The 244,665-nt window shown below is 43.1% G+C and overlaps 1 protein-coding gene across 2 annotated transcripts; it reads right to left on the bottom strand.

Annotated features, from left to right (window-relative positions):
- Positions 1-1,235: 1,235 nt before the first annotated feature.
- On the bottom strand, positions 1,236-154,634 carry PIP4K2A (phosphatidylinositol-5-phosphate 4-kinase type 2 alpha). Of its 2 annotated transcripts, XM_069729555.1 has the most exons (11): positions 154,496-154,634; positions 153,920-154,415; positions 39,466-39,563; positions 33,794-33,890; positions 22,467-22,619; positions 14,181-14,327; positions 11,806-11,844; positions 8,656-8,769; positions 8,113-8,356; positions 3,879-3,982; positions 1,236-1,893 (listed from the first exon to the last, which is right to left on the bottom strand). In XM_069729555.1, exons 2-11 carry the CDS (start codon positions 154,061-154,063, stop codon positions 1,813-1,815), a joined length of 1,221 nt encoding a protein of 406 aa, XP_069585656.1. In that variant the 5' UTR covers positions 154,064-154,415; positions 154,496-154,634; the 3' UTR covers positions 1,236-1,812. The 2 variants fall into 2 exon arrangements, with proteins under 2 accessions (XP_069585656.1, XP_069585654.1); XM_069729553.1 differs by having other exon boundaries at positions 153,920-154,634.
- Positions 154,635-244,665: the final 90,031 nt, after the last annotated feature.

Genomic DNA, 244,665 nt, shown 5'->3' on the forward strand with positions numbered 1-244,665 from the left:
TTATATTGAAGAACTGAAATAAATTAACTTTTTGATGATATTCTACATCCAATGGGAACCCCAACAATCAGCTGGAATACGTGGGAGAACTTACAGCTTCATTGCAGAAATGTAAGTCAAAGATTAATTTCAGAGATTTCAGCAGCTAAAAAAACCAAACATTTTATCTGGATTTATTTTTGCACCAAGCACATCGATTTCTAGTGTGAATATCCTCCAAGGTTGCTCATGTATATTCCATAATGGATGGAACTGAGCTATAAAGGGTTATTCCCGTCTTCATAAAGAGGTATTATCAGATAGTAAATGCACAAAGAAGCAATTTTGCAAGTTACAGTTTATTAACATTTTCAGCCATTCTTGAGAAACCAACACTTTTCTCTTGCTTTCAGTGCGTTGCCTTGGAAGCCGACCACCCTGGCTAGACACTTCTAATTCCTTGCCAGCTTCAGTGCCATGCTTACAAGCCAGACAGCAGCAGTGGTGGTCGGTCACCTGGGCAACAAGCTGTAAACAAAAGCAGAATCTCAATATTTGAAGAACGGCTTCAAATTCTAATAAGCAGTAAATTGTAAAAATGCTTGTTTGTTTTTACAAGCACTATCTGATAATATTCATCTATAAAAATGGGAAGAACACTTTCAAATCCCGATACTTTGTCCCCAGTAAAAGTGGTTTTTATTTGGTTTCAAGTTATTTTTATTAATTTACTGGTAATATTGTAACAGAAATTAGGGAAAGTACCCTTGTAAGCCTTTCAAAAGGACGAAAATGACAAAAAATTAGCAAGACCTTAAAAGTGCCCAGACCCCAAATCCACATCATTGTTCGATGCTGTTTTTTTTTTTTCTTGTAACACATAAATGGAAAAAAAAAAGTCTATTGAACATACTGGAAACAGACGAGGATACCGCAGGCACAGATATCATAGACTGAGAACATAATGAGAAATGCCCTCCACTAACAATGTAAACGGTTGTTCTCGATCAATCTCCGCGCCCCTTGGAAATCTATAGAAAAATCAGCATTAATGTTACTGGGGTAAAACTATGCAAGCAAATATGTCTCAGTAATATTTAAGTGGCTAGTACAGCGACACCTCTGAAAAATGACAAAGCAATCCCCGGACAAAGTGAAGTGCAGATCATTGTGGCAAAAGTGTAAAGACTCATCGTGTACATTGTCATTATGGCATCAACGTTCCCAATAATCATCATTAAGCAGTCTCTTGTCTGTTTAAAAAAAAAAAAAAAAAGTTCCATCCCAAATCCAAAAATTCCGCCACCAAGGTTTTTGCCGATGCACCAGTTCACTTTAGCAATTTTTTTTTTTTTTTGCACGTTCTCTTTCCGGTAATATTATCTGCATTGAATACTGACTCAACAAATCTAATAAAAAAAATAATAAAATTAAAATAAACTGATCTACAGTTTACAGTTTCGTACAGACTTCACATGCACCATTCTCCGGTGGGATCCATATACTTCATCCATTTATCTTATTGTGGATTCTTGCATCTGTGCATTATAATTTTATTTTTTTGTGCAACTTTGTAAAGCAGATTCAAAATGTCTTTCTTCAATTAAAACATGAAAGAAAAAAAATGAAAATAAAAAATAACTAGGACTATGCCAGGAAGCGACGGATATTAGTAATTTCCCCCACACACGTCATCTTGGCCAGAAGATGTAAGTTGCCTGGGGTCTTTATCTGCATGGTGAGCATGAGTTACAGCCCGGTCTGTCTGTCTTTCCACCCATATTGCAATAATGTCGGTCTCATCTCCTCGATCTCTCTTGGCGTCAGAAGACGTTACGTCAGGATGTTGTTAATAAAGTCCAAGAAGCGCTTAGAATACTGTTCGGGATTAACAGTGGAAATCTCCGCACCTGCCTGAAAGCAAAAAAAATAGTAAGGTTTTACAGCAGGAAATAATGATATACCGTATTTTCTGCTGTATAAGACGACCCCCAACTTTTCCATATAAAATATAAAGTTTGGGATATACTCGGCGTATAAGATGGGGGTCATCTTATACGGCGTGTACGGTCTGAATGGTTCCCAAGGGTTTGGAGGAGAGGAGACTCTCCTTCAGGCCCTGGGATCCATATTTATGTAAAAAAAAAAAGAATAACAATAAAAAATAGGGATATACTTACCTTCCGAAGGCCCCCGGAGTTCTCCCGACTCTCAGCGGTGCACGTGGCGGCTTCCGTTCCCAGGGATGCATTGTGCGAAGGACCGGAGATGATGTCACGGTCGCGTGACCGCGACATCATCTCCGGTGCTTCGCGCAATGCATCCCTGGGAACAGAAGCCGCCACGTGCACCGCTGAGAGCCGTCGGAAGCTAAGTATATCCATATACCGTATATTTTTTTTTTTTACATGAGTATGGATCCCAGGGCCTGAAGGAGAGTCTCCTCTCCTCCAGATCCTGAGAACCATACAGGACCGCTCCCTGCACACGCCGTACCCGACGAATAAGACTACTCCCGACTTTTGAGAAGATTTTCAGGGGTTAAAAAGTCATCTAATACGCCGGAAAATACGGTATGTAATACAGTATAAGAGATTGTCCTAGACTTTGGCTGCAAATTTAAAGGGGTATTACAATTATAAATGTTTGCTTGGTGATCGCAGATTGCTAACCCTCCCCCCACTGATTTGGGAGCTCACTTTCTACACCTATGGTAAACTATAAGGGTGAGTGCCTGCACCACCAGCTCTGCAGCTCTTTCCTCTCTGCGACAACAAACAAGCTCTCCGTGCATGTGCTGTGACAGTGACACAGTGACGACACATGCAGCACCGATCAGCCGGCGCGCTCCATGTATCCGGGTTCCCTTTGCAGCTTATTCGGCAAGCGCTATAGCTTGCCGAATAAGCTGGGACCCGAAGAAATAGTAAAAAGCTCTACTTTTGTCTCAACGGACCAGAGAACATTTTCCAAAACGTTTTAGGCTTTTTCAGGTAAGTTTTGGCAATCTCCAGCCTGGCTTTTTTAAGCCTCGGGGTAAGAAGTGGGGTCTTCCTATGTCTCCTACCGTACAGTCCCTTTTCAGTCAGACGCCGACGGACAGTACGGGTTGACACTGTTGTACCCTCGGACTGCAGGGCAGCTTGAACTTGTTTGGATGTTAGTCGAGGTTCTTTATCCAACATCTGCACAATCTTGCGTTGAAATCTCTTGTCAATTTTTCTTTTCCGTCCACATCTAGGGAAGTTAGCCACAGTGCCATGGGCTTTAAACTTCTTGATGACACTGCGCACGGTAGACACAGGAACATTCAGGTCTTTGGAGATGGACTTGTAGCCTTGAGATTGCTCATGCTTCCTCACAATTTGGTTTCTTAAGTCCTCAGACAGTTCTTTGGTCTTCTTTCTTTTCTCCATGCTCAATGTGGTACACACAAGGACACAGGACAGAGGTTGAGTCAACTTTAATCCATGTCAACTGGCTGCAAGTGTGATTTACTTATTGCCAACACCTGTTAGGTGCCACAGGTAAGTTACAGGTGCTGTTAATTACACAAATTAGAGAAGCATCACATGATTTTTGAACGGTGCCAATACTTTTGTCCACCCTTTTTTTATGTTTGGTGTGGAATTATATCCAATTTGGCTTTAGAACAATTCTTTTTATGTTTTTTCATTTAAGGCAAATTAAATGAAGATAATAAAGAATTTGTGTTTGCAATCATTTTCAGGACGAAACTGAATATTATCTGACAGAATTGCAGGGGTGTCAATACTTTTGGCCACAACTGTATATACAAACGCAAACATAAAGCGTCATATGAATGGGACCCTTAGAGGTTCATAAGCAACAAGAAAGGGTAAATGAAAATGCTCTGTAGTTTTAGTTATGATACTTACTCCATGTTTAACAGTTTTTGCTGCGTGTGCTGCTTTCTTTTTCGCATCATAGTGAGTCAAGATATCAATAATGGCCATAAAGTAAACTTCCTTCCTTGGAGCATCTGTAAAGTAACACACAAAAAATAATTCCTTAATCAGCATTTTTTGGTTAAGGCTTAGTGTTAAATAAAAAAAAAAAAAAAGTGTCAGAAAAGTGTCCTGGAGAAGTGAACAGAAAATCCAGGACAGTTCATAAAAATAGGGCACTTTCTGTACTGCCCGTAACAAAAATTTCAGGCATCTGTGATTTTTTTTTTTTATTGTAAATCTCATAATTTTACAGTTTGCAGTGAATGCAGCGGATGTCTTCATATCAGAATTATGAGCTGTAGACATGGATCACTTGTAATGATAATGATTTATTATGGTTTTTCCAATGTGTCCGTTCATAATTTTTTGATAAACAGTCCAAAAAATAAAAATACAAAATCAAGTTGGCAACCTTGATAAGATATTGCTGAAGAAAAAAAAAAAGGAAAAACCATGGATAAGACAGGTGACATGAAGCAGAATTACCATGAGTGATAAACAGTTATGTCCATAAATATTGGGCCAGTTCTTAGAGAAGGATTGTTTTATTGTCCTCTGACAATAAAAAAGTTGCGATTTCTTGTAAAACATTGGAGGAGATTTAGCAAGCCAACTGGAGAATTCTAGCACAATTTGCACCAAAAATGGTCTTTCCTGACTTATCCTTGACTTTATTACATGTTTTAGGCTTTACTGAAAATAGGTGTGACTTTATGAAAGGCGAATGTGGTCTAAAATGCAATATTATATACCAAAAGATGCAAAAAATGTTTGCCACAATGTAAAGGCCCCTTCACATTAAGCGACGCTGCAGCGATACCGACAACGATCCGGATCGCAGCAGCGTCGCTGTTTGGTCGCTGGAGAGCTGTCACACAGACAGCTCTCCAGCGACCAACTATCCCGAGGTCCCCGGTAACCAGGGTAAACATCGGGTAACTAAGCGCAGGGCCGCGCTTAGTAACCCGATGTTTACCCTGGTTACCATGCTAAAAGTAAAAAAAAAACAAACACTAGATACTTACCTACCGCTGTCTGTCCTCCAGCGCTGTGCTCTGCTTCTCTGCTCTCCTCCTGTACTGGCTGTGAGCCGGAAAGCAGAGCGGTGACGTCACCGCTCTGCTTTCCGGCCGCTGTGCTCACAGCCAGTACAGGAGGAGTGCAGAGCACAGCGCTGGAGGACAGACGGCTGTAGGTAAGTATCTAGTGTTTGTTTTTTTTTACTTTTAGCATGGTAACCAGGGTAAACATCGGGTTACTAAGCGCGGCCCTGCGCTTAGTTACCCGATGTTTACCCTGGTTACCAGTGAAGACATCGCTGGATCAGTGTCACACACGCCGATCCAGCGATGTCAGCAGGAGTCCAGCGACGAAATAAAGTTCTGGACTTTATTCAGCGACCAACGATCTCCCAGCAGGGGCCTGATCGTTGGTCGCTGTCACACATAACGATTTCATTAACGATATCGTTGCTACGTCACAAATAGCAACGATATCGTTAACAATATCGTTATGTGTGAAGGTACCTTAAGCAAACCAATAGGTGGTATAAGCATGGACTATACAGTCTTACAGCTGGTGCTGATGCAAATCAGACATGAGGGAAATGTTATATATTGATGTTTTGCTGTGGTACAACGATCTGGATTAAAGCGATAATCATTCAAAGTTTGAAAATTGCAAAGTTAACATTTGTCAAATTTCTGATATTTTTTTAATAAATAAAACACAAAACATATAAACATAAATTTACCATTAACAAAGTACAATATGTCATGAAAAAAACAATCTCAAAATCATTGTGATCTGTTGAAGCATTGCGGAGTTATTACCACATAAAGGGACACTGGTCAGATTTCAGAAATTTGGCACCGTCACTAAGGGGTTATAATGGCAAAATCCCACAAATATAAAGGCTCCAAAAAAAAAAAAAGGCCCATATATACGCTAAAACTTACGCCAAAACATGGGCATTAGCACAACCCAAACTACTGGGAAAAAAATTGAAGAATATATAAGAATATATCTTTATTATATTATCAAGCGAAAATATGCCCATGATTACCGTATATACTCGAGTATAAGCCGAGATTTTCAGCCCACTTTTTTGGGCTGAAAGTCCCCCTCTCGGCTTGTACTCGAGTCATACCCAGGGGTCGGCAGGGGAGGGGGAGCAGGGGCTGTCTAGTTATACTTACCTGCTCCTGGCGCGGTCCCTACATGTCCCTGCTTCTTCCAGCGCTGCAGCTTCTTCCTGTAGTGAGCGGTCACATGGTACCGCTCATTACAGTAATGAATGTGCGGCTCCACCTCCCATAGAGGTGGAGCCGCATATTCATTACTGTAATGAGCGGTAACGGTGACCGCTCACTACAGGAAGAAAATGCGGCGCTGGGGAACAGATCTGCAGCGACGGCGCCAGGAACAGGTAAGTATGATGGGGGCAGTGAGCGATACTCACCTGCTCCTCGTGCCATCGGCAGTGCCGCTGTGTCTTCCGTAGTGACGCTCAGGTGAGAGGGGGCGGTGATTAGTGTGCGCGCCGCCCTCTTCCTGAACGTCGGCGCAGAGGATGGGAAGACACAGCGGCGGTCAGCAGTGGAACGGGAAAGGTGAGTATAGCAAGTTCCGGGGGCCTGAGAGGTGAGTATGTAATTTTTTTATTTTTTTAATCGCAGCAACAGCATATGGGGCAAATATCTGTATGGGGCATCTTATGTGGCCATGTGCAGCGTTATATGGGGGCAAATATCTGTATGGGGCATCTTATGTGGCCATGAGCAGCGTTATATGGGGGCAAATATCTGTATGGGGCATCTTATGTGGCCATGTGAGGCATGATATGGGGGCAAATATCTGTATGGGGCATCTTATGTGGCCATGTGAGGCATGATATGGGGGCAAATATCTGTATGGGGCATCTGTATGGGGCCATGTGCAGCATGATATGGGGGCAAATATCTGTATGGGGCATCTTATGTGGCCATGTGCAGCATTATAAGGGGGCAAATATCTGTATGGGGCATCTTAAGTGGCCATGTGAGGCATGATATGGGGGCAAATATCTGTATGGGGCATCTGTATGGGGCCATGTGCAGCATGATATAGGGGCAAATATCTGTATGGGGCATCTGTATGGGGCCATGTGCAGCATAATATGGGGGCAAATATCTGTATGGGGCATCTTATGTGGCCATGTGCAGCATGATATGGGGCAAATATCTGTATGGGGCATCTGTATGGGGCCATGTGCAGCATAATATGGGGGCAAATATCTGTATGGGGCATCTTATGTGGCCATGTGCAGCATGATATGGGGCAAATATCTGTATGGGGCATCAGTATGGGGCCATGTGCAGCATGATATGGGGGCAAATATCTGTATGGGGCATCTTATGTGGCCATGTGCAGCATGATATGGGGGCAAATGTCTGTATGGAGCATCTTATGTGGCCATGTGCAGCATTATATGGGGCAATTATCTGTATGGAGCATCTTATGGGGCCATAATCCACATTTGTGCAGCATTATATGGGGCATATTTTAATATGGAGCATCTTATGGAGCCCATTATAAACTGTATGGAGCATTATATGGGGCTCCTGATTCAATATGGATATTCAAAAATACTTAACCTACTGATGTCTCAATTAATTTTACTTTTATTGGTATCTATTTTTATTTTTGAAATTTACCGGTAGCTGCTGCATTTTCCACCCTAGGCTTATACTCGAGTCATTAAGTTTTCCCTGTTTTTTTGTGGCAAAATTAGGGGGGTCGGCTTATACTCAGGTCGGCTTATACTCGAGTATATACGGTAGTTAGCCAGCCAGAGAAAAAAAAAAGAAAAAAGACAAAAGTCACCTCACCCCAACAAGAACATAATGAATCTCTGCTACCAAATTAATTGACCCCGCAAAAAAGTATCAACAATAAATAAATCTACAAGTATGATGATATAATCAATAAATATTCTTATTAAATCCACATGAAGAAGACGTCAGTAAAGCAACCATACGAAAGGATATGTGACCTTGCTAATAACCGCACCGTAAGATCAATGAAGGCTGCCCAGATGCCTGCACTAGACACGGACACATCCTACATAAGCCGTCCCAAGTATGGGCTGAAAAAAATAATGTTCTAAAGAATTAGAACTTACGTTCATGGCTTTTTATTCCATACACATCAATGGTTGGGTCAAACTCCCCAGGAAGAAGTGGCTTTGTGCTGTTTAATGTGTTTCCGGGGCTGTCTGGTGGAGTGCCCACCGGATGCGTTCCATCACTTTCTCCTTCTTCTTCACCATCGTTGTCCTCACTCTCTACATCTTCCTGCTCTGCCCTTTCCACGTCGTGGATACCCACCAAGAGGCTGTAGTCCATCAGCTTCAACTGGGACAAAAACTAGAAACCAAAATGCAGTTACAAGTTAGAAGGGAACACAAAGGAATCTATTTTCGGGTTCCCTGACAATCGGCAGATCACAACAGTCACCAGTGGATATGAGGCTAATAGGCAAGAATCCTCAATTGGTGACCCATGTATCATCCTATCCTAGAGGGCAGGTATCTGCCGTTTCCCGTTAGCACCTCATCCACAAGAAACCCTTATGGTTGCCACTTTTTCCACTTTGCAGGTTCTAATGGACTCCAAGTAGTCAGCAAGCTCAAAATGCGTCGGAGACACAAAACCATGAGTCTCACCTCGACATCCTTCTTTAGCTTCTCCCGGAACATCTTTTTGTTATCTTCATCAATGCAGATTTTTTGACCGTCATTGATGAAGTCATTATCTTTGTATGTTGGTAACTCTTTGGCCTAAAAGAAAATGCAGAATAATCTCTGAATCTATGTAAAATTTTACATGATGCCTACAGTAATGATACTCTATGGGAACAATTCACTAGCAACTAATATCATAGCTAAGAGGGCCAAACCTGCTATCCAATATATATGGGGACCTCCTGACTCAGGGAAAGAGATGATTGGGCAGATGGATTTCAATCTGCCCTATCCCAGGGAAGATAATTTGCCACCAGCAGTGTGTGTAGTCGCTTTCTCTCGTCTCCCCATTCAGAACAAATATATGTTCAGCTAAGCTGCTCAAAATAATTTTTAAACACAACTATTCTACATGAAAAGGTCCTTGGACATTATTTTAAATGGGATATTATAGTTACCTACTAAGTTCCTTCGTGTATGTCCACGTTTGCAAGCATTTTCTCCATGTATTGGAAATGAAAAATGAAGCAAGTTTGCACAAAATCTTGAAGATGTTTTTTCCCTTTCAGAAAATCTTCATCACCATCTGCAGCTTGTTGCAAAATAACACAAAATTGTGCTTTACTCATTGTCCCCAGGTCCAGCGCAGAGTCTCCGCGAGTGCTCCTATGTTCAGTATTAACTAAGCGGCTCTGATGGGGGTATCCCATCAACATGGGCAAATCGACTGAGCTCATTGATTGGCTGACGAGCTGTCGATGTGACATCAGCGTCACAGCCCAAAAGGGACATCGGGAGCAGCGCCAGAAACCAAGCCATGGACCCGCAGACTGTGAGTAAAGCACATTTCCATTTTTCATTTATTTTTATTTTTTGTAACAGACTGCGGCCAGGGACGACGAAAATGTTCCGAAAGGGGACAACCTCTTTAATTTGAAACATTTTGTGTCCACAGCTCCTGCGCGGGGCTATATGTTTTCATGCCAACAAGCCTGGTTAATCCGAGCCTACAATTATGCTCTGCATCCGCAGTCCAATAATTCTTCCTAAGGTGCATTTGTTAGATTAGAAAATAATAAAATTAGATGTACTGAAGGATCAGACTACACATGGCTCGTTTGTTGTCTGATACCATGGAGACACATGGCTAAGCATGGGAGCTGTAAACACAAAAGGATGTGAAAATTTAAACTACGGTATTTGCAAATTTGCTTCATTTTTTTTTCTTGATATTCCCTTCATATTGTGAGCTGATCTAGGAGAATAGAATTGGCACAAATGTGTGCAGATCGGCCAAAGTTAATCTAAAGGTTATTTCCTATATCTAGAAAGCGACGCTGCAGGGAATCGAGCGTTGACGTGCGCCGATTGGATAACATATGTGTTTGATCTGTTAGGAAAAGCGATACAATGAATTTAGTGAGATGTTCCATCCCGGGAGGAATGCGTCGTACACTTTTTTCCCCCCATTTTGTATTCTTCACTGAGCAGCTGACGTCCTGGCACCGCGCCCAGACTGTCAGTACTGAAAAAGAAGTACGCCGAACTGAAACCACTACTTTTAGGCCATACCGGAGCTGCACCTCCTCTCTGAAAAGACCGGGCCACCGGGGAGCTAAGTGCTTCCTCCCATGCTAATCTGTCTGAGCGATGGGCTCCTGAGTGATGTCCTATCAATGAACAATGAATCTTCTGGGAGAAGGGGAAAAAGTCAAAACAGATGCAAGAATGTGTCAACCGTAGGAGGTCGGATAAGATGAAGAGGAGAACGGCCGACCAAGAACATATTTGGAGACAATCAGCTATAAATACAATATGGAACATCATATGGGCATGGTCAGGAGAACACGTGCGCGAGAAAACAATGCAACAACCCAAATAACCAATCACATTCACTTCCAGAACGGCCAAAAAAATGTGGACACTCCATGGGTTATGTCAGATTCATTCTGGATAAGAAGGAAATCGCACATTGGAATAAGGAGAACTTTGCACAATTCTCCCAGGATCTCCAGGTGGATGATAAATCGCTGAATTTAATTTTGCGAAACAAAAAAGTATAAAAAAAAATAAAAAAAATAATTTTTACAAAGTTATGTTGCTTTAGTGCTTGTTCACGTGTCCAATTTTCTTGTTTTTTTTTTTCACAGATAGAACTTGTATCTATCCCATATATTTATGGGTCCAAAATATCAGAGACGTGTTTGGTTTTGATTCGAGAATAGGATCAACATCGGCAATGCAAATATAAATAAAATTTGGACTGCACTCGGATGACATCCGAGTGGGGTCAGATTTTCATGGACAGTCAGAATGGAGGTGTAGAATTTTTTTTTTTTTCTTCTCTCCACGTCTAAGAAAAACTGATGACAATCGGACCAAACTCTGATCAAAATAATTGGTCCATTTTTCTAGCGCGTGGAAAATACTGATATCTAGACGAGCCTTTATAGTTAGCGGAGTACATTGGAACCTGCCACTATGTTATATATGGAGTTACAAAAAAATAAAATAAATAAATAATATGCTGGCAGGAATGCCGTCCAAAAAGACGCTTCAAAGGAAAACATCGCTAGCATTTTTCTTAAGCTTTTGGTGCTTCAAAAAATGATGCTGGAGTATAACAGACCCAAAGGGATTTCTCCAGTATTAGAAAAGATTTAGAATTTTGGATTTTAGAATTTTTCTTTGTGCAAATAATTACACAATTGTGCCTTTTCTCGCTTAATAGAATTAAAAATAATTTTTGCAATTAAAAATTTTGCCCAGTTTGCTTTCTACACCTTGTGTGTTGTACTGTCTATTGCCGGCTGCAGAATGAGTTAACTGAGTGTCCATCAGTGACCTCATTCTGTTGGTCTGACATGGAGTTTGTACTTTTTTATCTGTCTTTTTATTTTAGCTCCTCTTAACTGATTTATGACCACAGACTACACTAAAGTACAGTACAGGGAAAAAAAATAAATAAGAGCCCAACGGTGGTAAAATTTTAATGAAGAGCTATTGCAAAAAAAATGATCTTCAGCCCCAAATACATTCAATTAAAAGAAAAATTATATTTATATTGTCGTCAAAGGTCTGCAACTTCTTTATAGGTCCCGTGGTTAATAATAATAATTATATGCACTGTACCTTTTCTTTGTCGCTGGCTTCTCTTGCCACAGTGGATCCCTATAGAATTATAAGGAGAGATGATGGTTAAAGCATTAAGATGATTTATAATGTCCAGCAATATTAAATATTAAATCCTACAAAGAACATTTATCACTATTCACAGGATAGGCCATAAATGTTTGATTGCTGGAGGCCCCACCACTGTGACCTCAACATTAAAATATACTATAAAAAATAAAATATATTTTACACACACACATATATACCGTATATATATCCCATTAATATGATATATATAAGTTTTATGGTCAATATTATATTTTTAATGAACCTTTATGTTCAATATATTTTATTATTTTTTAGTATTACTTTTTATGGTTAATATTTTATATTTTAATTTATGAATTGCTATGGACAATATTTTTTATATTATTATGGAGAGTATATTATATTTTATTTTTATGGTCAATATTTTATTATACATTTTTATGGTCAGTATTTTTTTTTATATTTTATTTTATTTTTATGGTCAATCTTTTATACTAGATGGAGGCCCGATTCTAACGCATCGGATATTCTAGAATATGTATGTACTGTAGTTTATTTATGAAGATTTAAGAATAATGCAATGAATACACAGGATTTTCCGGGTATAATATATACATCATCATTAAATTTTATTGCTCATAGAACTTAATACAACTGAACGAAATTGGTTAAATTCCGGGCCAATATCGCCGATGGGTCGCGACCAATCAGAGAAGCGTGGTTCAAATCCCGTGCCAATTCGCGGCCGGACTGCGCCTGTCGCTGATTGGTCACGGGCGGCTGGCGTGACCAATCAGCGATGCGGGATTTCCGTTACAGACAAACAGACAGAATAAGATGATTATATAGTAGATACTATTTTTATGATTTATGATATTTTATGGTCTTTGCCAAGAGGGCGTGGCTCACAATTTCTGGACACGCCCAGAGGTTCCTTTGAGCAACACCCTTTGGATGAAGAACATGAAATGTACTAGAAAAAAAAAGGCTGATCTCTTATGGAGGATTAAGAAAAAAAAAAATTTTTTTTTTATAATTATATATATATATATATATATATATATATATATATATATATATATATATATATATATATATATTTATTTATTTATATTTTACTCAGGGGAGCAGCGAGAATAAAGCAGGAGAAAAAACTGGATAACTTAAAAAAACAAAACAAACCTTCAATACTGTCTCCATATTCAGTTATAATGTTTCCGTGTTCCAGGAGAGAAGCATTATAGACCATACAATGACTTAATTGCAAAGGTCAATTTGACTTTTACTCGACATACAGAAATTATTGATGAGTGGATCTAGAATAAATCATTATTTCTAGGATAAGACTGGAGAAAGCTCCTATAAATAATTCATGAACTTCGAAAAAAAAAATGTACACTGAACATTCTGCTGCTGATTGCTGGATAAAAGCCGCTCATCCTTCCTTCCCTTATAGGCACAATTCCCGTCCGTCAGACGTCCGCCTACAGAAGGCTCCTTGGCCTGATTACAGAAAAAGTCCAGAAGAGAGAATTATAGAAAAACCTGCTTGTATCGGAGTCATCAGAGATCTCATCAAAAACCCCAAATTTTTTTTTATTTTTATGCTTCGTTAAATCAGTCAGAAGTTCTTTTCTCCTGTGGTGTAATTTTTCTGCACAACTCTGGTAAAGGATCCACCACTCATTTATTCCCCTTTTTTATCTTAGTTTTTCTTTTACTTATAGGTATTCATTTTTGGCTAAAAATCATTTTTTTTTGCCATAGGGTTTTATTAAAAATGTTGCACAATTTGGCTTTTTCAGGCTTTTTGTTTCCCTGCACATTTAAACTTTGATGTGGTCTGTGGTCCTAAATCAGCTGAGTGGAGCTCAGAAAAAAAAACAGATAAAAGGACTACAAACGCCATCAGACTGTCAGAACAAACTCACTGATCAATTCTTCGTTAACTCATTCTGCATCCAATAGTACATAGTGAAACACAAAGGCTATAAAAGTCACAAGGTGCAACATTTTTAATTAAACCCAAATTACAAAAATGATTTCTAGCACCAAAAAGATTAATTTAAGTACAAAAAAAAAAAAAAAAGGCATTGTCATTCTTCATGGAATTAATACACTTGACACTAACGTGAAAAGGTTGCAAAAAACATATCGAAGATAAGGACCCAAAAAAGTGGCGGTTGTAGTAGCCAACCCCTTATACATAGGGCCAACCTGGAAAAGACTGTTTGCAAAATTCCAACATCAGAAATGTAAGAGCCGTAATCACAAATGATACTTCATTATTCCAGTGACGTCCACATCACACAATTCCACCATACACACACCGACATCGTACCTACCTTTAGGTCATATTTCCTATACACAGAAAGTCGATGGCTAAATACGTTCCTCGTGACAATCATATACGTTTCGACACCATCCACATTTAGCCGATACATGCCCAAAAATTGGGGTAGAAGGGTGTTTCCATGGCATTCAACAATAAACTATGGACAAAAGACAAAAGTAGAAAAACAATAAATAAGACTAAGAACAGAACACCACTTATCGGGGGCATTCTCATTGATCTCGAGCCATACGTTTGCCAAACAGATCAGGAACGCTGCAGTCATGCATATCAATAAGCCTTAAATCATCCGATGGGCGGTCAAAACAATATTCTAAAGTCCGTACACATTGGTAGGCCTTTTGTTTTGCTGTAAATAATATTGTAGTCAACTCTGCTATTCTAATATGAGACATTCAGTAAAAAAAACCAAAAAAACATTTGATTGATTCAGATGGAGGCAAAAAAATATATATATATATATATATATATATATATATATATATATATATATATATATATATATATATATATATATATATATATATATATAAAAATTCTTTTTGCCCTACAGTGGAATTAAAGGGACTCTGTCACCTGAATTTGGCGGGACTGGTTTTGGGTCATATGGGCGGAGTTTTCGGGTGTTTGATTCACCCTTTCCTTACCCGCTGGCTGCATGCTGGCCGCAATATTGGATTGAAGTTCATGCTCTGTCCTCCATAGTACACGCCTGCACCAGGCAATCTGGCCTTGCGCAGGTGTGTACTATGGAGGACAGAGAATGAACTTCAATACAATATTGCAGCCAGCATGCAGCCAGCGGGTTAAGGAAAGGGTGAATCAAACACCCGAAAACTCCGCCCATATGACCCAAAACCAGTCCCGCCAAATTCAGGTGACAGAGTCCCTTTAAAAATGTCTAATCAGCTAAGGATTTTACATTTGCACCCAAAGATCTTTGTTTAAGGCTTCCTTCACATGTCCGTATTTCCAGTACGTGGCTTCCTTTTCCTTTTTTTTTTTCCACAGATACCATCAGTACCCATTATAATCTATGGTGCTGTTCACGAGTCCGTTTTTTACCAGCAGCATGGATGACAAGGGCCAATACAAGTCTATAGGTCTGTGTAAAACACGAACAGAACACAGATGCAATCCATGTTTAACGTGCAAATTATAGGAGAAGCTTTGTAACTGAATTTTCTTAAGCCATAACGGGAAAAATAACGGCTGGCACACTGATCCAAAACTCTGATGACACTGGTACAGTTTTTTACGGTATCGGTATTATATGGATGTGTAAAGGGGGCATAAGACTGAACCCATTTCCGCAAGCTGAAGAAAGTTTTGTAGGATTTTAAAACAACAGTGTTGTTTAAAAAAAAATAAAACTGTTTAGGGTATGTTATGAGTGCATAATTCAATCCTTTCCCTTTAAATCCTACATTAGCATCACTGCTGGGCCTGACTGCATCTACAGTTCTACACTGTGTGCAGAATTATTAGGCAAGTTGTATTTTGATCACATGATACTTTTTATACATGTTGTCCTACTCCAAGCTGTTCAGGCTCGAGAGCCAACTACCAATTAAGTTAATCAGGTGATGTGCATCTCTGGAATGAGGAGGGGTGTTGTCTAATGACATCAATACCCTATATAAGGTGTGCTTAATTATTAGGCAACTTCCTTTCCTTTGGCAAAATGGGTCAGAAGAGACAGTTGACAGGCTCTGAAAAGTCCAAAATTGTGAGATGTCTTGCAGAGGGATGCAGCAGTCTTGAAATTGACAAACTTTTGAAGCGTGATCACCGAACAATCAAGCGTTTCATGGCAAATAGCCAACAGGGTCGCAAGAAGCGTGTTGGGCAAAAAAGGCACAAAATAACTGCCCATGAATTGAGGAAAATCAAGCGTGAAGCTGCAAAGATGCCATTTGCCACCAGTTTTGCCATATTTCAGAGCTGCAACGTTACTGGAGTAACAAAAAGCACAAGGTGTGCGATACTCAGGGACATGGCCAAGGTAAGGAAGGCTGAAAAATGACCAACTTTGAACAAGAAACATAAGATAAAACGTCAAGACTGGGCCAAGAAATATCTTAAGACTGATTTTTCAAAGGTTTTATGGACTGATGAAATGAGAGTGACTCTTGATGGGCCAGATGGATGGCCAGAGGCTGGATCAGTAAAGGGCGGAGAGCTCCATTCCGACTCAGGCTAGTTTCACATTTGCGTTTTAAAACGCAGCGTTTAAAACGCATCCGTAGGTGGTGAAAAAAACACATGTAAATGCGTACAAATGCTGCATTTTTTAGACGCATGCGTTTTCGTATGCGGTAAAAAAACGCCGTGTTTTTACGCGTTTACATGCGTTTTTTCCTGCGTTTGCGTTTTTGATACGCATGATGAGAAATTTCACAAGAGAAAAATCAAGATCCAGACACCGCCAATGGGACTACAGAGGGCGTGTGACATGACTCTGTGGACCAAAATATGGAAGAATTGTAGCTCTCAAAATGTGGTAAAGCAAAAAATATTTTTTGGAATAAAAAGCATCTTTAGTGTGTGACAGCTGCCAATCATAAAAATCAACTAGAAAACCCACTATAAATAGAAATGGATAGGGTTAGGGCTAGGGTTAGGATCCCTAGGGTTAGGGGTTGGGTTAGGGGTTAGGATCCCTAGGGTTAGGGGTAGGGTTAGGATCCCTAGGGTTAAGGTTAGGGTTTGGATCCCTTTATCACCTTGATGGTGGGGGGTGGCTTATCAGTGTGTAGACTTGTTTTTTTCTATTGAAACGCATGCGTTTAAAAACGCAACCAAACGCATGTGCTTAAAAACACATGCGTTTACATAGACAGCAATGCGTTTTTTTGCGGCAAAAAAGGCCTCTAGAAATTACTACATGTTGCATTTCCACAAAAAAACGCAAGCATAGAAACGACGCATGCGTCGTCAAACGCGGCCAACGCGTACAAAAAAAAGCATGCGTTTTTAATGTTAAATATAGGGAAAAAAATGCATGCGTTTATATGCGTTTAAACGCAGCGGCAAAAAACGCAACTATGAAACCAGCCTCAGACGCCAGCAAGGTGGGGGTGGGGTACTGTATGGGCTGGTATCATCAAAGATGAACTTGTGGGACCTTTTCGGGTTGAGGATGGAGTGAAGCTCAACTCCCAGACCTACTGCCAGTTTCTGGAGCATAACTTCTTCAAGCAGTGGTACAGGAAGAAATCGGTATCGTTCAAGAAAAACATGATTTTCATGCAGGACAATGCTCCATCAGATGCCTCCAAATACTCCACAGCGTGGCCGGCCAGTAGAGGTCTCAAAGAAGAAAAGATAATGACATGGCCCCCTTGTTCACCTGATCTGAGCCCCAGAGAGAACCTGTGGTCCCTCATAAAATGTGAGATCTACAGGGAGGGAAAACAGTCCACCTCTCGGAACAGTGTCTGGAGGCTGTGGTGTCTGCTGCACGCAATGTTGGTCGTAAACAGATCAAGCAACTGACAGAATCTATGGATGGAGGCTGCTGAGTGTCATCATAAAGAAAGGGGGCTATATTGGTCACTCATTTTTTTTGTTTTGTTTTTGCATGTCAGAAATATTTATTTCTAAATTTTGTTTTACCTGGTGGAAATAAACGAGAGATTGGAATATATTTGGTTTTTATTAAGTTGCCTAATAATTCTGCACAGTAATAGTTACCTGCACAAACTCTCTACTGCCATACTTTTAAATTTCTAGTCATAGTCATAATTAAAGGGGTTATCGAAGACTTTAATGAGTGGGATAAGAAGTCAAAAAAGGGTTCACAGCTATCTGAACACATGTCCTAAATGTCTGTGGTACAGTGCCTTGCGAAAGTATTCGGCTCCCTGGAACTTTTCAACTTTTTCCCACATATCATGCTTCAAAACCTAAAGATACCAAATGTAAATTTTGGTGAAGAATCAACAACAAGCGGAATACAATTGTGAAGTTGAACGAAATTTATTGGTTATTTTAAATTTTTGTAGAAAATCAAAAACTGAAAAGTGGGGCGTGCAATATTATTCGGCCCCTTTAACTTAATATTTTGCTGCGCCACCTTATGCTGCGATTACAGTTTTCAGCTCTGGGTCTGGACTTTGACTTGGCCATTCTAATACCTAGATACGTTTAATTGTGAACCATTCCATTGTAGATTTTGCTTTATGTTTTGGATCATTGTCTTGTTGGAAGACAAATCTCCGTCCCAGTCTCAGGTCTTTTGCAGACTCCAACAGGTTTTCTTCAAGAATGGTCCTGTATTTGGCTCCATTCATCTTCCCATCAATTTTAACCATCCTCCCTGTCCCCTGCTGAAGAAAAGTAGGCCCAAACCATGATGCTGCCACCACCATGTTTGACAGTGGGGATGGTGTGTTCAGGGTGATGAGCTGTGTTGCCTTTACACCAAACATATCGTTTGGAATTGTTGCCAAAAAGTTTGATTGTGATTTCATCTGACCAGAGCACCTTCTTCCACATGTTTGGTGTGTCTCCCAGGTGGCTTGCTGCAAACTTTAAAAGCCACTTTTTATCGATATCTTTGAGAAATGGCTTTCTTATTGCCACTCTTCCATAAAGGCCAGATTTGTGCTGTGTACGACTGATTGTTGTCCTATGAACAGACTGTCCCACCTCAGCTGTAGATCTCTGCAGTTCATCCAGAGGGATCGTGGGCCTCTTGGCTGCATCTCTGATCAGTCTTCTCCTTGTTTGAGATGAAAATTTAGAGGGACGGCCGGGTCTTGGTAGATTTGCAGTGGTATGATACTCCTTCCATTTCAATATGATCGCTTGCACATTGCTCCTTGGGATGTTTAACGTTTTGGAAATCATTTTGTATCCAAATCCGGCTTTAAACTTCTCCACAACAGTATCTCGGACCTGCCCGTTGAGTTCCTTGGTCTTCATGATGCTCTCTGTGCTTCAAACAGAACCCTGAGACTATCACAGAGCAGGTGCATTTATACGGAGACTTGATTACACACAGGTGGATTATATTTATCATCATTAGGCATTTAGGACAACATTGGATCATTCAGAGATCCACAATGGACTGGTGTGAGTTTGCTGCACTGAAAGTAAAGGGGCCGAATAATATTGCACGCCCCACTTTTCAGTTTTTGATTTTCCACAAAAATTTAAAATAACCTATACATTTTGTTCAACTTCACAATTGTGTTCCACTTGTTGTTGATTCTTCCAAAATTTACATTTGGTATCTTTATGTTTGAAGCATGATATGTGGGAAAAGGCTGAAATGTTCCAGGGAGCCGAATACTTTCGTAAGGCACTGTGTATATGTTGGCAAAAAGCAGAGAACTTCAAGGTTAGATTACGCAGGCAATGTTTGTAGTCTGTTACCATGGAAACACATGGTTCTCCATAAGAGTTGTGAACACAAATTGATATAACCTGACAATGAATATTAAGTCCTGACAGCCTACAGCTCAATGTATAAGAACTGTAAGCACATACATTCATTGTACAAGTGGAGCTTCCCTTTACACTATATATAATATATCACGCAATTAAGCCCAAGTAAAACAGGCGGTTAAGTGTTCCCATGATGAACGACCTCTGGAGCGCTCCCGCCTGTCTCCGTCAGGTTGGTGCAGGCAGCAGATGATGAGCTCAGCACTTTTTCCATGGTAAATGCGCTCAGCGGGGGCTCTGAGAGCTTATTAAGTACGGACGACTTTCCGCTGCACAGGCCTGCACACAATAAGCCGGGCCACTCTGAATATATAGATCCCCACTACATACATTATTTATGTGTCAAGAGAACATTGTCTGCGAAACAAATGACTTCTTCTGAACCAGTAGAACTACTATTGTTTTCTCAAAATCCACGAAAAAGGATTCCCAGCTATCTGGACACATGTTTCAAGGCATAAAAGAATGCGACGCTATGGGCCAAGAAAAAAAAATGATTAAATTCAACTATATTTGATAAATCCCAAAGTCTCATATTTCCAATTGAATCTAGATTCGTAAATCTCCAAGTATTTTTGTTTTTATACCTCTAAAAAAAAAAAAAAAATGAAGTAATTTAGCCCTTTGATTAAAATTATTATCGCTGAACAGCTCTTATGTAAGCCAATGAGTGTCCATAGCAACAGACTACAAACAAACCCTGTGTAGTCTCCTCTTGCTGATTGCAGTCCTACTTCCATTTTCCTTATCTATAGACAAAGAGTATGACAACGAGATTTTTGGAATTAGACCGTACAGGGTTTGTTTGTAGTCTGTTACCATGGAGATGCATGGTTCTGCATAAAATCTGTGCACACAAATTGATCTCAGATTTTTAAATCAAGACCTTTTATCGAATTAAGATAATTTTTTCTGATTAATCAGGATAGAAAACAGTTATTGATGAGGGGGCTCCATAGATTAACCTAAGACCCCTATTGTGCTGCTTGGATTTACCATCCACTTCCTTTTATGGAAGAATCTGTGGCAGACAGAAGAGAGAGAGTTGATCTGCGGGACCATAGTTAACCATAGTTAAGTGGTCAGTATCCTGTGGCCTCCGAGCAGGGGCCCATGAATGGCCTCCTACCTGCCGAAATTCATGACACCTCTTCTGACTTGTAGGCCCAGCGCGGTGAAAGCAGAACATCGTGCCGAGTCGAATCAGTAGAGGAGTCAAGGATATCGGCCGTTAGTAGGCGGTTCATAGGGCTTACGTCCGGCGGCCACGGAATACTAACGTGGTCCAAGGTCCTGCGAATCTACTTGCCCCTCTCCCAGCTCCAGTGCAGATGTGAACACAGCCTTACGAATAGAATACAATATTTAGGTGTTGAAGAGAAAATATAGTTTGAAGATCCAACCAGTGACTATAGGGAGAGACCTGACTAGTACGGCGCGACCCCCCAACTGACTTTTCACAGGTTTCCTCCAGGTGATTGACAGATGCACATATAATTTCAGCAAAGCATGTTTTAGTCTGGAACGCTGGGGCATTTCAGAGAAAAACATGAATTGAGATCACGCTGTTTGGGATGACTAGTCCAAGAGGTCGTTCACCAATAGGTCACTCAAAGGGAGCAGGGTGGGAACAGGCCACCGGCCTTTTGGACTGGTCTCCCATGCAGCATGGTCCCCAACGAATTTTAGATGTATGATTTTCTAAAAAAATGAATAAATAAATAATACAGCAGAGCTTTATAGTAGAACATATCTGGCTGAGATGATACAGTCAGTGTTTCATACATGCTCCCAGTGGTTCGGACCAGAGCTGTGGAGTTAGTAAACCCAACCTCCGACTCCTCAATTTCCATGACACAGACTCAGACCTCACCAAAATGGGCTCCCACTCCGACTCCATGACTTCGACTCCTCAATTTCCATGACATTGACTCCATCAAAATGGGCTCCGACTCCACAGCCCTGGTTCGGATAGCATATATCCACTGTCAAAATCCCTTGTTTTATTTTTCATAAATCAATAGTACAGGTGAAAATAAGACACTTTGAAATATATCTTATCAGAGAAATCTGCCTCTTTCTCCTCCTGGACTGAACTTTTATTCTCAGAATACTCAATTCAAGGGTAAAAGGTGCCTTCAGTGAATACAGATTTTCCCATTACGGAGATAGACCACTCAATGGAGAACTGTAAGCTGTTATTTCAGGAGAATGTTATTACAGCAGCCGTGTTTGTCTCCATCACCACCAGCCGCTCCATAGAATATTAATAGCACCAACTGTCATCTCCTATCTCAGCAATGGGAAGATGTGTCTTTACCGAATACAGATTTTACCCATGAATTCTGAATGATAACTCCGTCCAGGAGGAGACAGAAGCAGATTTGTCTGATAAGATATATTACAAAGTTTCTTATTTTCAAGTGTACCATTGTTTTATAAAATAAAAACTGAAATGATGATTATGCAGAAGTGTTGGCAAATGTCATGGGGGTGCTCCCAAAATTTACTAGAAAGCAGCACATCTGAAAGTTTTCTTGTGCATGATGCCGGGACGATTCGTCATAGGACAGAGTCACGGCCACAGAGTCAGGGGACTTGGAAGAAGCGCGTAGAGGAGTACTCCAAAAATAGGGATTGGGTCTGCGGAAAAAAAAATGGCAGTATTGGGCTTTAAAGCCACCGTCGTCGTCGTCGTCCTCCCAGCAGGAAGCATTAACGAGAAAGTTACAGAAAACTTCTCACATACTTTCCCCATTAGCTCCAGCATTCTTCCTGGTCACAACTTCCACTCACCATATTCCCAGAGACATCCCGGACTTACCTGGTGGTATTTCTTTAGTATATTGTGCATTTCCGCCACATCTTCACTTGTAATAGTTTTTATAATATACCTCTTGTCACAAGAAGTGTGAAACCTTGCGCCAGTGCGAGCCTGAGAGTCATTAGCCAAAGGGGCGTATCTCGTCAGGGAGTTCTGTAAATAAGAAGAAATCATTACTAGGCACACATGCATACAACTCCTGCCATTCATTATGACTCTACGGCTCATGTCCTTAAAGGGATGGCATCACCTTTATTTTTTTACAAACATAAACAATGCTACATTTTTCTTTTTCTTAGTTTTTATTTGATCATGTTAGATTTTTATTTCATTTTTGCACCTCATTTGCGCCATCCATACAGAGTTGCTGTAACAACATTAAGTGATTAGCTCTACAGCTCCAAAGACCTAGGAAACTAGTGTCTGGAGAAGTTGACTTCTATAGGAGAGTGTAGTGGGCATGCTCTGTGACCTGTGCAGAGGTAATTATGCAGGTAAGAAAAGGAGGTGAGCTGTGGTTATCACCTATTATGAATGGTGGAACCTGTGTTACCTATATACAGGCGATACCAGTCATTGTAATTCTGGCAGTGTTAATAAGACTGCCAACCAGTGATCTCTATTCAAAAGTTTTGTGGACATTCTCTGACATGTGCAGAGGTCATTGTGCAGGGAGGAAAAATAGGTTAGCTGTGGATATCACATATTATGAATGATGGATCCTGTGTTACATATATATAGATGAGACGAATCATTGTAATCCTGACTGAGATTATCCTTATTATTGTTGGAGTGTGTTATGGGCATGCTCAGTGACCTACGCAGAGGTCATTGTGTAGGAAGGAGTTGTGCCGTCACTAACACCTATCTTTGATGGAACAGGTTGTTGGCATGCTCTATGACCTGTGCAGAGGTCATTGCGCAGAGAGGAGGAGGAGGAGAGCCATCACGAACACTTATTGTGAGCAGTGGATCCTGTGTTACCTATATAGAGGTGATAACAGTCATTGTAATCATGGCAGTGATTATTATTATTGGAGTGTGTTATGGGCATGCTCAGTGACCTACGCAGGGGTCATTGTGCAGGGAGGAGTTGTGCTGTCACTAACACCTATTTTGAATGATGGGTCCTGGGTTATGTTTATATAGACCACACAGGTCATTGTAATCCAGTCTGATAATGAGATTACGACTGAAAAGTTATTTCTGTTGGAGCATGTTGTGGGCACGCTCTACAACCTGTGCAGAGGTCATTGAGCAGAGAGGAGGAGGAGGTGAGCCATCACTAAGACTTATTGTGAATGGTGGATCCTGTGTTATGTATATGTTTCTTTTTTTTACTAATAAGATTTTATTTTTTTTCTTTGACAAATAAACAGAAAAAAAAATTAAACTACTGGTATATCTAAAATATAAACATGAAATAAATTTTTCCCACGGTAGCCCATTTTCATTTTTGTTTGCCTTTTATTCACAAATATATTTTTGCAGATCTGTGCTGAGCATAGCGGGGAAGTTTTGGGTCAGCATATCCGTATTATCCCGTGAACAGCTTCCACAGGATTGTACGAATTAATCTCTGTACAGCAAGTCCTTGGTTCACACTCGGCAAATATACCAGGCGCTGCGCGTCGCTTATATGCCTCGTACTTACACCGCTGTATTAGCCGCCTCATCCATATTCATAGACTGCTGCATTTCATACAGACAGCCCGCTGTGCACCGCCAGGCCTCCTAGTGACTACTCTGGGTGACCGGCGTGTACGTGTCCGATGATGTCCACCAGGTGGCAGGTGAGTCCATAATCCCCAGATGAAAGCAGCAGAGCAGCGCCAGATTGTGGTAAATGCTCGGGTCACATTACACTCCAGTAAGATTAAAGCGAACACATAGAGAGTTTGCAGGATTGTGGATGATCCGGGCACAGCAATGAGGCAGATGCCACAAGCTTTTTCAATCTTCTATGATAGTTGCAATAAATCAGCTCGAAACTGACATTCTCAGCTTCAAAGTCAAGGTCAGGAACTTGCGACATCTGATCTCACCAGACTTGGGGGTGAGAGATTCCTCAGACACTTGGGTAATTTGGCCAACAGAGCTGACATTGAGAGGTCAATCAGGTGCAATTACCCAGTATGGGCGGTTTACCAGTGAAGGTGATGACCACCCTGAGCACAACCATCATAAGGAGCAGATACAGCGGAAGCAAAGGAACAGAAGTAACCCTATGTAACGAAAACAGCATTTACTCTGCCCCCTGTACCTTTACCTCAGTCTTCCTGGGAGAGCGCTGCGCCTGGCCATACTATGGGAGAGCGCTGCGCCTGGCCATACAATAGGAGAGCGCTGCGCCTGGCCATACTATGGGGGAGAGCTGTGACTGGCCATACTATGGGAGAGCGCTGTGCCTGGCCATACTATGGGAGAGTGCTGTGCCTGGCCATACTATGGGAGAGCGCTGCGCCTGGCCATACTATTTGGGAGTGCTGAGCCTGTCCATACTATGGGAGAGCGCTGCGCCTGGCCATACTATGGGGGAGCGCTGTGCCTGGCCATACTATGGGGGAGCGCTGCGCCTGGCCATACTATGGGAGAGCAATGTGCCTGGCCATACTATGGGGGAGAGCTGCGCCTGGCCATACTATGGGAGAGCGCTGCGCCTGGCCATACTATGGGAGAGCGCTGCGCCTGGCCATACTATGGGAGAGCAATGTGCTTGGCCATACTATGGGGGAGAGCTGCGCCTGGCCATACTATGGGAGAGCGCTGCGCCTGGCCATACTATGGGAGAGCGCTGCGCCTGGCCATACTATGGGAGAGCGCTGCGCCTGGCCATACTATGGGAGAGCGCTGCGCCTGGCCATACTATGGGAGAGCGCTGTGCCTGGCCATACTATGGGAGAGTGCTGTGCCTGGCCATACTATGGGAGAGCGCTGCGCCTGGCCATACTATTTGGGAGTGCTGAGCCTGTCCATACTATGGGAGAGCGCTGCGCCTGGCCATACTATGGGAGAGCGCTGTGCCTGGCCATACTATGGGAGAGCGCTGTGCCTGGCCATACTATGGGGGAGCGCTGTGCCTGGCCATACTATGGGGGAGCGCTGCGCCTGGCCATACTATGGAAGAGCACTGTGCCTGGCCATACTATGGGGGAGAGCTGCGCCTGGCCATACTATGGGGGAGCGCTGTGCCTGGCCATACTATGGGAGAGCGCTGCGCCTGGCCATACTATGGGAGAGCACTGTGCTTGGCCATACTATGGGGGAGAGCTGCGCCTGGCCATACTATGGGAGAGCGCTGCGCCTGGCCATACTATGGGGGAGCGCTGCGCCTGGCCATACTATGGGGGAGCACTGCGCCTGGCCATACTATGGGGGAGCACTGTGCCTGGCCATACTATGGGAGTGCTGAGCCTGGCCATACTATATGGGAGTGCTGAGCCTGGCCATACTATATGGGAGCGCTGTGCCTGGCCATACTATGGGGAAGAGCTGCGCCTAGCCATACTATGGGAGAGCGCTGTGCCTGGCCATACTATGGGGGAGCGCTGCGCCTAGCCATACTATGGTGGAGCATTGTGCCTGGCCATACTATGGGGGAACACTGCAAAATTCTTTAAGTACATTGTGTCTGGCAAAACTGGGAAATTACTGCGCTGAACGAGAGGCCACGACGATTAAATTCAAAGCTCAAATTAGGTCAACTATAATTCATCCCAGAATCACAGAATCACAGGCTGACTCAGATTATTGTGACATATCATAGATAATTGAAGGCTTTATTATCGCTGAATCGGTACAAGATTGGCCCTGGGTGCATAAAATATAAATGGAAGCATTTATTGTAGATTGCACAGGAGCAGCAGTTGTGGTACATTTAGCACCAAAGAAATATCTCCCAATAAACCAATGAACAATGTATCAATCTATACAGAATACAATATATATATATATATATATATATATATATATATATATATATATATATATATATATATATATATATATATATATATATATATATATATATATAGAACACAGAGTTCCTATACTGAGAAAAATATGGTGCAGTCCCTCTCTTATACTTCCTGGAAATACGTAAAGTGACTGACAGCGGGATGTTCCCTTTGTCAATAAGGTGCGTTCCCACACAGTCTACAGCCTCATCCACATGTCCAGGACTTCTCGGATCTCTGGCCCACTGTAAGGTCATAGGTCATATTCGTGAATCCCCTGAACACCAAACTATAAATTACGGTCGTCTCAGTTGTGTCGTTTGGTGACAGAACGGGGCCACAAAGTAAATATTTTTACAGATAAAATGAAAAGGAAGACGACAATTAATGGATCCGCTCTTCTGCGTTGCATTCTTTACCTATGAGCAAACGCCAGATGAGAGCAAGTGGTTTTCTTAGCATCAGCCTACAGGACTCTAGGGGATTACTGGCAACGTAACACCACAGGGGACTAGTCAGATAAAGACTCCAGCACCGTCCACCACTGGCGTCTCTAAGAAACACATGAGGCTTCTCAGCTCCTCAGTAGATTATTATTATTATTATTATTTATTGTTATAGCGCCATTTATTCCATGGCGCTTTACATGTGAGGAGGGGTATACATAATGAAAACAAGTACAATAATCTTAAACAATACAAGTCATAACTGGTACAGGAGGAATGAGGACCCTGCCCGCGAGGGCTCACAATCTACAAGGGATGGGTGAGAATACAGTAGGTGAGGATAGAGCTGGTCATGCAGCGGTTTGGTCGATCGGTGGTAGCTGCAGGTTGTAGGCTTGTCTGAAGAGGTGGGTCTTCAGGTTCTTTTTGAAGGTTTCGATGGTAGGCGAGAGTCTGATGTGTTGTGGTAGAGGGTTCCAGAGTAGGGGTGATACGCGAGAGAAATCTTGTATACGATTGTGGGAAGTGGAGATAAGAGGGGAGTAGAGTAGGAGATCTTGTGAGGATCGGAGGTTGCGGGTAGGTAAGTACCGGGAGACGAGGTCACAGATGTGGAGTACTTGATAACCAGGATACACGAAGGACAGAGACAAATGGACTATTGTGACCAAACTCTAAAATGTCTAATGTCCTAGATTGTTTGCAAACAACATTCAAGTGCAAATTTTGAAACACGTCAAACTAGCAGGCAAATGAAATGCATGGCACTTGTTACCAGGAGCAGACTAAGAACGGTCTGGGCCTCTGGGCAATAAAAGTCACCGAGCAGAGAGGGCATGCTAGTAGGCCATGTCCAGTCTGACCTGCCAGGAATGTAGCATCTATAAGGCCTGAAAAGCTTAGCCAAGACCAATACATTTTGGAAGGTATGTATAACTAGGAAGGCACCTCTATTTTATTTTTAAAAATTTTTTTTTATACATTACCATTTAATATTTCAGCTTTACTACGTTTTTAAAGGGAACAGGTCAGCTGATTCATGCCCAAACCAGGGGCAGCATGACTCAGAATCCTGAATGCACAATTACAGCCAAGTCTAAGGTGAAGAAATTGAAATTTACGCATTATTCGACCTTCTGAAATCGACCAAGGCTTGGTTCCAGAAGAAGTCCTGGAAGATTTTGGAGTGGCCCTCACAATCACCTGACTTGAACCTAATAAAAAAATCTTTTGTTGAACTTAAAGGCAATTAAAACTGGCAAATCCAATATTAGTGACCCAGAGGTCATTGCCAATGAGGAGTGGGCAAAAATTCCTCAGGAACGCTGCCAGAAGCTGGTGTCTGGCAATGCATCACATTTACAGCAGGTCATAACAGCCAGAGGTGCTCTACTATGTACTGAAAAATGCCTTTCAGCAGGGGGAGAATAATTTTGAGACAGCAGTAGTGAGTAAAAGTGGCATTTTGTGCTGAATTTGGAGAAACCTCTTGATATATTAGTCGTGTTGAGTTTTTCAAATTGTTCTTGTTTGGATGGTTTATTGAAAACAGCAGAAAGTTTGGGACTTTTGCCAATAAACCATAATTTCCAAAGGGCGGTGAATAATTGTCATTACAGATGTACAGGCTCTAGTAGAGAGACCGGTTATTTCGTTCAGGAGGAGAGGAAAGCATTTTGATTATATTCCCTGGGACTTTGACAACGCTGGTTACACAGCTCATAGCAATGAGTCAGATTCCTACCAAAGAGATTCTCCTTAGCAGCTACATGGGTTCACATATATATATATATATATATATATATATATATATATATATATATATATATATATATATATATATATATACACACACATATATATATGGATAGGTAGATATATAGTATCTATATCTATCTAATGTATATATATATATATATATATCTATATATATATATATATATCTATATATATATATATATATATATATATATATATATATATATATCTATGTATATATATATATATATCTAATATATCTACCGTATATCTAATATATCTATATCTAATATATCTATATCTAATATATCTATATCTAATATATCTATTTCTAATATATCTATTTCTAATATATATATATATATATATATATATATATATATATATATATATATATATATATATATATATATATATATATATATATATATATATATATATATATACACACACACACATACATACATATACACACACAGTACAGACCAAAAGTTTGGACACACCATCTCATTTAAAGATTTTTCTGTATTTTCATGACTATGACAATTGTACATTCACACTGAAGGCATCAAAGCTATGAATTAACACATGTGGAATTATATACTTAACAAAAAAGTGTGAAACAACTGAAATTATGTCTTATATTCTAGGTTCTTCAAAGTAGCCACCTTTTGCTTTGATGACTGCTTTGCACACTCTTGGCATTCTCTTGATGAGCTTCAAGAGCGGAGCTGATCGGTAGGGTGCCTGGTGTCACATCCATTTACAAATTGTTGACCGTTCCTAAGGACTAGCCATCAATGTTAAAGTCACGAACAACCCCTATGACTGAAGTTGGAAACGATTGGCAGGAGATTTTCCTCATTGTTTCCAGATCATGTAAAAAATCCTGCAGACGAACAAACCGTGAGGACAGAAGATTTCTTCTATGTCTAAGGTACCTTCACACTGAACGATATCGCTAGCGATCCGTGACGTTGCAGCGTCCTGGCTAGCGATATCGTTCAGTTTGACAGGCAGCAGCGATCAGGCCCCTGCTGTGATGTCGTTGGTCGGAGCAGAAGGCCAGAACTTTCTTTCGTCGCTGGACTCCCCGCAGACATCGCTGAATCGGCGTGCGTGACGCCGATTCAGCGATGTCTTCGCTGGTAACCAGGGTAAACATCGGGTTACTAAGCGCAGGAAAGCAAAGCGCCGGGGACAGACAGCGGAAGGTAAGTATGTAGTGTTTGTTTTTTTTACTTTTACTATGGTAACCAGGGTAAACATCGGGTTACTAAGTGCGGCCCTGCGCTTAGTAACCCGATGTTTACCCTGGTTACCGGCATCGTTGGTCGCTGGAGAGCGGTCTGTGTGACAGCTCTCCAGCGACCAAACAGCGACGCTGCAGCGATCCGGATCGTTGTCTGGATCGCTGCAGCGTCGCTCAGTGTGAAGGTACCTTAAGTTTAGTGGTTCCTTTAAGCTTTTATAAGGTCCAGCACTGAACATCGAATCTACCCATTTATACAACTTTATTATGACAAAGTAAATTGCGATGTACGCCTCTAGGAAACTTGTGTGACGACCTCTGTGAACAATAAAAGAGCAGCATAAATGGTCACAAAATGCTCAGATCTCCCACAGATACACCGAAGAAAACAAGTCAGAGAAGACAATACCGCAAGGGTTTATATTTACAGGTGGTGTTTTTACCTTAGGGGAAAACTAATTCTAAAAATAAAAAAAAATAAAAAATGTACCATAAATTGTTTTTTTCCCCAAAGGGCAAAAAGTTGTCCCGTATGTGCCACCTCCTGCAGGTATCTACCAAATACGTCATTGTCTGACCCTTTGAAGAGAATCTGGTACCAATTTTTTGCCACCTAATTTGAGAGCAAAATAATGCAGAGACAGAGTTTCTGATTCCTGCTATGTGTCACTTACTCGGCTGCTTGCTGTAGTTTTGATAAAATGACAGCTTTATCAGCAGGAGATTATCACTAGTAACCTTGCTGTCAAGTTGTCCTCCTTATTCATACGCTCTGCATAAATAAGCCCGCCCCACCACTGATTGGCAGCTTTCTGCCTATGCAGTGAACACAAAGCAGCCAATCAGTGGGGTGGGTAAGGTTATACAGAGCACAGCAATCACAGAACTGCTAGATCTGCACCAGGGAAAACTGTGATTTTATGAATATTACAGCAAACAGCCCAGTAAGTGACATCATTGGAATCAGGGTCTCTTCCTCTATATTATGCTGCTCTCAGATGTTGTAGCAAAAACCCGGTGCCAGATTCCCTTTAACAAGACTTTAAATATGACCAGGGATATTAGATGTTGTAAGGCTTGAGCAAGGGTCAGACAATGACAAAAGGATGTAGAACTGGAGAAATGGCTTTTTTACGTCATAGCAAAAAAAACATAGATGTTGCTTTCTCTATGGGACATTCCCAATTGGACTCCATAAGGAAAGACGTGCCCTCTCAGAACAGAAAAAAATGGCGTAAAAAAACAGGAATTCCTCTGATCCATATAACATCTGCAGGTGTTTAGTTAGAGAGGAGACAAATTTCGATACAAAATTTGTGAATTTTTTAGAATTTCAGCTCTGAAAGTCGCGAGACGTCTGTGACTTGCTTTGTTTTTGTTCCTATGCCGTTATACAAATTTCACCTGGAAAAGCGACTTTTGCTTTCTTCACTTTTTAAACAGGAAGAGAAACAAGTCAGAAGGATGAAGATTAATGATTGCCGCGATCGTGGATAGTGCCCATACAAAGTGCAATAACGGTAAACTCACAACATTGTCACCTCTTGGTTCCAGCGTCAGTGGATAATTGTCACAATTGTTCAACTTTCTGCCAATTACGACACAGAGATCTGAATACTTATTTATAGAGCACTCGACTCATTCAGATCAATGCTCACGGCATAAGACAGATGCCATCATTAATTGGCAGGTAGAAAACCTCATAGCTGCTGACAGTCCAGAATTTTCCTGTTTTTCTAAAATGGGGTGTTCCCAAAATAAAGGTTTTTTTCCCTATCCATGAGTTAACTAGCTGAGCGCTGAGGGTCCGACAACTGTGAACCCCAGGAATCCAGAGAACGGGGTTTTGCAGAAACCCCACCCATCCAGAATGGAGCGGAGGTGAACATGCTCTGCCAACACTTCATTCATTGTCAATGGGACCGCTGGAATGAATGATGGGGTTTGGTCCGGGGGCTAAATTAAGGGGTTTGGATTTTGGAGTCTGAAAATTGGCATTTGGTCAGGATTAGAGGGGGCAAATACAGTCTGAAGTCACTGTTGTGCCCAATCCTCTTGCGCCATACTGTGCTCATTGTAAAGTCCAAGGGCCCACCAGTAATATTGACTCTGTAGGTCCACCGTAAGGACACTATACTGGGAATATATATTCTCACAAGCCACAACCCAAGTCAAAGTTTCCCAAGCAAACATTCTAAAGTTTTGAAAACGGTGCGATCAACTAAGGACACGGTAACTCTGTGTTGGCTGCAAATGGTGCATACTCTCTATGGGCGAGCCAAGACAAACTCAGAACTTGGGTCAGAGCCAAAAGGACCAACTTTGCGAGGTAGAAAAGGGCAACATTTAGGTCTTACATGACCCTATATGACATCGCCACAGTAAAAGTGCACATAGCATGTAAGACAGCTGTCGGTCCAGCACTCATACTCCAGACTCTTCCATACTCACAAAAGTCTGACTTAGCTGTGCATTTAGGAGATTTCAGAGGGGACAGGGGATAAAGTCAAAGCCAAACAACTCTTTTGCGGTTTATTTTCACTGAAAACAAAAATATCAGGAGTTGACGCCCATAGTGCTACTGCCACATACTTGGTGATAGGATAGCACCATGAGCTGAACCACCAGCAGTGGGTGTCCGAGTGGCATCTAGCCGATTGACCGAGGGAGAGGCTCCTTGTGTACCCCACTCCATGCGCAATGTGATTGTGAAGTGCCAATGGTTGCTCTGGCAGCCGGAAGCTAAACAATGGTCTCAGGGTCTTTCAGGTAAAGAAGCCTATTAGGTTGCACCCCATTTGGAATTATTTTTCTATTTTCATGGTGTCAATCAAAGCTACAACTCGCCCCGCAAAAAAACAAAACAAAACAAAACAAGAAAAACTCCGGCAAAATAAAAATGTGATGGATCTTGGAAGAAGGGTCTCTACCTCTATATTAAGTTGTTGATTAGGCTAGCGTTAGACTTTTTCTACCCTTAAAAGGGAATCTGTCACCTACTTTTTCGTATATAAGCTACGGCCACCGCCATCAGGCGCTTATCTATAGCATTCTGTAATTCTGTAGATAAGCCCCTGATGTAACCTGAAAGATAAGAAAAACAAGTTAGATTATACTCACCCAGAGGCGGTCCCGCTACGGTCCGGTCCGATGGGCGTCTCAGTCCAGGTCCGGCACCTCCCATCTTCATGCGATGACGTCCTCTTCCTTGCGCGGCTCCGGCGCAGATGTACTGATTTGCCCTGTTGAGGACAGAGCAAAGTACTGCAGTGCGCAGGGAAAGGTCAAGGAAGCCCAGCGCCTGCACACTGCAGTACTTTGCTCTGCCCTTAACAGGATAAATCAGTACGCCTGCGCAGGAGCCGCAGCCTGAAGACCAGAAGAGGACGTCATCGTTAAAAGATGGGAGGCCCCGGACCGCGATGCCCATCGGACCGGACCGTAATGGGACCGCCCCGGGTGAGTATAATCTAACCTGTTTTTCTTATCTTTCAGGTTATATCGGGGGCTTATCTACAGCATTCTGTAATGCTGTAGATAAGCCCCTGAAAGCGGTGGCCGAAGCTTATATACGAAAAAGTAGGTGACAGATTCCCTTTAATACATGCATAAAAAGTCATTTAAAGGGGTCCTCTACCATCAGAAAGAAAATATGTCATACATTTTAGGGCACAAACAAACAAGAAGTCACCAGATCATTAATCACATTTAAATAAAACAAAAAATTAAAGCAATATTTATTAGTAGCCACACGGTCTGTTGATAGGGCCATAACTGTACCATTGAGAGTGGACGGAGTAGGTCTGACCCCATATAACCACCCTACTATAAATCCTTTATAATACACCACTAAGGAAACATACAGAGAGCTAAGAAAAAGTTCATGTCCGTACGTGCTCCATAAGACCATCTTACCTGGAAATCTTGGTCATCAATTCCGAACCTTTCCCTCAGATTTCGGAAGACCATGGGGCAATATTCCTTAAATTTAAAGTGGCTCGGCATGTTTTCTCTGAAAAGCAAACAGGAAGATGTTAGAATCTCTACAATTCTAAGAAGGATCTCAACTATGAACATTTTCAAATTGCATTTAATGTGAACATTTAAAAAAAAAAAAAAAAAAAAAAAATTACCGATACTTTCCTCACACCTAAAATTCCACCACGGAGATTCTGATCTTACAATAAAACTTTTTTTTTTTCCCCATAGTAATCAGAGCTTTGATTTCTTTTCCTCTGAGCAAAGCTGAGCTCTGATTTGTTGCTTTAGGCAATAAGGACGGCCTAACAGACAGTTGTACTCAATGAGGACGGTGTCCAAAAACTGAATAGAAGGAAAACCAGAAGAAGAAGCATGGAAACCAGCATTAGAACAGGAGAGCCAGAAATTGGGTAAAATAGGAGTTTATTTTTTTTTTAGAACTTGCTCCATTGTTATTTATAAATAAATAAATAAAATGGGTGGAAAAACCCTTTTAAATCAAATGCTCCAAAGTTAATTCCCATTTGCGACAACAGACGTAACTGCAAACTGGTGATGGATTAGACAGTCCGCTCTCTGACTACAAGGGTGTGACTGGTGGATTAGCGTCTCCTGTTTGCTGTATGTATCAGAAGCGCTAGGAAGCCTTCAGCAAACAATGGTGGTCACCAATATTGAATCACTATGTGTAATGTAGCCGGCATGAGCAATCTCTCCGTTGCCACAAAATGCATTTTCCCATACATATCTAGTAAGTTCAAGAAGTGAAATCCAAATGATCCAAGGTTATTATTAAGACACAATATACTGGGCAAAAAAAAAGAAGCGATGTTTCACCCACATAGGGCCTTTTTCAAGCTAGATACCAAAAAGAACTACATATTCCTTTTGGTATATGGCTTGAAAAAGGTCCTATGTGGGTGAAACGTTTTTTTTTTTTTTTGACGCAGTATATGCTGTGATATAATAAAGATAAGCTTTTCGAGGAGAACATCCAGTGCCTTGGATCATTTAGATTTAATAATTTGATAGTATTGTTCGGAGTTGCAACAAGACTGACCGGACCTCGGAATGGCGCACAGGACCGCACATAAGTTCAAGAAGAGGCCTTGTCCTGGGCACTACAATTTTAGAGATTGGACGTTGGACCCTGCATTTATTCTACCATATTTGCCATACAACGAGTAAGGAATAGAGATGAGCAGATTTTTCAATATTCGGTACAAATTACGATAGTTGTATTTGCAATATTCGCCAAATATAGCGGAACGCCATTGGAGTCAATAAGAGTACAGAAGAGAGAATATATTTGGAACCAATCATCAAACATAAACTCGGCACGAATATGGTACAAATATGGCACATTCGGATTCGGCAATCGTTTTCCGAACATATTTGCTCATCTCTAGTAATACATGGAATCACTGACATCCGCCTCACCGTGGTTTTTGCCTTCCTGTGGATGAAAACTGTAGGATTATAGCTTGGACTTTATGGATGCTTGTTTTTGGCTACTTATGGGCTGATCGGAGGCCATTTAATAGCCTGGCAGGTAAATCACATTTTCTATGCACACAATAATAAATAAAACGTTCAGGACTAGTGATGAGTGAACGTCCTCGGATAAGGAGTTATCGGAGCATGCTTGGGTGCTAACCAAGAGCCCTAGGCGTGTTCGAAAATTATGTTCGAGACCCCGCGGTTGCATGTCTCCCAGTTGTTTGACAGCTGCAACATATGCAAGGATTGCCTGTCTGTAAGGCTGGTTTCACATTTGCGTCATGCGTACATATATTTAACATGCGTACACATGCGTTGATTCATGGTGTGCGGTGGGGCAAGGTAAACGCAACATGTTGCATTTTGGAGGTGTCAAAAATCCGTCAAATGTGTGCAGGCATGCGCCAAAAAACACATTACTGTCTATGGGAACGCATGCATACGCATGCTTTCAATGCGCTTGCGTACTTCGGACTGCGCATGTCCAGGAACTGTTTTGAGACACACCCACTGAGACACGCCCTCCTGGAAATATCGAACGCATGCACATAAACAACGCAAACTCAGGCAAAAATGCAGCGTTTTTTTTGCAGTCATGCGTAAGCTGATGCGGATAAAAAATGCAGCATAAACATGAGTTTGAGTATGCAGATGATACGCTGCGCACAGAAACGCTAATGTGAACCTAGCCGTAGACATGCAGTTATAACAGGTTATATATGAAAGTCTATTATTTATTACTCTATGTTACTCTAGAATAGGCCAGGCTGATGATGAGGTTAATATTGATTTTCATGATCAACAATGGCACATAGTTATGGGTCGCTAACTTGTATTCCTGGAGTCCAGTGTGCGTCAGTGGTTAATAATTGCATATCTTTATAGTGGCTCAAACATGGCTCGTATTATAATTGACAATACTGTCAGATGATTGCCTCGTCAGCTGTACCGCGCCGACAGTGTGTATAATATAATCTCACCACGCAAAGCTCAGCAAATGATATACTACTGCCCACTGAAACATTAAGTGGAACTGGGGACTTTATTTTTTCACAAAGTGCCTAAGAATTACCAGGCAGGTTGTTGCTAACTACCTGTCTGTAGTGCCTCTCTGCCGGCACCGATCTCTGCCGGCACAGTGCTGTCACAAACTTACGCTGACGTCATTTCCACAGCGCAGCGGCTTTTCTTCCACTCTGCTCTGCTGATGGAGCGTGACTGCCTAGCTCATGCTGGTTAACAGTCGGCTCCCCGCTGCCTAACTGTGGGGAGCCAGTTGTCAATCAGTATGTCAGCAGTCATGGCTCATTGACAGAGCAGCCAGGAAGAAGAGGAGCTGCTCTAGGAACAGTTGAAGTCGCCAGCAGGAGCGTTTGGTTTTAGCTTTAGAGACATAGTAAAAAATTATACATACACCCCATTACAGCAAGTTAATCCCACTTGCAACCCTTGCTCTGCATGACCCTGTGTTAGGCGACATGCACATTAGTTTTAGTGGATATATTCAGTAGACCCATTTGCAGTCCATTGACCCGATAGAAGAGTGTTCTGTCGGCAAACGTTCATGGTATTTGTGCTGGTATACATTTTTTTTATGCTGTACTGAAAAGTATAGCTAACATCCCATAAAAAAACAAAAACAAAAAAAAACAGATTCAACATAGCTGGCAAATCCTATTTTATAAAAAAAAATGAGTGTAGATTTGACGCACATATCCAGCTGGACATAGCAAATAAATCCCCATAGCATAATGTGAATAGATAATTTTTACTAAAATATTAAAAACATGGCGAAAAAAAGAAAAGCAAGAATAAAATATTAACATCACATGGATAAAGCGACGCCTTTCGAATCGCAAGGCTTCTTAATCCTAACTCATGATACATTTTCTGCAAATGGAATTAAGAGTTTTGCGAAAGTTTTGTTCCATAGGAATGAACAGTGGCATATTTTGTAAGAAGCATCGAAGGCTGAAACTTATTACTTTCCTGCTAATTTTTTTTCCCAAGTGAACATTTTGTGTGAGGTCAACGGAAAGCGATACCGCAGCACTCAACATTTCCATTGCCTTCTATTTGATTTGTGCGACTCACTTAAGTGAGCATCTAGCCAAGGCTTAAAGATATACCAGCTGCGATTTTCAGTACAAAACCTCTGCCCAACATAATAAAAATCAATTTGTGAAAACCAAAATAAAGTGGGAAAAAATGTCCCCACTGTGGTTTGCCTTTGATAACCGAAAGTCCTCTAAATCCCTCTACCCTGATAATACCTGCCAATAATACACGAGAACAAAGACTTTTTCTGTTTGTTATGACTAAAGCAAACATCATCCAGTGTCGCCCATAATTCATCTCTGCCTTTCAGACCGAGCCCTCGTTTGCTGCTGAAACAACTACAATGCATACGGAACCGCTGGTGGGCCATTCCCGGCTTTTCATCTTTCACTTACTGTATGTATTTTATAAAGAAAAAAAAAAAACATAATGGGGGTCGGTTTTCAAATCGAAGACTCCACCATACAGCGCGACTCTGAAGCCGTAAATTATGAATCAAGTGGGTATTCTTGTACTGCCGTAGAAAGTCTTTGAAATGCAAATTTCAGCAGAGCGCTAAGGCTATGTGAACACGTCAGGATTTCTTGCAGAAATTTCCTGAACAAAACCGGACATTTTCTGCAAGAAATCCGCATGCGCTTTTTTCTCGTTTTTTTCCCCCGGAGCTTCCCAATGCATTAAATAGCGGCAAAAACACGAAAAATCCGCAAAATTAATGAACATGCTGCGTTTTTTTCGCATCATGTGCACAAAAATTGCAGAGTGCATTAAAAATGATGGGATGCTTATGTATGCGTTTTTTACAGCCGAAAAAACGTGAAAAATCCTGAATGTGTGCAAGCATTCCAAGCATCTGAACTGCATAGAAGAATCATTTTTAAAATTTGATAAGAAATGCATCTCGTCCTTTCAGATGATATTTCATTTACTAATTTATTGCAGATGAGAAAGATTATCGTGTAATTAAAATCAACAACTATTTTTTAAAAAAAGCACTGCTCCATTTTTTGGCCTATACAGGAAATTATAGGCAGTTATTAAATAATATGGCTGTTTTTTTTACTATGTGACATTACTAGTGTTCATTGCGATAATGGTCCTTCTTTCTCTCTCATAGAGTTTCCTTAATACAGCCTACATCTTCTATCAAGACTCTTCTTTTTGTAGGTTACATTTGCTCTTAGGGCAGCAAGATAAGATTGGTGACATATAACTGCAGACGCATAATTGCAAAGTCTCAGTGTATCCTATAAAAGTAAGCTTGATCCTGTTTCCCCTGGTTCCTGCATGTGATGGGTTTCTCCATGTCAGCTAAAACAGTTAATTTAAATATTACAAAGTACTTTGAGTAAGTAAAGGATGTTTCTCCATTCTCTATATGCGTTTCAAGTGAATATATCTGTCTTATGTATATTTTACAGATACAGTGAAGGTGTAGGTAAGGCCTTGTCACTTTATATCTGCCTGCTAGACTCAGTAATTTAATATATCTTCATATTCTTTGGAATACTGTGGGAGGTATTTGACTACTATCTTAGTATTATTTTTAAGTCATTTTAAATGTCTCTGATGTGATTAGGTAATAATGAATGAATGGGTTATACCTCAATAAATTACTTAGTTTTGGGCAATGCTTTAGAGACACAAAACAGCAAAATTCCCATTGGTGGACCTGATAATAGCGGATTAGTGGAGAATGCTTGGTGTAGAACTCTTGCTGATCTGAAATTAATGACTTAAGCCATGGTCAACAATATCAAAGCAGTGGAAATCCCCTTTAAATATCAAGTTAAAAAAAAAATTGTCCAGGTCTAGACTTTAGAGCTGAATTACTAACATATAAAGGGGTTGAAAACAAATTTCTAGAGCATTTACTTAATGATTCCACTGACAGAAAATGATGGGTGGGTGAGTATAGAAATGTCTCTATTGGGTCCTGTGCACACTTGCCAGACTAAGCACACAATTTGATGCAGAAGCTCTGACAACGCAAGCAGATTATGGTACACAGCTATAGACGGGTTTATCACCAATAATATACAACTTACTTGTTAAATAGGTGATTGTCCACCTTAATTTTAGAATAGGCTTTAAAGTCGTCCGGCATCAACATGATGGGGATCTGGACGTGGCTGAGCTCATTGATCTGTAATAAAAAAAAAAAAAAAAACAATAGACATTTTAGATGAAAAAAATGACAGATCACCAGCAAATCTCCATCCCTGTATTTCCTCCTGGGTGCTCAGGTTGTCAAGCTTTTTTTTTTTTTTTTTAATCACAAAAGCAGGATACAAAATAAAATAACGAGATGCATCAGGCATCTGGCGAGTGAGAACATGAAATAAATTGGTATCCCATGTCAGATGCTTGTACAGGAGGTGGAAATCAGGTTAGAGACTTGATGTTTACATGTCTAATTTATATTCTCACAGCTCCAAAATGCAACATACATAGGAGAAAAGCTAACGAGATCATTCTCTATAAGGCTCTGCTCAGTTGTCCGTTCGGACAATTCTGCAGTCTGTCCAGTTTTAGGAATACGTGATCCAATGCATCAGCTATGTGAATGGAAGAAGAGGGGTCCATCTGATTATTACAGGGTCCGTTTGGTGTCAGTATTTGTTTTTTGACTGGAAGAAAAACCTCTGCATGCAAGTGTTTTTCCTTTCTAAAAATCTGATCACAGATCACAAATGTTAGTCTCTGCTTACTTGTTTGTCTGTCCTGTTTGAGAAACAGATTAGGGGAATAGGTGATCTAATGCAAACAAAAGCAGAGGGGTCCTACTGATTATTATAGGTTCAGGCTTGGTTCCAAGCTGAATTTTTTCGGTTCTAAAAAGTGAAACGCTGGTTTCCTGCGTGTGATGGGTTTCTCCATGTCAGCTAAAACAGTCAATTTAAATATTACATCATACTTTGAGTAAGTAAAGGACGTTTATTACTGATTTAGGATTGCTGATGTTTCTCCATTCTTTATATGCGTTTAAAGCTAATACATCTGTCTTATGCATATTTTACAGATACAGTAAGGGTGTAGTTTGGTCCTGGTCACTGTTTCTACCTGCCTGCTAGATTCAGTAATTTAATATACGGTATCTTCATTTTCTTTGGGACCCCTTTGCTTCCATTTGCATTCCATTATTTATCCCTTTTTAAAAACCGAGAAAAAAAAAATAAGTTTTTTATTTTAAAGGAAAATGCCCTCTATTGAGAAGTTTTTCTTACATTCTAAAAAAATTTTTTTCTCTATTTCTAAATCGAGACAGACAATGGGAAAAAGTTACCTGTTCTGCAAATAGAATCAAAGTGACCCCACTGATTATTATGGGTTTTGCTTTTTAGAACGGAAAAATTCCTGCATTTTGGAACCAAGCCTGACCCCGTAATAATCAGTGAGACCCCTCTGCTTTTGTTTGCATCGGATCATTTAGTCCATTAATCTGTTCCTAATTTTTTTTTTTTTTTGCATGTAACAAAAATAACTTAACTCTGGGCCAACTCTAATCCCAAAATCTCCCTACAAATCTTCCAATCGGTAATGAATTACACCTATCAAGATGTTCTATACAAATACACCCCCTTGCAGAAAGGCAGCTCGGTGCGACATATAATGTAATGCTGCTCTGGTCATCCCGTGCTGCAAATATAAACAGGATACAATATAATTGTAAGGCAGTCAGACACATCATTGGACTTCCTCAATATCTGGGACGTGAGCCCAGATCAGCCACTTCCACCGTACGCTGAGACTTACAACCGAAGAATTCAGGAAAAAATATTTGGCCTTTAACCCCTTAAAATAAATTTTCTGGTTTTAACACTAGAAGTCCCAGAAATTTCGAGCTCCAAAAAGGTAGAAATGTTAAATGACCCCTCTCTGGGACTTCTAGTGTTAAATGGATAAAGTTTGACTACTTCGAAAATGAAACATTCTACAATGTTCTAACAGGTCACAAAGCAGATTCATCCCGAAATCCCATGGAGCGGAGGTCAAGTATTCGCACCTCTGCTCCACCCAAGATGGAGGAGGGTCCTTAGAGCTCTGATCTCAAGCTTCGTTCTCAGGATCGTAGAGGTCCCAGAAGTCAAATATCTAATAATCATATGGTCATAAATACGTGACATTTAATTGGTCATCCAATTAAATTCAACATTATTTTTGCAGCACCAAACTACAATTAATTTGTTGACCAGAAGCAGAAAAATGAATAGGAAAAAACAATACATTCTCTGAATTAAAAAAGGTTATAAGTTTTTGTTGTCGAGGTTTGGAAACTTCAGTGACTGTCCAGTAGTCCAATATGTCAGATATTCTCATAGTTGCCAACATTTCAGGGTTTGGTTAAGGTCCCCATCCTTGCCCCTCCCTGTGACACCCCATCCATCCTAGGTACTCCTCTGATCTATTCGGCCAAGGTGTCCTGACCTGGGAAAACCAGATCACTTGTCAGCCATGCATTTCCTATTCATAAGGCATAACAAAAATATAATATATAATAACATAGATACAAACTAATGGAAAACATCCAATGCGAACACTTGCTGATATACAATGAAATTCAGACTGTTCTACATTTGGCATCAAAAAGCATTCGAGATGATGCCAGTGACACAGCCACGCGGATGTAGACATCATAGAAGCTCCTGACATACGGTGGAGATGGCAACCTGGAAGAGGCGAGCTCGGATCGCAGCAAGATTAGGAGTGTGGAATATATTCACATACTTATTTTGATATTAAACCCCAAATCTTGTCAGATTCCTTCCATTTTGCTGTTCCTGCTGCCAGACAAAGTGGGGCCATGGGCAAAAGTTTAAGGTGGGGTCACAAATGCTGACACATTGCACCATCAGAAAGAAACATTTTGGTTGCATTTACATGCGCAGAGTTCATACTATCAAAGGAGCGCAATCGAAAATATTCATGCACATACATACAGGCACATACATACATACAGAGACATGCATGCACATACGTACATACATACCACCACATGCACACGCATATGTACCAACACATGCATGCACATACATAGACGTATATGCACATATATACATAGACCTGCACATGCATGCACATACATACCTCTACATGTACACACATACATAGACAAGCATGTTCATACATACATACATACATACATACATACTCGGATATGGAAAAATCGTCCGCGTGAACCTACTCTTAAAAGGAGTACAGCTGAGCTGCAATATCACACTCAGGCATGGCACGATTTTAGGCTAAAACCAACCATATTTTCTAACCCTGCTGAACCCCTTTAAACAACCAACCTCATCCCATAATATACAGCAAATATACAATTTTAAGTGAAAAAAAAAAAAAGTGTAAAATTAGAACAAATAATGGCAATAACTAAACGCTGGATGCTAAAAGAACTGGTTTACCTCTCACCTTAAAAATGATTATGTAAAAAGCACTTCCAAGCTACAAGTTATAAATCCAGTAACAAAAGAAGATATCAGATTAGCAATGGAAACTTCACTGGATAGCTGTGCCCAGGCTAAGTGATAGGTAACCCTGCCATGGTGCCATGTCAGAGCGGAGATGCGTGCCCTCTGCCAAGCAGACATCACGCTTATCTGCGGCATTTCCCCCCGGTGACCTTGATATAACAAATCCCCAATTATACAGCGAGAAGATTGGGTAAAAAGTAAAGACCCCCGTTCACATTGGACTAACGTCATCTGAACCTACAGACGGCTCCGCTATCAGTCTATGAGAGACTTCTGGACAAATGGGGTCTGGAGGAGATAAGGATCCGGCGTGCCCGGTTTTCTTCTCTAGAGTTTAGCTGCTACCAGGGGAATCAGGCAGGGCTCTCCTAGAGGAAAAATCGGCAAAAATTCATGTAAAAAAAGTCATGCATCATGGGTACGTTAATTGTACAAATTTTTGCAGTGCCAATTGTCTGCTGCCGATTTTGCAATGAATTTTATTTTTTTTCTCTCGATGTTTTGCAAAGGTGAAAATCCACTGCACAAGTTGAGACATTTAAAATCCGCACTGCAGGTCAATTTTCGCTGCAAATTTTCTTTCTTTTGGTAAAATTTCATCCACTTAGCGGCTATTGTAATAGGCTGCAGGTTTTCAGATGGTAAATGTATGATGTATTGGCCACTCTTACCACTCTAAGAAAAAGCCACTACCGGTAATTAGTGGTCATCTACAGCTTTGTCCATCCTGATCTTCATAAATAGAATGAAAGAACTATAGTGAAGACGTACACACTTTGGAAGAGGGACGGACAGGCGAGGGAAGTGTACATTCCGGGGTTACAGAGAGCACAGTGTGGGTATGTGCATATTTGGAGCAAAGACTGAGCAGAAACTCAAAGTTTTTGAGGAGTTGTGAGATCTGAAGAGCTCCAGCTCAGTTTCTGCTCTGAAAAAAACACTCAAAATTTGATTTGTGATCTTTAGAATCCTCGTTAGGCCACACGTGTTCTAAAAAAAAAATGCAGCGGCCAGTGAATCATTCACCGAAAACTGCACCCATTTTAATTAAGCAAATCTGTAAGAAAAAACATCTGAATGAACCCGATCTGTTGAAATAAGACCCTTCTTGTATAACTAACGGAGAATGAACTGGAATTACCCTGGATGCTTCTCTCATTGCTCCGCTGTGCCAATCTCCGAGCAGCTGTATCACTGCTGGTCTTATTTTCCAGCAATGATTAATTATGTCCTTTAAGCTGTCATTTAACTAATTAACAGAACAGAAAATACCGTCGGTGTGGCCACGCACCAGAGGAGCAGACGGAGAGATTTTTTTAAAATTTTTTTCTGGTGATAAAACTACGTTGAAATTTTGCCATTATGGAGCATTGTTGAAGAACGTTTAGAATGGGTCCATTATTCTGTAGAAAGCTTCTAACATTACTCCAGAAGAACGTTCATTGCAAATAGATAAGCAAAGAGCGAGCACAAGATGTTCCTTACAGTCACATGTTAGATGCTTCGGACAGGGACACTTCTAAGGAAAAGATCTCCATACCTAAAGTATTCCGATAGATCAAGGCACAGCTTTATTTCCATTGGATTTGGAGGCATGTGGAGTAGCAGTAAGCATCCGTGAACATTCGCTTTAATTATGCCTACATAAAGAGAACCTGTCACCCCCAAAATGGAAGTTGAGCTAAGCCCACCGGCATCAGTGGCTTATCTACAGCATTCTGTAATGCTGTAGATAAGCCCCCGATGTATCCTGAAAGATGAGAAAAAGAGGTTAGATTATACTCATCCAGGGGTGGTCCCGCTGTGGTCCGGTCCGATGGGTGTCGCAGTCCGGCGCCTTCCATCCTCTTACGATGATGTCCTCTTCTTGTCTTCACGCTGCGGCTCCGGCGCAGGCGTACTTTGTCTGCCCTGTTGAGGGCAGAGCAAAGTACTGCAGTGCGCAGGCGCTGGGCCTCTGACCTTTCCAGACACCTGCGCACTGCAGTACTTTGCTCTGCCCTCAACAGGGCAGACAAAGTACGCCTGCGCCGGAGCCGCAGCGTGAAGACAAGAAGAGGACGTCATCGTAAGAAGATGAGAGGCCCCGGACCGGACCACGACGGCCATCGGATCAGATCGCCCGCTTGAGTATAATCTAACCTCTTTTTCTTTAAGAGATATTCATTGTAACAAATGCATCTAAGGGTATGTGCACACTGAGCCTTTCATTGCATTTTTCCAGCAGAAATTCCAAGTTTTTGAAGAATTTTGAATGGAGGATTTGGAGTATTTCTGCTCGGTGTCCGTCCAAAAACTAAGCAAAAAGACTCAGTGTGCTCATACCCCAAGATGCATTTGCTGCAATGAATATATCTGACGAAGGCATAACTAAAGGGAACGTTCTGCAACTCTATATACAATGGAAAGAAAATTGTGGCAAGATGTATTGGATGCCCACAGGTATGGTGATGTTTTCTCTAGACGCATTGCTTTTATCATACCATATTTCTGTACATACGGGACCTTGAGGAACCTGTATGCTCAGGCTTGGATTGGCCCACAGGAGAACAGGAGAATCCTCCGGTGGGCCACCAAACCCTCTTATATGAGCAGTACTTGGCACTATATACTTGAATCACTGTGTACAGATAAAGGCGGCATCTTATTCATTTACCAATCTACCTAGTTCATTGTTCTATAAATTTGTGATTGAGGATATTGTCACATCTGCATGTAGCTGAAAAGTGGTGCCCTGGAGTTGGTTACAGGTGGGCCCTTGGCACCCCAGTCCGACACTGTATATAATGCTGAGAACTGTACAACCCCCCCGATACCGAGATCCACCACTTACATTGCTCTACAAAACTTTTACAGTCCTTTGGCTTCAATAAACTTTTTTACTAGGCAATTGAGCAGTCCCTCAAGTTATCAAGGAACTGTGGTTTACATCCATCATACAAGTGCTTACGATCATATACTGAAGGCTCCATACACACTAGAGTTATCCAAACCTGCTGCTTTTGTTGGGACAGACTGAACATGGGGCCTGCCTGATATCAGTGGATAGAAGGATCGGACTTGTTCAATTTAATTTTTTTTTTTTTGTTTGTTTTCGTATCACATGATATCGCAAAACCATAGTACTGGTAAAGAATACTGTGCATCAAGGCGCATCTATAGATCCACCATGAGGACCCATTAGGAGTGCAATGATTAAGGATGTTGTTCTGAAACGTGTTTGAGATTTTTCTAATTTTTTTGTATGGCGCTTCTGAGATTTTCTTTTTTAACGGATATGTAATAAAGATGAATTCTATCAAGGCATGGTTGCAGTTGCTCGATTTCACGATTTCCATAAGAAGTCCTGCCGTACAAAGTCATGTGCATGGACTTCGAGAGATCCTTCCAAGTTCTACGCACACCAGCCGCTGAATCTATGGGAAAAGAGGCTGACTATATATTGTTTATGATTGAACATTTGTGTTTTTTTTTTGTAAGCGGCAGGGGACATCAGTGCCAGAACAAAGGTGGAAACTGAACCCTTGCCACTGGTGTCCGCTATCGCACATATTGGGCTCCATGTTCCGTTCACAGATTTTTTTTTATCAAAATAATATAAAATAGTAATTTTCAATAAAACAATTACACCATAATTTCTTCAAAACCTTCACCTCGACGTGATACATTGGGTGCTGGAAATGAAATCAGCGGTCACTATGTAGGCTGCAGTAATATCCAGCCAATCAATGCACTATGGGCGCGTGTTCTCGCCGAGGCGTGCATTAGCTCGTGCCTCTGTGACATCTCTAGTTTCTAAGTGATATTCTGCAGTCTCATAAATATTGATCCCGTCCGCTAAATGTCAGCTCGCACAGCGTCAGAGACGGCACAGCGAAGCATGCCCCGGCAATGTGTGACCCTGGCTTTACTAAGGCGACGGCCACATGTTTATATCTAAAATATAGGAATCAGATTGCAGATATAGGCCGACAGAAGGTGAACACGGTGTTCGGTTACACTACTATTGTAAAGTAATGAGAGGTCGAGGTGGCACAGCTGCTTGTCTGATGGGCTGGGGCTGCAGGTATTCGGTTGTGTAATTTATACTGGCTAATGGCACTTCACCGCAAACTGTCCTGAGCCGTCGCAGGTGAAACTCCGGTCTAATCTAGCGATCAACACAATGAAAGAGAAGCGCTGCAACTTTCCAACAGAAAAAAAAAACCTGGCGCACCTGGGCTGTTTAAAACCTCTTCTTTCAACTATCAAAAAAAAAGTATTTTAAGGCCTCAGAAGTGGACAAGTTAAGACTGCACCTATAGACTTTGCTGGGTTCCTGCTGTATATGGTTATGCCTCCTATTCAGGGGCATAGTTAATGGTACCTGGTTGAAAAGTTTGTAGCTCGTTCTTAAATCCCAAAATTTTAAGTTAACTTAAAGGGGTTTTCCAGGATTATTTCATTTTATTACTACAGACCTAAGAACGAACAGACAGGTAGTTGTTGACTACTCTACTGACACAGACTGCTCTTGCCGGTGATTTAGAAACTGCCATTGATATCACGTCGACAGAGCAGCGGCTTCTCTGCTATGTTGACTGGGTGCGGAGGGCAGACGTCATGCTGATTGGCAGCCTGCTCCACACTGCCTAACTGCAGGGAGCTGGCTGTCAATCAGCATGATGCTAACAGGCATGCCCCCATCAACAGAGCAGTCCAGAAGAGCAAGAGAAAGAGCTGCTCTGTTAACGTGATGCGGCTTAACTGCAGCCAGGAGCAGTCGGTGACCGCTCTGAGCCAGTGCCAGGAAGCATAGGCAGGTCTTTGCCTTTGTTACCAACTTGCCACCCACCTGTTAAGTTTTTAAACCCATAGTAAAACAAACGAAAAAAAGTCGATAATTTCCCAATGTAATTATTGGCCTCTTAAATGGGTTGCCCAGAGAAGAAAGATCTTTTTCAAAGAGATCAGACTGGTTTATTAAATGATAGCCACTCTTCCTGATCCCCTGTAACTCCTGTACTGGCACTTATCCAGTCCCCACAGGACTATTTTCTGGTCCTGTCTTGACACACATGAAACGGCAAGAAATGTATACTGAGCCAATCACTGGCCGATGTTTTGAAGAAATTGTGGTGTAATTGTTTTATTCAAAACTACCTCAATCCGCAAAATAACCCCCATGAAGAATCTGATGTGTTGGGGTAGCATGACCAGGCATTTCAGTAACATTGGTCCATTTGTCAGATGCAAATCTGTAAGAGGTCCTGATGACTCTCTGTCGCCTGCTCCCTTCTTTCAGTGTTAGAGATAACAACAGGAAGGATGAAGGGCATGCATACAGATTTCTAGTCTTAACAGTGGAGAAAGCATTTTGAGGACAATGTAAATAAGGAAAGGAGGAAAAGATGTAAAAAAAAAAAAAAATATGATGAAAGCTTTGCTGATATATGAGCTAATAAATACAACAGCACATTGGATAAACAAAGATCTCACATCCAGCCTATATTACTTGGAGAGACACTCCCACAAGAGCAAAATCTGAAATCTGGAACATGCTCAAAACTCAATTATCATGGCGTCCTAAAATGAATGAAGGAATAAAGACTGCAGACTGAAACTTTGTGCAATTTTGGTGGCTAAAGGTAACCACTAAGGCCTCTTTCACACTTCCGTTTTTTACAATCGGTCACAATCTGTCAAAATGTTGAAAAGACGGATCCTGTGCGGATTGTAAAAAACGGGTGCACTGGAGCCATTTTTTTTTGACTGTTTCAGTGCATCCTAGAAGGCTATGTGCACAGGTTGTGAATGCATCTTCGCTGAGGTTTTACGCTGTGAAAATGCATACACAACACAACCCATGATAAAAATAATAAAAAAAAATTGTGATATTCTTACCTTCCGGAGTCCCGCGCAGACCCTGCAGCCTTCCCGATGTTCCGTTCCCAGTGATGCATAGCGAGACAATGACCTGTGTGTCTCGCGAGACCTCTACGTCATAGGGTCATTTCGCTATGCATCACTGGAAGGCTGCGGGGGCCGCGCGAGACGCCTGAAGGTAAGAATATCATGATTTTTTATTTTAATTATTTTTAACATTATATCTTTTCACTATTGATGCTGCATAGGCAGCATCAAGAGTAAAAAGAGATATTGAGAGCGAGAGAGAATTTCCCTGATGGGAAATTCTTCCGCACATGCTCAGTTTGATAAGGCGGCATCTGTCACTGGATTCCTGTTTTTCACAGTCAGTGACGGATCCTGCGCCCATAGGCTTCCATTATAGCCAAGAACGGACAGCGCAGGATCCGTCGCTGAGCGATTTTCCGACGTACAAAAAAAAACGTTCCTCTGTGTATTGTCTCCGCCCGCCGGACAGCTGGATCCAGTGCAAGACGGATGAAACGTGAGGCCATCCGTCGCTAATACAAGTCTATGAGAAAAAACCGGGTCCAGCAGAAACATTTGCTGGGTCCGTTTTTTTTCACAAAACGACACATTGTGACGGAAAAAGAAAGACGGAAGTGTGAAAGAGGCCTAACACACGCAAGAATGACAAATGTGTCCAAAGCCTTTAAGAGGATTTTCACATGTAGAAAATATGATGCTTATTTCTGCAGAAAATCTGTAGCCTATTATACAGCCAGCAAAGTGGATGAGGTTTTGCAAAAAAACAAAACAAAAAAAAAAGTGACATTTGATGCAAATCAACAGCATTTTTGCAACAAAATTCAGTGCAATTTTTGCCTCTGAGAAAAATCTGCAGCCCGTAAAATCTTGCTTGAATATACCTGAAAGCAAAGAGAGTAATCTCCAATTAAGGCCAAGTTCACATGAGCGTATAACACATTGTCCAATATTCATTGCGGAGAAACAAATAGACTATTTTTCATCCATATTGTCATTCGTTTTTATACGTCAGCAGTTATTAAAATTTACAAAACTAAATACAGTTTCCAATGCTAAAGAATTGGAATTAATCCGAGTTGGATGTTATACGGTTCATCCGTATGGGACACAATTTTTTTTTGTGCACCTATAGTCTGGAACTGGCGAGTCTCATCCAAAATACGTAAGACAATAGTGCATGTTGATTTCTTTTCAAGCAGTCATTTGGCCCATGTTAAAAAAAAAAAAAAAGTTAATCTAATCAGACCTACTGAATAACATTGGTTTGGGCTGTTTTTCTTTTCGCGGTCAGCACTTAGACCGAAATTAGGGACATGTGAACATAGAGGTACTCCACTGCTCTCTACAACAATGACACCACACTCACATCCTGGATATCCATGATACTGTTTTAAGGTCTATGTGGGAGCCATTATACTGTTTAAAGGTCTATGTGGGGGCCATTATACGGTTTAAAGGTCTATGCAGGGGCCATTATACTGTTTGAAGGTCTATGCAGGGGCCATTATACTGTTTGAAGGTCTATATGGGGGCCATCATACTGTTTGAAGGTCTATGAGGGAGCCATTATACTGTTTGAAGGTCTATGCGGGGGCCATTATACTGTTTGAAGGTCTATGCAGGGGCCATTATACTGTTTGAAGGCCTATGCAGGGGCCATTATACTGTTTGAAGGTCTATGCAGGGGCCATTATACTGTTTGAAGGTCTATGAGGGAGCCATTATACTGTTTGAAGATCTATGTGGGGGCCATTATACTGTTTGAAAGTCTATGTAGGGGCCATTATACTGTTTGAAGGTCTATGTGGGAGCCATTATACTGTTTGAAGGTCTATGTGGGGGGCCATTATACTGTTTGAAGGTCTATGTGGGAGCCATTATACTGTTTAAAGGTCTATGCAGGGGCCATTATACTGTTTGAAGGTCTATGCAGGGGCCATTATACTGTTTGAAGGTCTATGTGGGGGCCATTATACTGTTTGAAGGTCTATGTGGGGGCCATTATACTGTTTGAAGGTCTATGTGGGGGACATTATACTGTTTGGAAGGCTTTAAGGGGAGCCATTATGTTTGGAGTGCTGTGTGTGGTCCACCATACTGAGTGGAGGGATGTAGGGGCCATTATCCTATATTTTATGGTCTGGGGGACCATCATATCGTGTGGATAGCTGTGGTGTGCCTCATACTGTATTGACAACTGTGCTTGGCCATCCTACTGTGTGGGGGACATCATACTGTGATGGGGTCACTGTGGGTGCATCAAACTGTCATCTTACTGTGCACTTGGAACCTACTATGGAGGAATTCACTGTAGGGGATCATACTGTGTTTGTGGGGGCTTTTTTTGCACCATACATTATGGGGGCCATGAAAGGGGTATTTCAGTGCATGGGAACACAAAGGGACTTTATTAAAGTTGTGAGATATGCTCTTCTGTGATCATGCCAAATATATTTATATTTTTTGGGGTGGAGGAGGGGGAGGAATTAGGACATCTGCTATGGGGTCCCATAATTTCTATGTACGCCCCTGCCTGAGATCATCATTTAGTAGAAAGGCTGAAATAAAATAAAATTTGCTGATTGTATGCTTTAGGATTTGTTTACTTCACATTTTGAAACTTACAAGTAAAACTTCAAAAGAGCCAATAAAAGTCATCCAGATGAGGGCAAGAAAAAAAAAACCCAGGTCTGTCTATAAGAAATATAATTATAGACTGCAGAAATGTTCCTCTTTTATGTCCAGACATCTATAAAATGCAAGCAAAATATATCATGTGTGCAGATTCATAAGTTAGGAAAAAAGGAGACACGGGAAAAAAAACATAAAATTATTCAGCATAGCTCTGTATGGTGTGTGTACATTCATAAATATCTATAGAAAAAAATAAAACATGTTCTCAGTTTAGGTCCCACTATTAACGTATACCGGGTTCACACATTATAAACATGTCTTTTGTGGCATTTTTATTGCAATTTTTCCCTTTTTCTTTAAAGTTCAAAAAAGCGGTGACCAAATACTAGGGACGTCTACATACATTGCATTTTTGCTTTTGTATTACCTTTAGAGAGTTTTTTTTTTTTAATTCAAATTGCAGCATTTTGCCTGGCATTTCCCAACCACCCAAGCCCCCCCCCCTCCCAAAAATATATAAGAAAACCCCCAGAATGTCACAAAATAAAAAGCACCACAACAAATTATAGACACATACGGTAATCTTTAAAAAAAAAAAAAAAAAAAAAAAACTCATCGTATTTTTCATTTCCGGTTTTAGAAGAAAAAAATATATATATAAAAAAATAGTGAGCGTGTGATGGAAGACTGAAAGAATAATCGTTGTTTTAATTTTTATGTTACAGATCAATAGTACACATGGAAATGAGCAACTCTGTAATCCAGTTTACCAAAAAAAAAATCTACTTTCTAACCCTGGGTTTCCTGTGTCACCCTCAGTTCATTATTAAAATCTGTATTCAGTGAAGAAAGATTTTCCCATTACAGAGAAAGAAGATGACAGTTGGTGCTTATAAGATTCTATGGATTGAGGAGGAGGGAGGAGCTACAGGGAAACAAATTCCATAGAATGTTATGAGCACCAACTGTCATCTCTCATCTTAATAATGGGAAAATTGGTGGGTGCGTTATAATGGGTAAAATAAGAAAGACCATTCACAGGATAAACTGAAATGGTTATAGTTTAAACTATGGATATTTCTCATAAGTGCATGAGATTTCTTAGAATGTCACGTAAAACATTGGTACGGCACCTGATTCCCACCCACCCCTTCCACTAAATTTGCAATGGAAAATTAGTTGTGCTTTTGTCCTATAGGAACATGCCCATCAAAATCATAACAGTGAAATCTTGCTCTTCACCACCAAAAGGAAACCTAAGTAATGGTGGGGTGATCAGTGAAATGTGTGAGTTTTTCAGTTGGTTTTATACTGGTCATATAGGTTCGAAATCAGCTACCTAAGACATTACAAATTAAACTAATAAATAGTATTAATAAATAAAACTATTTTACAAAAAATAATTATTATGTACAGATCTTTAAAATCCTCCTTCATTTCACTGTTCTGAAGCGGAATATCAACTTGGTGTCTATAAAGTGGTCATGTTGCCTAATGGAGACCAATCGCTGTCTGCGAAGTTGCGTTACTGTACGTATCTGAGCACAAAAGAGTTCACCGTGTCGGTCAAATTAGGGTTATGGAGAAATTTGAGGATGTGGATATCAGCTACAATGACACCACTACGTTCCCCATTTCAGTTTTAATTCTGGTTCCTTAAAAGTCAAAATAAAACTACACCGGTCCCATATAATTGTGCAGAAGTAGAGCTTAGTGGCTTTACATGTGGCGCTTAGTTATTCGCTTTATTTCGCTTAGTTACAGGGTTATTAACACACCACAGTTCAAGGTAAAACCGCATTTATGTCAAAAAAGGATTATTATTATTATTATTTAGCATTTATTTTAATAATTTTTTTTTATAGCAAATAGATTTATAAAATCAAGGTAACTACGGTATATCCATATCTTAAAAGTTGCATAACAACATCATTCATTTGTTAATATTATCAATGTGATCTTTGAAGTGTTTTGCTTTTTGTGACCAATGTAGGCTTTTCTGTTTTATCTTTTATTTACAAGACAATAAATTAAAGTGGAATTGAATTTTTACAAATATCTGCATTCATCAAAATTCAGCATTGTTTGTAATTTGCTTTAGTGCAGATGCAGCAAGAGGGAGGGTGCTGGACACCATTTTTCTGAACAGTAAAAAAAAAATGGTAGTTACCTGCCGATAACGGTATTTCTCTGATCCCATGATGGCACCACGGAGAGAGGGGTCCGCCCCCAGGGACAGGAAACCTACAGATGAAAAAGGGCGTACCTCTCTCCCACATCAGTTGGATTACAGAGCCTTATACAGAACTTCAGCTGCAACTTAATATTTGTACGAATTAAACTTAACCAATTTAACTTAACAGAGGCACCGTGACTAAAACTAATTACTGGTACATTACCAAGTGCACACCTGTGTGTGAAAAGGGAGGGAATATACGGGTGCCATCATGGGATCAGAGAAATACCGTTATCGGCAGGTAACTACCATTTTCTCTATCCCCATGATGGCACCACGGAGAGATTTGAATAGATAGCTCTTAGGGAGGGACCACTGCCTCTAGAACCCTTCGCCCAAAGGTAGTATCAGAGGAGGTCAAGTCTAAGCGGTAATGCTTGAAAAATGTAGATTGGGAAGACCAAGTGGCCGCTCTACATATCTGTTGTATCGAAGCGCCAGCTCTCTCCGCCCAGGATGATGCCATTGCTCTGGTCGAATGAGCCTTTATATTCTCCGGGATGGCTGTCCCGCAGGATGAGTAGGATAGGGCGATGGCGTCTCTTATCCACCTTGCTAACGTGGCTTTCGATGCTTTTTGTCCCTTCCGTGGACCCTGGAAGCAGACAAACAAAGCCCTATCCTTCCTGTACTCCCTAGTGGCTGACAGATATTGGATCAGACATCTTTTTACGTCTAGGGTATGCAGTGTTCTTTCCCCCTCATTTTTAGGGTTGGGACAAAAGGAGGGCAAAGAGATTTCTTGCGTTCTATGAAACTGTGACGATATTTTAGGGAGATAAGCCGGGTCAGTTTTAAGAATGACTTTGTCATCAAGTATCTGAATAAAGGGTGGACATGAGGATAACGCTTGTATATCGCTGACACGACGAGCCGAGGTTAGGGCCACTAGGAGTGTGGTTTTTAGGGATAAGATCTTTAAAGGAACTTCTGTCAGGGGCTCAAAGGGAGGTTTGGTTAGAGCGTTTAACACAAGGTTTAGATCCCATGGAGGAGAGTTGTGGAGGGGAATGGGTCTGGATCTAGATGAGGCTTTAATGAAACGCATGACCCATCAATTTTTGGCCAAGTCGTAATTATACAGTGCTCCTAAGGCTGCCACCTGAACCTTTAGAGTGCTTGTAGCTAAACCTCTTTCCAGACCTTTCTGTAAGAACTCAAGTATTTTCCCTATTGGGATCTCCCCGGACGGGTCTGCCCCTGATACCGACATAAACTTTTTCCACACTTTCCCATATATTCTAGTGGTTACGGGTTTTCTACTCTGTAATAGAGTGGACACCAAGTTGGGAGAGAACCCTTTATCCCTCAGCAACCTCCTTTCAAAAGCCATGCTGTCATGTGTAAATTTTTTACATTGGGGTGAAATACTGGACCCTGGGACAGAAGTTTTGGAGAGTCTGGTAGAACCCAAGGGCTCGATATGGACATGTTTCTTAGCCAAGAAAACCATATTCTGCGGGGCCAAAATGGCGCTATTACTATCACTGTAGCTCTCTCCTCCCGAATTTTCCTCAACACTAAGGGGATGAGCGACATTGGAGGGAACGCATAGGCGAGATGATAGTTCCAAGGAATTGTTAGTGCGTCTAGAGCTACAGGGTTCCCCCGGGGATCTATTGAGCAGAATGTTTTCACTTTGTGGTTTTGGCTGTTCGCGAATAGGTCTACTTCTGGTAGACCCCAGAGATTCACGATTTGATCGAAGACCAACTGATTTAGCTCCCACTCTCCCTGCTTTAAGCATGTCCTGCTCAGGAAGTCTGCAGTCTGGTTTTCTGAGCCCTTTAAGTGGAGAGCTGTCAAGGACGTTAGACTGTGTTCCGCTATGTGGAAGATGGATTGGGTTACCTCCATCAGTGCTCGACACCTGGTGCCCCCTTGGTGGTTTAGATATGCGACCACTACTTGGTTGTCCGAGAAGACTTTTACATGATGCCCGTGAAGGAGATATAGAAAATGTGTTAGGGCCAGCTTTACCGCTAACAGTTCTTTCATGTTGGAAGAGTCTAGCTCTTGACTTCTGTTCCAATTCCCCTGTGCCACTTGATCGTCTATGTGAGCTCCCCAACCCCAGGGGCTTGCATCTGTCGTTAGAATTTTTTCTGTCGGTAGAGCCCAAGGAACCCCTTTGGTTAGATTCCCTGGGTCCGCCCACCATGCTAGGGAGTGTATTGTGTTTGGTGATATACTTAACTGCTCGTCTAAATTCCCGTGCAGAGATATGCCTGAATCTAAAGTCTCCCATTGTAGATCCCGGGAATGACATTGTACCCACTGTACGGCCGGAATACAGGCAGTCATGGAGCCCAACAGGGACATTGCTTTCCTCAGGGTAGTGACTGGGGATACCGTCAGCTGCAACACTGCCTGTGTCATTTTCTGAATCTTCTCCTGAGGAAGATAGCATTTCTGGGTGATCGAGTCTAGGACTATCCCTAAGTACTCCTGTACCTGGGATGGCACCATCTTGGACTTGGCTATGTTTAGCAGCCACCCTAGACTCGACAGTGAAGTCATGACCTGATTCAACTGTTGTTCGCAATGTTGGAATGAGTTCCCTACTACAAGGAGGTCGTCCAGATAGGGAACTATTAGGATGTTCTGCTCCCGTATGTGGGCCATTACTTCTGACATTATTTTCGTGAATACCCGAGGAGCAATAGCTATCCCGAAGGGGAGAGCCCGGAATTGGAAGTGTTTTACCTCCCCCTGGATATTCACTGCCAGTCTGAGATATTTTTGATAATCTCTGTGGATGGGCACATGATAATATGCGTCTCGTAAATCTAGAACAGTCATGAAACACAAGGGAAAGAGTATTCTTACGCAAGATTTTATTGTCTCCATTTTGAAATGTTGTATCTCTAGGAAACTGTTTAATTTTTTTAGATTGATGATCGTTCTGTATGATCCGTCCGGCTTCTTGCGGAGGAAGAGGGGAGAATAGAAACCTGTGCCTCTTTCCTGGTATGGGACTTCTTGCAATACCCCTTTCTGGACTAGGTTCAGAATTTCCTTCTGGAGAGATGACTGTTCGTGTGATTGTTTTTGAGGCGTTATCATGAAGAAGTTGCCGGGAGGGACACGAAATTTGAATTTGAGGCCTTCTCGTATAATGCCTAAGATCCAGGGGCTGTTTGAAATTCTTTCCCAGGCTGGAAGAAACTCGGCTAGTCTCCCTCCGACCTGGGGAATACCTTCATTGGGATTTTTTATTATCAGGAGGGGGGGGTTTGTTGAACAAGAAGCCCCTATTTTTATTTCTTCTGTCTTCCCATCCATCCTTATTTCCTTTTGGGGGTCTTCTCCGCATAAACTTTCTGTTCCGAAAGGAACGTCTATATGACTGGTTAGGGAACCCGGGAAAAGATTTCTTTTTATCCCCCGCTTTGTCGAGGATGTCATCTAATGTTGATCCAAACAGGAATTCCCGTTCGCAAGGTATTGAGCATAACTTGGTCTTCGTTTGCAAGTCCCCCGGCCAACACTTTAGCCACAGGGCACGTCTTGCTGCGTTGGAAAAAGAGGCTGACCTGGCTGATAATCTCACTGAGTCCACCGAAGCGTCCGCCAGAAAAGCTGCTGCCCCTTTCATCATGGACACTGACTTTTGTATTGTGTCTCTTGAGACTTTCCCCTTTAGCTGGGAATCCAAATGTTCAAGCCATACCATTAGAGCACGGGCCGTGCAAGTGGCTGCGATGGCTGGTTTTAGACCACCTCCTGCTGCTTCCCATGAGTGTTTTAAGAAAGTGTCTGCTTTTTTGTCCATCGGCTCTTTTAGAGTGCCCATGTCCTCGAAGGGCAGGGCAAACTTTTTGGAGGCCTTTGCTATGGCCACATCCAGTTTGGGTGCCTTGCTCCAGGATGAGCAGGCTGGGTCGTCGAACGGGTATTTTCTCTTGGGAGTCAAGAGAACTTTTTTATCCGGTTTTTTCCATTCTTTCTTGATTAAAGAATGAATCTTCTCATTTATCAGGAATACCCTTCTTTTCTTCTGTTCTAATCCGCTGAACATTATGTCCTGTGCTGTTCTTTTGGGACGTTCATCTACCAGACCCATGGTTGTTCTAATGGCCTTTACCAGTGCGTCTGTCTCTTCGATGGGAAAGCAACTGTGTCCCCCTTCTGACGATAGTGAAGAGGTCTCGGATGTTGATGAATCATTAGGGTCAGATGTTTCACTTTCTGATTCGTTTATGCTGGGTTCAGGAGACTTATGACATGATCTACGTTTTTCCTTCGGAATTTTAATGCCTTTGAGGGCACTCTCCACCTGATTTTTTATTAATGTTTTCAGGTCTGATGCGAACGCCGGGGACTCTTCCTGAATGTTTTTTTCTATGCAAGACCCGCATAGCTTTTTTTCCCAGGAGGAAGGTAGTTCTTCCGAACATATCGCACAAACTTTGTGCTTTGATTTAGTTGTACACTTCCTTCCCTAGAAGAAAAAGTAATCTCGTATTACATTATTACTTTCACGTAGATCACTCACCCTTTGTGAATGAGAGATACCGTCTCTGGCCTCGGGACTACATCCACTGGATTTGTCGCCGGTCGTGTAGATTTCCCAGAGACTTGGCTGCGTTGTGACCCTGAGCGACTACTGCTGCTGCGCTGCTGGGACGAAGCATTTCCCTTCCGCTGATGCTGTGAGCGCGGGTGCCGCTGCACCTGTAATTGCTCAGGTGACAGTTGTGCACACTCCTGTGCCTCTTGCTCCTCTCTACCACTCATAGTGGCTCCACTCTGCAATTTTTTTAGCAAAGAGGGGATTTCCACGCTTACTCCTTAGGGAACGCTGTTTTTGAATCTGCCGCCGGCAGAAGCGACCATCTGCGCAGGCGCGCGCGTCACTTCCGGTTCGCGGCACAGGCATCCTATAGGGAAGATATTATTGGGGACGCCTGTGCGCGCGTTCTCTCGTTCCGCCTGCCCCGCACTTCCGGTTTGGGCGGCGGTGATCGGCGGTGCTGTAGGGCGCTTTCTGCTCTAGCGCTCCTGCGCCCGCCATGGAAAGATAGCCACCGCTACCTCCATGTACCGACTAGCGGTACAGAGGCTGAATCGGTGACCGCCGTCACCTGCCTCCTTCCTCCCCCTTTTTTTTTTCCACGGGGAAGGCAGGCTGGAACCTCTTCACTGCCTTCCCCTGGCACACTCACCCACAGGGCCCGCCGACCCCAGCGGTGGTGCTTCAGGGTTGGAATAAAAGGGGGGAGAAAACCCGCTGTAACCAGCCATGACAGGGCGCCCCCTGTTAGGAACCGACCGGCCAGCTCCCTGGAATCCCACGAAGAATCCTTCAGGTACGTGCTGTAGGTTCCCCGTCAGGGACAGGAAACCAACTGATGTGGGAGAGAGGTACGCCCTTTTTCATCTGTAGGTTTCCTGTCCCTGGGGGCGGACCCCTCTCTCCATGGTGCCATCATGGGGATAGAGAAAATTGGTACTCACCTTACTGCTCACTTCTCTGTCTCCTCACCATCACATGTCCGGTCCTCGTTGCATCTTCTGATCCCCGCTGCGAGCACAGAATTCCCTGGGCCTCTTACACTGAGCAGATGCTTCTGGCTCCGATGAGGCTAGGGATGGTATTGTACATGCGCATGTAAATTAACGGCGCATGTACGTAAGGATGTGCAAGGTTTTGTGATTAAAGCGCCCTTAAGAGATTAAACAGGTTTTGGCAGCAGAAATCCAATACTGCTCAATTACAAACCAAGTATCCAGTGAAGTGATATTAGGGGGTGCAAAAATAGTAGTCACACCCAGGCGCTGATGTCCAAGAGATTCCAATGGCTCCTTTATACCTAAAAGGTCACCAGTAGGGATGAGCGGACCTATGGAAGATCGGGGTCTGGTACCTGACCTCCACTTTAGTCCAAAGTTCGGTTCGGGTACTAAGACTCTACCTGAACACCATTGAAAATAATGGAGACCTAAACTTTAGATTTGGCAAAAAAAAAAAAAAATCTCTCTCTGCAATGGATTTCCTGGAGAAGTCATATTTTGGCATTTAGCGACGTACACTAACTGCCCAGTATGAACCCCAAGCTTTTAAGTTTCAGTTCACTCATCCCTAGTCGCCAGCATTATATATCATCACTTTTTAATTTATTGTTTCGCTGAAGCCATTTCTCATAAAACGAGTCCAGCTACATTAGGTCTTCATGGCGCCGCTGTCCCACGTTTCCTCCATGGCGCCGCTGTCCCACGTTTTCTCCATGGCGCCGCTGTCCCACACTTCCTCCATGGCGCCGTTGTCCCACACTTCCTCCATGGCGCCGTTGTCCCACACTTCCTCCATGGCGCCGCTGTCCCACATTTCTTCCATGGTGCCGCTGTCCCACGTTTCCTCCATGGCGCCGTTGTTCCACACTTCCTCCATGGCGCTGTTGTCCCACACTTCCTCCATGGCGCCGCTGTCCCACATTTCCTCCATTATCACATTTCGGCTTCCTTTATTGTTAAATTATATATTTTTTTATATCAAATTAAGTATGTCAAATTTACCATATAAATGTCAGTAAGGCAGTTTCATGCACAATTAAGCAACATTTTCCAGGCGGTAAGACAACAGAGAGCATTGATGTAATACGCATTCTTCCTTACATCTCAAGAAATAAAGAATTACCCTGTATATTCCTACACTAAGGACGCGCAAGAATAACATCCTGCCCCGCTCCACTGATCCCCATCCTTCTTTTTACACATTCTCCTTCGCATTTGACATTTTCAGTTATTTTCTTGACATTTAACAGTAAGATTGGTATGTGCGATTAGAGAGGATCTTGAAAGTGAAAAAAACAAAACAAATTCAACACAACATATTATAGAATATATCACAAAGTAAATTAAAAGGAACACATTTCCCACTTAGGTAACAACGTTACTGATCATAACTAATCCTAGGAAATGCGAAAAGTCAGCGAGGGGCATCAGAAAGGTCGTCTACAAAGACGAAAGAGAACTTCCTTAAAATTCTACAACTAAAAGGCGGAAAATGTCAAGAAGACTCCACCATCTACAGCAGGAAGACAACTGTTTAATGCATTTAATAGGTCATATGGATAAGGGTAGTCCTATTGGGACAACCAATTTATGTACAGTCATGGCCAAAAGTATTGACACCCCTGCAATTCTGTCAGATAATACTCATTGTCTTCCTGAAAATGATTGCAAACACAAATTCTTTGGTATTATTATCTTCATTTACTTTGTCTTAAATGAAAAAACACAAAGAGAATTGTCCTAAATCCAAATTGGATATACTTCCACACCAAACATAAAAAAGGGGGTGGACAAAAGTATTGGCATTGTTCGAAAAATCATGTGATGCTTCTCTAATTTGTGTAATTAACAGCACCTGTAACTTACCTGTGGCACCTAACAGGTATTGGCAATAACTAAATCACACTTGCAGCCAGTTGACATGGATTAAAGTTGACTCAACCTCTGTCCTGTGTCCTTGTGTGTACCACATTGAGCATGGAGAAAAGAAAGAAGACTAAAGAACTGTCTGAGGACTTGAGAAACCAAATTGTGAGGAAGCATGAGCAATCTCAAGGCTACAAGTCCATCTCCAAAGACCTGAATGTTCCTGTGTCTACCGTGCGCAGTGTCATCAAGAAGTTTAAAGCCCATGGCACTGTGGCTAACCTCCCTAGATGTGGACGGAAAAGAAAAATTGACAAGAGATTTCAACGCAAGATTGTGCGGATGTTGGATAAAGAACCTTGACTAACATCCAAACAAGTTCAAGCTGCCCTGCAGTCCGAGGGTACAACAGTGTCCACCTGTACTATCCGTCGGCATCTGAATGAAAAGGGACTGTATGGTAGGAGACCCAGGAAGACCCCACTTCTTACCCCGAGACATAAAACAGCCAGGTTGGAGTTTGCCAAAACTTACCTGAAAAAGCCTAAAATGTTTTGGAAGAATATTCTCTGGTCAGATGAGACAAAAGTAGAGCTTTTTGGGCAAAGGCATCAACATAGAGTTTACAGGAGAAAAAAGAGGCATTCAAAGAAAAGAACACGGTCCCTACAGTCAAACATGGCGGAGGTTCCCTGATGTTTTGGGGTTGCTTTGCTGCCTCTGGCACTGGACTGCTTGACCGTGTGCATGGCATTATGAAGTCTGAAGACTACCAACAAATTTTGCAGCATAATGTAGGGCCCAGTGTGAGAAAGCTGGGTCTCCCTCAGAGGTCATGGGTCTTCCAGCAGGACAATGACCCAAAACACAATTCAAAAAGCACTAGAAAATGGTTTGAGAGAAAGCACTGGAGACTTCTAAGGTGGCCAGCAATGAGTCCAGACCTGAATCCCATAGAACACCTGTGGAGAGATCTAAAAATGGCAGTTTGGAGAAGGCACCCTTCAAATATCAGGGACCTGGAGCAGTTTGCCAAAGAAGAATGGCCTAAAATTCCAGCAGAGCATTGTAAGAAACTCATTGATGGTTACCGGACACGGTTGTTCGCAGTTATTTTGGCTGAGGGTGCCAATACTTTTGTCTGGCCCATTTTTAGAGTTTTGTGTGAAATGATCAATGTTTTGCTTTTTGCTTCATTCTCTTTTGTGTTGTTTCATTTAAGACAAATTAAATGAAGATAATACCAAATAATTTGTGTTTGCAATCATTTTCAGGAAGAAACTGAGTATTATCTGACAGAATTGCAGGGGTGTCAATACTTTTGGCCATGACTGTACTTGCGAATTATGTTTGGATGTTTCAGATTATGCTTGATCACTTGAGCTTAGAGTCGCTGTTGGAGACAGCTGGCCTGGACTCCCCATAAAGGAGGCAGATACGGTTCATTACCTGCTCTGCCTTCTTGATCGCTGTACAAACAGTAGGGAATAAATGTGTATACAGTTCAGGTAATAATGCTTCCTCATTTAAATCCTATGATCGGCGGGAAGGTGCAAGAAAAACTGGATTTTAGCAGACTCAGCTCAGGTCTACAATGAAGCATTGTGGCTGCATTTGTCCTGTAACTGAAGATAATAAGCAAGCGCCAGTTAAAAGGTAAGTCAACGATAAAAAACCCCAATATATTATAATGTTGAAATTGTCCCCCAATGTTTCTTTTATAGCCTTATGCTCTGTTCTCACGATGAGTTTTTAAAGCTGCGTATTTTTGTGGTGTTTTACAGTTCCAGCAAAGTGGATGGGATTTATTGAAATCTTTTGTCTACTGTGCTTTTATTTTACTCAGCGTAAACGGACCTGCAGTGCGCAGCATGCCAATTTCTCTTACGGACCGCTGAGTATTCTGGACTAATTTTTCCTATAGACTTGCATTAGATGCAGAAGATCTGCAGAAAAAAAAAAATAACCAAAAATTCAACATGTGAACATAGTCTTAGGCTATGTTCATATGTTGCATTTTTGCAGAGTTTTATTTCTGCAGGCAAAACCTGCTTTCTTGGCAGTAAAGAAGTTGCTTACAAAAAGAAGGTTTTGCTGCGATTTTCTTGTCTGTTGTGCATGTTGAAAAAGTATAGTGGCCCAAAGAAAGCCTGATGCAACTTACTTAGGTTTTTGCACCAAAAATGCAGCAAAAACTGTTCCCTGCATTTTTTTCTGCATTTTTGCACTTACACCTATGGTTTCCTATAGGTCAAAAAAACACTGCAAATACGTTGAAAAAGCTGAAAGGAGTGACTAAATCAGTAAAAAAAAAAAAAAAACAACGTGTGTGCATGAGATTTCTGAAATCTCAACGCCTTTGCTGGTACTGTAAGACGCAGCTTAAAATTTGAAAAATTGTATAGTATGTATAAAATTGTATGGTATAAAATAAATATAAAAGAATATAGTTGAAAAAAAATAAAGCAATGGCTAGTTTAAAAAACAAACAAACAAACAAAAACACATACTCTTATACTCCATTTAATACAACTGTGTAAAAAATATTTTAGTGGCACTTTGTGCTAATTTTTTCCTTTATATTTTTCTGAGATCTCATGAAAAAAAAAAAAATCTACTACATAAAGCTGAATGTGTGTGTGTGTGTGTGTATGTCCGGGATTGGCATCTGCACCGTCGCAGCTACAGCCACAAAATTTTGCACAGTCACACGTCTGGACCCCAAGAGCGTCATAGGCTATGTTGTGATGCGAAATTTTAACCCCGCGCGTTCCAATTCACCAAACAATTTTGCCCCTATCTACATAATGGGGAAAAAAGTGAAAGGAAAAGTGTTGGAGGAAAATTGACAGCTGCCAGATGTGAACAAGGGGGACTTAAAGAATGAGAGCGATGGCGCAAAAGAGTATATACCGATCAGTTGCTAAGGTGGGGCCCCGACATGGGATACTCACCACACACGGGGATATGAACACACACACAAAATGCGCCACACACTACCACGTGCTTGAACACATATACCACCCTCAGCACACATTTCACCACACATACACCAACCTCGCCACATAAAAGTCGAAACACAAAAGTCGCCGCTCAAAACTCGCCACGCGCAAAACTCGCCACATGCAAAAACTAGGCTCACGCAAAACTCGCCACAAGTGCAAAACTCACCTCATGGAAAACTCACCACACGCAAAACTTGCACACGCGGAAAAATTGCCACATGCACAAAATTTGCAACACATGCAAAAGTTGCCTCACACAAAACTTACACATACTCAAAAGGCACCAGATATAAAACTCACCACGCGCAAAACTCGCCATGCGCAAAACTTGCTGCACACAACTTGCTACACTAACCTGTCACATGCAACTCGACACACAAAAAGTTGCTACACGCATGTTGCCACACAAAACTCAGCTCACAAAAGTCGCTACATGCATGTCGCCACACACAACTCAACACACACAACTTGACAAACGAAACTCGCCCTAAAACACACACAAGTCTGGTATTAGCCTTCAAAAATAAAAATCTGATTAATAAGCAGACAAACTACAAGAGCAACAAATGTACCATATAGGAAATACGGCAGCTGTCAGTCACATGACCTGTCTATTATGTGTATGTGTGAGCTAATATATACTGCCAGGGGGAGGGCTTCTTGTTGGCTGGGGATTTATCAGGCTGCTAATTTATCTTACAAATACTGAGGTAAAAATACTGAGCAAATAACGTGTTAACGAGGTCTAATACAGGAGATCACACAGGTATATACTATATACAGGGGAGATGACACAGATATATACTATATACAGGAGAGATGACACACAGGTATATACTATATAGAGGAGGAGATGACATACAGGTACATACTATATACAGGAGGAGATGACATACAGGTATATACTATATACAGGAGGAGATGACACACAGGTATATACTATATACAGGAGCAGATTACCTACAGGTATATACTATATACAGGAGGAGATGACATACAGGTATATGCTATATACAGGAGGAGATGACATACAGGTATATGCTATATACAGGAGGAGATGACATACAGGTATATACTATATACAGGAGGAGATGACACAGGTATATACTATATACAGGAGCAGATTACCTACAGGTATATACTATATACAGGAGGAGATGACACACAGATATATACTGTATGCAGGGGAGATGACACACAGGTATATACTATATACAGGAGGAGATGACATACAGGTATATACTATATATAGAAGGAGATGACATACAGGTATATACTATATATAGGAGGAGATGACACACAGGTATATACTATATACAGGAGGAGATTACATACAGGTATATACTATATATAGAAGGAGATGACATACAGGTATATACTATATATAGGAGGAGATGACATACAGGTATATACTATATATAGGAGGAGATGACATACAGGTATATACTATATACAGGGGAGATGACACAGCAGGTATATACTATATACAGGGGAGATGACATACAGGTATATACTATATACAGGAGATGAAATACAGGTGTATACTATATATAAGGGAGATGACAAACATGTATATACTGAGGTGAAAATGAGAGGTGTGAGGTGAAAATGAAAAGGTGTGAATGCAAAATGAGAGGAGTGAGGGAAAATAGTGTAGTGATCGGAAAATGACAGATGTGAGGTCGAAATGACAAGTGTTAGGGGGGAATGAGAGGAGTGAGGGAGAAAATGAGAGGTGTGAGGGAGAAAATGAGAGATGTGAGGGGGAAAATTAAAGATGTGATTGGGAAAATGAGAGGCGTGATGGGAAAATAAGAGAAGTGACGTGCTATAACTAACCACAGATATTTACTATGCCCAGGCAACGCCGGGCTCTTCAGCTAGTAGAAAATAAAATGCATAAAAATTAAACCTAATGTATTACAAAATAAAATAAAAAAAAAAGTTTAATCAGGTTGCTAAATTTTATATATTTATTCTCGTTTATGGTGTCTTACGTTGACACACATTGGTCGCATGTTCAAAGCACTGGGGAAAATTAAGATTTACGAGATCATGCATGTAACTTTTCACTTCTCTGCTGTTACACATGTAATTTCAGTCATGCTTCTTTCTACTAAATTCAAAGAGATGGGATTGACAGTAGTGGGAAAGAGGGATATTGGAAATAAAACACTTGGGGCCACCTGCTCTTGACCCCGTCAGGCACCACCCCATATCACAGCTTCCAAGTCACCGGTAAGTGGCTATTAAGTCATTTTAAACAACCTGGAGTTATATTGAAGTGAAATCTTAATCAGAAAATATGGCAGCAGCCGCGTACCTGATACCCCCTGGGGAGTAAGTCTTCTGTGAAGTACAGGCAAGCGGGGCTCACGGTGTCCAGGACGGCACGCAACTGCCAATGTACAGGACCTGCGGCATGTGACCGTAGGGAGGAGGGACCAGGGCAGAGCCGACCGCTAGGTACCTGGAGATGATAGCGGGATACGGCGGAGACCGACAGGACCCCTGAGAGACCGAGTTAAGGACCGCCTCGTATGAGCACCAGAAGCGGGGAGAGTTGTCAGGGACAGGCCAATGTGTCAGAAACCGAGAGAGGCAAACAACAGTACCGAAGGGACAGACAGAACGGGTAGTCTCAGATCACACAGGAGTCAGCAACCAGACAAATATCAGCAGACAGTACCAAATCAGCAGACAAAACCACAACAGAGAAACAGACCGGGTCAAAACCAAAAGATAATACAAGAACACAGGCACAAGGCACATAGGGGTCAACTAACTCAGCCGAGGACAAAAGTATAACTGACCAGGAGCAGGGCCCTACAAAGGCTATAAAAGGCCCTCCCCAAGCCAGAGAGAGGTTGCCAGCCTTAACCCCTGGAGCGCTGACCAAACAACTACAAAACAGGCCATGACAAAATGACCAGGATATGATAAAAGCTCCTGTAGACGTAACGTGGGGACGTCCCAATACTTTCGTCCCAACTGTATTATCGTTCCAGCACTTACACGGAGTCAGGCGAGCAGTCATATCAGCGATACTAGGAAGCCTCGCGAGGGAATGAGACAAATTATTATTTTGGGAGTGTCCGAATCTTAAAATTGAAATTCGTAGGAATTCACTGCGAATGTCCAAAAAAATACAAATGGAAGTAGGAAATAAATTTGATTCCAGCAGTGTAACGTTAATGTGAGCGAGAGACTGCAGAGGATTATTCACTGATACATGGGCCATGATCTGACGTTGTATGTAATTCATTATTGCGGAGGCTTCCCGCATTCCAGGGTGCTGTAACCGCGCCGGAAAATGATCATTAATTGTTACATCTGGACCACAGTGTTTTCAATACCGGCCTGTAAATCTGATGTTGTCTTCTCTTAGGATAAACAAAAGCTTTTGAAAATCTCCTTCTGGACAGTATGTGAGGCCGCGAGCAGACAGTTTGTTAGGAAGAACAAACCCACCCAGACTCCCTGTCTCCAGACATCGGAGAAACGACAGCAGACGAGCCCCCCAAACACCACCGACCACTCCGCAAGATGTTTGGAGAGTAGTGGTGGAGGCTGCTCTTAATGATATGCCACTTATCTTCTGCACGGTCTTGTTTGACTTGTTGCAAATTAACAAAAATGTGGGAAACATTCAAGACAAAATCGTGATTTTTTTTTCTTCAGGTTTTAATATATTACATGCATTCATTACATAGACTCCACTCCTAGAAAAGGAGAAGTGTGATAGTGTAAAAAAAATGCTTGTATAATACCGTGAAGTCCAGCCATCAATAAAATACATAGGGGGATTCACAACGCTGCACAATCCGGTCACCAGCCAGTATCAGAACAGGTACAGACACAGAGGGCTAATAAGTGAGCGGAGGGTTGGGTGAACAGATGCTACAAGGGTCCTGATTTTGGAAGAAAATTTTGTGTGGACAAACACAAAAGTTGTCCACACAATAGTTAGATTATAGATAAGTGGGGTGGGGCGAGAGGTCCGTCTAAAGTAATGCGTTTTTAGGGCTCGCTTAAAATTATTGGTATAGGGGATTAATCAAATTGTCCTGCGTAATGCAATCCAAAGAATAGGCGCAGGACGCGAGAAGTCTTGGCTGTTCCTGTCCACCACGCGTTGACCAAGACAACCATAGGGCTGAAAAACAGTAGCCCACGTCCCGCATCTTCCCTGTGCCGCCCCCGTCCTTAGGATGCAGCTAGCGGAGAATACATTTGTGGAGGACGGAGCTGTTGGTTCCATCTTCCACCAATTAGCGTGTTACTCAGGCAGCAGACGCAATGACATCACTACATCGCGTCTGCTGTGCGGAGCGTCAGTGCACCGGAGACTGGAGGAACAGGAGTTGTGTTGTATGTATGTATGCATGTATGTATGTGTACATGTATATAGGGGGCTATGTGAGGGCTCTAACTGAATATAGGGATATGCGGTACATAGTGGACTATGTGGGGGGCTTTTACTGCACATAGGGGGCTATGTGGGAGCTCATACTGTATAAAAAAGGGAAAGTTTAAACCCCACCTCAGATCTCCCCAAAAAGCTTATTATTCTATTATTCATTGCTGTTCCCATCGTATTGTGACCTGATTTACTATTTAGTATAATTTTACAAACTTTTAAAGCACCATTATATTTTACATCAGCTTATAGACAATATCATCATCATTGTCCCCAATGGGGTTACAGTGCTAACCACAACGCCACAGTGCTGCTAGGATTCACTGGTCCTATTAAAAAAGTATAGTGACTTAAAATTAAGAATTTCATTGCCAGAACCAAGAAGGGTATTACCAGCTAACAGTGTTGTGGCACACTGCTAGGATAGGCCTTTAGTTTCTGAGCAGTGGGGTTACGCCCTTTGGTATAGGTGAAAGTTCATTTGGCATTCTTCCGCCATGCAATGAACTGCAATATAGTAACATAGTTAGTAAGGCCGAAAAAAGACATTTGTCCATCCAGTTCAGCCTATATTCCATCATAATTAATCCCCAGATCTACGTCCTTCTACAGAACCTAATAATTGTATGATACAATATTGTTCTGCTCCAGGAAGACATCCAGGCCTCTCTTGAACCCCTCGACTGAGTTCGCCATCACCACCTCCTCAGGCAAGCAATTCCAGATTCTCACCGCCCTAACAGTAAAGAATCCTCTTCTATGTTGGTGGAAAAACCTTCTCTCCTCCAGACGCAAAGAATGCCCCCTTGTGCCCGTCACCTTCCTTGGTATAAACAGATCCTCAGCGAGATATTTGTATTGTCCCCTTATATACTTATACATGGTTATTAGATCGCCCCCTCAGTCGTCTTTTTTCTAGACTAAATAATCTTAATTTCGCTAATCTATCTGGGTATTGTAGTTCTCCCATCCCCTTTATTAATTTTGTTGCCCTCCTTTGTACTCTCTCTAGTTCCATTATATCCTTCCTGAGCACCGGTGCCCAAAACTGAACACAGTACTCCATGTGCGGTCTAACTAGGGATTTGTACAGAGGCAGTATAATGCTCTCATCATGTGTATCCAGACCTCTGTTAATGCACCCCATGATCCTGTTTGCCTTGGCAGCTGCTAATCTTGATATTTATTTTAAGGAACATAATGGTCACGGATATTGATCACTTCTATGATGTCATAACGGCCAGGACAAACGTCCGAGACAGCCCATTTATAGAGAATTTTCTCATAAAACTGAATATAAAAACATTCTGCAAATTTTATTCAGTTGGTTACATCGGCTTATGGGAAAATTAGATGACAACTAATATAAGTCCAGTTACAGATCCCACGGGCACAGAGAATTAGGAATCGTTTTTAGTGCATAAAGAATCTGTTAAATGTCAGACACTACTAAATATAATCTCATTACACCTGAATAAAAGAGGTATAACAGAATACTGGGATGTTATTACATTGAAATACACATTGACATCTTAAATAAGTTTTAAAAGGATTTTCCAGCCCCGAGGGGCTCTACCGAACTCCGTAAATAGAATACTACTGTCCATTTATTCCAATACACCTTGGAATAAATGGACAATACAAAAGCAAAGCTAAGTGACAGACAAAATAGCTGTACTACAGAGCTGAAGCACAAACAAAACAAAGATTTAAAAGGGGTTCCTCCACTATAGAGGGTGATGGCATGTCACTTTGGAATCAAAATATTAGGTTGGCACAGTGGTATCAATCAAAGCACATTAATAGCCACACACCCAAAAATAACATTTTTACAAAGGAAAAGAGAAGCGGTGCATGAAAAATGCAATTAAACCCCCCAAACATACCTTTTATTTAAAGGTTAATCTTAGTTTCAAGTAACTTTTCAGAATAAACTGTCCTGTGTGTATACAAAAGGAATAACACTCATACCACTTGCATCCCGCATTTTCACCAGTTTACCCTTCTATGGGCTCTATCGCTAATTTGCAGTTGATTCTGAGCTGGTGAGAAGAGACAAGCCGCAGTAATGTCTCCCATACACAGCACAGCTGCTCTTCATTCCTTTTTTAGCTCACACATACCAGCTGCAGGAGCACGGAGGAGTTTACAGACAATCACATAGGGACAGCAATGAACCGGCAAAGAAATTCTTTTTCTGTGTATTTATTTCTGCCATGGGGCTGCACGGTGGCTCAGTGGTTAGCACTGTTGCTTTACAGTGCTGGGGTCTTGGGTGAAAATCCCACCAAGGACAACATCTGCAAGGAACTTGCATGTTCTCACCGTGTTTGCGTGGGTTTCTATCGACTTCTCTGGTTTCCTCCCGCACTTCGAAAACACTCTGGTAGGGAATGTAGATTGTGAGCCCCAATGGGGACAGTGATGACATCTGTAAAGCGCTACAGAATACGATGAGGTTATTTAAGTGAGTAAAATACTTATCAACGCCATATCACACCATGGTACAAAAAAAAAAAAAAAAGTATAAAAATACAATTCCATAAATTGGCAATCCATTCTCAGCATGAGACACCGCACAGAGTAGATTAGCAAGGGACGACACACCTGGATGTTTCGTAGGCGTGACCCCCTATTGAAACTACAGTATGCAGCATTGCAATTAAATGCCTTTAATTTGGTACCTTTGTAATTATACTATTTAGATATAAATTTTGTATTTTTTTCGACCAAAGAGAGCCCAGAATCCAAGCAAAAATTAGTCGCTTTCGGGTTAGATTCTACACTTGAACCTAAAAGTGATCGTCCACATTGAATGATCCCTACCAGTTATGAAGGTCTCTTGACAATCAGATAGTCACAAAGAGCCCCTGTGCCGAGACAACTAGTGATGAGCTGTAATCTATGGGTTTATGGGGCTGGAAAGGTTCAATTACACTGCAGCACCACTCCAGGAGAAATTAGGCATTACACAGAACTTAATCAAAACATTGGGCTGCCTGTGTAATGCAGGACAGAATAGGTCCTCCAGAGAGAGAGAGAGATGTTCTCAAAAGAGGCTGGTGTTTGCTCTTATTATATTTCCGTTGCTCCCCTGAATAATCAATTTATTTTTTTTCCCTGTAACAGTTCCAGAGATATGGCTCTTTTTATACTTTCATGGCCTTTAGCAAGGGGGAGTGGTTCCCTGGATCCTCTGGGGTGTGTCTATTAGGATATGAGAAACGCCCCCTAGGTAAAGACCATAAAAAAATAAAATAAAAAGGCCCATATTTGGGAAAACATATGGTGAATTACCCTAAAAAAAAAAAAAATGGAAAAGTCAAGGAGAGAAATAAATTAACAGAAAAAACTGGACAATTTTGTCCTGGTGAAAGGTCCTCTCTGAAAAAAATAAATAAAATATGCGAATAATGTACATATGGCCCCCTCGACTAGCTTGGCTTTCTCCAATGGTCTCTAAAGTAGAACACCTTTCTACATTTTTTTTCCTTTTTTTTTTTTTTTTTTTTTAAGGGGGTGGTTGGAGGGCACTTTACAAAAAAAAGTTAAAGTGAGTTAAGGTAACAAGTCTGGAAAATTAGAGCGAGGTTAGCAAAGTTAGATTATAAACTGAAAAGACCTATATGGAGCCGATGCTTAAATTTAGATCACTAAACAGGAACAGTGTTTGTCTTGGCCTCGCCTACAGCCACTTTCCAAGGTACACAAAAGTGTTGTTCCAAAATCTACAGGCTTTCTCTTTCAGAGCTTATCGTACAAGCAACAGTGAAATATTAAAGAACATTGTCATTCTATGCCCTTAGCTAATATTTCTCCAGATCTCAGACGAAGCATACCGCAAGGGCAGCAGCATGGAAAATCAGAGAAAGGATGAAATTGAGTGTGATTGTTACCAAACAAGACGATCATGTACCAGGGATAAAAGGTCGGCATTACGGGGGGACGGGGGTAACTGACGGTAATATCTAATGTGGTCTCGACTGTCTATAATCCTCAGCTCTACCCTTATAAGAACCATTACATTCACAGCAAGACTCAGAGTTGCATCCAATTTAAAAAAAAAAAAATATTAGGGAATTCTATTCGGAGAAATTTCCCAAAATATTGTTAGAGAGTCCTGTTTTTTTTTGCATTTAATGGGATTGTGGAAGAGTCAAATAAATCCTGTGTAAAGGTTGTGTCTTATTGCGACGCAACTCCATTCACCGGAACCATTGACCTGCAGTACCATACGCAGCCTATGAACAAGAGGGGCACTGTTTCTGGGAAAGAAGAAAAAAATAATAATCAGACTCTTAAAATGGGTTGTCCAATCACTGACATACTGTATATCTCCTAAGCTCAGGACATGTGTAGGGGGGTCTCATGACTTGGACCCCACCGATCAAAGTGAAAAGAACAGGGGTCGCCCCGTTTACAGTCCGCCTAGTGAAGCGCTCTGCTATCATCGCCAGTCCCAATGAATGAACCATCCGTCTTCTCTGTAGGAAATGGAGCAAAAGGTTTCCCCAACATGTCACCAATTATAGTGTTCTAAAATATATCATGAAAGCAAATAGCGCACAATGGAGCGAGCCAAGGACATTATTTTGACAATTTTTAATTTAACCTTATAAGTTTTAAAAAGAGTCTTTAAATTTAAAAAAAAAAAAAAAAGTGACCTACAGGAGTCTTGAAAAAAAAAAAGTCAAATTTACTTACATTGCCTAGTTATTTGTGGCAAATTAAGTTTATCGTCCCAAGTAGAATAATTAATAAATCGATTACTAATTAACATTTAGGCTAAGTTCGCACGTCCAGTAACCATCCCTTAGAACGGATCCAGCAGCAATCTGTTAATAAAAAAGATGTGCAGACAACTTTTTTTGTAAAGCAAATGAAGTCAATGGTTTTTTTTTTTTGGTTTTTTTTTTTAACATTTTGACGTCTATGGGAAACAGATCTGCCAAACAGTCATCAGTTTTTCTTTAATTTGAAAATGATCCAGTAAGCAAAAAAACAGATGGCCAATTAATAAATAAGGTGTTATCTTCGTCGTGCTCGAAAAATACATTTGAGTGCCCGCACCTGCATGTCTTGCGGTTGTTCCCTGCAACACATGTAGGGATTACCTGTTTGCTTTGCAATCCCTCCATGTGTGGTGGCTGTTGAACAGCCGCGAGACATGAAGCCGCGGGGACTCCAATATATTTTTTGAGCACGCCAAAGACACTCTGTTAGCACGAGAAGACAATGTCGGCATACAAACAGCCTTTGAGAGTATAATGGGTTCTATCCGTATTTTTCAAGAACTTCTGAATGAGGCCTACAGGGGATGGACTATCAAAATTATAAGGGGATCTGCTCCTTGATGTGGGACATAATATGGAGCCAAACTGATTTTGAGGGGATTGATCCAAAAAGAAAAAAAAAAAAGTGCCCCTTGCACCCAAGATCTGAAAGGGGTTTTCTTGGACTAAAGCCTTCACTGGTTGAGTGATTAATGTTAGGTTATTACAAAGGTTGAAACAAGACCTAGGTCCATCAAGTTCAACCATTCTCCACCAATTATTGGTGGGGGTCCAACTATTGTGACCATCACCCATTGCTAACCTGTCTCAGTCACTCATAAGTCTCCACTGAGGAACAGGGGGTCTTCCTATTAAAAGGGATTTTTAATGAGCGGCATTAATTAGGATCACAGGGGCCACCACAATCCTGGAAGAGATGATGGCTGGTCCAACAGTAAGGTAGCCCATCTGGAGAACACTCCTTAGGCTTTACGTCCTCACTAGGAATGTTACCCGTGTGAGGTCTTTCTACATTATATAGACTTTACTGGACCACGTGAAGCTGACGTTTCCCCAGAATTAGAGGACTTGGCATCTCCACTCTTGGGATTGGTGGTTGGATTCTCAAGACAAATCCCATCGATATTCTAGAAATGGTTTCAATGACAGAAGAAGAACACAAAGCTAAAAGAAAAGAGTTAAAATGCCTGTCATGCTAGAATCGTTCTGCAGGCCCACATCTCCGAGCTCTGTGAGGTCATTGTTTGTTTGCCGCATACCAATAACGCTGTTTGGGTGGGTGGAGGGTCCGGATTGGGTTTCTTCTTCTGGAGACAACGCTGGTGTCCAGCTATGTTGGCTTTCAGCCCACAAAGCACTAAATGTACAATTCATTTTAAGCAACATGTCACTTTACTCGGTAGAAAGCGTCTATAGAGCCAAGTTTTCTCCTTCTTCTCAGTCCAGAGAATGCTGCAGTTGGGCCTTAGGCACAGAAAGGGGAGGATAACATTCATGGTCACCATGCGTGTCATGGAGCTGTAAAACGCTGCATTCCCTGCATAGCAAGGCTGCACCAAATTTCATATTCTTCTGAGGATTACAAAAAATGCATTGAAAATCAGGAGAAAAGCTGAAAAATGCCACTTATGCTTTGCTTTTATTTATTAACTGTGATTTTATCAAAAGTATAGCAGGCAGCCCAGTAAGTGACACATTGCTGGAATCAGGGTCAGATTAGGCGCTAATAGACTCAACTTTAAAGCCTGGATTTCCTTTATGTCTACACCTCAAGCTATATATATATATATGTGTGTGTGTGTGTGTGTGTGTGTGTGTGTGTGTGTGTGTGTGTGTGTGTGTGTGTGTGTGTGTGTGTGTGTGTGTGTGTGTGTGTGTGTGTGTGTGTGATTTTAAAAAAATACGCCCAAAAGTCTGTGAAAATTAATTTTTAATCTTTATACATCAGAAACATCTGAAACAGACATCAAATAATCTGCAATGAGAAGGCTAAATAGGTTTTCCAATTGGAGATAACCCCTTAATTATCATCAGCAATTGTGGTTATAAGCTAACCACAGGGTTCGCCCTACGGCTATGCTCAAATGTTCTAATTTATTTTCGATTTTCGGGCGTTGTGCTATCCATGTACACAGCACACTGACCAGTGTTAGCCTATGTGCTAAAAATTTACAGCATGCTTTAGTCTCGCCCATTTTTCAGACTACATTGCTCGTTTATAGGAAACCTGTCACTTCCCATAAATCTGTATTTTTGGGGGGTTGGTGTAAATGCCGCTGTTCTCCTGAATCCGTCGTAGTTGTTCTTTTGCTTCTACGCCTCTCCTTTTCCAGGATATGTCCCTTTCTTCCTTGTAGGTAAATTTAGTCTTCTAAGTCAAGTGGGCGTGGTCCTCAATTCTTCTGTCTGGGAGACTTCATGAGAAACACGCCCAGTTGACTAAAAAGACTAGATTTATGCGAAGGTAAAAAGGGCCATATCTCAGGACTGGAGAGGAGCAGAAATAAAAGAAAAACAACGCCGAATTCAGGAGAACAGCGAGATTTGCGCCACAACAATTACATATTTGTGGCAAGTGACAGGTACTTTTTAAATGGCAACATCGCTCTGAGCATAGCCTTAACTTTCATCAGTGGTCAAGTTTTTTTTTTTTTGTGTGTGCTTTTTTTGCGGATGCAGATCATCAGACATAAAAAAATAAAAAATCTTGACGTGTGAACAGTCCAACAGATTATAATGGTGTCAGTGTGCTGTCAGCGGAAAAAAAAAACTGCCACCAAGCAATGACAGACATTGACGTTCTGCAGCCGCAGCCACTGCTGTAATACAAAGATGGGTAAAGTCTGCCAGAACGGGAGCCTCTCGCACATAGCGGTGCTGTGTTCTGGCTCATAGAGAGGGGTCCTCAGCCAAGAACACCCCTCAATGATGTCCACAAGCCTTAATATAGCAGAAAAAAATCTGACTTTCTGCAGTCAGAATTAGAGATCACTTCTACATTGAACCCAATATTATTAAAGCAATGCGCAATAATAAAAAAATGAAGGGGTGGACAGTAAGACTACTTATATTCACTTACGTGAGAGGAAGGGGTCATATAGCAGTCTGCCCCCACAAAAAAAAAAGAGGAATATGCAACAAACTTCACTTATTGACAGGTCCGCATATAGGAAGAATTGAATAAGGTAGCAATCACCTTAAATCTATTTAAATAGTTTAATTTTCAGGTTTTTGGGGGGTTTTTTTTCAGAAGGATCTGAGCGGTTCATGAATATTCAACTCACCGCTGTACTGCATTATCCTAAATAATCATTGAGCCGCCATAATCCACCGCGTGCATGTGACAAGTATCCTCCCCACGGAGCGAGAAGAAGTAGAAAAGAGAAGTGGAAACTACTTTCTGTATAAAACAAGATCTATAGGACTCTGCACACAGAACTGGTCTAATATCCGATATCTGCAGTTATGGAATGGAGATTCCGGAACGTGAAGAGGAAGAACGATGAATCGAAAAGCTTTCATGAATACAAAACCGGAAGTTGATTCTTATCAGTTATGGAAAATGATAGTTTTATCGCCTATAAACAGTTGCACAAGGTACAATTCACTTTTATATTCTTTCCAGATCGCGCGGCACAGACGGGACTGCGAGAAAAAAAAAATTCAATTGAAATCAAATTAAGTGTAGGACAATCCGTCTGTATTAAAAGAGGCAGTTTCATCTTTTCAAAGAAGCAACTTCCCAATTTACCTCTCATTTTTTTAATAAGAGGTAAATTTTGTGGACTGATTTTAATAAGAGGTAAATTTTGTGGACTGATTTTGCGGTGTTTTTTCCTCCCCCGCAGATGTCACAAAACCACCATAATAAATGAGCACGTCAAAATGACATTGCTGTGCACATGGTCCGTCTTCTGTCACGTCTTTTAAAAGAAGTGACATAAGGTTAAAATAAGAAAGAATGTTAAAAAAAGAAAGAAAAAAAAAGTATCATGCTAATTCTGCCTGCGGCGTCCACTAGTTATAGCTTAAATTACAGTAAAAAGATGCTGACAAAGGAGTCACATTAAAATATGGCAGAAGTGCTGGCGAAGAGGCTTCAGAAAAACGACTGCTTGCGTTTAAAACCTTGAACAGCTCAGCGGTTTCGCCAGCGTCGCAAGCCACCAAGTACACATACCCTAATGTTCAATTGACACTAGAAATGTGGGCTCATAGAAATCAGAACATACAGTAGATTTAATTTTCTAGAAAAAAAACAAAAAGATCCAAGAGCTACAAAACCCTGGGATAAAAGAAAAAAGTGCATAGATGGCCCATCACTTCAACCTACAGTGGCTTGCGAAAGTATTCACCCCCTCTCCCTTGGTTTTATACCCATTTTGTTACATTGCAACGTGCGTTTAAATATTTTTGTAATCGGATTTGTGTGTGATGCATCAGCACTAAATAGTCTAAGTTGGTGACGTGAGAAAAATACAGGCATAAATTAAATTTATGGGGTCAGATAACTAAAAATTGCCATGTGCATATGTATTCAACCCTTTTGGTGGACGTCCACCTGTGCGCAATTTAAGTGTCACATGTCGGTCAGTATATACACTTTACCTTTTCTGAAAAGCAACAGAGGCGGCAACAATCATTAACAAGAGGCACCACTAACCAAACACCATGAAGATCAAGGAGATCTCCAAACACCACCATGAAGACCAAGGAGATCTTCAAACACCACCATGAAGACGAAGGATATCTCCAAACACCACCATGAAGACCAATGAGATCTCCAAACACCACCATGAAGACCAAGGAGATCTCCTAACACCACCATGAAGACCAAGGAGATCTTCAAACATCACAATGAAGACCAAGGAGATCTCCAAACAAGTCAGGGACAAAGTTGTTGAGAAGTACAAGTCAGGATTGGGATATAAAAAAAGATCCCAATCTCTGATTATCCTACGGAGCACCATCAAATCCATTATCATCAAATGGAAAGAACATGGTACCACACACAACAAACCTGCCAAGAGAGGACATCATCAAAAGCAGAGACTAGAGTATCTGTCCATGCAACCACAAACTCCATAGAGATGACCTTTATGGAAGAGTGGTGCAGAAAAAAAAAGCCTTTACTTTAGAGGGGTGAATAGTTATGCACACTGGAAGTAAAGGTCTAGATTTGCACTTAGTAAATGAGGTTGGTGCCACCGAAGAAAAGAAGCTAGATAATGTTCATACAGTAACCTCGGGCACACACTAAGAAGGGAAGTCACGTTGCAATTGAAAAAAAGGTTTATTTCATCAAATTCAAATCCGGGATTTCACAGCCAAGGATAAACAGAAGAGAATTTTTTAGCAGAAGCAAACTTCCCAACATTTCGGCTTAATTAGCCTTTATCAAGGATGCATTCTAAATAAGAAAATATATACCGGTAACAATAAATATAAAATCACCATAGATACGGTTTCAGTATTTTTGTCCTATTTGTTGTTTGCTTTACAATAAAAAGAAAACCAAATGTTTACGGTTGTAGGCATGGTCTTTACATAAAGCGATGCAAAAAAAAAAACAAACAGGGAAATTCCATGTTGTGAGGTATCAAAACACGAAAAATGCCAAGGGGGTGAATACTTTCACAAACCACTGGATAAAATATATATATATATATATATATATATATATATATATATATATATATATATATATATATATATATATATATATATATATATATATACATACATACATACATACACACAAAAAGACTGACCAGCACCTCCTAAGGCCTGTTTCACACGTCAGTGGCTCAGTGGCTAGCGGAGACACTGACACACGTAGACACATTGAAATCAATGCATCTGTGCAGATGACATTGATTTTTTGCGGACCGTGTCTCCGTGTGCCAAACACGGAGACATGTCAGTGTTCGTGGGAGCGCACGGATTACACGGACCCATTAAAGTCAATGGGTCCGTGTAAAACACGTACCGCACACGGACGTTGTCCGTGTGCAGTCCGTGTGCCGTGCAGGAGACAGCGCTACATTAAGCGCTGTCCCCCCCACTGGTGCTGAAGCCGCGATTCATATCTTCCCTGCAGCAGCGTTTGCTGCAGAGACGATATGAATAATAGTGTTTAAAATAAAGATCTATGTGCATTTACAGTAATCAATATGCAGCTCCACCTCCCCGGCCTAACGCAGATTTCGAAGTGTGTGTCTTTATTTAAGGCCGGTATCACACCTGCGAGAAACTCGGACGAGTCTCACATCTTAATACCCGGCACTGCCGCCGGCACTCAGGAGCGGAGCGTGCGGCTGCAGAGAAATACATGCAACAGCACGCTCCGCTCCCGAGTGCCGTCGGCAGTGCCGGGTATTAAGATGTGAGACTCGTCCGAGTTTCTCGCATGTGTGATCCCGGCCTAACTCTTTATGTACCATTTTATTATATTCATTACTAAACATCGGTCTTAGATAGATCCATCCTATCTATCCATCCATCCAATCTATCTATCATCTATCAGTCTGTGTGTGTGTCCTACGCTTGCCCTACCTCTGGGTTCAGCACCTGTTCACACTTAGTCTATGTTTGGATGTGCAGGTCAGGTTTTTGAAATGCATTCTCTAGCCTTCTGATCGTGCACTCCGCCTCCTAGCTTCAGGTGTTTTAATTACAGCAGGTCCAATACCCCTCCACAGAAAGAGAGCATTTTAGTCTAAGAAGAGGTTTCACATGTACCCATTCAGATGGAGACGTTTATTCTCAGCGAGGTAAGGCAAGCGTAGGACCTGGTATAAGAGATGCCGTAAAGAGGCTACCAGGTACACATAAAATTGGCCATTTTTATGCGCTAAAAGCTCTCATTTTTCATATATTTGTAGTGCAGTTCAAATTTCATGTTTTCAAGTTTGCATGTTTTAGCGCTGCAGTGTGCTGCCTTATTTACTTAACTATATATATATATATATATATATATATATATATATATATATATATGTATATGTATATGTATATGTATATATATATATGTATATATATATATATATATATATATATATATATATATATATATATATTTGTATTTTCTTTTCACGCTTTATGAAAAAAAATTTCAACTGTTCATAATTAATGAATTTTCAAGACGAAACGGTTTCAGGAAAATCCTTTCGTTGGGGAAGAGTTCTGGAAGAGTTTCTTTCTTTAAGGGAATTTGTTACTTACCGGTAATAGGATTTTACAGAGTCCACGACAGCACCCACTATGAGCACCCACTACGAGAGAGGGGATCCGCTCACCATCAGGATGGGAACCTACAGGTTAAAAAGGGGCGGTCCCCCTCGCCTCACCAGTTTGTGTTCCAGAGTAAAAGGGATACCGCCAATGAATTAGTACATGATAATTATTCCTTAAACAACACTAAAATACCATCACCCCTATCTTAGTAAATACCCTCGGAGCCATGGACTGGCCAAAAGGCATTGCTGCAAATTGAAAACGCCTAACCTGATCGTTTAGCTGCACCGCCATTCTGAGGAACTGTTGGTGATCTTTGTAAATGGGAAGATGATAGTATGCATCTTTTAGATCCAACACACACATGTAACACCTGGGAAATAGAAGTTTAGTTGTCGACTTAATGGACTCCATTTTAAAGGCACGATATTGTAGAAATGTATTTAATTTCCGCAGATTTATGATGGTCCTAAAGGATCCATCAGGTTTGGAAATTAAAAATAGAGGAGAGTAAAACCCTTCCCTTTCTTGGTCCTTTGGGACTTCTACAATAACTTGCTTTTTCCTCAACTGCTGAATTTCTGTTTCTAGGGCCTGCTGTTGGTCCGAAGAATCAAGAGTAATTAATACACAATGACTTGGAGGTATTCTCAAACTCCAATTTCAACCCTGAAGCAACTATACCCAAGATCCAGCTACTAGATGTTATCCTGGCCCATTGGGTAAAGAAATATTTTAATCTGCCCCCCACTGGGAGATCAGTCTTATCTATAGTTGCGTCTGGATGATGATTGATGATGATGGATGATTGATGATGGATGAATGGTGGATGAATGATGGATGGATGAATGATGGATGAATGATGGATGATGATCCCCCGAAGTAAGCACCTCTTTTCTTCTGCTCCGCTGGTTCCCAATCTCAGTCTGAATGAGGTCTCCAGAAAGGCATTCGTCTTCTGAAGGCATTTCTGAAAGCAGGATTAACCCCTTAGCGACCGCCGATACGCCTTTTAACGGCGGCCGCTAAGGGTACTTAAACCACAGCGCCGTTAATTAACGGCGCTGTGGAAAAAGTAAATAGCGCCCCCCAAAGTCGGATTTTCTCCGGGGTCTCGGCTGCCGGGGGTAGCCGAGACCCCAGAGAACATGATTCGGGGGGTTTTTAACCCACCCCGCATTTGCGATCGCCGGTAATTAACCGTTTACCGGCGATCGCAAAAAAAAACGCGATCTCTTTTTAATTTCTCTGTCCTCCGATGTGATCGCACATCGGAGGACAGAGAAAAGAGGTCCCAGGTAGCCCCCTAATACTTACCTATCTCCCCCGATGCTCCTCGTGGCTACCGGTGGGCGCCGCCATCTTCAAAATGGCAGGCGCATGCGCAGTGCGCCCGCCGGCCGGCCCCACGAGAATCTTTGGGGTCTCGGCTGCCGGGGGTAGCCGAGACCCCAAAGAGCATGATCGGGGTCGGTTTTACCGACCCGTTTTGCAATCGCCGGTAATTAACTGTTTGCCGGCGACCGCAAAAAAAAAAAAAAGTCAAGGTATAATTATCTGTCCTCTGATGTGATCACACATCAGAGGACAGAGAAATAGGGGGATTCGGGGACCCTGCCATACTCACCTGTGTCCCTGGGTCCTCCTGCTGCTCCTCCTTGGCCGCCGGCAAAAGAAAATGGCGGGCGCATGCGCAGTGCACCCGCCATCTGTCTCCATCTGCCGGCCGGCAGGAGAAGAGCAGTTGGGGCTAAAATTAGGGTTAGGGGTAGGGTTAGGGGTAGGGTTAGGGTTAGGGGTAGGACTAGGGGTAGGGTTAGGGCTAGGATTAGGGTTAAGGCTAGGGGTAGGGCTAGGATTAGGGTTAAGGCTAAATTTAGGGTTAGGGTTGGGGCTAAATTTAGGGTTAGGGTTGGGGCTAAATTTAGAGTTAGGGTTGGGGCTAAATTTAGAGTTAGGCTTCTTTCACACTTACGTCGGTACGGGGCTGTCGCGATGCATCGGCCCGACATACCGACACACGTTGTGAAAATTGTGCACAACGTGGGCAGCGGATGTAGTTTTTCATCCATGCACGGTCAGAAATGGCGGATGCGAAGTACAAAAAAAGTTACATTGAACGTTTTTTTGTGCTAACGGTCCGCCAAAACACTGATCCAGTGCACGACAGACGCGACGTGTGGCCATCCGTCACGATCCGTCGGCAATACAAGTCTATGGGCAAAAAACGCATCCTGCGGGCACATTTGCAGGATCCGTTTCTTGTCCAAAACGACGGATTGCGACGGATGCCAAACAACGCAAGTGTGAAAGTAGCCTTAGGGCTAGGGTTAGGGGCTAAAGTAAGGGCTAGGGTTGGGGCTAAAGTTAGGGTTAGAGTTTGGATTAGGGTTAGGGTTTGGATTAGGGTTGGTATTAGGGTTAGGGTTGGCATTAGGGTTACGCTTGGGATTAGGGTTAGGTTTGGGATTAGGGTTAAGGTTTGAGGTTAGGGTTGAGATTAGGATTAGGGGTGTGTTGGATTTAGGGTTTTGATTAGGGTTATGTGTTATGTTTGCTAATGACAGGTGTTATGAAGGCAATCCAGAAACACAGTGTGCTTAGCGATCAGAGCGCACACAGTGATCTGACAAATACCCAAAAATACAAGAACGAGCTCTGAGACGTGGAAACTCTGTAGACTGCACACCTGATCCTATCCTAAACACAACTAAAAGCGGCTGTGGATTGCGCCTAACAACTACCTAGGCAACTCGGCACAGCCTAAGAAACTAGCTAGCCTGAAGATAGAAAAATAGGCCTGACTTGCCCCAGAGAAATTCCCCAAAGGAAAAGGCAGCCCCCCACATATAATGACTGTGAGTAAGATGAAAAGACAAAACGTAGGGATGAAATAGATTCAGCAAAGTGGGGCCCGATATTCTAGGACAGAGCGAGGACAGTAAAGCGAACTTTGCAGTCTACAAAAAAACCCTAAAGTAAAACCACGCAAAGGGGGCAAAAAAAACCCCACCGTGCCGAACTAACGGCACGGCGGTACACCCTTTGCGTCTCAGAGCTTCCAGCAAAACAAAAGCTGGACAGAAAAAAAGCAACAAAAAAGCAAAAAGCACTTAGCTATACAGAGCAGCAGGTCACAGGAACAATCAGGAGAAGCTCAGATCCAACACTGAAACATTGACAAGGAGCAAGGATAGCAGCATCAGGCGGAGTTAAGTAATGAAGCAGTTAACGAGCTCACCAGAACACCTGAGGGAGGAAGCTCAGAAGCTGCAGTACCACTTGTGACCACAGGAGTGAATTCAGCCACAGAATTCACAACAGTACCCCCCCTTGAGGAGGGGTCACCGAACCCTCACCAGAGCCCCCAGGCCGACCAGGATGAGCCGCATGAAAGGCACGAACAAGATCGGAAGCATGAACATCAGAGGCAAAAACCCAGGAATTATCTTCCTGAGCATAACCCTTCCATTTAACCAGATACTGGAGTTTCCGTCTAGAAATACGAGAATCCAAAATCTTCTCCACAATATACTCCAATTCCCCCTCCACCAAAACCGGGGCAGGAGGCTCAACAGATGGAACCATAGGTGCCACGTATCTCCGCAACAACGACCTATGGAATACATTATGTATGGAAAAGGAGTCTGGGAGGGTCAAACGAAAAGACACAGGATTGAGAACCTCAGAAATCCTATACGGACCAATAAAACGAGGTTTAAATTTAGGAGAGGAAACCTTCATAGGAATATGACGAGAAGATAACCAAACCAGATCCCCAACACGAAGTCGGGAACCCACACGGCGTCTGCAATTAGCGAAAAGTTGAGCCTTCTCCTGGGACAAGATCAAATTGTCCACTACCTGAGTCCAGATCTGCTGCAACCTATCCACCACAGAATCCACACCAGGACAGTCCGAAGACTCAACCTGTCCTGAAGAGAAACGAGGATGGAACCCAGAATTGCAAAAAAATGGAGAAACCAAGGTAGCCGAGCTGGCCCGATTATTAAGGGCGAACTCAGCCAACGGCAAAAAGGACACCCAATCATCCTGGTCTGCAGAAACAAAACATCTCAGATATGTTTCCAAGGTCTGATTGGTTCGTTCGGTCTGGCCATTAGTCTGAGGATGGAAAACCGAGGAAAAGGATAGGTCAATGCCCATCCTACCACAACAGGCTCGCCAAAACCTTGAAACAAACTGGGAACCTCTGTCAGAAACAATATTCTCAGGAATGCCATGCAACCGAACCACATGCTGAAAGAACAAAGGTACCAAATCAGAGGAGGAAGGCAATTTAGCCAAGGGCACCAGATGGACCATTTTAGAAAAGCGATCACAGACCACCCAAATGACTGACATCTTTTGAGAAACGGGAAGGTCAGAAATGAAATCCATCGGAATATGTGTCCAAGGCCTCTTTGGGACCGGCAAGGGCAAAAGCAACCCACTGGCACGAGAACAGCAGGGCTTAGCCCTAGCACAAATCCCACAGGACTGCACAAAAGTACGTACATCCCGTGACAGAGATGGCCACCAGAAGGATCTAGCCACTAACTCTCTGGTACCAAAGATTCCAGGATGACCAGCCAACACCGAACAATGAAGTTCAGAGATAAGTTTATTAGTCCACCTATCAGGGACGAACAGTTTCTCTGCTGGACAACGATCAGGTTTATTCGCCTGAAATTTTTGCAGCACCCGCCGCAAATCAGGGGAGATGGCAGACACAATGACTCCTTCCTTGAGGATACCCGCTGGCTCAGATAAACCCGGAGAGTCGGGCACAAAACTCCTAGACAGAGCATCCGCCTTCACATTTTTAGAGCCCGGAAGGTACGAAATCACAAAGTCGAAGCGGGCAAAAAATAACGACCAACGGGCCTGTCTAGGATTCAAGCGCTTGGCAGACTCGAGATAAGTCAAGTTCTTATGATCAGTCAATACCACCACGCGATGCTTAGCTCCTTCAAGCCAATGACGCCACTCCTCGAATGCCCACTTCATGGCCAGCAACTCTCGATTGCCCACATCATAATTACGCTCAGCGGGCGAAAACTTCCTGGAAAAGAAAGCACATGGTTTCATCACTGAGCAATCAGAACCTCTCTGTGACAAAACCGCCCCTGCTCCAATCTCAGAAGCATCAACCTCGACCTGGAACGGAAGAGAAACATCTGGCTGACACAACACAGGGGCAGAACAAAAACGACGCTTCAACTCCTGAAAAGCTTCCACAGCAGCAGAAGACCAATTAACCAAATCAGCACCCTTCTTGGTCAAATCGGTCAATGGTTTGGCAATGCTAGAAAAATTACAGATGAAGCGACGATAAAAATTAGCAAAGCCCAGGAACTTTTGCAGACTTTTCAGAGATGTTGGCTGAATCCAATCCTGGATGGCTTGGACCTTAACTGGATCCATCTCGATAGTAGAAGGGGTAAAGATGAACCCCAAAAATGAAACTTTCTGCACACCGAAGAGACACTTTGATCCCTTCACAAACAAAGAGTTAGCACGCAGGACCTGAAAAACCATTCTGACCTGCTTCACATGAGACTCCCAATCATCTGAGAAGATCAAAATGTCATCCAAGTAAACAATCAGGAATTTATCCAGATACTCACGGAAGATGTCATGCATAAAAGACTGAAACACAGATGGAGCATTGGCAAGTCCGAACGGCATCACTAGATACTCAAAATGACCCTCGGGCGTATTGAATGCAGTTTTCCATTCATCTCCTTGCCTGATTCTCACCAGATTATACGCACCACGAAGATCTATCTTAGTGAACCAACTAGCCCCCTTAATCCGAGCAAACAAGTCAGATAACAATGGAAAGGGATACTGAAATTTAACAGTGATCTTATTAAGAAGGCGGTAATCAATACACGGTCTCAGCGAACCATCCTTCTTGGCTACAAAGAAGAACCCTGCTCCCAGTGGTGATGACGATGGGCGAATATGTCCCTTCTCCAGGGATTCCTTCACATAACTGCGCATAGCGGCGTGTTCGGGCACGGATAAATTAAATAATCGACCTTTAGGGAATTTACTACCAGGAATCAAATTGATAGCACAATCACAATCCCTATGCGGAGGTAGAGCATCGGACTTGGGCTCTTCAAATACATCCTGATAATCAGACAAGAACTCTGGGACCTCAGAAGGGGTGGATGACGAAATCGACAAAAATGGAACATCACCATGTACCCCCTGACAACCCCAGCTGGATAACGACATGGAATTCCAATCCAATACTGGATTATGGGTTTGTAGCCATGGCAACCCCAACACGACCACATCATGCAGATTATGCAACACCAGAAAGCGAATAACTTCCTGATGTGCAGGAGCCATGCACATGGTCAGCTGGGCCCAGTATTGAGGTTTATTCTTGGCCAAAGGTGTAGCATCAATTCCTCTCAATGGAATAGGACACCGCAAAGGCTCCAAGAAAAACCCACAACGTTTAGCATAATCCAAATCCATCAGATTCAGGGCAGCGCCTGAATCCACAAACGCCATGACAGAAAACGACGACAAAGAGCATATCAAGGTAATGGACAGAAGGAATTTGGACTGTACAGTACCAATGACGGCAGACCTAGCGGACCGCTTAGTGCGCTTAGGACAATCAGAAATAGCATGAGTGGAATCACCACAGTAGAAACACAGACCATTCAGATGTCTGTATTCCTGCCGTTCAACTCTAGTCATAGTCCTATCGCACTGCATAGGCTCAGGTTTAACCTCAGGCAGTACCGCCAAATGGTGCACAGATTTACGCTCGCGCAAGCGTCGACCGATCTGAATGGCCAAAGACAAAGACTCATTCAAACCAGCAGGCATAGGAAATCCCACCATGACATCCTTAAGAGCCTCAGAGAGACCCTTTCTGAACAAAGCTGCCAGCGCAGATTCATTCCACTGAGTGAGTACTGACCATTTCCTAAATTTCTAACAATATACTTCTATATCATCCTGACCCTGGCACAAAGCCAGCAAATTTTTCTCAGCCTGATCCACTGAATTAGGCTCATCGTACAGCAATCCGAGCGCCAGGAAAAACGCATCGACACTAGTCAATGCAGGGTCTCCTGGCGCAAGAGAAAATGCCCAGTCTTGAGGGTCGCCGCGCAAAAAAGAAATAATAATCAAAACCTGTTGAATAGGATTACCAGAAGAATGAGGTTTCAAGGCCAGAAATAGCTTACAATTATTTTTGAAACTTAGAAACTTAGTTCTATCTCCAAAAAACAAATCAGGAATAGGAATTCTTGGTTCTAACATAGATTTCTGATCAATAGTATCTTGAATTTTTTGTACATTTATAACGAGATTATCCATTGAAGAGCACAGACCCTGAATATCCATGTCCACACCTGTGTCCAGAATCACCCAAATGTCTAGGGGAAAAAAAAAAGTGAACACAGAGCAGAAAAAAAAAAAAATATTGTCAGAACTTTTTCTTTCCCTCTATTGAGAATCATTAGTGTTGGCTCCTTGTACTGTTATGTTTGCTAATGACAGGTGTTATGAAGGCAATCCAGAAACACAGTGTGCTTAGCGATCAGAGCGCACACAGTGATCTGACAAATACCCAAAAATACAAGAACGAGCTCTGAGACGTGGGAACTCTGGAGACTGCACACCTGATCCTATCCTAAACACAACTAAAAGCGGCTGTGGATTGTGCCTAACAACTACCTAGGCAACTCGGCACAGCCTAAGAAACTAGCTAGCCTGAAGATAGAAAAATAGGCCTGACTTGCCCCAGAGAAATTCCCCAAAGGAAAAGGCAGCCCCCCACATATAATGACTGTGAGTAAGATGAAAAGACAAAACGTAGGGATGAAATAGATTCAGCAAAGTGGGGCCCGATATTCTAGGACAGAGCGAGGACAGTAAAGCGAACTTTGCAGTCTACAAAAAAAACCCTAAAGCAAAACCACGCAAAGGGGGCAAAAAAAAACCCACCGTGCCGAACTAACGGCACGGCAGTACACCCTTTGAGTCTCAGAGCTTCCAGCAAAACAAAAGACAAGCTGGACAGAAAAAAAGCAACAAAAAAGCAAAAAGCACTTAGCTATACAGAGCAGCAGGTCACAGGAACAATCAGGAGAAGCTCAGATCCAACACTGAAACATTGACAAGGAGCAAGGATAGCAGCATCAGGCGGAGTTAAGTAATGAAGCAGTTAACGAGCTCACCAGAACACCTGAGGGAGGAAGCTCAGAAGCTGCAGTACCACTTGTGACCACAGGAGTGAATTCAGCCACAGAATTCACAACAGTTATGGTTAGGGTTGACATTAGGGTTGTTTTGGGGTAAGGGTTGTGATTATGGTTAGGGTTAGTGATTAGGATTATGGATCAGGTTGGGATTAGGGTTAGGGGTGTGTTGGGGTTAGGGTTGGAGCTAGAATTGGGGGCTTTCCACTGTTTAGGAACATCAGGGGGTCTCCAAACACGATAGCCAATTTTGCGCTCAAAAAGTCAAATGGTGCTCCGTCCTTTCTGAGCTCTGCCGTGCGCCCAACAGTGGGTTACCCCCACATATGGGGCATCAGCATACTCGGGATAAATTGGACAACAACTTCTGGGGTCCAATTTCTCTTGTTACCCTTGTGAAAATAAAAACTTGGGGGCTACAAAATCCTTTTTGTGGAAAAATATATATATATTTTATTTTATGACTGCATTCTAAACTTCTGTGAAGCACTTGGGCATTCAAAGTTCTCACCACACATCTAGATAAGTTCCTTGGGGGGTCTAGTTTCCAAAATGGGGTCACTTGTGGGGGGTTACTACAGTTTAGGTACATCAGGGGCTCTGCAATCGCAACATAATGCCCACAGACCATTCTATCAAAGTCTGCATTCCAAAAAGGCGCTCCTTCCCTTCCGAGCTCTGCTGTGCGCCCAAACAGTGGTTTACCCCCACATATGGCGCATCAGCGTACTCGGGATAAATTGGACAACAACTATTGCAGTCCAATTTCTCCTGTTACCCTTGTGAAAATAAAAACTTGGGGGCTCCAATATCTTTTTTCTGGAAAAAAAAAATATGTTTTATTTTCACGACTCTGCATTCTAAACTTCTGTGAAGCACTTGGGCATTCAAAGTTCTCACCACACATCTAGATAAGTTCCTTGGGGGGTCTAGTTTCCAAAATGGGGTCACTTGTGGGGGATTTCTACTGTTTAGGCACATCAGGGGCTCTCCAAACGCGACATGGCGTCCGATCTCAATTCCAGCCAATTCTACATTGAAAAAGTAAGCTCTGCGGTGCGCCCAAACAGTGGTTTACCCTCACATATTGGGTATCGACGTACTCAGGAGAAATTGCACAACAACTTTAGTGGTCTAATTTCTCCTGTTACCCTTGTGAAAATAAAAATTTGTGGGCAAAAAGATCATTTTTGTAGAAAAAATGCGATTTTTTTTTTTCACGGCTCTACGTTATAAACTTCTGTGAAGCACATGGGGGTTTAAAGTGCTCACCACACATCTAGATAAGTTGCTTAAGGGGTCTAGTTTCCAAAATGGGGTCACTTGTGGGGGGTTTCTACTGTTTAGGCACATCAGGGGCTCTCCAAACGCGACATGGCGTCCAATCTCAATTCCAGCCAATTCTACATTGAAAAAGTAAAACGGCGCTCCTTCACTTCCAAGCTCTGCCATGCGCCCAAACAGTGGTTTACCCTCACATATGGGGTATTGGCGTATTCAGGAGAAATTGCATAACAAAATTTATGGTTACATTTCTGTTTTTACACTTGTGAAAATAAAAAAAATGGTTCTGAATTAAGATGTTTGCAAAAAAAAGTTAAATGTTCATTTTTTCCTTCCACATTGCTTCAGTTCCTATGAAGCACGTAAAGGGTTAATAAACTTCTTGAATGTGGTTTTGAGAACCTTGAGGGGTGTAGTTTTTAGAATGGTGTCACACTTCGTTATTTTCTATCATATAGACCCCTCAAAATGACTTCAAATGTGATGTGGTCCCTAAAAAAAAAATGGTGTTGTAAAAATGAGAAATTGCTGGTCAACTTTTAACCCTTATAACTCCCTAACAAAAAAAAATGTTGTTTCCAAAATTGTGCTGATGTAAAGTAGACATGTGGGAAATGTTATTTATTAACTATTTTTCATGACATATCTCTCTGATTTAAGGGCATAAAAATACAAAGTTTGAAAATTGCTAAATTTTAAAAATTTTCGCCATATTTCCATTTTTCATAAATAATCGCAAGTAATATCGAAGAAATGTTACCACTAACATGAAGTACAATATGTCATGAAAAAACAATCTCAGAATCAGCGGGATCCGTTGAAGCGTTTCAGAGTTATAACCTCATAAAGTGACAGTGGTCAGAATTGCAAAAATTGGCTCTGTCACTAAGGGGTTAAATACGCTACCCCTTCACGGATCTGGGATAGAGAGTCTAGCAATTTATCTCTAGGAATTTTGGCTTTAAGCTGGTCCTCCAGCTGACTTACACAGACTATAATAGATGTAGATCACACACTCGCCAAAGGCTGATCAATGGAGTACCGGTTCCGGAGGAGGTGAATTGCCACATGAAGCTGGGGTGTTTGAACTCTGCCGCCCTCGTACCACAGCGCTGCTGCTCATCGAATGGCTATTATCGCTCTTCCTGTGCTGCTCAGGCACTTCCGCCTGAAGGTGCTCTGCATCCCCTACCGAGGACATCTTACCGCACACTGTTCACCATTTGCGGCTGTGTTTTAAACAATTTGCCGCGCGCCTCCTCCCGGCAGTACTGCCTCTACAGTACTTCCGGGTCACGAGTGCTTGTATTCCCGGACAAGCACTCTGAATAGCGCCGCGCTCTTGCGACCCAGGGCAGCATTCCCCGGCCCCTGGGATTGCGTCCTCCTTCTGCCCAGACGAAGGAGGGTCTACAAGCAGTACACCCCCGATGCTGCTTCCAGTGCCCCCGTCTCTGCCGTTCCCGCAGAGGCTGGATGGACTCGGGTAAGCTTCTTTAACCTGCAGGGTCCCGTGCCGGACAGGAACCCAAAACTGGAGAGGCAAGGGGGACCGCCCCTTTTTAACCTCTCTCGTAGTGGGTGCTTGTAGTGGGTGCTGTTGTGGCGATAGGAAAATATGGATATGTTATAGAAATGAATTGGAAGAGATTTCCAAGAACATTTGAGGAGGATTTTAGAGTGTCTAATTCCTAAAGAGGTTTTGCAGGCAGTTTTGCCCACACTTTGGCTATGACACGCTAACAACTCCCCTTAACAGAACCATGAACTGGTTAAAAAAAATAACAATAGACTGAACATGTGCACAGCAATGTAAATTTTACACTGCTGTGCATTATGTTCATTTTCTGCAGACGTTTTCCAGCTGGTCTCCAGGCAGAAGCTGTATGAAGAAGACATTCTGTGTAGGCCAGAGTAGCTCATAGAGCTACTGATAGGGAGAAGCTTCATCCAACCACATACATTCTCAAACATACCAAAGCTCGCAAAATCAACAGACAGCCCCATGGCACACAAGCCTGACCAAAGAACTGACACGGGCTACCAGGGTTGCTGAGCGGAGATGGAAAAAAATATCACTCCAATGAGCACTTCATCGCATTCAAACAGTCCCTCACTACTTTCAAGGCCACACTTGCTGCAGCAAAACAAACCTATTTCTCATCTCATATCCTCCCTGTCTCACAACCCTAAACAGTTATTCAACACTTTCAATTCTCTCTTCTGTCCCCCAGCACTCCCTCCCTCTCCACTCATCTCGGAGGAAGACTTTGTCTCATTTTTCAAGCAGAAGAGACAGTTTTTGTCTTCCTCCTAAGTGCCCAACCCTCCTCCTCCAAAACAAACATCTCCACCATTACAGAAGATCGACTCTTCATTCTACTCTCAAGATTACATCTCACCACCTGTGCACTTGACCCGATCCCATCCCACTTCATCTCAAACCTCACCACAGTCTTCATTCCAACACTAACCCATCTCTTCAACCTACCACTAACAACTGGTATTTTGCCCTCAAGCTTTAATCATGCCTCAATTACACCTATCCTCATAAAGCCCTCTCTTGACCCATCCTCTGTATCTAGCTATTGCCCCATATCACTTCTCCCCTATGCCTCAAAACTACTGGAACAACACATCCATCTTGAACTGTCCTCCCACCTCTCTTCCTGCTCCCTCTTCGACCGTTTTCAATCTGGCTTCCGGCCACATCACTCCACTGAAACTGCCTTAACTGAAGTAACCAATGACCTATTAACTGCCAAAGCCAAGCGGCACTACTCTGTCCTCCTCCTCCTAGACCTGTCCTCTGCCTTTGACACAGAGGACCATTCCCTACTATTACAGACCCTCATCTCTTGGCATCACTGACTTGGCCCTATCTTGGATTTCATCGTATCTAACAAACCGGACATTCAGCATCTCCCACTCGCACACCACCTCCTCACCTCGCCCCCTACCCATCGGAGTCCCGCAAGGTTCAGTCCTAGGGCCTCCGCTCTTCTCCATATATACCTTTGGCCTTGGGACAGCTCATAGAGTCCTATGGTCTTCAGTATCATCTCTATGCCGACGACATACAGATCTACATCTCAGGACCAGATATCACCACCCAACTAACCAGAATTCCACAATGTCTGTCTGCTATTTCATCCTTCTTCTCCACTGGGTTTCTAAAAATGAATATGGACAAAACCGAATTCATCAGCTTTAACCATCTCTCTCGACCCACCCAATGGACCTATCCATTAAAGTAAACAACTGCCCACTCTCCCCAGTCCCACAAACTCGCTGCCTCGGGGTAATCCTTGACACTGATCTCTCCTTCAAACCACATATCCAGGCTCTTTCTTCTTCCCGACAACTTCAACTCAAAAATATTTCCTTAATCCGTACATTCCTCAACCAGAATCTGCAAAAACCCTAGTCTATGCTCTCATCATCTCCCGCCTTGACTACTGCAACCTCCTGCTCTGTGGCCTTCCCTCTAAACACTCTCACACTCCTCCAATCTATTCTAAACTCTGCTGCTCGACTAATCCACCTGTCCCCCCGCTATTCCCCAGCCTCTCCCTACACTGGCTCCCCATTACCCAACGACTCCAGTTCAAAACGCTAACCATGACATACAAAGCCATCCACAACCTGTGTCCTCCATACATCTGTGACCTCGTCTCCTGGTACTTACCTGTACGCAACCTCCGATCCTCACAAGATCTCCTTCTCTACTCTCCTCTTATCTCCTCTTCCCACAATCGCATACAAGCTTTCTCAAACGCATCCCCTCTACTCGGGAACTCTCTACCCCAACATATCAGACTCTCACCTACCATAGAAACCTTCAAAAGGAACCTGAAGACTCACTTCTTTCGACAAGCCTACAGCAACCACCGATCCACCAAACCGCTGCACGGCCAGCTCTACCCTCGCCTACTGTATCCTCACCCATCCCTTGTAGATTGTGAGCCCTCGCGGGCAGGGTCCTCTCTCCTTATGTACCAGTCGTGACTTGTATTGATTAAGATTATTGTACTTGTCTTTTATTATGTATACCCCTCCTCACATGTAAAGCGCTATGGAATAAATGGCGCTATAATAATAAATAATAATAATACATTCCCCTTTATGGCCATATAATACATGGCTGGGCCATGTTCTCTTTCTTCAGTGAGGGTGCTGCTTTGGTTAACAATGGTGGATTCCGAACACAGGACTCCCCTCTACGTGGTCTATATGTCCCAATAGGTCACACAGACAGGTTTCCCCATGTTTCTGTGAAAAAGCAGCGCCAGTGTTGTGCAGCCACTACTATGACACTGCATGAACCAAAGCTCTAGGAAATATTCTCAACGGTTTCTATGAAAAACCACATTGTAGTTCCACATAAATGATAGAACCATAGGTTTTACATGCAGCTTCACCACCTGTTTTTAATCTCTGAAGTCACTTGTGGGGGGTTACTACAGTTTAGGTACATCAGGGGCTCTGCAATCGCAACATAATGCCCACAGACCATTCTATCAAAGTCTGCATTCCAAAAAGGCGCTCCTTCCCTTCCGAGCTCTGCTGTGCGCCCAAACAGTGGTTTACCCCCACATATGGCGCATCAGCGTACTCGGGATAAATTGGACAACAACTATTGCAGTCCAATTTCTCCTGTTACCCTTGTGAAAATAAAAACTTGGGGGCTCCAATATCTTTTTTCTGGAAAAAAAAAATATGTTTTATTTTCACGACTCTGCATTCTAAACTTCTGTGAAGCACTTGGGCATTCAAAGTTCTCACCACACATCTAGATAAGTTCCTTGGGGGGTCTAGTTTCCAAAATGGGGTCACTTGTGGGGGATTTCTACTGTTTAGGCACATCAGGGGCTCTCCAAACGCGACATGGCGTCCGATCTCAATTCCAGCCAATTCTACATTGAAAAAGTAAAACGGCACTCTCTCTTCCAAGCTCTGCGGTGCGCCCAAACAGTGGTTTACCCTCACATATTGGGTATCGACGTACTCAGGAGAAATTGCACAACAACTTTAGTGGTCTAATTTCTCCTGTTACCCTTGTGAAAATAAAAATTTGTGGGCAAAAAGATCATTTTTGTAGAAAAAATGCGATTTTTTTTTTTCACGGCTCTACGTTATAAACTTCTGTGAAGCACATGGGGGTTTAAAGTGCTCACCACACATCTAGATAAGTTGCTTAAGGGGTCTAGTTTCCAAAATGGGGTCACTTGTGGGGGGTTTCTACTGTTTAGGCACATCAGGGGCTCTCCAAACGCGACATGGCGTCCAATCTCAATTCCAGCCAATTCTACATTGAAAAAGTAAAACGGCGCTCCTTCACTTCCAAGCTCTGCCATGCGCCCAAACAGTGGTTTACCCTCACATATGGGGTATTGGCGTATTCAGGAGAAATTGCATAACAAAATTTATGGTTACATTTCTGTTTTTACACTTGTGAAAATAAAAAAAATGGTTCTGAATTAAGATGTTTGCAAAAAAAAGTTAAATGTTCATTTTTTCCTTCCACATTGCTTCAGTTCCTATGAAGCACGTAAAGGGTTAATAAACTTCTTGAATGTGGTTTTGAGAACCTTGAGGGGTGTAGTTTTTAGAATGGTGTCACACTTCGTTATTTTCTATCATATAGACCCCTCAAAATGACTTCAAATGTGATGTGGTCCCTAAAAAAAAAATGGTGTTGTAAAAATGAGAAATTGCTGGTCAACTTTTAACCCTTATAACTCCCTAACAAAAAAAAATGTTGTTTCCAAAATTGTGCTGATGTAAAGTAGACATGTGGGAAATGTTATTTATTAACTATTTTTCATGACATATCTCTCTGATTTAAGGGCATAAAAATACAAAGTTTGAAAATTGCTAAATTTTAAAAATTTTCGCCATATTTCCATTTTTCATAAATAATCGCAAGTAATATCGAAGAAATGTTACCACTAACATGAAGTACAATATGTCATGAAAAAACAATCTCAGAATCAGCGGGATCCGTTGAAGCGTTTCAGAGTTATAACCTCATAAAGTGACAGTGGTCAGAATTGCAAAAATTGGCTCTGTCACTAAGGGGTTAAATACGCTACCCCTTCACGGATCTGGGATAGAGAGTCTAGCAATTTATCTCTAGGAATTTTGGCTTTAAGCTGGTCCTCCAGCTGACTTACACAGACTATAATAGATGTAGATCACACACTCGCCAAAGGCTGATCAATGGAGTACCGGTTCCGGAGGAGGTGAATTGCCACATGAAGCTGGGGTGTTTGAACTCTGCCGCCCTCGTACCACAGCGCTGCTGCTCATCGAATGGCTATTATCGCTCTTCCTGTGCTGCTCAGGCACTTCCGCCTGAAGGTGCTCTGCATCCCCTACCGAGGACATCTTACCGCACACTGTTCACCATTTGCGGCTGTGTTTTAAACAATTTGCCGCGCGCCTCCTCCCGGCAGTACTGCCTCTACAGTACTTCCGGGTCACGAGTGCTTGTATTCCCGGACAAGCACTCTGAATAGCGCCGCGCTCTTGCGACCCAGGGCAGCATTCCCCGGCCCCTGGGATTGCGTCCTCCTTCTGCCCAGACGAAGGAGGGTCTACAAGCAGTACACCCCCGATGCTGCTTCCAGTGCCCCCGTCTCTGCCGTTCCCGCAGAGGCTGGATGGACTCGGGTAAGCTTCTTTAACCTGCAGGGTCCCGTGCCGGACAGGAACCCAAAACTGGAGAGGCAAGGGGGACCGCCCCTTTTTAACCTCTCTCGTAGTGGGTGCTTGTAGTGGGTGCTGTTGTGGCGATAGGAAAATATGGATATGTTATAGAAATGAATTGGAAGAGATTTCCAAGAACATTTGAGGAGGATTTTAGAGTGTCTAATTCCTAAAGAGGTTTTGCAGGCAGTTTTGCCCACACTTTGGCTATGACACGCTAACAACTCCCCTTAACAGAACCATGAACTGGTTAAAAAAAATAACAATAGACTGAACATGTGCACAGCAATGTAAATTTTACACTGCTGTGCATTATGTTCATTTTCTGCAGACGTTTTCCAGCTGGTCTCCAGGCAGAAGCTGTATGAAGAAGACATTCTGTGTAGGCCAGAGTAGCTCATAGAGCTACTGATAGGGAGAAGCTTCATCCAACCACATACATTCTCAAACATACCAAAGCTCGCAAAATCAACAGACAGCCCCATGGCACACAAGCCTGACCAAAGAACTGACACGGGCTACCAGGGTTGCTGAGCGGAGATGGAAAAAAATATCACTCCAATGAGCACTTCATCGCATTCAAACAGTCCCTCACTACTTTCAAGGCCACACTTGCTGCAGCAAAACAAACCTATTTCTCATCTCATATCCTCCCTGTCTCACAACCCTAAACAGTTATTCAACACTTTCAATTCTCTCTTCTGTCCCCCAGCACTCCCTCCCTCTCCACTCATCTCGGAGGAAGACTTTGTCTCATTTTTCAAGCAGAAGAGACAGTTTTTGTCTTCCTCCTAAGTGCCCAACCCTCCTCCTCCAAAACAAACATCTCCACCATTACAGAAGATCGACTCTTCATTCTACTCTCAAGATTACATCTCACCACCTGTGCACTTGACCCGATCCCATCCCACTTCATCTCAAACCTCACCACAGTCTTCATTCCAACACTAACCCATCTCTTCAACCTACCACTAACAACTGGTATTTTGCCCTCAAGCTTTAATCATGCCTCAATTACACCTATCCTCATAAAGCCCTCTCTTGACCCATCCTCTGTATCTAGCTATTGCCCCATATCACTTCTCCCCTATGCCTCAAAACTACTGGAACAACACATCCATCTTGAACTGTCCTCCCACCTCTCTTCCTGCTCCCTCTTCGACCGTTTTCAATCTGGCTTCCGGCCACATCACTCCACTGAAACTGCCTTAACTGAAGTAACCAATGACCTATTAACTGCCAAAGCCAAGCGGCACTACTCTGTCCTCCTCCTCCTAGACCTGTCCTCTGCCTTTGACACAGAGGACCATTCCCTACTATTACAGACCCTCATCTCTTGGCATCACTGACTTGGCCCTATCTTGGATTTCATCGTATCTAACAAACCGGACATTCAGCATCTCCCACTCGCACACCACCTCCTCACCTCGCCCCCTACCCATCGGAGTCCCGCAAGGTTCAGTCCTAGGGCCTCCGCTCTTCTCCATATATACCTTTGGCCTTGGGACAGCTCATAGAGTCCTATGGTCTTCAGTATCATCTCTATGCCGACGACATACAGATCTACATCTCAGGACCAGATATCACCACCCAACTAACCAGAATTCCACAATGTCTGTCTGCTATTTCATCCTTCTTCTCCACTGGGTTTCTAAAAATGAATATGGACAAAACCGAATTCATCAGCTTTAACCATCTCTCTCGACCCACCCAATGGACCTATCCATTAAAGTAAACAACTGCCCACTCTCCCCAGTCCCACAAACTCGCTGCCTCGGGGTAATCCTTGACACTGATCTCTCCTTCAAACCACATATCCAGGCTCTTTCTTCTTCCCGACAACTTCAACTCAAAAATATTTCCTTAATCCGTACATTCCTCAACCAGAATCTGCAAAAACCCTAGTCTATGCTCTCATCATCTCCCGCCTTGACTACTGCAACCTCCTGCTCTGTGGCCTTCCCTCTAAACACTCTCACACTCCTCCAATCTATTCTAAACTCTGCTGCTCGACTAATCCACCTGTCCCCCCGCTATTCCCCAGCCTCTCCCTACACTGGCTCCCCATTACCCAACGACTCCAGTTCAAAACGCTAACCATGACATACAAAGCCATCCACAACCTGTGTCCTCCATACATCTGTGACCTCGTCTCCTGGTACTTACCTGTACGCAACCTCCGATCCTCACAAGATCTCCTTCTCTACTCTCCTCTTATCTCCTCTTCCCACAATCGCATACAAGCTTTCTCAAACGCATCCCCTCTACTCGGGAACTCTCTACCCCAACATATCAGACTCTCACCTACCATAGAAACCTTCAAAAGGAACCTGAAGACTCACTTCTTTCGACAAGCCTACAGCAACCACCGATCCACCAAACCGCTGCACGGCCAGCTCTACCCTCGCCTACTGTATCCTCACCCATCCCTTGTAGATTGTGAGCCCTCGCGGGCAGGGTCCTCTCTCCTTATGTACCAGTCGTGACTTGTATTGATTAAGATTATTGTACTTGTCTTTTATTATGTATACCCCTCCTCACATGTAAAGCGCTATGGAATAAATGGCGCTATAATAATAAATAATAATAATACATTCCCCTTTATGGCCATATAATACATGGCTGGGCCATGTTCTCTTTCTTCAGTGAGGGTGCTGCTTTGGTTAACAATGGTGGATTCCGAACACAGGACTCCCCTCTACGTGGTCTATATGTCCCAATAGGTCACACAGACAGGTTTCCCCATGTTTCTGTGAAGAAGCAGCGCCAGTGTTGTGCAGCCACTACTACGACACTGCATGAACCAAAGCTCTAGGAAATATTCTCAACGGTTTTTATGAAAAACCACATTGTAGTTCCACATAAATGATAGAACCATAGGTTTTACATGCAGCTTCACCACCTGTTTTTAATCTCTGAAGTCATTGGGGGGGGGGGGGAACAGCACAAAAACATCAATGGTGGAACATGATGAAAAATTAAGATAACAGTCACCCATTTTTAGGACTGACCGCATACAAGAAAGGAAACAAACTGTGGCTGTTCTGCACAAAATCTACGTAGAAACTTGCACACACCTTTAAACAGGACCTGTATAATTTGTCATAAATATTTATTTTTGTACTTAGTGTAAAAGCCGCTGTTCTCGTGAATCCAGCCTTGTGTTTCCTCTGTTTCTGCGCCTCTCTATTCCTGAGATGTAGCCCACTATTCCTTGTAGGTAAATCTTGCCTTTTTATCCAAGAGGGAGTGGTCCTCACATCTTCTCTATTGGTGTCTTATTGGAGACCACGCCCAGATGGCTAAAAAGATGAGATTTATATACAAGGAAGAAAGGGCCATATCTCAGGAACATAGACGAGCAGGAAGAAAAGAAAAACATTGTCGGATTCAGGAGAAGAGTGGCATTCACACCAGAGGGAAAAAAAAAAAAAAATGTTTTTGACAAATTACAGGTCCTCCTGAAAATTGTGGATTGTATTAGTTTCCAGAGCAAAAATGCGGCCAAATTTGTATTAAAACATGGTTGTTACCAATGTTGCTCTGCATGGGTCCTGGGTTCAAATCCCACCAAGGACAACATCTCCAAGGAATTTGTATGTTCTCTGTGTTTTTGTAGGTTTCCTCCAGGTTCTCTATTTTCCTCCCACACGCCAAAGACATACTGATAGGGAGTTTAAATTGTCACGCCAATGGGGACAGTGATGCGAAGAGCGTGAGCACCACAAAAGGAGAAGGGGGCAAAACATTGAGTTATCCATCCTGAAATTGTAAGAGGATCCAGGTCTCTTAGTCTTCTTCCTGATATAATCCTTGTGTTCTCAGCTGCTGTGATGCTTTAAATTTTCAGCATTCCTCACTGTCCTTTCAGTGCAGATTGCAGAACACAAGCTGCCGATGGATGATCCTACGGGATATAGGCTTCAATTACAGAGGGTGCAAGGGGTAGACCAGTGATCAGTGAAATGAATGCACATTTATATAGGCTCGCACAATACACTTCAGTAGACACAGTATACTACCACACCCCCTTAAAGAAAAGGAGAGAGGAAAGTTAGCGTGTTAAAGGATGCTGTGGGCTACAACAGATTTGGAAAGTTAGCATGTTAAAGGATGCTGTGGGCTACAACAGATTTTGCAATATAATAGGCTATTAAATTATACGCGCTTATAGTAAAAGCCTCGTATCCTCTACTATTTAGTGAAGAGCAATCTGCTGTGCCTCCCGATACCGTAAACAAGTAACGGTCATTTAAATTTTCATTCCCTAAATCAATAGCACTCATGTAACTAAGCAACTTTGTAAAATATATTCTTTTTCCTCTTGAACTGATTTTTCACTCTCAATTCATGGGTAAAATCTGTTTTGGGTGACAGATTTCTTGACACGCAGTGACTGTACGTGATTAGGTAAAGGGTCCCTGAACCGTCCCTAGGACTGGGGCCCTAACTACCCCTGCTCCTAAAAAGGTACCTCTAAAGGTGAGGAGGTTTGGGCCTGGGACAGAAAAGCTTGTGTATTAAACACATAAGACAGACAGGGATAATCGAAAGCAACAAATATACAAAAAAAAACCTCACCAAATGTAGAGAGGTATATAGAGAAGAAAAGGAATCTAGCACTCAAATGGGAATAGGACAATGAGGAAAGAATACACCCAAAAACAGCCCACAACAATCTCAAGGAGCAACAACAACCTCCAATTCAGCACACCGTCTCCAAGGAGCTAGGAAGCAAACTTTCACTAGCAAGGAAGAGAAGGTCTGACCAGATTTTATAGGGAGAGGAATTAACCAGGTCAGGAACAGCTGTGACATGGAGCTGCAAGTTTCTAATCAGCATAAAAGGGTTGTTAACCTCTTCAGCACCAAAAGAAACTAAATCCATTTAATATGAAACACATACATCGGGTAAATGGAAGATCTGCAATTCACAATACATAGGACTTTCTAACCCCAGATCTCCCAGGAAGACGTGACCCGCTTGTGATATTTCCCCATTATTGAGATAGGAGATGACAGCTGGCGCTTTTAAAATTCTACGGAAAAGAAATGAGGGAGGAGCTAGAGGCAGAAACAGATCTCCATAGAACTCCATGAGCACCATCATTTGTATCTGTTTTCACTGAAGACATTTTACTTATGAATTGAAAAATTTGAGCATGAAAGTTCAATCCAGGTGGAGAAAGAAGCAGATTTCCCTAATAAGATATATTACAAAGTTTCTTATTTTGACGTGTACTATTGATTTATGAGAAAAAAAACTAATTTAACTGACGGTTTACTTTTTTTTTTTGTTTGTGTGTGATTGTTTTTTGTTTTTTTAAAGGTACTGCAGTGACCACCTCAATGGAGGCCCAAAATGATGTCCTGACCTTCTTCAGGTACATGGAGCCCTATGCATACATTTATTTGACTTGTCCGTTAGGAATATACATGCTGATCTTATGGAACAGATGTGATGCAGACTGGACAGAAGGGTATGTTTCCCATAAGTTCGAAGATACCAGGTACTACTCCTATACAGGATTGTACCCCATTTTTGTGCTCTTAGGGAACACACCCTTTTAGGAACAGCTCCTCCCCATCATTGGCAGAAGATAAAACACAGACCATGTGGATTCTACATGAGAAACGAGCACAGAGTCCGTTAGTTTGTAGAAATGACGGCGGATGACTTCAGCAGCGCTTCGCTGGGGGTGTTCTGACAAGCCGATATGTTACCAGAGAAGTAGCAGGATATGGAAAGACATACACAGGCTTAATATAGACCACATTTCCTCTATGCGCTGTCTCTCAGAGCTGATAGAAAGCAGCTGCTGACTGTCTAATTCACGAATTACAATGTCAACCAAGAAGGGTGGATACGGAATTTGTTATCCAGCTAATCCAACTTTCCTTCCAGTATGGCGGCGGGTTCCTCTTCGTCCATCTTTCGATACTATTTAGTACTAGAAAGGACGTGCTGAAACATAATATTCGGTGTATTCTGGGTTCCGATGTAACAAATAAGCACAAAAAGTAAAATCATGGTATTGTGTGAACACGTAGGCCAGACTGGTGCTCTCGTGTTAGGCTACTTTCACACTAGCGTCGGGCTCGGCCCGTCGCAGTGCGTCAGGCCGAGGTTACCGACGCTAGCGTTGTTTACGCCGCACAACGGGTGCAGCGGATGCAGATTTTCATAGCATCCGCTGCCCCATTGTGAGGTGCGGGGAGGTGGGGGAGGAGTTCCGGCCGCGCACGTGCGGTCGGAAAAAGCGGTCCGTCTGCAGCAAAAAACGTTACATGTAGCGTTTTTTGCTCCCGACGGTCCGCCAAAGCACGACGCATCCGTCGCACGACGGATGCGACGTGTGGCAATCCGTCGCAATGCGTCGTCAATACAAGTCTATGGAGAAAAAACGCATCCTGCAAGCACTTTTGCAGGATGCGTTTTTTCTGCAAAACGACGCATTGTGACGGATTGCAGTTAACGCTAGTGTGAAAGTAGCCTAAGGCATGGTGCAGAACCTGAAGGGCTGAAGCATGACAGAGGATTTCTTTGGTGGTTTGTTGTTACACGTCTCCTACACTGCCCCCTTAGGCCATATAGGGTAGTGCTGCATGGCGTTCAATGTTTACATAGACATAGTCCCATACATGTGAGTGTGGCTGGTCCCGGGGACTTTCAGTGTCAATGTGCTTAAAGGGGTTCACCGGGAACAACAAAAATAAATCAATGACAACGTAATTTCACATAGATTTGTAACTACTGGTAATTAGCAGATCACACTCGCTTTGTCTGGGCAGGTAATAGATAGAGTACATTAAAATGGTCACATCGCTTTACACCGAATGATACTCTTCTAAATTTATACTAGGGCAGGTCACTGAGCATGTGCAGTAGGAAGCTCCTCTCCCTCATGCTTGTGTAGGAAAACTTGCTCCTAGTATCTAATAGTGGAGATACCCTGGCTGCCGAGGTAAGAAGAGACTACGCACACTGCTCTCCTCCATGTCTAGCTGATCTAATACTGGAGATACCAGGGGTGCTGAGGTAAGAAGAGGCTGCTCACACTGCTGTCCACCCTGTCTAGCTGATCTAATACTGGAGATACCAGGAGTGCTGAGGTAAGAAGATGCTGCTCACACTGCTGTTCACCCTGTCTATATAACCGAATACTGGAGATGCCAGGAGTGCTGAGGTAAGAAGAGGCTGCTCACACTGTTGTCCACTGTCTAGCTGATCTAATACTGGAGATATCAGGGGTGCTGAGGTAAGAAGAGGCTGCTCACACTGCTGTCCACCCTGTCTATATAACCGAATACTGGAGATACCAGGAGTGCTGAGGTAAGAAGAGGCCGCTCACACTGCTGTCCACCCTGTCTATATAACCGAATACTGGAGATACCAGGAGTGCTGAGGTAAGAAGAGGCTGCTCACACTGCTGTCCACCCTGTCCAGCTGATCTAATACTGGAGATTCCAGGGGTGCTGAGGTAATAAGAGGCTGCTCACACTGCTGTCCACCCTGTCTATGTAACCTAATACTGGAGATACCAGGAGTCCTGAGATAAGAAAAGGCCGCTCTCACTGCTGTCCACCCTGCAAATCTGATCTAATACTGGAGATGCCAGGGGTGCTGAGGTAAGAGGAGGCTGCTCACACTGCTGTCCACCCTGTCTAGCTGATCTAATACTGGAGATACAAGGGGTGCGGCGGTAAGAAGAGGCTGCTCAAACTGCTGCCAACCCAGCAAATCTGATCTAATACTGGAGATGCCAGGGGTGCTGAGGTAAGAGGAGGCTGCTCACACTGCTGTCCACCCTGTCTAGCTGATCTAATACTGGAGATGCCAGGGGTGCTGAGGTAAGTAGACGCTGCTCACACTGCTGTCCACCTCATCAGTCTGATTTAACACTATAGATACCAGGGTTGCTTAGATAACAATAAGCTTTAAACACCCCTTATCTTATTATAGTTTTCCATTATTAAGAACAAGTTTAAGTAAATGAGTGGGATGTAGTACTAGTTGGGCTACTTCATTCTATATACTGGCAGTCCTGAGGTTCAACACCAGACCCATCAAGTACTCAATGGATTCGCTGTGTTTTACACAAGCAGTAGGTTGGTGAGATTACACCATTTGTCATCTACATGCTGCAGAAGAAAAAAAATCTGGTATGAATCAAAGTAACAGTTGATTAGCGGTGCTTATTTTATATCAGCAGCATGTGAATTTTTGTCACAGATCAGCTACAGATTTTTTGAGAATTTTGCCCTATGGCCTTCATTGTGCATATCAAATCAGTCGTGGCATACAGTGGACACAAATTACAAGACCAGCAGGGGACAGAGCATGGAAGCCACTAAAGTGCTAGTGTTTATTTTCCCTAATCTTGCTCTATTAAATTTACAAGAACACATCTGCACAATCTGGTATGAAATATGCATTGTGGCAGTCCCTGTGATTTCAGGCGCAGCTCCTGCAGAAAATGTCAGCAACAATTTCGCCCTGTGTGAACATATCCGTAAATGGACAGAGCGTTTTTTTTGCTTTAAAATTGGTTGGGGTCCGATCACTGGGACGTAAACTGATCAGTAGACACTCGCATAGGATTACTTTTTGATTTTTAGACACTTTTTCCTGCACAATTACATTTTTCGGATAGATCAGCGTCTTACGTGTATTGTGACTTATTTTTGTTTTAAAGGGCCGGTACATTTCTGAGAATAAGACTATAAGTAACCGATACAAGCTGAATGCAGAACCCATGTCCTTCCTTCTCACCACAACTTTCAATTTTAGGCATTTTCCTGTATGTTTGCAGTCACAACAGTGCCTGCAGCTCCCTGTGTGCACGACACAAATGCTGCCTTTTATTTCAGACACTACTCATAAAAGATCAGCATATTGCCCCATTTTCTTAAGGTTTGACTTGATAACCTTCTAATAATGAATACTCCGTCCTGTTGCAAATCCATCGAATATTCACATTTAATGGGCAGCGCGGTGGCTCAGTGGTTAAGCACTGTATGGTGGCTCAGTGGTAGGCACTGTTGCTTTGCAGCACTGGGGACCTGGGTTCAAATCCCACCAAGAACAACATCTGCAATGAGTTTATATGTTCTCCCTGTGTTCCCGTGGGTTTCCTCCAGGTTCTCTGGATTCCTCCCACATTCCAAAGACATACTGATAGGGAACCTAGATTGTGAGCCCCAATGGGGACAGTGAAGATAATATCTGTAAAGCGCTGTGGAATTATTGGCGATAAAAAAAATAAAAAAAATCTATGGCAAAATAGCTAGAAAAAAATACGGTACATACATGCACATTCAGCTGAGTGTGCATGTGTTCTCCATATAAAAGGGGGAGTAAGCGGCGGACAGACATTTCTCTTTTATGAAGGAAAAAACATGTTAAAATCGAACTGCCCAATCCCTCCCAGCACCTGATCCAGGGGATTACTGGGATAAGAGAGTACATATTCCGTGATTAGTTGGTCATTCCGAAATTGCAGGATGTGCATATGTTTGCCAAAGTCGCTTTTAGATTGCACTCGTTTTGGTGCTTTTTTTTTTTTTTTTTCAGATAAGTTGTATCTGAAAAAGAGATCGCCTAAGGGCCGGCTTTATCAAAGCTTTCACAACAGAATTCTGGAATTAAAGCTTTTGACAAGTTGCAAGATTTAGACGCAAACATTTTATGACTTTGCGTTTATTCCTCTTTCTCTATACACGTGGTGTTTCAATGTACAGGTGTGAAAACTGCGACTTAACGCAATTCCACTGAAAACTCTTCAAACTGTCACAAAGATTTGGTTACAGATTTTTGCAGCAAAATTTGCTTTTCTCTTGTTCTGTGTGGCTGTACCCCATCAGGTATTGAAGGTAGCAGAATTCTCTCTTTTATGAAGAATACGTAACATTTACTAGCAGCAGAGAGAAAAATAAAAAATGAGACTATCCTATTACCCTATCTTTGGTCTGCACCCACTCAATGTTGAGCAGCACAGAACATTATGGGTCTTGTAGTGCTTATCACTAATGCTGAACTATGGCCAACGCTGCACGCAATGACTCATTCACACGTCTGATTTTTCCATGTAGCAGAAAAACAGACCGATTATTCTGATCTGAGTGCGGTCCATTTTTCCGTACGTGGAGAAAAAAAAAGTTTTTCCCTTTTCTCCCTCCTAACAGACCATGAAAATTATGCCGGTGATGACATCCAATTTTTTTCACGAACCCATTGACTTGCACAGCCAGGTTTGATCAAAATTGGAAAAGGTCTCTGCGGAAAATCACAGACATGTGAATGGCCCGATAGAATATCACAGGTATAAGTGCGATCCATGAAAAACACAGATCGCACTCGTATGAGAAAATCGTAAATGTGAATGAGGTCTAATACTAAACACTTATGTTATCCTGATGCAGGAATGGCCATGATCTCCATGCAGCTCATCAGCAGCGATCACACTGACCTCTGCTCACCGGGGAATGGCCTTTAGAAGGTTCCCTTTAACATGCCCCGAGGACAAACGTGAGCATGCAATACCTTGTAGAACATTGGGAAACATCTAGAGCTATTTTTACATGTTTATGTTTGCAGATAAACATGTTATTCACTTCCGTATTCCTCATAATCCCGGACTGAGCTGGTCTGGGTGTGTAGCACCTTGTGTCTCGCCATGAATGCTGATTCTAGATGGAAAAACTTGATATTTACACTTGGGTGCAAAACCAATACAATAGAAGGCAACTGTTTACACTAGAAATTAAAGGAGGAGAACAGCTCGCTTTCTACAGAGCCGCGGAGAACACTTTTACTTCTAGTGACGTGTGACCAAGTATGATCCTGGAGAAAATCTGCAGTTAAGTCCTTCTCTTGAAAGAAGCTCTATAGCCGCAGTATTTATTTCACAAACCACAGGTGAAGCCGGGCGATGCGAAGAGAGGCAGAATTAGGCTAAGTTCCCACCATGAGAGTTTGTTACAACATGTATTTTTGCTGTGTTCTTACAGTTCAAGCAAAGTGGATGGGATTTAAGTACAGCCACGAGTCTTCTTGGGAATGATGCAACAAGTTTTTCACACCTGGATTTGGGGATCCTCTGCCATTCTTCCTTGCAGATCCACTCCAGTTCCGTCAGGTTGGATGGTGAACGTTGGTGGACAGCCATCTTTTAGATCTCTCCAGAAATGCTTAATTGGGTTTAGGTCAGGGCTCTGGCTGGGCCAGTCAAGAATGGTCACAGCGTTGTTCTGAAGCCACTCCTTTGTTATTTTAGCTGTGTGCTTAGGGTCATTGTCTTGTTGGAATGTGAACTTTCGGCAAAGTCTGAGGCCCAGAGCACTCTGAAGAGGTTTTATCCAGGATATCTCTGTACTTGGCCTTATTCATGTTTCCTTCAATGACAACCAGTCGTCCTGTCCCTGCAGCTGAAAAACACCCCCATAGCATGATGCTGCCACCACCATGTTTCACTGTTGGGATTGTATTGGGCAGGTGATGAGCAGTGCCTGGTTTTCTCCACACATACCGCTTAGAATTATCAAGAAAAAGGTCTATCTTCATCTCAACAGACCAGAGAATCTTATTTCTCATAGTCTGGGAGTCCTTCATGTGTTTTTTAGCAAACTCTATGCAGGGTTTCATATGTCTTGCACTGAGGAGAGGCTTCCGTCGGGCCACTCTGCCATAAAGGCCCAACTGGTGGAGGGCTGCAGTGATAGCTGACATTGTGGAACTTTCTCCCATCTCCCTACTGCATCTATGGAGCTCAGCCACAGTGATCTTGGGGTTCTTCTTCACCTCTCTCACCAAGGCTCTTCTCCAAAGATAGCTCAGTTTGGCTGGACGGCCAGGTCTAGGAAGACTTCTGGTGGTCCCAAACTTTAAGGATTATGGAGGCAACTGTGCTCTTAGGCGAGTATAATAAAAGTAATTTTTCTGCTCGTACAGATCAAGTTGGGGGCAGATATACAGCATTATAGAATGCTGTATGTGAGCCCTGAAAGGTAATGGCCGTATCTCTTATCGGCCAAACCTGGTGACAGGTTCACTTTAAAGAAGAGAATTGGTGCAAAGAAAAAAAGTACAGAGAAGGGGATAGGAAATCGAGAATGGGTGGTTAATGCAACTCAAGAAACCAAAAACGAAAAGAAGATAGAGAGGTCAGTGAGATACGAGCAAGAGTGGTGGCCAGACAGATAAAAGGGAAGTGGGAGATGGGTAGATAGGAGAGAAAGATAAAAATTGTCAGCCATAAGAGAAAAAAAGTAACGAAAAAAAGTGCCATATACGCCTTAAAATTTAAAGTTAATTACAATACATACTGTACAACAATCTCTGTTTAAAATTGAAGAAATTATACATATAATTCAAAGTTGAAAATCAAATTACAGGCTGATCCAACTTCAGTGGAAATGCCTTAAGACAAGGAAATGATGCTCAGTGTGGCCTCCAGGTGCCTGTATGACGTCCCTACAATGCCTGGGCATGCTCCTGATGAGGTGGTGGATGGTCTCCTGAGGGATCTCCTCCCAGACCGGAGTTAAAGCATCAGTCAACTCCACGACAGTCTGTGGTGCAATAAGACGTTGGTGGATGGAGCGATACATGATGTCCTAGATGTGCTTGATTGGATTCAGGTCTGGGGAATGGGCGAGCCAGTCCATAACATCAATGCCTTCATCATGCAGGAACTGCTGACACACTTCAGCCACATGAGGCCTAGCATTGTCATGCATCAGAAAAAAAAACCCAGGGCCCACTGCACCCGCATTTGGTCTCACAATGGGTCCGAGGATCTCATCCCGGTACCTAGTGGCAGTCAGGCTACCTCTGGCGAGCACATGGAGGGCTGTTTGGTCCTACAAAGAAATGCCTCCACACACCATTACAGACCCAGTGCCAAACCGGTCATGTTGGAGGATGTTACAGGTAGCAGAACGTTCTATAAGGAGTCTCCAGACTCTGTTACGTCTGTCACATGTGCTTATTGTGAACCTGCTCTCATCCATGAAGAGCACAGAGTGCCAATGGCGAATCTGCCAATCTTGGTGTTCTCTGGCAAATGCCCATCACCCTGCACGGTGTTGGGCTGTAAGCACAACACCCACTTTGTACGTCGTGCCCTCAGAGGTCGTTTCTGACAGTTTGAGCAGACACATAGATGTTAGTGGCTTGCTGGAGGTCATATTGCAGGGCTCTGGCACTGCTCCTCCTTTCAGAAGGGGAAAGGAAGCGGTCCTGATGCTGTGTTGTAGCTCTTCTATAGACCCCTCCACGTCTCCTGGTGTTTGCTCCATGCTCTGGACACTGTGCTGACAGACATCTACCGCTTCTTGCTACAGCTCGCATTGATGTGCCATTCTGGATTAGCTAAACTATCTGAGCAACTTCTGTGGGTTGTAGACACCACCTCATGCTACTGTACAGTATCTCTAGGGGTGAGAGCAATGACAAAATGCAAAAGTGACCAAAACAGCCAAAACGGATGCGAACAGAGAAGAGAAATGGTCTGTGGCCACCCTCTGCAGAACCACTACTTTATAGGGGTTGTCTTGCTAATTGCCAATCATTTCTACCTGTTGTCTGTTCCATTTGCACAACAGCAGGAGGAATTGATTCACAATTCGTGTTGCTTCATAACTGAACAGGTTGATCTCAAAGAAATGTGATTGACTTTGAGTTACATTGTTTTGTTTAAGTGTTCCCTTTAGGAACGTGACCACCAGTCCACAGGAGTAAAAAGTCCTACAAATTAATTCCTTTTATGCTTTTATATTTTTGTACATGCAAAAATAAAAGAAGACATGACAAAGACAAGTTAGGAAATAACGGGCTCATAGAAAGTGAAGCCAGTGGGGAGGGAGTACGGAAACAGAAATGGCAACTCCTACTGGTATGTAGCCATGTGGCCGGCAGATAAGACTATTTATCTCATCATAGCACATTCGCTCTATGCACTATTTACAGAAAGCCAATAAGGAAACTCATAAGAAAAAAGGACATATTGGATCTAAAGTAAAGTTTCCTACCATTTCTACCACTTTTTGTCAAGTCCAATATATAATATTCTGATTATCACCTTAGAAGCAGTTGACAACGCCAGTCTGTATGTTCTAATTAGGGTATATCAAGTCGCTGTTTAAAAGTCATGAACCTACCAAAAGATGTTTCCTAAACCACTTTGGCCCCGATTTATCATTGTTATTTCTACAGTTTTTTAAAGTATTTTGCTTTTCTTTTTGTGGCTTTAGTATATGTGCATTGCTCTCTCCAAGTTTTGCACCACATTTTAAGTTGTCTTCCTTTTTAATTTGTTTCTGTTTCTTTTTCTTTTTAACTTCTTTGCGACAACTTTCCTTTAGATAGACTAACGAAATGCAACTTTTTAAATTACCGGTATCTTTTTTTTTTTTTTTTTTTCACGCATTTCACTCCAGTCACCTCCTGGAGTAAGGTTTCTGGTGGGATTTTTTTCATTTTATTTTGACATTTTTAAAACATTATATGACTTAAGCTAAAAAGTTGTAAAAAAGGGATTAAAAGGCAAACATATTATTGATTTTGAGCAAAATTCAAGAACCATGTGAAGCAAAAACATCAACCAAGGCCACATTCATATGGTCAGTATTTTACATCAGCATTTGTAAGTCAAAAGCGGGAGTGGAACAATCCGAGAAAAAAGTATAACAGAAACAAGCAGGCCGGTGGGGATGGAGTTGTAGTCCATTTTGGTGGAGTTGTTAGAACAATAAATAAATAATAAATTGGGTACAGTAGTACAATGCAGTGTATGATGATTATTTTTTCATAAAAATTTGGGAAAGTTTTGAAGTGTCCTATAAATGTCTGTTCTGTTCCTGATCTAAAGATCTAGGCTTTTAGTTGAGATGAATGTACCTGCTCAGTAGTGACCAGTGCTGTGGAGTCGTAGATGAGATGAATCTGTGCTGCATTTCATGTACCTGCTCAGTAGTGACCAGTGCTGTGGAGTCGTAGTTGAGATAAATCTGTGCTGCACTTCATGTACATGCTCAGTAGTGACCATTGCTGTGGAGTCGTAGATGAGATGAATCTGTGCTGCACTTCATGTACATGCTCAGTAGTGACCAGTGCTGTGGAGTCGTAGTTGAGATTAATCTGTGCTGCACTTTATGCACATGCTCAGTAGTGACCAGTGCTGTGGAGTCGTAGTTGAGACGAATCTGTGCTGCACTTTATGTACATGCTCAGCCACAATTCACTGAGATCAATGATTGGCTGCAGTGGTGATCATTGCTGCTGCCCGTAACAAAGACTGAGCAGCAGATTAGAGGCAGTGCAGGAAGTGAAGAAAGCAAGTAACAGCTCTTTTTATTATTGTAACTTAATTCATTCTGCTGTAAGCTATCCCCTGAAAAACCCTTTAATAAACTTCGAGCTGGTGACTACCACGGAGCAGAGTGGTGATGCTGGTACTAGGACATGTGAATGATAAGATCACCGATTGGCTGCAGCAGTCAAGTTCTGGCCGATGTTAAACAAAAGGGACCATGAAAACATAAGCTGTGGATTTTTTTTATACTTCCTTTTTTTTAAATAACACTTGCAAAATACAAGTTGTAAAACCTTAAGAAAACCCCCAGATCTAAGTTGCAAGGACTTCCAGTTTTTCACCTTGTCATCTCGACAATACATATTTCTATCCCTTAGGTAATTGTTTCTGTTTAAATCTATGAAGTTGTCTTGTAGCTAATGAGGGGCGAAAGGGGCAACACCAGGAATTTCCTAAAATCCAGCACCCAAAAACCCAGCAAGTCTGATGATCCGCACTTCATGTCATCACAGCACTGCCAAATAGGTCCTGGACTGTCACAAAACCAGAAGAGGAAGACAGAACAGAGAAGCAGCAAAGAACTTCCCCTAAATAAATAGAACCGGATTTGGGTTAAAATAGTTTTTGGCATTTTGTTCCTTTGGTGGAAATCACAAAAAGCTGCATTTTTCATTTTTTTTTATATTCAGACAACGCTCAGCATTTAGTGATATTTTTCTGCTGCTTTTTATCTGCACAATTTTACCATAATACGAAAAGACAATCTTCTCTGATTACTACGTTTTTGTAGTGTTTAATTTACTTTGCTGTGTATTTTTCACCTATAGAAGACAATGAAATCGTGAAAAAAAACGTTGCAAAAAAAAAAAAATAGAGTTTTGGCAAATAGAACTAACTTTATTAACCCATTATCTACCAATGTCCTTTTTTTGGGACGCCTAATCTTTAGCTTCTAGCAACTGAGATTTTATAATTTTTATAATTAGGTCCCATTTTTTTGTGTTGTGTTTGTAAAATGAATGTTTTCAAAATAGGAAATCATGTCATTGTCATTTTTAACCCCTTCAAGACCTTGGGATTTTTCGTTTTTCCGTGTTCGTTTTTCACTCCCCTCCTTCCCAGAGCCATAACTTTTTTATTTTTCCATCATTTTGGCCATGTGAGGGCTTATTTTTTGTGGGACGAGTTGTACTTTTGAACGACATCATTGGTTTTAGCATGTCGTGTACTAGAAAACGGGAAAAAATTCCAAGTGTGGTGAAATTGCAAAAAAAGTGCAATCCCACACTTGTTTTTTGTTTGGCTTTTTTGCTAGGTTCACTAAATGCTAAAACTGACCTGCCATTATGATTCTCCAGGTCATTACGAGTTCATAGACACCTAACATGACTAGGTTATTTTTTATCTAAGTGGTGAAAAAAAATTCCAAACTTTGCTAAAAAAAAAAAAAAAAATTTGCACAATTTTCCGATACCCGTAGCGTCTCCATTTTTCATGATCTGGGATCGGTTGAGGGCTTATTTTTTGCATGCCGAGATGACGTTTTTAATGATAGCATTTTGGTGCTGATACGCTCTTTTGATCGCCCGTTATTGCATTTTAATGCAATGTCGCGGAGACAAAAAAAAACGTAATTCTGGCGTTTCGCATTTTTTTCTCGCTACGCCATTTAGTGATCAGGTTAATGCTTTTTTTTAATTGATAGATCGGGCGATTCTGAGCGCGGCGATACCAAATATGTGTAGATTTGATTTTTTTTTTTATTCATTTATTTTGATTGGGGCGAAAGGGGGGTGATTTAAACTTTTATATTTTTTTTATTTTTTTCACATTTTTTTTAACTTTTTTTTTTTTTACTTTTGCCATGCTTCAATAGCCTCCATGGGAGGCTAGAAGCAGGCACAACGCGATCGGCTCTGCTACATAGCAGCGATCATCAGATCGCTGCTATGTAGCAGATTTGCAGGTGTGCTGTGAGCGCCGACCACAAGGTAGCGCTCACAGCTGCCGAGGATCAGTAACCATAGAGGTCTCAAGGACCTCTATGGTTATCATTCTGAAGCATCGCCGACCCCCGATCATGTGACGGGGGTCGGCGATGACGTCATTTCCGGCCGCCCGGCCGGAAATGGTAGTTAAATGCCGCTGTCTGCGATTGACAGCGGCATTTAACTAGTTAATAGGTGCGGGCAGATCGCGATTCTGCCCGCTCCTATTACGGGCACATGTCAGCTGTTCAAAACAGCTGACATGTCCCGGCTTTGATGCGGGCTCACCGCGGAGCCCTGCATCAAAGCAGGGGATCTGACCTTGGACGTACTATCCCGTCCGAGGTCAGAAAGGGGTTAATTGAATATTGGGACGCCCTTTTCTGAAAAGTCCGTACTTGTAAAAACACGGGTATTACATACCTGGTAATGTGTTTTTTCATGAGACATGACGGCACCACGAGAGAGGGGATCCGCCCATCAAGGACAGGAAACCTTCAAGATAAAAGGGGTGGCTCCTCTCTCCACATCAGTTGTTTTACAGAGTACGAGAGGAACTCCGCTGGTTAGTGTACACATAAATAATACATCCTAAACGGTTCTATTCACCGATACCCCAGGGAGTGTATAATACAAATAATACTAATAATGCACCCAACTAATGACGTGATCAAAAGGGTGGGAATATAAGGGTGCCGTCATGTCTCATGAAAAAACACATTACCAGGTATGTAATACCCGTGTTTTTCCATCATACATGACGGCACCATGAGAGAGTTACAGAGATTTGTATTCTCTTCTAGGGAGGGATCACTGCTTGTAACACTCTTCTCCCAAAAGTGAGATCAGAGGTAGCAGATAGGTCTAGTCTATAATGTTTAAAGAAAGTAGACGGAGAGGACCAAGTGGCCGCCTTACAGATTTGGTCGATGGTAGCATCTGCTCTCTCCGCCCACGACGTCGCCATGGCCCTCGTGGAGTGGGCTTTCAGACCCTGTGGAACAACCCTGCCTGCACTACTATATGCTAGAATAATGGCCTCTCTCACCCATCTAGCTATAGTCTGTTTTGAGGCTTTAAGGCCCTTCCTTGACCCCTGGAACGAAACAAATAAAGCCCTCTGTTTCCTCCAGGATTTTGTACTCTCTAGATACTGTAGGATACATCTCCTAACGTCTAGGCAATGGAGTCTCTCCTCTTTTTTGTTACTGGGATTGGGACAGAAAGAGGGTAGGGTTATATCCTGAGCTCTATGGAATCTCGATACCACTTTGGGGAGATATGCCGGATCTAATTTTAATACAACCCTATCGTCCATAATTTGTGTGTAAGGGGGGTCAGCTGACAACGCGTGTAAATCCCCCACCCTACGGGCCGACGTAAGTGCCACTAACAAAGCTGTTTTTAATGTTAGTATTTTATCAGAAGTTGTATTTAACGGCTCAAAGGGGCTTTCCGTCAGGGCAGTTAACACTAGATTTAGATCCCATGGTGGAGGAGTAGGAGGTGGGACAGAGTCAGCTCTACTACAGGCTCGGATAAACCTCACCACCCACCTATTACTTGCCAGGTCACAGTTGAATAGGGCTGCTAAGGCTGAAATGTGTACTTTAAGGGTACTAACAGCTAACCCCAGATCTAAGCCCTTCTGCAGGAACTCTAGTATTGCCACTATCGGGACCTCCCCTTCCCGTATTGGCCCTGAGCTGGACAGGAATTTCTTCCATATCCTCCCATAGATCTTGGTCGTTACTGGTTTTCTGCTGCTGAGCAAGGTGGATATTAACCCAGCTGAGAACCCCTTTTTCTCTAGTAACGACCGCTCAAATGCCAGGCTGTCAAATGAAGCCCGGAGTTCTGCGGGTGGTTGAAGGGACCCTGAGTTAGAAGGTCCTGGTCTTCCGGGAGAACCCACGGGTCCGTCACTGACATCACTCTCAGCCAGTAAAACCACGGTCTTTTCGGCCAGAAGGGCGCTATCACGATCACTCTGGCCTTGTCTTCCCTGATCTTCCTCAGAACCACTGGGATTAGACATATCGGTGGGAAGGCATACAGGAGTCCAGACGTCCATTTTATGCTGAAGGCGTCTACTGCCAACGGCCTGTCTGTAGGGTTCAGGGAGCAGAATTTTTGGACTTTCTTGTTGACTTTTGAAGCGAAGAGGTCCACCCTGGGTTTTCCCCACATGTGCACTATCCGTTGAAAAACGGACTTTTTTAGGGACCATTCCCCTTGCCTCAAGTGGTTCCTGCTTAGAAAGTCTGCCTTTATGTTGTCCACACCTCGGATATGCAGGGCCGATAATGACAGGAAGTGCCTTTCGGCTAGAGACATGAGTCTTGTGGTTATGTGCATCAGTGCCCGAGAGCGGGTGCCTCCCTGGTGGTTCACGTATGCGACTGCTGTTCGGTTGTCCGATAGGACTCTCACATGATGCCCTGCCAAGTGTGGAAGTAATCTCTCTAGCGCCCTTTCTATTGCTAGGAGCTCCCACTCGTTTGAGGATAGATCTTTCTCTTCTTGAGCCCAGGGGTCTTGGACCCATAGTGTGTCTGAGTGAGCTCCCCATCCCCATGGACTGGCGTCCGTTGTGATTACCATGGAGGCTGTGAATGTCCAGGGAACTCCTCTGGGGGATGACTATCTGTAACCACCATCTGAGAGATTGGAGCACAGAGAGTGGGAGAGTGAGCTTCTGCTCTAACTGTCCCTGAAGTTCCAGGTCGTTCTGCAGCACACACCATTGCAGTTCTCTTGCATGGAACTGGGCCCATTTTACTGCCGGTATGCAGGAGGTTAGGGACCCTAACACCGACATGGCTCTTCTTAAAGTCATTTCCGGTTTTTTTAATGTGGCCATAATCATCTGTTTGATTTTTTCTTCTTTTTCTACTGGGAGGCGACACTCCTGTGCCACGGAGTCTACCGTTATCCCCAGGAAATTCTGGATCATTGCCGGCTCTAGCTTGGACTTCTTGAGATTTAGTTGCCATCCCAGTGTCTGAAGAGTGTCCATCACTATCCTGACCTGCTCCTGACAGTGAGAAAAGTTCTTTCCCACTATCAGGAAGTCGTCCAAGTAGGGAATTATTAGAGTGTCTTTTTCCCTGAGATGTGCTGTGACCTCTGCAATCAGCTTCGTAAATACACGTGGGGCGGTTGCTATCCCAAAGGGCAGAGCCCTGTACTGGAAGTGACGCAGCTGGGACCCCATCAGAACTGTCACTCTGAGGAACTGACGATCTTGTTGTCTGATTGGGACGGGATAAGCGTCCTTGAGGTCGAGGACGGACATGTAGCACTGGGGATAGAGAAGTTTCACCGCCGATTTTATGGTTTCCATCTTGAATGATGGTACTACAAGAAATTTGTTGAGGCCTTTTAGATTTATAATTGTCCTCCAAGAGTTGTCCGGTTTTTTTATGAGAAAAAGAGGGGAATAAAATCCTTCCCTCCTTTCGTCTATAGGAACTTCTTCCAAGACGTGCTTGTCTAGGAGTGATGTTACTTCCCCCTCCAGACTGTCTTGCTTTTCTTGGGAGGACTGTACCGGGGTCTGCATATACCTTCTTGGAGGCCAGTGGTGAAATTTTAGTTTTAGGCCTGATCCTACGATCTGCCGGATCCATATGCTGGAGGAGATCCTCTCCCAGGCTGGAAGGAAGTGAGAGAGCCTCCCTCCCACCTGAGAAGGACCGTCACTGGGAGGGTTTTTTGGTGTCTCTGGGGGACTTGCCGAAATAGAAGCCCTTTCCTCCCCTGGGTCGCTTGTCCAGGTTGCTTCTGTCTCGGTCCCTGTACTGCTGTCTTCGGAATCTTTGGCCTCTCCGAAAGGAGCGACGAAAGGGCTGAAATGGCTGTCTTGGAAAGTTCTTCTTTTTATCGCCGGCCTTCTCCAGTACCTCATCTAATGCCGGTCCGAACAGGAAGTTTCCCTCACAAGGCAAAGAACAAAGCTTCATTTTGGCCTGAGTGTCCCCTGGCCAGCATTTAAGCCATACGGCACGGCGTCCAGTGTTAGCTAACGCTGCTGATTTTGCTGCCAGCCTAGCAGAGTCTGCTGATGCTTCAGCCAGAAACATAGCCGCTGCCCTCATAGTTGGAAGTGACTCTAGAATAGCTTCCCTGGGAGCTTTTTGCTCCACCTGTTCCTCCAGGTTGTCTATCCAGATCTTAAGGGATCTGGCGACACAAGTGGCCGCGATAGCTGGCCTTAGTGCTCCCGCTGAGGCTTCCCAAGCTGTCTTCAGGGAACTATCCACCTTCCTGTCCAGAGGTTCTTTTAGAGAACCTAGGTCCTCGAACGGCAGGGAGGATTTCCTGGCCACTTTTGAGACCGCCACATCGATTTCTGGGGCTCTGTCCCAAGATGAGGATGCTTCCTCTTCAAAGGGATACCTTCTTTTTAGGGAGGTAGTTATCTGGGACCTTTTTTCTGGCTTTTGCCATTCCCTTTTGATCAGTTCTTGTATTTGATCATTAACAGGGAATGATCTCCGTTTCTTCTTTTGTAGGCCACTGAACATGAGTTCTTGGGCTGTCTTTTTGGCCTTCTCCTCTACCAGCCCCATGGTAGAGCGAACAGCTTTAATAAGTTTATCTGTAGCCTCTGCTGGAAAGGTGTCTTCCTCCTCAGAGCTACTATCAGAAGAGCGGGCCGTATCAGAATCCTGCTCTGACCCCGAGGAATCCCTTTGGGATGCTATAGAGGGGCTGGATCTGTCCCTAGATCTGGCATCTGTATCAGGTGTCTGTAATGCTCTTACGGACTTAGAGACTTCGGACTGAATCAGAGATCTTAAGGTACCGTCACACTTAGCGACGCTGCAGCGATACCGACAACGATCCGGATCGCTGCAGCGTCGCTGTTTGGTCGCTGGAGAGCTGTCACACAGACCGCTCTCCAGCGACCAACGATCCCGAGGTCCCCGGTAACCAGGGTAAACATCGGGTAACTAAGCGCAGGGCCGCGCTTAGTAACCCGATGTTTACCCTGGTTACCATCGTAAAAAAACAAACAAACAGTACATACTTACATTCAGCTGTCTGTCCCTTGCCGTCTGTTTGCTGCACTGACTGCTGGCCGCAAAGTGAAAGCAGAGCACAGCCACAGCGGTGAGTCACCGCTGTGTGACTCACCGCTGTGCTGTGCTTTCACTTTCACTTTGCGGCCAGCAGTCAGTGCAGGAAATAGACGGCAAGGGACAGACAGCTGAATGTAAGTATGTACTGTTTGTTTGTTTTTTTACGATGGTAACCAGGGTAAACATCGGGTTACTAAGCGCGGCCCTGCGCTTAGTTACCCGATGTTTACCCTGGTTACCAGTGAAGACATCGCTGAATCGGTGTCACACACACCGATTCAGCGATGTCTGCGGGGAGTCCAGCGACGAAATAAAGTTCTGGACTTTCTTCCCCGACCAGCGACAGCACAGCAGGGGCCTGATCGCTGCTGCCTGTCACACTGGACGATATCGCTAGCGAGGACGCTGCAACGTCACGGATCGCTAGCGATATCGTCTAGTGTGACGGTACCTTTAGGCTGTCCGTAAAGGAGGGTGTTTCCTCCGCCAGTGTCTGGTTAATACAGTCCTGACACAGTCTTTTACCCCAAGATGACATTAAAGGCTTTTTACATAAGGGACATTCTCTATTTTTAGTCTTCGCCTTATACTTTTTGGGGACCTCCTATACTCCACCCCGCAATGTATGTAAGAAGAGAGGGGAGAGACGGAGATAAGAGAAGAGAAAAGAACAGACATTAGCGTGCTGGACTTTCTCGTAGTTCACTCACCACTCGGACGTTTTCAAAGTACGGGTACCGGATCCGGAGGTTGGCTGGTTTTCTCCGTGTCTCCCAATGAGACTAGGGACCCCTCCTTGCTACGCCGATCCGTCCGTCTGCAGTGCTCAACAGGGATGGCATAAAACCTCCAAGGAGCCTTACCTAGCCTGGGCACCGATGTGTCTCACAGGCTGCATGGCCACCATAGTCAACAGGGAGGGAGCACCTTTGTGACCTCCGAGGACAATTGGCAGGTGGATTTTTTTTTTTTTTTTTTGGTAAAAGGGAAGGCCTCCGAGGCTCCAACTTCACCCGGGCATTCGCCTCGCGGGCTGTGGCCATGCTTCGCTCAGGGGGGGCATGGTATACATTGACCCCCGAGGCGACTACGGGTACCTGGTGACGGGTGCAGCAGACCAGCGCCTGCCCAAATCCACCCGACCCAGGCCCCGGCATCCTCTTCAATCTTCATCAGATGTCTTCCATCTTGAGGGTTCCCCGTCAAGGACAGGAAACCAACTGATGTGGAGAGAGGAGCCGCCCCTTTTATCTTGAAGGTTTCCTGTCCTTGATGGGCGGATCCCATCTCTCGTGGTGCCGTCATGTATGATGGAAAAAATTTAATTTGGCAAGTAATGGGTTAAACATATACTGTCCAAATATCACATGTAATCCAGACACCAAAAAAGCTGCATGGAAAAAAAAAATGCACCAGAAACACTGCCTGTGAACATAGCCTAAGTTGCAGTACTAAAACCATAGAATGCAGCAAATTTTCTGCACAAAAAGAAAAAACACCCCAGAAAAAAAAGCATCATGAATATCTTAACAGGTTCCTCTAAGAGGGGACAAGTGATATATTTTGATCACTTGGGGTCAAAATGGTTATATTCACAGTTTTTTGGTTAAGTGGTCAGGTAAGGTCACTGCAGCCCCCATAAACCCATGGAAGTGAATGGAGTATTGGCCGCACTTGAACACTATTGCTCCATTCACACGGGACTCAGCGTTTGGACGTCCACTAGTCACTTGTGGACCGGTAGTACATTTGTGGAATAACACCTTAAACGAAAAATATAAATTCAATTAAAGTGGATCTTTTACCAGATATCACAATAGAAATAATCTACATTATTAAACTGATCCCTTGAACCCGATAACGCTGATGTAGCTACTTTGAAAATCCACTTCAGAATGGCCGTAAAATCCATTATGAAAGTTTAACTCAATCTCTGCGTGATTGACAGCTCCTCCTCACTGTCCCTCCTCCCTGCTGAGATCTCACACTGCTCAGTACAAGCTATAGCTGTCAGTCAAGCCGGGTGGGCGGAGTCTGAATACACTTCGACTTGTGACATCTCGAATGATGTCCATGAAAATCAATACGTCGTCCATTTAAAAGGTGTAGTTCATCTTTATTTTAAAATGCATGTATTTGGAGTTACAATTGGGTTAAAATAAACACTTTGCACCATTTGAATTCTATAGCCTCTGTGCTGCACTGTCTATTGCTGGCTGCAAAATGAGGTAACAGATACCATTAGCGAGCTTTGTTCTGACAGTCTGATGATAGAGTTTGTAACCCTTATCTGCTATTTCGGAGCTCCTCTCAGCTGATTTATGACCACCAAATACATCTATGTTGAATGAGCTGATAAGCAAAAAGCTGAAAAAGCCAAACGATGCAAACGTTTGAATAAAACAAACTCCACAAATGATATTTTCTGTAAACCTAAATACATACATTCAATTAAAGAAAAAAATAAAGTCCCCCGAAGGCGGACAATCCCTTTAATGCAAGAACATCCAGTGTGAGAGATTAAGATTATGTGCACACGTTGTGGATTTGGCTGTGGAATTTTCTGTGCAGATTCTGCATTTCTGGGCAGAAAAGACAGGTCAGAATCTGCGCATTTTTTGTGCATTTATTTTGCGATTTGCTGTGGATTTGATGCGTTTTTACCCCTGCAGATTTCAGAAACGCTGCAGATCCGCAAAAGGAATTGACATGGTCCTTTTTTTAATCCGCTGCGTTTTCCGTGCGGAATTTTCCGCACCATTAGCGCAGCATTTTTAATTTTCCATTGATTTACATTGTACTATAAATCATTTGCGGATCTGCAGCATTTCTGCGCAAAAAAAAAAAACGATGCGGATCCGCAGGAAATCCGCAACGTGTGCACATAGCCGAATAGTTTGAGGCTTCAAAAAAGATTAAAAGCCGCTCGTAGACATTGGACGGATGTCATCTGGACCCTGGGTGTATGTGGTCCACTGTCTGGGGAAGAAAAGCAAGGCCGATCACTCTGCTCTCAAGGAAGGGTGATAACGGCTGTCAGAGGGGTCTTACTCTCCACTCTCCAGTGAGAACACAGTCAGCCAAAGGGTATCCGAGGATTGTGAGAAATTCCTAACAAGGTTTATAAAAGATCCCACTCCTGAATAAGTGACCCTCTAAGCCAAGGCAATAAACACCCTGAATTTTGGTCAGACTGAAGTCTGTGAAAAAAAACTGAAAGCACTTGGTCCAATGTTATTCAATAGAGCTGATCAGATGATGTCAGGGGCTTTTTTTTGGTCACACAGACCAAATATCCACATGAAAACAATAAATAAATTCTGTATATACTCGAGTATAAGCCGACCCGAGTATAAGCCGACCCCCCCCCCTAATTTTGCCACAAAAAACTTGGAAAACTTATTGACTCGAGTATAAGCCTAGGGTGGAAAATGCAGCAGCTACCGGTAAATGTCAAAAGTAAAAATAGATACCAATAAAAGTTAAATTAATTAAGACATCAGCAGGTTAAGTGTTTTTGAATATCCATATTGAATCAGGAGCCCCATATAATGCTCCATACAGTTCATGATAGGCCCATAAGATGCTCCATATTAAAATATGCCCCATATAATCCTGCATAAAGGTTAATAATGGCCTCATAAGATGCTCCATAGACACATTTGCCCAATATAGTGCTGCACAAATGTTGATTATGGCCCCATAAGATGCCCCATATAGTGCTGCACAAACGTTGATCATGGCCCCATACAGACACTTGCCCCATATAGTTCTGCACAAATGTTATGGCCCCATACAGACACTTGCCCCATACAGTGCTGCACAAACATTATGGCTCCATATTCAGCTTCTCCTGCACTGACGTTCAGGCAGAGGGCGCGTACTAACCACGTCACCGCGCCCTCTGACCTGAGCATCACAGCTGAAGACGGAGCGGCGCCGGAACGAGGAGCAGGTGAATATCGCGCAGCACTCCCCTCCCCGCTATACTCACCTGCTCCTGGTGCGGTCCCTGTACGTTACCGTTACCGCTCATTACAGTAATGAATATGCGGCTCCACCTCTATGGGAGCTGGAGCCGCATATTCATTACTGTAATGAGCGGTACCATGTGACCGCCCAGTACAGGAAGAAGCTGTCAGCGCCGGGGAAAAGACGTGCAGGGACCGCGCTAGGAGTAGGCGAGTATAATTAGACAGCCCCTGCTCCCCCCTCCCCTGCCGACCCCTGGGTATGACTCGAGTATAAGCCAAGAGAGGACTTTCAGCCCCAAAAAAATGGGCTGAAAATCTCGGCTTATACTCGAGTATATACGGTAAATAAATTATATATTATATACACACACACAGTAGCAGAACCAGGTAGGACAGGGCTTGTGTCTAGTGAGTGTGTCAGTCTGCTGAATGAAGTCTAGTGTGCTACTGGTGAGTGTCCAGCCAAAATGTGACCTATAGCTGATCGAGAGACATGCCAGGGTCTCTCTCTGAATGGAGACTGCATGGGTCATCTAGGAAAGCTGAATAGTCTGTGTGTTGGAGCTACAGAATAACATGTGGAAGCTGCAACCTGTTCAATGTGAACTGTGCATTGAGTTGAATACGGTTTGGCGCTGGAAGAAGCTGGAGCTCAGGCTGAAGGGCTACCGAGACATGGCAGCATCAGGCCTCTTGCGTATAAAGTTTGCTCTGGGAGAAAGAACTGTAACCTGTTCTGGTGAGCCCGTACTGACATATGTGTGCCTGATGAGTGAACAGTTTATTTGCTTTGACACCTTTTTGCCCAGAAGAGGCTTTAGGTTTTGAATCCCTTGGAGTTTCATGAAAGCAATAAAACTGCGCATGTTTGGCCCAAACTGCATTGCCTTTGTGAACGGTACCTAATGCCTACCTGAGAGAATGAATCACAACACACGCACATTGATTATATATGTATATATCTTAATCAGATCCCATGCAGATCAACCGTATAGCATCCGATTTACAGATATATTAATAAATACAGTTTATTTGTTCTTTTCAGGTTGAAAATGGAACAATTTTTTTTTTAATTATATGCTCGCGTGAACTTAGCCTTATAACGGTTTTTATTTCCATTCAGTTTCTCAGCAGAAATAAGCAGAAGCTCAGACCATCCTAGCCAGAACAGAACACACAAACCCGTGTGTTATTTCAGTTCTGCATCCAGAAATTAAAGGGTTTTTCTAGAAACATGGCTACTTTCTTACAGGAACAGCGCCACTCCTGTCCATGGGTCGTATCCAGTATTATAGCCAAGCTATATTGAAGGAAAGCATTAAGCTACTTACTGGTAGCAGCATTTTTCGGAGGCCCATGACAGCACTACGAGAGAGGGGATCCGCCCTTCAGGAACAGGAAACCTACAGATACAAAAGGGCGGCACCTCTCCCCATGCATCAGTTGTATATTAGAGCCTGAGAGGACTACCGCGGTTAGTAGCACACAAACATACATTATATACAGTTTATGTACAAAAATAATCCATCATATTGAACTATATACCACACGTGAGATCTATCTATCTCATTATATATACTATAGGAAGTGCAACCCCCACGTGAATAGGGAGGGAACTAAGGGTGCTGTCATGGGCCTCCGAAAAATGCTGCTACCAGTAAGTAGCTTAATGCTTTATTCGGACTCCCATGACAGCACTACGAGAGAATTACAGAGATGTAAACTGCCTTAGGGAGGGACTATAGCCTGTAGCACCCTTAACCCGAAGGTGAGATCAGAAGAGCACCCCAAGTCCAACCTATAGTGCTTGAAAAAGGTGGAAGGGGATGACCACGTAGCCGCCTTACATATCTGGTCGATGGAAACTCCAGATCTTTCAGCCCAGGATGTAGCCATGGCCCGGGTGGAATGTGCCCTCAGATTCTGCGGAACAGGACTTCCACCTGCAGTATAAGCCAGAGAGATAGCCTCCCTAATCCACTTCGCTAACGTGCACTTTGACACTCTAAGACCTTTCCTGGGACCTTGGAAGGATAGAAACAAAGCCTCCTCTCTCTTCCAAGCATCAGTGACTGATATATATTCTAAGAGACATCTCCTAACATCTAACGTATGGAGTAACTCTTCTTTGGAATTAGAAGGATTAGGGAGAAATGATGGTAGAACTATCTCCTGAGATCTATGAAAATCTGAGGCCACTTTCGGTAAATAAGCTGGATCTGGTCTGAGGACTACTCTGTCCTGTAGAAACTCTGTATAGGGGGAGAGCCTAGAAAGAGCCTGTATGTCTCCTACCCTACGAGCAGATGTAATTGCCACCAAAAATGCTGTTTTGAGGGATAGTAATTTAAGTGAGGCTGAATGTAAAGGCTCAAACGGTTCTTTAGTCAAAGCAGAGAGGACTAGATTGAGATCCCAAGGCATTGACCTATTCCTGTGTATAGGTCTGGACCTACTAGCTGCTTTGATGAACCTTGCTACCCAATAATTACCAGCAATGTTACAAGAAAATAGGGCCCCTAGGGCTGAGACTTGTACTTTTAGCGTACTCGTGGATAGATTTAGCTCTAGCCCTCTCTGCAGGAATTCTAGAATCTGGTTAATTGGTAAACCCTCTTCGATATTAAAATTTGAAGAGGCCAGAAACTTCCTCCAAGTTCTAGAGTAGATCTTAGTTGTTATGAGTTTTCTACTCTTCATAAGGGTATCAATGAGATTTGGAGAAAATCCTCTGTTTTTTAACAGTGACCTCTCAAAGACCATGCCGTCAAATGGAGACCCTTCACTTGTGGATGGTTGATCGGACCTTGATGAAGTAGGTCCGGGATGTCCGGCAGTACCCAGGGGTCTTCCACCGACATGGTCCTGAGCCAGGAGAACCAAGCTCTTCGGGGCCAGAACGGAGCGATCAGTATGATTCTCGCTTGATCCTCCCTTATCTTTCTGACCACCAGAGGCAACAGGTTTAGCGGGGGGAACACATAAGCCAACCGGAAATCCCATCTGATCAGGAAGGCATCCACTGCCAGCGGATATTCCCTGGGATTCAAGGAACAGAATATTTTCGTTTTTCTGTTGTCCTTGCTGGCAAATAAGTCCACCTCTGGATGACCCCACCTGCGGACAATTTGGTTGAAGATTTTTGAGTTCAGAGACCATTCTCCTTGTCTTAAGGTGTTTCGACTTAGAAAGTCCGCCCTTATATTTTCCTTCCCTTTTATATGCACTGCTGTTAAAGATAGAAAATGGTTTTCCGCTATCTGGAGCAGGCGGTCCGCTATTTCCATCAGGAACTCGGAGCGTGTTCCACCTTGGTGATTCACGTAGGCCACTGCCACCTGGTTGTCGGAGAGGATTTTGACATGGTGACCCTGTAGATACACGAGGAGTTCCTTAATTGAGAATTCAATTGCCATCAACTCCTTCTGATTGGAAGAGGCTGATGTTTGGGGGTCCCATAGACCCTGGACTACCACGTCACCCATGTGAGCCCCCCACCCCATGGGGCTGGCGTCTGTTGTGATTACCCGAGTCACCTGAGTCACCCAGGGAACTCCTGCTGACAGATTGTCTTCCTCTAGCCACCATCTAAGAGATGTAAGAACCCCTGGACTCAATGTCATCTGACCCTGCAAGGAACCCTGTAAGACCCTATCATAATGTAGTACGTCAAACTGTAAAGGCCTGGAGTGGAACTGGGCCCAACGGACGGCGGGGATACAGGAAGTTAGGGAACCTAACAAAGACATAGCCTGTCTAAGGGTCATGGATGGTTTATTAATTGCTTTTAACACCTGTTGTTGGATATGAAGCAATTTATCAGGCGGAAGACAGCATTGTTGGGACTCGGAATTTAACAGCAGCCCTAGGAACCTCTGGGTCTTTAGGGGTTGCAATCGGGATTTATCATAATTTATGATCCAGCCCAGATTTTCCAGTTTAAATATAGCTGTTTTAACCTGAGCCAGGCAATGGTCTACTGAGTTCCCCACTATTAGGAAATCATCCAGATAAGGAACAATGAGAATATCGGATTCACGTAAGTGCGCCATAACCTCCGCAACTACTTTAGTAAATACCCGGGGAGACGTTGAGAGGCCGAAGGGAAGGGCTCTAAATTGAAAATGGCGAACAATACCTCCCATAGACACCGCCACACGTAGAAACTTCTGGAAGTTTTCGTGGATAGGAACATGATAGTATGCATCCTTTAAGTCCACAACTACCATGAAGCAGTGTTTAAACAACATCTTTATTGCAGAACTGATTGACTCCATTTTAAACGTGTTATTAACCAGGTATTCATTAAGGGATTTAAGATTGATAATAGTCCTGAACGACTTGTCTGGTTTTTGAATCAAAAAAAGAGGAGAGTAGAATCCTCTTCCTCTCTCTGACTCCGGAACCTCAATCAGTACATTTTTACGGCATAAAGTCATGACCTCTGACTCTAAGGCCGTCTGCTCAATAGTGGAGGAACGCAAGGGGGTTAGCATAAACTTATCACGAGGCCAATGAACAAATTCCAATTTTAGGCCTTCCGATACAATACCTCGGACCCAGACACTATTCGTGATGTTAGTCCAAGCGGAAGAGAAGGTTGACAATCTCCCTCCCACAGGGATTGCTAGTCATTGGTCTGGTTTCTTACGTTCTTTTGAGGAACGGCGAAACATGTAACCCGTACCTCTCCTGCGTCTATCCTCCCATCTAAAATTTTCTCTAGAGGGTGAGGATGCGCGCTTCCTTCCACGACCAAATCTCCTTCTGTTAAATGGACGCCGGTAAGAAGCTGATGACAAATTAGGAAATTTCTTCTTATCATCTCCAGCCTTTTCGAGCAGCTCATCCAAGGTTGGCCCAAAGAGATATTCCCCTTTACATGGGATAGCGCATAATTTGGATCTTGACTGGATATCCCCCGACCAACACTTCAACCATAAGGCTCTACGAGCCGCGTTGGAGAGTCCTGCTGCTCTGGCCGCCATTCTGACCGAGTCCACCGACGCGTCCGACAAGAAAGCCGCAGCATCCTGAATCACTGGAAGCGCACCTAGAATAGAATTCCTGGAGGCGCCTTCTTTAAGCTGGGATTCCAACTGTTCCAACCAGACCATTAGGGATCTGGCTGTACAAGTCGCAGCCACTGCTGGCCTCAAGGATCCGGCTGCCATCTCCCACGTACTCTTAAGGAAGATCTCCGCCTTCCTGTCAAGAGGGTCTTTAAGGGACCCCATGTCCTCGAAAGGTAAAGCTGCTTTCTTAGATGCCTTCGCCACCGCCGCATCTAATTTAGGGGCCTTGTCCCAGGTATCCACATCCGTATCTTCAAAGGGATACCTGCGCTTTAAAGCCGGTGGCGAAGAACCTTTCTTCTCCGGTTTTTTCCATTCCCGGAGAATCAGGTCTTGAATCTTATCAATCACCGGGAAGGATCTGCGTTTCTTGTGTTCCAAGCCGCTGAACATTAGCTCCTGACGGGAAAGCTGAGTCTTAGGCTCTTCTAGGCCCATCGTACCTCTGACCGACTTGACTAACTTATCCACCCGGTCCAGAGGCAGACAGAATCGGCCAGATTCCTCTTCTGATGACGAGGAAGAGAGATTTGAGCGAAAAGAACCTTCCTCTTTATCTTCCTCTGACGAATCAGAGATCACCGAGGCTCTCTGTTTTGAACTTCCCGCCTGGGACATAGACCGCAGGGATTCCCTTACTTCTGTACGGATCATCTCACGCAGATTAGCCGTAGAAGCAGATTCTTCCGCTACCTAGGGGAGGACAATAAGGGAGATACCATCTATCTAGCCTGATGTCACTCAACCCTTCCACTCCTGTAAACCTCACCGTCTGTTGTATACAGGAGGCACACAATTTTTTAGGGTAGGAATCTGGTAAGGGAACTTCACATAGGGCACACTCCTTATGTTTCGACTTTGCACTTCTCTTCCCCTAGAATGACAAAGTATAAGGGGCCCGCGTCACTGAGTGAACATTCTCGTAGATCACTTACCAGTGTACGTCAAAGAGAAAGGTACCGGAACACGAGGGGGCTCCTTGCCAGTCGAAGCTCTAGATCCTTGCCTGGACGAGCTTTTACGGCTGGACTGGTCACTTCTGATATGCTCCTTTCCCACGGCTTCCTGCCGTACTTTATCCAGAAGTTGAGGCTGCTGCTCACCATCATCTGCCATGATGAAGCTGTGGCCAAAAGCAGGGTTCTATCGCCAACACCTGCTTATATCCCCCTGTATTCCGGTCAGCAGGCCACCTGGCGTGTTCCCCATTGGTTCCTGATGATCAGGCTGCAGCTGGGAGGTTAGCGGTGGTAGTACAGAAGAACCGGCGACCGGACCATGGGCGCCGCCATTTTGGAAAGACCGCCCATGCGCAGTCAACCCGCAAACCGGAAGCGCCTGCCGGCTCCACCCCCGGCGCCCCAGCGTTCCGGAAACGCTCAGTGAGCGATGCAGGACGCCGGGAATGCCCAGCAGTGCTCCGGACGGCGCTCCACTTCCGACGCCGCAACCACACCACCGCACCTCACTGCCGCCGTTTGCTCAGGAAGGGGAAATGAAACTTACCAACGCCGGCTTCCGGAGACAAGGAATCCTCCGGACCCTGCTCCCTGCTGCCAACGCCACTGACGTGCAGTCCAGCCTGGACCACCGTGGCGTCTCCAGGACTTTCCGCACCGGTCGAGGTAGGAGACCCCCCCGCTACCAGATTCGACCGGCCGGCCTGGGCTCCTTACGAGAAATCTGTAGGATCCTGTCCCTCCAGGAACAGGAAACCAACTGATGCATGGGGAGAGGTGCCGCCCTTTTGTATCTGTAGGTTTCCTGTTCCTGAAGGGCGGATCCCCTCTCTCGTAGTGCTGTCATGGGAGTCCGAATAAATATAACTGGCCTACAATATTACCCAAATCTTGTGGACAGTAGTGGTACTGTTTTTTTTTTTTTTTTTTTGGGGGGGGGGGGGGGGGAACAAAACACAGCCATGTTTTTCTTACCCTGTACAACTCCCTTTTATATACAGCTTCGTCGTCTGAATCCAAACCAGTAAAACTGTTCCAGATGTCCTTTAATTTCGAGTATAAGGTTCTGTTCTTGCAACAAATGGATCATATGCTGCTCATGTCCCTTTTTTCTCTTTTCGCCAGACATTTAGGTTTACATGTTTAGACACAGCATTTTCTGGACTAAAAACCAGTGTCGGTCGTGTGCATGTTTTTTGGTGCATTTCCTTTGCGTCCCCCCCCATTAGTTAAAATGGGTACAAAACGTTGCAAAAAAGCTAACATGCTGCAGATTTCAAAAGGCACCCAAGGAGATTAAAAAAACTGAAGAAAAAAATGTTGTTGGTGTTGCACATACATGTTCTGTCCATGTATTTCACAGATCCAACCCATATCCGTTACAGTCTATGGAGCGGTTCACATAGCCGTGTTTTTTTACGTAACGTGTGTCCGTGCAACACTCACGGAAACATGTCCATTTATTATATTGTGGATTAAAAGTGCCTATACAAGTCTATCCATTTGTTAAAAATACTGATGGCACACAAATCCAAAACACTGAAGATAATGGCAACATGTTTTTTGCGTACATGAAGATTACAGACTTGTGTATGAGACCCAAGCATGTTTTAACTCTTTTACTGCCAAGGATATTGATTTTGCACTCATTTAAGTCAGGTTGTATTGAGTTTTTTTTCTAGTTTGTAGGTGACCGCTATGGGTCTCAGTCTCACCACTGGACCAAACTTATGATTTCACAATCCTATGAATGACAAATCTTCTTAACAGAAAGGTATAACTTGAAGCTTCTTGGCCCCAGACCAATATCTAAAAATAAGATCCTCCCTTCCATGCACCAATAAAAAATGTGGGTGTCTTTCAAGGCAATGTAGGGCATTTTGTGAACCAGTTTCAAGTCGATAATGGAAACTAAAAAGGATGCATGCAATTTTATTTTATTTTTTTTCGTCCAAGTCTTGGATAGATCAGGCTGGGCAAGTAATGAGTCTAAAAATATATAAAAACAATGGTAAAATGATCTTTAAATCACAGTAAAACTAAATTTCTTTCGAGTACATAGACTCGTCCACAGTTCCAGACCCATCTGCATATGGCTGACACAGTAGATTTCTCATGACTGGCACATCAGACTCTACAAAAAAAGACATCCCTTTAATTGGGGATATGAGCCTATAGAACCAAACCACGACTTCCAGATGTAAAAGCTTGAGTTCAGGTTCACTTTCAGGGTATTGCTTTAAGGCCATGTTCAGTATTTTACATCAGTATTTGTAAGCCAACACCAGGAGAGGGTGAAAAATACAGTGGTGAAAAGTTTCTATTAGGCAATGTTCACACATTGCGTTTTTTCAGCATTTTTTAAATGGAAATTTCAGCTGAGTTTTACAGTACCAGCAAAGTCAAAGAGATTTCAGAAATCTCATGCACACAAGCTTGTTTTTTTGTCCTCAGTATTTTGCGCAATACCTTGGATTTGGCTAAATTCAGCATGTCATTTTCAGTTTTTTTTCAGCGTTTTTTTTTCCATCCATTGAAAGCAATGGGTGGTGCAAAAAAGCTGCAAAAACGAAGGTATCTGTTTTTTGTGCCAAAACCTGTTGAAGTAGAATCAGATTTTTTTATGCACTAAACTATCAGCATGCACAAGAGAAATGTACCCTGACAAAAACGCAGGAAAAAAGAAGCGAAAAGATACAACAAAAACCAAGCAAAACCTGCTTTTTTGAAGCAATTTTCTTACTGCCAAGAGAGCAGGTTTTGCCTGCGGAATAAAAACGCATCAAAAACACAACCTGTGAACATAGCCTTATACTTTTCCACTGATGGTTCCACTCCTGATTTTGGCTTACAAATAATGATGTAAAATACTGACCAAATACTAAATGTGTGGATGTGGCCTTACATTTTATGTATTCTGGTCTTTTAGGCTTTTTTAGTAACTTCCTTCTATGGTATTTGGTCAACAAGTTCTAAAACTGTTATTTGGCACAATGGATTGCATAAAATCAACACGAATACTCATGCAAATCACACACAGCTCATGTAGAAACAACAAAGGATTAATACTAAAAGCATGCAAAGAACAAAACAATCCCGAGAAATCCCACAGAGATGTCATCTAGTACTCTGCAACCGTTATCCAAACACTGCAAAGTATTTATTTATAAGACACCAATAACTCCCCCTGAGAGGGTACTCTGCGCGGGACACTTTTACTGACCAAAAGATAATAGAAACTAATCCAGACTATGAAATGTGGCTGCTGACAACCCGGGCTTCCAACTAAAAGGACATGTGGATGAAAGACAATTCTAAACGTGAGCATTTGCCCCCATATGTAGAAGATACATACAGTATAACAGTTAATATAACTGGAACAGACATGGTCCAAAGATAAAAATAATATATATTCTGGCCTTCTAATCTCCCACTGCTCCTTCATACGGCTGCTCTTTTAGAGAGGATAGTGTACGACCACTCTGGTCTATCAGTGGTGACAACTAGAGAAGAGCAAATAAATTCAAGAGGAAAATGATTATACTAGAATTTTATCAAAATTTGCATTTGACAAATGTTGGTTAATTTCGATACACGTTCATGCGAACTTAGCTAAATGGTAGCCACTGGACGCCATTTTTCTGACCCGTGAAAGGCCATCAAAAGGTTAAAAAAAATCCTTATACTTGCCTCACTATACGCCTCTATGGCCCCTTCCCCTCCTCACCGCCAACCGTTCGGTCTTCATTGCATTACCACTGTTCGCACTGAAATCCCAGGGACTCTAACACTGTGACGGAGCTTTTGAGTTTGATAGGTCCCAGGAGGGTTCTGGGCATGTGCCAGCCATGGCCCATGGGGATGTCCGCACGGCAGACAGCAATCCAAAGATGTGATGAGGACCAACCGGGGGGGTGGTGAGGAGCAGAGCTGTGAGACTAAGGATTAATAAAAAATAATTATATATATATATATATATATATATATATATATATATATATATATATATATATATATATATATATATATATATATATATATATATATCTTTTCTTATGTTCTGGGGTCCAGAAAGACCCCCAAGCATAATAAAGGACATCAAATTTGCAAGGTATAGCGGTATAACTTCTCAAAATTTCCTGGAGGAAAAAAAACAAGAAAAAAACGTGCTAACAGGTAAATTCCAATTTGCCCAATTTGTTCATGTCTAGTGACAATGACAACCCCGTTAACGCATAGGAACAGGATTTTACAGTTAAAATGAGTCTGGTTATTGTAGTTCACAGCTTCATTCACAATTCTGCAGGCTTCAGAGCTGAATTCGAGCAGCATTCCTTTTTGACTCCGTGCTTGCTTTGGAGATTACTTTTTTTTTTTTTTTTAAATCTAATATCAACCTGAAAAAGTGGGAATGCAGCTCTGAACTATAATAAAGTCTATAAATAAGGATTAGTGCAGGAGGTGCAAGGCTGCTCAACTAGAATTGTCAAAGTTCCAATAAAAAGAAATAAAGAAAAGGACGGCACTAGAGAAATATGAACTCAGCTGAGCAGGACTTATTTTGAACCGCCGAATAGCAGGTGTCACGAAAGCTGTGGGTATATGGTGCTCTGCACAAATAGTAACAAGTACAATCCACAATGCAGTCGAAGAAAAAGAATATATGCGGCACTCACCCTATTGTAGCTGTGTATTCGTGCGCTTTATTGGAAAAAATATGATAATACATCCATCAGGACATCAGGCATGCACCCTCCTGCATGCCTGATGTCCTGATGGATGTATTATCATATTTTTTCCAATAAAGCGCACGAATACACAGCTACAATAGGGTGAGTGCCGCATATATTCTTTTTCTTCGACTGCATTGTAGAATTGTCAAAGTATATTAGTGTCTTGAATGGAACTCACTGAAACTTGGCAGTCAGTGACGGATCAGTGTTAGAACTGCTGTCTCCCTATGCAAAGTATTGAGTCTTCAGTGTATCCAATCTGATGCAACTTCAGTCAGGCTCTTTGCCGACTGCTTGTGATAAGTTTCTCCTTGTCCGTTATTACAAGTAGGAGACATGGGAAACTGCCTACAATTGCATTTCATGGAGATTCTGCACACAGCACTCACACATACTAAAAGACAATGTGAGAAGGGGGTTTCATAACTATAGCTAATCATGGTATAGAATCACCTACTCCATATAAAGCAGAAATTATATATTAAGCTGCAGGAGGGAGAGATTGGATGCATGATGATGTCATCCTATAGTTCACAGGAAGTCAGACACTGACTTCCTGTCTACACCAGAGAACATGTACTGGGCTGCTGGTCAGACTGGAAATCTAAAGATAAAAGCTGCAAAATATGTTGGCACTATATAGTAAAGTATAGTAAATAAATAATAAAATAAACTACAAGACCCCAACAGTCAGAACAAAAAGGCTTTGGTGCTTCGGATTGATCAAATCCGTTGTCCTGCCTGCACAGAGGAACATTAAAAGCAGGAACGTCTGGAAAATGAATTAAATTGTAGCCAATTTGCTTCATTTCCTCCTTCTTTGTAAATCTTGTGATATTTTGACAAGTGAGTCCTGACACGGTGCCAACTCACAGGATACTGGGATAGGAACCGACATACGGTTTTCTTGTAAAATTCAACTTTATCAAGAAAATCACTTTACTGCTAAGGGGTTAAAAATAAAAATCTGCATTGTGTTACAGGCACCTGTACTGTCCAAGATCCCCACCATAACACTTCCTGTTTAATATTCTAGTACCGTACTTAATTGATCTGCTAAACGACCCCAGCCTTATTGAAGCCAGTTAATAAAGGAGGACAATGCAGATAACGATTTGGTTCCGATGTCCTTACGACAATGCTGAGCTGCCAGAACGCAGTTAAAGTGTTGTCACAAAGGAAAATGGTTTTGGCAGTTCTCTTTATATTTTACATTTAGCTTTCAAATGCTTAGAAATAAAAATATTAGGGATGAGCCTTGTGTTATCACAATCTCTTGTAAAAAAAAAAAAAAAAAAAAAGTGATTTCGATAAGAATACAATGCAATAAGAAAGAAAGGTCCAATCCGCCATCTAGCTCACGCTGGTTTCCTCAATCTTCTGCTTTGGAACAACTGAACGGTAGCACTTAGTGTTTTTTTAATGCAATGCAAAAAAAGCAGTGGAAGCAAGTTTGTGTTGCTGCAGCACCTGCCTCCTGGGAAGTGAAGGAGAAGTCCAATTCACACCCTTTTTCAAACGGGTTTCGTATTCTTTAGCACTGCAGAAAGGGGAATGGGCAGAAATTTATTTTAATAAGAACCAGTCTGATTGATTATGCAGTCTGATCTTCAAGCAATTGCCGTAAAGCAGGACGACTGGTGTAGAGATTGATGTAACGTTTTACAGGAAAAGCTTCAGAATAACTTATAAGACGATCAATCACCAATTAAGACCGCCCACTGGACTCCTAAGCCTAGAATGTGCATGGATTTTAATAAACTGAAAGTCATACTTAATCTTTTTCCAGCAAAACTAGCAATCTACTCATCTCCTCCTCCTCTTAAGTTCATTACTCACTCTTCCCTGGTCCAGAGCAAAGTCTATGCCGTTGGTCCTGTTGTATGTGATTGTCTGCAGCGTTGACGTTATGGCAAGGACGCTCCAACTAATTACGGCGCTCAATGGCTTACAGTGGCTAATGCCATCAACTCTGGCAGAGCCACATAGCCGACTGATTGGCTGCAGCAGTGTCAAAGAGACGACAGCGCTGCAGACAATGACAGACGGGGAGCAGCGTTGGACTCCGCATTGGACCCGGAGAGGGTGAGTAAAGCACGGCTTGCTTGAAGGGGGTGGTGGTGGGGAAGGTTTTCTGAAAATCGAAAAGCACTTTAAAAAAAATCAGTGCAAAACATTGTGATAGAGGTGAAAGTGCTAAATTATATATTTGGTGCATTTTAACATAGTAACATAGTAACATAGTTAGTAAGGCCGAAAAAAGACATTTGTCCATCCAGTTCAGCCTATATTCCATCATAATAAATCCCCAGATTTACGTCCTTCTACAGAACCTAATAATTGTATGATACAATGTCTCTCTTAACAGTTCACATCACTGACACTTTAATTAAAAGAACATTTTTGTTTTAGATGTTGTAGAACTACAAGTTCCAGCATTCCCGCACTGAACATCTCCACAGCCTTATCTAAACAAGAGAATAAAAAAAAAAAATTAAAAAAAATATACTGTATATATCGAAGCAAAATTTTTCTAAAACCCGCCCTCCAACCACTTCCTGCCAAAACTCTGCACATTTCTGCCATCACATTCCAGTTGTCTGTTTAATTTACTACTGAGGAAATTATAGAGAATCTACAGAAGCTCGAGCCGCTCAATGAGCAAAATACAGAGTGTTACTGGGAAATCAGGACAATAGGATAGAAGCGATGAGTCGTCTATGAAAAGCCGAGTGACCCCGTGAGTCAGGCGCGCGTCGCGGCTCCACACAACACAATGTGGCAAGTCCCAGCGCTGATTCTCTACAGTAACAGGAAGTCTTCGCCTCTGCAGTTATTATACCATATGTGCAATTACTATGTTTTATGCACAACTATTTCTTCTACCGTAGACCCTGTGCAATTTTTGAAAGAATTTCATACATAGGATTTCCTAAGTTATCGGAAACTACCTCTATCGTTGCAGGACAGGCTTGATAATATCTGGAAATGCCAACAAAAAGAAGTTTTTGTCCGTCGCACTAGTCCCCGAGTTTTGGAAGTAGGGGTGACATCGCGTCGACAGTGTCCAAAAATGCTGCAGCCAATCACCGAGCTCAGTGTCTACATCGGTAAAGCTCAGTGATTGTCTGCAGCGGTGATGTGCGCTGTACTCATGACGTCACCACTACACAAAGATGGGAGCAGTGGCGATGCTAAACTGGGGGTCGGGCGGAGTACCATCTGGATTTGTTTTTTTTTCACTTGGATCACATTGTCTGGGGACCATTTTTATTAAAAACGGAAAACCCCTTTAATATGAGTTTTACCAAGAGTCTCCCACCATAAAATGGTGTGTCCACACATCCAAGGGTCTATATACAAGTGGTGTGAGACACTAAATATCTCAGCTGGATGCTCCATTATACATTCCATCATAAGTGGGGGCAGCATGGTGGCTCAGTGGTTAGCACTGTTGCTTTGCAGCGCTGGGGTCCTGGGTTCAAATCCCACCAAGGACAACATCTGCAAGGAGTTTGTATGTTCTCCCTGTGTTTGCGAGGGTTTTCTATGATAAATCTGCAACGACAAAGGATGCTGAGCGTCTCTTAACTTTTAAAAACTTTTGTCAAAAATTTGCAGAGTCATTAAAGAACACATTTGAACTATATGCAAACAAGTGGGGGGATTTACCCTCATTTTTGGTCTGACACTTTTTTTGTCCCGGTAGATGATGTTATTAAGAGTAAGAAAGCTAAGCGGATACTTCAAGCACCAGACAGTACAGTAGACACCACTTCCTGCAGAAGACACTCATCCAGCCGGAAGCGTTAAGCCATAACATAATAGAATTGCTTTAGAGAAGGCGACCCCTGTCTCTACGATATAGCCCCCCAAACCCCAGACTCATTACATATATAATCTGACACATAAAGACGATTAATATAAAACTTTTTCTGCAAAAAATCTCTTCAATTAGTAACAGTAGATGCAGTGCTGTCCAAAGGTTTCTATACTAGCGGATAGGACGAACGTTATCATAAAGCATCAATTTTATTTCCACAATGACGACATTTATTTCTCCGGACAGCTTGAAGGAGTTATAGCAGCAAAAACCAAAGCAGCCACCAAGGCGATCAGCTGATTTTGCAAGTGGAAGCAACGGCCGGACAATGGGGGCCACATGGCGGACAATTGGCGGTTCACGTAATACAAGGAAGGGATACAATCCTCAATAATCCCCCTAGCTATAAGCAATTCCCCTATAGTGACTACGCACTAAAAAAAAACTCCTTTAGGACAAGTTTCATATACTATATAGTTTATACAATTTCAGATCGTTACTCAATATTTATTATGGCAATTATAAACTCTAAATGGCTACTATAGAATACTACATTTCCCCTGGGGCTTTTGAACCTCCAATTTCTAAATCTCCATAACTAAAAATAAAGCAATTTTGGTCAGAATTCTAAAGCAGCTGGAAAAGTTGCAAACTTTTTGAACATCTCAAAGTTTTGGCAAATGTTCCCACTTTTGGCGGTTTTACCTTGAAAAAGGGGCAGAGCTTAAGCAGAACAGGGCATGGCAAAGAACGTCTGACAAATTCATCATGATTTATACCCCCAAAAAAAAAAAAAAAAGTGTCATCAATTGTGACAAAAATGTATGCCAGTCCCTGGTGGCGGCACTCTAGCGGTAAAGGCTTGACCCAAAGTCATTAAGAGGAGCACTCTGCTTATTGCATGTGGCACATTTAACTTAGCGCTCCCTTCATTAAGAATGACACCTAAAATACCAGTGTTAATGAATCGAGGCCCTTGTTTCAGCAGATTACCATCATGGACACAACACAGATCCATTAATGATATGCTTGGTATTCTTGGGTTCCCAAGCACTGTAAAGGCACAAGCTCCCTTGTAAAAATTAATATATGGCGCAGCGTACTTTTTCACTGGATGTTTCTCTATTGAATGGCCTAATACTCAATGTCATACCATACAGTAAAAAAAAAAAAGGTATACCAATACATATCATTCCACGGTTTGCCAAAAGCATTACATGGCTTATAAGCCTCCTCACACTGGCATGTCACTCTCCACAAGGAGTAATGTTACCCCTTAGGCATATGTCAGTAAAATACGATATTTGTATATATCAAACATTAAAAAGTACCCACATAGAAAACCCTAAGGGCCGCTATCAGGGCATCACTGCCCTTACTATTGTATGGGGCCCAATGAGCAGAAGTAAAAAGGTGGGGGGGGAAGGGGGCCTGGATCTAGTCCAAGACCACCTTCTTCTCACAGGGCCCCAGGGTTTTAATGAAGCATTGTGTTGTGTGCCGGCACGCAGAGCCTTCCTGGAGCTTCACGGCACAGATGGCATGTAAGCGCCACTCACCATGACACCAGAAGTGGAGCTGCACTTGGAGTGGATTTTATGAGAGGCAAGTATAAAAATTTTTTTTTTTTAATAAAATGTATTAAATGGGCTTGGTGGGGAGAAAATGATGATGAATTGAGGGTGTTGGATGGGGACAGTGAATGATGATGTATTGAGGTGGAGCACAAAATATGATAATTTAGGGGTGGGGAACAGCAAATGATGATGAATTGAGGGTGGGGGGTGAGAGCAAATGATAATGAATTGAGGGTGAGGAGAGTAAATGATGATGTACTGAGACTGGGGGAAGGGGGACATTAGATGGCCATGGATTGAGGGTGGGGGTGTGAGAGAGGATACCACAAAATGAATTGGGGCTGATAGGCCTATGGCTCAAAACTACTGGAACAACACGTCCATCTTGAACTGTCCTCCCAGCTATCTTCCTGCTCCCTCTTCAACCGCTTACAATCAGGCTTCCGGTCACACCACTCCACTGAAACTGCCCTAACTAAGGTAACCGCCAAGAGCAAGCGACACTACTTTGTCCTCCTCCTCCTGGACCTGTCCTCTGCCTTTGACACAGTGGACCATTCCCTATTATTACAGACCCTCTCATCCCTTGGCATCACAGACTTGGCCCTATTCTGGATCTCGTCATACCTAACTGACCGAACATTCAGCGTCTCCCATTCACACACCACCTCCTCACCTCGCCCCCTATCTGTCGGAGTCCCGCAAGGTTCAGTTCTCTTCTCCATTTACACTTTTGGCCTGGGACAGCTCATAGGATCTCATGGTTTTCAGTATCATCTCTATGCTGATGACACACAGATCTACATCTCTGGACCAGATATCACCTCCCTACTAACCAGAATCCCTCAATGTCTGTCTGCTATTTCATCCTTCTTCTCCACTAGACTTCTAAAACTTAATATGGACAAAACAGAATTCATTGTCTTTCCCCCATCTCACGCGAGACCCCCCCCCCCCAACGAACCTATCTATTACAGTAAACAGCTGCCCACTCTCCCCAGTCCCACAAGCTTGCTTCCTCGGGGTAATCCTTGACACTGATCTCTCCTTCAAACCGCATATCCAAGCCCTTTACATTTCCTGCCGCCTTCAACTCAAAAATATTTTACGGATCCGTACATTCCTAAACCAAGAATCTGCAAAAACCCTAGTCCATGCCCTTATCTCCCGCCTCGACTACTGTAACCTCCTGCTCTGTGGCCTCCCCTCTAACACTCTTGCACCCCTCCAATCTATTCTAAACTCAGCTGCCCGACTAATCCACCTGTCCCCCCCGCTATTCTCCGGCCTCTCCCCTCTGTCAATCCCTTCACTGGCTCCCCATTGCCCAGAGACTCCAGAACAAAACCCTAACCATGACGTACAAAGCCATCCACAACCTGTCTCCTCCATACATCTGTGACCCCATCTCCCGGTACTTATCTACACGCAACCTCCGATCCTCACAAGATCTCCTTCTCTATTCCCCTCTTATCTTCTCTTCCCACAATCGCATACAAGATTTCTCTCGCGCATCACCCCTACTCTGGAACTCTCTACCACAACATATCAGACTTTCATCTACCATCGAAACCTTCAAAAAGAACCTGAAGACCCACCTCTTCCGACAAGCCTACAACTTGCCGTAACCACCGATCGACCAAACCACTGCACGACCAGCTCTATCCTCACCTACTGTATCCTCACCCATCCCTTGTAGATTGTGAGCCCTCGCGGGCAGGGTCCTCTCTCCTCCTGTACCAGCTGTGACTTGTATTGTTCAAGATTATTGTACTTGTTTTTATTATGTATACCCCTCCTCACATGTAAAGCGCCATGGAATAAATGGCGCTATAATGATAAATAATAATAATGGGGGCATGTATAGATACAAAGTTGAAGATGTAGCAGTGTGACTGGTAATGAATTGGGGGAAAGTACAGATTCTAGCAAATTTATACACTTTTTTAGGGTGGGCAAATTGACTAAAGTTTGTGGGGGCTTCAGTGGTGAATTACAATTTATATTTAAAATGGTTGGTTGCATAAAAACTAATTATACACTAATGGTGGGTGCACGTCTGTATTCACATGTGTAGTGTAGAAGTTTTGGGGAAAGTGGAGAATGTGTTCTAGATAACTTTGTGTTATTTTCTGCAGAGACGAGTCCAGGCTGGAAGAAGTGATGGCGGTCTGTGTTGGATGAAGAAGAAGTAAAAAAAAAAAAAAAAAAAAAAGGATGAAGGACTTCAACTGGAGACATTATCTGTGAGTCAGTGTGTTATCTGTACACTGACACTATACACGATATACTATATACAGGGCTCCTGTGTATAATGTCACTGGTGATCACTGCATTACCTGTAAACTCTACACAGAGCTCATGTATAATGTCACTGTTGATCACAGTATTACCAGTAGACTGACACTATATACAAAGTTCCTGTGTATAATGGCACTTATGGTGATATTAGTATTGTGGGTTTTGTTTAATGATCAGTATTGCAGTATTCGGTCACTATGTGGTGGTAATATGTGGTCTGATCACGTGGTGGTATTTGTTTCCTGTATGTGGTATTATTCAGTCACTTTGTGGTGGTATTATGTGGTCTGGTCATGGTGTGACGGTATTTGTCCTTTGTATGTGGTATTATTGATCATTTTAAAAAATGTGTGTGACATGTCCTTAAAGGAATATTCCCATCTCCAATATTCTATCCCAATATGTAGTAGGTGTAATATTATATTATTAATAATAATATTAGCAAATACCTACAATTAGAAATGTAGTATAGCTTTTTTTACTCGCTATGTTTCTTTCCTCATGTGCAGGGCATTGCATAACCTAACTAGCTATGTTCACACATTCCTTTTTTTTATGCAACGTTTATGCAAAGTTTAAGCTGCTTACAAAAAGCACAGGTTTTACTGAGTTTTTTATTGCTGCTTTTTGGTCAGGCTACATTTGTGCATGCTGAGAAAGCTTAGTGCATAGAAAAAAAAAAATCTGATTCAACCTCATCAGGTTTTGGGACCAAATTTTTGCACTAAACATTGCTTTCAATGGGTGAAAAATGCTGCAAAAACGCAGAAAGTGACATGCAGCATTTTGCAACAAAAAAGCAGCTCTTTGACAAAACAGTCAGGCTAGGTTCACATTGCGATAGCGTATGCGCTAAACGGACTGCACTAACGGACTGCGTTAACGCAATGTCCAAAAAGGGATCGCGGTTAGCGATCGCGCTAGCGCAGATGCCCGATCTGCGCTAGCGAGAACAGACCCAAAGACGCTGCAGGCAGCGTTCGAGGTCCGTCACAAAATAACGGAACATCGCTAACGCATGCCAAAAATGGCATGCGTTAGCGATGCGTTACATGCATTGCGGTCAATGGGTGTGCCAACGGATCCGTTACATTGCGTTAGTGGCGCTATGTAACGGATTCCGTTAGCGGATACCCACTAACGCAATGTGAACCTAGCCTCAGGAAAAAAACAAATGTGTGTGCATGAGATTTCTGCAATCTCAGACTTTGCTGGTACTGTAAAACGCAGCTGATAATTTGCTTAAAACTGCAAAAAAAGAAAAAAAGCTGCAAAAATGCAACGTGTGAACATAGCCTGACTCATAGCGGACGTAACCATGGGTACCTAAGCTCCTGCACATGAGGAAAGAGACATAGCAAATCAGTAGAACTATACCACCTTTCTAATTTGAGGTATTTGCTAATATTACACCTACTACATATAGGGATATGATCTTGGAGATGGGAATACCCCTTTAAAGAAAAATAAAGAAAAATATACCTAAAAATAGTATTAGATATTTTAACCCCTTAGTGACCGAGCCAGTTTTTACACACCTCTGCCACTTTATGAGGTTATAGCTCTGGAACGCTTCAACGGATTCTGAGATGATTTTTCATTTCATATTGTACTTAATGATAGTGGCAAAATTTCTTCAATAGGACTTGCGTTTATGAAAAAAAAAAAAAACAGATATTTTGAAACTTATTTTTTGCGCTCTTAAATCAGAGAGTTATGTCACACAAAATCGACCCCCTGATGTACCTAAACAGTGGAAACCCCCCAATTCTAACTCCAACCCTAACAGAGGTGTGTCAAGGGTTTCTGACACCCAGGCAAGAGTTCATTTTGGCGATTGATTACTGTGATAGGATCTAAATGAACCAATAGGAAAAATCTATTGCTGCTGGGTACCGGCCAGCAGATCTCAGTGGGCGCACTGCGTATGAGCACACCATTTTCCTCCAGAAAGAAAATGCGGAGGGTGGGGGGGATGGAGCAGGAGGGTCTGGGGATGGTGGAGGTACCGGGGGGCTTGGGGGGACCCCATTTCTCTCTCTTCTGGTATGCTAGATCATATCAGAGGAGAGAGAAATGAATTGGAAATCTGACTTTTTTTTTTATTTGATGAATAACGATCACAAGACTGGGGACGGTAAAAACCAACCCGAATCATGTTCTCCATGGTCTCAGCTACCCTGGTAGCCGAGACCCTGGAGATTTTCCAATGCTGAGGGAGGCGCTATACCCTAATTTCTCACCGCTGTTAAAAGACCTATCGTTAAAGGCAACCTGTCACCCCGAAAATCGCGGGTGAGTTAAGCCCACCGGCATCAGGGGCTTATCTACAGCATTCTGTCTTGGAATGAAGATGGGAAGCGCCGCAGCGGACCAGAAACGCCTATCCGCCCGAACCAGCAGCGGGACCGCCCCGGGGTGAGTATAATCTAATGTCTTTTTCTCCTCTTTCAGGTAACATCTGGGGCTTATCTACAGCATTACAGAATGCTGTAGATAAGCCCCTGATGCCGGTGGGCTTACCTCACCTGCGATTTTTGGGGTGACAGGTTCCTTTTAAGGAGTTAAGAAATGTTTAATAAGTTAGAGTAGAGTAGGGCCCGACCAAAAGAGTCTACCTTGTCGTGGTGGCGGCTTAAAATGTATTTTGGCCAAAACAAAAGCTGCTGGCTATATGTCTGATCTGGTGTTCAATGGGAACTGTTAATGTGCGATTGGTGAGGACGTGGTGCAGAAGTGGAGCTTTTCCAAGAGTGGGCAGTGGGACTGTAGAAGGTTTGAGGGGTGGAGGCGGAGCCTGGGCAGAGTCTCAAGGGGGCCCGAAAATGTTGCCAGTATGGGGCCCGGAAATTCCTGATGGCAGGCCTGACAACCCTACATGTATTTTATATATTCTGTAACCCTGATTATTCCACCCCAGGATTCCTGAAGAACTTATATGTGAATAAATAGGATGGTAAGAGTAGAAATCAATTCAATTAAATTACCTACAGACGTAGAAGAGAATTGTGCGCAGTGTTCCCCCTCTGGAGGAGACGCAGTCATGTGTGAGGCTGCACGTGGAGCCGATATGCTTCGCTTGAACTAATCATGGCTATCTGGATGGCTGAGAGGGAACAGAGGACCATGTTTCCCACTTCAATGCGCTTTTTATTACTCCCAGTGTCAATACACCAGAACTCACACCTCTCTGCAATAAGACTTCTCTACTTCACACCATATCTCTAATAAAGATATCAAGAAGAGTTCAGACGATGCATTAGTAAGGAATATGATGGAGATATTATATAAGAAATAATAATAATCTTTCTTTATATAGCGCCAACATATTCCGCAGCGCTTTACAGCTTAATAGTTTCAAACACAACAGTCATAAGTAACAACGTTAACAATACAATAATTAAAGCACAATAAGACGACCCTGCTCTTATCAAAAATGGTGTAAAGTGAAACTGACTCAGTTGCCCTTAGCAACCAATCAGATTCCACTTTACATTCTTCGCAGACTCTTTGAAAAATGAAAGGTGGAATCTGATTGGTTGCCAAGTGCAAGTGAGTCAGTTTCACTTTACACCATAAATCTCCCCCTTCATAACCCTATTACACATACTGTCCACCTACTTTTGGACCACTAATATATATATATAATCTACTATATAATTGTCTAAGGGTCACTTCTGTCTGTCTGTCATGGATATTCATTGGTCGCGGCCTCCGTCTGTCATGGAAATCCAAGTCGCTGATTGATCGTGGCAAAACAGCCACGACCAATCAGCGACGTGCACAGTCCGGAAGAAAATGGCCGCTCCTTACTCCCCTGCAGTCAGTGCCCGACGCCCGCATACTCCCCTCCGGTCACCGCTAACACAGGGTTAATGTCGGCGGTAACGGACCGCGTTATGTCGTGGGTAACGCACTCCGTAACCACTATTAACCCTGTGTGTCCCCAACTTTTTACTATTGATGCTGCCTATGCAGCATCAATAGTAAAAAAAATGTAATGTTAAAAATAATAAAAACAAAAAACCTGCTATTCTCACCCTCCATAGTCCGCCGAGCCGCACGCGCCTGCCACCATCTTCCGTTCCCGGTGATGCATTGCGAAATTACCCAGAAGACTTAGCGGTCTCACGAGACCGCTAAGTCATCTGGGTAATTTTGCAATGCATCCTGGGAACGGAAGATGGCGGCAGCCGCACGCGTATCGCCGGAGCTTCGGTGAATCCCAGGGGAGGAGTATATAACTATTTTTTATTTTAATTATTTTTTTAACAGGGATATGGTGCCCACACTGCTGTATACTACGTGGGCTGTGTTAGATACCGCGTAGCTGCTATATACTACATAGGCAGTGTTATATACTCCGTGGGCTGTGCTATATATTATGTGGCCACTGTTATATACTGCGTGGACAGTGTTATATACTCCGTGGGCTGTGCTATTTATTATGTGGCCACTGTTATATACTGCGTGGACAGTGTTATCTACTACGTGGCTGCTATATACTGCGTGGGCAGTGTTATCTACTACGTGGCTGCTATATACTGCGTGGGCTGTGCTATATATTACGTGGCTGCTATATACTGCGTGGGCAGTGTTATATACTACGTGGCTGCTACATACTGCGTGGGCTGTGTTATATACTCTGTGGGCTGTGTTATATACTACGTGGCTGCTATATACTGCGTGGGCAGTGTTATATACTACGTGGGCTGTGTTATATACTCTGTGGGCTGTGTTATATACTACGTCGCCTGTTATATACTACGTCGCCTGTTATATACTACGTCGCCTGTGTCATATACTACGTCGCCTGTGTCATATACTACGTCGCCTGTGTCATATACTACGTCGCCTGTGTCATATACTACGTCGCCTGTGTCATATACTACGTCGCCTGTGTCATATACTACGTCGCCTGTGTTATATACTACGTGGCTGCTATATACTGCGTAGGCTATGTTATATAGTACGTGGCTGTTATATACTGCGTGGCCACTGTTATATATTGCGTGGCCTGTATTAACGCATCGGGTATTCTACAATATGTATGCATATAGCAGCCACATAGTATATAGCACAGGCCACATAGTATATAGCACAGGCCACATAGTATATAGCAGACAAATATTATGTGGCCTGTGCTATATATACATATACACACATACAATTAATGTACCGTACTTATGTGGGCGTCCACCATATCAATGATTTCATATGCAAGCTGTTCTGACGGCTTCTCTTTGACTCCGACACAAGGATAGATCATCACATGCTCCATTGGTGGCATCGGATTAAGGGATATGAAGCCCCTTGATAATTCCCCCCCCCTCCCAATCCATCACTACAATACAATATAAATATGGATACCCAGGTTCCAGTTTGGTCTCCCACTTGCACTGGAGCATCAGTACTGCTGATCAATGCGGTTGACAAATCCATAAATCAATACAGGCACATCACTTGCAAGCCATAGCTTGTATTGCTGAACAATGGCCCTAGTATTTTCGTGGTGCTAAAAAAGAAAATAAAATTAAATTACATTTTAAATACTCTATTACGGTATGTGCACACAGCGGTTTTTTTTGTTTTGTTTTTTATTCGCCTGAAAAAGCGCCCCATAAAATAAACCTAGTGTGCAGCAACGTCAAAACAACATTGCTGTGCACATAAAGCCATCTTAGGTCACTTATTTTAACGGCTTTAGGACTCGGAGACCCTTTAGTGGTTTGGAGTAGGAGACACCAGAGGAAGATCAACGTTTTGGTCACGCATCTGGTGGAGGGTTGGACTGCAGAGTGGTGCACAGGATATACCTACTGCAATTATAGGGATCCATGTTGGTCTAATGTCCAGGTACTCCAACTCCTCTAAGCTGATTTATGACCACAAAGTTCAGCTTTACTCTGAAGTGGTCTGTGATTATAACTCTTTAGGAAAAAGACAGATAAACTGATACAAACTCCCATCAAAAGGAGCTCACTGATAGATTCTCAGTTAACTAATTCTGCAGCCAGTAATATGCAGGGAAAATCCAAATGGTGCAAAATATTTAACCAAACCTAATTGCAAAAATTACTTTTAGTTCCAAAAGGAGTTTATCCGATCATGGGGTCCTATGCAGCAGGGCAACCTATAGCCCTTTAGCCCTAACAAGACCCATAGACCGAGGAGTGTAAAATGCAGACATCACTTTGAAGGGAAAATCTTATTTTCACCTTCAGGATAAAAGAGCCAGATATAAACACAGATGGATACAAATGTTAAACAGTTCTGCAGAAATAAAACACAGAATATTTTGTAGAAACCAATGTCAGAGATGTAACAATCGTCAACTATAAATATCTATGTGTTCATGCCCTAAAAATGTCAGATCACAAAAGAACCAGAGTCTCGGCAACTCCTCAAAAAAAATGCAGGAAATCGAGGTTTTGCCTACAAACCAGGCAGCAGTAACATCCAGGGGCTCCTTAGAAGACGGGGTTCCTCTAGTAAAAACAGCAAGATGTCACCCTAATAGTCAAAATAAGATAGATGCTGGGGGAATAATTGCCCGAGGTCAAGAAAAATATCATACCCGAAAGTCTTAGGGCTCCCATATACACTGGAGAAAAGTTACCCAAACTTTTGGCCACTCTTCTACTAGTGCATGGCTCATTATTGGGCACATTTGGTCAACGTTCCTAGGGGATGGACTGACGGCCAGAAACTTGTCAGATGTCTGTCTGATGTGTATTATTATTATTTATATAGCACCATTAATTCCATGGTGCTGTACATGAGAAAAGGGTTACATACAGAGTTATAGATTTCATTTACAGTAAACAGGTTTACAATGATGGACTGGTACAGAGGGGAGAGGACCCGGTCCTTGCGGACTTACATTTTATGGGGGTTTATAACCACCTTTAAGATTGGATTCCTAGATCACCAGTGAACTAATTTTTTTTTTGCTGGTCTTCCCAGAAGATCGGTCACATCTCGACACTTGCTACATAACCATTTTAGAGCATTTTTTCCCCCTCTAGAAAAACTGTATTGTGTCATGCCTCTGTTGTTCCTCCTGGAAAGGTTTTATTAAAATGACAACTGGGTGTCACTATTCTTTTTGTCAACAGGAACGTCAAAACTTGTTCCAACTAACGGCTTCTATCGTTGAAAAAAAAAACTTAAATTATTGTAGTAGTGCATTAGACCCCTCACAATGTTGGGACCATCAGGGTTAGCCAGAGTGGAGAACCAATGTAAAAATCGGGTGTCACTACGGAGGGACTCAACCCAAGCGGGTGCTAAATGCATCGACCATTGTCCAATCACTTCAAGGCATTGATCAATGAAAAGTCGGACCCCATGACGAACTGCAGAACAGCCCCATTGAAAACTGTGAAGAGGGTCAGCACTAAACCAGATCTGCAGCCCCTTAATTTTCAGAAGTCAAACCCCCCCAATTCTAGCGATCACTGGTAACCATTTATTATTGGGAATGGGCGTGCAACGTGATGGACAGGAATGGGCAGCTGCATAGGAACGTGGCTCTGTGGTGCTACAAATACACACATGCAACTAAAGCCTCGCTCCTCATGGTAATCCATGCCGGGTGCACAACCCTACAATCCATTGTAGCCCCCCCATATGTAAGATCTGAGCCTGGGAAAGTGGGACAGTATCAAATATGGCCAGAATTAATAAAGATCATCAGCAGATAATTTGCCTAAGAGTCCACCAGCACATCATACCTAGGCAGATTTGTCATGCTGAGCCCTAGGAAAGCTGAGTGACGATCTGTGAGAGTGGAAAAAGTAGTACTACCTATTGTCACCCAGTATGGCATCTACCAATAGGGCATATGAATGCCACCAAGGCGCCCCCATAAAAGCCACTGGTGTGTAGCAGTAAGATGCCCATGTATTAGATGCATAACGTCATGTCACTGGACATCAATTAATGCCACATTTTCCCTGCACACCCTACCCCTCCCCCCCCCAAAAAAAAAATAAATAAAATAAAATAAAACATTTCCCAGGGGTCTCGGGAGCAGGATGACTTTCAGATTGAAGGTGTTGTCTATGATGGATTTGTTACAACAAATAAAACAATGAATTAATCTTAGAACTACATGAAACTATACAAATACCATGTAGCCTGCCCTAGATGGGCCATGCTGAGACTTGTAGTTCCATCATTGCAAGTAAACTTGCCCACCACCACCTCCTCCACCCTGCCGACCTCCGCTTTCCTTCGGTGTCTTAATTTAAAATAATGTCATGTGGCGACTGCAATAATTAGGTTTGCTGGAAGCTGAACAACATCTGCTTCATTTAATGATCAGTCAGAACACTTTGTAGTTGAGTTTTCCAATAACGTTACGATTCTTAATAAGTCGCAGCACGGGCAGAAAAAGCCCGCAGAGATAGTTAAAGTTTCATGGCTTCAGCCACCGGCAAGTAGAGATCATATTTCTTTCTATCCACTAATCAGATTAAAATTACACGGGTGACACTCTAGGAATGGCAGAGGTTTATAGAACTGGCAGATAAAGAGAGTTATAGCGAGAAATGGGATGGCGAGAGCGAGCGATGGGATATATAGATATAGAGAGAGCCATAGGATATATAGAGGGAGCCATAGGATATATAGAGGGAGCCATAGGATATAGAGAGGGAGCCATAGGATATAGAGAGGGAGCCATAGGATATAGAGAGGGAGCCATAGGATATAGAGAGGGAGCCATAGGATATAGAGAGGGAGCCATAGGATATAGAGAGGGAGCCATAGGATATAGAGAGGGAGCCATAGGATATATAGAGGGAGCCATAGGATATATAGAGGGAGCCATAGGATATATAGAGGGAACCATAGGATATAGAGAGGGAGCCATAGGATATAGAGAGGGAGCCATAGGATATAGAGAGGGAGCCATAGGATATATAGAGGGAGCCATAGGATATATAGAGGGAGCCATAGGATATATAGAGGGAGCCATAGGATATAGAGAGGGAGCCATAGGATATAGAGAGGGAGCCATAGGATATAGAGAGGGAGCCATAGGATATAGAGAGGGAGCCATAGGATATAGAGAGGGAGCCATAGGATATAGAGAGGGAGCCATAGGATATAGAGAGGGAGCCATAGGATATAGAGAGGGAGCCATAGGATATAGAGAGGGAGCCATAGGATATAGAGAGGGAGCCATAGGATATAGAGAGGGAGCCATAGGATATAGAGAGGGAGCCATAGGATATATAGAGGGAGCCATAGGATATAGAGAGGGAGCCATAGGATATAGAGAGGGAGCCATAGGATATAGAGAGGGAGCCATAGGATATAGAGAGGGAGCCATAGGATATATAGAGGGAGCCATAGGATATAGAGAGGGAGCCATAGGATATAGAGAGGGAGCCATAGGATATAGAGAGGGAGCCATAGGATATAGAGAGGGAGCCATAGGATATATAGAGGGAGCCATAGGATATATAGAGGGAGCCATAGGATATAGAGAGGGAGCCATAGGATATAGAGAGGGAGCCATAGGATATATAGAGGGAGCCATAGGAGATTATATATATATATATATATATATATATATAAAATATATATATATATATATATATATAGAGAGAGAGAAAGAGAGAGAGAGAGAGAGCTATAGGATATATAGAGAGCTATAGGATAGAGAGATTCTCACTACGGAACCGAAATGTCGCCATGTTGGGCCATTAAATAAGAAGCTTTTCTCACTTGAATGGCGTGCTGCCTCCAATCTCCGGACTTATACTGAAGGCTTGGTAAATACGTAGGGGGCCCTGCACCCAAATAGGTCTGACCTTCTTACCGTATCAGCGCGGTTCTTAGTTTTTAGTTAGAATGAGTAAAAATTAAGATAGGTGACAGATATGGGAGAGAGAGATAGATTCACATAAAACCAGGACAGAAAACACATATGAGAAAAATAACTATTGATTGTGACAGTGATATTCCAAGTGTTCCATTTTCCAACAGTTTGGGGTCCCAACATCAGAAAGCCCCCCCAGCAGTCAGTAATTACACATCCTATCTGCCATAAGGGCCTGTTGTGCAGCTTCCATCTAGTTATCATGAGACGTATGGAGCAGTCCGACAAGCCGGAGCGACGTTTCGTGTGGCCACATCAATAACAATTTTCATGGAAATCAATTGACTGCAACCCACCCCCTAACCCCTAATCCCCCAAAAAAGAAACAAAAGCCTTGGTGACAAACGTCGTAGCATCCCGCCACCTGAGATCTCTCCATCTCGTCTTTGAGGACAGGTTTATCGGGGAGGCTGACATCTTACACTTTAGGAGCGAGTTAGACCAGTCTATGACCTAATAGAACTTTCTCCATTCCAATAAAAAGTATTGTGACATCTCGCTCCCACGATTGGGAGAAAGCAGCACATTTTTTGACAGACCGGTTAGTGGTTACTTGGGCTTTGTCCGTGCTCGGGTTATTTGTGACATGATTCACAGGCCCATTAGAGAGCTCAGATCTGCAGGTGATGAGACCGGCATCGGTATCTGGAGGACCCCGAGGTCCATTTCCATCCATGAGGCCGATATGCACCATATCTACAGCTTCATCTGACTGCAGGCGGTGCAGCCGCTGACAGCCGCCGCTGACAGCCGCCTCTGAGCCCGCACATCGCACACATCGTCCTCTGCAGCAAGAATCATCTTATTCCTCAAAAGATAAAGGAAACATTCTAGGAGGCTGCAGTCACCTCCTCGGACCAGGAGGGCAACGTACAACAGTAGTCACTATGGTCTAGACTGCAAGCCACAGGTCACCGACGGTCAGACACCTCCTCGCTGCCACTCACCAGGGCGAGGAGCAAGTGACATGTCTCAGAAACCTTCTGCAGTGACCTCTGCAGGGGACAAGCTGGACAATGGCTGGCCACACACAGGTAGAAGGCGGCCGGAATGCCTTATGGTCTATATTGGCCATTCACACTGAGCACGTATGGTTAATAACACAGGGTGAGAACAATTTATCTGGATATGTCCCTCCACCAAGGGATCTTCAAAAGCGGTCGCACCCCTTTGGGAACAATGCATTTTTCCTAAATGCATGAATTTGGGGCTAAAATTATTTTTACAGTTTGGGTTCATTAAAAATGTTGCTTGTGTTTGTATTGTAATAACCCTTCCCTATAAAAATAAAATTTGAAGAAAAACTTTGCACCGTTTGCCTTCTATAGTCTTTATGTTACACTGTCAGTGAGTTAACTGAGGATCTATCAGTGAGCTCACTAGGACAGTAAAAGTTTGTGACGTCAGTTTATAAGCACAGACCACATCAACGTTGAATGTCTAGGGACAAAAAGAGCCTGGAAAAGCCAGTGAATAATTCTTAATGATATCCAATTTCAAAAATTATTGTTAGCTTCAAATACAAGTTAAAAAAAATAAATGGTCCTCAAAAGTGGACAAACCAGAGACTGTTGGATGAAATGGGCACATATGGCTGACTTCTAGGATCTTTTTTTTTTTTAATTTACTCAAAGTGGGGAATGCCATAAAGTAACATAACTACTATTACCGGGGTATAACTATAGTGGATGCAGTCGCCCCCCGGCTGTGGAGCTTAGGGGGGCCCCGAATGTCCCACATGACATAATCAATACTACTAGTTGGGGAACCCGCTAGAGATTTTGCATTGGGACCTACCAGTTACACCACCGACTACGACTCCCCCACCGCTGCTCTCAGGACCCCCTCTGGCCTTTACCGATGACCACCATGGTCTTAATGATGCCTGCGTGTACGGCACAACCCCGCCAATGCCAAAAACTGGCTGCAACAAGTATATATGCGTGTAGGGCACATCATGGGTGCAAGAAAGATCAGAAAAGACCCCCGGGGAGCCGGAAGGTTTAGCAGCGATGTTATTTCAGTCTTTTATTCAATTTCCTACCTTGAATTATTTTAAAAGAACCTGGACAACCCCTTTAAATTGCCCCCACCTCCAAAAAAAAAAATAAAAAAATAAAAAATCTACTTTTTGGCTGAAGCTTAAGGTCACTGCATCTCTTTGCTGTTCTGTACAATAAGGGTTAAAATGCCGCCGCCACCACCAAGATCAATGATCACGAATGGCCGCGCCAGCCTCGCCAACCACAAACCTGGGCAGCAATAGTGGTAGCACATAGCGCAAAGAGGCTTTACCAAGTGAATGAACTGAATGCCAGTGTTGTTCCACTGGCCCCCGCCGTCCCCCCTGGACCGTGCCCGGCCGTCAGTCCCATGCCACCCATTGTACCGGCCGCACACTGCCCTGTACCAGCCGCTGCCCGCACCCAGGAGGGCGCAAGCGATGCCCCATTCATTCGCCTTACCGAGTGATTGACGCCCCACATCAGGACGCTGAGCAGAGGGTCACTGGCCCGGAACAGCTTCACTTTTTGGGCCACGAAGTGTTTTTTCTTAGTCTTGGTCTTACTGGCCAACGTTGCGGCCACGCTGCTGGCTGCGGCCGCCATGGTCTTCCCCGGCTGGAAAAATCCTTTTTGCAAAAATCAGTGTCCGAGCCTCATCCAGAGCCACAATCTGCCCGATCCTTAAAAGTTTTGCCCTGATTCATAGACAAAAAATAAATAAAATAAAAACACCAAAAAAAAAAAAAAAAAAGAACCCCAATGGCAGGCTGTGTAGCTCCAGCCAGGAGGGGGTCTGTGGGGAGAGATGGAGGTCTGGGGGAGATCTCCGAGATCTAGAGGCGCCTCCCTTTATCACCCACATCCACTGGTGCCAGGGTCACTGCAGCACTGGCATCTGCCCATCCATGTCCTCCGTGCTGGCTGACAGCAGATGATGCTGCACCAGCTGCTCCTCCTGCAAAACACAGACACAGATAGGAGCGGGGCTCGTACACCCACATTCACCCGACCGCAGCCCGCCTGCAATGCCCTCACCACAGCGCTGCTCCCGGGTATAGCGCTGCTCCCGGGTATAGCGCTGCCTAGCCTCCTCCAGCCCCCGCTACTCGCCGTGCACTTGGCCGCATCTTCCCAGCGCTTCCGGCCGCTCGCAGCTCTGTCTGCCCTGACTGACAGCATCAGAGGCGGAGGAGCGCGAAAGGAGGCGCGGCCGGGCCCGGCCTATGTGTGTGTGTGTGCAGGGATTCTTGGTTTCATCAGCCAGTGCCTTAGGCAAAATACGTGCGGGAGGGCGTGAAAAAAAAAAAAATATTTTTTTTTTCTACAACGCATGTAAGTTGTTAGTAATTTTTTTTTACTCTGGGTTGAGTTATTTTATTGTAGATGACTTACATAATGGACAGTTTCCAGCTTTCAAATTTTACTCCTCGTTGTCCAAAAGCTATAACTTTTTTTTTTTCCTTCAATATGACCTATTGTTTTTAATCGGTATCGCTTTGGGGTCAATTTTTGTTCTTTTTATGGGAGCAAGACGAACAAAAAAAAATAAATTCCGACATTTTGCTTTTTTCCTCCTCGCCTTCCAAGACTTAAAACTTTTTTAGTTTCCATCCATACAGTTGTATCGGGTTTATTTTTCCCAGTACGAGCTGTTTTTATCCGTACTATTTTAGGGTCCATACGTCTTTCTTGATCTATTTTTCTTTTCTTATTTTGGGGGACGCAAAATGAATAAAACATAAATTCTGCCATTTTGATTATTATTTCTCCAAGTGCTATAACTTTTTTTTTTTCCCAGTACGAGCTGTTTTTATCAGTCCGTATGTCTTTCGGATCAGTTTTTATTCTCTTTTTGGGAGAAAAGATGAATTAAAAAAAAACAGCAATTCTTCCATTTTCATTTTTTTTCATTTGCATTGGCAGTAACCGTATAGGATTAATAATAATAATAATAATTTTATTTATATAGCGCCAACATATTCCGCAGCGCTTTATAAATTATAGAGGGGACTTGTACAGACAATAGACATTACAGGATTCATTTTATCCGCACAGAGCAATACCAATTTTTATTATTTTTTTTTAAGAATTATTTTGGAGAAAAGAGAGTGGTAGGAACTTTTATATTTTTAAAGTTTTTTTATTTTATGTTTTTCATTTTTTTCATTGATCCCCTAGAGAATTAAGATCTGCATTTCCTTGATTGCTCGTACAATACACTGAAATATTTTCATTTAAAGCACCACTCCAATAACAAAAACTACTGGAGTGGTGCTTAAAATGTACGTCCCCTATCTCATACTCGCCTCCCGCCTCCTTCATCCATTTCCAGCGTCGGTCTTCGGTGAGTAGTGACCTGCCGGCAGCTCCAGTGTTTTATGGAACGGTGCGGAGGTCACTTTTCAATACAAGTCTATGAGAGGCTCATCCATTGACTTGCATTGAGCTCTTGTCATGTAACTTCTCACTTCCGGCCACTCAGAAGTTACGGGCACAAGATGGCGCCGTGGGACCGGAGTAGCCTCGGTAAAAGGTGAAGCCGCCAGAGGGTGAGTATAATAAAGGGGGTAAGTAGGAAAAAAATGCTGGGGTGGTGTTTTACCATTACTGATCTCCCATGAATCCCAACCATACTGTCCTTTTCAGGTGTACAAACATGGCAGGCAGCATCAGAGACTGGAGCAGCATTTCTGGTGAGGCATAAGGAGGCGAACGCCATGGATAAGATGCGCCAAATTCATTAAGGGCATGCACTTCTTAATTAATTCAGTGCATCCTAGGCTACTTTCACACTTGCATCTGTACGGGTCCGTCGCTATGCCGACGCACGTTGTGAAATTTGTGCACGACGTGGGCAGCGGATGCAGTTTTTCAATGCATCCGCTGCCCATTATGAAGTCCGGGGAGGAGGGGGCGGAGTTCCGGCCGCGCATGCGCGGTAGAAAATGGCTCCCTTGAACCTTTTTTCCGTCACGACGGTCCGTCAAAACACGACAGATCCGTTGCACGACGGACGCGACGTGTGGCCATCCGTCTCAATCCGTCGCTAATACAAGTCTATAGGAAAAAAACGCATCCTGCGGGCACATTTGCAGGATCCGTTTTTTTTCCCAAAACGACGGATTGCGACAGATGCCAAACGGCGCAAGTGTGAAAGAAGCCTTACTCCAAAACGTCCCTTACAACACCAGTATTAATGAATTGGGCCCCAAGTTCACAAAAAAATAGGATATACCATCATTTAATATTTGCTGGGGATCTGACCTGTAGGATCTCCATCGAACCTGAAAAAAACTGTACAGAGGACATTCCGCGGAATCAGATCTGCGTCCCCTTCATTTTCAGGATTGGGATGATTATGAAGATCAGACCACCAATTGTTAAAGAGCATCTGTCAGTAGAATGAACCCTCCTATTCCTAATGCGTCTATATGGGCATGTAGATCATAGGAAGTTGAATAAAACGATACCTTGATATCTCAGATCCGATATTTTAGTCACGAGAAATCCATGTTTTTCCTACTATGTAAATGAGCTGTTAAAATCTGTGGGCCGGACATAGTTCTCCCTGAGAATCTGTCTCCACAGATTATTATAAATAAAAGGAGGCATTATCAGTGTGAGACATGTAATAACTGACAGTCTGCTCTCCTGGTTTACATGTCTCACACTGATAACTCTCCCTTTCATTTATAATAATCTCTGGAGGCAGATTCTTAGGGAGATCTATGTCCGGCCCATAGATCTTAACAGCTCATTTACATAGTAGGAAAAACATGGATTTCTCTGGAATAAGATATCGGATCACAGATATCAAGGTATCATTTTATTGAACATTCTATGCTCTTCGTGCCCATATAGACGGATTAGGAGGGCTCACCTTACTGACAGATTCCCTTTAACCCCTTCATGACCCAGCCTATTTTGACCTTAAAGACCTTGCCGTTTTTTGCAATTCTGACCAGTGTCCCTTTATGAGGTAATAACTCAGGAACGCTTCAACAGATCCTAGCGGTTCTGAGATTGTTTTTTCGTGACATATTGGGCTTCATGTTAGTGGTAAATTTAGGTCAATAAATTATGCGTTTATTTGTGATAAAAACGGAAATTTGGCGAAAATTTTGAAAATTTCGCAATTTTCACATTTTGAATTTTTATTCTGTTAAACCAGAGAGTTATGTGACACAAAATAGTTAATAAATAACATTTCCCACATGTTTACTTTACATCAGCACAATTTTGGAAACAAAATTTTTTTTTGCTTGGAAGTTACAAGGGTTAAAATTTGACCAGCGATTTCTCATTTTTACAACGAAATTTACAAAACCATTTTTTTAGGGACCACCTCACATTTGAAGTCAGTTTGAGGGGTCTATATGGCTGAAAATACCCAAAAGTGACACCATTCTAAAAACTGCACCCCTCAAGGTACTCAAAACCACATTCCAGAAGTTTATTAACCCTTCAGGCGCTTCACAGCAGCAGAAGCAACATGGAAGGAAAAAATGAACATTTAACTTTTTAGTCACAAAAATTATCTTTTAGCAACAATTTTTTTATTTTCCCAATGGTAAAAGGAGAAACTGAACCACGAAAGTTGTTGTCCAATTTGTCCTGAGTACGCTGATACCTCATATGTTGGGGTAAACCACTGTTTGGGCGCACGGCAGGGCTTGGAAGGGAAGGAGCGCCATTTGACTTTTTGAATCAAAAATTGGCTCCACTCTTTAGCGGACACCATGTCACGTTTGGAGAGCCCCCGTGTGCCTAAAAATTAAAGCTCCCCCACAAGTGACCCCATTTTGGAAACTAGACGCCCCAGGGAACTTATCTTGATGCATAGTGAGCACTTTAAACCCCCAGGTGCTTCACAAATTGATCCGTAAAAATGAAAAAGTACTTTTTTTTCACAAAAAAATTCTTTTAGCCTCAATTTTTTCATTTTCACATGGGCAACAGGATAAAATGGATCCTAAAATTTGTTGGGCAATTTCTCCTGAGTACACTGATACCTCATATGTGGGGGTAAACCACTGTTTGGGCACATGGTAAGGCTCGGAAGGGAAGGAGCGCCATTTGACTTTTTGAATGAAAAATTATTTCCATCGTTAGCGGACACCATGTCGCGTTTGGAGAGCTCCTGTGTGCCTAAACATTGGCGCTCCCCCACAAGTGACCCCATTTTGGAAACTAGACCCCCCAAGGAACTTATTTAGATGTCTAGTGAGCACTTTAAACCCTCAGGTGCTTCACAAATTGATCTGTAAAAATGAAAAAGTACTTTTTTTTCACCAAAAAATTTTTTCGCCTCAATTTTTTCATTATCACATGGGCAATAGGATAAAATGGATCATAAAATTTGTTGGGCAATTTCTCCTGAGTACGCCGATACCTCATATGTGGGGGTAAACCACTGTTTGGGCACTCGACAGGGCTCGGAAGGGAAGGCGCGCCATTTGACTTTTTGAATGGAAAATTAGCTCCAATTGTTAGCGGACACCATGTCGCGTTTGGAGAGCCCCTGTGTGCCTAAACATTGGAGCTCCCCCACAAGTGACCCCATTTTGGAAACTAGACCCCCCAAGGAACTTATCTAGATGCATATTGAGCACTTTAAACCCCCAGGTGCTTCACAGAAGTTTATAACGCAGAGCCATGAAAATAAAAAATAATTTTTCTTTCCTCAAAAACGATTTTTTAGCCTGGAATTTCCTATTTTGCCAAGGGTAATAGGAGAAATTGGACCCCAAATGTTGTTGTCCAGTTTGTCCTGAGTACGCTGATACCCCATATGTGGGGGTAAACCACTGTTTGGGCGCACGGCAGGGCTCGGAAGGGAAGGCACGCCATTTGGCTTTTTAAATGGAAAATTAGCTCCAATCATTAGCGGACACCATGTCACGTTTGGAGAGCCCCTGTGTGCCTAAACATTGGAGATCCCCCAGAAATGACCCCATTTTGGAAACTAGTCCACCAAAGGAACTAATCTAGATGTGTGGTGAGGACTTTGAACCCCCAATTGTTTCACAGAAGTTTATAACGCAGAGCCATGAAAATAAAAAAAAAAAATTATTTTCTCAAAAATGATCTTTTAGCCTGCAATTTTTTATTTTCCCAAGGGTATGAGGAGAAATTTGACCCCAAAAGTTGTTGTCCAGTTTCTCCTGAGTACGCTGATACCCCATATGTGGGGGTAAACCACTGTTTGGGCACATGCCGGGGCTCGGAAGTGAAGTAGTGACGTTTTGAAATGCAGACTTTGATGGAATGCTCTGTGGGCGTCACGTTGCGTTTGCAGAGCCCCTGATGTGGCTTAACAGTAGAATCCCCCCACAAGTGAACCCATTTTGGAAACTAGACCCCGAAAGGAACTTATCTAGATGTGTGGTGAGCACTTTGAACCCCCAAGTGCTTCACAGAAGTTTATAATGCAGAGCCGTGAAAATAATAGATACGTTTTCTTTCCTCAAAAATAATTATTTAGCCCAGAATTTTTTAATTTTCCCAAGAGTAACAGGAGAAATTTGACCCCAATATTTGTTGTCCAGTTTCTCCTGAGTACGGTGATACCCCATATGTGGGGGTAAACTACTGTTTGGGCACATGCCGGGGCTCGGAAGTGAAGTAGTGACGTTTTGAAATGCAGACTTTGATGGAATGCTCTGCGGGCGTCACGTTGCGTTTGCAGAGCCCCTGATGTGGCTAAACAGTAGAAACCCCCCACAAGTGACCCCATTTTGGAAACTAGACCCCGAAAGGAACTTATCTAGATGTGTGGTGAGCACTTTGAACCCCCAAGTGCTTCATAGAAGTATATAATGCAGAGCCGTGAAAATAATAAATACGTTTTCTTTCCTCAAAAATAATAATTTAGCCCAGAATTTTTTATTTTCCCAAGGGTTACAGGAGAAATTGGACCCCAAAAGTTGTTGTTCAGTTTCTCCTGAGTACGCTGATACCCCATGTGTGGAGGTAAACCACTGTTTGGGCACACGTCGGGGCTCAGAAGGGAAGTAGTGACTTTTGAAATGCAGACTTTGATGGAATGGTCTGCGGGCTTCACGTTGCGTTTGCAGAGCCCCTGGTGTGCCTAAACAGTAGAAACCCCCCACAAGTGACCCCATTTTAGAAACTAGACCCCCCAAGGAACTTGTCTAGATATGTGGTGAGCACTTTGAACCCCCAAGTGCTTCACAGACGTTTACAACGTAGAGCTGTGAAAATAATAAATCATTTTTCTTTCCTCAAAAATGATGTTTTAGCAATCATTTTTTTATTTTCACAAGGTTATCAGGAGAAATTGGACCCCAGTAATTGTTGCGCAGTTTGTCCTGAGTACACTGATACCCCATATGTGGGGGTAAACCACTGTTTGGGCACACGTCAGGGCTCGGAATTGAGGGAGCACCATTTGACTTTTTGAATACGAGATTGGCTGGAATCAATGGTGGCGCCATGTTGCGTTTGGAGACCCCTGATGTGCCTAAACAGTGGTAACCCCTCAATTCTACCTCCAACACTAACCCCAACACACCCCTAACCCTAATCCCAACTGTAGCCATAACCCTAATCACAACCCTAACCCTAACACACCCCTATCCACAACCCTAACCCCAACACACCCCTAACCCTAACCACAACCCTAATTCCAACTGTAGCCATAACCCTAATCACAGCCCTAACCCTAACCCCAACACACCCCTAACCCTAATCCCAACTGTAGCCATAACCCTAATCACAACCCTAACCACAACACACCCCTAACCACAACCCTAATTCCAACCGTAACCCTAAGGTTATGTGCCCACGTTGGGGATTCGTGTGAGATTTTTTAGCATCATTTTTGAAAAATCCGCGGGTAAAAGGCACTGCGTTTTACCTGCGGATTTTCTGCGGATTTCCAGTGTTTTTTGTGCGGATTTCACCTGCGGATTCCTATTGAGGAACAGGTGTAAAACGCTGCGGAATCCGCACAAAGAATTGACATGCTGCGGAAAATACAACGCAGCGTTTCCGCGCGGTATTTTCCGCACCATGGGCACAGCGGATTTGGTTTCCATATGTTTACATGGTACTGTACACCTGATTGAACACTGCTGCGAATCCGCAGCGGCCAATCCACTGCGGATCCGCAGCCAAATCCGCACCGTGTGCACATGGCCTAATTCTAAAGGTATGTGCACACGCTGCGGAAAACGCTGCGGATCCGCAGCAGTTTCCCATGAGTTTACAGTTCAATGGGAAACAAAAATCGCTGTACACACGCTGCGGAAAAACTGCACGGAAACGCAGCGGTTTACATTCTGCAGCATGTCACTTCTTTGTGCGGATTCCGCAGCGGTTTTACAACTGCTCAAATTGAAAATCGCAGTTGTAAAACCGCAGTGAAATGCGCAGAAAAAACGCGGTAAATCCGCCATAAATCCGCAGCGGTTTAGCACTGCGGATTTATCAAATCCGCAGCGGAAAAATCCGCAGAGGACCAGAATACGTGTGCACATACCGAAACCCTAACCCTACCCCTACCCCTAACCCTAACTCTACCCCTAGCCCTAACCCTACCCCTAACCCTACCCCTAACCCTACCCCTAACCTTAGCCCTAACCCTAGCCCTAACCCTAGCCCTAACCCTAGCCCTAACCCTACCCCTAACCCTACCCCTAACCCTAACCCTACCCCTAACCCTAACCCTATTCTAACATTAGTGGAAAAAAAAAATTCTTTATTTTTTTTATTGTCCCTACCTATGGGGGTGACAAAGGGGGGGGGGGGGTTATTTATTATTTTTTTTATTTTGATCACTGAGATAGATTATATCTCAGTGATCAAAATGCACTTTGGAACAAATCTGCCGGCCGGCAGATTCGGCGGGCGCACTGCGCATGCGCCCGCCATTTTGGAAGATGGCGGCGCCCGGGGAGAAGACGGACGGACCCCGGCAGGATCGGTAAGTATGATAGGGTGGGGGGGGAGCACGGGGGGGGGGGATCGGAGCATGGGGGGGTGAATCGGAGCGCGGGAGGGGTGGAACGGAGCACGGGGGGGTAAAACGGAGCACAGGGGGGTGGAACGGAGCACGGGGGGGGTGGAACGGAGCACGGAGGGGGTGGATCGGAGTGCAGGGGGGGTGATCGGAGCACGGGGGGGGTGATTGAAGCACGGGGGAGCGGACAAGAGCACGGGGGGAGCGGAGCACAGGACAGAGGGGAGCCGGAGCAGTGTACCGGACAGATCGGGGGGCTGGGGGGGCGATCGGTGGGGTGGGGTGGGGGCACATTAGTATTTCCAGCCATGGCCGATGATATTGCAGCATCGGCCATGGCTGGATTGTAATATTTCACCCGTTATAATAGGTGAAATATTACAAATCGCTCTGATTGGCAGTTTCACTTTCAACAGCCAATCAGAGCGATCGTAGCCACGAGGGGGTGAAGCCACCCCCCCTGGGCTAAACTACCACTCCCCCTGTCCCTGCAGATCGGGTGAAATGGGAGTTAACCCTTTCACCCGATCTGCAGGGACGCGATCTTTCCATGACGCCACATAGGCGTCATGGGTCGGATTGGCACCGACTTTCATGACGCCTACGTGGCGTCAAAGGTCGGGAAGGGGTTAAGTAATGGCAGATCCCAGTGATATGCCGTCTTTTACTGACTTCGGAATACCCCACTAATCTCTTCAGGACTAAAACTTTTTTTCTTTTCCCCCTTTGCATTACAATTATCATAATATTTTTTTGTTACATTTGCATAATTTATTTTAATTTTTATTTTGGAAAAGATGTAGAAAAATCTAATTCCCCTGTAGTTTTGAAAAAAACTTTTCATGGGAAGATCATACTGAATATGTGTATACAGCTTCAAGTTTTGCAAATCAAATTTAAATAAGTTCAAGAATTGTAAAAAAAAAAGTCCATGAAAGATTTTCTTAGTCGTTTGTTAACATTATCTTTTTTACATGTTTTTATTCATTTACCCTTTTCTGACTCCCATTACCAATTTTTTTCAGTACTCTCTTGTGCTGTATTTATAAGGGAGTACATTAATCTATTACCTTAGTTTTTTTTACCTAAGTATACTATATGTGCAGAACAGTCATGAGCTCCCCTAATAAACATGGACTGCTTGCTTGCTCATCTTAGGTACCGTATATACTCGAGTATAAGCCGAGATTTTCAGCCCAAAAAAATGGGCTGAAAGTTCCCCTCTCAGCTTATACTCAAGTCATGGAAGGCCGGGGGGTCGGTGGGTGAGGGGGAGCGACGCCTGTCAAATACTCACCTGCTCCCAGCACTCCTGACGCGGTCCCTGCATGTCCCACGGTCTTCGGGCGCCTGCAGCTTCTTCCCCTGTTCAGCGGTCACTGGTACCGCTCATTAAAGTTATGAATATGGACTCCACTCCCATAGGGGTGGAGCCGCATATTCATTACTGTAATGAGCAGTACCATGTGACCGCTCACTACAGGAAGAAGCTGCCGCTCCCGGAGACATGGGACATGCAGGGACTGCGTCAGGAGCGCCGGGAGCAGGTGAGTATGTCATATTCACCTTTCCGCATTCCACCGCCGCCTCATCTTCCCGTCCTCTTCTTGTGACTGTTCAGGTCAGAGGGCGCGATGACGTATTAGTGTGTGCGCCGCCCTCTGCCTGAACAGTCAGTGCGGAGAGATGCTGAGGAGCAGCGACGAGAGGTGAGTTTTTTAGTGCAGCAGCAGCAGCATTACATGTGGCACAATGTATGGCAAGAACTGCATGGAGCATTATATGGGGCATCTATGGGGCCATAACTGCATGGAGCATTATATGGGGCATCTATGGGGCCATAACTGCATGGAGCATTATATGGGGCCATAACTGCATGGAGCATTATATGGGGCATCTATGGGGCCATAACTGCATGGAGCATTATATGGGGCATCTATGGGGCCATAACTGCATGGAGCATTATATGGGGCATCTATGGGGCCATAAAGAACCGCATGGAGCATTATATGGGGCATCTATGGGGCCATAAAGAACCGCATGGAGCATTATATGGGGCATCTATGGGGCCATTAGGAACTGAATGTAGCATTATATGGGGCATCTTATGGGGCCATAAAGAACTGCATGGAGCATTATATGGGGCATATTTGTATATGGAGCATCTTATGGGCCATAATGAACTGTATGGAGCATTATATGGGGCATATTTTGTATGGAGCATCTTATGGGGTCATAAAGAACTGCATGGAGCATTATATGGGGCTCTTGATTCAATATGGATATTGAAAAACACTTAACCGACTGATGTCTCAATTAATTTTACTTTTATTGGTATCTATTTTTATTTTTAACATTTACCCGTAGCTGCTGCATTTTCCACCCTAGGCTTATACTCAAGTCAATTAGTTTTCCCAGTTTTTTGTTGCAAAATTAGGGGGGTCGGCTTATTCTCGAGTATATACGGTATGTGGTTAAAGGGGTTGTCTAGGACTCTTACATTAATGGCCTAACCTTAGGCCCGGGTCACACGACCATATTTTCTCTGATCAGAGTGTGATGCACTTTTCTCGGATGAGTAGAAAATGGAGAACAAAAATTCTTCATCTTCCCCATTCTGTCAGTCCATGATGGCACCCAAATGCGGTCTGATTTGTTGCCATGGACTCATTGACACGCACACCCAAATATTGACTGCAAATTGTGCATGCTGCAATTTTTTCCCTCAGTCACACTCTCTCCGAAGAAAAAATTGGACATGTGCAGAGCTCAATAAAATAACATTGGTCTGGGTGCGATCTGATGTGTTGTCGAATTGGTCCCAAAAAGTGGTTGTCTGCAGGAACCTTTATGATTGGTCATCAATATCTTTTCTGTGGGGGTGCGAAACCCTGCCCCCCACCGATCAGATGTTCCCGATGCCGGGGACTGCACGTCTGCCCTGTATTCGAATCAATAGCTGGCAGATGTACAATCCCCGGCCGCAGGCAGGATTCAGTAGACAGAGCTGCGCAGCTTCGCAACTGAGCAGTTCCACCTACCACTTGCGCAGTGAATCAGTGGGGTGCCAAGTGTCACACTCCCACCATCAGACATTGGCGACCTGTCCTAAGGCTAGGCCATCAATGTAAAAGTCCCGCATAACCCCTTTAAGTTTAAGCCTGAGTTTGAAGCAGCATGAAATTCACATCTGTGTCATTTCTTAAAAATTGATTGTGCCCATAGGCTACATGTACCTAAGAAGACAACAGTCTGCACAGTGCACCATGGCGGATCAGCAAGAATCGGAACACTACTCTCGGCCGCAGCGTATAGGAAGCACTTGCTCATTTGTCCGCTTGGACAGTCAGTTTGTTCCCTTTTAGTCCTCACTGATTATTATGGGGGTCCATCTGGATTCCGCTTTTTTAGACAGTAAGAAAAATTCTGCATGTAGGATTTTATTTTCATTCTAAAAAAAAGACATCAAACAGACCCCATATATCTGTGTGAACCCCCTGTGTTCATGATACAATGGATCACTTATTCCACTGCTTGACATCCACGCTCAAAGGTGAATATAAGATTTCACAGACATCAGTGCATTTATAGGAGACGTCAGTAGAAATTCTCCATTGACGCTTTTATATATTTATATGTCTTTATAGAAGTGCAACTCATGCATTCTCCTACAATGCCAAGGGCCATGTATAAACATGCTGGACGGGCCTGTTCTCCTGCAATCATGGATGCGACCACTGATTAGTTACGTCTCCCAAGAACAAAAGTTGACTAGACGGCTGATGTGTCATGAACGACGAGGCCTGAGGTTGTGTATGAGGAGAACACCTCACTCCGTGAATCAGGGAAATAAACGTAGAGGAAAGAAAAGAAAAAGGATCGATAGGAAGAAAAATTGTTACCCCTGCTCTACTGTAAGGGGCAAAATCCACAGGACTATAAGGTCCACAGAACGAGGCAATGTCTGTGAGGAAAAAATTCACAGTGTGTGGAAAAGATTTGAACAATCCCATCCACTTTTCCAGAACTGTAATCCACTGTCGATTTCCCCTGCACAAATCCACAAGTAAAATCTGTTCTGTTTGGATTTATCGTGTCATATATGAGATCATCTATGTACCTAAAAATACATCTTTATACTTTCTTAGGCCTCATTCAGACGTCCATTACTCAGATCTTCAGTTTGGTTTTCACAAATAGTCTTTGAAGCTGCTCATGTGTCTGTGTTTTTTGCAAATACCTTCAATTAGAAATGTAGTATAGTTCTTCTGATAAACTATGTCAGAACTCTCTCATATATTGAGAGTTAGTTATTAGTGGTCATAACCATGGATTCGTAAGCTACTGCAATGCCCGGCGCATGGGGTAAGAGACATAGCGATTCAGAAGAAGCATACTGCATTTCTAATTGGAGGTATTTGCTAATATTATTATTACACCTACTACATATTGGGATAGGGTCTTCGAAAAGGGAATACCCCTTTAACTATTTAGATGGGTTTGTTTTTGCTAATTTTATATTTGCTTTATTTAATTTTTTTTAATTCTTTGCCTATGCACACTGCCATGTATTATACCGTTATATAGTGTAGGGGTTCACTCTCTCTGGTAGGCATTAGGCCTTAGGTAGCGTTCACACAGGTGATGCAGTTTTGGTCCAAACACGTGCAGTTTTTATTGCTTTTCACCAGTTGCCCAGAACCAAAACAAACTCATAAAAATAAATCCCTAGCCATGTCCAGGCGCTAACTAAACAGAATAGACGTTGGCCTTGGCTACTCATACACGGCTGAGCTAGCCTCGGCTACAAAACACCTATTGTCCACAGCAAGCAGTGATACTTGCGGTTCAATCTCAGCACACGGCCTGTGCAGACTTTTCTCAGAGAGGGGATCTTGCCTCTACTACATCCGGCAGACTGACTCTCCTGTCACTCCATTCAGTAAGCTACGTTCACATTTGCGTTGTGCGATGTTGCGTCAGCGACGCAACACACAACGCAAACAGAAACGCACAAAAACGCATGCTAAAACGCATAGTTTTGCGACGCATGCGTCCTTTTTTGCCGAATTTTTGACGCAAAAAAAATGCATCTTGCTGCGTCCTCTGCGACCTAACGCTTGCGGCAAAAAAAACGCATGCATCGCAAAACGCATGCAAACGCATGTCCATGCGCCCCCATGTTAAATATAGGGGCGCATGGCGCATGCGTCGCCGCGGCTGCGCCCGACGCAGCCCGGCAGAATGCAAATGTGAACGTAGCCTAAGAGACCCCAGCACGTCTCTCTCAGCTACACCTCATATCTTGGCTGTTCACTCACACAGCATGTGCATTCGACTCTGCTTCATCCAGCAGACGGACACTCCCTCAGGAGACTGCCTCTCCATCAGTCTACCTCCTGCTTCTTAGGGCTCATCTCCACTTGTGTGAGAAAAAAATGGTCCGATTTACGGACCGAAAAAACTGATGTAACGTCTGCGAGTGCCATGCGAGTGCCATGCGAGTTTCATGCGAGTGTCATGCGATTTTTTTATCGCAACATCCGTATGACATCCGTATTGCTGTCCGATTTTTACGCACGGGTCTCCTTTGAAAAGCCGGTAATTCAGCGCAGAGTACAGTAAAATCACACTGACAGGTTAGATGAGAGTAGATATATACACATAGAATAGGTATATATACATATATATATGTCAGGGAGACACCTATATATATATATTTATATTTAATGCAGCGCGAGACAGCTTTAAAGCTGGTAATTCAATTACCGGCTTTTGCTTTCTCCTTCCTAAACCCGACATGATTTGAGACCTGGTTTACATACAGTAAACCATCTCATATCACCATTTTTTTTTGCATATTCCACACTACTAATGTCAGTAGTGTGTATATGCAAAATTTGGGCGTTCTAGCTATTATATTTAAGGGTTAAATGGCGGAAAAAATTGGCGTGGGCTCCCGCGCAATTTTCTCCGCCAGAGTAGTAAAGCCAGTGACTGGGGGCAGATGTTAATAGCCTGGAGAGGGTCCACGGTTATTGGCCCCCCCCTGGCTAAAAACTCCTGCCCCCAGCCACCCCAGAAAAGGCACATCTGGAAGATGCGCCTATTCTGGCACTTGGCCACTCTCTTCCCATTCCCGTGTAGCGGTGGGATATGGGGTAATGAAGGGTTAATGCCACCTTGCTATTGTAAGGTGACATTAAGCCTAATTAATAATGGAATGGCGTCAATTATGACACCTATCCATTATTAATCCAATTGAATGAAAGGGTTAAAAAAACACACACACATTATTAAAATTTATTTTAATGAAATAAAATCAAAGGTTGTTGTAATATTTTATTTAACGCCCAATCCAATCACTGAAGACCCTCGTTCTGTAAAAGAAAAAACATAATAAACCAACAATATACTTACCTTCCGCAGATCTGTAAAGTCCAACAATGTAAATCCTTCTGAAGGGGTTAAAACATTTTGCAGCAAGGAGTTCCGCTAATGCAGGCTGCTCCTCGCTGCAAAACCCCGGAGAATGAAGCTAAATATAGATCAATGAGCTATATTTAGCTTCATTTGCGGTGAGGCACCCTCTGCTGGCTGTTCATAGATCGTGGGAACTTTCCTAGAAAGCTCCCAGGCTTTCTAGGAAAGTTCACACGATCTATGAACAGCCAGCAGAGGGCACCTCACCGCAAATGCAGGTAAATATAGGTCATTGACCTACTTTACCTTCATTCCCTGGGGTTTTGCAGCGAGGAGTAGCTTTGCATTAGCAGAACTCCTGGCTGCAAAATGTTTTAACCCCTTCAGAAGGATTTACATCGTTGGACTTTACAGATCTGCGGAAGGTAAGTATATTGTTGGTTTATTATGTTTTTTCTTTTACAGAACGAGGGTCTTCAGTGATTGGATTGGGCGTTAAATAAAATATTACAACAACCTTTGATTTTATTTCATTAAAATAATTTTTAATAATGTGTGTGTGTTTTTTTTAACCCTTTCATTCAATTGGATTAATAATGGATAAGTGTCATAATTGACGCCTTTCCATTATTAATTAGGCTTAATGTCACCTTACAATAGCAAGGTGGCATTAACCCTTCATTACCCCATATCCCACCGCTACACGGGAATGGGAAGAGAGTGGCCAAGTGCCAGAATAGGCGCATCTTCCAGATGTGCCTTTTCTGGGGTGGCTGGGGGCAGGAGTTTTTAGCCAGGGGGGGGGCCAATAACCATGGACCCTCTCCAGGCTATTAATATCTGCCCCCAGTCACTGGCTTTACTACTCTGGCGGAGAAAATTGCGCGGGAGCCCACGCCAATTTTTTCCGCCATTTAACCCTTAAATATAATAGCTAGAACGCCCAAATTTTGCATATACACACTACTGACATTAGTAGTGTGGAATATGCAAAAAAAATGGTGATATGAGATGGTTTACTGTATGTAAACCAGGTCTCATATCATGTCGGGTTTAGGAAGGAGAAAGCAAAAGCCGGTAATTGAATTACCAGCTTTTAAGCTGTCTCGCGCTGCATTAAATATAAATATATATATATAGGTGTCTCCCTGACATATATATATATATGTATATATACCTATTCTATGTGTATATATCTACTCTCATCTAACCTGTCAGTGTGATTTTACTGTACTCTGCACTGAATTGCCGGCTTTTCTAAGGACACGGGTGCGTAAAAATCGGACAGCACTCGCATGGTGCGAGTGCTGTGCGTTTTTTCTCTCGCACCCATTGACTTGCATTGGCGAGTCTTGTCCGAGAATCTCAGCAATACGCAGCATGCTGCGATTTTTTTCTCAGCCGACACAGATTTTTCTCAGTCCGATTTCGACTGGGAAAAAAATCGCTAATGGATTGTCACCTATTGAAAAACATTGGTCCGAGTGCAATCCGATTTTTTATCGGATTGCACTCGTCCGTTTTTCTCACAAGTGGAGATGAGCCCTTAGAAACACACTGCAGGCGCTTATAATCAAACACTGCAGAGCTGGATTTAACTCAGTCCTTCCCAGCTATGCTACATACCAAGCAGAGGGCTGAGCACCATCTACCAACCCACAGTCTCAACAGGGATTCACTCGCTCTGGTAGGTGTTAGGCATTAGGTCTTAGGTAGCATTCACACAGGCAATACAGTTTTGGTCCAAACACGTGCAGTTTTTTTTATTGCTTTCCACTGGTTGCACAGCATCAAGACAAACTCGTAAAATAAATCCCTAACCCTGTCCTTCCCAGCTATGCTACAATAGTTATAGAAAATGAACTAGTTTGGTATATATACATGGTTTACATCAAGTTAAAAGGAACCTGTCACATTGTAGATGCAGTCCGATCTGTGGACGGCATGGTATAAAGAAGGAAGCAAAGCAGAATTATATATACAGATGCAATATAACTTGTATTTTATTCATTGAAATCCCTGATGTTTGTATACATAGGAGTCCGGTGGACGGTCCTACTAGTGATTGACAGATATCTCTGCCTTCAGTAGTACACTGACGACTCTCAGTCACTAGTAGGACCGCCCTCTGGACTCTTATGCTTACAATCACCAGGGAATCCCTTGAATAAAATGCAAGTTTTTATGAAACTTTTCCCATAAAAAAAAATCAATAAATCTTACTAGCGCCTCTGTAACATCCTGCCTGCAGATCAGATGGCATTTTTAACATGTCACGTTCACTTTAAGTGAGAACTTGTTATAACAAGTGCAGGAGAGGACGGGGTTGGGGGGATGACCTCGGACGACAGGAAAAGGATTTGTGTTGGAGTTCAGTAGACATAAGTGGTAATGAGTTTACCATTAATAATTCAGTTTTGTTTTTTTTCATTGTATATCACATGGTATGGATTAATTGCATTTCTTCTTTTTCCATGAATGTCGAATTAACCCATTTTATGATGTCAGGTATAAAGATTCTATGGAGCATTAATTTATGATGTAATGCACTCACAGCAATTGTTTCTGCACCACAACAGTCGTGTAGACGTCACGTAGACGTCCATGCAATTTGGCCTGATCTTTGACCGCAATGCATGGACTAGCCGTGGATCTCCTGACCAGAGCCTGACAGCCTCATGGAAATGCATGAAGCTGTAATGCTCCAGTTGGGAGAGCCGTGGTCAATCCGTGCATTGCGGTCCTAGATCGGAACAATTTGCGCGAACGTCTACATGAACCCAAAGACTTTACTGGGATGGAATTGCTTAAAGGGGCAATATAGAGCTCATAGATGGGGTCCACCCACTTGGGTCTCCCTTCTATAAATCAGAGCGAAGACCCTTCTCAAAGTCCAGGTCTGTCGGAGATGGCCAACGCATGCATGACATAGTCAGAAAGACTCTGAAGCTCATTGTATGATGTTATAGGAAAAATATATGGCTGTCCGCAGCTTTTTATGGCTGCAAAATCTGATCGTTATCAGTTGCAGAAATTAGAGGGGCTTCAATTTGAAGAAGATTTCGGGTTAATGGTGCAATACGTGGCACCATCACTACGTAGACGCTACTACTAGTGTTCTTACTGTAGAGGCTACAACATGTGCACATGCTCAGTAGCCCCATCAATCAGCGGGATGCTGGATCCCCACCGATTTAATAATGATGGTCTATCCTAACGAGACTTCATTAATATTCTGATTTTGGAAAAGTATTTAAAAAGTTGTCCTTATGTCACAGCCCCTTCAAAGTGCAATCACCCTTAGTTTTACATAGGGCACAAAGGTGGCATTTATTAACACACATCCATGGATAACAGATCGAGATATCGATCTCTCCACTAGGGCTTTGTTCACACTATTAGGATGCTTCTTCGCAGGTTTGGTCATAGTAGATGCCGGAATTTTTTTTGCGTTAAAATGATGGACACTTTACCAAAATATCGATGGGGTCCTTTCGGACACCGCTGCTGTCCATCTTGTGACAAATCCATTTCCTACATTATTTCTGTTTTTTTCAGTTTCTACAGAAAAATAGAATTCCTAATTCTAGTGTGAACCTAGCCTAATTAATCAGCAGACACTGGTCTATTGGGTAAACTTGCGGTATTTTCATAATTTTCACAATTCACAAGAAGACTGGACTATATAGGAGGTGATCAAAAACTTCCTGCCCCCATGAGCCACCATTCAGAGGGGCAATGTAAATTTCGTAATCCTGTAAAGAGGTGACCTATCTGCATTATTAATGTCATGGCTTATGGTCGCCTCTTCACACCCAGCATAGTTATTAGATGTATTTTATGTATCCTCTGGATCCATACAGGATTTTTCTCTTCTAATAAGGGTTCCCCCAGATTGTCACTAGCAGTGTTAGCAACGGGAGGGAAGACAGCTGCCATTCGTTGCGCTGTCAGGTTACAGCCAAATGCTGCTTTCCTTTATAGCAGCTGCTGTTTGTGAGACTATTTGCACACCCATATGTGTCTTTCATAAGGAAACATGAGACGTGATTAGTGAATGGTGTAAGGGCAGTGGGGGCATGTGGAGGCGAAAGGGTCTGGAAATCTATCTCCAGCCTAAATGCACTTAGTTGGGTCACGGAAGCATTTTCTGAAAATTAGTGAAAAATGTAATACAGCGAGTAGTTTTATGCCAGAATTTTCAATTTTGTGTATCAGCCTGGCATCCATGATGGAGTCAACTACCTAAAAGTTCCATACTACACAAGGATTCATCTGGCATGATAACTAATGCCATGTGTCACACACAGTGTAGGAAGGGCAAAGTTCAACACAAAGGAATAAGGGGAAAAGAGTCCAACGCTAGGAAAGGGAGGAGTGGAGACCCCTAGGCAGATCTAACGTCACCCTGTCTGCCCTAAGCTTCCCTTATATAGGTTCGCACCCATCGCCGAACAGGATACATAACCCCTGCCTGACCCTGGCAATAATCCCTGCATAGGGAAGGACAGGATATGCACTAGTCAATCCCCACTACCACTAAAGACAGATGGGATACACAAACAAGGGGAACACTTAGCTTGAGTAGACTCCGAGAGAAACACAGACGTCCTCCAAACACCTAAGAGGAAGATAGCCGACTGCCATATCTCCAAGCCTCAACAGGGAAATAGAGTTATAAACACCGAGGTCCAGGTGTGTCCATTAGAGTAGAAGGAAAGTTGTGACTGGGTCAGAAACTGCTGAGACCTTCTGCAGTCAGATGCAGTGAGCAGCCTCTGACACACCCGTGACACCATGACAGGACACACAGGTCCCAATTCAGTAAGACTGGTATTTCATATGTGCGTAGGAATAAGATGTGCCAAAGTAAATATGGGGTGCATGCCACTTAATCAATTTGGCATATCTTATCTGTGGCGTGTGACTCTGTGCACCTCGCCATTAATATTACCCCAGACAAAGACTCGAGTAACATTTTTGGTGTAAGAAACCACCACTATTAATGAATTTGATTGGGGGGCATCACCATACTCTTCCCTGGTTCCTTCCCAGATTTTCCCATATTAGTAGAGTTGCCGAAATTGGAATGAAAACGTCAAAAGTCAAAAAAAGGTTTGCATAACTCGGCATTGCTTGAAAACGTTGTGACTTTTCAAAGTGTTTTAAACTGACATAAGGACATAGAGCCAAAACATGGACACATCTATTGGCTAATAAAAGGTGTTCTGCATTTCATATGCTGACTCTTTTGTCTATCTATTTATCTATCTATGCAAAAATATGGGAGTCAAACAGTGTGACAATAGGAAATGGAATTTCTTTGGAAAAAAACACTTATCAGTCTGATGAGGACTTGTTTGAAGGGTCGTTTTCTCCAATGTAGGCGCCGAGATACAGCGGCATTTGTCGTCCCTCTGTTGTCCATGGGCTGAGTAGTCTGTAGGAACCCGCTGCCTGGGGTTTCGAGAGTTAATGTGGTATGCATCGGCTCTGAGTCTTTAACTTTGCAGTGCAGCCTATCCCGAGAAAACGATGGTCAGTCTATTAATAAGTCAACAGGAATCAAGGGCTCTGGACTGGTACCATGGGTACCAGGGGTCACAGTCTCTGCACGGGCCACTGTCTCCGCACGGGTGTCAAGGCGCCCCTCTCCAGTCACAGCAGAGTCTTCTTTATGTACTCACAAGATGCAGTCTTTTTGGGCGATCTCCCTGTATTTGTCCTCTTTCCTGGAGTGCAGCTGCGTCTTGCTCTGACCGCTGCTCACACTGTTCTGACCGTTGCTCTGGCCGCTGCTCTGGCCGCTGCTCACGCTGCTCTGACTCTTGCGCGCACGTCTTTCCTGCTCTCTGCCTGGCTTCCTTCCTGTCGCAGTCCCTAAGTCTTCCCCCTGGGGAACCTGCAGCACAGCTCAATAGTTTCAGGCATGGAGCCGAGAAGGTAACCACCCCCGGACTCTTCTTGTGCTTCACCTCCTCATATTCCCCCCTCTTTCTGCCGAGATTTTCAGGAGTTTCTGTTGGCAATCTTCCAGTCCTTGCACAATCTGTTGCCAGATGAACTCGTCCTGATCGTAGCGAACGAGGGGTACACCAGCCGTTAAACGTTCAGAGCATCTCAAATCAGCAGGGGCGGTGGTGTCAACTGCTGTGGGAGGAGTCGAGGTTTCCTTTGATACGTTGGTAGTTTCAGGCACCAGCCCTGTTTCTGGGTTCCCTGGGAGAGACTGGGAGTCTTCCTTGTCTTCCACATCAACTGTTGTGAATTCTGTTGTCAAGCTCCCTCCTGTGGTCATGAATGGTACTTCAGCTGGTTCTGTCCATGGGCTTCCTCTGGTGGTTGTGAGTGGGGCTGCGGCTTCTGAGTTTCCTTCCACAGGTGACGAGGTTAATTCGTTAGCTGGCTGCTCTGTTGTGAGTTCTGTTTTTGGGCTCCCTCTGGTGGTTACTGATGGTACTGGGTGATTTGTGTTCTGCTGTCTCTGGTGTCCACCTGTTCTATTAGGATTTGGGAGTTTCCTATTTAACCGGGCTTTCTTGTCATTTCCCCGCCGGCTATCAAGGTTATCAGAGTGTTTTGTTACCTCAGCTTCTGGCTTAAGTAATCTTCAGGACAAGCTAAGTTTTTGATTTTCTTGTTCCACGTTTTGATTTATTTTTGTCTTGTCCAGCTTGCATATAATTGTTTCTTTGCTGCTGGTTGCTCTAGCGGGCTGTAGTTGCTCCTCATGTTCCATGAGTTGGAACATGAGTTCAAGTAATTACAGGATGGTTTTTTGAAGGGTTTTTTGCTGACCGCGCAGTTTACTTTTGTATCCTCTGCTATCTAGTTTTAGCGGGCCTCATTTTGCTGAATCTGATTTCATACTGTGTATGTGCCTTCCTCTCATTTCACCGTCATTATATGTGGGGGGCTGCTATTTCTGTGGGGTATTTCTCTGGAGGCAAGAGAGGTCTGTGTTTCTTCTAATAGGGGAAGTTAGATCTTCAGCTGGTGCGAGACGTCTAGGATCAACGTAGGCACGTTCCCCGGCTATTGTTATTTGTGTGTTCAGGTTTAGGGTCGCGGTCAGCTCAGGTTCCATCACCCTAGAGCTCGTTGGTGCTTGTCCTTTTGTGATTCCCTGCCATTGGAATCATGACAGTATAGCCGGCCACAAAATGTTTGGGCTGAAGTAGGAGGAAAAGTAGTCTGAGGAAGTTTTGTTTTTTGTTTTTTTTTTCTCCTCTGAGGTTGCTGCCTAGCCCTAATTGCAGCCTGGCTGATTTTTTTTTTTTTTTTTCCTCCTCTTAATCCTTGTATGCCTCTGACCTTAGCTGTTTATCATGGACGTCCAGAGTTTAGCTTCCAGCTTGAATAATCTTGCTGCTAAGGTTCAAAATATACAAGATTTTGTTGTACATGCTCCTATGTCTGAACCTAGAATTCCTATTCCAGAGTTCTTTGCTGGAGATAGATCTAGTTTTCTGAATTTTAGGAACAATTGCAAGCTGTTCCTTTCTTTGAAATCTCGCTCTTCTGGAGACCCTGCTCAGCAGGTTAAGATTATTATATCTTTCCTGCGGGGTGACCCTCAAAATTGGGCATTTGCATTGGCACCAGGGGATCCTGCGTTGCTTAATGTGGATGCGTTTTTTCTGGCATTGGGTTTGCTCTATGAGGAACCTAACCAAGAGATTCAGGCTGAAAAAGCTTTATTAGCTCTCTCTCAGGGGCAAGATGAAGCAGAAATATATTGTCAAAAATTTCGGAAATGGTCAGTGCTTACTCAGTGGAATGAGTGTGCCCTGGCTGCAAGATTCAGAGATGGCCTTTCTGAGGCCATTAAAGATGTTATGGTGGGGTTCCCTGCGCCTACGGGTCTGAATGAGTCTATGACTATGGCTATTCAGATTGATCGGCGTTTACGGGAGCGCAAACCTGTGCACCATTTGGCGGTGTCTTCTGAACAGGCACTTGAGACAATGCAATGTGATAGAGTTCAGTCTAGAAGTGAACGGCAAAACTATAGGCGGAAAAATGGGTTGTGCTTTTATTGTGGTGATTCAGCTCATGTTATATCAGCATGCTCTAAACGCACAAAAAAGGTTGATAAGTCTGTTGCCATTAGTACGTTACAGTCTAAGTTCATTCTGTCTGTGACTCTGATTTGCTCATTATCATCCATTTCCGTCGATGCCTATGTAGATTCAGGCGCTGCCCTGAGTCTTATGGATTGGTCATTTGCCAAGCGATGTGGGTTTAGTCTTGAGCCTCTGGAAGTCTCTATTCCTTTGAAGGGAATTGACTCTACACCTTTAGCTATGAATAAACCTCAGTACTGGACACAAGTGACCATGCGTATGACTCCCGTTCATCAGGAGGTGATTCGCTTCCTGGTGTTGTATAATTTACATGATGTTCTAGTACTTGGTCTGCCATGGTTACAAACTCATAATCCAGTCCTTGACTGGAAAACAATGTCTGTGTTAAGCTGGGGATGTCAGGGGGTTCATGATGATGCACCTCCGATTTCTATCGCTTCATCTACTCCTTCTGAGGTTCCTGTATTTTTGTCGGATTATCGGGATGTTTTTGAGGAGCCTAAGCTCAGTTCGCTTCCTCCTCACAGGGATTGCGATTGTGCTATAGATTTAATTCCTGGTAGTAAATTTCCTAAAGGTCGTTTGTTCAATCTGTCAGTGCCAGAGCATACTGCTATGCGGGATTATGTTAAGGAGTCCTTGGAAAAGGGACATATCCGTCCATCTTCGTCCCCTTTGGGAGCAGGTTTTTTTTTTCGTGGCCAAGAAAGATGGGTCCTTGAGACCTTGTATAGATTATCGTCTTTTGAATAAGATTACCGTAAAATATCAGTATCCTTTGCCTTTGTTGACTGATTTGTTTGCTCGCATTAAGGGGGCTAAATGGTTCACTAAGATTGATCTCCGGGGTGCGTATAATCTTATACGAATAAAGCAAGGTGATGAGTGGAAAACCGCATTTAATACGCCTGAGGGCCATTTTGAGTATTTGGTAATGCCTTTCGGACTTTCTAATGCTCCTTCAGTCTTCCAGTCCTTTATGCACGATATTTTCCGTGAATATCTGGATAAATTTATGATTGTGTATTTGGATGATATTTTGGTTTTTTCTGATGACTGGGAGTCTCATGTTCAGCAGGTCAGGAAGGTGTTTCAGGTCCTGCGGGCTAATTCCTTGTTTGTAAAGGGCTCAAAGTGTCTCTTTGGAGTCCAGAAGATTTCTTTCTTGGGGTATATTTTTTCCCCTTCTACTATTGAGATGGATCCCGTCAAGGTTCGGGCTATTTGTGACTGGACGCAGCCTGCATCTCTTAAGAGTTTGCAGAAGTTCTTGGGCTTTGCTAATTTCTATCGTCGTTTTATAACTAATTTTTCTAGTGTTGTTAAGCCTTTGACGGATTTGACTAAGAAGGGTGCTGATGTTGCTGATTGGTCTCCTGCGGCTGTGGAGGCCTTTCAGGAACTTAAACGCCGGTTTTCTTCTGCTCCTGTGTTGCGTCAGCCTGATGTTTCGCTTCCTTTCCAAGTTGAGGTTGATGCTTCCGAGATTGGAGCGGGGGCGGTTTTGTCACAGAGAAGCTCCGATTGCTCGGTGATGAAGCCATGTGCGTTCTTTTCTAGAAAATTTTCGCCCGCTGAGCGGAATTATGATGTGGGTAATCGGGAACTTTTGGCCATGAAGTGGGCATTTGAGGAGTGGCGTCATTGGCTGGAGGGTGCTAGACATCGTGTGGTGGTCTTGACTGATCACAAAAATCTGATTTACCTTGAGTCTGCCAGGCGTCTGAATCCTAGACAGGCTCGTTGGTCACTGTTTTTCTCTCGTTTCAATTTTGTGGTTTCATACCTGCCAGGTTCAAAGAATGTGAAGGCGGATGCTCTTTCTAGGAGTTTTGTGCCTGACTCCCCTGGAAATTCTGAGCCCACTGGTATCCTTAGGGATAGGGTGATTTTGTCGGCCGTATTCCCAGACTTGCGACGTGCTTTGCAGGAGTTTCAGGCGGGTAAACCTGATCGTTGTCCGCCTGAGAGACTGTTTGTTCCGGATAGCTGGACCAGTAGAGTCATCTCTGAGGTCCATTCTTCTGCGTTGGCAGGTCATCCTGGAATATTTGGTACTAGAGACTTGGTGGCCAGGTCTTTTTGGTGGCCTTCCTTGTCTAGGGATGTGCGTAATTTTGTGCAGTCTTGTGAGGTTTGTGCTCGGGCTAAGCCTTGCTGTTCTCGAGCCAGTGGATTGTTGTCACCTTTGCCTATCCCGAAGAGGCCTTGGACGCACATTTCCATGGACTTTATTTCGGATCTCCCTGTCTCTCAAAAAATGTCCATCATCTGAGTTGTGTGTGACCGCTTTTCTAAAATGGTTCATCTTGTACCCTTGCCTAAGTTGCCTTCCTCCTCTGAGTTGGTCCCTCTGTTTTTCCAGAACGTGGTTCGTTTGCATGGGATTCCGGAGAACATCGTTTCTGACAGGGGATCCCAGTTTGTGTCTAGATTTTGGCGGACGTTCTGTGCTAAGATGGGCATTGATTTGTCCTTTTCGTCTGCATTCCACCCTCAGACGAATGGCCAGACGGAGCGAACTAATCAGACCTTGGAAACTTATTTGAGGTGTTTTGTTTCTGCTGATCAGGATGACTGGGTTACCTTTTTGCCGCTGGCCGAGTTTGCCCTTAATAATCGGGCTAGTTCTGCTACCTTGGTTTCTCCTTTCTTTTGTAATTCGGGGTTTCATCCTCGTTTTTCCTCTGGTCAGGTGGAGCCTTCTGATTGTCCTGGAGTGGACATGGTGGTGGATAGGTTGCATCAGATTTGGAGTCATGTGGTGGACAATTTGAAGTTGTCCCAGGAGAAGGCTCAGCAGTTTGCTAATCGCCGTCGCCGCGTGGGTCCTCGACTTCGTGTTGGGGACTTGGTGTGGTTGTCTTCTCGTTTTGTTCCTATGAAGGTCTCTTCTAATAAGTTCAAGCCTCGGTTCATCGGTCCTTATAGGATCTTGGAAATTCTTAACCCTGTGTCGTTTCGTTTGGATCTCCCGGCATCGTTTGCTATTCATAATGTGTTCCATCGGTCGTTGTTGCGGAGGTATGAGGTACCTGTTGTTCCTTCGCCTGAGCCTCCTGCTCCGGTGCTGGTGGAGGGAGAATTGGAGTATGTTGTGGAGAAGATCTTGGATTCTCGTGTTTCCAGACGGAAACTCCAATATTTGGTCAAGTGGAAGGGTTATGGTCAGGAGGATAATTCTTGGGTGGTTGCCTCTGATGTTCATGCTGATGATTTGGTCCGCGCTTTTCATAGGGCTCATCCTGGTCGCCCTGGTGGTTCTCGTGAGGGTTCGGTGACCCCTCCTCAGGGGGGGGGGTACTGTTGTGAGTTCTGTTTTTGGGCTCCCTCTGGTGGTTACTGATGGTACTGGGTGATTTGTGTTCTGCTGTCTCTGGTGTCCACCTGTTCTATTAGGATTTGGGAGTTTCCTATTTAACCGGGCTTTCTTGTCATTTCCCCGCCGGCTATCAAGGTTATCAGAGTGTTTTGTTACCTCAGCTTCTGGCTTCAGTAATCTTCAGGACAAGCTAAGTTTTTGATTTTCTTGTTCCACGTTTTGATTTATTTTTGTCTTGTCCAGCTTGCATATAATTGTTTCTTTGCTGCTGGTTGCTCTAGCGGGCTGTAATTGCTCCTCATGTTCCATGAGTTGGAACATGAGTTCAAGTAATTACAGGATGGTTTTTTGAAGGGTTTTTTGTTGACCGCGCAGTTTACTTTTGTATCCTCTGCTATCTAGTTTTAGCGGGGCTCATTTTGCTGAATCTGATTTCATACTGTGTATGTGCCTTCCTCTCATTTCACCGTCATTATATGTGGGGGGCTGCTATTTCTGTGGGGTATTTCTCTGGAGGCAAGAGAGGTCTGTGTTTCTTCTAATAGGGGAAGTTAGATCTTCGGCTGGTGCGAGACGTCTAGGATCAACGTAGGCACGTTCCCCGGCTATTGTTATTTGTGTGTTCAGGTTTAGGGTCGCGGTCAGCTCAGGTTCCATCACCCTAGAGCTCGTTGGTGCTTGTCCTTTTGTGATTCCCTGCCATTGGAATCATGACACTGCTCTATTTAACTCCACTTAGATCATTGCTCCATGCCACCTGTCAATGTTCCAGTATTGGTCTGGTTCGCTCCTGGATCGTTCTTGTGACCTGTCTTCCCAGCAGAACCTAAGTTACTGCTTGTTTTTCTCTGGTTTGCTATTTTTCTGTCCAGCTTGCTATTTTGATTCTTGTCTTGCTTACTGGAAGCTCTGGGACGCAGAGGGAGCGCCTCCGCACCGTGAGTCGGTGCGGAGGGTCTTTTTGCGCCCTCTGCGTGGTCTTTTTGTAGTTTTTTGTGCTGACCGCAAAGTTACCTTTCCTATCCTCTGTCTGTTCAGTAAGTCGGGCCTCACTTTGCTAAATCTATTTCATCTCTGTGTTTGTAATTTTCATCTTTACTCACAGTCATTATATGTGGGGGGCTGCCTTTTCCTTTGGGGAATTTCTCTGAGGCAAGGTAGGCTTTATTTTTCTATCTTTAGGGCTAGCTAGTTCCTTAGGCTGTGACGAGTTGCATAGGGAGCGTTAGGAGCAATCCACGGCTATTTCTAGTGTGTGTGATAGGATTAGGGATTGCGGTCAGCAGAGTTCCCACGTCTCAGAGCTCGTCCTGTATTATTAGTAACTATCAGGTCATTCCGTGTGCTCTTAACCACCAGGTCCATTATTGTCCTAGCCACCAGGTCATAACAATCAACATTGATCTCTGTTGCAGCCAGTGGAGGTGCTGGAACCAATTGAACTGATTCAGGATCTCGAGACAAACATGGATGCAACATATTCCAGTGCAGTGTGCGGGTGGGAGCCCCCTCTTCCATTTCGGGCTGGACCTCATAAACGGGACCCCCGTTGCCGAGCCGCCGCTTCACTCGGTACGGCCTTTTCTCCCACTGGTACTCTAGTTTGTTGTGTGGGCGCTTTTCCCTCACTAAGACTCGGTCTCCAGGCCGCAGGGCTGACCCCTTTTGAGGAGCTACCTTGGGATGCTCCAATTCTTGCAGCCGGTTCTGCACTAGACATTGAATTGCCCGCAGCCGACGACAATGTTCTGGAACCCAGGAGTACACCCCCATCCGTGGGTAGTCCTCCTCAGGTTCCAGCTCCAGCTCCAGCTCTGCCAGCCCCTTCCCGGGTCGGCCAAAGAACAAAGAGTAGGGGGTGAAACCGGTGGTGCTGTGTTTCCGATTGTTATACGCCCACACCAATTCAGGGACAGACTCAGTCCACTTCGCCTTCTGGTCCTCTTCCAGTGTCCTCAGCATTAGAATCAGAGTGCAGTTAAATCTTTCACAAGCCCCATTCCCCTGTGGATGATAAGAGGTGGTCCGGGACTTATTGATTTTGTACAGCTGGTGCAGCTCCTCCATCACTCTTCCGAGGAAGCAGGCCCCTTGATCAGAATGGATGTGCTTGGGACACCTGTATGAAGTGTTTGCAAATTGTGTGAGCAGCAGACTCGGTAGTCTGGTCCCGCTTGGGTGTCACTACGGCAAATTTAGTAAAGTGGTCTATCATCACTAAACAATGCTCATAGCCTTGGTGCGCGGGTCCAATTGTCAAGTAATCTATTACCAGTAGGTCCATGGGGCCAGAAGACCTCACTGTCTCTGTGGGAGCTCGTTGTTCTGGTGGTTTGAGCAGCTCACAACTTCTGCATTGCTAACATACTTTCTCCACAATGTTCCTTAAGTGGGGATGATAAAATAGGCGCTGTAACCACTGTAAAGTTTTTTCTGGCCCAAAGTGTGCTCCTTTCTCATGTGCTTCCTTAGCCACCTGATCTATCAAGGACGAGGGAATCATCGTCTGCCATACAAGACTCAGTTCTGTTTGCAGGAATACCTTCCGGTACAGGATACCATCCCGCAACTGGAGCCTCTCCCACTGGCGTAGCATCTTCAGTACTTCAGGTGACATGGACCTCCTCTCGTGCCGATTGGGCATTTGTTCAGACATGACCCACCTTCTCAACTGAGCTAGCTCCGGATCCTCCTGCTGCACTCGGACCCACTCATCGCGGGGCTACTCCAGCAAATTCACACAGGCCTCTTCCTGTTCAGTTTCCCGCGTCGCTGCCACCGTCCTGGCAGTCTCTCCAAAACCTGGAACCTCCACCTCTTCCAGTTCTTCATCCTGGCTGGGTGCTGGTTTTTGATAGTTTACTCAGGAGAGGGTATCCGCATGAACATTCTCAGCTCCTCATTTATACGAAATTCTGTATCGGAACTTGGCCATTCGGGCTACCCAACGTTGTCCTAGCGCCCCTAATTTGGCATTCTCGAGATGGTCCAACGGATCGTTATTGGTGCATACATGAACTTCTGAGCCAGCCAGATATTCTGCGAACTTCTCAGTCATTGCCCACACCAGCGCCAACAACTCCAGCTTAAACGAACTGTAGTTTTCTGGATTTTTTTCCGAGTCATGCAAAGACCGACTGGCATATGCAATCACGCGCTCTTTCCCGTCCTGCATCTGCGATAGTACGGCCCCGAGGCCCTGCAGGCTCCCATCAGTGTGCAAGATGAACGGCTGCTTGAAGTCGGCGTAGGCCAGCACGGGGGCCTCCGTCAAAGCCTTCTTCAAAGCCAAGAATGCCTCTTCCTGACGCTTCCCCCACTGTATGTTCCTGTTTTTGGCGCAAGAGGGCACTCCCCTCAACAACTCCTGGAGTGGATTAGCAAGCGGGTAAATTCTTTTACGAAGCATCTGAAGTATCCTGTGAGTCCCAGGAATGCACACACATCTTTCACAGTTTTTGGAGTTGGCCACTCTTGTACCGCAGCGATCTTCTCCTGGGAAGGCCTCACCCCCTCAGCGGAGACAACGTGTCCCAAGTATTCATTCCCAGTACGGAAGAGGTGACATTTCTGGGGTTTCACTTTCAAGCCGTACTTCCGTAGCCAACTCAGAACTTGCTCTATTCTCTGCAGATGCTCCTCAAAGGTGGGGGCAAAGACGATGATATCATCCAAGTAAATCAAAGTGGCTTCAAAGTTCAGGTCTCCCAGACATCTCTCCATGAGTCGCTGAAATGTTCCTGGGGCGTTTGCTAGGCCGAAGGGCATCAGGTCGAACTCATACAGTCCCATTGCAAGGATGAAAGCCGTCTTGGCTCGGTCTTGCTCAGACATGGGCACCTGCCAGTAGCTGCTGGCCAAGTCTAAAGTGGAGAAATATCTGGCATTCCCTAGTGCCATCAGGGACTCCTGTATCCTGGGCAGTGTGTACGAGTCTCGCACTGTGCAAGCGTTGAGCCGGCGATAGTCCACACAGAACCGCAAGGACCCGTCTTTCTTTCTCACCAAGACTATAACGCATATAACTCCCTTTTTCAGCATGTGTGACAGCATTCCCTTCACCTCCTGGTACATCTGTGGGGGGTATTTGGTGGTACCATTCCCGGATTGGTGCCGCATCCCCGGCGGGTATCTCGTGGGTGATGGCCGTGGTACATCCAAAGTCATCTTCATCTTTGGCGAACACCTCCTGATATTTCCCCAATACGGCTTCCACCTGAGGTACCTGCTGCGGAGTAAGTTCTCCACCCTCATGCGTTCCAGTATCTGGCACCCTTTTTGCAGTAATCTGGGGTCCGGAGCTGCCTCCGCTTTGACGGTCACCAGCCACGGATCTTCTGGCCTTGCGGTAACATGGGGGCAGATTGTTGGACACATTGGGGGCAAAATGCTGGACAAACTGGGGGCAATATGCTGGACACACTGGGGCAGAATGCTGGACACACTGGGGGCAATATGTTGGAGACACTGAAGGCAATATGCTGGAGACACTGGGGGCAATATGCTGGAGACACTGGGGCAGATTGCTGGATACACTGGGGGCAATGTTATGATACGGTGGTTTAGGAGCAACATGGAACGAGCTCTGAAGGAAGTGGTAACTGTACTGACCGCAGTCCCTAAGCTCAACACAACACTAGAAGCAGCCGTGGAATGCTCCTAACTCTCCCTAGGCATCTCATCACAGCCTAAGAGCTAACTACCCCTAAAGAAAGAAGCAGGAAAACTATCTTGCCTCAGAGAAAATCCCCAAAGGATAGATTAGCCCCCCACAAATAATGACTGTGAGTGGAGAGGGAAAAGACATACACAGAATGAAACCAGGATGAGCACAGGAGGTCAGTCTAGCTAAATAGATAGGACAGGATGGAATGCTGTACGGTGAGTATTAAACACTACAAAAATCCACGCAGAGTTTACAAAAAAAACTCCACACCTGACTAAAGGTGTGGAGGGCAAATCTGCCTCCCAGAGCTTCCTGCAAGACAGAATTAATTCACACTGATAAGCTGGACAAACATAGAAAGCACAGAATGGATAAGTCCACAATCTATGGACAGAAAAGAGCAAGCAAAAACTTAGCTTAGCTGAACTGGTCAGGATAACAGGGAACTCCAAAGAGATGTGAATCCAACCAGGAACCATTTACAAGTGGCACTGGCAGAAGACAGAGCCAGACCTAAATAGCCGAGCAGAAGAGAAGATAAGTGGAGGCAGCTGATGACAGCTAACTCCAAGGAGCAGCCATACCACTAGAAACCACAAGAGGGAGCCCAAGAGCAGAACTCACAAAAGTGCCACTTACAACCACCGGAGGGAGCCCAAGAGCGGAATTCACAACAGGGCAATATGCTTGACACACTGGGGCAGAATGCTGGACACACTGGGGGCAGGATGCTGGACACATTGGGGGCAGAGATGCTGGACACTGGGGGCAGAGATGCTGGACACTGGGGGCAGAAATGCTGGACACTGGGGGCAGAGATGCTGGACAATGGGGGCAGAAATGCTGGACACTGGAGCAGAGATGCTGGACACACTGGGGGCAGGACTGGAGACAGATGGGGCAGGATTGGAGACATGGGCAGAATGTAGATACGGGGCATAATTGGAGACACGGGGCAGAATGAAAAACATGGGGCAGGATTGGAGACAGATCATGCAGGATCATGGGGCAGGATGGATACGATGGAGACAGATGGGGCAGGATGGGGAGATCATATGGGGCAGAATGGAAGAATGGATACTCATGAGGGCAGAATGGGAGAACATATGGCTGGAGCCAGGAATGAGATACACGTGGCCAGGATGGGGGATATTATTATTACTACCATAGGGGCTAATTAAGGGATATTATTACTGCAGTGATGTATTTATTTTATTTTTTGAGGATACTGTTTTAAATGGGGGGGGGCGGTCTTGTTACTGTGTAGAGTGACACTATGTCGCCTTTTTTTCTTCATGTGGTGTAATGTAGAAGTTGGGAAAAATTAAGTAATGTGTTCTGCAAGCGGAGCTCGAGATAACTGTTATTTCCTGCAGAGACGAGTCCTGGCTGGATGAAGTGATGGCGGTATGCGCTGGATGAAAGATGAAGGACTTCACCTAGAGACATCACTGGTGAGTCAGTGTGCTACCAATACACTGACATTATACACTGTATACTATATACAGAGGTCCTGTGTATAATGTCACCGGTAATCACTGTATTACCTCTACACAGACACTGCATACTAAGTACAGATCTCCTGTGAATACTGGCACTTATGGTGATAGTATTGTGGGTTTTTTTTCTTCTTAACTGAAGGGTAAATTGACTCGATCAATGGATGTTTGACAGGTTATAGTTTTGCACAGCAACTATTTTTCTGGAATAATCTGGTTCAGGTATATGATAAACCCCGTCACATGACCCCATCACATGACTGGGGGCCCACAGTGTCTGAACAGCCCGGGGCCCTGGCTACCCTTAATCCACCCCTGTCCTTACCCCATGAGGTGAGACCTTGCATGGAGCCCCAGACCGAGGAAGATTGACAGTCATCTTGTGTTTCTTCCATTTTCTAATAATTGTGTCAACAGTTGTTGCCTTCTCACCAAGCTGCTTGCCTACTGTCTCGTAGCCCATCCCAGCCTTGTGCAGGTTTACAATTTTTTACCCTGGTGTCCTTAGACAGCTCTTTGTTCTTGGCCATGGTGGAGACGTTGGAGTGTGATTGAGTTTGAAGACAGGTGTCTTTTATACAGGTAAAGAGTTCAAAGAGATGCAATTAATACAGGTAATGAGCGCAGAGTAGGAGGCTTCTTAGAAAAAACACTAACAGGTCTGTGAGGGCCAGGACTCTTACTGGTTGGTAGGTGATCAAATACTTATTTCACCTAATAATATGCAATTTAATTATTTAAAAATCATACAATGTGATTTTCTGTTTTTATTTGCTCCGTCTCACACAGTTGAAGTGTACATACGATAAAAATGACAGACCTCTCCATTGTTATTTTCCCCACTGTATATAGAAATATCTTCAACTGAAGTATTTCTCTTGTTTAGCATCTTGTCACGTGACTACATTGGTTTCTGTATTCTGCGCACTATTATTTACACAAATCTTTCAATTCTCGGCTCAGTGAACGATAACAGCGGAATATTTTTCATAACTGGGATATGAATTAACTTGCAAATGTTCTCTGATTCCTTCCCAAATCACAACTATGATGAGTGGCGCCCAGCAGAATTTGAATATAAAAGACGTAATTTGTGCAGGCGTTTAATATTTTCTGTGACTGGGAGAGATTTTCATTTTTTTTCCCCTGAAGCAAAGCTTTGGTTTTACTGCTATTTTTCCATTCTCCTGGGAAAGGATGTTCTGGTTGAAATCCAAAAACTTGGATAATGATCATGTTAGAAATTTTGAAATTAAGCACAATGTTTATAGAATGTTATATAGTCGTCACTGCCAGCAGTCTTCTATTATTTTCTACCTTTTCTTTGCTTGTTTTTATGGTATTGATAAAAGTCTGTGATCTTAAATGTGGTTTGGGTAGTAAAGGAGTATATTTTACCTGCTGCATATACAGCCAGGTACATAGTATAACAGAGGAGGGGACCTGTCAGACCTTTATGACATACAATGGCATGTAAAAGTTTGGGCACTCCTGGTCAAAATTAGGCTATGTGCACACGTTGCAGATTATTTGCGGTTTTCTAGCGTTTTTGCGCTATAAAAACGCTATAAAACCGCAAATAATCTGCATACATTAAGCATCCTATCATTTTTAATGAAATCCGCAATTTCTGTGCACATGATGTGCGTTTTTCCGCATGAAAAACGCATTGCGGAAAAATAATGAACCTGATCATTAATTTTGTGGTTTTTTCACGGTTTTCCCACTGTCTAAGGCTGTGTGCACACGTTGCATTTTTTTCGCGTTTTTTTTGCGGTTTTTCCCGATAAAAACGCTATAAAACCGCAAAAAAACCCGCGTACAATAAGCATCCCATCATTTAGAATGAATTCTGCATGTTTTGTGCACATGATGCGTTTTTTTTCCACGAAAAAAAGCATCGCGGTAAAAACCGCAGCATGTTCATTAATTTTCCGTTTTTTTTGCAGATTTCCCACTCCAAAATGCATTGGGAAGTGTCCGGAAAAAAACGCGGCAAAATCGCGGCAAAAACGCATGCGGTTTTCTTGCGGATTTCTTGCAGAAAATGTCCGGAATTCTCAGGAAATTTCTGTGAGAAATCCTGAACGTGTGCACATAGCCTAATGCATTGGGAAATGTCCGAAAAAAAACGCGCAAAAAATGTGTCAAAACCGCGTCCAACCCGCGCAAAAAAACGCATGCGGAAATCTGCCAGAAATGTCCGGATTTTCACAGGAATTTTCTGCATGAATTCCTGAACGTGTGCACATAGCCTTACTGTTATTGGCAACAGATCAGGGGACTGTGAGAGTCATTGTAAAACCTTCAGTTGCGGCTTTTGAGGTCATCTATTGTGGATTTTTATGTGCTTAGGATCATTATCCATTTGTAGAAGCCATCCTCTTTTCAACTTCAGCTTTTTTACAGATGGTGTGATGTTTGCATCAAGAATTTTTTGAAATTTAATTGAATCCATTCTTCCCTCTACCCATGTAACTTTCCCTGTGCCATTGGCTGCAACACAACCCCAAAACATGATTGATCCACCTCCATGCTTAATGGTTGGTGAGATGTTCTTTTCCTGAAATTCTGTGCACTTTTTTCTCCACACATACCTTTGATCTTCAAGAGTTCTATTTTAACCTTATCGGTCCACAGGACTTTTTCCAAAATGCATCAGGCTTATTTAGATTTTCTTTTGCATACTTCTGATGCTGAATTTTATGGTGAGGACGCAGGAGAAGTTTTATTCATGAAAGCCATATTTGTGCAGTATTTCTGAACAGCTGAACAATGTACCACAACTCCAGAGTCTGCTAAATCTTTCTGAAAGTCTTTTCAAGTTAAGCAGGGGTTCTGATTTGCTATCAGTCCTACGAGCAGCTTTCACTGAAATTGTTCTTGGTCTTGGACCCCTTATCTTGAAATCCACTGTTCCTGTTAATTGCCATCTCTTAATTACATTTCAAACTGAGGAAAGAGCAACTTGAAAATGTTTTTCTATCCTCTTATAGCCTACTCCTGCTTTGTGGGCCTACACCATTTTCATTTTCAGAGTGGTAGGCAGATGCTTAGAAGAACCCATCGCTGCTTTTTACAGGAGGCTGGGTTTTCATGAAGCTTGGACATTTGCATCACCTGGCAGGCTAATTAAGGTCTGAAAGTGGAGCACCCCCATGGGGTCGTGGGGTACTCGGTATCGGGTCCTTCAGTTCACAGGGGGATGTCATGGTGGCTGACTCGGTCCGTGGCCCTGGGACATCCGTGTAAAAGGGAAAGGTCTTTAAGGGGAATGTTCGTGACGCCACCTGTGGTATTCGGTCAGGGTGACCGATGCTGCTTTAAGGGGTTCGCTGGGGTGATGTTATGGCAGCTAGATGGTATCCCTTCTCACAGGTGAAGTATCTCCCCAGGGCTGCCGGGTGTGTAGATGGTTAATGATGAATGGCGCAGTGAAGAACGAGGACACAAGGTTGCAGTCTCTTTACCTTTACTGAAGACTTCAGCATCCACAGTCCAGGGCACCAGATTACAGGGCAGGCAGAGTCCGGCCGGTTTGGAGGCAAGTCCAGAGTTCCCTTATCCAGTTGGAAATAAGTAGCCTTCCTTTGCGCTGCAGTGGTGAAGTCCCTTACTGTCTATGGCTTCACATAAGTGTCTCACAGTTGCGATGTTTTGCTCTATCTGTCCCCCATATAGGATAGGACAATACCCGTATGACTGGTGACTTGCGCCTGTTTATAAGGTCTCTTAGATGACCCGGACAGGTAACTTGCAATTAGCTGTCCTGCCGGTCTCTGAAATAAGACATAGAAGTCCTTACTCCCTCAGTGTATCGGGATTCTGCGCCTCAGGAGGCAGCCTGTGCAGAGCTGGTCTCTCTCTGGTATCCTCTCCTTTGCTACGACTTCCTTCACGCTCGCTGCAATACAATTCTGCCTTCTGAATGTCTCTTTCTGGGAACTGCAGCTCTGAGGGCATGCACAGCTCCTTTGGACCCTCTGTCCACCTCAGACTACTGTCTGGAACACACTAACTTTCCCTACAGACTACCAGTTATATACAGTATATATATATATATATATATATACTAGATGGCAGCCCGATTCTAAAGAATCGGGAGTCTAGAATCCATATATACTTTATTTATTCAAATGTAAGAATAATACAATCTAATATATAATTGCCTAGAATACTACTTCCTGCAATTTGTGCCAACTTCCGTGGCTTTGTCCGGAGCTAATGTCCGGAGCTAATGTCCGGAGCTAATGTCCGGAGCTAATGTCCGGAGCTAATGTCCGTAGATTAATTGCCTAGAATACTACTTCCTGCAATTTGTGCCAACTTCCGTGGCTTTGTCCGGAGCTAATGTCCGGAGCTAATGTCCGGAGCTAATGTGCGGAGATAATGTCCGGAGCTAATGTCCGGAGCTAATGTCCGGAGATAAGTGACGTCAACAGTGTCCAGTGTCTGATTGGTTGCCGCCTGCTGCGAGCGACCAATCAGAAACGTGCCGTACTGTGACACACTCCGCCCGCCATTTTGGTGTGATTTTTGAATTTTTACCTCACAGCAAGTTTCTACTGCGTGGAGGCGGGCCCAGTGACGTTGCTCTTCAAGCTCCTGCCGAATTTCGTAAAAAAAATGATAATACCATTTACCAAAACTATATATATTTAGTTGTGAAGTGGTTCAGTGACATTTTCACACCAATTTTGAACTTTTGTTTGGTGTTTTCTCCATATACTGCCTATTATTTTTGTTCTTTCTTACTATTATTTATTAATTGTATTATTCTTACATTTGAATAAATAAAGTATATATGGATTCTAGACTCCCGATTCTTTAGAATCGGGCTGCCATCTAGTTAATAAATAATAGTAAGAAAGAACAAAAATAATAGGCAGTATATGGAGAAAACACCAAACAAAAGTTCAAAATTGGTGTGAAAATGTCACTGAACCACTTCACAACTAAATATATATAGTTTTGGCAAATGGTATTATCATTTTTTTGACGAAATTCGGCAGGAGCTTGAAGAGCAACGTCACTGGGCCCGCCTCCACGCAGTAGAAACTTGCTGTGAGGTAAAAATTCAAAAATCACACCAAAATGGCGGGCGGAGTGTGTCACAGTACGGCACGTTTCTGATTGGTCGCTCGCAGCAGGTGGCAACCAATCAGACACTGGACACTGTTGACGTCACTTATCTCCGGACATTAGCTCCGGACATTAGCTCCGGACAGGAAGTTGGCACAAATTGCAGGAAGTAGTATTCTAGGCAATTATATATTAGATATATATAGTGACCTAATAAATAAGAGCAGAAGCCCCCCCTGGTGGTCTGGAGTGTGAAATGTGTTGCATGTTTGTGATACCTGGATGCCGTTATCCTTCTTTGCCTCCAAACGTAGCATCATTCTCCCCGTGAGGAAAGCAATACCAATGCGATGACCAGGACCCTGGGGCGCCGCAAAAGCTTGGTCAAAGTTATCTGAGCACACAAATCTGCAAGAGTGCCCAAACGTTTGCGTTGACCCATTTTCCTTTTTGTAATTTTTAAAATGGAAAAAAATCACAATATATACTTTTTTTTCCGAAAATGTAAAGGAAATTTGTTATCTTTACCTTTTGGCATTTTAGAGATCATTTCATCTTCATCTTGCTTAACTGTTCACAATAACCGTAACTTTGACCAGGGGTGCCCAAACTTTTACATGCCAGCATATTCTGCAGAAATACCCATCTAAAGGTATACAAAGTATATTTTTTTAATTTTCCATAAACGTAGTTATATTGAGGTTTTGTCTGTTTTTCTCTGCTTTAATCCTGCCACTATTTTCAGATTCATATAAACTATCTGAATAACTTCTATTACCTTTTTCTGGATTGGAACAGAAAAACACCCCAACAATTTCACTATTGTGTTTATATATTTCAAATTTTTGGGTTGTTCGCTTTGCAGCATAAATAACATTAGGTTTATAGTGCACAGAGTTTTATGTTTAAAGGGAACCTGTCAGCAGGATTGTGCACAGTAACCTACAGACAGTGTCAGGTTGGTGCCATTACACTGATTAAAATGAAACCTTGTTTGATGAAATCCGTCTTGTGGTTGTTGTTTAATCTTTATTTGCAGTTTTCAGTTAATGAGATTCTTTAAAAAAAAAAAAACAATTCTATTCAGTGTGTAAAATAGGGGGCAGGTCAGTGAGGGTTCAGTGACCTGTCAGAAGCCATATAGATGAATACCTAAGCAGAACACCACATAAAGCCCCGCCCCAGAGCACGAGAACCTCATTAACTGAAAATAAAGATTAAACAAGAACCACAAGACGGATTTCATCACCAGGTGTCATTTTAATCAGTATAATGGCGCCGACCTGATACTGTCTGTAGGTTACTGAGCACAATCCTGTGTTAATTAAAGGGACACTGTCACCTGAATTTGGAGGGAACAATCTTCAGCCATGGAGGCGGGGTTTTGGTTTTTTTTATTCACCCTTTCCTTACCCGCTGGCTGCATGCTGGCTGCAATATTGGATTGAAGTTCATTCTCTGTCCTCTGTAGTACATGCCTGCACAAGGCAATCTTACCTGTCGCAGTCGTGTACTATGGAGGGCAGAGAATGAACTTCAATCCAATATTGCAGCCAGCATGCAGCCAGCGGGTAAGGAAAGGGTGAATCAAAAACTCCAAAACCCCGCCTCCATGGCTGAAAATTGTTCCCTCCAAATTCAGGTGACAGTGTCCCTTTAAGGTATTTTTTTAGGGTTTTATTTCATAATGTTTACTACGGGGATAAATAACACATTTGTTTTATAATATGGAGTATTATGGTTGGGATGACATGCATTGTTTTATTTGTTTTCACATACAAAAGCATTTTTGCAAGAAAAAGGGTTATTTTGTGTTGCTATTTAATTTTTTTTAACTTTTGTAGAAATTTAAAACCATTTTTCTTTTATTTGAAGTCTGACTAGGGGACACTAGAGTGTGCGATTTCTTACTCTTGTATTGCAGTGTTTTATGCCTGTCTGTGCAATGCTATCACAGAGGATTTATGGGTTATCATGGCAGTAGGGGGCTGTATGAGGGAACCAGATTTACCCATATTCGGTTCTTGTACAGGGTCTTCTTCTGTCTGTGTCTGCCAGCGCAGTGACTGCTTTCTTTGAGGTACTGCTGCCACAAAGCAGAGCGCCCTCGAGGCGACTTAATGATCGGCTGCTGCACTCTGCTTAGTCATGAACCAAAATGCAGCAGCCAATGACACACTCATTTTGACTTCTGAACTCTGCATAGGCAGCAACAAAGCTAACAATTATGGGCTGCACTGCTTTCTCTCACTGCTCTCTACATCTTTTCTCTCACTTATGTCGGTTTCACACGTCAGTGGCTCCGGTATGTGAGGTGACAGTTTCCTCACGTACCGGAGACACTGACTCACGTAGACACATTGAAATCAATGTGTCTCTGCACATGTCAGCGTGTTTTCACGGACCGTGTGTCCGTGTGCAAAACACGGAGACATGTCAGTGTTCGTGGGAGCGCACGGATTACACGGACCCATTAAAGTCAATGGGTCCGTGTAAAACACGTACTGCACACGGACGCTGTCCGTGTGCAGTCCGTGTGCCGTGCAGGAGACAGCGCTACAGTAAGCGCTGTCCCCACAGCGTGGTGCTGAAGCCGCCATTCATATCTTCTCTCCAGCAGAGTTCGCTAGAGAGAAGATATGAAAAATCCTTTTTTTTTTTCGTGTTTAACCCCTTTCTGCCATTAGACGTACTATTGCGTCCATGTGGGGTGGGCTTTACTTCCCAAGGACGCAATAGTACGTCATATGCGATCGGCAGCGCTCACGGGGGGAGCGCCGCCGATCGCGGGCGGGTGTCAGCTGTTTATCGCAGCTGACATCCGGCACTATGTGCCAGGAGCGGTCACGGACCGCCCCCGGCACATTAACCCCCGGCACACCGCGATCAAAGATGATCGCGATGTGCCGGCGGTACAGGGAAGCACCGCGCAGGGAGGGGGCTCCCTGCGGGCTTCCCTGAGCCCCCCGCAGCAACGCGATGCGATCGCGTTGCTGCGAGGGTCTCACCTCCCTCCCTGCTCCCTCCAGCCCCGGATCCAAGATGGCCACGGATCCGGGTCCTGCAGGGAGGGAGGTGGCTTCACAGAGCCTGCTCAGAGCAGGCACTGTGAAGCAGCCTGCACTCCTATCAGATCAGTGATCTGACAGAGTGCTGTGCAAACTGTCAGATCACTGATCTGTGATGTCCCCCCCTGGGACAAAGTAAAAAAGTAAAAAAAAAAAATTTCAAATGTGTAAAAAAAAATAAAAAAAAATATTCCAAAATAATGAAAAAAAAAAAAAAAAATTATTCCCATAAATACATTTCTTTATCTAAATAATAAAAAAAAAACAATAAAAGTACACATATTTAGTATCGCCGCGTCCGTAACGGCCCGACCTATAAAACTGGCCCACTAGTTAACCCCTTCAGTAAACACCGTAAGAAAAAAAAAAAAAAAAAAAACGAGGCAAAAAACAACGCTTTATTATCATACCGCCGAACAAAAAGTGGAATAACACGCGATCAAAAAGACAGATATAACTAACCATGGTACCGCTGAAAACGTCATCTTGTCCCGCAAAAAACGAGCCGCCATACAGCATCATCAGCAAAAAAATAAAAAAGTTATAGTCCTGAGAATAAAGCGATGCAAAAATAATTATTTTTTCTATAAAATAGTTTTTATCGTATAAAAGCGCCAAAACATAAAAAAATGATATAAATGAGGTGTCGCTGTAATCGTACTGACCCGAAGAATAAACTGCTTCATCAATTTTACCAAACGCGGAACGGTATAAACGCCTCCCCCAAAAGAAATTCATGAATAGCTGGTTTTTGGTCATTCTGCCTCACAAAAATCGGAATAAAAAGCGATCAAAAAATGTCACGTGCCCGAAAATGTTACCAATAAAAACATCAACTCGTCCCGCAAAAACCAAGACCTCACATGACTCTGTGGACCAGAATATAGAAAAATTATAGCTCTCAAAATGTGGTAACGCAAAAAATATTTTTTGCAATAAAAAGCGTCTTTCAGTGTGTGACGGCTGCCAATCATAAAAATCCGCTAAAAAACCCGCTATAAAAGTAAATCAAACCCCCCTTCATCACCCCCTTAGTTAGGGAAAAATTAAAAAAATGTATTTATTTCCATTTTCCCATTAGGGCTAGGGTTAGAGTTAGGGCTAGGGTTAGGGCTAGGGTTAGGGCTAGGGTTAGGGCTAGGGCTAGGGTTAGGGCTAGGGTAAGGGCTAGGGTTAGGGCTAGGGTTAGGGTTAGGGCTAGGGTTAGGGCTAGGGTTAGGGTTAGGGCTAGGGTTAGGGCTAGGGTTAGGGCTAGGGTTAGGGCTAGGGTTAGGGCTAGGGTTAGGGCTAGGGCTACAGTTTGGGTTGGGGCTAAAGTTACAGTTAGGGTTTAGATTACATTTACGGTTGGGAATAGGGTTGGGATTAGGGTTAGGGGTGTGTCAGGGTTAGAGGTGTGGTTAGGGTTACTGTTGGGATTAGGGTTAGGGATGTGTTTGGATTAGGGTTTCAGTTATAATTGGGGGGTTTCCACTGTTTAGGCACATCAGGGGCTCTCCAAACGCGACATGGCGTCCGATCTCAATTCCAGCCAATTCTGCGTTGAAAAAGTAAAACAGTGCTTCTTCCCTTCCGAGCTCTCCCGTGTGCCCAAACAGGGGTTTACCCCAACATATGGGGTATCAGCGTACTCAGGACAAATAGGACAACAACTTTTGGGGTCCAATTTCTCCTGCTACCCTTTGGAAAATACAAAACTCGGGGCTAAAACATATTTTTTGTGGGAAAAAAAAAGATTTTTTATTTTCACGGCTCTGCGTTATAAACTGTAGTGAAACACTTGGGGGTTCAAAGTTCTCACAACACATCTAGATTAGTTCCCTGGGGGATCTAGTTTCCAATATGGGGTCACTTGTGGGGGGTTTCTACTGTTTAGGTACATTAGGGGTTCTGCAAACGCAATGTGACGTCTGCAGACCATTCCATCTAAGTCTGCATTCCAAATGGCGCTCCTTCCCTTCCGAGCTCTGCCATGCGCTCAAACGTTGGTTTCCCCCAACATACGGGGTATCAGCGTACTCAGGACAAATTGGACAACAACTTTTGGGGTCGAATTTCTCCTCTTACCCTCGGGAAAATACAAAACTGGGGGCTAAAAAATAATTTTGGGGGGAAAGATTTTTTTTTTTAATTTTCACGGCTCTGCGTTACAAACTGTAGTGAAACACTTGGGGGTTCAAAGCTATCACAACACATCTAGATGAGTTCCTTAGGGGGTCTAGTTTCCAAAATGGTGTCACTTGTGGGAGGTTTCTACTGTTTAGGTACATTAGGGGCTCTGCAAATGCAATGTGACACCTGCAGACCATTCCATCTAAGTCCTCATTCCAAATGGAGCTCCTTCCCTTCCGAGCCCTCCCATGCGCCCAAACAGTGGTTCCCCCCCACATATGGGGTATCAGCGCACTCAGGACAAATTGGACAACAACTTTTGGGGTCGAATTTCTCCTCTTACCCTCGGGAAAATACAAAACTGGGGGCTAAAAAATAATTTTGGGGGGAAAGATTTTTTTTTTTAATTTTCACGGCTCTGCGTTACAAACTGTAGTGAAACACTTGGGGGTTCAAAGCTATCACAACACATCTAGATGAGTTCCTTAGGGGGTCTAGTTTCCAAAATGGTGTCACTTGTGGGAGGTTTCTACTGTTTAGGTACATTAGGGGCTCTGCAAATGCAATGTGACACCTGCAGACCATTCCATCTAAGTCCTCATTCCAAATGGAGCTCCTTCCCTTCCGAGCCCTCCCATGCGCCCAAACAGTGGTTCCCCCCCACATATGGGGTATCAGCGCACTCAGGACAAATTGGACAACAACTTTTGGGGTCGAATTTCTCCTCTTACCCTCGGGAAAATACAAAACTGGGGGCTAAAAAATAATTTTGGGGGGAAAGATTTTTTTTTTTAATTTTCACGGCTCTGCGTTACAAACTGTAGTGAAACACTTGGGGGTTCAAAGCTATCACAACACATCTAGATGAGTTCCTTAGGGGGTCTAGTTTCCAAAATGGTGTCACTTGTGGGAGGTTTCTACTGTTTAGGTACATTAGGGGCTCTGCAAATGCAATGTGACACCTGCAGACCATTCCATCTAAGTCCTCATTCCAAATGGAGCTCCTTCCCTTCCGAGCCCTCCCATGCGCCCAAACAGTGGTTCCCCCCCACATATGGGGTATCAGCGCACTCAGGACAAATTGGACAACAAATTGTGGGGTCGAATTTCTCCTTTTACCCTCGGGAAAATACAAAACTGGGGGCTAAAAAATAATTTTTGTGGGAAAAAATTTTTGTTTTATTTTTACGGCTCTCCATTATAAACTTCTGTGAAGCCCTTGGTGGGTCAAAGCGCTCAGCACACATCTAGATAAGTTCCTAAGGGGGTCTACTTTCCAAAATGGTGTCACTTGTGGGGGGTTTCTACTGTTTAGGTACATTAGGGGCTCTGCAAACGCAATGTGACACCTGCAGACCATTCCATCTAAGTCTGCATTCAAATGGCACTCCTTCCCTTCTGAGCCCTCCCATGTGCCCAAACAGTGGTTCCCCCCACATATGGTGTATCATCGCACTCAGGACAAATTGGGCAACAAATTTTGGGGTCCAATTTCTCCTGTTACCCTCAGGAAAATACAAAACTGGGGGCTAAAAAAATAATTTTTGTGGGAAAAAAATTTTGTTTTATTTTTACGGCTCTGCATTATAAACTTCTGTGAAGCACTTGGTGGGTCAAAGTGCTCACCACACCTCTAGATAAGTTCCTTAGGGGGTCTACTTTCCAAAATGGTGTCATTTGTGGGGGGTTTCAATGTTTAGGCACATCAGTGGCTCTTCAAACGCAACATGGCGTCCCATCTCAATTCCTGTCAATTTTGCTTTGAAAAGTCAAACGGCGCTCCTTCCCTTCCGAGCTCTCCCATCCACCCAAACAGTGGTTTACCCCCACATATGGGGTATCCGCGTACTCAGGACAAATTGTACAACAACTTTTGGGGTCCAATTTCTTCTCTTACCCTTGGGAAAATAAAAAATTGGGGGCAAAAAGATAATTTTTGTGAAAAAATATGATTTTTTATTTTTACGGTTCTACATTATAAACTTCTGTGAAGCACTTGGTGGGTCAAAGTGCTCACCACACCTCTAGATAAGTTCCTTAGGGGGTCTACTTTCCAAAATGGTGTCACTTGTGGGGGGTTTCAATGTTTAGGCACATCAGTGGCTCTTCAAACGCAACATGACGTCCCATCTCAATTCCTGTCAATTTTGCATTGAAAAGTCAAACGGCGCTCCTTCCCTTCCGAGCTCTCCCATCCGCCCAAACAGTGGTTTACCCCCACATATGGGCTATCAGCGTACTCAGGACAAATTGTACAACAACTTTTGGGGTCCAATTTCTTCTCTTACCCTTGGGAAAATAAAAAATTGGGGGCGAAAAGATAATTTTTGTGAAAAAATATGATTTTTTATTTTTACGGTTCTACATTATAAACTTCTGTGAAGCACTTGTTGGGTCAAAGTGCTCACCACACCTCTAGATAAGTTCCTTAGGGGGTCTACTTTCCAAAATGGTGTCACTTGTGGGGGGTTTCAATGTTTAGCCACATCAGGGGCTCTCCAAACGAAACATGGCGTCCCATCTCAATTCCAGTCAATTTTGCATTGAAAAGTCAAATGGCACTCCTTCGCTTCCGAACTCTGCCATGCGCCCAAACAGTGGTTTACCCCCACATGTGGGGTATTGGCATACTCAGGACAAATTGTACAACAATGTTTGGGGTCCATTTTCTCCTGTTACCCTTGGTAAAATAAAACAAATTGGAGCTGAATTACATTTTTTGTGAAAAAAAGTTAAATGTTCATTTTTATTTAAACATTCAAAAAATTCCTGTGAAGCACCAGAAGGGTTAATAAACTTCTTGAATATGGTTTTGAGCACCTTGAGGGGTGTAGTTTTTAGAATGGTGTCACACTTGGGTATTTTCTATCATATAGACCCCTCAAAATGACTTCAAATGAGATGTGGTCCCTAAAATAAAATGGTGTTGTAGAAATGAGAAATTGCTGGTCAACTTTTAACCCTTATAACTAAAAAAAATTTTGGTTCCAAAATTGTGCTGATGTAAAGTAGACATGTGGGAAATGTTACTTATTAAGTATTTTGTGTGACATATCTCTGTGATTTAATTGCATAAAAATTCAAAGTTGGAAAATTGCGAAATTTTCATAATTTTCGCCAAATTTCCGTTTTTTTCACAAATAAACGCAGGTTATATCAAATAATTTTTACCATTGTCATGAAGTACAATATGTCACGAGAAAACAATGTCAGAATCACCAGGATCCATTGAAGCGTTCCAGAGTTATAACCTCATAAAGGGACAGTGGTCAGAATTGTAAAAATTGGCCCGGTCATTAACGTGCAAACCACCCTTGGGGGTAAAGGGGTTAAAATAAAGATCCCTGTCCCCACCCCCCTCCCACCTGCTGTGCGCCCGCCCGCTGTTACTAAAATACTCACCCGGCTCCCTCGAAGCGTCCTCTCCGCGCCAGCTTCTCCTATATGAGCGGTCACGTGGTACCGCCGATTACAGTCATGAATATGCGGCTCCACCTCCCATAGGACTGTAATGGGCGGCACCACGTGACCGCTCATACAGGAGAAGGTGCGGCATGGAGAGGACGCTTCGAGGGAGTCGGGTGAGTATTTTAGTAACAGCGGGCGGGCGCACAGGGGGTGGGAGGGGGTGGGGACAGGGATGTTTATTTTAAACACAAAAAAAAAACAAAAAAAAAGGATTTTTCATATCTTCTCTCTAGCGAACTCTGCTGGAGAGAAGATATGAATGGCGGCTTCAGCACCAGATGCAGGGAACAGCGCTAACTTGTAGCGCTGTCTCCTGCACGGTTCGTGTGGTACCCAGTTGGCACACGGGTGGCACACGGCTGCTGCACGTGTGCCACACTGATGTTCACGGTAAGCACACGTACACACGGACACGGATAATTCCAGTACCGATTTTTCCGGTACCGGAATTATCTGGACATGTGAGACTGGCCTTAAAATGTTGTGAGAAGAGAAACTGTAACCTGCAGGGTGATAAAATAAAAGAATATCCCCTGTCAAAAACAAACAAAAAATAATATTAGAGTTAAGGTACGATTTAGGTCTAAAGTAATAAAACCAGAGGCAAAAAAACAAAATAAAAATAATAACAAGAAAAAATAAATATTATGCCATGTATAACCTTTTATTTTACAAATTTTATGTTGCATTTCAGCAAAAAAGCAGAAAAAACCGAGGCCAAATTATTTGAAGTAAGGCATAAAGTCAGTTACTTCCTCGGTGTTTCGGGCACCGGCTACGCGCCTCAGTAGGATGTTGCCGTTCTCCGGGCACGACTCCTACTGGCTCTCCTTTGTGCTTTGATCTCGTTTCTCACTGTCCACAATATCCTTCACTTTGTGTCCTTTCTTTGGATGCCGCCCCAGATAGCGCAGGCGCAGCTCCATAACGTTCTATCCTTGTCGCTAGGTGCCTGCCAGGTTCCCACGCCTGACAGGGACCCCCCTGAATCTTCCCCCCGCAACACCCCCTGCCACGGGATGTAGCCTGAACAAAACCCAGTCAGCTTCTGACTAACTTCCTATCCAACCCCTAGTTTTACCAGTGTGAGGAGTGGCCTAATAAATAAAGCCTTTTGCTCCCCCTAGTGGCCGGAGTGTGAAACGTAATGTGTGCTGGTGATACCTGGTCAGATGAACTCCTTTAGTGCCATCAGACGTACCATCACTCCCCTTAGCGGCAGAGCGATACTACTGCAACGACCAGGTCTCTGGGGCGCTGCAGTTCCAACACCTAATGTGCTGGCAGAATGCTGATGAAATGGAATCATGTACTGAAGAAAAATTAATGGCAAATTACAGAGACTGATAATCTGTTATAGTTCATGGACATATTAGAATGGTAGGTGCACCAAAAGCATTTTTAATCTGTTTTGAGGGAGGCGGATACAACAGATTTAGTGAGAAAGGCAGTATGTGTTAAAAATAAATCTAATTGACACTGTTGTTCAGTTGGTCACAATAAAATGAAAATATTTTTTTTTCCTGTACTATTTTTTTTTACCATACATTGTCAATTAAAAGAACTTCAGCTGTGAAATAGCAAAAAATATTCAATTTTTATTATTTTTGTTGGTTATGACAATTTTTTTCTTGTTCACTACAAGAACACCGTGAACCTATTTCTTACCCTGGAACGTAAGTGAATATTATAAGGATAACACGAAACACCATGGTGATTTATGGCCGGTCTCTTCCAGAAGGAAAGGGATAAGATCCTTGCATGACTTGGCACACAATGCGGAATTACACTGTAGTCTTCAATCGCCGCACCTGTTATAGCAACCAGTTGTCACATGTGGTTTGTCCGGTACAACAGTGGGATTCTTGCATGGTCGACGGCTGGAAGGGATTGTGACTTGCAGCTGACATTCATATATGGAAACAGGAACACATGGGCTACTTGCACAGTGAACAAGTCTGTATGATCATGTTCACACACCACCAAGAAACCTGAAGACACAAAAGAGAATAGTAAAACCAAAAACACTCAGTTTGAAAAAATGTTGCAGTAATCCGCAAGTGCTAGTAAAAGATGTAAAAAACAGGGTATTTGGTTGATACGTTTTTTGCAAAAAATGTATACTAAGCTGCTCTACCAATCTTCACGGTATACCCTTATCAGAGCAGTCCTAACTAATGTATGCAATCCCTATCTGATGTATTTAAAAACCTGATCATCTGTATATAACCTGTGTGAACAGGGTTCAGAGAGGAAAAATCCATGTGTGCATACAGGGTAGAACAGCTTTTGTGCAGATAGCCCAAGAGGAGTGGTGGAACTCCCCAGTCTTGTAGACACAAGAGAACAATTATGGAAACAGGAACACATGGGCTACTTGCACAGTGAACAAGTCTGTATGATCATGTTCACACACCACCAAGAAACCTGAAGACACAAAAGAGAATAGTAAAACCAAAAACACTCAGTTTGAAAAAATGTTGCAGTAATCCGCAAGTGCTAGTAAAAGATGTAAAAAACAGGGTATTTGGTTGATACGTTTTTTGCAAAAAATGTATACTAAGCTGCTCTACCAATCTTCACGGTATACCCTTATCAGAGCAGTCCTAACTAATGTATGCAATCCCTATCTGATGTATTTAAAAACCTGATCATCTGTATATAACCTGTGTGAACAGGGTTCAGAGAGGAAAAATCCATGTGTGCATACAGGGTAGAACAGCTTTTGTGCAGATAGCCCAAGAGGAGTGGTGGAACTCCCCAGTCTTGTAGACACAAGAGAACAATTATGGAAACAGGAACACATGGGCTACTTGCACAGTGAACAAGTCTGTATGATCATGTTCACACACCACCAAGAAACCTGAAGACACAAAAGAGAATAGTAAAACCAAAAACACTCAGTTTGAAAAAATGTTGCAGTAATCCGCAAGTGCTAGTAAAAGATGTAAAAAACAGGGTATTTGGTTGATACGTTTTTTGCAAAAAATGTATACTAAGCTGCTCTACCAATCTTCACGGTATACCCTTATCAGAGCAGTCCTAACTAATGTATGCAATCCCTATCTGATGTATTTAAAAACCTGATCATCTGTATATAACCTGTGTGAACAGGGTTCAGAGAGGAAAAATCCATGTGTGCATACAGGGTAGAACAGCTTTTGTGCAGATAGCCCAAGAGGAGTGGTGGAACTCCCCAGTCTTGTAGACACAAGAGAACAATTATGGAAACAGGAACACATGGGCTACTTGCACAGTGAACAAGTCTGTATGATCATGTTCACACACCACCAAGAAACCTGAAGACACAAAAGAGAATAGTAAAACCAAAAACACTCAGTTTGAAAAAATGTTGCAGTAATCCGCAAGTGCTAGTAAAAGATGTAAAAAACAGGGTATTTGGTTGATACGTTTTTTGCAAAAAATGTATACTAAGCTGCTCTACCAATCTTCACGGTATACCCTTATCAGAGCAGTCCTAACTAATGTATGCAATCCCTATCTGATGTATTTAAAAACCTGATCATCTGTATATAACCTGTGTGAACAGGGTTCAGAGAGGAAAAATCCATGTGTGCATACAGGGTAGAACAGCTTTTGTGCAGATAGCCCAAGAGGAGTGGTGGAACTCCCCAGTCTTGTAGACACAAGAGAACAATTATGGAAACAGGAACACATGGGCTACTTGCACAGTGAACAAGTCTGTATGATCATGTTCACACACCACCAAGAAACCTGAAGACACAAAAGAGAATAGTAAAACCAAAAACACTCAGTTTGAAAAAATGTTGCAGTAATCCGCAAGTGCTAGTAAAAGATGTAAAAAACAGGGTATTTGGTTGATACGTTTTTTGCAAAAAATGTATACTAAGCTGCTCTACCAATCTTCACGGTATACCCTTATCAGAGCAGTCCTAACTAATGTATGCAATCCCTATCTGATGTATTTAAAAACCTGATCATCTGTATATAACCTGTGTGAACAGGGTTCAGAGAGGAAAAATCCATGTGTGCATACAGGGTAGAACAGCTTTTGTGCAGATAGCCCAAGAGGAGTGGTGGAACTCCCCAGTCTTGTAGACACAAGAGAACAATTATGGAAACAGGAACACATGGGCTACTTGCACAGTGAACAAGTCTGTATGATCATGTTCACACACCACCAAGAAACCTGAAGACACAAAAGAGAATAGTAAAACCAAAAACACTCAGTTTGAAAAAATGTTGCAGTAATCCGCAAGTGCTAGTAAAAGATGTAAAAAACAGGGTATTTGGTTGATACGTTTTTTGCAAAAAATGTATACTAAGCTGCTCTACCAATCTTCACGGTATACCCTTATCAGAGCAGTCCTAACTAATGTATGCAATCCCTATCTGATGTATTTAAAAACCTGATCATCTGTATATAACCTGTGTGAACAGGGTTCAGAGAGGAAAAATCCATGTGTGCATACAGGGTAGAACAGCTTTTGTGCAGATAGCCCAAGAGGAGTGGTGGAACTCCCCAGTCTTGTAGACACAAGAGAACAATTATGGAAACAGGAACACATGGGCTACTTGCACAGTGAACAAGTCTGTATGATCATGTTCACACACCACCAAGAAACCTGAAGACACAAAAGAGAATAGTAAAACCAAAAACACTCAGTTTGAAAAAATGTTGCAGTAATCCGCAAGTGCTAGTAAAAGATGTAAAAAACAGGGTATTTGGTTGATACGTTTTTTGCAAAAAATGTATACTAAGCTGCTCTACCAATCTTCACGGTATACCCTTATCAGAGCAGTCCTAACTAATGTATGCAATCCCTATCTGATGTATTTAAAAACCTGATCATCTGTATATAACCTGTGTGAACAGGGTTCAGAGAGGAAAAATCCATGTGTGCATACAGGGTAGAACAGCTTTTGTGCAGATAGCCCAAGAGGAGTGGTGGAACTCCCCAGTCTTGTAGACACAAGAGAACAATTATGGAAACAGGAACACATGGGCTACTTGCACAGTGAACAAGTCTGTATGATCATGTTCACACACCACCAAGAAACCTGAAGACACAAAAGAGAATAGTAAAACCAAAAACACTCAGTTTGAAAAAATGTTGCAGTAATCCGCAAGTGCTAGTAAAAGATGTAAAAAACAGGGTATTTGGTTGATACGTTTTTTGCAAAAAATGTATACTAAGCTGCTCTACCAATCTTCACGGTATACCCTTATCAGAGCAGTCCTAACTAATGTATGCAATCCCTATCTGATGTATTTAAAAACCTGATCATCTGTATATAACCTGTGTGAACAGGGTTCAGAGAGGAAAAATCCATGTGTGCATACAGGGTAGAACAGCTTTTGTGCAGATAGCCCAAGAGGAGTGGTGGAACTCCCCAGTCTTGTAGACACAAGAGAACAATTATGGAAACAGGAACACATGGGCTACTTGCACAGTGAACAAGTCTGTATGATCATGTTCACACACCACCAAGAAACCTGAAGACACAAAAGAGAATAGTAAAACCAAAAACACTCAGTTTGAAAAAATGTTGCAGTAATCCGCAAGTGCTAGTAAAAGATGTAAAAAACAGGGTATTTGGTTGATACGTTTTTTGCAAAAAATGTATACTAAGCTGCTCTACCGTGAAGATTGGTAGAGCAGCTTAGTATACATTTTTTGCAAAAAACGTATCAACCAAATACCCTGTTTTTTACATCTTTTACTAGCACTTGCGGATTACTGCAACATTTTTTCAAACTGAGTGTTTTTGGTTTTACTATTCTCTTTTGTGTCTTCAGGTTTCTTGGTGGTGTGTGAACATGATCATACAGACTTGTTCACTGTGCAAGTAGCCCATGTGTTCCTGTTTCCATAATTGTTCTCTTGTGTCTACAAGACTGGGGAGTTCCACCACTCCTCTTGGGCTATCTGCACAAAAGCTGTTCTACTCTGTATGCACACATGGATTTTTCCTCTCTGAACCCTGTTCACACAGGTTATATACAGATGATCAGGTTTTTAAATACATCAGATAGGGATTGCATACATTAGTTAGGACTGCTCTGATAAGGGTATACCGTGAAGATTGGTAGAGCAGCTTAGTATACATTTTTTGCAAAAAACGTATCAACCAAATACCCTGTTTTTTACATCTTTTACTAGCACTTGCGGATTACTGCAACATTTTTTCAAACTGAGTGTTTTTGGTTTTACTATTCTCTTTTGTGTCTTCAGGTTTCTTGGTGGTGTGTGAACATGATCATACAGACTTGTTCACTGTGCAAGTAGCCCATGTGTTCCTGTTTCCATAATTGTTCTCTTGTGTCTACAAGACTGGGGAGTTCCACCACTCCTCTTGGGCTATCTGCACAAAAGCTGTTCTACCCTGTATGCACACATGGATTTTTCCTCTCTGAACCCTGTTCACACAGGTTATATACAGATGATCAGGTTTTTAAATACATCAGATAGGGATTGCATACATTAGTTAGGACTGCTCTGATAAGGGTATACCGTGAAGATTGGTAGAGCAGCTTAGTATACATTTTTTGCAAAAAACGTATCAACCAAATACCCTGTTTTTTACATCTTTTACTAGCACTTGCGGATTACTGCAACATTTTTTCAAACTGAGTGTTTTTGGTTTTACTATTCTCTTTTGTGTCTTCAGGTTTCTTGGTGGTGTGTGAACATGATCATACAGACTTGTTCACTGTGCAAGTAGCCCATGTGTTCCTGTTTCCATAATTGTTCTCTTGTGTCTACAAGACTGGGGAGTTCCACCACTCCTCTTGGGCTATCTGCACAAAAGCTGTTCTACCCTGTATGCACACATGGATTTTTCCTCTCTGAACCCTGTTCACACAGGTTATATACAGATGATCAGGTTTTTAAATACATCAGATAGGGATTGCATACATTAGTTAGGACTGCTCTGATAAGGGTATACCGTGAAGATTGGTAGAGCAGCTTAGTATACATTTTTTGCAAAAAACGTATCAACCAAATACCCTGTTTTTTACATCTTTTACTAGCACTTGCGGATTACTGCAACATTTTTTCAAACTGAGTGTTTTTGGTTTTACTATTCTCTTTTGTGTCTTCAGGTTTCTTGGTGGTGTGTGAACATGATCATACAGACTTGTTCACTGTGCAAGTAGCCCATGTGTTCCTGTTTCCATAATTGTTCTCTTGTGTCTACAAGACTGGGGAGTTCCACCACTCCTCTTGGGCTATCTGCACAAAAGCTGTTCTACCCTGTATGCACACATGGATTTTTCCTCTCTGAACCCTGTTCACACAGGTTATATACAGATGATCAGGTTTTTAAATACATCAGATAGGGATTGCATACATTAGTTAGGACTGCTCTGATAAGGGTATACCGTGAAGATTGGTAGAGCAGCTTAGTATACATTTTTTGCAAAAAACGTATCAACCAAATACCCTGTTTTTTACATCTTTTACTAGCACTTGCGGATTACTGCAACATTTTTTCAAACTGAGTGTTTTTGGTTTTACTATTCTCTTTTGTGTCTTCAGGTTTCTTGGTGGTGTGTGAACATGATCATACAGACTTGTTCACTGTGCAAGTAGCCCATGTGTTCCTGTTTCCATAATTGTTCTCTTGTGTCTACAAGACTGGGGAGTTCCACCACTCCTCTTGGGCTATCTGCACAAAAGCTGTTCTACCCTGTATGCACACATGGATTTTTCCTCTCTGAACCCTGTTCACACAGGTTATATACAGATGATCAGGTTTTTAAATACATCAGATAGGGATTGCATACATTAGTTAGGACTGCTCTGATAAGGGTATACCGTGAAGATTGGTAGAGCAGCTTAGTATACATTTTTTGCAAAAAACGTATCAACCAAATACCCTGTTTTTTACATCTTTTACTAGCACTTGCGGATTACTGCAACATTTTTTCAAACTGAGTGTTTTTGGTTTTACTATTCTCTTTTGTGTCTTCTGACATTCATATATGTCCGTGATCAACGTCTGGGGACAAGAAAGAAAAGGACAGATTTACTGACTGAGCATAACACGATTCACGTGATGGAAACTTGATGGAAGACAATACATATGAACCATGGAAAGGGCTTTATAATTCCAGAAAAATATCAATGCGTGTCTAATACAAAAAGTACCTGAAGCACTATGTAACGTTCAGTCCATAAGCACAAATTCTGGGACCACTGCAGGTGCATCGGACAGGGAAAACGTGCCTGAGGCTACAAACAAAATACAGGTGCTTCTCACTAAAATAGAATATCATCAGGAAGTTCACTTATTTCAGTTCTTCATAACAAAAAGTGAAACTCATACATTATACAGAGTCATTACAGACAGAGTGATCTATTTCAAGAGCTTATTTCTGTTAATGTTGATGATTATGGCTTACAGCCAGTGAAAATCCAAAAGTCATTATCTCACTAAATTAGAATAATTAGCAAAAACAACCGGAAAGGCTTCCGAAGCATTTAAAAAGGTCCCTTAGTCTGTGTCAGTAGGCTCCACAATCATGGGGAAGACTGCTGACTTGACAGATGTCCAGAAGGCGTCACTGACACACTCCACAAGGAGGGGAAGCCACTAAAGGTCATTGCTAAAGAAGCTGGCTGTTCACAGAGTGCTGTATCCATGAATATTAATGGAAAGTGGAGTGGAAGGAAAAAGTGTGGTAGAAAAAGGTGCACAATCAACCGGGATAACCGCAGCCTTGAAGGGATTGTTAAGAAAAGGCCATTCAAAAATTTTGGGGGAGATTCACAAGGAGTGGACTGCTGCTGGAGTAATTGCTTTAAGAGCCACCACACACCGATGTATCCATGACATGGGCTACAAGTGTCACATTCCTTGTGTCAAGCCACTCATGACCAATAGACAACGCCAGAAGCGTCTTACCTGGGACAAGGAGAAAAATAACTGGACTGTTGCTCAGTGGTCCAAGGTGTTGTTTTCAGATGAAAGTAAATTTTGCATTTCATTTGGAAATCAAGGTCCCAGAGTCTGGAGGAAGAGTGGAGAGGCCACAATCCAAGCTGCTGGAGGCCTAGTGTGAAGTTTGCACAATCAGTGATGGTTTGGGGAGCCATGTCATCTGCTGGTGTAGGTCCACTGTGTTTTATCAAGACCAAAGTCAGCGCAGCCGTCTACCAGGAAATTTTAGAGCACTTCATGCTTCCCTCTGCCGACAAGCTTTTTGGAGATGGAAATGTAATTCTCCAGCAGGACTTGACACCTGTCCACACTGCCAAAAGTACCAATACCTGGTGTAAAAACAACAGTATCATTGTGCATGATTGGCAGCAAACTCGCCTGACCTTAACCCCAGAAAGAATCTATGAGACATTGTCAAGAGGAAGTTGAGAGACACCAGACCCAACAATGCAGACGAGCTGTAGGCTGCTATCAAAGTAACCTGGGCTTCCATAACCCCTCAGCAGTGCCACAGGCTGATCACCTCCATGCCACCCCGCATTGATGGATTAATTGATGCAAAAGGACCAAGTATAGAGTGCATTTACTGAACATACATTTCAGTAGGCCAACATTTCGGATTTTAAAATCTTTTATCAAGCTGGTGCTATAAAATATTCTAATTTACTGAGATAATGACTTTTAGGTTTTCATTGGCTGTAAGCCATAATCATTAGCGATGAGCGAATATACTCGTTACTTGAGAGCGCTACGGAATATGTTGGCGCTATATAAAAATAAAGATTATTTATTTTATTTTAATTTCTCGAGCATGCTCGGGGGTCCTCCGAGTATTTTTTAGTGCTCGGAGATTTACTTTTTCTTGCCACAGCTGAATGATTTACATGTTAGCCAGCTTGATTACATGTGGGGATTCCCTAGCAACCAGGCAACCCCCACATGTACTTATGCTGGCTAACGGACAAATCATTCAGCTGCGGCAAGAAAAACTAAATCTCCGAGCAGTAAAAAATACTCAGAGAACCCCCGAGTATACTCGCTCATCACTAATAATCATCAACATTAACAGAAATAAACACTTGAAATAGATCACTCTGTTTGTAATGACTCTATATGATATATGAGTTTCACTTTTTGCATTGAAGAACTGAAATAATGTAACTTTTTGATGATATTCTAATTTTGTGAGGAGCACCTGTAGATAGATAGATAATAGATAGATAGATAATAGATAGATAGATAGATAATAGATAGATAGATAGATAGATAGATAGATAGATAGATAGATAGATAGATAGATAGATAGATAGATAGATAGATAGAATGATAGATTGTAAGGCATTAGTAATATAAATGGCATGGAAACATAAAGTAATGCCTTTAAAAATATTATATTGTGTAACTTGTTCTGTCAGCATCAAAAAACACACCAATCACTGTATATGTTTTTCTTACTATTAATCTAAGTGATAATCTGGATAAACACATAGATTATTGGTAAACCTAACTGTAACACTGATAATAACTGAAATCTGGGATTATCACAGACCAGTTTTATGATAAGAAATAATCAGAAGTAGAAGACTTCTGGCTCCTTTATTCCGGGGTGCATATATGCCCTGTGCTGGATTACGAGGGTTCTCCCTATTTATATATTTCTATTAGAGCGCTGTGCTACTATTATTGTTTACTGGATGCAAAACTAATTCTGTGACAGTAAAAAACTATTTTGGAGGAACATAATGCAAATTTGAAACAACATTTATTTTATAGTCATTTTATATATTACCAAATGTTCTGTTAGAAATGATAGGCTGTAAGTATATAAAGGTTAACTGTTTACTTAAAAGGTCACTATCGTTCCAACTCTTGCATAAATCAACAATACAAGCAAATATTGGAAACTCTGTAATGTGTCAGAGACATCGGCTTATTTTTTCCATTTTAAGCCACTCTTTTTCCTTCCTTCCCCCCGTTCCTTTGGAGGAACTTATTATATGCTTGGATAATAAAATCCATTCTGCTTAAAACATGATGGACTGCAACTCAGTCCAGTCTCACACGTCCAGATAATTCCGGTACCGGAATTATCCGTGTCCGTGTGCTTACCGTGAACATCAGTGTGGCACACGTGCGGCAGCCGTGTGCCGCCCGTGTGCCAACTGGGTACCACACGGACCGTGCAGGAGACAGCGCTACAAGTAAGCGCTGTCCCCTGCATCTGGTGCTCAAGCCGCCATTCATATCTTCTTTCCAGCAGCATTCGCTAGAGAAAAGATATGAAAAATCTTTTTTTTTTTTTCGTGTTTAAAATAAAGATCCCTGTTTAAAATAAAGATCCCTATGGGAGGTGGAGCCGCATGTTCATGACTGTAATCGGTGGCACCACGTGACCACATACAGGAGAAGCTGGCGCTGAGAGGACGCTGCGAGGGAGCCGGGTGAGTATTTTATTAACAGCGGACGGGCGCACAGGGGGTGGGAAGGGGGAGGGGACAGGGATCTTTATTTTAAGCACGAAAATTTTTTTAAAAAAAGGGATTTTTCATATCTTCTCTCCAGCGAACGCTGCTGGAAAGAACATATGAATGGTGGCTTCAGCACCACACTGGGGGGACAGCGCTTACTGTAGCGCTGTCTCCTGCATGGCACACGGACTGCACACGGACAGCGTCCGTGTGCGGTACGTGTTTTACACGGACCCATTGACTTTAATGGGTCCGTGTAATCCATGCGCTCCCACGAACACTGACATGTCTCCGTGTTTTGCACACAGACACACGGTCCGTGAAAACACGCTGACATGTGCAGTGACACATTGATTTCAATGTGTCTACGTGAGTCAGTGTCTCCGGTACGTGAGGAAACTGTCACCTCACGTACTGGAGACACTGACGTGTGAAACCGGCCTCACTGCGGGATCAGAGTACAGCTGCCTATTGAAATTTTACAAAGGGAATGGGGTTGAGGAAGAAGAGAGCAGCAGAGAGAGAGAAGTAGAAAGACAAAAAAAAAATCTTTGTAGTCGTGTATCATCTCATTCCAGAGCTGGATTCACAGCTACAGTGCTAAGTAGTGCTGTATAATTTCCTCCATGCTGTGTCTGAACATGTGCTACGTAGAGTCAGGAGTAAACCTAATAGCGAAAGACCACGTGGACCCTATGGAGACTGTGAATTGATGAAACCTGGTAGTGAGCGGCTCTGCCCACCGAATGTCTCAATGTCAACGGTATCTGTATTTTACAGGTACAGATATAGTTTAACTCAACGGTAGAACAGGGAGCTTCCTGTTCCATCATTCAGCCTGTGCCATGGGGACATCATGCCATGTGGGGGAGCATGGGGGTTATTGTACCACATTGGGGGACGGTGGGTGGCATTATACTGTTTTTGAGGCACAGTGCTTATTATGCTATGTAAAGGGCACTGTATAGGCATCATATTTTGCTTGGGGCACTCTTGAGTCATCACAGTATGTGTAAGGTAATTTGTGTATGGTAATTCATTGTAGGGGTATCGTACTGGGTCAGGAGCATTTTTGAGAGCAATATACTGTATGGGGACCATAAAAAGGGTACATAGTGGGTGAGAGCACTAAATGGCTTCAGAAGGGGCACAATTTGGCTATGTGCACATGTTGCAGATTATTTGCGTTTTTTTAGCGTTTTTTCGCTATAAAAACGCTATAAAACCGCAAATAATCTGCATACATTAAGCATCCCATCATTTATAATGGAATCCGCAATTTTTGTGCACATGATGTGCGTTTTTCCGCACTAAAAACGCATTGCGGAAAAATAATGAACATGTTCATTAATTTTGCCATTTTTTTCGCGGATTTCCCACTGTCTAATGCATTGGGAAATGTCCGGAAAAAATGCGCAAAAAACGTGCAAAAAACGCGCTCAGATTTCTTGTGGAAATCTGGCAGAAATGTCCGGATTTCCACAGGAATTTTCTGCATGAATTCCTGAACGTGTGCACATAGCCTTACTGTGCTTGTACCATATTACATGTTCCTCTCCCTGCCTTTAATATTGGGAGATATGACTTTCTGTGACTTTTTGAAAAGTCACCTGAAATAACAGCAATGTTTTATAGCACCTCAGAACCCTTAAATGTAACAGTGGCATTTTAATCAATGCTTGTGAGATACGAGACGTTTATGTAATGATTTTCATAAAGGTATTTAATATTCTTAGGCTTTGGCAACCATCAGCTATGTGAAATCCAAGAATAGTCCAGTCTAATATGCCTCGTAGATGTCTAGCGGAATGACACGGTCCTCTGTCCCTGACACTAAGTGGATTTATGAGCTCTGTCAATTTTACTTTAAGTCAATGTTTCGCAGCTATGAGAATACAATCTCCCGGGCGCTTGAAAAATACTGATTAAATGGATACCAGCCGTTCTTCCACCCTCCCCTCCAGCGCAATACTGCAGATCTAGTCAAAATACTTTGTTACATTTATTAAATCCCTGCAAGGAGGGTATAATCCCTGATGTCAGAGGTCGGAGATTATGTCATTTTATTATTATTTACAATGCATATTGAAAAAATATTTTCTGATTATATATTTGTTTTATTCGGTTTGTTTGTTTTTTTACATGATTGTTACTGCTGCTATACTGTTCCTGTATTATGTATCTGTCTCAGTATCTTTATGACTAGAGGTGACAGAACTGATTCGACATAAAACTGATTTGTTTCAAATAAAAAAAATAAATAATTGTATTTGCCAGAATCAAACATTATACTCACTCCTTACTGTCACAAATCCACCACTGCATGTGTCTGGGATGCACTTAATGACAGCTGAGTGTCCAGTCTGGTGCAGGGGCAAGCTGAAACTGTCAGTACTTTGATTGACAGAGCAGTCGTCTAGTCTGGTGCAGAGGCGTGCTGAGCTGTCGGTGTTTTGATTGACAGCTCGACCATCCAATCTGAGACTGGGAGGTTCTGGGCTGTCTTCAGGTGTTCCCTATCCCAGGTGATTACCCAGCTACTTAGCTGGGCTGTCAGTCCTTGATCTCTGCCAGACGTACATTTAGTGCTGTGAGGTTTGTCTATCTGTGCCTTGTGTTCTGCTTGTGGATCTTTTTGCTGCCTGACCTTGGATCTTGTTCTAGCCATCTGTTTTGCCTGCTCTTTTGCTCTGATCCATTATCCTCCTGGTGTTTTGACCTCGAACTGTTACCTTATTAGTGATGAGCGAGTGTGCTCGTTACTCGAGTTTTCTGAGCATGTTCGGGTGTTCTCCGAGTATCTTGGGCGTGCTCGTGGATTATGTTTGAGTCACCGCAGCTGCATGATTTGTGGCTGTTATACAGCCTGAATACATGTGAGGGGTTCCCTCACAAACAGGCAATCCTTGCATGTGTTCAGGTTGTCTAACAGCCGCAAATCATGCAACTGCGGGGACCCAAACAATCTACGAGCACGCCCAAGATACTCAGAGAACACCCGAACATACTCGGAAAACTCAAGTAACGAGCACACTCACTCATCACTACTGACTACACCTTTGTCTCTTGCCTTTGTTTATGATGTTCCCTTCTGGCTTTTGACCTCGGTCTCCTTGACTACCCTCACTCTCGGCTTGTTCGTGAGAAGTGACTCAGCCTCACTTTCACCATTAAACTTTGATGGTCAGTCCTTGATTATTTTTATTTGTGGCGTTCTGATCTCTGGCAGTCAGCACAATGGAGTGACTGTGATTTACATACAAGTGTTATATCCCGTACATAATATATATGGGCAGCACGGTGGCGCAGTGGTTAGCACAGCAGCCTTGCAGCGCTGGGGTCCTGGGTTCTAATCCCACCCAGGACAACATCTGCAAAGAGTTTGTATGTTCTCTCCGTGTTTGCGTGGGTTTCCTCCGGGCACTCCGGTTTCCTCCCACATTCCAAAGACATACTGATAGGAATTCTAGATTGTGAGCCCAATCGGGGACAGTGATGATAATGTGATGTAAAGCGCTGCGGAATATGTTAGCGCTATATAAAAATAAAGATTATTATATAACCCAAGTAAATCGCTCAAACCAGAAGATCCAGGCTTTGCAGCCCATGAACTTACTGTTCCCATGTAACTAAGAAAGGGGATGTGGCACTCGCTTAAGCACCATATCCCTTTCATTAGGTTGAGCATCATGATTTTAGACGTCAGACCCCAATCGGACGAATCTTCAGTTAATTTTAAGGCTCCAGAGGACTCCTTTAAACACAGGCCTTTAAATTCCAAACAATGAGTACTTTTTGGATTAAAAGAGTTGTCCACTACTCGGACAACCTTTTTTCAATCGTAATATTTCCCTCATGTGAAATAACAGCTCTTCCGGTACGAGCGTCTTTCCAGCGATGTTGGCACCTACTCTCCTAGGGTTTGTGTGACATAACAACGTCACGCGATCCCAAGGGAACAGGTGCTGACATTGCTGGAGCATCACCCACACTGGAGGGAGATATGGTCATTAAGAAGGTATATAAGTCCTACAAAAAACATGGGTTCAAAAGTCCACTATAAAAATAAACAGCAAATTTTATGGAAAATACATCAAAAGTGGCATGAAAGATTTATAGAAAATGTTAAAATTCGCCATGGAGACTCAGGTGGTAAATGGGTAAGGTAGATGCACGTGAAAGTATATGGGAGGGCAATATCAATAATAGGTGTTCGGTCACAATATGACTATATATAGGCACTAATTGACAACATACCCATTTCTCCCTGTGTGACTCCTCAAACCACCAGGTCCGGGATAAACCATATGCACCTTCTATATGTTTTTTGTAGGACTCATATACAGTTGCAGGAGTTGTCTTCTCTCACAGAGCCATCCCTCATAATGGCTCATGGCCTTTCTGTTTTTTCCTTGTGATATTTTATCAGTTGGGATGATATTGATTGAGTGAGAAGGCAGAGGACAAGTAGTGGACAACCCCTGTAATCAAATATATAATTTGCTTGGCATCCATTTTTATACATCAGCAATGAATAAAATTTGCAAGAAACACAAATCCAGTTTCCTAAGTTAACAATTACAATTTAGCCATAATAATTGGATTCTATATGGTTGATCTGTAAAGGATATGATTTTTTTTGCACACCCGTAGGCTCAAATAGGTGATTCTCATCTGAACATCTTCTGAACTGAACAATTGAATAACATGGATCCGAACACTATCCGTGTGAGGTCAGTTTTTTTTACACAGAGAGCACTCTGACTGAAAATACGATCCCTTGTTCCCTGTACCGTAGATTGTGCCGCACCTAGCTTGCATCCTCATGCAGCTCTGCTAGTTTTCCGTGCATAAGTTACAGAAGTGACTACATAGGCGTCTGCTAAAGCCTCCAAAATAGATTCCAAAACAGCCTAAATCCCCATTCTCTAATGAGACAACTCTTTATATTCTGTCCTAGTCTATACAGTAAAGCCTGTAAATAATCTGCAGATAGCAGGAAAAATCAGCTTATTGTGTGTGCACTTGTGACCAGTCTGAAAACTGGTATATTGTATATTGTATATTATATAAACGCCAAAAATAAAAATATATAATGATAATGAGAATATATAGTTTTTTTTTCCATATTTGAACTCACTTTAAATTTTGGTCAGAAGTCAGGAGAAACAACACTGGACCAGTAGGAAAGTATTGACTCTTTAACACCCTTGGGCCATTGAGTTTTAATTTTTTTTTTGAGCAGTGGACAACCCCTTTAAGGCCTGGTATAGTGCACAAACTGCATTTTAGGCTTCTGCAAACCACCCTGTATATTTATTATAATTATATGTTCGCCCATTCTTGATTACAAAGTGGAGAATATAGCAGACTGTAATGAATTCACTATAAAAGAACTTTCCACATTAAGGGGAGCAGTACGATTCTGGTAATAGCTGTGATTTTAGAGAAAGTCATAGGCGGTGACAACGTACGGCCTTATATAACTCGCTGCTGCACAGCTTTTCTTCCCCTGCAATCCTCTGAGGGCCCGCCGTGCTGCGTAATGTTCTGCTGGCTCTGGCCATTCTGCAGAGACAGAGAAAAACAAGCTATTAGCAAGGTCTATGGGGATTGAATAATTATAAGTCATGACTTGCCAGGTGATTGTGCTAAGGAAAGTTCCTCCTCTGACTGTAGTAAAATATTCAAAGCTTCAATTCAACAAGTCCCAGAAGAATAGAATATTTATCTCCCATTTACACAAGTAGACTTGTACGAGGATGGGGGTGCGGGTTTATGTGATCTCTTATTAAGGCCGGAGTCACACACAGCGAGATACGGCCGAGTCTCGCAGGTTAAAACCAAGCTCTGGCACCGGCACTACGGAGCGGAGCGTGCGGCTCCATGTATTGCTATGCGGCTGCACGCTCCGCTCTGGAGTGCCGATGCCAGACCTTGGTTTTAACCTGCGAGACTCGGCCGTATCTCGCTGTGTGTGATCCCGGCCTAAAGGGAACCTGCCAGCAGTTTTGGCCGATATGACTTATGGCCATCACCTTTCAGGGCTTATATACAGCATTCTATAATGCTGTATATAAGCCCCCGATCTGACCTGTAAGAGAGGAAAAATAACTTTTATTATACGGACCTTTGTGGCTTTCCGGTCCGAGAGGGTGTTGCTCTTCTTGGTCCGGCGCCTCCCATCTTCTTACGATCCCCGTGCTCCTGCTCGCTTCGTGTGGATGACTTGTCGCTGCATCATCCACACACTCTCCTCGGCACCGCGCTCCTGTGCAGGCGCACTTATCTGCCCTTTTGAGGGCAGAGCAAAGTACTGCAGTGCGCATGCGCCGGAAAAGGTCAGAGAGGCCCGGCACCTGCGCACTGCAGTGCTTTGCTCTGCCCTCAAAAGAGCAGATAAGTGCGCCTGCGCAGGAGTGCTGTGCTGAGGAGACTGTGTGGATGACGACGAGATGCGACATCAACACGAAGCAAGCAGGAGGGCGGTGATCATAAGAAGATGGGAGGCGCCAGACCAAGAAGAGCAACACCCTCAGACAGGACCGCCCCGCAGGTGAGTATAATAAAAGTTATTTTTCTTCTCTTATAGGTCGGATCAGGGGCTTATATACAGCATTATAGAATGTTATGTATCAGCCCTGAATGGGGGTGGCCGTATCTTATATCTGCCAAAACTGGTGGCAGGTTCCCTTTAAACTAGAATAAAATCACCAAATATAGATGAGGAAATTTCAGGGTTAAAGTCTGTCTAGAGTTTAGGGTATACACGTAAACTGGTTTACACGTTAATGACCAGGCCAATTTTTACAATGCTGACCACTGTCACTTTATGATGTAATAATTCTGGAACGCTTCAACGTAGACCACTGATTCTGAGATGGTGTTTTTCATGACATATTTTACTTCATGACAGTGTTAAAAATTTATTCGATATAATTTGCATTTATTTGTGAAAAAAATGGAAATTTGGTGAAAAGTTTGAAAATTTAGCAATTTTCAAACTTGGAATTCTTATGCTGTTAAATTAAAGAAATGTATCACACAAAATAGTTAATTAATAACAGTTCCCATATGTCAACTTTACATCAGCGCAATTTCTGAAACATTTTTTTTCGTTAGGAGGTTATAAGGGTTAAAAGTTGACCAGGGATTTCTCATTTGTCCAACAAAATTTACAAAACCATTGTTTTAGGGGCCACATCACATTTGAAGTGACTTTGAGGAGCCTATGTGTCAGAAAGTATTAAAAAATGACACCATTCTGAAATCTGCAACCCTCAAGGTGTTCAAAACCATATTAAAGAAGTTTATTAACCCTTCAGGTGCTTCACAGGAATTAATGTGGAAGAAAATTAACTTTTTTTCATAAAAATTTTACTTCAGACCCCAAATTTTTTATTTTCGCAACGGTAAAAGGAAAAAAAATGGACCCCAAAATGTGTTTTGCAATTTCTGCTGAGTATGCTGATACTCCATGTGTGGGATAAAACTACTGTTTTGGCGCATGACAGGGATTGGAATGGAAGGAGTGCAATTTGACTTTTTTAATGTAAAATTTGCTGGAAAATTTTACAGACGCCGTATTGCATTTGGAGAGCCCCTGATGTACCTAAACAGTGGAAACCGCTCACAAATTACATCATTTTGGAAACTAGACACCTCAAAGAACTAATCTAGATTAGTGGTAAGCACCTTGAAAACCAAGGTGCTTCACAGAAGTTTATAACATTGAGCCATAAAAATAAAAAAAAATTATATTTTTCCCACAAAATTTTCGCAAGGGAAACAGGAGACAGTGGACCCCAAAATTTGTTGTGGAATTTCTCCTGAGCACAAAGATACCACATATGTGAGGGTAAACTACTGTTTGGGTGCATGGCAGGGCTCAGAAAGAATTGAATGATGTTTCGGACAGCAGATTTTAATGTAATGTTCTGCGGATGTCATGTCACGTTTGGAGAGCCCCTGATGTGCATAAACAGCGAAAAACCCTCACAAGTGACTGGAAACTAGACCCCTCAAGGAATTTATCTAGATGTGTCGTGAGCACCTTGAACTCCCAGGTGCTTCACAGAAATTTATAACGTTACACCATGAAAATAAAAAATCACTTTTTTTCCCATAAAAATGTTCTTTTAGCCCCAATTTTTTATTTTCACAAGGTTAACTGGGGAAAATGGATCCCAAAATTTGTTGTGCAATTTCTCCTGAGTACACCAATACCATATATGTGGTAAAAAACTAATTTTGAGGCACAATGCAAAGCTGAAAAGGTTAGAAGAGCCATATTGGAGTTCAGATTTTGCTGGACTGGTTTGAGGGTGCCATGTCACATTGGTAGAGCCCCTGAGGTGCTAGTATAGCAGAACCCCCTATTAGCGACCCCACTTTACAAACTACACCTCTCAATGATTTCACCTACGAGGACAGTGATCATATTGACAACACAGATGTGTCACAGAATTTTATACCATTGGACAGTGAAGAAAAAATAATTACATTTTTAGCACAAAAATGTTGTTTTAGCCCCAGATTTTACATTTTCACACAGGGAAATGGGTAAAAATGGCACCAAAATTTGTCCCACAATTTCTGCTTAATGTGTAAATACACCATATGTGGCTGTACAGTACTGCTTGCCATACGGCGAGACTCGAGAGCAACGGAGCGCTATTTTCCTCCTGGAGTACAGATTTTGTTAGAACAGTTTGAGACTCCATATACAGAGCCCCTACCTGCTAGAAAAGCAGAATCCCTCTGTCAAGTGACCGCATTTGGGAAATTATATGCTTTTGGCAATTTATCTACAGGTGTAGTGACAATATTGACTCCATGGGTGTTTTCCAGAAACAAGCAACAGTGGATCTTGCAAATTCTAGTCACCAGTACGTTGTTGTCACCAACATGTTGTAGTCACCAGTACGTTGTGGTGGCCAAGTCATGCTTCGGCTACGGTCACACTATCAGTATGTGGTCAGTATTTTACATCAGTATTTGTAAGCCAAAACCAGGAGTGGAACATACAGATTGGAAAGCTATAATAGAAACATGTCACCAAGTCTGTATTTTTGACCCACTCCTGGTTTTGGCTAACAAATACTGATGTGAAATACTGACCAAATGCTGATAGTGTGACCATGGCCTTCTGGAGACACTCACCTGTAAATTAGGCGGGCTCTCATTGCTACAGAAATGCCAAACATGTGGACGCTAAATGTGGTTTAGGCACACTTGGGCTCAGAAGGAAAAGGGGCATTTGGATTTGGAAGTGCAGAATTTGCTGAATTTCTTTTGAGGATGATGAGACATAGTGCTTTTCCAGAGCCCCTATATTTCTGTTAACAGTTGACAGACCTGAGCGGGGACTTGCTTTTTTGTGGATTTAGTTGAAGCTTTTGTTGAGAACATTTTACATAATAATTGGGATTACATTTATCCTGCACTTTACGCTGAGCACCTACATCGGGGTTACCATCTAAATCTATAAGTGACGTAATTCAGATGAAACCTCCAAGGAATCCATTCACTATAATGTGGCAGCAGAGTTAAGGTACCGTCACATTAAGCGATGCTGCAGCGATATAGACAACGATGCCGATCGCTGCAACGTCGCTGTTTAGTCGTTGTGTGGTCGCTGGAGAGCTGTCACACAGACAGCTCTCCAGCAACCAACGATGCCGAAGTCCCCGGGTAACCAGGGTAAACATCGGGTTACTAAGCGCAGGGCCGGCATCAGCTTCCCTGCACTGTGTAAGCACCGGCCGTAAAGCAGAGCGGTGACGTCACTGCTGTGCTCTGCTTTACGGCCAGCCGGCGCTGACACAGTGCAGGGAAGCTGATGCCGGGGGACGCGACAGACACCGGAATGTAAGTATGTAGTGTTTTTTTTTTTACATTTACAATGGTAACCAGGGTAAATATCGGGTTACTAAGCGCGTCTCTGCGCTTAGTAACCCGATGTTTACCCGTGTTACAAGTGAAGACATCGCTGGATCGGCGTCACACACGCCGATTCAGCGATGTCAGCGGGTGATCCAGCGACGAAATAAAGTTCTGGCCTTCTAGCTCCGACCAGCGATGTCACAGCAGGATCCTGATCGCTGCTGCGTGTCAAACACAACGATATCGATATCCAGGACGCTGCAACGTCACGGATCGCTATCGTTATCGTTCTAAAGTTGCTTAGTGTGAAGGTACCTTTACTCTGGACTCTGTCTGTCTGTTCAGTGGTGTCCTTTTCAGAACTGTGGGGGACTATTATGAACGCCTAAAAAGACAGACACTGCCGGTCCACAGTGCCTCCATCTGCCTCATTATAGGGAATTTCCCACCTGGGGTTCGGTCTGAATCACGCATTTCAGAGATTTACACGGAAACCCCGGTGTAAGCGCTCAATGTAGAACGCAGGATAAATGTGAGCAGAGCCTTTATTTTTTACACTGTTCCTCGTGTGGTATAAGTAATTTGACGACTTTATTCTTTGGGTTGATGCAATTACAGCAATACCAGATTTATGTCGGGTTTTTCTGTTTGGCAGCTGTCACACACTAAAAGATGCTTTTTATTGCAAAAACAAGTTTTTGCATTGCCATAGATTGAGAGCTATAATTTTTCCATATTTCGGCAGACAGAGTCATGTGAGGGCTTGTTTTTTGGGAGTGAGTTGATGTTTTTGTTAGTACAATTTTCGGGCACATGACTTTTTTTATTGTTTTCTATTCCGATTTTTGGGAGGCAGAATGAACAACAACTAGCAATTTAGGAATTGTTTTTCTAGGGTTTTTATGCCGTTTCACATGTAGTAAAATTGATAAGGCAGCTTTATTCTACTGGTCACTACGATTATAGCAATACCATAGATATATATTTTTTTATGTTTTGGCTCTTTTACACAATAAAAACTATTTTATAGACAAAAAAGTTCTCCTTGCATCACTTTATTCTGAGAGCTATAACTTTTTTATTTTTTTCCACTGATGGAGCTTTAAGGTGGCTTGATTTTTTGCAGGACAATATGATGTTTTGAGCTATAATATTTTTATTTACATTGGTTCTTTTAATTGCTTTTTATTCCACTTTTTGTTCTGCAGTATTATGATAAAGAATAGTTTTTGCATTGCATTTTCTTTAATTTTTTTAACTGTGTTTACTGAAGGGGTTAACTAAATGGAAAGTTTTATAGGTCGGGTTGTTCCAGAAATGGCGATACCAAATATGTGTACTTTTTTGTTGCATTAATAAATGTAATTATTGGATTAACCCCTCCATGTCTTAGACATATAGCTACGTTTAAGGTCGCCTCCCCGTTTGTTGCGTGCTCCGGCGATGAGCCTACAACTTTTCCAGCACATGCCGCGATCCACTCGTGGCTGTTAACATGTTAAATGCCGCTGTCAAACTCTGACAGTGGCTTTTAACACGATCGCGCCGGAAGCGCGACACTAATCTCATCCATCGGTGCCGTGTCGCCAATGGGTTGCATGACAAGCTGGGGTCTGCAGCAGGCCCCTGTGATTGTCATTGCCAGATAGCTATGAGCGCCGCTTCTAGTCTCCCATGGAAACTATTGAAGTAAGTGTAAAGTAAATAAAAATGTTTTTAAAAATATTGAACAAAAAAATATAAAAGTTCAAAAAAAGTTCAAATCACTCCCCATTCACCCCATTCAAAATATTTAAAAAAATTAATCCGATCGGTAAACGGCGTAAAGAGAAAAAAAATCAAACCGCCAGAAGTTTGTTTTTTTTGGTCACTGCAACATTGCATTAAAATGCAATAACGGGAGATCAAAAGATTGTATCCACACCTAAATTGTTTCAATAAAAACATCAGCTCGGCTTACAAACGTTGGATTTTTTGTTCACAACTTAAATAAAAAATAAACTATACGTGTTTGGTATCTATGAGCTCGTAATGACCTGGAGAATAACAATTGCAGGTCAGTTTTAGCATTTATGAACACGGTAAAAAAATCAAAACAAAAAATAACTGTGGAATTGCACTTTTTCTTGCAATTTCACCGCACTTTGAATTTTTTCCCCATTTTCTAGTACACTATATGGCAAAACCAATGGTGTTATTCAAAAGTACAACTCCTCACGAAAAAAACAGGCCCTCACATGGTCATATTGACAGAAACATAAAAAGTTATGGCTCTGGGAAGAAGGGGAGCACAAAACGGAAACTCAAAAACGGAAAAATCCAAGGTGGTGAAAGGTTAAGTTGTGATTTTTAAAAAATATTTTTAGAATTTCTAGTTTTTTTAAAACTTTTTTACATTGTCCCAGGATGGGACATCAACTTTACACTGTCAGCTCGCTGATCTAATACTCTGCAATGCTTCTGCATTGTAGAGCATTAGATCAGCATCTGACATGCATGGAGAAGGTGTGTCAGTTCATACTCTCAGCATGAGCTGACAGGCCAACGTCCCTGCGTGACTCTGCGGCCATCTTTGGGCCCGGGGTCGCCATGGAGACCATCAGCATAACACGATCGCTCAGAGGAGAGCTGAGAGAGAGCTCCCTCCTTTTGCAATGTTTCTGTCACTATTGACAGCGGCATCAGAAGGGTTAAACACCTGTGATGGGTGCTAGTACCGATCGTGGGCATTGCTGAAGGGTGTCAGCTCTTACATAGAGCCGACACCAGCATTTGATAGTGGTGGTCCTCGGTGTGAGCCTGCGCGATCATGGCGCCATATATGTACACTGCCATTTGTAGGAAAGCAGCATACACGGCACATGTCGGGAAGGGGTCAACTGGTACTTCTAAAGCATGGGCAGCACGGTGGCTCAGTGGTTAGCACCACAGTCGTACAGTGTTAATCCCACCAAGGTCGACAACTGCAAGGAACCGGTATGTTCTCCGTGTTTTCGTGGGTTTCCTCCAGGATACTCCGGTTTCCTCCTACACTCCAAAGACCTACTGATAGGGAAATTAGTGACCACAATGTGGGCAGTGGTGATAATGTCTGTTAAGGGCTGTAGAATTAATTGTGCTATTTTATTATTATATTTTTTAATGGCCTTCGGATTGATCTCGAGCCATGGCGACTTGATGGATGATCGATCTTGTGCAAGCCTAGATAGCTCCACCTGGGTCTTCTCCACCATTATCTTGATAGTATGAAGCCATCTGGATGCTGATCTTCCTCTTAGCCTTGTTCCTTCTATCCTTCCGACCATGATCCCCTTCTTCAGTGATTGCTCTTCTTCGTATGATGTGTCCTAATTAGGCAATTCGTAGCTTGGTGATCCTTGCTTCAAGTGACATGTCTGATCCAAGATTGATTTGTTTCTTCTTTTCGTCCATGGCATTGATAGCATCCTTCTCCGGCACCACATTTGAAAGGCGTCAATTCTTCCTTTGTCATGTTTCTTAATTGTCCAGTTTTCGCTATATAAGAGAGTAAAATAATTAAATAGTATAGTAGCCAAAATAGTTACTATTTGAATTATCATTAATACTTGCTGTAAATGAAGTAACAGTAGACTAATGTCCTACTGGCCAACAGCAGCGTACCCACCATAGAGTCTCTCTAGGTAATTGTAATATGAGCCATGGTGAGAGCTGCTTCTCCTGTCATACCCTATGCTGCAGCTAGTGGGAGCTCTCTGCATGCAGATTTTACCACCTCAACTTACTGTACGATGCAAAGGAACTGAGCTCCCCCTAGTGATGACTACAGGTAGGTGCCGCAGGGGCAGTGTTTGTAGTATCTTGGCTGATGGAGCTGGCTGGCAAAGGATGGTTGGGACGCTGCGTCGAAACCAGGAAATCCAGAACAGGAGAAGAATTGTCAGGTAGATGAATGGTCAGAATACTGTCCGGTGTCAAACAACAGGATGTTACTGGCAGGACAAAGGCAAACAAACAGTGTGGAGGACCAGGTCTAGATAAACTGTAACTGGCAATGGGAAACAGGAATTTAGGAACCTAAATAGCAGTAAGTTTAACAGCAGGAATCCAAAGACAGACGCTAACCAGGGGCGTAGTTAGGGAGACGAGCTGGGCATTTACAGGGGGTTCCATCTGTCAGATGTGAGTACAATGGAAGCCTTGAACGCTGGACTTCCGGGTCAGGGTGATGTCAACAGTGGCAACCAGGTCATCTGATCACGCTGCTGACGTCCCGCTATAGAGGGAATTGAGTGAGGCCGGACATGTCTAGTTGGAATGTGGCCGGAAGTATGCAAACTGCATACTTGGACTCACATTTGTGACTAAAGAGACTAAAGACATCTGTCTAAAACGCATTTGCTAGCCATAGTCGACTTAGGAATTGCAACTTTTTTTTAATACATTTTTGCGATTCAGAGTGTTTTTATTGAAGATTCTGATACTGTTCTTGCAGAAGACCTGTTTGTTTCCTGTATCCGCCCCTGGGGATACGGTATCAGTTTTTATATATGTGTGTACTTTACAACACAAAATGTTATAATAAAGAAAATATCAATTTAGTGAATGGCACTTTGTTGAAAGAAGCTTCCCAAAATGTGCGCAGTAATGATTACAAACAGCCTACTTTCCCGAATATGATTATCTGCATTAAGAAATATGAACACACAAATTAAAGGCATTACTCACAGGTGTCAGAGGCTCGGATGAATTATCTAATCACTCCTCCTGGCTTCTAATTAATATATGCTAATTGAGTTCCTCAGCACTGTCACATTTTTTAAGCTATCGCTCCAGTAAAGTGGCTGCAAAGTTAATTACTATTTTGTTGTTTAGAGTAATTACAGATAAATGTACAAATAACATTTTTTTTGTTCTGGTAAAGACGATCATTAGCTTCTTGCTATCAAAATAAGATTCCTTTTAAGCTAAAATGGATCTAAGGGTAAAGAAAATATTCGTTATTCTCAAAGGGCACAAGATGCGCTTTCTTCAGAAGCATTCATTTATGTCATCACTACCAGACAAATCTATCGCTTTGGTATTTGCATCTACTGCATTCTGTTTTTTTCTCAAAAAATGGCTGCTTTACTTGTCTTGGGCAGACAGCTGCAAAGTATTTTGCTGATAATTAAAATATTGACTTTCAATTATATAAATGCTTTGCCTTCTGTGCTGAAGAGTATTTATACATGGGCAGGACAGTGGCTCAGTGGTTAGCGCTGTTGCACTGGGGTCCTGGGTTCAAATCCCACCAAGGACAACATCTGCAAGGAGTTTGTATGTTCTCCCCGTGTTTGTGGGGGTTTCCTCTGGGTTCTATGCTTTTCTCCCACACTAGGGAATGTAGATTGCGAGGCCCAATGGGGACAGTGCTGATAATGTCTGTAAAGCGTTGTGAAATTAATGGTGCTATATAAGTGAGCAAAACAAAAAATACATTTACTAAATAAGGAAAACTTAAAGGTTGTTCGGTACTTTAATATCAATGAAGGTCATCACTACCAGGGTAGGGGTGCGACTCCTGGCGTCCCCGCTGTCTGATCAGTTGAGAGGCTGCACATCTCTGTCCAATGCATAGTCTCTGTGACTGGGTACTGCACATCTGCCCTTATTCCTCTATGGCCACTTTGCAGTTAAAGGGAGTAACTCCTAAACTTAAAACCTATGCGCACCATTTGTCAGGATTCAAACCCAGCAGCTCTTGTGCACCAGGCAGCAGCTCTTCCCTCTGAGATATTCAGCTCACTGGCTAGTTCCTTGCTATATCAGATACTAGTACATATGTTGTTCCTGATGTCTCCACCCTAAGTTCCTGATTGGCTCACCCTGTGATCTTCTGATTGAGCATCCTACTTAAACCTGACACTGCACTTCCTTCAGTGCAAGATTATTGAGCTTCCAGCCTTTAGTCTAGCTTCTTCTCACATGCTGCTTATCCATAAGATCCTATTGCTGCTCTGTCTACCGACCTCTGGCTATATCCTGACTGCGTTACCTGCTTATCCTCCCAACTATCCTGCGGCTCCATGTACCGACTTCTAACTATAGCCTGACTACGATTCCTGCTTATCCTTCCAACTAACTACCCGGTGGTGCTGCCCCTAGTGGTTGCAATGTCACTACTCCAACTCAGGTCAGCAGTGTCGGACTGGGGTGACAAGGGCCCATCAATAACATTGACTTTGGGGGTCCCACTTTTCACCTGCATGCAAATATTATACTACCTTTATTCACAAATTTACCTATATCTTTATCTAATAATAAACTGGGTAGCGTGGTTAATGAATGATGAGATGCTGCTTTTTTCTGTACAGAGTGAATCAAGTGAATTATGCCAAGTACTGCCCATACAGTTGGGCAGGGGAGCCAGATCTACACAGGGGCCCACCAGGGGATTCCCCTATTACCCTGTGGGCCAGTCCGAGCATGCAGGTCAGTCCTTAACAGAATAATCTCACAAAATGGAATCTGTTGCAGCCCAACTGATGCAACAAATCGATGAACTTCAGAATTTTGGTGCCACATACTAAGAAAAATTTTCTAAGTTGCAAACACAGGTGTTGGGCCAGCAAAAATAAATTATTGCAGTGGCATCTTCTGGATTTGTGCAATTCAGGCTCAGAATCAAACGCACGCATGCTGCTGCCCGGAAAATTCAGTGGGGATCATTATCATGGATTCCTTAATCAATGACGTATCTATTTCCAGATGCAACCTTCTCTGTTTTTCCAGTGATAGGAAAAAGGTTCTTTTCATCATTAATCTCCTGACTGACGAGGCTCCTGCATGGGCCTCACCTTATGTGGAAAAGAATTCTGACCTCCTAAATGACTGAGTTTCCTTCATTATTGCTATCGATCAAGTGTTTGATGAATCAAATCGTTGTGCTACAGCTGAAGCCAAATTGCATAACCTACGTATAGGGCTGGGTGGCAGACACCACATGGAATTTAGCTGCCCAGAGAAGTCAATTTCGATGAGGATTATCAGAGCTAATTAAGGATGAACTTGCAAGGGTCGAGACCCTTGAAAATTTAGAGGACTTTATTCAACTATACATCCGAATTGATCAGAGACTCACATAACAAAGAAAGGAAAGACTGCGAGTCTTCATTGCAAGATTATTGAGGTCCCAGCCTTTAGTCTAGCTTCTTCTCACCTGCTGCTTATCCTCAAGATCCTACTGCTGCTCTGTGTATCAACCTCTGGCTATATCCTGACCTGACTACATTACCTGCTTCTCCTCCCAACTACACTGCTGCTCCATGTACCGACCTCTGGTTATATCCTGACGACGTTACCTGCCGGTGCTGCCCCTAGTGGTTGCAATATCACTACTCCAACTCAGCTCAGTCCTTAACACCTTTAAGGTATGTGCACACGTCAGGATTTCTTGCAGAAATTTTCCTGAAAAAAAAACAGACATTTCTGCCAGAAATCCGCATGCGTTTTTACCGCGATTTTACCACGATTTGATGCGTTTTTGATGAGTTTTTTGTGCGTTTTTTTGTGCGTTTTTCCCAAATGCATAGAATTGCGGGAAAAATGCAGAAAATCCGCAAAAATGATGAACATGCTAATTTTTTTACCGCGATGCGTTTTTTTCGCGGAAAAAAACGCATCCATGTGCACAAAACATGCAGAATGCATTCTAAATGATAGAATGCATAATGTATGCATTTTTAATGAGTTTTTATAGCGTTTTTAGTGTGAAAAAACGCGAAAAAAACGTGAAAAAACCTGAACATGTGCACATACCCTTAGGGCTCATTCAGACATCTATTATTTGTTTGTACGTGATGAAAACAGTCTGTGTATCATGGGTTTACCGTGACAGAGAGGAGCCAGAAGACCGCAGCATCTGATTTCTCCTATTCCTGCACTGATTAGAAGCACTTCACCTTCACGTTAAACAGTACAGGTTTCTTTTAGCAGTGCATGGGGTAATCTGCTCAATTGAGAGCTCCTGGAAGCTTTCATGCATTAAAGCTCACCTGTGCACTGTTAACCACTCCCATCTCCTATACAATCTGGTCCCTGGCAAGCACTCATCATCAGAGTTAGCTTATGCTGCATGGCTGGAGGTTGTTGGTTGGCTGTTATTTGAGAAGGCATTTGGTGGATTTATCTGTGACTGATGCTAGGCTGTAGGTGTGTGCTAATTCCCCACCTTCTCCTACTGTAGTTTTACCCCATCCTCCATTCCCCGGTGTATACCTCTGTTGTTTGTGCGAACATATTTGTAAGACTGGTATTTTCCTTTATCCCTGTTTGTATTACCTTGTTAGTCTGGTTGGTGTATTACGGTACACTACTACTCCCCTCTTCCATCGGTGGGGGATTGGTACAGACTGATGGCGGATTCCAGAGCTAAGGCAAAGTATGTGTCCATGGTGTCTTCACCATCAGAAGTAATCCAGGGAACAGGGCGAGCTAGGACACCCCTAGTGTTAGGGACAGGGAAGGATTCCCTAGTCCCGGTACACCCGACAACAAAGTCGTGACACTAATGTATGTTTCATCAGTGTTTTTGATCAGAGTTTAATCAGAGCCCGTTTTTACCATAAAAGTTTGATCAGTTTTATTGATTTTTCTAGAATAAAAAGAAATATGGCGGTTTGTCAAGCTTGTCCTATCAAACAGTCCATGAAAAATGGACAGCATATGAAAGGCATCCTAGTGCTGTCCAATGTCAAGCATGGAGACACGCACCATTGCCCCGAGTGGAAGAAGAGTTATTTGAAAAAGAACACTAATATAAAAGATCATAAATATGCAAACATAACAAGAGTTTTAGAAGAATATTTAGGACATTTTCAGGTCCTGGATAACCCTTTTACACCTTCAGCTAGAGAGTTTTACCTAAGGGAAGACATATCATTGGTGCAACCTGTGCCGCCTAAGAAGTAAGGTGGCCCAATTACACATCTAATGTACCGTAGGTGGGTGGAATTGTGCATTATGATGAGTTATTGGGCTGCAAAGGGCCCAGATATTGGTCTTGTATAGGGGCCCTCTTTTATCTGTGTCCGCCAGTGGTTTAACCATGTAGATGATATGGTCTATGGGGTTAAATCTAAGGTGTTCAACAGTGGGCAAGGGCTCTTGTCATGGGCATCTGATTCTGTGTTCTGCATGCAGAATTTATTTGACAGAGAGCGCCTATACCTCTGACTAATAATCGAAAGTAAAATCTGATATAATTAGATCCTGACAATGTTTTACGTGGATGCTTTTGTGCAAAAACATACATTTTTGGAAAGCTCCATCTGTGAAACAAGTCCCTAAACAGAGCAGCTCCGGAGCACCTACTGTTCAGAGTAAGACATTCAGTTACTTCTTTTTGTCCATCAAGAACATAATTTGCTGTGTACTCCTAAATCAGCAGAAAGATTTGTGAACGGTGCACAGAATGTGCAGGTGTGCAATAATCCATCAGCCGTCCTCTTCTAATATATTTCACATTAAAAATTGTGCCGCGTATAAGAAATAAATGACCTCGTTCATCTGAGCCTCACAAGCAAAACATCCAGCATCTAAAGAAAATTGCACAAAAGATCTGTTTTAGTAAATACTTGGATTACCTTTAAAATCACACTTCTAAGTAATATTTTATAATAACCGTATGTTGTGCCGTTCCTCTATTATTTTTCCAGGAAATATATGAATAAATTGACAACTGGATGTTACCATTCCCCCTTGCAAAGAGGTGCGTCTCTGTACAGTTTGACAGAATCAGCACCGATTGGATAGTGTTCTTATATTTCCAAAAGAAATGACAGAGGAACGGCAAAACACAGAGTTGTAAACTAGAGATGTTCCAGAATTGTTATTTCATGATGAACGCAGCAGGTACGGACGTGTCAGACGAGGGGAAAAATCTTCTTTAATCAGGAATTGCTCAGAATTCTGCAACTGTGTGGACAAAATATGTGTTGGTGGGAAATATGAGGCAAATCATGAAAAACTTTTTGTTCTCCTTTGTGCACACATTTGTACTATTGTTGTTGGGTAGGATGTAATACTTCTTTGTCCAAATCTTGAAAAGTAAATGTAAAACCCATAATCCTGACACCTGAGAATCATTTCGTAAAAATACACAGAAGAAAATGTCCTGCAAAAAACCTACAAATGAACAATTGTCAGGACCAAAGCCCTAAATCCAGAAGGCAGAAATCTGAGATGCAGCAGGCAAAGTGTTTGCGCCAGTAGTGTAGCTACTGGGGATACAAAGGGTGTGGTTGCCCCGGGCCCCGCGCTCGGAGGGGTCCATCCGGAGCTACTGCTGCTGTTAGCGATATCGGCATGTGCAGCAGTAGAGCAGTGAGACAGTATCTGCCTGTGGAGCGCCCCTGTAGGGCTGTGGAGTACTCGGTACCGGGTCCATCGGTTCTCGAGGGGGATGTCACGGTGGCTGACCCGGTCCATGGCCCTAGGGACATCCATTGTCAAAGGGGAAAGGTCTTTAAAGGGATATGTTCGTGACGCCACCTGTGGTATTCGGTCAGGGTGACCGACGCTGCTTAGGGGTCCGCTGGGGTGATGTTATGGCAGGTAGATGGTATACCTTCCCACAGGTGAAGTATGTCCCCAGGGCTTCCCAGTATGTAGATGGTGAATGATGTAAGGCGCAGTGAAGAACGAGGACACAAGGTTGCAGTCTCTTTACCTTTACTGAAAGCTTCAGCATCCACAGTCCAGAGCACAGATCACAGGGCAGGCAGAGTCCGGCCGGTCTGAAAGCAAATCCAGAGTCCCCTTATCCAGGTGGAAATCAGTAGCCTTCCTCTAGCGCTGCGGTGTTGTAGTACCTTATTGCTGAGCCTCTCATAAGGTCCTCACAACTGTTGTAGATGTTATAGATGTTATGTTTCTCTCTCTGTCCCCCAGATGGATAGGAACAAACCCGTATGACTGATGGCCTGGGGCTTTTTACAGGGACTCTAGCACGCCCCGGCCCCCACAAGTTGCCACCGTGCCTCCTGGGTATAGGGCAGATGAGTAACTTCGAATTAGCTGTCCTGCCGGTCTCTGGAGCAAGGCATGGAGACGGTTGCTCCCTCGGTGTTCCGGCTACCGGTTCTTGCGCCTCAGAAGGAGGCAGCCTGTATCGGGCAGAACTCCTTCTGGTTTCCTCTCCTTTTGCTATGACTTCGTTTCTCACCCTCTACAATACAATTTGCTGTTATTGTCTCTTTCTTAGGATGCTGCCGCACGTGGGGCAGGCGCAGCTCCGTGTCCCTCTGTCCAGGCCTCTGACAGGATCCCACCCCTGTCAGGGGCCACCCTGTCAGCAACTGCAAGATGTTCCTCCTTTCCCTCTGTCTGTCTGACAGGGACTGCCTGGGTAAAGCCCAGCCAGCTTCTGACTCCCTTCCTATCCAGACCACCAGTTTTGCCTAATTGTGAAGAGTGCCCTAATAAATAGGAGCGTAGCTCCCCCTGGTGGACTGGAGTGTGAAGTGTGTTGCATGGTTTGTGATACCTGGTAAGGAGATCTCCTTTATTGCCTTCAGACGTAACATCACTCCCCCCTACAGGAGAATGATATTACTGCAACGACCAGGACCCTGGGGTGCTGCACCTACACTACCGCTCTCTGTTGATAGACCGTCTTTAAGCCTGTGATCTACAGACAGTGGGTGATGGTCCACCACTAGCGCAAGACTTCAGAGTCTCAGTACAGTGACGTCATCACACCGTACCTGGACTCTGATGTCCTGTGCATGCGATGACAACACGTTGATCAACCCATGCTTTGCTGGAGGACTCGTCAGGATCCTGGATTAGGTTTTTCATTTTATTTAAAACGTGTGAAGAGCCTGTGGGGGCATCATAAACTATAGGAGCCCCTCATACAGTGTGGGGGTTACTGTGGAGACCCCCTCTTACAGTGTGGTAACTAATCCAGGGGCATTATACAGCGGTTGAGCAAATGCCGGAGCCTTTATATAGCATGGGAACTAATGTTGGGGGCCCTTATACAGCGTGGAAGCTAATGCCTGGGACCTTATTTCACGTGGGAGCTAATGCTGCGGCCCTTATATCATGTGGGAGCTAATTGCGGGGCCCTAATATCACGCGGGAGCTAATGCCGGGGCCCTTATATCATGTGGGAGCTAATGCCTGGGCCCTTATACAGCATGGCAGCTAATGTCGGGGCCATTATATATAACATGGGAGCTAAGGCCGGGCCCTTATACAGCGTGGGAGCTAATGCTGGGCCCTTATACAATGTGGGACATAATTAAAAGTTAAGTGGACACATTATTGTTATAGGGACACTCAGGGTATTGTGACCATCAAAGGTGCACATGTGGAATTATTACTTTCTAGGGGCAAAATGTGGGCACTTGCAAAGGGCACTAATATTTTCTGGGGGGGCAGTTTTACCATATCGAGGGCACAAAGGTGGCATTATTGCTATGTAAGGTGAACAATGGTGGCATTATTATGTGGGGCGGTAAGAGGAGCACTGTTATTGTACTACACAGCAGGTGCAGTGCAGTAATGGGGACACATACGGCAGCAGCAGCTCAGTGTTGGGATATCAGCAGGATGAGGGGTTTGTGCAGGTTGGGAATAGATGGGGCCGGTGCTGGAAATATGAGAAATCAAATGTGTTTTTGTTGCAATCTCTGCATATGAGTTGTGGCTGGAAGAAGTTGTCATGTCGGTCTGGACCAGATGGAAAAGATGAAAAAAGTGAGCGATTCCATCAGAAGGATCGTCAGCGGTAAGTCACTACCTATAACTGTACTCTAATCACTTATATGTTCTGCAGAACTGGTATCTACTATCTACCATTATACGGTCACCACATGGCGGTAATGTCAGTGTTTATTTTCAGTAACATTGCTGTCATCTGCTGAGGCTTCCCTATACCCACTATAATGCTGGGGTCAGACCTAACGTATAAAAACTTGGTCCGTTTTTTACGGTCGAGATACGCAGAAAAGTTCCTGAACAGTGATCCGTATTCAATGCGAGGATGCGATTTTTTTCTCCAAAAAATATCCATGTGTCATCCGTATGGCATCTGTACGGTTTACAAAATGGACATATAATGGATCCATGGGCTCAAATATTCGTGAAAACATATATACAGTCTCTCTCTCTCTATATATATATATATATATGCAGCGCCCCCAGACACAGGGCCACAAGTCACTCGGTACCAGTCCCTTCTCCTTCGGTTCTGCGGTTGTCACGGTGGCTGGACCCGGTCGTGACCCTGCTAAGGGGCATCCAATGGAAATGGTAGTACAGTCTGTCAGTAGTTCGTGACGCCACCTGTGGTGTTCGGTCAGGGTGACCGACGCTGCTGTGGGGTCCGCTGGGGTGATGGAATGGCAGCTGGATGGTATACCTTCCCACAGGTGAAGTAAATCCCCAGGGCTTCCCAGTAAGGTGGATGGTGATGGTGTGAGGTGCAGGCAATAACGAGGACACAGGGTTGCAGTCTCTTTACCTTTTACTGAAGGCTTCAGTACACTCAGTCCAGAGCACGATCAACCGGGCTATCAGAGACCGGCCGGTCCGATGGGCACATCCAGAGTTTCCCTCGCAGATGGAAATCGTTGCCTACCAATAGCGCCTGTGTGTTGTAGTCCTACCCTGCTGAGCATTTGGAATAGTCCTCACAACTGCTGTTCTCCTTCGTTCGTTCTCTACAGCTTTCTCTCTCTCTCTCTCTCTCTCTCTCGTTCTTTGGTTCCAGATGTTGCTAGTTTCTAACGTCCCCCAGATATAGTATGGCTAGGACGCCACCCGTTTGACGGGAAGGCTTGGAGGTCTTCCGGGACCCTAGAGACGCCCCTCTCCCAATGTTGCCCCCTATGTCTTCGTAGGTGTAAAAGGTAGACAGCCAACCTATAATCAACTGTCCAGCGGAATTTGAAGTAAGGCCTGAAGTCAGTTACTCCTACGATGATCCGGCCACCGACTACGCGCCTCAGTAAGATGTTGCCTTCCTCTCTCGGCACGACTCTTACTGGCTCTCCTTTGTGCTGATCTCGTTTACACTGTTCCACAATATTCTTCCCTTCTTGTCTCTTTCTTAGGATACCGCCGCAAGGTGTGCAGGCGTGGTTCCGTTACGTTCTGTTCTGTTCGCTAGGCGCCTGCCAGGTTCCCACGCCTGACAGGGACCCCCCTGTGCCTTCTCCCTGCAACACCCCCTGCCACAGGATGTTGCCTGGTTCCAACCCAGTCAGCTTCTGACTAACTTCCTCCCCAGCCCCTAGTTTTACCAGTGTGAGGAGTGGCCCAATAAATAAAGCCTTTTGCTCCCCCTAGTGGCCGGAGTGTGAAGTGTAATGTGTTCTGGTGATACCTGGTCAGGAGAACTCTTTAGTGCCATCGGACGTACCGCTACTCGCTTTGGGGCCATACTGCAACGACCAGGTCTCTGGGGCGCTGCATATATATAGAATGAAAAAAAATGGAACAGCATCAAAATACTACCTTGAAAAATGTGTAAAGCTCCCCAAACCACTGTTCAAGGTGGTTCAAAATATAAAGATGAAAAAAGGAAAACAGCACTGTAATGAATATGCGGCTCCACCCCTATGGGGGTGGAGTCCATATTCATTACTTTAATGAGCGGTGCCAGTGACCGCTGAACAGGGGAAGAAGCTGCCATGCTCGGAGACCGTGGGACATGCAGGGACCGCATCAGGAGCGCCTGGAGCAGGTGAGTATTTGACAGTCGTTGCTCCCCCTCACCCGCCAACCATGACTCGAGTATAAGCTGAGAGGGGCACTTTCAGCCCATTTTTTTGGGCTGAAAATCTTGGCTTATACTCGAGTACATACGGTATATATATATATATATATATATATATATATATACAGTGGGGAAAAAAAGTATTTAGTCAGTCAGCAATAGTGCAAGTTCCACCACTTAAAAAGATGAGAGGCGTCTGTAATTTACATCATAGGTAGACCTCAACTATGGGTGACAAACTGAGAAAAAAAAATCCAGAAAATCACATTGTCTGTTTTTTTTACATTTTATTTGCACATTATGGTGGAAAATAAGTATTTGGTCAGAAACAAAATTTCATCTCAATACTTTGTAATATATCCTTTGTTGGCAATGACAGAGGTCAAACGTTTTCTGTAAGTCTTCACAAGGTTGCCACACACTGTTGTTAGTATGTTGGCCCATTCCTCCATGCAGATCTCCTCTAGAGCAGTGATGCTTTTGGCTTTTCGCTTGGCAACACGGACTTTCAACTCCCTCCAAAGGTTTTCTATAGGGTTGAGATCTGGAGACTGGCTAGGCCACTCCAGGACCTTGAAATGCTTCTTACGAAGCCACTCCTTCGCTGCCCTGGCGGTGTGCTTTGGATCATTGTCATGTTGAAAGACCCAGCCACGTTTCATCTTCAATGCCCTTGCTGATGGAAGGAGGTTTGCACTCAAAATCTCACAATACATGGCCCCATTCATTCTTTCATGTACCCGGATCAGTCGTCCTGGCCCCTTTGCAGAGAAACAGCCCCAAAGCATGATGTTTCCACCACCATGCTTTACAGTAGGTATGGTGTTTGATGGATGCAACTCAGTATTCTTTTTCCTCCAAACACGACAAGTTGTGTTTCTACCAAACAGTTCCAGTTTGGTTTCATCAGACCATAGGACATTCTCCCAAAACTCCTATGGATCATCCAAATGCTCTCTAGCAAACTTCAGACGGGCCCGGACATGTACTGGCTTAAGCAGTGGGACACGTCTGGTACTGCAGGATCTGAGTCCATGGTGGCGTAGTGTGTTACTTATGGTAGGCCTTGTTACATTGGTCCCAGCTCTCTGCAGTTCATTCACTAGGTCCCCCCGCGTGGTTCTGGGATTTTTGCTCACCGTTCTTGTGATCATTCTGACCCCCCGGGGTGGGATTTTGCGTGGAGCCCCAGATCGAGGGAGATTATCAGTGGTCTTGTATGTCTTCCATTTTCTAATTATTGCTCCCACTGTTGATTTCTTCACTCCAAGCTGGTTGGCTATTGCAGATTCAGTCTTCCCAGCCTGGTGCAGGGCTACAATTTTGTTTCTGGTGTCCTTTGACAGCTCTTTGGTCTTCACCATAGTGGAGTTTGGAGTCAGACTGTTTGAGGGTGTGCACAGGTGTCTTTTTATACTGATAACAAGTTTAAACAGGTGCCATTACTACAGGTAATGAGTGGAGGAAAGAGGAGACTCTTAAAGAAGAAGTTACAGGTCTGTGAGAGCCAGAAATCTTGATTGTTTGTTTCTGACCAAATACTTATTTTCCACCATAATATGCAAATAAAATGATAAAAAAACAGACATTGTGATTTTCTGGATTTTTATTTCTCAGTTTGTCTCCCATAGTTGGGGTCTACCTATGATGTAAATTACAGACGCCTCTCATCTTTTTAAGTGGTGGAACTTGCACTATTGCTGACTGACTAAATACTTTTTTGCCCCACTGTATATATGTATATATATATATTTGGACACACCTTCTCATTTAAAGATTTTTCTGTATTTTCATGACTATGAAAATTGTACATTCACACTGAATTAACACATGTAGAATTATATACTTAACAAAAAAGTGTGAAACAACTGAAATTATGTCTTATATTCTAGGTTCTTCAAAGTAGCCACCTTTTGCTTTGATGACTGCTTTGCACACATTCTCTTGATGAGCTTAAAGAGGTAGTCACCGGGAATGGTCTTCCAACAATCTTGAAGGAGTTCCCTGAGATGCTTAGCACTTGTTGGCCCTTTTGCCTTCACTCTGCGGCCAGCTCACCCCAAACCATCTCGATTGGGTTCAGGTCTGGTGACTGTGGAGGCCAGGTCATCTGGCGTAGCACCCCATCACTCTCCTTCTTGGTCAAATAGCCCTTACACAGCCTGGAGGTGTGTTTGGAGTCATTGTCCTGTTGAAAAATAAATGATGGTCCAACTAAACACAAACCGGATGGAATAGCATGACACTGCAAGATGCTGTGGTAGCCATGCTGGTTCAGTATGCCTTCAATTTTGAATAAATCCCCAACAGTGTCACCAGCAAAGCATCCCCACACCATCACACCTCCTCCTCCATGCTTCACGATGGGAACCAGGCATGTAGAGTCCATGCGTCGCACAAAGACACGGTGGTTGGAACCAAAGATCTCAAATTTGGACTCATCAGACCAAAGCACAGATTTCCACTGGTCTAATGTCCATTCCTTATGTTCTTTAACCCAAACAAGTCTCTTCTGCTTGTTGCCGGTCCTTAGCAGTGGTTTCCTAGCAGTTATTTTACCATGAAGGCCTGCTGCACAAAGTCTCCTCTTAACAGTTGTTGTAGAGATGTGTCTGCTGCTAGAACTCTGTGTGGCATTGACCTGGTCTCTAATCTGAGCTGCTGTTAATCTGCGATGTCTGAGGCTGGTGACTCGGATAAACTTATCCACAGAAGCAGAGGTGACTCTTGGTCTTCCTTTCCTGGGGCGGTCCTCATGTGAGCCAGTTTCTTTGTAGCGCTTGATGGTTTTTGCAACTGCACTTGGGGACACTTTCAAAGTTTTCCCAATTTTTCGTACTGACTGATCTTCATTTCTTAAAGTAATGATGGCCACTCGTTTTTCTTTACTTAGCTGCTTTTTTCTTGCCATAATACAATTTCTAACAGTCTATTCAGTAGGACTATCAGCTGTGTATCCACCAGACTTCTGCACAACACACCTGATGGTCCCAACCCCATTTATAAGGCAAGAAATCCCACTTATTAAACCTGACAGGGCACACCTGTGAAGTGAAAACCATTCCCGGTGACTACCTCTTGAAGCTCATCAAGAGAATGCCAAGAGCGTGCAAAGCAGTCATCAAAGCAAAAGGTGGCTACTTTGAAGAACCTAGAATATAAGACATAATTTCAGTTGTTTCACACTTTTAAGTATATAATTCCACATGTGTTAATTCATAGTTTTGATGCCTTCAGTGTGAATGTATAATTTTCATAGTCATGAAAATACAGAAAAATCTTTAAATGAGAAGGTGTGTCCAAACTTTTGGTCTGTACTGTATATGTGTGTGTGTCAATGACATATACCTATATATATATATATATATATATACACCTATACTATGTGTAGACATTTATTTTATCTATTATATTTTAACCTGTCAGTGTGATTTTACTGTACACCGCACTGAATTGTTGGCTTTTCTATAGAACACTGGTGCGTATTTCTCGCAAGTCACATGTGTGGTCCGTGTGTAATCCAGATTTTTCTCGCCCCCATTGACTTGCGTTGGTGGATTTTTCTCGGAATACGCTGACAATCGCAGCATGCTGCGATTTTCTCAGCCCGTTAAATACGGCCAAGAAATATACGGCTGATGGAAGCTGCCCCAGAGAGAAACATTGGTCCGTGTGCAATGCGTTGTTTTTGCGCCTCTCCCTCATCCGTATTTCTCTCTAGTGTGACGCCGGCCTAAGGGTGTCACACCATAGTTATAAGTTACCTTGTTGGGGGCTCACTCAGATATTTCTCCCCCCCCAAAGAGCTGAACCCCTAAATATGCCTCTGGTTTGCAGGGCTACCGTATGTGCTCAGGGTTGTTTTGGAGCGGAAACTCTCCAAATCATCCTCCAACTTATGAGTTTCAGCTCCAAAAACATAGCAAAAAGACTCAGTGTGCACATATCCATAGCGTGCACTGGTTTACACTGTGCCTGTATATGAGTTTGTTTCTATGATTAACTCCTTAACGACCGCCGATATGCATTAAAACAGCGGTCATTAAGGGTACTTATTCTCTCATCAACGTTTTAACGGGACAGCAGCGATACCCACAGGTGTCAGCTGTACATGACACCTTACACCCTGCAGTATCGGACCCCACAGGTTTTGCGACCGATCAGGGCCAATTAACCCCTTAAATACCGGTCTCAATCGCGACAGTAGTATTTAAGTTGTTACAAGGGGGTCAAAAAGTCCGCCATAGTAACCATCTGATCCAGGAGATGAGAATCGCGGGTCCCGATGGTTACCATGGTACCCTGAGGTCATGTGATGACCCCAGGGAACAGTAACCTGCGAGTGCCAGCAATAAGCTTGCTATCACAGGCAGAGTCAGTGAGACACTGACAGTGAAATACACTGGTGTACATGAGTACAGCAGTGTATGAGACAAGTGATCAAAGTTAAAATTATACATGTCCCACAGTAAAAATGTGAAAAAAAATCAAATGGAACATGTAAAAAAGTAAAAACAACACAAAAAAAGAGCACACAGATCGCAAAAATCCATTTTGACATTCAAAACGCAGCTTTACTGATAAAAAAAAAATCAATGTCGCTTTTTCATCATACTGACTCACAAACAAAAGTGAATTAAAGGCAATCAAAAAATCATATGTAAAAAGAAACGGTATAAATGAAGATGCCAAAACCGCAATAATATGGCTCATTCAGCAAAAAAAAAAAATAGTTACAGCGCTCAGAATATGATGATGCAAAAACAAATTCATTTTGCTAAAATATTGTTTTTAGTGTGTAAAAATAGCAAAGCATAAAAACAAAATTTAATCTGGCATCGCTGTAATCCTACCGACATCGTAATCGTATCACTTTTACCGCACGGTGAACTACGCAAAAAATGTAAAATAAAAACAATAACGGAATTGCTGGGTTTTGTTCATTCTGTGTCTGAAAAATCTGAATTAAAAGCGATCAAAAAATATTTTGTACACCAAAATGGAACCAAAATAATCGGCAACTCATCAAGCAAAAAATAAACCCTCATACAGCTCTGTTTGCCAAAGAAAATGAGAAAAAATAAAGCTCTCAGAATGTGGAGACAAAAAAACCCCCAATTTTTTATATAAAAAGCATTTTTATTGTGTGATAGCGGCAAAAATTTTTTTTTATATAAATCTGGTATCGCTGTAATCGCACCGACCTGAAGAATAAGTCCGCCTTATCACTTATACTGCATGGTGTACAATAATAAAAATAAGTCTACTCTTGTACTGCTATCTATTTGTTCAATCTACCTCCCAAAAATCGGAATAAGGCTAGAGTCACATTGCGTTAGTGCAATCCGTTTAGCGCTAGCGGATTGCGCTAACGCAATGTTTTTTATGGGGCCGCGTTCGGGGTCGCGGTAACGTCCCCGCTCTCGCAGATCCCCGATCTGCGAGAGCGGGGAACGGACCGCGGGCACGCCTCGGACGCTGCAAGCAGCGTCCGCGGCACGCCAGGAATCTCCGGCGCGTCGCTAGCGCGTGCCGAACATAGCACGCGCTAGTGTAGCGCGTTCCCATTAGCGTGAATGGGCGCGTTAACGGACGCGTTGCACGGCGTTAATTTCGCCGTGCAACGCTGTCCGTTTAACGCGGTCCCATAACGCAATGGGAACCCAGCCTAAGGTTTGGCTCGCATTTATCTTGCACTCTCCGCTGAGCACCTCATTGAGGAGAAATTGCACAATAAATTGTGGGGTCTAGTTTCACCTATTAACCCTTGCGTACCTGAATTTTTTTTTACAATTTTGTATATGGTGACTTTAATACTTTGATTCTATTTCGCTATTTAATAAATATTACAATCTATTATCAAAAAGACAGTAGTTTTTTACTCCATTTTTCTAATTGTACCTAAAAAATTTGCAGCAAATGCAAAAATTACTAAAATGTCATGTTTCCACGTCTCAATGTTATAAAATTTTGTGAGGCACCTATGGGTTCAAAATACTCACTACACATCTAAATGAATTCCTTGAGGGGTCTATTTTCAAAAAATGGGGTCAACATTTTCGTGAAAAAAATGAAAATTTTCAATATGACGACCTAAGGTTATCAAATTCTGTGTAGTACCTGTGGTTTCAAAACGCTCACTATACCACTGGATAAAATTCTTGAGGGGTGTAGTTTTCCAAATGGGGTAACTTGGGGTGGGTTTCCACTGTTTAGGCACATCAGGGGCTCTCCAAACGCGAAAAGTCATCCGCTGTCGATTCCAGCTGTTTTTCAAAAAGTCAAACTGTGCTCTTTCCCTTCTGAGCCCTGCGTGTGCCCCTATAACAATAAGTGCCCACTTTACACTTAATAATGTCCCGAGTCTCCCCCTGTACAGTTCCCCTATACACAGTATGATGCTCTCTTATACACAGTATAATGTCCCCTCACTGTATAGTACCACCCACACAGTATACTGACCGCTAATAGCTTCAAAACTGTTTGAAGGCTCCAACACTGTATGATGACCCCCTCACCATAATCTCCACACTGTATGATGGCTCCCTAGATAGCCTCCATATAGTATAATGCACCAGATAGTCCTTAATATAGTATAATGTACTCCCCATAGGCCTCCATATATAATGCACTCCTCATAGGTCTCTATAGTATAATGCACTCCCCATAGGCAGATTCTATATAGTATAATGCTTTCCCCATAGGCAGACTCTATATAGTATAATGCACCCCCATAGGCAGACTCTATATTGTATAATGATCCTCCCATAGGCAGACTCTATATAGCATAATGCAATCCCCATAGGCAGACTCTATATTGTATAATACACCCCCCATAGGGAGACTCTATATTGTACAATGCACCCCTATAGGCAGACTCTACAATATATAGCATAATGCACCCCACATTGTGAGACTTTACATGGTATAATACACCCCCATAGGCAGACTCTATATAGTATAATGCACCCCCCATAGGCAGACTCTATATAGTATAATGCACCCCCCATAGGCAGACTCTTTATAGTATAATGTGTTGTGAATTCCGCTCTTGGGCTCCCTCCGGTGGTTGTAAGTGGCACTTTTGTGAGTTCTGCTCTTGGGCTCCCTCTTGTGGTTTCTAGTGGTATGGCTGCTCCTTGGAGTTAGCTGTCTTCAGCTGCCTCCACTTATTGTCCGCTATTTAAGTCTGGCTCTTTATTCAGCCTGTGCCACTTGTCATTGTTCCTAGCTGGATTCACATCTCTGCTTGGATTCTCCTGGTTTCCTGACCAGTTCTGCAAAGATAAGTTCTGGCTTTGCTCATTTCAGTCCACATGTTGTGGACTTATTGTTCTGTGCATTCTATATTTGTCCAGTTATCAGTATGGATTTTTTCTGTTAGCTGGAAGCTCTGGGAAGCAGATTTACCCTCCACACCTTTAGTCAGGTGTGGAGATTTTGTAAACTCTGTGTGGATTGTTTTGTAGTTTTTATACTGACCGCACAGTATCCTTTCCTGTCCTATCTATCAAGCTAGACTGGCCTCCTATGCTAAAATCTGATTTCATTTCTGCGTACGTTATTTTCCCCTCCTCTCACCGTCAATATTTGTGGGGGGCTATCTTTCCTTTGGGGATTTTCTCTGAGGCAAGATAGGTTTCCTGTTTCCATCTTTAGGGGAAGTTAGATCTTAGGCTGTGCCGAGGGGTCTATGGAGCGTCAGGTAATTTTTAGTTGCGCTGCTAGGTTCAGGGTTTGCGGTCAGTACAGATACCACCTCCTTCAGAGCTTGTCTCATGTTGTTCCTAAACCACCAGATCATAACAATAATGCACCCCCATAGCCAGACTCTATATAGTATAATGCACCCCCATAAGCAGGCTCTATATGGTATAATGCACCCCATAGGTAGACCCTATATAGTATAATGCACCCCCCAAAGGCAGACTCTATACAGAATAATGCACCCCCCATAGGCAGACTCTATAGCATAATGCATCCCCATAGGCAGACTCTATGTGGTATAATGCACTCCCCATAGGCAGACTCTATGTGGCATAATGCAACCCCAGAGGCAGACTCTATATAATATAAAGCACCCCCATAGGCAGACTCTATATAGTATATGCACCCCCATAGGCAAACTCTATAGTATAATGCACCCCCCATAGTCAGACTCTATATAGTATAATGCATCCCCCATAGACAGACTCTATATAGTATAATGCATAGGCATACTCTATAATGTAAAGCAACCCCCATAGGCAGACTCTATATAGTATAATTCACCCCCATAGGCAGACTCTATACTATAATGCACTAATGCACCCCATAGGCAAACTCTATATGGCATAATGCAAACCCATAGGCAGATTCTATGTGGTATAATGCATTCCCTACAGGCAGACTCTATATGGTATAAAGCACCCCCATAGACAGATTCTATATAGTATAAGGCAAACCCCATAGGCAGACTCTAT

This window comes from Ranitomeya imitator, chromosome 6, assembly GCF_032444005.1.
Source record: "Ranitomeya imitator isolate aRanImi1 chromosome 6, aRanImi1.pri, whole genome shotgun sequence".
Classification (NCBI taxonomy): domain Eukaryota; kingdom Metazoa; phylum Chordata; class Amphibia; order Anura; family Dendrobatidae; genus Ranitomeya; species Ranitomeya imitator.

What these genes read in the sequence shown, in the direction of transcription:
- PIP4K2A (XM_069729555.1), bottom strand. Translation starts at nt 154,063, where the DNA reads ATGGCGGCCGCAGCCAGCAGCGTGGCCGCAACGTTGGCCAGTAAGACC. An exon ending in TTGATGACCAAGATTTCCAG is followed by an intron (nt 22,620 to 33,793) that starts GTAAGATGGTCT and finishes TCTTATTTACAG; the next exon opens with AACTCCCTGACGAGATACGC. An exon ending in CAAAAACTGTTAAACATGGA is followed by an intron (nt 1,894 to 3,878) that starts GTAAGTATCATA and finishes TTTTGCTTTCAG; the next exon opens with GCAGGTGCGGAGATTTCCAC.